The 285727-nt window shown below is 52.4% G+C and overlaps 7 protein-coding genes and 1 long non-coding RNA gene across 10 annotated transcripts in view; 4 read left to right on the top strand and 4 right to left on the bottom strand.

Moving 5' to 3' along the window:
• LOC129639928 (uncharacterized) overlaps nt 1-318 on the top strand; it is a 3433-nt gene extending 3115 nt beyond the window's left edge. Inside the window, exon 3 of the long non-coding RNA XR_008708675.1 lies at nt 188-318. This is a non-coding gene — a long non-coding RNA (uncharacterized LOC129639928). The remainder of the gene's footprint in view (nt 1-187) is intronic.
• A 56803-nt stretch (nt 319-57121) lies between these two features.
• Nucleotides 57122-74324, bottom strand: CRLF2 (cytokine receptor like factor 2). The gene is made up of 8 exons (XM_055565463.1): nt 74243-74324; nt 69190-69292; nt 67036-67199; nt 65794-65927; nt 64813-64975; nt 63437-63542; nt 60831-60915; nt 57122-57397 (listed from the first exon to the last, which is right to left on the bottom strand). The coding sequence occupies exons 1-8, from the start codon at nt 74322-74324 to the stop codon at nt 57122-57124; spliced, it is 1113 nt and encodes a 370-aa protein (XP_055421438.1).
• A 16358-nt stretch (nt 74325-90682) lies between these two features.
• Nucleotides 90683-127318, top strand: LOC129638586 (granulocyte-macrophage colony-stimulating factor receptor subunit alpha-like). The gene is made up of 12 exons (XM_055563127.1): nt 90683-90977; nt 109108-109209; nt 110270-110412; nt 111716-111839; nt 112973-113099; nt 113193-113365; nt 113765-113898; nt 115793-115822; nt 116982-117117; nt 119295-119391; nt 124997-125078; nt 126194-127318. The coding sequence occupies exons 2-12, from the start codon at nt 109167-109169 to the stop codon at nt 126287-126289; spliced, it is 1185 nt and encodes a 394-aa protein (XP_055419102.1). The 5' UTR covers nt 90683-90977; nt 109108-109166; the 3' UTR covers nt 126290-127318.
• A 7672-nt stretch (nt 127319-134990) lies between these two features.
• LOC129639669 (granulocyte-macrophage colony-stimulating factor receptor subunit alpha-like) lies at nt 134991-160624 on the top strand. The gene is made up of 12 exons (XM_055564818.1): nt 134991-135212; nt 138319-138406; nt 142983-143122; nt 144882-145005; nt 145122-145251; nt 146948-147132; nt 149121-149254; nt 150490-150513; nt 152437-152572; nt 153470-153563; nt 155489-155570; nt 158767-160624. Exons 2-12 carry the CDS (start codon nt 138340-138342, stop codon nt 158938-158940), a joined length of 1290 nt encoding a protein of 429 aa, XP_055420793.1. The 5' UTR covers nt 134991-135212; nt 138319-138339; the 3' UTR covers nt 158941-160624.
• A 10012-nt stretch (nt 160625-170636) lies between these two features.
• On the top strand, nt 170637-186878 carry IL3RA (interleukin 3 receptor subunit alpha). Its single transcript, XM_055565462.1, has 11 exons — nt 170637-170703; nt 176255-176405; nt 176942-177033; nt 177742-177871; nt 178244-178422; nt 179241-179359; nt 182286-182312; nt 182899-183019; nt 184566-184665; nt 186167-186248; nt 186514-186878. Exons 1-11 carry the CDS (start codon nt 170640-170642, stop codon nt 186586-186588), a joined length of 1140 nt encoding a protein of 379 aa, XP_055421437.1. The 5' UTR covers nt 170637-170639; the 3' UTR covers nt 186589-186878.
• Nucleotides 186879-189255: 2377 nt separating this feature from the next.
• On the bottom strand, nt 189256-193524 carry SLC25A6 (solute carrier family 25 member 6). The gene is made up of 4 exons (XM_055563721.1): nt 193299-193524; nt 191123-191609; nt 190029-190169; nt 189256-189556 (listed from the first exon to the last, which is right to left on the bottom strand). Exons 1-4 carry the CDS (start codon nt 193407-193409, stop codon nt 189399-189401), a joined length of 897 nt encoding a protein of 298 aa, XP_055419696.1. The 5' UTR covers nt 193410-193524; the 3' UTR covers nt 189256-189398.
• A 4761-nt stretch (nt 193525-198285) lies between these two features.
• ASMTL (acetylserotonin O-methyltransferase like) lies at nt 198286-216117 on the bottom strand. 3 transcript variants are annotated; one of them, XM_055564544.1, is made up of 14 exons: nt 215945-216117; nt 214257-214388; nt 212671-212718; nt 211397-211461; nt 210713-210774; nt 209341-209449; nt 207907-208288; nt 206809-206971; nt 204725-204888; nt 203355-203487; nt 202213-202356; nt 199883-200005; nt 198978-199242; nt 198286-198583 (listed from the first exon to the last, which is right to left on the bottom strand). In XM_055564544.1, the coding sequence occupies exons 1-13, from the start codon at nt 216035-216037 to the stop codon at nt 199019-199021; spliced, it is 1842 nt and encodes a 613-aa protein (XP_055420519.1). In that variant the 5' UTR covers nt 216038-216117; the 3' UTR covers nt 198286-198583; nt 198978-199018. The 3 variants fall into 3 exon arrangements, with proteins under 3 accessions (XP_055420519.1, XP_055420520.1, XP_055420518.1); XM_055564545.1 differs by lacking the exon at nt 198978-199242; XM_055564543.1 differs by lacking the exons at nt 198286-198583; nt 198978-199242 and adding an exon at nt 199270-199754.
• A 4507-nt stretch (nt 216118-220624) lies between these two features.
• Nucleotides 220625-222008, bottom strand: P2RY8 (P2Y receptor family member 8). Its single transcript, XM_055565104.1, has one exon. It carries the CDS (start codon nt 222006-222008, stop codon nt 220944-220946), a length of 1065 nt encoding a protein of 354 aa, XP_055421079.1. The 3' UTR covers nt 220625-220943.
• Between the last annotated feature and the right edge of the window lie 63719 nt (nt 222009-285727).

Raw genomic sequence — 285727 nt, 5'->3', positions numbered from 1 at the left:
ACAGTAAGTCTGACATCTGCAGAATGCAGAATGATCAAAGGAGAGAATGCCCATACAGATACTGACATTAAAAAAAAAACACACACACCATGTTTGGCGGCAGACTGACATGGTGTAACAGGTCAGATAATTATGAGAAAATCTATGATATATCTGTTGCAATTGCTCCTCTTGTTTCCATTATCAGAACCATCAAACACACCCCGCTCACCGCTGCTTGCCCGATCCGAGTACCGCTGACACTCTCACCAGGCTGATACAGATGGCATCTTCAGAGCCGCTGAATTAATTTGACAGTAAATATGTGATTGCAGTTACCACCTTGTTTAAATATATGTTTTTTTTAATTGCAGCAGATAAGGGTTTCGTTTTTTGTTTTTTGTGTGTGTTTTTTTTTTTTTTTTTTTTGCATTTCTGAGCAAAACTGGAGGAGGACGGGGGTGGGGGTAGTTTCTTATTCACACTGTGCCCTTTCTCCCAATCCCCTGTCCATACACACACTCAGCCATCCATGCATCATAATTCCACAGGCACCGCAAGACAGGCTGATGTGGTTTTATCGTTTGCATGATAATGACTCGCGGGCTCAGTGGTTTTTTTCCCCTCCCGTCTCTTTTGCCCCGACCCCAAAACCCCAAGCTGAACACGTGCGTTAATTACAATGATTAACGAATCGTCCCGTCTCTGGCCTTGATGTGTTGATTAAAGTAACGAAGGATGTGACAGATGAGTCGTCACGCGTAGGGTTACGGTCGGGAGAAAGCCAGGGGTGTGTTCCGGAAGGCTGGGTATTCTCTGCCCCTCGCCCGTCTTAATTGGCTTAATGGGTCCTGCCGTTATGCAGCCCGGCTCTGACCCTGCTCCAACCCTCAGCAGCTCTTGAAACCAAACTAATCACAGCTTTTTACATTAAATCCTAATAGCGTTCCATCTATCTCCTCTAAACAGTCACAGGGATTACAATCGTAAATGAGGCGCACGGATGCCCCGTTCATCAGAACCGTTTGGGCTTGCCGTCATAGCCGCGCGTTACGACGCATGCCGACTAACGGTGTGATCATTACCGCGGGCAGGAGTGGAACCTGTGTGTGTGTGTGTGTGTGTGTGTGTGTGGAGGCGTCTGTTTAAGTGAGTCTCCGATGCATTCTGAAAAGTCTGCAAATACTTCCCACACAGAAGCAGGTTCACATCCAAGGCAGGAATATTTACAAATAATGATTTTGTACCACCCCAAGTCTCTCTCTTTTTTTTTTTTGGTCTTGTACCACCCCAAGTCTCTCTCTCTTTTTTTTTTTGGTCTACCAGCCTTTTCCCCGAATGCCCGTCAGCACAGGGAAATGTCTTGCCTACACAAATATGCATCACAAATGTCCTCTTTGCTGAGTGAGATAAGCATCGAATTCCATTTATATTACCAGCACCTCTATTCCATTTTAATGGCCTCCCATTATTCCAGCAGAGAAGCAAGGAGGCTGTCGCCAGCTCCCTTAATCAGGTCAGACGTCCCCGACTCCCGGGTCCCGAGGCCCCACAAATATCGAGTCCAGGACATACTTCAATGGCCTGGACAGGCATCTTGGCTTTATTTGTCACTCCCTGCCAAGGCGGCATGTCATGAGTGGGCTGCCTGTGAAGTCCACGGCCGGTTATGATATAAATTGTAAGAGCACAGATGGTCCCAGAGTTTCAGAGATTTAGACAGGAAGCTTCTTTTTTTTTTTTCTTTTTGAAAGATAACTAGACCGAACTTTCAGATGAGCTTTCCAAACTCTGGAGGTGAAGGCTCTCGGACAGTCACAGCTTTTAAAAGCTTGCATGCTGCGCTGAGCCGCTCACTCTTGTCTGACTCTCTGCGACTCCGTGAACTGTCGTCTTCCAGGCTCCTCTGTCCGTGGGGATTCTCCAGGCAAGCATACCGGAGTGGGCTGCCATGCCCGCTTCTGTTTAAACGCATATCTCTGCAAAAAAAAAAAAAAAATAGCAGAAAGGCGAAATACAACACAACGCTTGGGTACGATTTTAATCCAACTTTTTTCCTAGTGCAAGAGTTGTTGACTTCCTCGGTTCCTTAGAATTGCTGCACTTTGCTTTGAAATCGTATTTTTGAGATCTTGGGTTTTTTTCCTTTTACTTCTTGGGATTGTAAGGAGTTCAAAGAAATGACTTTTATGGACCCAGACACGGAAATCAACAGCACAGTCCTAACTGTCTTTGTTCTTGAAGGAAATTCCCCTTAAAATGCACACGCTGCACGTTTGCTCTCAGTATTTTGTGACGAGGTACACAAATTATTTCTGCAAAAGAGTAAATATGCTAGAAACTCTAAACCCTGCTGCAAAACTCTGACATCCTAACACACAAAAGCCAGCACCTACAATGGGTAAAGGAGTCAACACGCGGGTGTCTCGATAAAACTTTATTAGCAAAAACAAGTACGTGAACACGCGGGTGTCTCAATAAAACTTTATTAGCAAAAACAAGTACGTGAACACGCGGGTGTCTCAATAAAACTTTATTAGCAAAAACAAGTACGGAGGTCAGCTCCGGGTCTCGGGGCCAAGTCTGCAGATTTTGATAACTCAGATGGCTTGATCACCGTGAGTGATCTTTGTGCCACTTTCAGGTGACACTTGGCTGCTTCGAATTCCATCCCAAATTTATTCCTCGCCGCTGTGGCTCAGTGGCTCAGCCGTGTCCGACTCTTTGCAAGCCCGAGGACCGTGGCGTGCCAGGCTCCCCTGTCCTTCACTATATCCCAGGGTTTGCGCAAACTCAGGTCCATTGAGTCAAGGATTCCTGCTACTGCTACGACTAAGTCACTTCAGTCGTGTCCGACTCTGTGCGACCCCATAGACGGCAGCCCACCAGGCTCCCCAGTCCCTGGGATTCTCCAGGCAAGAGTACTGCCATTGCCTTCTCTGCAAGGATTCCTAGAGGCCCCCAGATCAGATAAGATGGGGTGGATTGTTTATTCAGCCATCATCCCGTGATGAGGAAACTCTGTATGGAAATATGTAAGTGTGATATAACACAGGAAAACTTCCGCTCCATGCTTCTCGACACAGCGGCCCCGGGAAGGGTTCTGTCCAAGGACTACAACGAAATGCAAGACAAGGCTGTCTTGCTGTCTTGACTGGGCCCTAACTATGAAGGTTTCACGCCCACGTCCGCCAGTATATACGTGTCTCTCTAGTTAAATATTATATACACCACGAGCCACTCACTTTTTCCCTCGAAACCTCCTGCTTTCCTGTAACTTCTTCCTCAGGACCTCCATCTTTTCCTCTGTGCCTCGGGACTTCCTGCTGGCTCTGAGATCTTCCCTCACTCGTCAGTCAGTCGTGTCTGATTCTTTGCGACCCCGTGGACGGCAGCAGGCTGGGCTTCCCTGTCCATCACCAACTCCCGGAGCTTGCTCTATGCGTTCCTTCAGACACCACTTCTTTGCTGGGCTTTTCCTCAGACTGTCCTTCTCTGTCTCACAGTTCCGTCAGTCCACACCTTACTTTCAAAATCCAAAGAGAGAAAAAGTACAGAGAGAGAGACAGGAGCAAAGAGACAGAGAATTACAGAGAGAGGAAAAGACTTCAGTCAGGACGGGACCGCTTAACCCCTAAGAGCTGAGTCCAAAGCGTGGAACAAGGGGCATTGTGTCTGCAGCCTGCCTGGCAAAGCGATAACTGGAATCATGTGTGACTGTCAGAAAGTGAGATCTACACCCCATCAAGAGAACATAGACCCTTCTCATAAAGAAACGCAGGGCAGTGCATATACGTGCCTGGTGTCTAGCCAAGGAAGGCAGAAAACGGCTCAGACACAGCGGGGAATGGAGCGAAATCAAGTCCCCTTTGCTTGGCGATTCAATGATCGATGTCCTATGTGTTCAGGGGCCTCTCTCTCTTTGGTGCCCAGAAGTCATGGAACGGTTGTTGTGCAAGGTGGCCGTGCCTTGGGCTCTGTGAAGACACGTCCCCAGAATGGCAGGCCGCCTCCACCAAGCTGCCCTCCTGGGTTTGCTGGGGGACAATCAGCTTTGCTTCTATTGAGGTGGAAAGGAAAAAAAGAGGAATGAGGTGGTTTTTTTTCTTTCGGTTTCCTGGGAATAAACAAGGTAAAGAGATTAGTGAACAGGCCTCAACCTCCCTAGTTTGTTTTTTTTTTTTCACTTTACTCCTGCCTCTGTATGTCTGTAACTAAATTTGCTTTGCTGCTGCCTAACTCTGCTGCTGCTGCTGCTGCTAAGTCGCTTCAGTCGTGTCCGACTCTGTGCGACCCCATAGACGGCAGCCCACCAGGCTCCCCCATCCCTGGGATTCTCCAGGCAAGAACACTGAAGTGGGTTGCCATTTCCTTCTCCAATGCATGAAAAGTGAAAGGGAAGTCGCTCAGTCGTGTCCGACCCTTAGTGACCCCATGGACTATAGACTACCAGGCTCGTCGGTCCATGGGATTCTCCAGGCAAGAATAGTGGAGTGGGTTGCCATGCCCTCCTCCAGGGGATCTGCCTGACCCAGGGATCGAACCTGGGTCTCCAGCATTGCAGGCAGATTCTTTACATTCTAAGCCACCAGGGAAACCCTGTATTATATATTTTATACATCGCCTGTCTGGTGTTAACCCTTACAACACTCTTCCCCTTTTCAGAGCCACCAAACTGCCGGACTCAATTACTGGGTTACTGACACCAGTCTACGAGTTCCGTTGACAAGATTCTGACACCTTCGTCCCTCATCAGCCACTCCTGACTGCAAGCCTTCATTTTATATAAGCCCGTAAACTCCTCATCAATCCTAAAGCAAATCAACCTTGAGTATTCATCGGAAGGACTGAAGCTTAAGCTCCAATCCTTTGGCCCCATGATGCGAAGAGTCAACTCATTAGAAAAAACCCTGATGCTGGGAAAGATTGAGGGCAGGAGAAGGGGACGACAGAGGATGAGATGGTGGCATCACATCACCGACTCGATGGACATGAGTCTGAGTGAGCTCCGGGAGTTGGTGATGGACAGGGAGGCCTGGCGTGTTGTGATCCATGGGGTTGCAAAGAGTCGGACACGACTGAGCGGCTGAACAAGACTCCCCATGGAGGGGGTTACACTGCCCTTGAGGCAGGAGCCTACTGGGCTCCCCTGTCTGCCAGCTGAGAATGAAAGCCACCTTTCTATTCCTGCCAAACTCTCTCCGTATTTTCTCATTCAGCCTTGGTTGGGCAGAGAAAGGCAAGGTTTTGGCCGCCAACAATTTCCGGGCTGCCCTGACGCAGGCGCTTCCTCTGTGTGTGTGCGTGGGTGTGTTAGTTGGGGGTGTGTGTGTGGGGGGTGTGTGTGTGTGTGTGGGTGTGTGTGGGGGGGGGTGTGGGGGGTGTGGGTGTGGGGGTGTGTTTGTGTGGGGTGTGTGGGGGTGTGTGTGTGCGAGGGTCTGTGTGGGTGTGTGTGTGCATGCGTGTGTGTGTAAGTGGATGTTTGCAAGCACACGCATGGGGGTGGGGGTGGGGCTCAAGCCCTCCCTTGTCTGTCCTTACTGCCCCGCACCCCGTCTTTCCTCCTTCCCCCTTTGCCTTCATCCCCTCTTTCTGCTGTTTCCTGTCCCTCCCAGACACTGACAAAATGAAAGTCGCTCACTCGTGTCTGACGCTTTGTGACCCCATGGACCGCAGCACGTCAGGCCTCCCTGTCCATCACCAGCTCCTGGAGCTTGCTCAAACTCATGTCCATCCAGTCTGTGATGCCATCCAGCCGTCTCATCCTCTGTCGTCCCCTTCTCCTCCTGCCCCCAATCCCTTCCAGCATCAGGGTCTTTTCCAAGGAGTTAGTCCTTCGCATCAGGTGGCCAAAGCATTGGAGTTTCAGCTTCAGCATCACTCAAAAGTACATCTTCGGGGCACTTTGGCGAGTGAACCTGAGGGCTGGGTACCGGCAGGGTGAGGAGCAGGAGATGGAGTGCTTGCCTGGCTACTCCTGGGAGTCTGGGGGCTTCTGCATGAGGGTTGAGCCTGTGGAATTCCATTGGAATGGAATTCTCTTGGTAGGGTTCTGTTGGAATGGCGCCCCCTGGCAGGGCATCCAGCCCAGCGTTTCTCATGATGTACTCTGCATCATGGGCGTCCCTTGAGGGCCAGGTCAGCCGGGCAGGGGCAGCTCAGCTCAGCTTTGCAGGGTTGGGAGGAGGACATGCGATGGGTATGGTGGGCACACAGGGGCAGGGAGAGGGGCCAGGGATGCAGGGGACCCAGGTGATGACCACTGGGAGGGCGAGGGGAGGAGTGAAGAGGAGGAGGCGGGGCAGAGGGAGGGGACACTGTTTGTAGAAGTGGATGAGACGTAACATAGCTGCAGACTCTACCTCTCAGGGCAGGGACCACACGGCCAGTTTTACTGGCTCAGACGGAACTGGATGCCTCTAAGGCCTTCTGAACTGTGTGCTCTCCAAGAAGGAAACAGAGACGCAGAGAGAGAGGTGGAGAGAGGTTGTATCACCTGTGTCTTTTTATACGTTGCTGTTGTTCAGTCGCTCAGTCGTGTCCGACTCTCTGCGACCCCATGGGCCGCAGCACGCCAGGCCTCCCTGTACATCACCAACTCCCAGAATCCACTCGAACTCATGTCCATTAGGTCAGTGATGCCATCCAACCATCTCATTCCTCTATCACCCCCTTCTCCTCCTGCCTTTGATCTTTCGCAGCATCAGGGTCTTTTCCAACGAATCGGGTCCTCAAATTGGGTGGCCCAGGAATTGGAGTTTCACTTTCAGCATCAGTCCTTCCAATGAATATTCATGGTTGGTTTCCTTTTTATGTACATATGCATTATATGTACACAATATATGTAATATATATACTATATAATCTATATATAATACATATATAGTATATTGGAGAAGGCAATGGCACCCCACTCCAGTACTCTTGCCTGGAGAATCCCAGGGACGGGGGAGCCTGGTGGGCTGCCGTCTATGGGGTCACACAGAGTTGGACATGACTGAAGTGACTTAGCATATGTAATATTTTATATACATTATATGCACGCTCATATATATAACAAATTTATGTATCTCTATATAACACAATTATGTCTATATATATACATTTTGATAAGCATATATTTACCATATATATTCTGTGTTTCTGTATGGAATGGGAGAGATTGAGACATATACACACGTTATGCATATAGACTGGCATTTGCGTATGTGTGTATGATTGGTGGATTTTATGCTGTGTATGTGCGGTCTCCCATCCAAGTACTAACCAGGCCCGACCGTGCTTAGCTTCCAAGATCGAACGAGATCAGGCATGTCCAGGGTGGTAGCGGTACGGCCGTAGACGATGCTGTGCACCTGGACACCTAAGTGTAAGTCGCTCCGTCGTGTCCGACTCTTTGCGACCCCATGGACTGTAGCCCCCCAAGCTTCTCCATCTGTGGGATTCTGCAGGCCAGAATACTGGAGTGAGTTGCCATGCCCTCCTCCAGGGGGATCTTCCCGAGCAGGGATTGAACCTGGGTCTCCCGCATTGCAGACAGACTCTTTACCATCTGAACCATCAGAGAAGCCCTATGGACACATATAGAATACATATTTGTAAGTGCGTCATTATAGACAGAGAAAGGGGAATGTGCGTACATGAGTTATATGTACACGTAGAGGATGTAATATATGCAGACATGTCACAGATGTATGTCTATATTACACATAAATAACACGTGTTGATGTGCGTACACAGACAATGGTGTGTATGTCTTATATGCATATACAGAACATGCATATCCACGTAGAACTTCTTTTATGTACATACATAACATACATATATGCATATGTATGGATGTTGGATATTGTTTCATATGTATCTATAACATACATATATACATACAAGAAATCTATGTATAGATATATAATTTGTGTGTTTTTATTTACACAAATTGTATGTATATATAGTATATATTCCATGGGGTCGCAAAGAGTTGGACACGACTGAGTGACTAAACTGAACTGACTAATAGTATATATTATATATATACACATATACATTACTCACAAGTGTATTTATGTACTTTCTGTGTGTATTTATATATAGGATATAAATATACACACACGTATAATATGAATAATGTATGTGTGTATGTTAATTTATATGTATAAGACTTTCAATGCCGGGTATATGGGTTCAATCCCTGGTCAGGCAGCCAAGATACCACATTCCTCGTGGCCAAAATACAGACAACAGAAGCAATATTGTAACAAATTCAGTAAAAACTTAAAATGGTCCACATCAAAAAAAGAAAAAGAAATTACAAGTTTGACGCAGGAACAGCAAGCCTCAAAAACACAGCGACCGTGCCAATTTACTGGCCTATAAAGAAATCTGAGTGTTGAAGAATTGATGCTTTTGAGCTGTGGTGTGGGAGAAGACTCTTGAGAGTCCCCTGGACTGCAAGGAGAGCCAACCAGTCCATTCTAAAGGAGATCAGCCCTGGGTGTTCTTTGGAGGGACTGATGCTAAAGCTGAAACTCCAGTACTTTGGCCACCTGATGCAAAGAGTTGACTCGTTGAAAAAGACTGATGCTGGGAGGGATTGGGGGCAGGAGGAGAAGGGGACAACAGAGGATGAGATGGCTGGATGGCATCACCGACTCGATGGACGTGAGTCTGGGTGAACTCCATGAGTTGGTGATGGACGGGGAGGCCTGGCGTGCTGCAGTCCATGGGTTGCCAAGAGTCAGACAGGACTGAGCAACTAACCTTATGATTGCAGTCAGCAGGGAGCTGCAGTATCTGGGCCAAGGTTGCATATTCGTGACTGATGCTGCCCACCCGGGCCAGGTGTGACTGCGGGAGGCTCTGTGACCTGCGCCCGGGCCGGGTCAGTTCAACCCTGACCGCAGACTCAGAGACACGCCAGGACAACACAGCATTTACAGGCAGCCCAGAGAAGCGTTCCATACGCACGCTCCAGAAAACAGCGTCAGATCAGAAATGAGAACCAAATAAAATTAAACCTGCCCCTCCAATTAACTGCTTTAACCCGCTAATTGCATGGGCCGAAATTAGTCGGTTATTAAAAAAAATAACAGGAGCCCACTTAGCCTTATAGTAGCTAAATTGCTTGTTTCTCCCCACAAAGGATATCCGTGGATTATACCGATTAATATTTTTCCTACTTTTAAAAAACACTGGAAGGTCCTAGAAATGAGGGTTTAGAAAACAAAAAAAACCCTCCAGGCTTTAGGCCTGGGTTAAAATTAAGTGAATTGTATTCATTATCAGCAGTGTTTCCTAAATTACAAAGGTGTAATTGCATCTCAGCGTTTCTCACTGACTTCCCCCTTCCATGTGGGAGGCTCATCACGTCTGCTGCGGACAAGCTGGCTAGGCAGAAAGACGGAAGGATGGGGTGGTGACTGTCCGTGTTTTTGTCTGTGTGACCGCGGCCAGCGGGGAAGGCACCCTGTGCAGAGGGATGGATGGATTAGATGTAGATACAGATGCACATAGCTGGTACGGGTGTTGGTGTTAGTACAGCGGTTTGCAGATAACATATAGGGTTACGGGTAGAGATGGAGGCACTGTGGCAAAGAACTCGCCTGGCAATGCAGGAGATGAAAGAGACTCAGGTTCAACCCTTGGGTTGGGAAGATGCCCTGGAGAAGGAAATGGCAACCCACTCCAGTACTCTTGCCTGGAAAATCCCATGAACTGAGGAGCCTGATAGGCTACAGTCCATGGGGTTGCAAAGACCTGGACACGACTGAGCGACTTCACTTTCACTTTCACTTTATAACTGGAAAAACCATAGCTTTGAGTTGATGGATCTTTGTTGGCAAAGTAATGTCTCTGCTTTTTAATGTGCTATCTAGGTCGTCATAGCTTTTCCTCTAAGGAGCAAGTGTCTTTTAATTTCATGGCTGCAGTCACCATCTGCAGTAATTTTGGAGCCCAAGAAAATAAAATCTCTCGCTGCTTCCATTGTTTCCCCATCTATTTGCCATGAAGTTATGGGACCGGATGCCAGGATCTTAGTTTTCTGAATGTTGAGCTTTAAGCCAACTTTTTCACTCTCCTCTTTCACTTTCATCAAGAGGCTCTTTAGTTCTTCTTCACTTTCTGCCATAAGGGTGGTGTCATCTGCATATCTGAGGTTACTGATATTTCTCAAGGCAGTCTTGATTCCAGCTTGTGCTTCATCCAGCCTGGCATTTCACATGATGTACTCTGCATATAAGTATATAGACATGATAAATAGATATATAAATGACATATATATATGTGGATAATATAGATGTACACATGATAAATAGATGTATAGATGGTGTATATCTATATGTGGATGATATAGATGTAGATATGATAAATAGATATATAGATATATAGACAATATAGATATATGATGATATAGACATGATAAATAGATTATAGATGGTACAGATATATGATGATGCAGACACGATAAATAGATTATAGATGGTATAGATATATGTTGATGTAGACAGGATAAATAGATTATAGACGGTACAAATATATGATGATGCAGACATGATAAATAGATTATAGATGGTATAGATATATGTTGATGTAGACAGGATAAATAGATTATAGATGGTACAGATATATGATGATGCAGACATGATAGGTGAATGGATGGTACAGATCTATGATGACATAGATTTGATAAACAGACATACAGATGGTACAAAGATGTGATGATTCGGCGTGACAGACATATGGACAGTATAGACACGCTGCTGCTGCTGCTGCTGCTGCTGCTAAGTCGCTTCAGTCGCGTCCGACTCTGTGCGACCCCATAGACGGCAGCCCACCAGGCTCCTCTGTTTCTGGGATTCTCCAGGCAAGAATACAGCTGTGGGTTGCCACTTCCTTCTCCAATGGTTTCAATATATAGGTGAACAAATGTAGATGTACATATGATACAGATACACAGATGGATATAAAACTGAAGCCGTGTGTGTGCTTCGTGTTCAGTCACTTGTGACCCCATGGGCTGTAGCCCCGCCAGGCTCCTCTGTCCTTGGGATTCTCCACGCAAGAATACTGCAGGGGGATGCCATTCCATCCTCCAGGGGGGTCTTATCGACCCAGAGGTTGCTGCCACATCTCTTGTGTCTCCTGTATTGGCAGGCGGGTTCTTTACCACCACTGCCATCTGGGAAGGCCATTAATCAGCTGTATCCCAATACAACACAAAAATTTTAAAGTCTGAAAAATAATAATGAAGCAGGCAGTCTCAAGTGGGGGAGCCTGGAACTCCCTGCCAGATCAAGGGGCCACTGAAGAAGGAGGCTCCTGGGACCCCATCTGTGGTAAGACTCCCCAAGACTCTCCTGCAAAACTCTGATCCCACTAGACAGAGGGCTGTTCACAGAGAAATGGCCTTGGAGAAGCTGCTTCTGTTCATATTTGCAGAAAAAGAGACTTGAGACCACCACAGGGACCTACTTGCGTGGACCCTGGGGAGGCATGGCCATCTGACCCCAGAAAGCCAGGTGGATGGATCAGTTTTAGAGAAATCGGCTGGCTGGCCCAGGGCTGGCCAGGTGGCTCAGAGGTAAAGAGCCCACCTGCCGATGCAGGAGACCTGGGTTTGATCCCTGAGTGGGGAAGATCCCCTGGAGGAGGGCAAGGCAACCCACTCCAGTGTTCTTGCCTGGAGAATCCCATGGACAGAGGGGCCTGGTGGGCTGCAGTCCATGGGGTCACAAAGGGTCAGACACAACTGAGCACCCAGGCACGCCCCTGACTTGACTGCATTAATAACCCACTCCTCCTGCCTGTTCCATAAACACAGGGGCGGCAGCCAGAGCAGAAACGAACACATGAGTAACTTCTGCTGCTCCGATTTGTTGAATCAACAGAGTTGAAGGTGTTGCATAAATGAATCAGCATCTACGTCTGAAGCCGCCAGGCTGGTGTCGATTTGCATAAGTGGGTAAGCTGTGAAAAACGCAGAGTGTGAGCACGCTGCAACGGAGGAACATCCTCGAGCAGCACCAAACACCTGGCTATTTGGAAACTGTGCTTCCCCCACCTCCTCCAGGAAGGCTCCAGCTGTTGTATTCAATCCACGGGCTTCCCCGGTGGCTCAGATGGTAGAAGAATCCGCCTGTGATGCAAGAGACTGGGTTCGATCCCTGGGTCCAGCAGATCCTCTGGAGGAGGGCATGGCAACCCACTCCCGTACTCTCCCCAGGAGAATCCCATGGACACAGGAGCCTGATGGGCTGCAGTCCACGGGATCGCCAAGAGTCGAACATGACTGAGCGAGTAAGACTTTCAATCTTTATGCAACCCACAAAGGCATGACTTTCTGAGGGACCCAGTCTTTGCCTAGGTGTGTGTTACAGCGGGGCTCCAGTAAAATCTTGTCTGACTTCAGCAACCGCATGGACTGACGACAAGCTTGTTGTTGGTTTTTAGCCGCTAAGCTGTGTCTGACTCTTTTGTGAGTCCATGGACTTTAGCCCACCGGGCTCCTCTGTCCGTGGGATTTCCCAGGCAAGAATATTGGAGTGGGTTGCCATGCCCTCCTCCAGGGGATCTTCCCAACACAGGGATGAAACTTATGTCTCCTGTATTGGCAGGCAGGTCCTTTACCATTGAGCCACCGGGGAAAATAAAAATGTTAACTCAGTCTTGTCTGGGTCTTTGCAACCCTGTGGACTGTAGCCCGCCAGGCTCCTCTGTCCATAGGAGTCTCCAGGCAAGAACACTGGAGTGGGTTGCCATGCCCTCCTCCAGGGGATCTTCCCCACCCAGGGATAAAGTCTGCGTTGCCTACATTGGCAGGCGGGTTCTTTACCACTGAGCCACCTGGGAAGCCTATTGAGGACGTTTCCTGTCAGCAGTTAGAACCCAGAGAGCACGTCGATTCCCCGAACACAGGAAACGTGCTCTTAGTGTCCTGGTTCATCATCTGCACGCTGCGGTCTTCCTGTCAGGGGTTGTGCTTTGGCTTTTAAAGTCGCTGTCACCGCGGAGGTTGGGCCGCTCGGATTCATTTGGAGTCGGGCTGACCCAGCGTGAATTAAGGGACCGAGGGAAGGGGGTTGAGTGAGCCGATGAGAAAGAGCGCCTCCTTGGTTTCAAGGCGAGAGAGACCGTCTCAACGGTGACCTGCAGCCTTGTCGTACGGGGGCCATGGGCTGAGTGCCAGCCGTGTTCCTGGCAGGGCCGAGCGTCCAGCCAGCATTATCCGCCCAGTGAGTCTTCATTCCAAACCTCTGGCCACCAGATGCGAAGAACTGACTCATTGGAAAAGACCCTGATGCTGGGAAAGATTGAGGGCAGGAGGAGAAGGGGACGACAGAGGATGAGATGGTAGGATGGCATCACTGAGTCGATGGACGTGAATTTGAGCAAGCTCCAGGAGTTGGGGATGGACAGGGAGGCCTGGCGTGCTGCGGTCCGTGGGGTCACAGAGTTGAACACAACCAAGTGACTGAGCAATGACAACCACCCAGGGAGCAGGAAGGTGGCTCAAAGGACAGCACCCTGTGGACAGCGACACCATGCTCCTTCGAGGCGGTTGCTTTTTTCAAGCAGAAGCCTGGAAGCAAGAGGCAGCCAGCCTCCGAATGCAGGCCTGGAAGGTGCCATGTGCTTCCTGCGGGCTCTGTTTAGAAAAAAAACCAGCAACAACAACAGAAAATCTCCTATTTCCTTTAGTGGGAAACCCACCTGAGTCTGGAGGAGCGGCCGGGTTTCCACGTTTCCAAAGGGCTGTCATCTCTGGCTCCGGCTGGAAGCCTGCCAGGGCGCCCTGCTGGGTATCAGTGCAGGCTGCCCCCCACCACCGGGGACTCTGACAGGTTGACCTGCCCCAGGAGGGCGCGGGGGGTACCTGACAAAGAAAGACCTCCCCTCCACCCCGGGGCCGGGGAGCGGTGGGGAGCTGAGACCCTTCTGGGAGTCCAGGAAAAGAGGCTTGCGTGTGTGCGTGTGTGTGTGTGTGTGTGTGCGTGCACGTGAGCTATTTTCTCGTCCATAATAGAGAGCATCGTGGCGAGGTTAGATTAGAAAACTTCAATTAAGCCTTTCCAAAAAAAAAAAGACCATCTGCCAACCGATGACGGGGGGGAGAGGGGGGTGTTGCGTGTAAACAAAAATGTCTGCGCCGGTGACCAACAAATGATCTTACCCATTGTATTGTCTTACAAATTAAAATTAGATTAAGCCACCTACACGGTACCTCCTCTGCATGTACAATTGCCCGGCGCAGCCGAGCGGCGCTCCGCACATATTGAAACCGGGCCGGAGCAGCCCTCATTATCTGTGTAGCGGCATCGCTACCCCAGCGCAGCATAATCAAAGCCTCGGGGTACGTATTAATTATCCTTTTGAATAGTGATGAAATTTTAAAAACATCTCCTTTAGGCTCAGATCATCAGCAGATGAAACAAAGGCGGCCACAGCTTGAGTGTGCAGCCCTGCATGTGTTTTTACATCTGTTCAGGATATTTCAATTTGAAGCTCAACAAGCAGAGACGGCGATTAAAGAGGAACATGGAGACAGACGGTGGGCGGGGGGGGGGGGTGGAGTGGGGGAGAGAGAGGGAATAAAGTATAAAACCCTGCAATAACAAATAGACTGCCCCCCCTCCACCCACCACCACCAGCTCATCAACCAGAGAGGAAAAGGAGGTTCCTTCCCAGAAACGCACCGTTGTTCTAGGAAGCGTCGGTCAACGACTGGGATTCAAACGCTAGAGTCGCTGGGCGACGTGTCCACCTGTTACCTCCAGGCTCCAGCGTGCGCCCTCGAACCCGCAAGTCAGGGCCACCTCCTGATGATTTTCGAGGTTGAGGCACCAAATTCGCAGGATCTGTCAGCGGACTGTGCAATCTATCTGGAACTAGAAAGCAACTGTGTGGTTGTTCCGCTGCTCAGTCGTGTCCGACTCTTTGCAACCCCGTGGACCACAGCACGCCAGGCTTCCCTATCCATCACCAACTCCCGGAGCTTGCTCAAACTCATGTCCATCGAGTCGGTGATGCCTTCCAGCCATCTCATCCTCTGTCGTCCCCTTCTCCTCCTGCCGCCAATCCCTCCCACCATCAGGGACTTTTCAAATGAGTTGGCTCTTCGTTTCAGGTGGTCAAAGTATTGGAGCTTCAGCTTCAACATCAGTCCCTGCAATGAACATTCAGGACTGATTTCCTTTACGATGGACTGGTTGGATCTCCTTCCAGTCCAAGGGACTCTTAAGAGTCCTCCAGAACCACAGTTCAAAAGCATTGATTCTTCGGTGCTCAGCTTTCTTTGTGGTCCAACTCTCACATCCACACATGACCACTGGAAAAACCATAGCCTTGACTAGATGGATCTTTGCCAGCAAAGTAATGTCTCTGCTTTCTAATATGCTGTCTAGGTTGGTCATAACTTTTCTTCCAAGGAGCAAGCGTCTTTTAATTTCATGGCTGCAGTCACCATCTGCAGTGATTTTGGAGCCTAAAAAATAAAGTCAGCCACTGTTTCCCCATCTATTTGCCATGAAGTGATGAGACCAGATGTCATGATCTTCGTTTTCTGAATGTTGAGCTTTAAGCCAACTTTTTCACTCTCCTCTTTCACTTTCATCAAGAGGCTCTTTAGTTCTTCTTCGCTTTCTGCCATAAGGGTGGTGTCATCTGCATATCTGAGGTTACTGGTATTTCTCCCAGCAATCTTGATTCCAGCTTGTGCTTCATCCAGCATGGCATTTCTCATGATGTATGTACTCTGCATAGAAGTTAAGTAAGCTGGGTGACAATATACAGCCTTGACGTACTCCTTTCCCGATTTTGAAGCAGTCTGTTGTTCCGGGTCCAGTTCTAACTGTTGCTACTTGTCCTGCGTACAGGTTTCTCAGGAAGCAACTCTGGGAGCCCAGGAAGAGGACAGTCCCTGCTGTGAGATGGTTAGGGTGATGAAAGCGGGGGTCTTTGGAAGTTGAGGGGATATTTCAATGGACTTATCTGCGCTGGAGTGAAGGTTGGCTGACATGCAACCAGACTCCCTGCAGACTGAAGTTGTCGGTGTGGGATTGAAATGTAGGGTCTCGCATTAAACCCTGAATGCTCACAAATACAGATTTGCTTTTTTTTAAGTGTTTTTTTTTAATGTGGACTGTTTTAAAAGCCTTTCTTGAATTTATTACAGTATTATTTCTGTTTTATGTTTTGATTTTTTTGGCCACGAGGCATGTGGGAATCTTAGCTCCCTGACCAGGGATCGAACCCACATTCCTTGCATTGGAAGGTGAAGTCTTAACCTCTGGACCACCAGGGAAGTCCCAAATTTGCTTTTAATTCACCGTTTAATGCAATTCAGAGGGTGTCGTGAAACAGCGGCACAAAGAGTGGATTTGGGGAAGATCATCCAGAAATGGGGGCTTCTCTGGTGGCTCAGATGGTGAAGAATCTGCCTACAGTGTGGGGGACATGGGTTCTATCCCTTGGTCAAGAAGTTTCCCTGGAGAAGGGCATGGCAACCCACTCCAGTGTTCTTGCCTGGAGAATCCCATGGACAGAGGAGCCTGGGGCTCTACAGTCCAGAGGGTCGCAAAGAGTCGGACATGACTGAGCAATGAATACTTTCTATTTTCTTTTTTTTTTTTTTTTTTTACTTTCTACTTTCTTTATCCAGAAATCAAAAGGTCATCAAAAGCCATTTGAAGAGTACAACAGCTGTGTGACTGAAGGCGTCTTTCAAATGACATTTGACAAAATGCCCCTTATACCACTGGGCGTGATGAGAGCTTAACCCCAAAATATAGAAAAGATAAAATTCAAGGTCATTTTTTAAAATCTCTGAACCTGCTTTTCTGGACTATTGGAGATGAAAGAGTTCTTCCATTATGCATGCTGTGTGTTGTGATAAGTCACTCAGTCGTGTCTGACTCTTTGCGACCCCACGGACTGTAGCCCACCAGGCTCCTCTGTCCAGGGGATTCTCCAGGCAAGAACACTGGAGTGGGTAGCGATGCCCTCCTCCAGGGGATCTTCCCAACCCAGGGATCAAACCCAGGTCTCTTGCGTTGCAGGCGGATTCTCTTATCATCTGAGCCCCCAGGGAAGCCCATGTCGTATCAACGTCCTAAGACAGTTGTGTGTCTTTAGTTGGTTATTCATCAGGTGGGGTGGATGGCCAGGAGATCTGACTGGCCCTTGCCAGGAGACTGTAGCCTGGTGGGCTACAGTCCGTGGGGTCACAAAGAGTCAGACAGCATGCATAATGGAAGAACTCTTTCATCTCCAATAGTCCAGAAAAGCAGGTTCAGAGATTTTAAAAAATGACCCTGAATTTTATTTTTTCTATATTTTGGGGTTAAGCTCTCATCACGCCCAGTGGTACAAGGGGCATTTTGTCAAATGTCATTTGAAAGACGCCTTCAGTCACACAGCTGTTGTACACTTCAAATGGCTTTTGATGACCTTTTGATTTCTGGATAAAGAAAGTAGAAAGTATTCATTGCTCAGTCAGGAGATCTTAGGAAAACAAAAATTTGTTTTTTGCCATTTCTGGAGACGAGAACTTGGAAATCAAATTGGCAAGGCTGGGTTCCCTCCAGAGGCTCCAGGGGAGGGTCCTTCCCACCCCTTCCAGCTTCTGGGGGCTCCACGTGTGTCCCTGGGCTTGTGGCCTCCTCCCTCCCGTCTCTGACTGCCTTGTTGCTTGGCCATGGAGAGTCAGGACTGACGGTGGTAATGCAGCCAGGAGGCTGGAGCTGGGAGGAGACGAGCAGACCTCGGTGAAGGTCAATCTGCAGGAGATGGTCAATCCTTGTACCTTGGGTTCAAAATAGCCCTGGACTGAAACACTCCTGAAGTCAGTGTGAATTCATCTACGCTGAGAAAGTGCAACGCACGGGCCATCCAGACAACTCTATCATATTCTAGCTCACCAAGTGGAGAGAGGGGGCATGCAACGGACAAGGGTGACTCCAGAATTGAACCCGATCAGGAGGACAGGTAAGACAAGCCTCACAGGGTTCTCCCCTAGCTGACCCCAAGCACGTGGGCCCAGTGGGTATATCTCAAGGCAGTCCCGCATTTGACTGCAACCACGTGGTCCCAAAGGGCACATTCTCCTAGGGTGGTCTCCTAGCTGGTCAGAACTACATGGGCCCAATGGATATATCTCCTCAAGGTAGTCCCACATTTGACTGAAACCGTGTAGACCCAATGGACGCATCTCCTTGGGGTCCCACAGCTGATGGTGATACACCCGTGTAGACCCAGCGGCCATATCTTCCTTGGGGCAGTCCCATAACCGACCCCAGCACGTGGACCCAAAGCCACATCTGCTCATGATGGTCCCCTAGCTGACCCTAACCCAGAGTGTCATTAGTTGGAAAGCTTCATGGGTAGAGAATCTTGTCAAAGGAATGCCCTAAACCTGGGGTCTTCACCCGAGGCCAGCATATTGCCCAGAGCCATCAGGGGCGTCCTGATGTTATAGGGGGGATTTTTTTACAGGTGTCTTTCTAAGAGGAGGTTCGACTTTTCACACATCTCACAGGCTTTTGTCTAAGGAAGCTTGAGATTTCCTACCACTGGAAGTTAAGAGACTTTATAAAAGGAGGCGCTGCCATGATGGAGACTGGAGAGGACATAGCTTCTGAACCCAGCCTTTGGGTGACCCAGGAAGACAGTGGTCTGGTCAGATAAGCGCCTCATGATGGAGACTGGAGAGGACATAGCTTCTGAACTCAAAAGCTTCTGACCCAGAAGCTACTCACTCATCCATGAGCCTCTGGTCACACGACATTCTTATCCTGTGACCCAGGACACACAATTCCAGACAACGGTACCTTGTTCGGTCGTCCAGAATGACGGCCCCCAATGGAAAACGTATCCAGCCCCCAGATGATGAAAATCCAACTCCTCCCGGTTGAAACGCCCTGGAAATTCACTGTGATGGTCTCTTGAAATGACTAGATTTATTTTTCTTTACACCGCCTTGATTTTTGTTTAATTGTGTCCTTTGCTCCCGGGCTGAAATTCTACGACTCATTTCAGCCTACAGCAGTTTGAACGGCTGAGCGATAAAGCTCCTAAAAATAGGGTTCTTGCAGCCAAAGTGCTGATGTCACTTTATCTCCTGAGGAGTGAAGGTGGCAGAGCTATAATTAAAAGGACCTGGAGTACTCTGTCTTTGACTAACCTAAATAGCTATCAGGGTAACTTAAAGTTTCTCCGGATTACCGAAGGCTGTAGGACATGGAAACCCTGTCCTTCCTTGCCACCTAAACAGATTGCCCAATTCCGATGATGGGTGAAGAAAAGCGACCTTGTCTGTGGGTTTCAAAATGACCCTAATAAAATAGTCTTTGAAAATGCACAGAGATCGGACCCAGCTGGGGGCTCGGGCTGTGCGAGAAGCCACTCAGAAATGGCTGAAATGATTCTCCCCGTGTTCACCCCAGTCTCGCAAGAGGCTTTAGCCCTGCTGTCTGATGGCGAGCGTAGCCGTTAATGCTTAAAATTGGATATTAGGTAATAAAAATAAACATTTCCCGTCCTGTATCTCTCTCTCTCTTTCTTTAAGTACTGTGGCTATTTTTTTTTCCCTCTCTCTCTCCCTCTTCTGGATCTGATATTCTGTTGATTTCTTCAGTGTGTGAGGATGAGAGAGTCTGGGATGAGTTTTCATGTTCGTTCTGGCTTAATGATGTTTTCTTCTGAGATTTCGTTGGACGCCTTGATAAAAGCTCTGCTGTTTTATAACTTAGCATTTTATGACTTCCCTTCAGCGTTGTTCCTGCATTCACCGAGTTTTTGCTTGCTTGCTTGCTTTCTCTCTCTTTCTCTTTCTTTTTTTCTTTCTCTTCCTTTCTTCTTTTTTCTTTCTTTCTCTCTTTCTTCCTTCCTTTCTTTCTGTCTCTCCCCTTCCTCTCTCTTCTTCTTCTTCCTACTTTGGGCTTGCTTTCCTCTTAGCTCCTAATTCCCAGCACAGTGTTGTGAAGTGAGGTTTTCCTAACCTGGCACAAGAAGGCATGTCTTGTTTTTTTTATTTTGTGTGGATAAGCTGATCCATTGGACATTCTTTGTGGATACTTTTCTTCCGACTAGGAAGGATGTGTGAGCCCTACGACAGAGTATCGAAAGTAGTAAGGGGTAAAGATGGAAATTATGTAGTTTATCCCAGAGGAAGCAGAAGTAGGAGAAAAGTTACAATAATGGGAGAGCTCACGGAGGGACGAGTCTTCCAGCACCATCCCGGCATCATCATAGCCATCATCATCATCCATATAATCAGCAAGTTCATTATCAGCATCACCAGCACCATCTTCACAACCATCACCACCACACAGCACAGCATCATCATAGCCATCATCATCCATATAATCACCACGTTCATCATCAGCATGACCACCACCATCTTCACCACCATCACCACCACACAGCACAGCATCATCATAGCCATCATCATCATCCATATAATCACCAAGTTCATTATCAGCATCACCAGCACCATCTTCACCACCATCACCACCACACAGCCACAGCATAACGAGCACCTCCATGCATTGGGAGCACACGCTTCAGTTCCCATGTGGCTTTCCAAGCTTCAAAACTGAGTTATCTCGGGGCTTCCCCGCTGGCTCAGTCAGGAAAGAACCCACCTGATAGGTAGGAGGTCACCTGCGATGCAGGAGCCCAGGGTTCGAGCCCTGGGTCGGGAAGATCCCCTGGAGGAGACACCAACAACCCACTTCAGTCTTCTTGCCTGGAGAATCGCATGGACAGAGGAGCCTGGTGGGCTACAGTCCACAGGGTTGCAACAGTTGGACATGACTTAATGACTAAACCACCAACCATGACCCTTCCAAGAAGCCCTGTGGTTCTAGAGACCTCACGCCCAGACGCTCTGATGCCCCCACCCAATTTCTGGCACTAGTCATTATTCAGAACTGCTTCTGAGTGTTAACGTCTGAGCCTGGGAGTCCTGGCTCAGTGTCTCCAGTCTCCACGATGGTAGAAATTTAACAGGCTTTGCTTATTTTTTTTTTTTTTAATCATTTTTGCAGACAGCATCTCAGAACTTTGGGAAGCTGTTGACCTGGCAGCTTGTGAAGCTTGGGGAATGCAGCAATGCTTTCATTCTTTTTATTTCAATAGAGAGAGTGTGGTTTTTGTCCTTGAGCTCAGAGCCAGGTTCCCAGGCCGTGGAAGCGATTGCCTATGCAGGCTGGGTCAGCTTCTGCAGGACGGTCAGGAAACCCGGATGCGCGTTCGTCGCACGCCCTCTGCTGGGGAAATCCAAAGCTTCCCTCTCTTGCTTTCAGCTTCCCTACTTCCTGAGGCTGTGGGAGGGGGGATGGTTGCAAAGATAAGGCTGCATTCTTAAGACAGGCTGGAGGAGGAAAAACCCACTGTGCACTGAGCCTGCAACGCCACCCACGGTTGGGACCCGCGGAGAACGCGAAGAGAAAGTGTGAGGGCTGCTGGGGGTGATACTGTGACGTTACTCATGCTAAAGACCAGCAAGAGAGAGAAGGAGACCATGCAGGGAGAGACTGTGGAGCTCACAGACAACTGCGACAGACCCAGTATCCCCAGCCCCTGGAAAGAAGTGGAAGGTCATTGCATTGCTTCCAAGGGCTGCTGCAGGAACAGCTATGTGCTTCCCAGGTGTGTCTCAGTGGTAAAGAAGGCACCTTCCAATGTGGGAGACACGGGACACGCAGGTTCAATCCCTGGTCTGGGAAGATCCCCTGGAGAAGGAAAAGGCAACCCACTCCAGTATTCTCTCCTGGAAAATCCCACAGACAGAGGAGCCTGGTGGGCTATAGTCCATGGGGTCAGAGTTGGACACACCAGAGCCACTAAGACAACACTACCTTTGGGAAGGAACCGCCTGCCAATGCAGGAGATCTGGGTTTGAACCTTGGGCGGGGAAGATCCCCTGGAGGAGGAAATGGCTGCACACTCCAGTACTCTTGCCTGGAGAATCCCATGGACAGAGGAGCCTGGTGGGCTGCAGTCCATGGGGTCACAAAGCATCGGACATGACGTAGCAACTGAGCAACAACAACAAAAAAACAGCTACAGACACAGTGGCTTAAACAGCACACACATTTCTATTGCCTGAGTTCTAGGGGAGAGAGGTTGCAAAGGGTGAAAGACGAAGAGTAGGCAGGGATGGTCCCTTCGGGAGCTGAACCTGTGTCCTTCCCTTCTCATCTCCTGGAGGTCTCCAGCACACCCTGGCTCGTGACCCACCCCTGCATCCTCAAAGCGCATCACTGCAGCTTTGGTCATGTCTTCACGTGGCCTGACTCTGAGCTTCTGACATCCCTCTTATGAGGGGTGATGTTCATGCACCCAGGATTAGGTTTTCATCTCAAGAGGCTTAATTCAATGACCTCTGCAAAGCTGCACTTCTCAGATAAGGTAACACTCAGAAATTCTACAGGTCAGGATGTAATCACCCCTGAGGACATCACTGTCCCCACACGGGGTCAGGACGTGGTCACCCCTGAGGACATGGCTCTGTCCACACACGGGGTCAAGACGTGATCACCCTGAGGACATGACTCTGTCCCCCACACGGGGGTCAGGATGTGATAACCCTTGAGGTCGTGACTCTGTCCCCACATGGGGGTCAGGGCGTGGTCAGCCCTGAGGACATGACTCTGTCCACACGGGGATCAGGACGTGATCACCCCTGAGGTCGCGACTCTGTCCCCTCACAGGGGTCAGGGCGTGGTCACCCCTGAGGACATGATTCTGTCCCCACACGGGGTCAGACATGATCATCCCTGTGGTCATGTCTCTGTCCCCACACCGGGGTCAGGACGTGATCACCCCTGAGGTCATGACTCTGTCCCCACATGGGGTGAGGATGTGATCACCCCTGAGGACATGACTCTGTCCCCACACGGGGTGAGGATGTGATCACCCCTGAGGACATGACTCTGTGCACCACACAGGGGCCTTCTAGGTACCACATGGTGAAGGCCAATCCACCCAAGAATGGACTGAAGCCGAGGGTCGGTGTGCAAAGAGCAGGGGTGGGAAGGGGGCGGGCATAGTCCCAGTGGACTGAGCTGGCATGCGCACCAATCAGCTCCTAGGTCTCAGGTCCCACTGTAAGCACGGCCAAGCTCCAGCACCCTTCCCTCATCCGTGTCCCTCCCCAGCTCCTCCAAGACCTATACATACAGCTATAGAGAAGTGTTACTCACTCAGTCGTGTCTGACTCTTTCTGACCCCATGGACTGCAGCCCGCCAGGTTCCTCCATCCAGAGGATTCTGCAGTCAAGGGTACTGGACTGGGTTGCCATGCCCTCCTACAGGGGATCGTCCTGACCCAGGCTTGGAACCCACATCTCCTGCATGGGCAGATGGATTCTTCACCACTGAGCCACCTGGGAAGCCCACTGAAACATCGGGACAGCTACATGCCTGGGAAATGCACCCAAATTCCATCCCAAATAACCCGCAGAGGTTATTTCCACTCTGAGCAGAAAAGCCTACTCTTAGTAGGGAGGCTTAACCCTGGAAGACTCGAGACCTCGCGGGAAAGAAGCACCATTGTTTGCAATTTGTATCCTGTTTATGAGTTTCAGTCGGGTTCATGTTCCGGGCCGCAGGGGTGGGGCCAGGGTTATGGTTTAATTTCCTTTTCTCTCATGCATTTGTAATTAAAAACCTGGAGGACAAAGGAAAGAAACCTCATACTGCCCCCTGCTTGTGAAGGCTCTGAGGAAGGGTGTTTTCCCCTCTTCTACGATGGATCAGGGTTAAGTGATGCCCACACGGAACCCATGGGCCAAGGGGAGCCCGTCATCCCTGCAAGTGGAGCGGGATTGCCTGGTCTGAGATACACGCGGCGTGCACACACGGGAGCCCAGCTGACACGGAGCATCTGCCTTCTGGGACCCCGTTCCCCTCTGTGGAACCACGACCATCTCCTTCTTGAGTTTGACCAGTGAAGAGAGAGGGGGGAGAAAAAAACCACGGTTCTGACTTGTATTATAAATCACGTGGTCTTTGTCCAGTCGCTCAGTCGTGTCCGACTCTCTGCGACCCCACGGACTGCAGCACGCCAAGCCTCCCTGTCCATCGCCAACTCCCGGAGTCCACCCAAACCCATGTCCATTGAGTGGGTGATGCCATCCAAGCATCTCGTACTCTGCAGTCCCCTTCTCCTCCCGCCTTCAATCTTTCCCAGCATCGGGGTCTTTTCCAATGAGTCGGTTCTTCGCATCAGGTGGCCAAAGTTTTGGAGCTTCAGCTTCAGTCCTTCCAGTGAATCTTCAGGGTTGACTTTCTTTAGTCCACTGCTTAATTTACTGGAATTTATTTTATACAGTTCCATGAATTTGGTCTATGGAAGCACACACACACACAATTTGCCCTGAGCCTTGAAACCAGCCAGCATGCTGCAGCAGAGTGGTGTTTTTACCTGGAAGTACTCAACGCTTCCACCAACCCTTGGAATCTCGGATTGCCTTTGAAGGTAATGGCAACAATTATCTGGGCTTCATAAATACGGAATTACTCTCTAATACTCCTGGTTATTAACCGGGGTATTGCTTTTAAAAAGAGACGTGTGCGTCATGGAGAGCCTTCACCGGAGGAATGAAATCAGTTCCCAGGAGGTGGGGACGCGGCTTTGATGTCCCAGCTGTAGAGAACCACACGGGGGGAGCCATACCTGCTTGTTCATGGCTGGAAAAGGTCCAGGAGAGGCTGAGGCCTCGGGGTTCCCTGCCGCTCCTCTGCGATGCTCCATCTCTGATGGTCGGCAGGGAAGTAAAATCTCTCCTGATGAGCTCGGAGGGGAACACAGGAATAGGGACCGGTGTAGAATTTCTTTTCCTTTGGAGGATGGGAAAAACCTGGGGATGTCATGACTCAGAGACAGAATAATGTCCCCAAGGACGTCCACGCCCTGGTCCCCGAGGGGTGGACAGAACAGTGTCCCTCAGGCTATCTGTCCCCACCCCCATTTCTGGAGGCTAGAATCTGAGCTCAAGGAGTCAGCAAGGCTGGTTCCTCCCGAAACGTCTGTCTTCGGCGTTTGGACGGCCGTCTCCTCCCCGAGTCCTCTGTGGGTCGTCCCTCTGTGCCTGCCTATGTCCTGACTTCTTATGAGAACCCCAGTCCTGAGGGATCAGGACCCACCCTAGTGATCTTATTCCACCTGCATCCCCTCTTTAGAGACACCCATCTCCAAATAGAGTCTGGGGCCCTGGGGGTTAGAAGTTCAATACAGCAGTTCGAGGAGGACTCGATTCACCTACTAACCGTCAGCATGCATTGCATCTCTGTAGTTTTAACCCTGTGAATTCCTTGTTTCATCAGCACCTCTGAGCTTCCCAGGGCGCCAGCAAGAAGTCACAGCCATCAAGCCCTCGGGCATTGCAGCTGTCCCCAGCGGCCCATGCTGAGGGGACCCAGGATGGAGGGAAACGGGACACGCGCCTCAGATAGCTGGGGCACCCATCAAATGACTTCCAGGAGCCCAGGCTCTTGCGAGCGTCCCTGGTGGCTCAGCTGGTAAAGAATCTGCCTGCAATGCAAGAGACCTGGGTTTGATCCCTGGGTCGGGAAGATCCCCTGAAGAAGGGAATAGCCAACCCACTCCAGTATTCTTGTCTGGAGAATCCCATGGACAGAGGAGCCTGGTGGGCTGCAGTCCATGGGGTCGAAAAGAGTTGGGCACGACTTAGCGACTAACACTTACAGGTGCTTTACAAAGCTGTGTCCGTTTCTGCTGTACAGGAAAGTGAGTCAGCTGTGAAATGAAACTGTTAGTCGCTCAATCATGTGCGATCCCCTGGACTGTAGCCCGCCAGGCTCCTCTGTCCATGGGGTTCTCCAGGCAAGAATTCTGGAGTGGGTTGTCTTTTCCTCCTCCACGACATCTTATCAACTCGGGGACCGAACCCGTGTCTCCTGCATTGGGAGACGGGTTCTTCACCACTGAGCCGCTTGGGAAGCCTTTAACGCACCATATGGAAGGTGACTTCTTTATTATTATTGCTGTTGTTCAGTCGCTGTTCATTCTCTTAGGTTGTGTCAACTCTTTGCGATCCCATGGCCTGCAGCACGCCAGGCCTCCCTGTCCATCACCAACTCCTGCTCCTTGCTCAAACTCACGTCCATCGAGTCGGTGATGCCATCCAACCATCTCATCCTCTGTGGTCCCCTTCTCCCCCTGCCCTCAAGCTTTCCCAGCATCAGGGTCTTTTCCAGTGAGTCGGCTCTTTGCATCAGGTGGACACAGCATTGGAGCTCCGGCTTCAGCATCAGTCCTTCCAACGAATATTCAGGGTTGATTTCCTTTAGGAGGGACTGGTTGGACTCTTGCAGACCAAGCGAGTTTCCAGAGTCTTCTCCAACACTGCAGTTCAAAAGCATCAAATGTGGAGGCTGTTAACTACCCCCTAGGATAGAATCACTTTCTTGGATGGGGGGTCCCGAAGGACGACAGTCCATAGGGACACAAAGAGTCGGACACGACCGAGCAACTAACGCTTTCACAAAGAGTCCTGTGGACTCTAACCCACCCAATCATCATCCTGTGATGAGGACCCAACACGCATGCGGAGAACGGACTGATTGGGGCTTTCAACGCCCCAGGGAGCCCTGTTTGGAGCTCTCAGGAGGCGCCCAGCTCATCCGTGTCCGCTGGGGGCGAGGCCCGCCTCCCGCGCAAACGCAGCTCTCCCCACCTGCCTTTGTGTGCCGCGGAGGTGATCTATTAGCCGGGTCCCACGCTTCCCTCTTTCAACCTCTCAAATTGGCATTTGCTCCTAATGGGAGACAGAGGGGTCCAGCAGGTCCCCGGCGCACGCTCGTTAGCATCTGCGGGCAGGACCGGGCATGATGAGGTGCTAATCGGATACAGCACAGGCAGAAGAGGCCCCGACGTCTCTGCCTCACGTCTGGGTAAAATACGGCCCTGATCTGTGCGGCTTTCATGTGGCTGTCTGCAGGAATTCGGGTCCCCCCTGCCCAGACCCCCTCACCCACCCCCGCCAGCCTCTCCTCCCCGCCTCCACCCCCTGCCTCACCCAACCCCTGCCGGAGCCTTTGAAAGCCTGAGCCGGGTTTCCTGAACCTGGAGCTTCTCCAGGTTGCCCCACTCCCATGCAGGGGAAGGGATAGGCTGCCCAGGCCGTATGTGTGTGTGTGTGTGGTGTTTGAAGCTGTGTATCGTCGGCTGGGTTTTTGACAGGCTTGTATCTAAAGAGAACCTGCAGAGATTTCTTCCCTGAGTGGCTTGGGGGTCAAGCATCCGCCTGCCAGTGTAGGAGACGAGGGTTTGATCCCTGGGTCGGGAAGATCCCCTGGAGGAGGCCATGGCGACCCACTCCAAGATTCGTGCCTGGAGAATCCCATGGACAGAGGAGTCTGGCAGGCTACAGTCCACGGGGTCGCAGAGTCGGACATGGCTGAGCGCGAGCAGAGAAGAGATAGGAGATGGATGGATAGATAGCTAGGTAGGTAGACAGACAAGTGGATGGTGGTTAAATGGACACATAGATGATTGCTAGACAGATACATACATATGTAGCTCACAAATAGATAGTAGATGAGAGAGATGATATAGATAGATAGACAGACAGGCAGATAGAGTAAGTAGATTCAGAGTATCGGATAGACAGACAGTCTCCTGTGGTTTGACCAGAGGTTCTCCAGGCCAGCATCTCAGTACCCGGGGCAGGACGACCCCTCTGGTCTCAGGACCATCAGTCCTGGTCTCCCCCGACCACGGGCCAGGAGCATCCCTCCCCCACCACCCGTGACAATGGGAAGTCACCACAGGTCCCAGGCAGGGGAGTGTGGCCCTGTTTGAAAAACCCCTGTTGCGGAGGCTTTTCTGCTGCGGATCTGGAAGACTCTCCCGCACCCTCAGCGCCTCTCTGGGGCTGCAAAAATGCTTCTGAAGGAGGAAACAGACAGAACAGGCTCTGTCTTGAGAGCAGGACTCCATCTCGGGCCGGACTCTGGACTTTGAGCTCCATGCCCAATATCTATGGAAACCACACATCAACTGGAAAACCAGGGCCCCCGGAAGGAAGAGCCACAGGGCTCTCCATCGCCTAAAAGAGCACCCTAATTATCTGTGTTACCGAATAGAACCATACATTCTACTATGCTTATTAGGAAATGACCACAGGCCTATTGATAATTGTCCACCGTTAACCACCTAGGCTTAAGGCGTATGAATCACCGGTGAACTTGGATTGTATCTTTCCTTTTCCTTTGTTCTGACTAGTTTCAGGCGATATGGGGAGGTGGGTTTGGGCACGTACGCTTAGGGTATATAAGGTTTTCACAAAAAGTGGCTGGGGTCCTTGGCTAAGAGGAGACTCTGCCTTGGGCCCGCCGGTGTAGTGAGCTGCACTCCACGATCTGCATTGTCCTTCTGAGGGAGTTTCTTTCCTGGAACGCGTGGCTGCAACACTTTCCCAGGCAGGGTCACGCTCTGCCGCCCCGAATACCTTGCAGAATTTACAGCCCAGGAAAGGGAAAGGCTAGAGTCGCTTCCTTGCATCTGGGTCCAGAATGGGGTTTCTGCACCAGGAAAGCACGGCACGGCGGTTTGGAGTCTTAATCCCAGGGAGGCTCAGGGCATGTCTGTCTCCCGAGGTCCATCTGGGAAATAATTCTCCTTGCCCCAAGGTGACCCAACATGCCCAAGGCCCATTTCCCACTTAACAGATCACCTTCTACCAGGCTTTGCAGAAAACTCTAGTCTGACCGAAACCTCCTGAAAGAAAGCTTCCCTTTCAGTAATAGCTTCCAACTTTGTCTTTTTTTTTTTTAAGGGGGTGGGGGGGAATACGAACCATAGAACACTTCCTTTATTTATTTTCTTCACCACCCTAGCCCCCAAACAATAAACTATTTAGGCAATGTCGTCCTTGGCATCTCACCTCGGTGGTCAAGTCATTAATTACGAAGCCTGGCCGGCTGCTAAAGGGCCCTGCTGGCCGGCTCCTGCGTGGGGTGCAGAGAGAGCTAACAGTGGGGAGCTTGTCCGGCCCTGGGGGAGGGCGGGGGGCCCCCCTAAAAGGGCTACTGTGGCCGGCAGCCTGGGAGGACTGAGTTCTCTTTCTGAGCCTCTGGAGGAGGGAGCCCGCGGGGCTGGCGGACAATTGGGATTTTATGCAGACTCACGTTGAACCTGATGCTGGGAAAGCTTGAGGGCGGGAGAAGGGGGCGATGGAGGATGAGATGGCTGGATGGCATCACCGACTCGATGGACATGACTTTGAGTAAGCTCTGGGAGTTGGTGATGGGCATGGAGGCCTGGCGTGCTGCAGTCCATGGGGTCGCAAAGAATCAGACACGACTGAGTGGCTGAACTGAACTGAACATGGAACTGGGGCTTCGCGGGTGGTGCTGTTGGTGAAGAACCTGCCTCCCAGCACAGAATATATGAGACCTGGGTTCAATCCCTGGGTCGGGAAGATCCCCTGGAGGAGGAAATGGCAACGCACTCTACTATTCTTGCCTAGAGAATCCCACGGACAGAGGAGCCTGGCAGGCTGCAGTCCACAGGGTTGCAAGGGTCACACACGACCGGGCAACTGAGCAGGCACGCTAAGTGCTTCTCCCCTGCAGCCTGGATGCCGCCACTGGCCAAGCTCAGGTGGCAAGGCCTCATCTTTCTCCCTCTCCTCCGTCCCTGCTTCCCACCCAGGAATTCGACATCCTGCAAAACAGGATGGATGGCTGCAGACACCCCAGCCCCGGGAGTGGAGCCCGGTGAGCAGACCACACGCCTCTCCCAGTCCACTGCATCGCTTGCCACGAAGCCCCCTCGAGAAAGAGAGGGTCACTGTATTTCTTAGGGGAATGGTCAGCTCACACTCAGTGGCTCAGCGATGCCTTCGATCCTAAGGGAGGAAGTGAAGCAAAACTATTAGTCGCTCTGTTGTGTCCGACTCTTTGTGACCCCCTGGACCGTAGCCCACCAGGCTCCTCTGTCCATGGGATTCTCCAGGCAAGGACACTGGAGTGGGTTGCCATTTCCTCCTCCAGGGGATCTTCCCGACCCAGGGACTGAACCCACATCACCTGCATTGCAGGCGGATTCTTTACCAGCTGAACCACCAGGGAAGCCCAACAAAAATAAACCAAATGATAATCGATTATAATTATTAATCAAAAATAATCAAATTATACTATCAGAACATATCAGAGGGAATAAAATGGGAGTTTTTTTTCCTAAGACACTCAGCGAATTCTATTGACGTGAGTTTCTTCTTCATAGCGACGTTTTTAAGGCATCGAAAGCTCTCATCTCACCCTGTATGCGTCTTACTTACCCACGAAGGCCACATTGCTCCAAGAAGCTTTCACAGACTCCGCTGTGGGTCCAGCAGATAAGAATCCATCTGCCAAGGCAGGGGACACAGGTTCGATCCCTGGTCCAGGAAGATCCCACAGGCCATGGAGTAACTGAGCCCGTGCACTCCAACAAGAGCAGCTATTGCGATGAGAAATCCACGCACAACTGGAGAGGAGCCCTGGTCGCCGAAACGAGAGAATGCCAGTGAGAAGCAGTGACAACCCAGTGCAAGCAAAAATAAATAAGCAAATACATCTTCTAAAAAAGAATCGTTCATGACTATATATTGTTGTTGCAGTTCAGTCGCTCAGTCGTGTCGAACTCCTTGCAATCCCATGAACCGAAGCACTCCAGGCCTCCCTGTCCATCACCAACTCCCGGAGTTCACTCAGACTCACGTCTATCGAGTCGGTGATGCCATCCAGCCATCTCATCCTCTGTCGTCCCCTTCTCCTCCCGCCCTCAGTCTTTCCCAGCATCAGGGTCTTTTTCCAATGTATACGTTGCACGTGTTTTTCAACCCCACGAGAGACTGACATGTCATGGAAATTTTTCTTTCCTACTTCTTCATGATTAAAAAAAAAAGACTTTAAAAAAAATTTAATGGGGACAGACTCTTGGTTTCAGATGACAAAAATGTCCTGGAGATAAATGGTTGGAATGGATGGACAGTGAAGTAAAAGTCTTTCATGGGTCACAGAACTGTGCGCTTAGAGGGATTAAGATGGTAAATGTTATGCCGCCCATCTCATACCACAACAAATGCTGCTGCTGCTGCTAAGTCGCTTCAGTCGTGTCCGACTCTGTGTGACCCCATAGACGGCAGCCCACCAGGCTCCCCCGTCCCTGGGATTCTCCAGGCAACAGTACTGGAGTGGGTTTCCACTTCCTTCTCCAACAAATGCTACATGCAGAAATTCATTCTCTTCTTTAAAAAAAAAAAAGAAAAAAGAAATTCATTCTCTTCTTTTATTTCTCAGTGACTCTTGTACATCCCCGGCTGTAACGTGAACGGACGCTTCAATACGTGTTGCCCTCAGGACGTCGTAAAAATCCTACTGAAGGATAATATAAACTATCCTTTCTCCTGTGAGAATTCGGCCTCGTGAGGAATTGAGGCCGGCGTCGTCAACTCCAGCGTCGTTTAGATGGAACACCTTGACGTCTGTAAGCGAACCGTCAGGAATTCAGCGGGTTCTGCTTTGAGTTTTCGAAAAGTGCTATTACGGAGAGGGGCCGGGGGGCAAAAAAACAAAAAAAACAGGTCCCCACTTCCGCCGTGGGTCACCCCAACCCCAGCACCCGTGGCAGGTTGCATAGCTGGCCCACACAGCCCTTTCTTCCTCCGCCAAGAAAAGAGGAGATTTTCAGAAACAAACAAAAAAAAAAACGCGCTGAAAGGGAAACGGGCAGAGATTAAAAATTCACTCACATCATTTTCGCCAGGCCCATCCACCCCAAAAATACCAGGGGAAAATCTGTAGCATTTTAACTGGAAATAGTTTGGGCGTTAAGAAATCGTATAATCATAAATCCCACCTATAGAGTTCGACCATTAATGAGTTTCACCTGTTTTGGGGAGGCGGGGGTGTGCATAAGTCACACCAGACCCCGAATTTCAGAACTTAGGGCAATGAAACCTAACACTTCACTCTGGACTGTTGGGATAAGCGACACAGTCACCCTGACTCGTGTTTTTTTTTTTTTTCAAATGGAAAGAAAGAAAACCGAGGAGACTTTGAATTAGTTAAGCATGCAGAGAAGGTGACATTTCATTTTACATGCTTTTCAATAATATTTTTTTAATGAGGCTTAATCCAATTGCAAATTCTTCGCAAGGACCATACACGTGGATTTTTTGAAAGCACAAAGCTGAAAGTGCAGAGTCAGGAGAGGAACAGACCCTGCTTGTGCGGCTCACGCATGGACTCCTACCAGCACCTGGTTCCACGCATCTCTTGCTCAGTCGTGCCCGACTCTCTGCAACCCCGTGGACTGCAGCACGCCAGGCCTCCCTGTCCATCACCAGCTCCCGGAGCTTCCTCAAACTCATGTCCATCTAGTCGGTGATGCCATCCAACCATCGCATCCTCTGTCGTCTCCTTCTCCTCCTGCCCTCAGTCTTTCCCTGCATCAGAGTCTTTTCAAATGAGTTAGTTCTTCGAATCAGGCGGCCAAAGTACTGGAGTTTCCGCCTCAGCATCACTGCTTCCAATGAACATTCAGGACTGATGTCCTTTAGGATGGATTGGTTGGATCTCCCTGCAGTCCAAGGGACTCTCAAGAGTCTTCTCCAATACCACACTTAGAAAGCATCAATTCTTTGGCACTCAACCTTCTTTGTGGTCCAACTCTCACATCCTTACATGACTACTAGAAAAACCATAGATTCGCCCAGATGGACCTTTCTCGGCAAAGTGATGTCTCTGCTTTAAAATAAAAATTAAGTGTCAGGGAAAAAAGCAGAAGCACCTTCATCGTCCTGAAAGCAAGCTGACTCCAAGGCTTTACCATTGGTACCTACCACCCAACCAGACCCACGTGGGTAAACTGGGCAGAGTTTGGAGCTCCTAGTATCTGCGAAGTGTCCCCCAGCCTCATCGATTTTCCTTCTGCAGGTGCGGAGCCTCCCGGTCCCCAGCACGATTTCTCAGCTACTCATTTACTCAGAAACAGGAAGCTCCCTGGCTCTCTGCTTCTCCTCACATCCATTGCCAACGTGACCCTGCCCCGTTCACCATAGTCCAAGACACCTTCTGAACAAATCGCCAAATTCCAGCGCCTAGGACCCACGGACCAACCACTGTGTTCCCCTCGGATGACGTTGAGCTGAAGCGGGAACGTCCGATGTGGACCTGTTGGCTTCCCAGGTGGCTCGGATGGTAAAGAATCCACCTGCCAATGCAGGAAACTCAGGTTCAATCCCTGGGTCGGGAAGATCCCCTGGAGAACGGCATGGCAACCCACTCCGGTATTCTTGCGTGGAGAATCCCATGGACACAGGAGCTTGGCGGGCTAGTCTGTGCGGTCGCAGAGTCAGGACACGACGGAAGCAACTGACCGTGCAGGCGTGCACGCCCTGGTTCCGTGTCCCTGGGCGACCAGTCGCCGGGTGCATCACCTAACAAGACCGACCTTGGGGGCAAAGGGTGGGCTTCTTGGGCCTGACTTGATTGCCGCTGGGGTGGGGAGGTGTCTTTCACACCCGCTGTGGAGTTTGAGGGAATGCAGAGTGCACAGTGGGTTCTTAACAGCCCTTACATTTAGTTTTTTCTTTTTGCTTTTTTTTTTTTAAACCAAATAAGGTCTTGTAGAGAAGCTGCAGGTATCTGCTGCCCCCTAGTGGCAGCTGGGGGAGTACGGCCCATCCTCCCGGCCCGCCTCCTAGGAGGGCTTCCCAGGTGGCTCAATAGTCAAGAATCCGCCTGCACCGCAGGTTCGATCCCCGGGTTGGGAAGATCCCTTGGAGGAGGACATGGCAACGCACTCCACTATTCTTGCCTGGAGAAATCCATGGACAGAGGAGCCTGGGGGGCTACAGTTCATGCGGAATCAAAGAGCCAGACACAATTCAGGGACTAAACAAGAATGGCAAAATAGCAGAATAAAAATATCTAATTTTATGGATTGAGTCAGAAGTAGATGGCAAAATAAACTGTATCTAATCCTGTGCTTTTGGCTAGAAATAAGTAGAATAAACTATATGGAACTTTGCGCATTTAGGCAGAAATAAGTAGCAGAATAAAAATATCTAATTTTATACATGTAGGCAGAAATAAATAGAATAAAAGCATCCAATCTTATGCATTTATGCAGAAATTTTAGAATAAGCTATATCCGATCCTATGCATTTAGGCAGAAATAAATAGAATAACCTATATCAAAGCTAATGTTTTAGGCAGAAGTAAATAGTGGAATAAACTATATATGACCTCATGCATTCATGCAGAAATAGCAGAATAAACTATATCTAATGTTATGCATTTGGGCAAGAATAAATAGAATAAACTACGTTGAAACGTCTGCGTTTAGGCAGAAACAAACCGTAAAATAAACCACATGTAAACTTATGCATTTAGGTAGAAATAAACAGTAAAATAAATTACATGTAACCTGGCCTTCCCTGGTGGCTCAGCTGCAATGAGAATCCGCCTGCAGTGCAGCAGACCTCAGTTCGAAGCCTGGGTTGGGAAGACCCCCTGGAGAAGGGAAAGGCCACCCACTCCAGTATTCTGGCCTGGAGAATTCCATGGACTGTATAGTCCATGGGGTCATAAAGAGTCGGACACAACTGAGTGACTTTCACTCTGACTTTTATGCATTTGAGCAGCAGTAAAGCATAGAATAAACTATATGCATTTAGGCAGAACTAACTGGAATAAACTACATCCAATCCTATGTATTTAGGTAGAAATGTACAGTGGACGAAATATACCTAATCTTATGCACTTTTTTGCCTAAAGAGGAAGCTTTTTGTATACAGGAATGATAAGCAATGAGAAAAAAAAAAGCTTTTACATCATATTGGACAGCTGCATTCTCATTCGGGAATCAGGCTTCCTAGGAAATGAAACTTTTGGCTCCTTATAAATAAACGGGCATCTCAAACCTCAGCTGCCAGCTGTGGGTGTCCTGTCCACGATTCCCTCCTGGGGCATGCTGGGAAATTCAGCATCTGAGATGCCGCGCTGGGTACCAGGATCTGAGTGGGAGTCTTGTGTGCGTTTGGATCACGGGACATCAGTCTTGCAAATTCCCTTGGGTCATCTTTTTCTTCACTTTCTTTTTTCCTATTGGAGAATAATTGCTTTGTAATATTGTGTTGGCCTCTGTCCTTGTATCTTTTTTTTTAAATGGACAGAAAGATAAAAGAGGTTGGTGACGCCTGGTGCCATCAACAGCGAATTTTCCATCATGAAGACGTGTGATTCTCTTCCAGCAGCTCAGAGGAGGCGACTGCTCAGTGGGGGGACTTGGGGGAGTGCTCTTTCTGGTGAAGGCAGGTGCGTGCCAGGGCCTGAAAATAAAGGTGCCTTCGGCCGGGAATCTTCCTTCCTTTCAGGAAAGGAAGTAACTTTTCTCTACCTTCAGGAAAGGAATTTATGCACACAATTTACGGAGCCCAGATAACACAGAGCAGAAGACTGAATTTAGGGAAATTCACCTTCTCTCCTGGAAGGATATTTGAAAGCTGACCAGCAAGGAGGGACTGAATCAGCAGCAATATGCAAACGCCAGCTCGGCAGTGAAGAAACTGGCAGAAAGGCAATGATTGGGGGCAGGAAAGAAGTGCTTTGGAGTAGGACGCTGGGCAGGGCTGTGGGGAGGAGACGCAAGAGAGAGGGGGTATATGTGTAGGTATAGCTGATTCCAGAGAAGGTAATGGCACCCCACTCCAGTACTCTTGCCTGGAAAATCCCATGGACGGAGGAGCCTGGTGGGCTGCAGTCCATGAGGTCACTAAGAGTTGGACACGACTGAGCGACTTCCCTTTCACTTTTCACTTTCATGCATTGGAGACGGAAATGGCAACCCACTCCAGTGTTCTTACCTAGAGAATCCCAGGGATGGGGGAGCCCGGTGGGCTGCCATCTATGGGGTCGCACAGAGTCGGAAATGACGAAAGTGACTTAGCAGCAGCAGCAGCATAGCCGATTCACGTTGCTGTACAGCAGACACCAACACAGCTCTGTAAACCCACTACGCGTGCCTGGCCCCTGCCATCGTGTCCGACTATGAGACGCTATGGACCGCAGCCATGCCCTCCTCCGAAAGCAATTAGACTCCAGTTAAAAATAAATTTAAGAAAATAGCAAATAAAGTCGATGAATTGCTAAGGCGGATACATTTGAAAGTAAATTTGATAAAACTGATTGCAAGTTGATTAACTGCTCAGGCCAAGCACAGAGTGAATAACTAATGTGAAAGCATCCGCGTGTCTGACTCTCTGCAACCACATGGACGGTAGCCTACCAGGCTCCTCTGTCCGTGGGATCCTCCAGGCAAGAATACTGCAGTGGGTTGCCATTCCCTTCTCCAGGAGATTTTCCCGAATCTGGGATCCAACTCTGGTGTCCTGAATTGCAGGCACATTTCTTTACCATCTGAGCCACCAAGGAAGGACATAAGTAGACTAGGAAAATATCTACTGTATTTCTAGCCACTGCTAATGAACACTTAGAAAGTAAAATTTTTAATTAATGTACAAAGAAGTGTAAAAAAAAATGTACACGTACACCAAAAACTCCCAATATAAACAATTAAATCCAGCAAAATAAATCCAGCACTTCTTTCAGAAAACATTCATAAAACTTAAATAGATATGATGATCATCAATTTTGTTTGGTGGTTAAAAACTCAATATGATAAACACTTCAATTTCCCTGTATTGCTTATGGATTTAAGGGAATACTAATAAAAAATCTTTGCTGATTTTTTTTAAAGTAGCATTAACACATGTGCATTACCATATGTAAATTAGAGAGCCAGTGGGAACTGGTTGTAAGAGCTCAAACGGGGCCTCTGTGACAACCTAGAGGGGTGGGAAGGGGTGGGAGGTTCAAGAAGGAAGGGACACGTGTCTACCTGTGGCTGCTTCATGCCGATGTTTGCCGAAAACCAACACACTATTGTAAAGCAATTATCCTCCAATTAAAGACAAAGCAATTTAAAAAAAAAAAAGAAAGAATTGCTTTGCACATATGGCGACCCGCCCAGGGGTCAGAGGGCTAAGGAAACGGACTGTGGTCCCAGGCGCCCGCAGGGCCAGGGGTCACCGAGGAGAACTGGTACCCACAGCCACATATGGAAGGTGGATGGGGCAACGGCCCCTCCCCTCCGAGAGGCGAGGGCTGCAGGTGGGCAGGGGGGCGGGCACCCCATCTGGAAGCAGGGAAAGCATGCCCCGCCCGGGGGAGAATACATCAGAAAAGGTTAGGGGGCACGGGTCACATTTCAAGAACAGGCAGTCAGGATTCCACCTGCTGGACAATCACGCGACTGGCTGGGCCCCCAGACCTTGGAATCTCAACACAGGGGTGAGCCCATGGGTACATCGTGCGTGGCATTGGCGAGCGTGTGCTGTAAGACCGAACGCTACCTTTCCCCCTCACCCCAGGAAGAGACGGCATCCCAGGTGTGACCATACACACTAGTTGAGTCTTGTGTGGAACCATCACTTCCTGGGAAGGTGTTTCTGTGTTGAGGGGAAAGGGGTGTGGCGTTTGCCACTGTGGCATAAAGATTTGTTTTTGTTTCTGAAATTCTTCATCTGCCTGAAAGTAGAGTCTCCCCCGCAACACGAGTTGCCCAGCACCCACTTCCTGGATGCAACTCTAATCTTGTTTTCTGGGCAGTAAGGATGGGACCACACCCGACACAGACGTTAATACACAAATATCGTATCTCCCATCTATTCTATGAAGGGCACATTTGCCTTCTGTTCTCTGAAGGGCACGTTTATCTTTCCAGTTATTTGTTTTTCTTTCAGGGCCCTTTGTCTCCCCATTTCCAGGAAGCCATTTCTTCTCCCAGAAATGTCCTCTTCCGCTCCTCATTCCCTGTGAACATGAAATAGAAAGCCCCCAATGATTCAGAGTCCTCTGTGAATTCCTGTGCATATATATATATGCATCATTCAATGTTTTATTCCCTTGTTAACCCAGCTTTTATCAGTTTAATTTGCACACCCCAATGAAGGCACCTAAGAGGGTAGAGGAAAAGTTATTACTCCTTGACAATATCGACGGAGGGAAAGATGATACAGAGTGGCTGGATCCAATGTACCCCCACTTCCTTGGCTCCCCTAGAGTAACCTTTCCTCTTTTTTCTTCCTTTTCCCCTCTTCAAATACCTGCCTCCCCAGATACCAATGCAAGAGACTCAAGTTTGATCCCATGGTTGGCAAGATCCCCTGGGGGAGGAAATCGTACCCCACTCCAGTATTCTTGCATTGAGAATCCCATGGAGAGAGGAGCCTGGTGGGCTACAGTTCAAGGGGTTGCAAAGAGTTGGGCACAACTGAGTACCCAACACTTTCACTTTTCAGATACCAACAAAATGCAAGCTTTGTGCTTCCTTGAAATCACTTCTCTTGGGGCATTGAGGCTGGACCGGAGCGACAGGTTTCCCCTGGCAAGTATCTAGGAGACAGTCCCTGGGACGTTGGCGATGGGCAGGACTGCAGGAAAGGATTCTCAGGGGGCCCTAACAGGAAGCGTGGGAAGCCAGAGCCACACCCTTGACCAAGGTTCTCTCAGGTCCTTCAGTCTTGGTGCCGAACTTCTCAGGTGGCTATGGGCTTCTCTGCTGCCCACTGTCTGCAGGGAGAAAACTTTTCCACACTAGGGGGCTGAGCTAGTGTCTCTGTACACCAGTGGATGACCACAAGGGCATATACATCAAGTCTGTGTGAGTTGAGTTACTGTGAGTTGGGTCTTAAGAAAAAAGGCTGGCTTTGGGAATTCTGGTGAAAGTAGATTTCTGGGTCTGTAAATTTGAAGGGGCAGCTTCACTACTGGAGGAAGTCAAACTTAGCAGGACTACCATCCCAGCCGACTTTAGTTATAAGCCCTGTTCACTCAGTCATGTCTGAGTCTTTGCAACCCCATGGACTGTAGTCCCCCAGGCTCTTCTGTCCATGGAATTCTCCAGGGAAGAATACTGGAGTGGGCTGCCATTCCCTTCTCCAGGGGGTTTTCCCATCCAGGGACTGAACCTGGGTCTCCTGCATTGCAGGCAGATCCTTTACCATCTGAGCCACCAGAGAAGCCCATTTAGTTATAAAGAGCTGAGGCAAAAGCTGTAAAATATCCCTGATAGGATAAAAATTTCAAAATGTTACTGAAAATGGAAGCAAGTGATGATACACCATGCTATGCTATGCTATGCTAAGTTGCTTCAGTTGTGTCCGACTCTATGCGACCCCATAGACGGCAGCCCACCAGGCTCCCCGGTCCCTGGGATTCTCCAGGCAAGAACACTGGAGTGGCTTGCCATTTCCTTCTCCAATTCATGAAAGTGAAAAGTGAAAGTGAAGTCACTCAGTCATGTCTGACTCTTAGCGACCCCATGGACTGCAGCCCACCAGGCTCCTCCATCCATGGGATTTTCCAGGCAAGAGTGTTGGAGTGGGGTGCCATCACCTTCTCCATTCCACATAATACACTCTGTATTTCAAAGAGACTGCTGGTCTGCAAATTCACCTGGTGATCCAGCCCAAATGCAATCAGAATTTCTACAGTCCCCCACCCCCCATTGTTATTTACAAGCTATTTATAAAGGGTGTGTGGAAATTCAAAGGGCTTAGAATCGCCCAACAGAAGGGGTGGAGGAGGGAGGCAGACAGAGAGAAGAAACAAGAAACACTTGTAGCAGACAGTCAGATGTCACGTTTATTTGTTGCTGCTGTTCAGTTGCTCAGTTGTGTTCAGCTCCTTGTCACCCCCATGGACTGCAGCACTCCAGGCTTCCCTGTCTTCACTGTCTCCTGGAATTTGCTCAAACTCCTGTCCATTGAGTCGGTGATGCCATCCAGCCATCTCATCCTCTGTCATCCCCTTCTCCTCCCACCTTCAATCTTTCCCATCATCAGGGTCTTTTCCAACGAGTCAACTCTTCACATCAGGTGGCCCAAGTATTTTTGGAGTTTCAGCTTCAACATCAGTCCTTCCAGTGAACATTTAGAACTGATTTCCTTAGGATGGACTGGTTGGATCTCCTTGCAGTCCAAGGGACTCTCAAGAGTCTTCTCCAACACCACAGTTCAAAAGCATCAATTCTCCGGTGCTCAGCTTTCTTTATAGTCCAACTCGCACATCCATACATGATGGCTTGAAAAACCGAAGCTTTGTTTATACGGACCTTTGTCAGCAAAGTAATGTCTCTGCTTTTTCATATTAAACCGTGGGAGCACTCCGAAACTCAGGAGGAGTGATGTACCACCTGGGGAAGGGGGACTTGTTTATACGAAAATGCAAAAGAACAGGATAATCGGGAAAAGACTGATGCAACCAGGCGTCTCTGGACAGTAGGGTGAAACCTCATTTCCTGCTAGAGACTCTTCCCCAAATCCCTTCCAAACACTTCTGACTTTCTAACGTATTTATTGCTTACACCGAGAACTGCACCCTCTTAGAACTCTCTGGTGCCCTGGAGGCGGGCATGCCAGACCACACCAGTATCCTCGCCTGGAGAATCCCACGGACAGAGGAGCCTGGCGGGCTACAGTCCACGGGGTCGCAGAGAGTCGGACACGACTGAGCGAGTAACACTAGGCTAGACTAGAAATCTCCAGAAGCGTGTGTGTGCTTCTTCCTTTTTCTTAGGGGCATCGTTTTATTATTATTATTATTATTTACTGCTGCCCTGTCCCCGTGTTATTGGCAGATTTCTGTTTATTTGGCGAGGGCGTGGCTTTAGCGCGCGCGCGCGCGCGCACACACACACACACACACACACACACACACACAGACACACACACACACACACACAGCCCGCCCCCGGCTTCCGTCGGCTTCCCTCGGCTTCCGTCGGCTCCCCTCGGCTTCCCTCGGCTCCCCTCGACTTCCGTCGGCTTCCGTCGGCTTCCGTCGGCTTCCCTCGGCTTCCGTCGGCTTCCCTCGGCTTCCGTCGGCTTCCATCGGCTTTCATCGGCTTCCCTCGGCTTCCGTCGGCTCCTCTCGGCTTCCGTCGGCTTCCCTCGGCTTCCCTCGGCTCCCCTCGACTTCCGTCGGCTTCCGTCGGCTTCCCTCGGCTTCCGTCAGCTTCCGTCGGCTTCCGTCGGCTTCCCTCGGCTTCCGTCGGCTTCCATCGGCTTTCATCGGCTTCCCTCGGCTTCCGTCGGCTCCCCTCGGCTTCCGTCGGCTTCCCTCGGTTTCCCTCGGCTTCCCTCCTCGGCTTCCATCCGGCTCCACGCTGATCCCCGGAGGCAGGAAGTCGCCACCCCCGACCCCTCCCCAGGCGCCAACTGTCAGTCTTGTTGCGGAGGAAACGAAAGTTGCGCCGAAAGGCTGATTTCACGCCCAAAGAAACCCCGAATCCGGGGGCATGCTGGCTGAGCCGCTCGGTGGTGTCCGACTCTCTGCGACCCCGTGGACCGTAGCCCGCCAGGCTCCTCTGTCCATCGCATGCTCCAGACAAGGATACTGGAGCGGGTTGCCATTTCCTCCTCCAGACCCAGGAATCGAACCCAGGAAGCCACCAGGAAAGCTTGGGGAACACGGCTACGCAAATGCCTCCTCACGGTGGAGTTACTTCCCGAACTCAGAACATCAAAAATTCGCCTCCCTTTAAAAAAAGATTAAAAAAAAAAAGACACCCCCCCTCCTCAGTCCCTTCTCCAGCAGAATTGATATCATTAAAAGAGTCGGAAAAATTATCAATAGATGGGGAAACAGTGGAAACAGTGTCAGACTTTATTTTTCTGGGCTCCAAAATCACTGCAGATGGTGACTGCAGCCATGAAATTAAAAGACGCTTACTCCTTGCAAGGAAACTTATGACCAACCTAGATAACATATTCAAAAGCAGAGACGTTACTTTGCCAACAAAGGTCCGTCTAGTCAAGGCTATGGTTTTTCCTGTGGTCATGAATGGATGTGAGAGTTGGACTGTGAAGAAGGCTGAGCGCCGAAGAATGGATGCTTTTGAACTGTGGTGTTGGAGAAGACTCTTGAGAGTCCCTTGGACTGCAAGGAGATCCAACCAGTCCATTCTGAAGGAGATCAGCCCTGGGATTTCTTTGGGAGGAATGATGCTAAAGCTGAAACTCCAGGACTTTGGCCACCTTATGCGAAGAGTTGACTCATTGGAAAAGACTCTGATGCTGGGAGGGATTGGGGGCAGGAGGAGAAGGGGACGACAGGATGAAATGGCTGGATGGCATCACTGGCTCGATGGACGTGAGTCTGGGTGAACTCCGGGAGTTGGTGATGGACAGGGAGGCCTGGCGCGCCACGATTCATGGGGTCGCAAAGAGTCGGACACAACTGAGCGACTGAACTGAACTGAACAGGCTCACGTCATCACAAACTTTCTTATCTCAGTTTGTGCTAGGAAAACCCCCTTGTTTCTCCAGAAAGTCACTTGTTTTCCTCGTGGTGCCTTTTGATCCAGCCAGCCTTCAACCCTCTCACTTCGTAAGATGTTACAGAAGCCCCAGAAATCCTAGCCAACCTCACGGGTGACTCAAAACACATCACCCCCAGTAATGCCACTTCAGCCTGTGGATGGTTTCCACCTAAAAGTCACAGAGAACCAGTAGACTCCGAGTAAGCTCTCGGTGTTCTGTTAAAGCACATTTCCATGTATGATGAAAATGCTCTTTGTAAAGTTGAATCTCTGCTTTTTAATACGCTGTCTAGGTTTGTCAAGGCTTTTCTTCCAAGGAGAAAGTGTCTTTTTTAAAAGCACACACATCACTTTGCCTACAAAGGTGTGTCCAGTCAAAGTTCTGGTTTTTCCAGTAGTCATGTAAGGATGTGATGTTGGACCATAAAGAAGGCTGAGTGTTGAAGAATTGATGGTTTAAGCTGTGGTGTTGGAGAAGACTCTTGAGAGTCCCTTGGACTGCAAGGAGATCCAACTGGTCCATCCTAAAGGAAATTAATCGTGAATATTCACTGGAAGGACTGGTGCTGAAGCTGCAATCGTTTGGCCACCTGATGCAAAAAGCTGACTCCTTGGAAAAGACTCTGATGCTGGGGCAGACTGAAGGTGGGAGGAGAAGGGGGCGACAGAGGATGAGATGGTTGGATGGCATCACCGACTCGATGGACATGAGTTTGAGCAAGCTCCGGGAGATGGTGAAGGACAGGGAAGCCTGGTGTGCGGCAGTCCGTGGGGTCACAGAGTCTGACAAGGCTGAGCGACTGAACAATAAATGACGAATCTGTCTCCCATACTGGGAAAAAAGAGGTCTCTTAAGAACTTTTATCAGGAGACTATTAGAAGATGGCAGTGGGGTAGGACGGGGAGACCACTTTCTCCCCCACAAATTCATCAAAAGAATATTTGAATGCTGAGTAAATTCCACAAAACAACTTCTGAATGCCGGCAGAGGACATCAGACACCCAGAAAAGCAGCCCATTGTCTTCGAAAGGAGGACAAGACCCTTTAAAAAAAACTACAGCTGGGTTTGAAGCACCTTGAGAAACCTATAATGTGTATTATTGATAATTTTCCCATCTCTGCAAAGGCAAAGATACTAAAAATAGTGAAGTCACTTATCACAGCCTCCTCCAAGGCCCTGTGCTGAATTTTGCATTTGTACTTGCCTGTTCTTAAAGAGGACTTCCCCACTGCCTAACATGCAGCCATTGTAAAACCTGGATTCATTCTTGAACCTGTGAAAATCAGGCTACACCAGCCTGGGAATAAAGTCAGAGACAAAACCAATATTTTTCTAATTCTACAGCATCTTGTTATGTTTAAAATAAATTAACAGAATTTGGGGGGAGGGGGGAGAACTTTTACCAATAGAGAAAGAGTCCACTTAGGATAAACCTAGAGTCTGCCATACACTGTGAAGTAAAAAAGAGAAAAACAAATACCACATATTAATGCATATATACGGAATCCTGAAAAATGGTGCAGATGAACCTGTGTACAGAGAAGAAGCGGAGATGCAGACGCAGAGACTGGACATGTGGACACAGCAGGGGAAGGAGAGGATGGAACGAATGGAGACTTTTAAAATAATAATTTTTAAGTTAAAAAATAGAGAATGCAGCCGCTTAAATTGGTATAACAAATGTTAATAAATACCCTATTTCACCAGACTTTCCTAGTCAGCTCCCCATAATTTGCCTTCTCCCCAAATCTGTTTTCCTTTGATTCGCTTAAAAAGGTGTACAAGGACCCCTTTGAGTTATTGGCCTCTGGGGACTGCCAAGTGTGACTGAGATGCTGTGTTAGTAAACTTGAGTTTCTCTTTCTCTTGTTAATCTGTCTGTGGCCAACCTCAGTCATAGGGTTCCACGCATAGAATTTAAGATGAACAGAGGGAAAATTTGTCTTTTCTTCCATATGCTCATCACTGAATTCTGCTGGAATTATGCATATTGCATGCATAAATCAGCTCTGGCATGGTTCCCCACCCCCACCCCCACCCCCACCCCCGCCTTCTTATTCCTCTTTTGTTAGTTTAATTCACAGGTCTCAGGCACAGAGCATAAGAGGGTAGAGGGAAAATGATTTTCCACTACAGTTCAAACCTCACTATGGAACTGTCCTCCCAGACCAATTCCTCTTGAGAACCACTTGCAAGCAGAGAATTCTGAAGCCATCTAGGTCTTGGGCCAAATTCTTGGGTCTTGTCCCAAATGCTTCATTTCCACCATGCACCCAGTGGGCTTGGGGTGTGATGGACATGCTAAGAATGTCCCCAACTCAGCAGGAAGGTCCATAATGGGGACCTTATGGGAAAAAACACAGGTTATCAGAGCCTATAAACATTCAGAGAAGGGAGTCTGGATTCCAGGAGGTCCTGACGTGGCCATACTTTTGTGACTTGATCCTTCACCAGAAACCAGTGGCTGATATGGCTGGGTGGGCCCTGTCCAATCATTTGAAAGTCTGAATAGAACAAAAGCCTGACACCTTGCCGATTGCTTGATTTCAGTTATGGAAACAGATTCTAAGTAGAAAACCCAGCTCAGAAATGTGTATGACATATACATTATATGTTGTCAATATAGCCAAATGTGTGTGTAATAATGTGCTATGCAGCATAGCTAAAGAAAACAGTTTCTAACTCAGAACTTACATGCAAACCTACCTAGATGGAATACACACAGACTTAAAATTAGGGAGCTATTTTAACTTCTAGGAGGGAATAGGAAGCTTTATTTATGGCATCAGCATAGGAAATTATGTGTTTAAGCAAGACAGCAGACACTCACCCTAGACAGCAAAAGTATTCTATGCATTCAAGACCATGAGTTCATAAAAATATTCTGTTCCATGTGAACAAGCAAAGGGTCCTCAACACAGGTCATCAGTCATCACCCTTCAGATTTTATGTTTGAGGGAATCCAGAGGAGTCTGTCACTGGCCAGAATTCCTAAATGTGGGTGAGCCCAAGATATGTAATGACTATCATCGTATGAGAAACACCGTCTTCCTAGGAGACATTTACGACTCTTTTCCTCCAAGGGGATTCAGGTGCAGGAGGCAAATGATGCAGACCTTAAACACGTCCTTGCTCCTGCTGAAATGAGCTTCCGGAATCCCATATTTCCAGCAGAATAGGTGGGGACCACCCAGATGTGAGATGCGGGAGGTGGGAGAGTGGAGGAAAATTGAAATATTCACTCTTTACCAAGTTCTGGGTCTCACAGCCCAGGGAAGGTAAATAGAGAACCTGAGAAAGTAGGGTCAGCAGGTAACACGTGGAAATCACTCACTGCCTTGTTATAAAATTCAACTGCTTGCAAAATTCCCCCCACAAAAATCTGGGGGTATTAGACTGTGAATATGTGCGTGTGTCTTGTCCTAGCTTGATTTTGCATCCATGAACTTGGTTTTAAAAAATGTGATTTTTGACTTAAGACTGGGAGCCTCTGAATTTATACAGCTCAGCAGCTCTTAAATCCATGAGGTTTTTTTGGCAGGCACACAGAGGCACCATGTGGAGGCTTCACATATGCCTCTTAGGGGATTTTTTTTTAATTGAAGAAAATGTGAATATAGAGTCAGCAGTAATGTTAACAAAACATGGACATTTTCACCACTTTTTTTTAAAAAAAAAAAAACACAGGCCCCTCACAAGGCCTGGAAAAGGTCTGGAATTTTTTATTTCTATTAAAATCCTGTTTGCCCTGTGTGACAGAAACAAGCCCAGAGGGCATTCAGCACTTGTCACCTGGTGGGTGATAAGGTACAAAAGATTCTCTGACAAACACACGCAGAACATACTATTCAAACGAGCACCCGTTTATTTTGTGGAATTTTTTGAGCACATATTTTTCCTAGACTCCGTTGTTATGTCAGATTTCCATCAGAAAGCTCCTTCTGTCAGGATTCCCTCAGAAATTTTATCATTTCTCTCAGAAATCACATTATTTCACCAAGGTTTCCAAGAGATTTATCCATTTATCTGTTAGGATTCTCTCAGAAATCTACTTTCTGTCAGGTATAGGGAAGAAATCTCCTACTTACTCTCAGGTTTCCCTCAGAAATCTTTCTTCCTCTCAGGTTTTCAGAGAAAACTTCTTTTTCTCAGGTTTTAGATTCAAACCTATCTCTTTTAGCAGAATTTCACCAAAAATTATTCCTCAAGACTCTACCTCAAACCTCTTTCTTTTCATCAGATTATGCTTCAAACCAACATATCAGATTTTATTTCAAAAGTACCTTACTTATGTTACATATTACCTCAGAATGACTTAGTTTCAATCAGATTTGCCTCAGAACACCTAGTTCAGGTCAGATTTTAACTCAGAATCTCCTAGATTCTATCAGATTTGAACTAAGATCACCCCAGTTTCTGTCAGATTTTGCCTCAGAAGACCCTACTTTCTCAGAAACACCCTACTTTCTCAGAAGACCCTAGTTTCTGTGACATATTAAATGAAAAACACCCAGTTTCTGTAAGATTTGATCTCAGAGTTCCCTAGTTTCTGTCAGATTTTATCTCAGAACCACTCAGTTTCTGTCAGATTTTGCCTTAGAAGACCCTACTTTCTCTCAGATTTTGCTGCAGAAGATACTTGCTTTTGTCATCTTTGCCAAAGACGCCCCCAAGTTCTGCAATATTTTGGCTCAGAACACCCTAAACTCTCTCAGACGTGCCTCACAAGGTGCTCCTTTTGGACAGATTTTGCCTCAGAGGTACTTCTTTCTGCCAGACTTTACCCCGGAAGGTCCTTCTTTCTGTCGGATTTTGCTTCAGAAAGGCTGTCTTCTTGTCAGATTCTACCTCAGAAGGTCCTTCTCTCAGATTCTACCTCAGAAGGTCTTTCTCTTAGATTTTACCTCAGAAGGTCTTTCTCTCTGTCAGATTTTACCTCAGAAGGTCCTTCTCTCAGATTTTACCTCAGAAGGTCTTTCTCTCAGCTTTTACCTCAAAAGGTCCTTCTCTCAGATTTTACCTCAGAAGATCTTTCTCTCAGCTTTTACCTCAGAAGGTCCTTCTCTCAGATTTTACCTCAGAAGGTCCTTCTCTCAGATTTTACCTCAGAAGGTCTTTCTCTCAGCTTTTACCTCAGAAGGTCCTTCTCTCAGATTTTACCTCAGAAGATCTTTCTCTTAGATTTTACCTCAGAAGGTCTTTCTCTCTGTCAGATTTTACCACAGAAGGTCCTTCTGTCTAATTTTACCTCAGAAGGTCCTTCTGTCAGATTTTACCTAATAGATTCTGTCAGATTTTAAACCTCAGAAGGTCCTTCTTCTTGTCAGTTTTTACCTCAGAACCTCCTAATTTCTGTCAGATTTTACCTCAGAACTCCCTAGTTTCTGTCAGTTTTCCTCAGAACCCCCTAATTCGAGTCAGATTACACCTCAGAAGTCCCTTCAGTCAGTTCAGTCACTGAGTCATGCCCGATTCTTTGCGACCCCATGGACTGCAGCACACCAGGCCTCCCTGTCCATCACCAACTCCTGGAGTTTGCTCAAACTCATGTCCATCGAGTCGGTGATGCGATCCAACCATCTCCTCTTCTGTCGTCCCCTTCTCCTCCCGCCTTCAGTCTTTCCCAACATCAGGGTCTTTTCCAATGAGTCAGCTCTTCCCATCGGGTGGCCAAAGGATTGGAGTTTCAGCTTCAGCATCAGTCCTTCCCATGAATATTCAGGACTGACTTCCTTTAGGATGGGCTGGTTTGATCTCCTTGCAGTCCAAGGGACTCTCAAGAGTCTTCTCCCCAACCACGGGTCAAACCCAGGCCCCCTGCATTGGGAATATGGTGTCCTAGCCACTGGGCCACCAGAGAAGTCCCTCAGCTACTCGTGACGAGCAGAAAACCTTTTGTAAAAGAATCGCTTGACTGCATGAACGTCCCCTTCACCAAAATCACATATACACGGACCCTGCCCCTGACCTCTCTGGAGCAGTCTCTCAGAGCTCTCTGAGGTGCTATCTTCCGGGCTGCAGACCTCGTTCTGCCCCAGATAGATCTTGACTCCCATCTCTCTCATGCTGTGCTTTTTTTTTTTTAAGGCGACAGTGGACACTGTTTCTTCCTTTTTCTAGACACCGCAGACCCCAGCCGAGGGACCCTCGTACATCCAGGGCCTGATGCGGGGTGGCCGCAGACAAGACCACCACGTGCCCACAGCCGAGAGTGTCCCCAAGGAAGGGCGATCGCAGCCAGAACCAGGTGCAGCCTTGGAGACGTGCGCGGACGACAGTGGAGAGAGACGCGGAGGAGCCAGGCTCCTCTCTGCCAGACAAGGGAGCCCCGAAATCCCGGGCAGGGGAGCTTTTCTCCCCTGCCCTGTGCATAAAAGCAAGAAAAGAAGCCCCATGGGATCTCCCCACATAAAGCCCCGAATTCCCTCCCACTCAGACACGAACACTACTTTTTCTTTGTTGAAGCAGAGTTGATTCGCAAGGCTGTGTTTGTTTTTCAGCGTGCAGCATAGCGATTCCGTAACGTTTTTCAGATTCTTCTCCGTTACCGTTTGTGATAATATATTGAGTAGAATCCTCTGTGCTATTCAGCAGTCCTTGTGCCGAAGCTGAAACTCCAGTCCTTTGGCCACCTGATGCGAAGAGCTGAGGCACTGGAAAAGACCATGATGCTGGGAAAGATGGAAGGCGGGAGGAGAAGGGGACGACAGAGGAGGAGATGGTTGGATGCCATCACCGACTCGATGGACATGAGTTTGGGTAAACTCCGGGAGTGGGTGATGGACAGGGAGGCCTAGCGTGTTGCAGTCCACGGGGTCACAAAGAGTCGGACACGACTGAGTGACTGAACTTAAGTCAACTGTGGAATATCTATTTCATACACAGCAGCGTGTATCTGTTAAGCCCAAACTCCTAACATATCCCTTCACCACTTTTCCCGTTTGGTAATCCTAAATTTGTTTTCTGTCTCTGCGTGATGTGAAGTGAAAGGGATGGTCACTTAGTCTTCTCTAAGTCTCTGCGACCGCATGGACTGTAGCCCACCAGCCTCCTCTGTCCATGGGATTCTCCAGCAAGAATACTGGAGTGGGTTGCCATTTCCAGGTGATTTTCCCGACCCAGGAATTGAACCCGGGTCTCCTGCATTGCAGACAGAGTCTTTACCACCTGAGCCATGAGGTAAACCCAAGAATACTGGAGTGGGTAACCTATCCCTTCTCCAGGGGATCGTCCCAACCCAAGGATAGAACCCAGGTCTCCTACATTGCAGGCGGATTCTTCACCGTCTGAGCCATCAGGGAAGCCCCGAGGTTCTGAGCCTCCTCCAGAGAAAATGCTCACAATGCTTCTGACACAAGCAGGGTGCACGTGTGTGCGGTTTCCGCGTGGAGAGAGTCTGCATTCTACCTGAACAGCAGGAAAAGTGCACCCCGAGTCTGCATTCTACCTGAACAGCAGGAAAAGTGCACCCCGAGTCTGCATTCTACCTGAACAGCAGGAAAAGTGCACCCCGAGTCTGCATTCTACCTGAACAGCAGGAAAAGTGCACCGCCATCCGGGGTGACCTTGAGTTCCCGAGGTTACCGCAGACCCCGCAGAGTAAAGAGTCAGCCGCACAGGACGTGCCCGGCTTCAGCCAGACGGTAGAGACACAGACGGTGAAGGGTTGGGTGAGGGGACCCCTGCTGGTCACATGCAGCGCCTGCAGGAGGTCACCCGCCGCAAGCTCCCCAAACCCCCGAGCTTCAGGGATTCACGGAGGATCCGCGGTGGGTTAAGTCTCTGGGCAGGGCCCTCCTCTCCCCTCCCTGGAGGGCAGGGGGTGGGACTGAACATTCCAATGCTCTAAACACCGGGTTGGTTTCCCTGGCAACCAGCCTCCATCCCGAAGGCTTCCTGGGGCCCCTGGAGGGTTGAAAGGGGCTTACTATGAATAACAAAAGATGTCCTTCTCCCTGCAATCCTCAGGACATGCTGGGGGTTTTTAGGAGTTCTGTGTCTGGAACGTGGACTGAGAATAATGGTTAATAATGGTTAAGTCACTGCGAAAAGATCTGTCTAGTCAAAGCTACAGTTTTCCCAGGAGTCACGTATAGATGTGAGAGCTGGATCATAAAGAAAGCTGAGCGCTGAAGAATGGATGCTTTTGAACTGTGGTGTTGGAGAAGACTCTAGAGAGTCCCTTGGACTGCAAGGAGATCCAACCTGTCCATCCTAAAGGAAATCAGTCCTGAGTATTCACTGGAGGGACCGAAGCTGAAACTCCAATACTTTGGCCACCTGATGCAAAGAACTGACTCCTTGGAAAAGACCCTGATGCTGGGAAAGACTGAAGGTGGGAGGAAAAGGGGGCGACAGAGGATGAGATGGTTGGATGGCATCACCAACTCCAAGGACATGAATTTGAGCAAACTCTGGGAGACTGTGAAGGCCAGGGAAGCCTGGCGTGCTGCAGTCCATGGGGTTGCAAAGAGTTAGACGCAACTTAGCGATTGAAGAACAACAACAAAAGCAGGAGACTTCCGTCTGTAGTAAAAGGCGGCAAAAATAGGTCTCGTTTGGCATGACGTTCAGTACCTGCAAACTCTCAGCTGCAACAGAACGTTTCCTTTTCCAAAGAAATTGTTTTAATTTGTGTATGGTTACTTTACAATGTTGTGCTAGTTTCTGCTGTACAGAAAAATGAATCAATTATATGTATACACGTGAAAGTGAAGTAAAAGTGTCTGTCGTCCAGTCATATCCGACTCCCTACGACCCCATGGACTGCAGCCTGCCAGGCTCCTCTGTCCATGGGATTCTCCAGGCTCTAAGAAGACTGGAGTGGGTAGCCATTCCCTTCTCCAGGGGATCTTCCCGATACAGGGATCGAACCCAGGTCTCCTGCATTGGCAGGTGAGTTCATGACCATCTGAGCCACCAGGGAAGCCCATTTGTACACATATATCCCCTCTATTTCAGATTTCCTTCCCATATAGGTCACTACAGAGCATTTTCTAAAAGACACTTACACCCCAATATTCATAACAGCCCTTCCTCCTTACAATAGCCAAGACATGCAAACAACCCAAGTGTCCATCAACAGAGAAATGGATAAATTAGAAGTGGTACATATATACAACCTAAAGAAAATCAGTCCTTTGGAAGGACTGATGCTGGAGCTGAAACTCCAATCCTTTGGCCACCTGATGCGAAGAACTGACTCACTAGAAAAGACCCTGATGCTGGGAAAGATTGAAGGCGGGAGAAGGGGGCGACAGAGGATGAGATGGTTAGATGGCATCACCTACTCAATGGACATGAGTTTGAGCAAGCTCCGCGAGTTGGTGATGGACAGGGAGGCCTGGCATGCTGCAGTCCATGGGCTGCAAAGAATCGGACACGACTGAGCGACTGAACTGAACTGAATGACTGAACTGAACTGAACTGAACATATATACAGTGGAATATTACACAGCCATAAAAAGGAATGAAACTGAGTCATTTGCTGGTTTTTATTTGCATTAGTAACAAATTCCAGAGGACCCAGAATATCATGCATAAGATACATAATAGCTAGTGTGGGTAACAGTATGGATAATTGTATGATACATGTTCTGTTGAGTAAATCCCGTGCAACGGATTCCGCTTTGATAACGTCCACGAACCAAGTTTATTATTAACTCTACGACCTTCTGGGCTTCCCCGGTGGTTCAGCAGTAAAGAACCCACCTGCCATTGCAAGAGATGAGAGTTCGATCCCTGGGTCAGGAAGATTTCCTGGAAAAGGAAATGGCAACCCACTCCAGCATTGTTGCCTGGAGAACTCCATGGACAGAGGAGCCTGGCAGGCTACAGTCCACAGGGTCGTAAAGAGTCAGAGGCGACCGAACACACACACACACTACAAACTTCTTGGGAGGTAGAGAAATACTCTCTTTTATAAATCAGCCTGAAATCTGTTCATCTGAAAATAGATGTCTCTCTGGTAAATGGTACAGATAAGTGTTCCCCAGGGAGAGTCTCCCACCCACAGGAATGGAAGCGAAAGATGTGGAAATCCAAGGGGAAGAGGAGTCTAACTCCACCTCCCTCGTTTAAAAGGCTTTGCAGACCCCTGCTTCCATCTGGCGTGTTCCACGCCCCTCTGCCTGGGGACCTGTCTCCTTGGTTCATTCCTCCAGCTGCCCCGGGTGGGACTGCAGGCTTTCAGAACACACAGGCTCAGAGAGGTCCCTACTCTGCCTGAGGTCACACAGCACAGCACCATCTGACTCCAAGCTGCTGAGTCACTCTCTCCGAAGCTCCAGCCCCATGCAGGGCTGCAGTCCAGCGCCGTTTGGAGAGTGGACTTGTGCCCTCTGTCCACAAACGTTCCGTCTGCCTTTTCTCATCACCCAGGACCGCCAGGCACGCGGGTGTTCGGCTGGGGTTTTCGGGGGCGTGCAGCTAAAGCCCGTGAGAGTCATTTCTGAGGTTGATCACGGTGATAACCGTGCCCCCGGGGGGCGCAGGGGAAGCACGGCGGGGCGAGAAGGACAAGGTGTAGCTGGAGAGAGAGGGCAGATAGCATCTCTGACTCACGGCCGTCCTGTACAACAGCCGATATCTTGGGGTGTGTTAGGAGCTTAGCGTCAAGGACGTCCCCGTCTCAAAGAAGCAGAAATATGAGAAGCATCGCTCCGGGGCTGGGTCGGAGTGCGGGGGAGTTGGGGGTAGAGTCCCTTGTCCTGACTTACGTCTTTGGAATTGATTGTCATGGAGCTCCGACGTGGGGTGCAGTGGATGTTTATCAGAGCTGTGTTTTCATGGCCGGCGTGTACGTGCTGAATGAGGAAGGGAGACCACCCACTCCGGGAGAGACCAGCCTTTGTTCCAGCAAAGCCTTTGGCCTGTGGCTCGGCGACAGACGGGCAGGGCCATCTGCTGGGACCCCCAAGCCTCAGAGCTCAAACCCCCCACCCCCCACCCGGCCAGGGAGGTTGCTGGTGTCTTTAAGGAGCAGGAATTCTAAACCTCAGTGAGGTCCCCAACACCCCACGGCTGACCTTCTCCTTGAAGACGGACACTGGAGCTCCCCAGTAAGGGGCCGGGGTTCCCTCACTGCACAGCCCACCAAGGGCAGGACCCCCGGTCCAGTCCTCCAGGGTGTCAGCCACAGGCTTGGTTGCTTGGCCATGTCTGACTCTTTGCAACCCCGTGGACTGTAGCCAGCCAGGCCCCTCTGTCCATGGGATGCTCCAGGCAAGGATACTGGAGCGGGTTGCCATGCCCTCCTCCAGGGGATCTTCCCCACCCAGGGATCGAAGCTGGGTCTCCCACATTGCCAGCATATTCTTTACCCACTGAGCCACCCGGGCCTAAACCTCAGTTCTGGAACTTTAAGTGAGGCTTTATCTCATACCTTAAATGATAAGGTTTCTGACACAGCAGACCTCAGCCTTGAGCATAAATCAGATCTGGTACCACAAGGTCCCTTATGGTTCCCAGGGGAAGGATGGCGGAAGGGATGGTCAGGGAGTTTGGGAAAGACATGTCCACACTGCCATATTTAACATGCAGAACCAACAAGGACCTGCTGGACAGCACAGGGAACTCTGCTCTATGTCACGTGGCAGCCTGGATGGGAGGGAAGTTTGGGGGAGAGGGGGTGCACATATATGGACGGCTGACTCCCTTTGCTGTCCATCTGCAACCCTCACAGTGCTGTTAATCGGTGATAATTCAACACAGGAGAAAAAGTTCAAACTTTGCTGTTTGACTCAGGGAACTCAAAGCAGAGGTCTGTGACACCCTAGAGGGGTGGGGTGGGGTGGGTGTGAGGGAGACTCAAGAGGAAGGGGTCATACATACACCTATAGCTGATCCCCTTACAGAACCCGCCTGCCAAAGCAGGAGACCCGGGTTTGATCCCTGGGTCGGGAAGATCCTCTGGAGGAGGGCATGGCAACCCGCTCCAGTATCCTCGCCTGGAGCATCCCATGGACAGAGGGGCCTGGCAGGCTACAGTCCATGGGGTCGCAAAGAGTCGGACACGACGAAAGCCACTTAGCACAGCACAGAACGCGGCTGATCCATGTTGATGTGGCCAGAGAGCACCAAAGTGCTCAGAGCTCTGAGCAGGACTGCTAAAATGCATTCACACCCTTTCTCTGAACTATTCCGGGGCCGTGGGATGCAGTGGTTTCAGAACAAAGCACTTTTTCTGAAACAGGATGTTCTAAACTTTCTCCCTGCTCACAAAGTCCCCTGCCCCACGCTACCGCCCAGCTTGGGATCTGCCTCGCGGAGCAGTGACTTCTGGGGTCCCCGCTCCCCGACTGGCCACCCTGCACAGCACCTCTGACCCAGGCATGACCCTTCCACGCCAGGAGTGACCTGGTGAACGCCCAGCCTCCGGGGCAGGCGCCGGGGGGCCTGAGTGCAGCTGGAAACCTGGCCCCAGGTTGCAAAACCCACACCCCACAGACACAAGACACGTAGTCGTATTTTCTGGAAAAGGCCCAGGGAACGGGTTGCTGAGCTGAAAAAAAAAAAAAAATGGGATGAGAGTCTTTCTCTGTTTGCAATACCCTGGCAAGCTGGCTTCCTGAGATGGGTGTTGCATTCTGGTGTCAACTGAAAATTAGTGAGCAGCTGAAAGCAGAGGGTTATTTTATTCGGTGGGAGTGTGTGTAGGACTCGGAGCCAGCATCTCCGTAGCTCTGAGAATACAGCTCCGAGGAGGCGGGAGGGGGAGTCAGGCTGTGTGCAAGTTTGCAACAGAGGGAGCAGGCAGGTCTGAACATCAAAGATCAGATATCAAGGGAAGGAATTTAGCATTCTGTGTAAGGGAGGATGCAAGCTTGTGGGCTCACTGAATTCACTCCTTTCATATACACCTCTGCTGTCTGGGGCCAAGCCCGTTTCCTTGCTCACCTTAAGGAGTGAAAGAGGTCACGAATGGCTGATTCTTGCATTTTCGCCAGCTCCTCAGCCCCTTAGCACTCACCATGGGCATGGATTAGGGGGGTTCGGGGGGTGGCATCTTCTGGATCACAGTTTTGGGAGCTCACATTCATATTTGTCCAAGGGAGATCCAACCAGTCCATCCTAAAGGAAATCAGTCCTGAGTATTCACTGGAAGGACTGATGCTGAAGCTGCAACTCCAATCCTTTGGCCACCTGATGCAAGGAGCTGACTCATTGGAAAAGACCCTGATGCTTGGAAAGATTGAAGGCAGGAGGAGAAGGGGGTGACAGAGGATGAGATAATTGGATGGCATCACCGACTCGATGGACATGAGTTTGAGTAAACTCTGGGAGTTGGTGAAGGACAAGAAAGCCTGGTGTGCTGCAGTCCATGGGGTCACAAACAGTCAGACACGATTTGGCGACTGACCAGCATTCGAACTCGGGGGGAGAAAGCGAAGTGACTATGACATGTCTGGTTTATTTGACGCGCAGGAGGCATTCTCCACTTCACGCTGCCTTGCTGTTTGTTCACTGAGAAAGGTGATTTCTTTCATTTCTACCTTTGTGCAGGAGTTTTCTAGGATGGGGAGATATTCTGCTAAATTAGACATCCTCGACACCACAGACACACACACACACACAGACTCCAGGTATATCTGATCAAGCTTGTTTACTTCATCCTGCAGACATAGACAAGATAAATTCAGTGCCAGCCTGAAAAAAAAAAAAAAAAAAACCACCTGAGAAATCAATACTCTAGACGCCTAGAAAGCTCCTGTACCTGAAGTCTGCTGCTGCTGCTGCTGAGTCTCAGTCATGTCTGACTCTGTGCAACCCCATGGACTGCAGCCCAGCAGGCTCCCCCGTCCCTGGGATTCTCCAGGCAAGAACACTGGAGTGGGTTGCCATTTCCTTCTCCAATGCATGAACGTGAAAAGAGAAAGTGAAGTCGCTCAGTCATGTCTGACTCTTCGCGACCCCATGGACTGCAGCCTATCAGGCTCCTCCGCCCATGGGATTTTCCACGCAAGGTTACTGGAGTGGGGTGCCATCGCCTTCTCCGACCTGAAGTCTAAGGGGGATCCAACTGCCATCTTCCTGTCTCCACGAACAGCAGCAACTGCTTACATTCTACCATAGTTTTCATGGTCACACTTTTTAAAAAATTTCAGTAACAAAAAAGAAACAATGATGTACATTCAGCCTGGGAAGCTCTGTTCCTGCAGAGCGTCATTACATTCAAGCATCTCTCAGGAGCAAGGTCCCGAGTCACTGGTTTAACGGAACCGCGATTTGTAAAATGCCTCGGTGATTGCAGAAAGGGGCTTTTTTGCCTCTCTGGGGTCGAGGCGGGTGGCTGGTGTCAGTAAAGCAGGCATTCTGCACCTCGCCTGCTGGGTACGTGTGATGAGTGAGAAATGATGCAGGAACCTCTTGCGAGTGGATATGGGAAGGACAGTAGTGGGTGGGCATGTGCAAAGCAGGGTGGTCTTGGTCATCTTCCCTTATGATGTATGTGAGCCAGGAGACAGCAAGAACCAGCCCGACCAAGCGTCTGCCGCCTACAGGCAGTCCACCTTCAAGCCCCTGGATGTCGCCATGAATGGGAGGCATTGGTTGGGGGTGTAGGGGTGCTGGGTGACCTCAGATGCGGGTTGGGGCATTGGAGCACTGGGTGACCTTAGACATCAGCACCCTTGGTTCTGGGGAGTCCCCTTCGTGGTGGATTTTTTGGCTCCCAAGATGTTCTCCCAGGTCGTCAAGCATCAACGTAGATTGCGATTTTGGCTTGTGAGTTTGCACCCCCTCATAACATCATGTAAGAGTTGTCGCTCATCACAAACGTGAAATCCCCAAGAGAGACCACCCCACGGCCCTGGGGCGGCTGGCGAGGGAGCTGGCTGAAGTCCCCGGTGGCTTCTTCCTCCCCCATCTGCGGGTACAGCGGGCTCGTCATCAGCACAGTCTTGGGCATTTCGGCCTCGGCCGGCTGGACCACCACGGCGTCTTCAGGGGCGCACTCCAGCTCCCCGTCTTCCATTTTGTTCAAGGGCGCCACATTCTGCGTGTCCTTGATCCACTCCTGCAAGGAGGAAACGTCTGTAATAACCTTATGGTCACCAGGGGGAAGGATGGGGGACATGGACACACTGCTGTGTTTAACATGGAGAAGCAGCAATGATCTGCTGGACAGCACAGGGAACTCTGCTCAATACTCTGTAATAACCTTATGGTCACCAGGGGGAAGGATGGGGGAAGGGATCGATAGGGAGTCTGGGATGGACATGGACACACTGCTGTGTTTAACATGGAGAACCAGCAAGGACCTGCTGTCCAGCACAAGGAACTCTGCTCAATGTCATGTGGCAGCCTGGATGGGAGGGGAGGTTGGGGGAGAATGGATACACGTGTATGGATGGCTGAGTCTCCACTTGCTGTTCACATTGTTAATTATCTCTATACCCCAATACAAAACGTTTTTGGTGTTAAGAAAAATTAAAATTAAAAAAGTTACTGTGGGTCAGACTCTATGTCGCAAAGCCCTGCCTTCGGAGCTGGTGCGTGTTCACACATGTCCCCGGCGCGGACACTTTCCCCGGTTGGGACAAAAAAAGCTCTCGTATCTAGTCTCTCGGTCTGGAATCCTGTGGTTTCCACACCTGCCTTCTGTCATCGGCCTCAAAGTGCCAGCCTGTGGTCACTCAAGACACAGGAGGGCGCCTGAACATCTTTTGAGAAACCCAGATCCGTTCTCCACCCCCAGGTGTGTCGTCTGAGATGGGAGTGATGACGCGTCAGAAGGAGGACCTTCGGTCAGCAGGTCCGAGGAGGTGGACGCCGAATTTCTAACAGGTGACCCAAGATTTCCTGAGGTTGGCAGCTCCATGGGACTGCCCTCCTCAAGGGGACTCCTCACTCCCTTCTAACATCCCTCCCCCGCTCCTTCTTCTAGCCCCAATTTTTTGGGGAAAAATGAGATTCCCTGTCCTAAATTCTGTTGTAACCCCCTTTCCTCTCCCTTGAGGGAGACCAGGACACAACTCCCAAATATGCCCCTCTGACGTGCGGAGGACGCTGACCTCAAGGCAAAGTTAAGTATGAAGAGTTGCAGAGCGTGTTCTCTGCTCTCCACTGATCCTCCCTAAAATTGAGGTTAATGTTAATTAATGCCCCTTTGGGAAAGTACATGTACATTTGGAAGAGTCATCCGGTCCCTTCCAACTCCAGCTGCTGCTGCTGCTGCTAAGTCGCTTCAGTCGTGTCCGACTCTGTGCAACCCCATAGACGGCAGCCCACCAGTCTCCCCCGTCCCTGGGATTCTCCAGGCAAGAACACTGGACAATGCTTATCACCTCAGAGAGCTTGAGTCTGCATAAAATCTCACTAAACAACCCTCACTTCTTATGCGTTTCCTAGTCACCTCCTCACATCTCACCTGCCACTCACAGGTCCCCAAGCCCTTTTCCTTTACCTAGTCTTTTCCGAACAGTCCATCACCCTTTGTTAAAATGGCAAATCAGCGCCACGGTCTAACTACCTCTTGGGGGTGTTCACGTCTCTCTCTTTCATCTCTCTGGTCTGTTTAATTTGCAGGGCCCCAGGGACAGCACTTAAGAGGTTAGAAGAAAAAAAAATTTTTTTTTTTTCTTTTCATCTCCTACACCTAATTAGTTTTAGAATTCACTTTGCTTGTCTAGGAAGCTTAATGGACTTCCCACGTGGTGCTAATAGTGGGGGGTGGGGGGGAGGGAAACGCCTGCCAATGCAGAGGACCTAAGAGATAGGAGTTTGATCCCTGAGTCAGGAAGATCCCCTGGAGAAGGAAACGGCAACCCACTTCAGGATTCTTGCCTGGAGAATCCCACGGACAGAGGCGCCTTGGGGGCTGCAGTTGATGGGGTCACAAAGAGTTGGATACAACTGAAGCAACTGAGCAACAAAAAAAAGGAAGCTGAACACTGCACTCTCTTTCTAAAATAATGACATACCCAAGTGCTACCCTCAGAACGTGGGGACAGGACTTAATTTGGAAATGAGGTCTTTTCTTTGCAGAGGTGATGGAGTGAAGGGTCTGAGATGAAGTTCCTCCTGGATGGGGGTGGCCCTAAACCCAGGGACAGGGTTCTTATAAAGGAGAGACATGGATGCAGAGGAGAAGCCACGTGGACTGGGACTCCCTGACCTCAGACGTGTGGTCCCCAGGACCGGGGCGGCGGGGAGGATGAGTGTGTGATGCTTTGCACCCCTAGATTTGTGGCAGCCTCAGGGGACTGCTCCCGGCGTCCTATCAAATCCACACCTGGTGATGCGGGGAGCCGGACCCCCCCTCACTCCGTCCTCCCCAGTTCCTCCTCGGCCTCCTGTAAAAGCTTATCACGGGGAACAAAGTTTAACGACCATAAACGTTGAAAAGCAGAACTGCAGCGACCATCAAAGTCGAAAAGCGGAAATGCAGGTTTCGCTGTCGGCCCCCCTGCAGTGGGAACAGTGTCAGAACGGAACCTCCCGATAAGATCAGAAGGCGAGGAGGCTGGAAAATCCCATGGTCCTGCTGCGGGATTTCAAGAGACTGATTTCAAGAGAAGCCGCCCTCGGAGACCCTGGGATCCACTTTCTCTGACCGAAAGAGAAAAACAGAAAACCGCTGCTTTCGGATTGGAAGAGGCTTACAGGCGTTTAAAGAGGAATAAAAGCCGTTTGTTGGTTTCTTTTTTTTTTCTTTTTCATTAATGATGAATCAGCCCGTGTTCATTTCAACTCTGTTTACAATGGCCCAGACACAGATGCGGCCTAAGTGTCCATCCACACACTAATGAGCGACAGTTCGTCCTCCAGGGGGATCTTCCCCATCCAGGCATCGAACCCAGGCCTCCTGCTTTGCAGGCGTATTCTTTACCATCTGAGCCACCGGGAAAGCCCCTGATAAAGGACATGTGGGGGTATACATATACACACTGGAATGTTGCTTACTCATAACAAGGATGAAATAAACGCCATTTGCAGCAACAGAGATGGGCCTAGAGATTATCATACCAAGTGAAGAAAGTCACACAGAGAAGGAGCGATATCCTATGTCAGCCCTTACATGCAGACTCTAAAGAGAAATGATACAAGTGAACTTATGTACAAAACAGAAACAGGCTCACAGGCCAGAGAATGGTTCCCAGGGGGAAGGGTGGGGGAAGGGATAGTCAGGGAGTCTGGGATGGACATGGACACACTGCTGTGTTTAACATGGAGAACCAGCAAGGACCTGCTGGACAGCACGGGGAACTCTGCTCAGTGTCACGTGGCAGCCTGGATGGAGGGGAGTTTGGGGGAGAAGGGATACATGTACATGTCTGGCTGAGTCTCTTTGCTGTCCAGCTCAAACTGTCATTAATAGGCTATACCCCAATGCAAAATAAAAAGTTGATTAAAGAAATACCTCTAGGCAGAAAAAAATAAATAAAATATTGAAGAGGGGTGATATTAGGCTCGCCCAGAGCAAGCTGGCACAAGGACATGCTGCTTACCTGGAAGTTACCTTGGTGGGACTCAAAGAGCCCCAAGAAGGAGAACTTGGGATCAGGGACGCTGGGCATGAGAACCTTCTTAATCCTGAAATGGACATGGACAGTCTGGTCAGATGGGCTGGCACCCCCGAGCGGGGCATCCACGTGGAAAGACCCGCATCAGGGGCCCAGGACAGCTGCATATGGATCTCGGGGGATTCAGCACCTTGGCGGAACTGCATCCGCTTAAGAAAAACAGAGCCAAGAGATGCTCTCTGCCCTCTCCCATCTGCCTGAAAGGAGAGCATCAGTTTCCCTCCTGATTGAAAAAAAAAAAAAATCCATTCATAAAAGTGCGCCCTCCTGTAGCAAGAAATGGAGAATGAGTCATATCACCAAGATGGTGTCAGGGTGATTCCATTCAGACAACCTTCATGCGCCTGCAGTTTTTCTGACACACCTCTTAATCACTTCCCCACAATTTACGCCCATCCAGATTCCCTGTTACCTTGTCTGGTGACTTCTCCACAGATTATTGCCCTTTGTTAAAATGCTATAAAAGTCCCCAGATGAACTGCCTGGTTAGCTGTTCACTTGCTTCCTGAGAATGCCTTGTGCACTTAAAAATATGACATCCAAAAAGAAATATAGGCATGTTCTTCTGTTACTGTCTTTGGTTGGCCAGTTTAATTTGCAGGCCCCTAGGAACAGAACCTAAGAGAGGTTCTCGTCTGCTAGGATGCTAATCCGATGGGAGTGGGATCCTCATAATAAGAAGAGGTCAGGACACAGACACACACACAGAGGGGAAGGAGCGTGTGAGGGCTCGGAGGACACGGCCGTCTGCACACCCAGGAGAGAGGTCTCAGGAGGAACCAGTCCTGCCCACACCGGGACCTCAGGCTCCAGCCTCCAGGACTGGGAGAAATAAATGTCTGTTGTTTAAGCTCCCAGTCTTTGGTTCTTTGTTATGGCAACTCTGGGAAAATAATACAGTTGATTAGACCGCTCATTGTAACAGAAGCTTTCTTAAAGACAGGAGGAGTGTTTTTTTTCCCCTGAAGAAGTGTATTCCTCAGATTCCCTTAGGAGTGGTTTCAGTTTTGAACTAAAAACACCACAGCAAAACAAAACAAGAAGAGCAAAAAAAAAAAAATCAGACCTGTCACTTGTCAACACCCCTATCTGATTGCTGCATCTCCTCCCTACTTCCTCTGTTCCCGAACAGAGAATGATGAAGTTGGCATCTGTCTGAGCTGCTGAAAGCAGGGAATCTAGACTAAAGAATTAATGGGCAGTTTGCAAGAATTATCCCCAAGCTATGTCCAACCACGATGGAAGGTCCTTGAAACTGTCTAACTCAGCCTGGCTCAGCCCCACCGTGAGTGGTCCAGAATGGCACCCCATCTTTCTCTATGCATCGCTCCCATTGTTGCTATGGAAACGGCAACCGGAGAAACAAAGATGGCGCCCCACTGTTGCTATGGAAACGGCAACCTCAGAACCAAAGATGGCGCCCACAGTCCTGAGCATCAGTCCCTTCGAACATCATCAACAGTCCAACGTCTGGGCACAACTAAGCTTGAATAAGGCTGGAAATGGCAGCGGTTAAATTATTGCCCGGAAGGATAACAGAGAGAACTATTTAATATCGTATTTTTGGAAAAGTTTTCTATGGTTTCAGAGAATCATGTTTTGCTATATCTGTAACTGGATTTACAAGCTTTTCTTGTCCAATTCTCCTCACATCACTCACCAAGTTGTCTTTAATAAATATGAATAAAAATTAAAAGATGTTCTACGTGCTTGTCATTCTAACATGATAGGAGAACGGAGCTCAGTGGGGTGTGCGTTTGAAGAAAGTTAACTACAATAAACTTAGAAGAATTATTAAAAAGCAGAGACATCACTTTGCTGACAAAGGTCATAGTCACAGCTACGTTTTTTTCCCAGTAAGTCACGTACAGATGCGAGAGCTGGACAGTAAAGAAGGCTGAGCGCCGAAGAACGGATGCTTTCAAACTGTGGTGTTGGAGAAGACTCTTGAGACTCCTTGGACAGAAAGGAGATCAAACCAATCCTAAAGGAAATCTGTCCTGAATATTCATTGGAAGGACTGATGCTGAAGCTGAAACTCCAATCCTTTGACCACCTGATGTGAAGAACTGACTCATTGGAAAAGACCCTGATGCTGGAAAAGATTGAAGGCGGGAGGAGAAGGGGACGACAGAGGATGAGATGGTTGGATGGCATCACCGACTCGATGGACATGAGTTTGAGCGAACTCCGGGAGTTGGTGATGGACAGGGAGACCTGGCGTGCTGCAGTCCATGGAGTCAGACACAACTTAGTGACTGAACAGCAATAACACTCATAGGAATGAACATTCCTGCATCTTATGGTCTTCGTGAGAATATTTCTCAACAAATTCTGCAGCTATCTCCACACCTTTGGCTCTATTCACCTCTCTGTTTTCTTGTCATATACCATGTGCATTAGAGAGAAAGTGATATTCAGCTAAATAACCACATCACACAATTATTATTATTATTATTATTTTTGCCCAGCTCACTACATATGGGAACCAAAGCCCAGGTGTCTGAGGATTCTGGCGGGGGTGTCCTTACCTGTGCAGTTTCCATAGAGACAGAAGCAGAAGGAAGACTGTCAGGAAGGAGACCACGCCAGCAATTAAAATAAATTTGGGGAAATGGCTGTTTTCCCAGCATGAATCTAAAGGGAAATGGAATGAGGCCTGTGAAGTTTTCAACATGATACTGGGTCGCGCTCTAATCCCCACCCACCCACTGCGGTTTTTCTTTCCCTCGAGAATTGTCAGCATCAGCAGATCTTGTTTTTGGTGTGAAATATCCTGGTAAGGAGAGGTGGGTACACTGGAGAGGGAGACGTCGGGCAGAAGGGAGCATAGACTCACCTTACTCCCAGGGGTGTTTGAGGGTACCAGGGCTTGATTTTTGTCTGTCTGTCTATCTGTCCATCTGTCTGTCTATCTGTGTCTCTATCCATCTGTCTGTCTATCCATCTGTCTATCTATCTGTGTCTCTATCCATCTGTCTGTCTGTCTATCTGTCCAGCTGTCTATCTATCTGTCTCTATCCATCTGTCTGTCTATCCATCTGTCTGTCTATCTATCTGTCCAGCTGTCTATCTATCTGTCTCTATCCATCTGTCTGTCTTTCCATCTATCATCTATCTATATGTCTCCCTGACTTCACTGCTGGGTCAGCAGTAAAGAATCTGCCTGCCAATGCAGGAGACGCAAGAGACCCGGGTTCGATCCCTGGGTCGGGAAGATCCCCTGGAGGAGGAAATGGCAACCCACTCCAGTATCCTTGCCTGGAGAATCCCATGGACGGAGGAGCCTGGTGGGCTACAATCTATTGGGTCACAGAGTCAAACACGACTGAAGCAAATGAGCAGGCGTCCACACGTCTGTCTATCATCTATCTGTCTATTATCCATCTACTTGTCTACCGCCTGTCATTATCTATGTCGATCTGTGTGTCTCATCTATCTGTCTCTGCCATTTATCCATCATCAGCTTATCTACACCCACGTCCTAAGTCACTTCAGTCGTGTCTAACTCTTTGTGACCCCACGGACTGTAGCCCACCAGGCTCCTCTCTCCATGGGATTCTTCAGGCCGGAATACTGGAGTGGGTAGCCTTTCCCTTCTCCAGGGAATCTTCCCAACCTAGGGCTCGAGCCCAGGTCTCCTGCATTGCAGGCCAATTCTTTACCAGCTGAGCCACCAGGGAAGCCCAACAACATTCAGAAATATCACTTATTATTCTTGCTGGGTCAACAGAAATAAAAGTGAAGCTTAGTCCGATGATAACAGCCACAGGAAGAGGTATTGCTTCCACACTGATCTCTGCAGAAGGCCTTGGGGTCATCCATGTTTTCAGGCAGCCCATTCTGCCCTCCCCGCACGGAGCCCGCTGGCCTGTATTGGGCAGCGATGCTGCGTGACAAGCATTACCTCGCAGCTCACCCCTCTGCTGGTATGTCACCTCTGACCAGTCACTGGGGTACGTTTCTGAGCCGTAGGCAAACTCCAGGGCTTTCACCCTGGCCCGGAAGAAATAACACTTCTCAGTATCCAAACCGTCGATGGTGACGTTGCAGGTCTCTGCCTCTGTGGACTGGAGTGGAAAAAAACACTGTGACCCCTGACTGATGCTTTACCCTGACGCGTTCATCTTGTCCCACAGATTTGCATGAGATTCCTGCTTCCAGTTTCACTTCTCTCTGGGCAGATGTTTATCCTCAGAAACAACAGCAAAAAAAACAGGGAACAACAGCAATAAATAAATAAATAAATAAAATAAAAGCCCTTCCCTCCAGAAAGGAAGTAAATCTGCCATAACAAACATGATGAAAGATGCTTTTGAAGACTTTCTAAGGTCTTCCTTTTTACAAAAGTAATTTTTTTAGTGTATTTATTTATTTGGCCACATCAGGTCTCAGCTGCAATACGTGGGATCTTCAGCACAGAACACAGGCTCAGTCATTGCCTCACAGGCTGAGCTTCCCTGACGCACGTGGAATCCTGGGTTCCCCCCAGACCAGGGATGGAACCTACCCACGTGGCCTGCTTTGTAAGGTGGATTCCTAAGCACTGGACCCGCCAGGGAAAGTGATAAAGAAAGTGCCAGCCGCTCAGTCATGCCCGACTCTCTGCGACCCCGTGGACTGTAGCCCGCCAGGCTCCTCTGTCCATGGGATTCTCCAGGCAAGAATATTCGAGTGGGTTGCCATGCCCTCCTCCAGGAGATCTTCCCCACCCAGGGATCGAACCCGGGTCTCCTGCATTGCAGGCGGATTCTTTAGCGTCTGAGCCACCAGGAAAGCCCATAATCACATGAGCAAGTGCATTAAACAAGTCTGGATGTCTGTGTCTCTCCGTCTCTCCATCCCGCGGGTGCCTACTCATCCCCGATCCGAGACGATGGAACCTCACCTGCCACTCAGCGTCAAAGACAGTCTTGTGTTGGATTTCGTACTGCAGATCGTTGTATCCCAGGCTGGAGCAGGTCACCGTCACGGCCTCCTCGTGCCACTGGAAGTTCAGGGCGCCGGGGGATCTGGGTTTCACTGAGAATGAAGAGACAGCAGAGTGACCAACACTGCTGCGAAGATGAACACGGCCCATCTCTGAACTCACAGCGGTCCCTGGGCTTCGATTCACCTTCCTCTCTGCCTGCTTCCTGTCCTCTCCCGGGTACTTCATGAGATGTGAGATTCTCTTGCCTTTAGCACATGGACAGTTAGAAGGGTTAGCAAGCTTTCCAAGGACCCGGGGTGGGTCTCGTGGAAAGGAGCTCCCCTGAAACCGGTGGAGAAAGATTTCAGGATGTGTCATGCAACGAATTGGGTTCCCACCAGAAAAAGTCGCCCTGAACTCCTGGCCCCTAGCCCTTCACCAGCTCTGGAAAGAGGATCATTACAGGAGGTAACCGTTTAACATAAGAGGAGGTCGTAGAGACTGTGGGATTGAACAGTCAGACAGAGAAGCAAAAACATGCTATGACATCCATTATATGCAGACTCTAAAAAGACATGATACACATTAATGTAGTTACAAAACAGAAAGAGACAGACTTAGAGAATGAATTTACAGTCACCAAGGGGGAAGGATGGGGGAAGGGACAGTCAGGGAGTTTGGGATGGACATGGACACACTGCTGTGTTTAACATGGAGAACCAGCAAGGACCTGCTGGACAGCACAGGGAACTCTACTCAGTGTCAGGTGGCAGCCTGGGTGGAGGGGAGTTTGGGGGAGAATGGATATGTGTATATGTGTGGCTGAGTCCCTTCACTGTCCACCTGAAACCATCAACATTGTTCATCGGCTATATTGTTGCTTTTTAGTTGGAAAGTCATGTCTGACTCTTGTGACCCCGTGGACTGTAGCCCCGCCAGGTTCCTCTGTCCATGGGATTCTTCAGGCGAGAATACTGGAGTGGGTTGCCATTTCCTCCTCCAGGGGAATCTTCCGCACCCAAGGGTCGAACCTCCCACCGGATTCTAAGATGGACCTCTGACATTCCAACCCTCAACGAAAAAGAAAGAAAGGAAGGACCATGACATCGCAGAAATGTAGATCAAAGCAGCAAGCTTTGGAGAGACTGGTTCACTCCACGTGTAGGATGGCTCCTCACCCGAGATGCTTAGTCAGCCCTCAAGGTATGTCATACGTACGGTAAGTACTAATCGCCAGGTCCTTGGTGAGAAGAGGCTCTGTTCCATTCCGGATGGAAAAATACAGAGGTCCATCTCTTTGTACCTCCAGCAGGCACCCGGCACTGTAACCGTGTTGAAGGATGTAGTCGGGGCATGGTCTGTATTCCTCCTTTTTATGGAATCTGTGATTTTAAAAAGAGAATCATTCAGTCGTGTCGCTTCCTTGAAAATAAGTCCTTGGGGCTTTCCCGGTGGCTCAGCGGTAAAAAGCAATCCGCCTGCCGATGCAGGAGACTCGGGTTCGATCCCTGGGCCGGGAAGATCCCACATGCCGCGGAGCAACCAAGCCCATGAACAGCAACGACAGACCCTACTCTCTAGCGCCTGCAAGCTGCAAATCGTGAAGTCCGTGCACCCTAAAGGGTGTGCTCCACCACAGGAGAGGGTCGCACACGACAACTAGAGACAAGACCGCACGGCAGCAAAGCCTCAGCGCAGCCAACGATCATACACGTAGATAAAATAAAAAATAAAGAGCATCGCGAGGGCCGTTCCTTTGCCCCACGTCTCTGCCACGGACTCAGAGTGGGCACCAGGTCATCTGCTTCGATGGCCTCCCTCCCCTTACCACTACAGCAAGACCTGTCAAAACAGAAAAGGAGCCCCCTCTCTCTCAAATGCTGATGGCCCTTCGATAGATCCCTAGGGGTTGAACCGTGGCTCTGCAAAAGGCATGCCTACCCGCTAACCCGGAAGCTGTGAACAAAACCTTATTAAGAAGCAGTGTCTCTGCAGCTGTGATGGAGTGAAGGGTCTGAGATGAGGGTCCTCCTGGATGGGGGTGGCCCTAAACCCCACGACAGGGTCCTTATAAAACACAGAAGAGGAGACAGACGGACACAGAGGAGAAGCCACGTGGAGACGGAGGCGGAGATGGGAGGGAGGCGGCCACCAGCCCAGGGATGGACGCCTGGAGCCCCTAGAAGCTGAAAGAGGCAGGAAGGTCCCTCCCCGGAGCCTCTGCAGGGAGCTCAGCCTGGGGACCCCTTGACCTCAGACGTCTGGTTCTCAGGACTACGGGAGGATACATTTTGTTTTTCCATTGTTCCAAGTTACCCAGCTTGCTGTAGTTTGCTGAGACCACCTAGGATACTATTAATGGTATCAATAATAATAATTACTATCACATATCAATACTATGAGCAATCAATAAATTGGTATCAGTAAATAATTGACCTCCAGAGCAACCAAGCCCTTGATTCAAGGATGCACTTTTAATATGGACCTGCCAAAACTGGATAAAGCTTTGAGACTCTCCTGCAATGTTAACAGGAAGCCTAGAGACAGGTTTACACTCCATCCTTAAGACTCAACCCCAATCTGTGATGAGATCAAGAATTATCTCCCGTATTACAGGACAAACAGCTGCTCAGGGAAAAAAAAAAAAAAATGAAACGAGCTATCTGTGACACCATCTATACCATCCAGCACTTTTCTCTTTGCCCCATGAGTCTTATTTTGCCAACAAATTCATCTTAAAAATTTCCCTCTTCTGTTTGCCTTCCCGCCTATCTCATGTTTTATCAGATGGCAACGACTCAAGCCCTCGCCAAACACCCCACTCTTTACAGAACTGAGACCAAATACACTGGAAAAAAAAAAAAAAATAACCCTGCCTCCCACGTGGCCACTCAGGTCGTTGTTGAGTCAGGCAAGGCAAAGAGCCCTGTGAAAGGGGGAAATGGGGTTTTTTGGAAGGCGGCCCCTGGTCAGCAGGGAATATAGTTGAAGGCGACAGAGTTGAAGTGGGCAAAGACGGTTGCCGGGACGTTGCAGGTGGCCCCGTGGGGTCAGACCGCTCTGCATCTGCTGCGAGAGTCCAGGCGGTTTCGAGAGAGACTCAGTCATCCCCCGGTTGGAAGGTCTGGGAGCTGTGGTTCTGCTCGTGGTGATACTGCGGGGGCGGGGGGTGGGGGGCGGTCCAGAGGGCGCACACACACGTTCACACTCGCACTTATGGTCTTTCACACCTTCACTTCCTGGCTCCCCATGGTGCCCTCTTCTAGGGGAAATGCTTTATCCAAAGGCATGGTTTTCCGTGGAGCGGTGGGGGGATGGGGGGGGCCCTTACTTGCAGACGGACCTGATATTAATCCCAGTGGTGGAACTTACTTGTAAATGAACGTGAAATTAATCCCAGCGTATGCACTTGTGTTCCACGTAACCTGCACCGTTTCGAAATTAAAGTTGATCACCTGAAGTTGCAATGCGCTTCCTGTGCAGAAAAAAAAAAAAAAAAGATAAGCAGAGAGGACTCTGAGGCGACGCTGGAAAGGCTTTGAGATTTATAAAATGATGTCAGCACTCATAAGAATGATACGGTGCTTTTTTAAAAAAAAAAACTTGACCATGCATCTTATTTAGCCCGGCATAACCAGAATATTGGCTTTCCGTGATGGCTCAGTGGGTAGAGAAGCCATCGGCAAAGCGGAAGTCACAGGAAACGTGGGTTCGGTTCCCAGGCCGAGAAGATCCCCTGGAGGAGGAAATGGCAACCCACTCCAGTGTTCTTGCCTGGAGAATTCCATGGACAGAGGAGCCTGATGGGCAACGGTCCATGGGGTGGCAAAGAGTCAGACACGACTAAGTCTAAGTCACTAAGCATGCAGGCAACCAGAATATTATCATTTCAGCATGCTACCAATCATCATATTCATTATATCATCGACTTATTATCTATCTCGTCTCTGCATTTATATATCTATCAATCAACTATCATCTATGTCATCTATCTAGGTAACTATCTATGTAACGATGTACAGATATCTGTCTAGTTATCTATAATTATCAAGACATTTTATATTTTTCCTATGTGTCCAGAGTCTTCATGTGTTTGGCACTTATAATGCAAGAATGATACAGTTCTTCAAAGGGAGTATAGAAATTATTTTATAGTAACTGTAAAGGGAGCATTGCTTTTCAAAGATGAGAATCACTATGGTGTACACCTGTAACTCATATTAATACACGATGCCTCTGCTATGCGTGTGAGCGTGCATGCTCCATCACGTCCGACTCTTTGCGACCCTGTGGACTGCAGCCCGCCGCGCTCCTCTGTCCGTGGGATTCTCCACGCAAGAATCCTGGAGTCAGTTGCTATGCCCGCCTCCAGGGGAATCTTCTCCACTCAGAAATCGAACCCGAGGTTTCCGTGGTTACTGCTCTGCGGGCGGAATCTTGACCGCTTAGCCACCGGGGAAGCTCAAGCATCAGCTCTACGTCAACTAAAAATTCTGTAAAGCAATTATCCTTCTACTAAAAAAGAAATAATGTTTTATTAAAAAAAAAAAAAAGATTGAGTTGTGTGCTATAAAGAGCTGAATCATCTGGCGAGTAAATTAACTAAGCTGTTAACCAGAACATCACCCCCCCGCCCCCCCGATCCACATTTTTTGCCTAATTTCATTTCCCCCAGATCCTCCTCACGTCTGACACAGACTTTGTCATCTAACACTGGTGAGCAGGGAACCCCACGGAGAGGGGCTTGAAAACGGGAGCCTCCTATCTCATAGATCCAGACGGTTCTGAAAGGTCTGGAGGCTTTTGTGAACATGACTTTGGTTCTGTAACTTCTTCTTTTTTTTTAACGTTTTCTCAGAAAACCAGCAAGGTCGCGAGCAATCTGGACGTGAACAAACGTACCAGCTGCGGGTCTCCGATAGGCAGACACGTCGTGTAAATACCAAGAACTCACCGCACCCACCCGCCTCCCCAGAGGTAGAACCCGCTTCCCAGTTTGGAGAGCGTATAGAAAAACGTGCAGATGAATCAGAGGCATTTGTTCGGGCGAGATAGGGCGTTCAGAGGGACTTGGAGCCCAGCCTTGCTGGGTATTTCTGAAGGGGTGTGAGTAAGGGCATCCAGGGCGGCAGTTCGTGGGGGCAATCGGCACGTCATTTGTTACATCGTTTGTTAACATTTGTTACATCGTTTGAGATAGAGTCCCTGGGTCTTTTTCCATCCCCGAAGGTTGGGGCAGTTCAAGCAGCTTTGGCCATTACAGATACCACGCGGGTTTTACTTGTATACACGCTGCTGCTGCTGCTGTTTCGCTTCGATCGGGTCCGACTCTGTGCAACCCCATAGACGGCAGCCCACCAGGCTCCGCTGTCCCTGGGATTCTCCAGGCAAGAACACTGGAGTGGGTTGCCATTTCCTTCTCCATTGCATGAAAGTGAAAAGTGAAAGTGAAGTCGCTCAGTCGTGCCCGACCCTCAGCGACCCCATGGACTGCAGCCTTCCAGGCGCCTCCGTCCATGGGATTTTCCAGGCAAGAGTACTGGAGTGGGGTGCCATTGCCTTCTCCGACATCTATGTCTATATCTACATATATGTGTAATCTCATCTCACTAGCTTCCCAGGTGGTACTAGTGTTAAAGAATCCACCTGCCAATACCAGAGACGTAAGAGATGTACATTCGATCTCTGGGTGGGGAAGATCCCCTGGAGGAGGGCATGGCAACCCCTTCCAGTGTTCTCGCCCGGATACTCCCATGGACAGAGGAGCCTGGCGGGCTACAGTCCACAGGGTCGCAAAGAGTCGGACACGACTGAGCGACTGAGCACTCACGCAGACAAGTGCTTGCTCACACACACTCCATCTCTTGCCCACACCGCCTTCTTACTTCTAGAGCAGCTCGTGAACTCTAGGGCACAGCAGCGAAGACCCAGCAACGGCCAAAAGTAAATTACACAGATAAAATAAAAAACAGCATCCCGAGAGCCGTTCCTTTGTCCCGCGTCTCTGCCACAGACTCAGACTGGCTACCAAGTCATCTGCTTCAATGACCTCCCTCCCCTTACGACCTCAGCAAGACCTGTCAAAGCAGAAAAGGACCCCCGTCTCTCTCAAATGCTAGCATCCCTTGAATAGATCCTGTAGGGCTTGGACCGTGGCTCTGCAAATGGCCCGCCTACGTGCTAACCCCAGAACCTGGGAACAGGACCTCATTAAGAAATGGGGTCTTTGCAGGTGTCCTGAAGGGAAGGCTCTGAGATGAGGTCCTCCTGGATGGGGGTGGCCCTGAACCCCATGACAGGGTCCTTATAAAACACAGAAGAGGGGAGATACGGACACAGAGGAGAAGCCACGTGGAGACGGAGGCAGAGGTGGGAGGGAGGTGGCCACCAGCCCAGGAATGGATGCCTGGAGCCCCTAGAAGCTGGAAGAGGCAGGAAGGACCCTCCCCTGGAGCCTCTGCAGGGAGCTCAGTTCTGGGCCAGCTTGAGCCCAGACATCTGGTCCCCAGGGCTGGGGGTGCATGCGTTTTCCTTGCAAGTTCAAGTGTATTTTTGAGGGGGGCAAAGGTGCCCCATCAGGAGCCCAGGAGCCCTGCCGCCAACGCATGATGGCCTCGGATGGAAATACTGAGAGCCCACTGCAGCCATGAAGTCTGACTCTATTCATTAACAATGGATCGACTGAGAGGAAATGGCCCCTGAGGGGTCTCTCGACACAACTCTGGGACCTTGGGTGGGAAGAGGGGCTGCTTTATTAAGACCATGCCCTGTGGGTTCTTAGGGTCTCACACCCGTAATGACCTCAGGCAAAGGCCATTCATAAAGTGAGCCCTGTGTTTTCCAGGAAGTTCCTACGAAGGTTCTGACTGAGCCCAGCTTCACAGGCGGATGAGCCCTCTGCCCTTCCAAGCTCTCTCCCATGTCCTTGAAAGAAAAGCTATGACAAACCTAGACAGCATATTAAAAATCAGAGACATCACTTTGCCAACAAAGGTCTGTCTAGTCAAAGCTATGGTTTTCCCAGTAGTCAGGTATGGATGGGAGAGTTGGACTATAAATGAAGCTGAGCACTGAAGAATAGATGCTTTTGAACCGTGGTGCCGGAGAAGACTCTTGAGAGTCCCTTGGGCTGCAAGGAGATCCAAGCAGTCCATCCTAAAGGAAATCAGTCCTGAATGTTCATTGGAAGGACTGAGGCTGAAGCTGAAGCTCCAATCCTTTGGCCACCTGATGCAAAGAACTGACTCATTTGAAAAGACCTTGATGCTGGGAAAGATTGAAGGCAGGAGGAGAAGGGGACGACAGAGGATGAGATGGTTGGATGGCATCACCGACTTGATGGACATGAGTTTGAGAAAACTCCAGGAGTTGGTGATGAACAGGGAAGCCTGGCGTGCTGCAGTCCATGGGGTCGCAAAGAGTCGGACACGACTGAGCAACTGAAGAACAACAAAATCTTACTATTGTATTTGTGCTTCAAGTGGTTCAGATTCCAGAGCTGGTCTAAACTGCACTTTTCCACCCAAACTCCAGGTGCAGGAGTACCCCGCCCCCCCGACCCCCGCCAGGGCTTCAGCCCGGAAGGTCCCCGAGGACCTGTCCAAACCAGCTAGGCAAGAGGCCATCTCGGACAGGGATGGTCTAGTGTGGGGTGACGCCCGCAGACAGTTCAGAAAAAGAACATCAGGAACGTGCCATCGCCAGCTCCCACCTGGGCCACCCTCAGCGTGAAAGTATTAGTCATTCAGTTGTGTCCAACTCTTTGCAACCCCACGGACTGTAGCCCGCCAGGCTTCCTCTGTCCATGGGGATTCTCCAGGCCAGAATACTGGAGTGGGTAGCCATTCCCTTCTCCAGGGCATCTTCCCAACCCAGAGATCGAATCTGGGTCTCCTGCATTGACAGGTGGGTTCTTTACTGTCTGAACCATCAGGGAAGCCCTGCCACAGAAAGGTAAGTATTCATTTAAGCAAAAGGCTTTCAACCTCTTTGCAGGCGGGCAGCGCAGTGAAACCACCCAGATTCTCAGTTTTCTAGACACGGGCTCTTGCATTTCTCTTTTTTCCATCCGAACCTAATCCTGAAGGCAATGAAGAAGGGGATCCTTTACAACAGGCAGACTCAGGTTCATAGAGACTTCAGTCATAACCTATTCTTTGCGACCCCCATGGACTGTAGCCCTTCAGGCTCCTCTGTCCATGGGGATTCTCCAGGCTAGACGACTGGAGTGGATTGCTGTGTCCTCCTCCAGGGGATCTTACCAACTCAGGGAGGGGAACCTGTGAAAGCTCTTCTCAGTTTCACAAAGAAAACCGTGAGTTTGCAAAAGACATCGTAAAAAGAAAAATGAAAAAAAAAAAGCAGAGATGTTGAAAGCAAGGGCATTTCACGCAGACAGGCGCCTACAGCGGCAAGCAGGACTTACCCGGTTTGGTTTTTCCTGAAGCGTTCGCGTGTCCCAGCAAGAAGACAGCGGCGGCCGCCCAGGGCAGAAACACACGCCTCATGGTGGAGGTGGAGGCGTCGAGCAGCAGATCGACTCCTCCAAGAGGACTTCGGCTCATGACTAATGTATGAAGGTCACCCCTTTTTTTAAAAGGCGGAAAGGAAACTGGGGAAATGACTACAGGAAACACTCATGCTTTTATTTTAAAAGATGACTCTGGTCAGAAAGGGAAAAAAAAAAATGCAGAATCATTTTTTCAGCCTCGGCGATCATGTGTGCAGCCCCGCCGGATACAACTGTCTAGAGAGGCTGATCAGATAGTGGATGTTGTCCAGCTAAGGTTCTCAGCCTCCGGTGGGTCGTGAGAGTCCTGTATTTGGAGACGGAGACCCAGACAGGTCTCATCTAGCTGATGCTTTCTGGCTGCTCATCCAGGGCCAGGGAGATTTGGTCCAGCTCCCGATGGCATCAAGGGAAGCAGGGGACAGCATGATGTCTCTGTTGGCTGGTCTGCAGGGACTCAATGGAGAATCACTTTCCAGAGGTTATCAGGGAGATTTGTCAATGGGCTTTGTCCCGTCAGTGGGGTTTGTCCTGCAGGATAAAGCCTGGGTTGACCATCACGATCCAACTTACTCCCACCCCTTCAGGTCACTAAAGCAGTCCATCCTAAAGAAAATCAAACCTGAATATTCATCGGAAGGACTGATGCTGAAGCTCCAATCCTCTGGCCACCTGATGCAAAGAGCCGACTCCTTGGAAAAGACCCTGATGCTGGGAAAGACTGAAGGCGGGAGGAGAAGGGGGCGACAGAGGATGAGATGGTTGGAAGGCATCACCGACTCGATGGACATGAGTCTGAGCAAGCTCTGGGAGTTGGTGAAGGACAGGGAGGCCTGGTGTGCTGCGGTCCATGGGGCCACAGAGTCAGACACGACTGAGCGATTGAACAACTCACACCTGCAGGCGAAACCACTCCTGGGAGTCAGTGTGTTGCTGTTCAGTCCACAGGTCGTGTCTGACTCCCTTTGACTCTTACTAAATAACACCCAGCATGATAAACGTCCTTGTAAAATCATGTTTGAAAAACTACGAAGCTCTAGGACCTCCCTGGCAGTCCAGGGGGTAAGAATCCGCCTTCCTTCCAATGCAGGGGACGTGGGTTCAATCCCTGGTTGGGGAACAAAGCTCCCACGTGCCTCAGGGCAACTAAACCAGTGTATCAGATAAAGATGGTGTCGGCCACAGTGAAAGACCCAACATGTTGAAATAGACCAGGCACAGCCAAAGAAATGAATTTAAGACAAATTAAAACACACACACACACACACACACACAAAACTATCAACTGCTTTCACAGATATTCACTGATGGAATCTGTGAGCCATGGACAAAGTGAGCATAAATTGCTCCATTTTAGTGTTAAAACCTGAGTTTTCCCAGAAGCTGACGGTGGTTGCATGCGTGCTAAATCACTCCAGTCGTGTCCGACTCTTTTGCGACCCCATAGACTGTAGCCCACCAGGCTCCTCTGTCCATGGGATTCTCCAGGCGAGAAGACTGGAGTGGGTTGTCATGCCCTCCTCTAGGGGGTCTTCCCGACCCAGGGATCGATCCCTGGCTGATGGACCTCAAATCGTTCATTGTGGTACAGGGTGAGAGTCAGGTCTTCCTGGCCCCAGACCAGGGGTGCTTTGGCCATGACCATCCTTCTGGAGGTCTGAGGCTCAACGCTGTGGTCTCTGGGCTAAACTCCAGGTGTAGAGTAAGTAGATAGATAGATAAATAGAATAAGTAGATAGAATAAGTATTTGGATAAATAGAATAAGTAAGTAGAACAAGTAGATAGACTAAGTAGACTGAGTAAGTAGTTAGATAGATAGAATAAGTAGCTAGACAGAGTAAGTTCAGTTCAGTTAAGTTGCTCAGTCGTATCTGACTCTTTGTGACCCCGTGGACTGCAGCACGCCAGGCCTCCCTGTCCATCACCAAGTCCTGGAGTTTACTCAAACTCATGTCCATCGAGTCAGTGATGCCATCCAGCCATCTCATCCTCTGTCATCCCCTTCTCCTCCTGCCCTCAATCTTTCCCAGCATCAGGGTCTTATCCAATGAATCAGCTCTTCGTATCAGGTGGCCAAAGCATTGGAGTTTCAGCTTCAACATCAGTGCTTCCAGTGAACATTCAGGACTGATCTCCTTTAGGATGGACTGGTTGGATCTCCTCACAGTCCAGGGGACTCTCAAGAATAAGTAGATAGAGTAAGTGGATACGTAGAATAACTAGACGAACAGACTAAGTAGACAGATGGAATAAGTAGGTAGATAAATAGAATAAGAAAAGAGCTGGAATAAGTAGATAGAGAGATGGAATAAGTAGAGAGAATAAGTAGCTAGACAGAATAAGTAGATAGAATAAATAGAATAAGTAGATGGAATAAATAGAATAAGTAGCTAGGTAGAATAAGTAACTAGATAGAAAAGGAGGCAGATAGAATGAGTAGATACAAAGAATAAGTAGACAAATAGACTAAGTAGACAGAATACCTAAACAGATTAATAGAATAAGAAGACAGGTATTATAAGAAGACAGCTACAATAAGGAGATAGAGAGATAGCATAAGTAGATGGGTAACTACAGCGTCCTCACGTGGGTCAGGATTTCCCAGCCTCACTCTCACGGACGCCTGGATGGATGGATGGATGGATGGGCAGAGAGGATAAATGTGTGATTAGACAGTGACGCCGGTTCAGGGTTCTCAGCCTCGGCACTGCAGACGCCTGGGTCTGGACGGGTCTCTGAGGCGGGTCGTCCCCGCTCCCGGGCCCTGCGGGGTGTGGAGCAGCGTCCCTGGGGTGCCCCCCACCACACACTGGGAGCAAGCCCTCCGCCACCAGCCGTGACGCTGAAACGTGCAGGATGTCTCTGCCCATCGCCCCACGTCCCACCTCCCTCCTCCCTGCCTCATGCCTCCTGCAGAGAAGCTGGAGCTTTGAGCCCTTGTTTGTCCTTTGAGGGAACGCAAGAGGCATCAAACGAACCTCAGAGTTCACCACGTCCTCCAGCGTCTCTTGGGAAACCATGAGAGACTGCACCCCGGACATGTTAACAGCTCCGAGAAGGAGTACCCTCTGGGCTTTTGCGGTCTTGGGGGACTACGCACGAACCTCTTACGTTACCCAGTCTTGCCCTTCAAGGGGACAGACACCTGGAGGAGACGGGGCCAGAAAAAAATCAAGCAAACCTCCCTACTCCCAGCCCCAAAGTTCCCCAGCTCCCTTCCAGATTCCAGCATGGAAACACTGACTCCACGCGAATTCTGAGGACCAGTGACGTCACCTCTCATGTGGATGCCATACCGCTCCTCCCGGGAACCTCCCTCCCCACACCCCCAGGGTGCACGCAAAACCACAGACTGATTCCCCAGCGCGTGTTTCTTCCACCCCGTCAGGCGCAGGCACTGAGTCAGCAAGCCAAGAAAGGCAATGGGGCGGAGGTGGGAAGACGTGCTTGTCCCAGCGGAGCTAGAAACGTCAGCTGTTCCCTTTCGTGGGCACGGCTGCCCTCACGCACGCGTGCGAATGACTTGGGTGGGCTACGGCTGCGTCTTGTGATGCCACGACGCTTGGAGGCATCCGTGACCAGCGGCGGGTCATGTATCCTGATTGACGGCGTGGGTGCGCCTGGGAAGCTCTGCTCAGGCTCGGGTGGGGCCACTCTCAACAGGAGGCTTGAGTGCGGGGAAAGTTTGAGCACCTTTACACACACACACACGCACACACAGGACCGCTGGGCTTGGAAAGTAACCGGACAGCTTGAGCGGTCTCTTCCCTGTCCGGGAGACTTGATTTGACGGTCAGCCTTCCCGAGGGTCTGGTCACTTCGGCTACTGTCCGCTGGCCAGAGCCAGTCATGAGCCAGCCCAGACTCGAGACACACCGAGCGTCCTTGGGAGGAGCTCTGAAGAATTCACAGCTGGGCTTCCCTTGGTGGTCCAGTGGTTAAGAATCTGCCTTCTTGGAGGAGGCAATGGCAACCCACTCCGGTATTCTTGCCTGCAGAATCCCGTGGACAGAGGAGCCTGGTGGGTCCCAAAGAGTCGGATGCGACTGAGCGACTTTCACTTTCTTTCCCCAGTGGCCCAGTGGTTAAAAAAATCCGCCTGCTAATGCAGGGGACACGGGTTCGATCCGTTCTCTGGGGGAGACTCCACCCACAGCTACTGAGCCCATGTTCCACAGTGACTGAAGCCCACACGCCCTACAGCGTGTGGAAACAAGAGAAGCTTGTGTTTGGAAACAAGAGAAGCTACCGCCATGAGAAGCCCTCTCTCGCCACAACTACAGAGTAGCCCCCCCACCCCATTCACTGCACCTAGAGAAACCCCACAAGCAGCCATAAAGGCTCAGGGCAGTCAAAAAAAAAAAAAAGAAGAAGAAGAAGAGGAAGCACATTAAAAAAAAAAAGAATCCACACCCGTACGGATGTCTGTTTGATAAGACTCAGCATGCCTTCCAAAAAAAGACACTCGAGTCTTGCATAAATTCAAGATAAGACGGGCTCACGGGGACGACGCTGACGGCAAGGACAGGTCCACCGCCTTACATGTCTCAGCCTGCAGCCCACACGTAGCTCTGTCAGAACGTGCCGCGTGACACGACCTCTTATCTCTCCTCCGGCCGGCCAGGTTGCCACGGCCAACTGTCACAGAACAGCCCCAGGCCCGCGAGCCCCCGCGCGGTTTTGCTATCAGATCCATCTGTCGGGTTTGACACCCCGTTGAGAGCTGTTACATAAGAGAAGGGTTTCCCCTCCCCAGCAGCGAGCGGAGGACCGTCTGCGGAGCAGAGACTGTGGGAAGCTCTCTGCTGTTTCACCTGTTTGGAGAGAGATTTGAAGATGGGCAGAGGTGATGATCAAGGACCTTGGAAAAGGAGGGATTGGATTCAGGCGGCGCGAGAGAGGGGCCACAGGGAGTCTGTACCATGTAGACCCTGGTTGTTGCTTTTCAGTCACCGAGCTGTGTCTGACTCTGTGCGGCCCCGCGGACCGCAGCACGCCAGGCCTCCCTGTCCATCACCAACTCCTGGAGTTCACTCAAACTCACGTCCATCGAGTCCGTGATGCCATCCAGCCATCTCATCCTCTGTCGTCCCCTTCTCCTCCTGCCCCCAATCCCTCCCAACATCAGGGTCTTTTCAAATGAGTCAGCTCTTTGCATCACGTGGCCAGAGTATTGGAGTTTCAGCTTCAGCATCAGTCCTTCCGATGAGTATTCACAGTTGATTTCTTTTAGGACTGATGGGTAGACCATGGCGTATGTTACTCCCTCATTCGTGCCAAACTCGTTTGCGACCCCCTGGACTGTAGCCCACCAGGCTCCTCTGTTCATGGGATTCTCCAGGCAAGAATACTGGAGTGGGTAGCCTTGCCCTTCTCCAGGGGATCTTCCCAACCCAGGGTTCAAGCCTGAACCAGTGCACAATGCCTATATCTCAAGGCAGAGAAAAGACAACCTCTTGACTGTCTCGGCCAGAGAGTTGTAACGATGAGCACTGGGGCCTCCCTCCTCCGAGTACACAACCTCTTAAGTGCATGGAACCCACCCAGCTGATGCTTTGATTTTGGACTCCTGGCTCCCAGAACTGCCAGATGATACATTTCTGCTGTTTTCAGCCACCCCGCCCATGGTGCTGTGTTACGACCAAGCCCGGAAACTCACATGGGTGTCACCTTAAGTCTTCTAGGGGCAGTAAGCTTGGACTTTCTGTCTGGTGTCCAAACGGCCGCAGTGGAGAAAAAGTCCACCCGTTACCCTCAACCTGGCCTGTCCTCCGACCACACGGAAAAACCCATCTCCGTGGGAGCCCTGTTCAGATGGCTGAGGATGGCAGGTGCTACCTCGATTTCCAGGTGAAACGAGCCTCCTTCTTTGATGAGCTCCAAGACTCTTCAGTAGCCTGATATAGTGTCAGAGTGAAGATGCTGAGCGACCTTCCATCGACTTCCTTCAGGCGCCCAAACAGTAATGATGGAAAGGGTTCAAATGCGTTGGTTTCAGAGATGGAAACATCCAAGAAGGGGAAGGAAGGAAAAAAGAGAAACAAACAAAAAAATAATCTTTTCTGTCTATACTCTTAGGTTCTTTCCCTGTGCCCCTGCAAATTAAATTCACAGAAGATTGGTTTGTAGGAAAGAAGAAAGCAGAGTTTACGTGTTCAGCATGCATACACGGGGGAGAAACTCAGTGATGAGGAATTGCAAGGAATGCTTAGAGTTTGGGGTTTATACACCTAACTTGGGCTTCCCAGGTGGCTTGGTGGCAAAGAATCCGCCTGCCAATGCAGGACATGCAGGTTTGATCCGTGTGCTGGGAAGATCCCCTGGAGAAGGAAATGGCAACCCACTCCAGTATTCTTGGCTGAGGAATCCCACGGACAGAGGAGCCTGGTGGGCTGCAGTCCATCGGGGTCGCAAAAGAGTCAGACACCACTGAGCAAATCAACAGCAACATGCCTAACTCAGTAGGTGACGGGGAGGTGGATAAACACACTGAGGGGAAAACAAATGGCTTTGAGACACATACGTGGGTTTTTCAGGAGAACAAACAGGAGATGAGAGAGTGGGACAGTGTTTACACAGAAAAGAGTGACTTTTCCACCCCCTTCAGGGCTGCAAAATTGCCTTGGAGATGGAATTTGCGGGGTGGGGGTGGGGGTTTTTACTGTCTTCTCCCACCTGGGAGAACATACACCCCGGAGGAGTGGTATTTATGGAGCCCTATTTCTCAGAAATTGCTGCTTTTGATCAGATAGGGAAGCTCCAAGAAGACTTTTTTTTTTCCCCCATGCATCTGTTGCAGTTCAAAGGTCTTCAGCTTAAAATAATCTTGACACCAAAAAAATGTCATCTTTTGCTTGTGGTGTATTCAAATCCCACAGCTGAGGAGTAGTCCGTGGAGCCCCTTTTGCCTGGAGGAAGCCGAGTACTTCATGAGGCTTCGAAGAAGCAGGTGTAAGGTGAGCGATGGATACCCAGCAAGGCACAAGGACTCACACCAGCTCCTGGATGCACCAACCCAGTGAGTAGCCCTCAAGAGGGCTTGGCCGGCCAGCACTTTTCGATGAGAACACCCTGAAAGGGGATCTGTTATTTTCCACCACCCCCCGCCCCAAGAAATCTGTATACTGGAATTTCCCTGGTGGTCCGGTGGTTAAGAACCCACTTTGCAATGCAATGGAAGCAGCTCACTTTCCGTGTCCCCGGCTTCCCCTTCGTGGCAGGCGTGTCTCAGGACCGGCCGTGGGGAGCTGGGCGGGGTTGCAGCTGCGGGTGCGAGTGACTGCGTCACCCGCTTTGCAGTCAGAGTGCACGTCTCACTCCCGGCTAACTCCATCCCTGGGCGGGGAACTCGGATCCCACGTACTGGAGCAAGACAGCCTGCACACCATGACGACCGAACTCCACTCGCACGGGAGTGACGAGCGTCAGTGCCGAAACTGAGCTCCAACGCACACAAGTAAATATAAGCCCATATTTTTTTTTTTAAGACTTATTTTTTTAATTGAAGGTTAACTGCCTTGGGCTTCCCTGGTGGCTCAGCTGGTAAAGAATCCGCCTGCAATGCTGGAGACCTGGGTTCCATCCCTGGGTTGGGAAGATTCCCCTGGAGAAGGAAACGGCCACCCACTCCAGTATTCTAGCCTGGAGAATTCCGTGGACTGTATAGAGTCAGACACGACTGAGTGAATTTCACTTCACTTTTAACTGCTTTACACGATTCTGTTGCTTTGTGTCAAACATCAACAGTAAAAAAAATCAAGCTGTATTAAGCATGATCTTTAGAGTCTGGGCTTCCCTGGTGGCTCAGATGGTAAAGTGTCTGCCTGCCATGTGGGAGACCCAGGTTCGATCCCCTGGAGGAGCAGATGGCAACCCACTCCAGTATTCTTGCCTGGAGAATCCCATGGACGGAGGAGCCTGCTAGGCTACAGTCCATGGGGTCACAAAGAGTCGGACACGAGTGAGCGACTTCACTCACTTTTAGAGTTCTGGGTTAGCCAAGAGGAGAACTGGCAAAGAGAAAGAGGGGTTCCAGGTGTGGAGGGGTGGCTGACAAGATGCAGGATCTGTTTTTTTCTGTGATGCTATCTGGATGTGGCATCCTAAGTCACCTCACGCCACCTCGAAGTTGGGCTCCTTCAAGTGGGCTGCAAGGAGATCCAACCAGTCCATCCTAAAGGAGATCAGTCCTGGGTGTTCACTGGAAGGACTGATGCTGAAGCTGCAACTCCAATCCTTTGGCCACCTGATGGGAAGAACTGACTCATTAGAAAAGACCCTGATGCTGGGAAAGATTGAGGGCAGGAGGAGAAGGGGACAGAGGATGAGATGGCTGCATGGCATCACCGACTCGATGGACATGAGTTTGGGCGGACTCGGGAAGTTGGTGATGGACAGGGAGGCCTGGCGTGCTGCAGTCCATGGGGTCCCAGAGAGCGAGATGGGACTTGGGGACTCAACAGCAAAAACAACAAACGTTCTTCCTCTGGAAGGAACCAGGCTCGCGGTTCTGCCGTCTCCCCTCGCCCCCGCCCCGTGCGGTAACGCGGAGGAGGAACCTTTCTGTATTCTCTGGCCACACTGCAGGCGGATCCATGGTCACAAGGGGAAGGGGGTGGAGGGAACCCCCAGAGGTGGCGACTTTCTCTTCAGTGGAGACTTTATTCTTAGAGCACTTTTACGTTTGCTAGCTACCTGAGAGGGAAGTACAGGGTTTTCCCAAATGCGTCCTTTCCCCCACACAGAGAGTTCCGCTGGTATCAACAGCTACCCTCAGCCGGGTGTGTTTTGCACAAATCATCAGCCGGTGTGGTATGTCTGTTAGATCGGTATCAATACATGGTCATTGACACGCTGACCACTATCTGTGTGTTATGAGAGCGATGCTGTGAGTACACCGGAGCATTTGAGCCTGGCGTGATTAATCTTGTTTAGACTCTAAGTCGTGTCCGGCTCTGGGCAACCCCCTGGGCTGTAGCCCGCCAGGCTCCTTTGTCCGTGGGATGCTCCAGGCAAGGACACTGGACTGGGTTGCCTAGAAAAACCTCTTCCAGGGGATCTTCCCCACCCAGGGATGGACCCCACATATCCCGCATTGGCAGGCGGGCATCTTTACTGCTGAGCCACCTGCTAAGTCCCTGTTTCAGGCAAAGGACACAAAAGCGGAAGAGAAGGACCAACAGCAGGAAAAGCCAAGAAATCTAACATCTGCATAGTTTACAAAACGGCACAAGGGTGGCCTTACATGGCATGCTGTGGCTAAAGCTGGTCCTTTTTTTTTTTTGGCATCAAGCTTACGTGGGCTTCCCAGGAAGCTTTCATGGTAAAGAACCCACCTGCTGATACAGGAGACACAGGAGATGCGGGTTCGATCCTTGGGTTGGGAAGACCCTCTGGAGGAGGAAATGGCAACCCACTCCAGTATCCTTGCCTGGAGCATCCCACGGACAGAGGAGCCTGGCGGGCTGCAGTCCACAGGGTCACAGAGAGTCGGACACGCCTGAAGTGACTCAGCACACACATGTCCTGCATCAGCCACGGGGTCTTTCCAGCTCAGTGTCTGTGACCCCTGCTTCCCCTTTGTGGCAGATACGCCTCTGAGTACTGGCCGTGGGGCGTCAGGGGGGTGCAGCTGTGCAAATCTGTGGGTGTGTCACCTGCTCTGCAGTCATGGCCACGTGTAACTCCGTGGTCACTGACCATCCCCAGCGGTGTGTTTGGCACAAATATCCCCTGCCACCCACGGTCCTCACTCATGGGCACATGACGGGGGTCTGGGGGCAGGCCATTGCACCAGGAGCCTGAGTGAGGTTGCAGAGACAGGAGCCCAAAGCTGGTCAGTCGGGGGGAAGATACAGCAGAGTGAAACGCAGCAGCCTGTCTGTCGGAGCTTCAGACCGCGTTCCCGGGCGGTGGGATATCTGGGAGCCCGTAGGCTTTTCGAAAGGTGCCCCTGGTTGCTGCTCTGCTTCAAGCTCATGTTCACTTTTCCTGCACAACGTCCACTATTTTCCTGAAAGATATCACCTTCTTGGAAGACAGGAGAGGAAAGTGTTGGCAGTTTGGGGTTGGCAGCTGCAAACGTGGGCTTCCCTGGTGCCTCAGGCAGTAAAGAATCCACCTGCGATGCGGGAGACCTGGGTTCCATCCCTGGGTCGTGAAGATGCCCTGGAGAAGGGAACGGGTCAGAATATTATATACATATATGCCTGACCTGCCTCTTGAGAAACCTGTATGCAGGTCAGGAAGCAACAGTTAGAACTGGACATGGAACAACAGACTGGTTCCAAATAGGGAAAGGAGGACGTCAAGGCTGTACACCGTCACCCTGCTTATTTAACTTCTATGCAGAGTACATCATAAGAAACGCCGGGCTGGAGGAAGCACAAGCTGGGATCAAGATTGCCAGGAGAAATATCAATAACCTCAGATACGCAGATGACACCACCCTTATGGCAGAAAATGAAGAGGAACTAAAAAGCCTGTTGATGAAAGTGAAAGAGGAGAGTGAAAAAGTTGGCTTAAACCTCAACATTCAGAAAATGAAGATCATGGCATCCGGCCCCATCACTTCATGGGAAATAGATGGGGAAACAGTGGAAACAGTGCCAGACTTTATTTTGGGGGCTCCAAAATCACTGCAGATGGTGACTGCAGCCATGAAATTAAAAGACGCTTACTCCTTGGAAGGAAAGTTATGACCAACCTAGATAGCATATTGAAAAGCAGAGACATTACTTTGCCAACAAAGGTCCGTCTAGTCAAGGCTATGGTTTTTCCTGTGGTCATGTATGGATGTGAGAGCTGGACTGTGAAGAAGGCTGAGTGCTGAAGAATTGATGCTTTTGAACTGTGGTGTTGGAGAAGACTCTTGAGAGTCCCTTGGACTGCAAGGAGATCCAACCAGTCCATTCTGAAAGAGATCAACCCCAGGATTTCTTTGGAATGACTGATGCTAAAGCTGAAAGTCCAGTACTTTGGCCACCTCATGTGAAGAGTTGACTCATTGGAAAAGACTCTGATGCTGGGAGGGATTGGGGGCAGGAGGAAAAGGGGATGACAGAGGATGAGATGGCTGGATGGCATCACTGACTCGATGGACGTGAGTCTGAGTGAACTCTGGGAGTTGGTGATGGACAGGGAGGCCTGGCAAGTGCTGCGATTCATGGGGTCGCAAAGAGTCAGACACAACTGAGCGACCGAACTGAACTGAACTGATATATATATATATGATGGATAAAGAACAAGCTCTTACTGTAGAGCTCAGGGACCTATATTTGATATCCTATGATAAACCACAAAGGAAAAGAATATGAACAGTATATATACGTATATACGAAGCCCTTTGTTATCCAGCAGCCATTAACACAACATTGTAGATCTACTAGGTTCTCGTTGTTCAGTCGCTCAGTCGTGTCCGACTCTCTGCAACCCCGTGGACCGCAGCACACCAGGCCTCCCTGTCCATCACCCACTCCCAGAGCTTGCTCAAACTCATGTCCATCGAGTCGGTGATGCCATCCAACCGTCTCATCCTCTGTCGTCCCCTTCTCCTCCTGCCCCCAATCCCTCCCAGCATCAGGGTCTTTTCCAGTGAGTCAGTTCTTCCCATCATGTGGCCAGAGGATTGGAGTTTCAGCTTCAGCATCAGTCCTTCCAATGAATATTCAGGGTTGATTTCCTTCAGCACTACATGGTCTGATCTCTTTGCAGTCCAAAGGGACTCTCGACTATAATTTAAAGAAAAAAAATAAGACACCTGTCACCAAACTGTTGACACGAAGTCGGGCCTGCCGCCACAAGTGAAAAGTTTGATGGTCTAAACTGCCTGAAACTTTCACGCTCCTTTTCCCAGGAAGTCACCCTTTTTTTTCTTTGCTGTTGCTGTGACCGAAATGTATGTCTTTCCTTTCCCTGAGCTGGCGGCTGGACCCCCACAATATTCCTCCAACAGCAGGAAGCACGTTCCTAGCAGCTCCAGAGCCCAGTTACCCTCTGCCTTCCTGCCTGCTTCATTAGCATTATAAGCGTGGACCAAACAAACAAACAAACAAACATAAGCCCTTCTTCACGAGATTTATACTGTGGAATACATTTCCATTTTCTTGTGTATCAGTGATTGAAATTCCAGCCTGCGATGCGGGAACTATAAAATAAGCACCCGCTTCCTGACCCCGAATTTTTTTTTACCCTGAAAGTGGTATTTTACTCCAGGAAATAGCCCTCCAGGGAATCGCCTCTGACTGAGGCTGACTTTTAGGGAAACCGGCTTTTGTAATCCTTAAAAGCACTCAGAGATAGGGTTTTCAGGAATTCCCTGGGTGACCCTTGGAACTTTTGCACTCCAGGCTTGAAAAAAAAATTGGGTGACTGTGTCCTTCCCTTCGCCCCAAAACTCCATCACCTGCTCCCCACACTGTGGCCCCCACCCCACCCCCAACCTACACACAGCTCTGTCTGGCTTGGCCCTGGGACCCTGCAGGGCTAGTGAGCTGACAGCCCCTTTCAAGCTCCCTGCAGACTTGGTAAGTACAAATGAAGCGCTGAATGCCTTGGTTATTCACCGGAGTGAAGTACCTAAAACAGGGGCTTCCCTGGTGACTCAGACGGTAAAGAATCTGCCTGCGATGCAAGAAACCCGGGCTTCATTCCTGGGTCGGGAAGATGCCCCAGGAGGAGGGCGTGTCAACCCACTTCGGTATCCTTGCCTGGAGAATCCCATGGACAGAGGAGCCTGGCAGGGCTACCATCCACGGGGTCACACAAGAGTTAGACACGTCTTAGCTACTAAACAGAAACAAAGGCCTTCGAAAGGGGTCCAAATTCACCTCCGGATCAAGAGATTCCATCACGCAGGCCCTCTACGACCTGTGTGTGTGTGTGTGTGTGTGTGTGGTTACTCACTCAGTCATGTCCGACTCCTTGCGCCCCGTGGACGGTAGCCCAGCAGGTTCCTCTACAAACCCTGGGTGTGTTTAATGAAGCCCTGAGGTGGAGGCAGGTTGCTCAAGCAGAAGCTGAGTTGCTGACACAGACCCCCTCCCCATGAGGGACCCTGTCTATCCTGCCTGGGACTCGTCATTGAGGCTCGGGGACTGTGTCTGAAGGGTACAAAATTCGGGGGTGATTCTGGGGTCTCTGGGTGGTTGATAGCAATCGGAGATGGTCTTTCTTCCATCTTTGGATAGAGTGGGGAAAAATCTGGGGTTATCTTAAGGGTCTTGGGTGATGAGGGATGTACATTTGGAGTGACTGAGGGAGGGTCTCTGGGGGTGATGGATGGAAATTTAAGGCAAATGGGGAAGGGGTGAGTCTCTGCAATGAATGATGGACATTTGGAGTGAGTACAGGGTGTCTGGGTGAAGGAATGGAGAAGGGCATGGCAATCCACTCCAGTATCCTTGCCTGGAGAATCGCACGGACAGAGGAGCCTGGCGGGCTACAGTCCATGGGGTCACAGAGAGTCGGACACGACTTAGCAACTACACCACCAAAAGGAATTTGGAATGAGTGCGGTGAGTGAGATTGGTATCCATCACATACCAATGCGGGGTGAATGGGGGTTTTTAGGGTGAGTGGTGGAAAATCCCATGGACGGAGGAGCCTGGTAGGCTGCAATCCATGAGGTCGCTAAGAGTCGGACATGACTGAGCGACTTCACTTTCACTTTTCACTTTCATGCATTGGAGGAGGAAATGGCAACCCACTCCAGTGTTCTTGTCTGGAGAACGCCCAGGGACGGCGGGGCCTGGTGGGCCGCCGTCTACGGGATTGCACAGAGTCGGACACGACTGAAGCGACTTAGCAGCGGCAGCAGGTGGAAAGCTGGGGTGAGTGGTAGGGGTGTGTGTCTGGAGTGAGCCTGGGTGTCGTCAGAAATTCCGTAACCTTAAACCTGCCAGGGCACAACAGATCTGAGCAGAAAGTGCCAGAACACTGAACATGTCTCTCTTCTCCCCATCCTTGAGAGAGAGACACACACACAGTCCAGTCGCTCAGGCGTATCCGACCCCGTGGACTCTGCGACCCCATGGACCGCAGCACGCCGGGCCTCCCTGTCCATCACCAGCTCCCGGAGCTTGCTCAGACTCGTGTCCTAATCCCTGGACAAGATGCACAAACGGGAAACACACACGAGGGGGAAAACAACAGCAAATACACATCAAAGCCTGGAGAGATAAAGCCGGGGCCACGGGGGTCACGCAGACCCCAGGCACAGCCAGGCGCTTCCAGATGCCCTCTCACCTCCTAGCGGCAGAGAGCAGTGCCCCCTCCCCCAGGCCCCTGTCCCAATCTCTCCTGCATCTAACCTCTCCGCACCAATTACCTTTTTAAAAAATTTTTTTCCAGGAACAGAAGCTCCCCTCCTAGTACAGCCCTGGGGGCTGGGAGGGGGTTTCCAAAACTGCAGCAACAATAGAGATAAGCCCGGCAGATAAGCACGCTAATCTCCTGTTTAAATTAAAAAAAAAAGTGAGCGAGCTGGTTCTGCAACCACCTGGGGAAAAAGAAAAAAAAATGTGCATAGAAGCAGGAAGGGACATAGGTACACCTACGGTTAATTTGTGTTGATGTTTGACAGAAAACAGCAAAATTCTGTAAAGCCATTATCCTTCAATTAAAAAATAAATAAATATATATATATTTTTTAAAAGAAGGGGGCCTCCATGGGGCCAGGCGGGGCAGGGTGGGGGTGGGGGGCGGGTTGCACAGTTGGTATCCCAGGCTGCAGATCTGGGCGGGAGTTCTTTGTGATTCCCTTCGGGCTCAGGGGGAAATCCACCTACACTGCAGGAGACTCGAGTTCCATCCCGGGGTCGGGAAGATCCGCTGGAGGAGGGCATGGCAACCCACTCCAGTGTTCTTGCCTGGAGAATCCCGTGGACAGAGGAGCCTGGGGGTGGCTACAGTCCGTGGGGTCGCAGAAAGTCAGACACGACGGCCGTACTGACACTCACTATCTGGGCCGTCAGGTGGTCTCACACCGGTCCCTGGGGGCTGGGGGTGGTCTCTGGCTGACGTTGGAAACCCTAGGACCCAACAGCCAACGGTTTGGCTCCTGTGTTTGCATCACAGTACATCCCCGGGAAGAACCATTCACTTCAGTCGCTCAGTCGTGTCCGACTATGTGCAACCCTGGGGACTGCAGCACGCCAGACCTCCCTGTCCATCACCAACTCCCGGAGCTTTCTCAAAGCAGGGAAGAATAACTTTTGCATTTAAAGGAGAATTTGGAGTGGGCGCTTTTGAGAACCACCCCCCCCCTCCATTCCAGCATGACCCCTGTGCCCAGGGATACCTCTCACACAAAGGCGGGAGGTGGTGATATTGTTTATTCATGTCTGACTCTTTGCGACCCCATGGACTGTAGCCCACCAGGCTCCTCTGTCCATGGGATTCTCCAGGCAAGAATACTGGAGTGGGTTGCCACGCCTTCCTCCAGGGGATTTTCCCAACCCAGGGATCGAACCCGCATCTCCTGCATTGACAAGCGGGTTCTTAACCGTCTGATCAGGGTGAGTGGGCTCATAGAAACCCCACGCTCTTTCCGCCCAGCCCTAACAACACTCCTGCTTGGCCAAGGATGAGTTCCTGATAATCAATGCGGATGGGAGGCCCCTTTCAAGGGCAGCGAAACTCCTTGGACGCCAGCTGGTCTGGATCCGGCTTGCAGAGACCGCTACTGACCCCTAGTGACCAAAACTCCCAAACCGCGCCAAGACCACCCCACTTCCAACCACCCCTCATCCCCCCGCTCACCCAGCAGCTTAAAGAGCCTGGGGGGGGGACAGACCCTGCCCAGCTCCACCCGGCGGGACCTGAGGGCACAGGCTTTCGGGGCAGCTCAGGGCTTGCTAAGTCAGAAGGTGGAGGGTGCTTTAGTCAGTGTGGGTAGAAATGTTTCTGTTCAGCCGCTCAGTCGTGTCCCACTCTTTGTGACCCCATGGACTGCAGCACGCCAGGCGTCCTGTCCATCAGCATCTCCCGGAGCTTGCTGAAACTCATGTCCATCGAGTCGGTGATGCCATGCAGCCATCTCACCCTCTGTTGTCCCCTTCTCCTCCTGGCCTCAATCTTGACCAGCATCAGGGTCTCTTCCAATGAGTCAGCTCTTCGCATCAGGTGGCCAGGGTACCGGACCTGCAGCTTCAGCATCAGTCCTTGCAATGAAGCCTGTTGCCAGGACGGAATCTGGAAGTTTCGGCCACTAGGGGTCAGCAGCGCTCCTCGCAAACCCCGCGCAGGCGCGCATGCGTGCTCCGTCGCGTCCAGCTCTTTGGGCCCCACGCCACCCCGGTGGGCTGGACCCCGCCGGGCTCCTCTGGCCGTGGTGGGGGTTCCAGGCGGGCATACTGGGGCTTGGGGCCATTTCTTCCTCCAGGAGAGCTGGACTGCACAAAGAGAAACTGAAAGTGGAGCTGGGCAGCGTGGGTGCGGGGCGCTGGGGAGACAGAGGACGCAGAGATGTGAGCCTGGGCGGCGGGGACCCGGGACCGCGCACCCGGGAGACCCCGGGGTGACGAGATGATGGGCCAGGAATGTCTTCCCGGGGGGGCAGCTCAGAGGTGGCCGTGCCCACGAGGAGGCTCCCGGGCAGTGATCTTCCAGCACGAGACTAAGGCCTGTCCTCTGCGTCTGCAGGAGCTGCAGGTAAGGAGGTCGCATTGTGCATTTAATCCTTTTATTTCTGTGTGTATGTTTGGCTAAGGCTGGGTCTTCCTTGCTGCACGCTGGCTTTTCTCTAGTTGAGGCGAGCAGGGTGGGGTGGTTGGGGGGGGTGCGGCCTCTTTGTTGAGGTGCGCGGGCTTCGTTGGGGTTCATGGAATGAGGGTTTTTTTCTTTTTGTTTCCTGAATCGGTGTCTCCTGCATCGGCAGGCGGATTCGTTACCACTGAGCCACCAGGGAAGCCCCAAGGAGGTCGCGTTTTCCACTGGCTATCATTGAAGGTGCGGGTCCCAGGGGGCTTTTGTTTGGGGATTGCTTTTTCTCTTCTTTTTTTTTTTTTTTTGGCCACTTTGCAGCCTGTGGGATCTTAGTTCCCCGACCACGGATTGAACCTGTGCCCCCCACTGCAGGGGAAGCACAAGAGTCGTAACCCCTGGACCGCCCGGACCTGCCATTGTTTCGGGGTTTCTGACTATGTGTCCAGAGGGTTCTCAGCACAACCTAGGCACTGGCCGCTGTCCTGTACATCCTTCCCCGTCTTCCTTCTGCCCAGCGTTTTACTCCAGGTGATCTCTGACTCGGTTTTCTCCTGGGGGTGGCTCGCTGCGTTTTCTGTAATGTCTTTACGTCATCTTTAATGTCTGTGCAGGTTCTTCTGTTCTTCCTGCAAACTAGGGCAGAAGGTGAGGAAGCAAGAGTCTTACCTATTTTTTATTTTTGCAGTATTTGTTCATTTGGCCATGCCAAACCTTAGCTGTGGCAGGCAGGCTCTTTTCTCTTTAGTTGCCACATGTGGGGTCTAGTCCCCTGAACCAGGGATGGAACCCAGGCCCCGTTGCACTCGGAGCTCAGCGTTTAAGCCTCTGGACCAGCAGGGAAGTCCCCACTCTTCCCTTTCCAAGAATGGTTCTTACTTATGTCTACTGAGCTTCAACTTTCTATAGACAATGTATTTTTTTTCAAATTGGTTTCCATCATAGGTTATGATAAGATGTGAATGTATTTCCCTGTGTTATAAGGGTAAATCCTTCAGTCAGTAAGGAATCTGCCTGCAATGCAGGAGATCCCGTTCGATCCCTGGGTGGGGAAGATCCCCTGGAAAAGGGAGAGGCCGCCCACTCCAGTATTCTTGCCTGGAGAATCCCACGGACAGAGGAGCCTGGCGGGCTACAGTCCATGGGGTCACAGAGTCAGACACGCCTGAGAGACTAGACCACCGCCGCCACAGGAGATATTGAATAGAAGTCCCCGTGCTGTGCTTGTTGGTTATCTATTTTAGGTATGGTACTGTGCACGTGTCCATCCCAATCTCGTCATTTACCCCGTCCCCCACCCCGCACTTGCATCTGCAAATCTGTACGTCTGTGAGTCTGTTTCAGAGATAATTTTGTGTCATCGTTTAGATTTCACATCCAAGTGATATCACGTGATGGTTGTCTCTGTCTGACTCACTTCCCTTAGCGTGATCTGCTCTAGGTCCACCTCTGTAGCTACAAAGGGCATTATTTCATTCTTTTTCACGGCTGAGTAATATTCCATTGTGTGTATGGACTGCATCTTCTTTAATCCATTCCTCCGTTGATGAATGCTGAGGTTGCTTCTGAGGGTGGGTTTTTGGTTTTCTTTTTTAATTAATTAGTTTAATTTTTTGACCACACTGGGTCTGTGTTGCTGTGTGCAGCTTCTCTGTGGGTGCAGCTCCCAGGCTCTAGAGAGCACGTTCGGTACTTGGGGCATGTGTGTTTACTTGCTCTGGGGCATGTAGGATCTTCCCTGACCAGGGATTGAACCCATGTCCCCTGCTTTGGCAGGTGGTTTCTTTACCACTGAGCCACCAGGGAAGGCCTGAGTGTTAATTTTTTAAGAGTAGGTCTTACTTATGTCTTCTGACTTTAAACATTATATATATGCACATATATATATATGTATCGGAGAAGGCAATGGCACCCCACTCCTATACTCTTGCCTGGAAAATCCCATGGACGGAGGAGGCTGGTAGGCTGCAGTCCATGGGGTTGCAAAGAGTCGGACACGACTGGGCGACTTCACTTTCACTTTTCACTTTCATGCATTGGACAAGGAAATGGCAACACACTCCAGTGTTCTTGCCTGGAGAATCCCAGGGTTGGGGAAGCCTGATGGGCTGCCGTCTATGGGGTTGCACAGAGTCAGACACGACTGAAGGGACTTAGCAGCAGCAGCAGCATATATATGTATATATAAATATTGCAGATTATTTTCCATTATAGGCTTCCTTGGTGGCTCACACAGTAAAGAGTCTGCCTGCCGGGGTCCAGCCCCGGTGGATCCAGGGAATTCGAAGCGGGGATGGCGTCGGCGACCAGGAAACAATAGATCAATTAAGCGTTAATTAAAGATATAAAGAGTGATTAAATAAGGATAGCTCAGTAGGAAAATTCAGTGAAGAAAAGAGGCTGAATAACTTGGTTTACTTGGAAAGCCAATAAAATTTCAAGACAAGAAATTTGCATCACCTACGTAGGCCGCAGGCATCCTCCCATTCTCCCCAAGGAAAGGAGACACTAAGGCCTCCCCGGTCAGATCTTAGAAACCCAGGCATAATTAATAGGCTTGACGAGCCTCCAGGCTCCAGATGGGAATTCAGCCAGAAGGTGAGAGAAAGAACGACATGAGGAGACCAGTCTTTCCAGGAACTGATCCCATTCTTTATTTTCCAGGGTCCGCTTTTATACACAGAGATGTAGTACAGAAGTCACGCGGGGTCAGCAGTCCTGACTTTTCTCAAAATCAGGTGCTTCATACAAATGTATACAGAGGTCTCAGGGGTGTTACATAATCTTCTGGCCAGGGGGCCTGCTGACAATTTATGACCCTCGGCTTGTGACAGCGGTCAGTCAACCAGAACACTTGTTTCTCCAGGGGTGATTATTCTTAAAACAGACGCCACCTTCCGAAGACGCCAGATAAAGTTACATTCTTATAGGGTGAGGGTGTAGTGGGTTTTAATTAAGGAAAGAATTTGCTTAGCCTAAGGTCTAACGTGATTAATATCAAAGGTTAATACTTATTTCTCCTATATGTAGTTATATTCATTAACGTGTATAAGGGCAGGGGATGTGGAGACTTGGCAGCAAACATTGGCTCAACAAATGAAAAAACCCTTCACCAGTACAATTTCTAATCAGCCCACTATACTATACTAATAGTTTTCTAACTTCTCTAAATAACCTGTTTTTAGAAGGTTTAAAGCATCTCGTGCCTCTCACGGTTGGGAGGCTGTAAGCAATCACATGTGGCCAGACAAGCCTGTCAGGCAGGCTAGAGAACCTTCAGAGGAGTTTGTAGGTTAAAACACTCTTGTCACGCCCAAGAGTTTTTATTAACTGGAGCTCTAAGTTAACTCTTTTTCAGAGAGAGGTGGTGGGGGACAGCCCCCCATAAAGTCAGAGGTGTAGGTGAGAGCACAAAGCAGTAAAGTCGGCAGACTCTGGTTTTGGGGGTAGATGCTCAAGAATTTCCAGGGGGACTCCTGAGCCTCGATCCTGCCTTTACGTATGTCGAGCCTCCTTCCTCATGACCTTTGCCACGGGCGGAGTTCCTGATGCTGGCTCCTGGAATCTGCCTGCAACGTAGGAGACCCAGGTTCGATCCCTGGGTTGGGAAGATCCCCTGGAAAAGGAAATGGCAACCCACTCCAGTACTCTTGCCTAGAGAATCCCATGGATAGAGGAGCTTGGTGAGCTACAGTCCATGGGGTTGCAAAGAGTCAGACACGACTGAGTGACTTCTCTTAAACATTGTTACAAGATTTTAATATTGTTCCCTGTGCTATATAGTAAATCACTGCTTCTATATATTTTATATAAGGTATTGAGTATGGCGGAGAAGGCAATGGCACCCCACTCCAGTACTCTTGCCTGGAAAATCCCATGGACGGAGGAGCCTGGTGGGCTGCAGTCCATGGGGTTGCTAAGAGTCGGACACGACTGAGCGACTTCCCTTTGACTTTTCACTTTCATGCATTGGAGAAGGAAATGGCAACCCACTCCAGTGTTCTTGCCTGGAGAATCCCAGGGACGGGGGAGCCTGTTGGGCTGCCGTCTGTGGGGTCGCACAGAGTCGGACACGACTGAAGCGACTCAACAGCAGCAGCAGCAGCAGCGTTGAGTATGGCTCCCTGTGCTGCACAGTAGGTCCTTCCGTTTTATCTATTTTGCATATAGCAGTGTGTATCTGTTAATTCCAGACTCCCAGTTTATCAACCCTTGGCCGACCACAAGTCTGTTCCGTATGTCTGTGAGTCTGTTTCTGCTTTGGAGATAAGTCCATTTGTGTGTGTCTCTCTCTTTTTTTATTCCACATATAAGCTATATCGTACGACATTTGTCTTTTTCTGTCTGACTCAGTCCACTAGTATCCTCATCTCTGGTTACATCCGTATTGCTGCCAATGGCATCGTTTCGTTCTTTTTCGTGGCTGAGTAATACTCCATTGTATATATGGACCACGTCTTCTGCATCTACCCATCAGTTGATGGACTCCAAGGTTGCTTCCGAGTGGTGGTGGTTCTTGTTTAGTAGCTCGGTCGTGTCCGACTCTGCAACCCCAAGGACTGCAGCCCTCCAGGCTCCTCCGTCCATGGGATTCTCCAGGCAAGAATCCTGGAGTGGGTTGCCAGTCCCTTCTCTAGGGGGATCTTCCCAACCCAGGGATCCAACTTGGGTCTCCCACATTGGCAGGCAGATTCTTTACCGCTGAGCCACCTGAGAATACTCCTCAGCCGTAAAAAAGAATGGAATTGTGCCATTTCCAGCAACAGGGATGGACCTAGAGGTTATCATACCGAGTGAAGTAAGTCAGACAAAGACAGATATCATATGCTATTGCTTATATGTGGCATCTAAAAAAAATGATACAAATAAATTTATTTATGAAATGGAAACAGGCTCACAGACTTAAAAAAAAAAAAAAACCTTATGCTTACCAACTTAGGGCTTCCTTGGTGGCTCAGATGGTAAAGAATCTGCCTGCAATATGGGGGACCAGGGTTCCATCCCTGGGTCGGGAAGATCCCCTGGAGGAGTGCATGGCAACCCACTCCAGGATTCTGGCCGGGAGAATCCAATGGACAGAGGACCCTGGTGAGCTACAGTCCATGGGGTCGCAAAGGGTCAGATAAGACTGAGTGGCTAACATCTTCACTTCCTGTGGTTGTCAAAAGAGAATGAAGGGAAGGGATAGATTCAGTTCCGACTCTTTGCGACCCCATGAATGGCAGCACGCCAGGCCTCCATGTCCATCACCAACTCCAGGAGTTCACTCAGACTCATGTCCATCGAGTCAGTGATGCCATCCATCCATCTCATCCTCTGTCGTCCCCTTCTCTTCCTGCCCCCAATCCCTCCCAGCATCAGAGTCTTTTCCAATGAGTCAGCTCTTCATATGAGGTGGCCAAAGTACTAGAGTTTCAGCTTCAGCATCATTCCTTCCAAAGAAATCCCAGGGCTGATCTCCTTCAGAATGGACTGGTTGGATCTCCTTGCAGTCCAAGGGACTCTCGAGTCTTCTCCAACACCACAGTTCAAAAGCATCAATTCTTTGCCTCTCAGCTTTCTTTATAGTCCAACTCTCACATCCATACATGACCACAGGAAAAACCATAGCCTTGACTAAACGGACCTTTGTTGGCAAAGTCATGTCTCTGCTTTTGAATATGCTATCTAGGTTGGTCATAACTTTCCTTCCAAGGAGTAAGCGTCTTTTAATTTCATGGCTGCAGTCACCATCTGCAGTGATAGATTAGGAGTTGGATATTCACAGATTCACACTGCTGTATATGAAATAAATAAACAATAAGGGCCTACTCTATAGCACAGGGAACTCTATTCACCATCATGTAATAACCTATAGTGGAAATGAATCTGAAAAAAATACATGTGTGTATATATATATATATATATATATGTTACTGAATCACTTTACTGTACAGCTAAAAGTAATACAGTATCAGTAGTCAACTATACTTCAGTTGGGCTTCCCTGGTAGCTCAGATGGTAAATAGTCTGCCTCCAATGCGGGAGACCCAGGTTGGATCGCTGAATCGGGAAGATCCCCTGGAGAAGGCAATGGCCACCCACTCCAGTGGACAGAGGAGCCTGGTGGGCTACAGCGCGTGGGGTCGCAAAGGGTCAGACACGACTGAGTGGCTAACACCTTCACTTCCTGTGGTTGCCAAAAGAGAATGAAGGGGAAGGGATAGATTAGGAGCTGGATAGTCACACAGTCACACTGCTGCTACTGCTACTTGGACAGAGGAGCCTGGCGGGGGCTACAGTCCACGGGGTGGCAGAGAGTCGGACTCGACTGAGCGACTGATATTTTCACTGCACTTTGACACTCCAGTTAAAAAACACTAAAATGGGGACTTTCCTGGCAACCCACTGGTTAAGCCTGCAGGCTTCCACTTTAGGGGGTGGAGGGTTACAGCTTCCATTCCTGGTCGGGGGACTAAGATCTCACAGTCCTCCTGTATGGCCAATAATAATAATAGATGAAATGAAACTTAAAGAAAAGAAAAGAAAAAAAATACCAGCGCAGCCTTCCTGCTGCCTGAAGATCTTTGTCCTGGAGTCTGGGAGGAAGTGAAGCTGCTCTCGCTGCACCCCGCCTGCCCCCGCCTTGAGTGTGAGGCCCGGCTCAGCCCATCAGGAAGTTGACAAACTGCGAGTTTGTTAGGAAATGTGTCTCCTTGTATCTGGTTTCCTTTCTGGGAAAATCGATGTTTTAACCTAGTGGGCTCCACCCTCCCCCCGAATGCTGGCTGACTGACATCCTGCCGCCCACACCTCCCTTTTTCTCTGGAAGACACGCTGATGACCCCTCTTGCCCATGACTCCTTTTCCTCTCTGACCCGGAGGAGAGTCTGGGAAGGGCGGAAACGTGGGATTCTGGCGGCTGAGGGGGTGGGGAGGAGCTGGTGTCAGCAGAAGGGGCACAGAGATGCTCTCAGCAAGTGCCTGCACCGAGCTGGTCAGCCTCAGCCGCCGGGCATCTGGGGCTGGACGAGTCTCTGATGGGGGGCGTCCTGGGCCCTGTATGGGGTGTGGAGGAGTATCCCTGGGCTCCCCCCATCGCACGCCAGTGGGACCCCCTGACTCCATCGCTGTTATGGCCACAATGTCTCCAGACGTTGTTATATTTCCCCTTGGAGGGTAACGTCCTCCCAGTCTGTGAACCACAGCCAGAGGTTCACGTGGATGGATGGGTGGACGGATAGATAGATGGATGGACGATGTATGGATGGATAGGTGGACGGATAGATAGATGTATCAGTGGATAGATAGATGGATGGGTGGATGGATGATAGATAGATGGATGGATAGATGGATTGATGGATAGATGGATGGATGAGTGGGTTGATGGATGGATGGATGATGGATGGATGAGTGGACAGATGGATGATGGATGGATGGATGGATGGATGAATGGATGGATCAATGGATGGATGGATGGGTGGATGGATAGATAGATGTATCAGTGGATAGATAGATGGATGGGTGGATGGATGATAGATAGATGGTTGGATAGATGGATTGATGTATAGATGGATGGATGAGTGGGTTGATGGATGGATGGATGAGATAGATGATGATGGATGGATGGATGATGGATGGATGAGTGGACAGATGGATGATGGATGGATGGATGCGTGGATGAATGGATGGATGATGGGTGGATGGATGGATGGATGAATGGATGGATAGATGGATGAATGGATGGATAGATGGATGGATAGATGAGATAGATGATGGATGGATGGATGAATGGATGGATGGATGGATGGGTAGATGGATCATGGATAGAGATACATGGATGAATCGGTAGATAGATGGGTGAATGAATGGACAGATGTATAGATAGATGGATGGATAGTTGGATAGATGGATGGATGGATGAATGGATGGATAGATACATGGATGGATGGATACATGTATGTATGTATGGATGGATGGATAGATGTATCAGTGGATAGATAGATGGATGGGTGGATGGATGATAGATGGATGGAGGGATGGAGGGCTGGATGGATGGCTGGATGGATGGGTGGTTGGGTGGATGGGTGGATAGATCGGTAGATAGATGGATGAATGAATGGACAGATAGATACATGTAGGTATGTATGTATGTATGGATGGGTACATGGATGAATGGATGAGTGGATGGATGGATGGACGGATCTGTAGGTAGATGGATGGATGGATGAATGGATCAGTAAATGGATGGATGGATGAATGGATATGTACATATCCATGATGCATAATAGGTAGATGATAGCATAATTATGCTAATCTTAGAGAATGGAGACGGATAGAAAAACAGACCAAGAAATCGTTAGACGACAGACTGTCGTGCCTGCTCAGGGATCCGCAGCCTCAGCACTGCTGACGTGCGGGGCTGGATGTGTCTGATGTGGGGAGTCCTGTGCACTACGGGGTGTGGGGCAGAAGCCAAGGCCAGTTAGACAAAAGATGTATTACAATGTAAGCAAATTTAAAAATATAAATGGATTAAAATTTTATCATTTTAAAAAGTATGCAGTAACCAACAAAGATCTACTGCATAATACAGGGTACTGTACTTTCATTCGGCTTCATATATATATATATTCTTTTTTAGATTCTTTTCCATTATAGGTCATTACAAAGTTTTGCGTGTAGTACCCTGTGCTTCCCAGGTACTTTAGTGGTAAAGAACCCACCTGCTGATACAGGAGACATAAGAGACTGGGGTTCGATCCCTGGGTAGGGAAGACCCCCTGGAGGAGGGCGTGGCAACCCACTCCAGTGTTCTTGCCTGGAGAATCCCAGGGACAGAGGAGCCTGGCGGGCTACAGTCCAGGGGGTCACAAAGAGTCAGACACGACTGAGAAAGTTAGCATGCTTGTATGCACACACACACATATGTGTAAATGAATCACTTTGCCATACACCTTAAACTAACCCAACTCTGTATATGAATCTACTTCAATGAAAAAAAAAAATTTTTTTTAACATGCAGATCAGAAAAGAGAAGTAAAACCATATCCCACCTGCACATGGCTGTCATGGAAAGAAAATCTTGACGAGAATCCACTAAAAAAAAAATCTTAGAACTAATACCCAGATTTGGCCTGGCAGCAGAGTATAAGATTCAGACACAAAGACCCAAGTGTGGGGAACCGTCCAAAAAAAGAAATTCAGAAAACAAGTCTATCTGCAGTAGCATCTGAAAGATGGAAATATGTCCATTTTTGTTGTTGCTCTGTTACTAAGTCATTTATTTTTTTTAAATTGGAGGCTAATTGCTTTACAATATTGTATTGGTTTTGCCATATATGAACATGAATCTGCCACAGGTATACATGTGTTCCCCATCCTGAACCCTCTTCCCTCCTCCCTCCCCATACCATCCCTCTGGGTCATCCCAGTGCACCAGCCCCAAGCATCCAGTATCGTGCATCGAACCTGGACTGGCGACTCGTTTCACATATGATATTATACATGTTTCAATGCCATTCTCCCAAATCTTCCCACCCTCTCCCTCTCCCACAGAGCCCAAAAGACTGTTCTATACATCAGTGTCTCTTTTGCTGTCTCGTACACAGGGTTATTGTTGCCATCTTTCTAAATTCCATATATATGCATTAGTATACTGTATTGGTGTTTTTCTTTCTGGCTTACTTCACTCTGTATAATAGGCTCCAGATTCATCCACCTCATTAGAACTGATTCAAATGTATTCTTTTTAATGGCTGAGTAATACTCCATTGTGTATATGTCCCACAGCTTTCTTATCCATTCGTCTGCCAGTGGACATCTAGGTTACTTCCATGTTCTGGCTATTGTAAACAGTGCTGGGATGAACATTGGGGTACACGTGTCTCTTTCAATTCTGGTTTCCTCGGTGTGTATGCCCAGCAGTGGGATTGCTAGGTCATATGGCAGTTCTATTTCCAGTTTTTTATGTAATCTCACAGTTAACCTTTAATAAAGGGTAAAAGGTATTCTGTGTGGTGGGGAGGGGAAGAAAAAAAAACCCAAGCCTCAAATAGACACAGTGAAAATGGGAACGCGTGTGGGCTGTGTTAAAGGGACCGTCCACTGGCCACCTGTAAGTCGGTGGTCCCTGTGGAGGACTCTGTCCCCCAGGCCCTCTGCCCCGTCTTGCAAGCTCTCTGCACACTGTCCTGAAGGGCTCTTAGCGCCACCCAGGACCAGGCACCATCTCCTTGACTCTTGTTCGCCTTGTCCGCACACCCTGCTGGGAGGTCTGAGCTGGTCTGGGAACACGCCAGGGCGATGAAGACGAGAAAAAGCACAGAAGGTGAAAACCGGACCTAGAGGGCAGGTCTCTGTGACCTTCCGTCACACAGACGAGGGAGTCAGGAAGAGAAAGACAAGCGTTGCATCTTGACAGGTTTACGAGGAATCTAGAAAAATGGCAGAGATGCCGTTACTTGCAGAGCAGAAACAGACAGACGCACGGACTCGGAGCAGGGAAGGAGGGGGTGGGACGAGTTGGGAAATCAAGATTGACACGTATACACAGTTGAGGCGTGCGTGCTAAGTCGCTGCACCCGTATCTGACTCTTTGTGACCCCACGGACTGTAGCCCGCCAGGCTCCTCTGTCTGTGGGATTCTCCCAGGCAAGAATACTGGAGTGGGTTGCCATGCCCTCCTCCGGGGGATGTTCCTGACACAGAGATGTCTCTTAACGTCTCCTGCGTTGGCAGCCACATTTTTTATGACTAGCGCCACCTGGGAAGCCCATATTGATGCTATGTAGGTAATAGATCCTTATATGTATTTGCATATACGATAAATCGATAAGTATGCGTATTGATACTATGTATATAGTAGATAATGAGTCAGAACCTACTTTATAGCACAGGGGACTCTCCTCAGGGCTCTGTGATGACCTAAATGGGAAGGAAATCCAATAAAGAGGGGATACACGCATACGTATGCTGAAGCTCCAGTCCTTTGGCCCCCTGATGTGAAGAGCTGACTCGTTTGAAAAGACCCTGATGCTGGGAAAGATTGAAGGCGGGAGGAGAAGGGGACGACAGAGGATGAGATGGCTGGATGGCATCATGGACTCGATGGACATGAGTTTCAGCAAGCTCCGGGAGATGGTGATGGACAGGGAGGCCTGGCGTGCTGCAGTCCATGGGGTCGCAAACAGTTGGACACGACTGAGCGACTGAACTGAACTGAGATAAGGGGACCAACCTGGTACTGGATGTGAGTAGACTTGGGGAACCTTCTGGTCCAGTTCCTGGGAAGACCACCCTCTTGTGATGAAAATGGTTGCTGAGGTGGGTTCAGTGCTAAAGAACCCTCCCGCCAGTGCAGCAGACAGGGGTTTGATACCCGATCAGGGAAAAAAAACTCCACGTTCCATGGAGCAGCTGAGCCCATGCATCACAGCTGCTGAACCCCGGGGGCCCTGGAGCCCACGCTGCACAAGAGAAGCCGCCGCAGTGAGAACCCTGTGTCCCACAGCTACGGAAAACCACAGTTTGGTCAAAGCATCCAATTAAAAAAAAAAATGGTTAGTGAGACCAGGCCCACCTGGTCCCTGACCTGAGAAGATGTGGTGAAGCGTTTGGTCCAACTCTAAGAAGACGACCTTCTCCACGCGAGTGATGGGCGGGGGGTATGGAGACCCGAGGACTCGCCTGTCCCAGTTCCTCCTCGTGGCAGGCGTGGCAAGGGGAGGGAATCGAGGAGCAGAAAACAGGAACCCAGCTGACGGCGTCTGGTCGTGCCGTCCACCGGCCATCACTCTCGGATGAGGAAGAGAGGCGTCGGGGCGCTCAGACGTGGAAGCCTGGCAGGAGAGCGATGGGGAGCGCAGGTTGGCAGACTCGAGCGTGGGGCGTGTGTGTCGGCAGGGAGGGGTGTAACCCGGTCCCCCTTGACCCCCGGGGTCCTCGAAAGTGCCACTTCCCTGCTTTTGTTGCTGCCGTTGACGGCAGGTGCGCCAGGTGGGTCAGAACAAACGTGCTACTCTGTCTGCTAAGTTCCTTGAGTTGTGTCCGACTCTGCGACCGCGTGGACTGTAGCCCCCTCCCAGGCTTCTCCAGGATTCTGCAGGGGAGTCTCTGGAGTGGGTGGCCATGCCCTCCTCCAGGGCATCTTCCTGACCCAGGCGTCAGACCTGGGTCTCCTGCACGGGCAGGCGAAGTCTGTAACGTTTGCACCACCTCGGAAGCCTTTCGGATGCAGGGTGCCCAGGCAGACAGGGTGATGGATGAGGGGTGGCGTGTGGGTGCTGTGTTCTCAGGTCCGAATGCACCCCCGGGGACTTGGCCAGGTTGGGGTGGGAGATTTCGGAGTTCCCTGGGCCAGCCCGTGCCTGTCGCGATTGGAACGAGACGTGGGTTTGCGACCTGTGTACTCTGCAGTGATGGGGGCCCGTCGCGGTTACGGGTGCTGCCTGGGACACTGGCATGGCGTTTTGTGTAGCTCAGTTGGTAAAGAACCTGCCTGCAATGCAGGAGACCCTGGTTCGATTCCTGGGTCGGGACGATCCGCTGGAGAAGGGATAGGCTACCCACTCCAGTATTCTGGCCTGGAGAATCCCATTGGCTGTATATGTATAGTCCACGGGGTCGCAAAGAGTCGGACATGACTGAGCGACTTTCACTCACACACTCTCTGGCGCGCCCAAAAGCACGGTGAGCTCCATGGGCAAGCTCGTGCAAGGGTCCCCCTTGGACCGGCCTCCCGGTTACCCAGCCCCCTCCCCAGGGCGTGTCCTGAATCTGAAAGACGGTGTCGGGCCCTCCTACAGGGTTGTAAAACTGAAATCTTTAAATGGGGAAAGAAAGCGAGGCCTGGTGGTTACCAAAACAAGAAGAGAAAGCGGGCATAAAAAAGCAAGGGACGACTCGATTCCATGTACAGGAAGCAAAGCCGCGCAGGCGAGTCCATGGAGGCAGAAAGTGGGTTCGTGGTCGGAGGGGCTGGGGGACGAGAGGTGGAGGCTGTCGGCTCAGGGGGCAGGTCTCCCTTGGGGAGACGGGAAGGTTGTGGATGTGCTGAGTGTCGCTGAGTCGTACAAAGGGGCTTCCCTGGTGGCTCAGTGGTAAAGAATCCTTCTGCTGATGGAGGAGACGCGGGTTCCATCCCCGGTTCGGGAAGATCCCCTGGAGAAGGAAGTGGAAACCCACTCCAGTATTCTTGCCTGGAGAATCCCCATGGACTGAGGAGCCTGTCAGGCTACAGTCCACGGGCTTGCAAAGAGTTGGACACGACTTAGCGACTGAGCGCGCAGGCTTGCATCCCATGTGAATTTAGCCTGAATTTTTTTTTTTTTAAAAAAGGGCAAAATTAAGTGAAACAGCAATGAGATTTCTGTGGATTTCAGTCTTCTGACCACTTCTGTGAGGCTCCTGGAAGTGCCTCGAAAGATGGAAGTGACAATTAAATCAGGGATTGGCTGAATAAGATACATCATGTTGTTATTCAGTCGCTCAGTCGTGTCTGACTCTTTCCGACCCCAGGGACTGCAGCATGCCAGGCCTCTCTGTCCATCACCAACTCCCGGAGCTTGCTGAAACTCATGTCCATTGAGTTGGTGATGCCATCCAACCATCTCATCCTCTCTTGCCCGCTTCCCCCCCTGCCTTCAATCTTTCCCAGTATCAGGGTCTTTTCCAATGAGTCAGTTTTTCGCATCAGGTGGCCAAAGGATTGGAGCTCCAGCTTCAGCATCAGTCCATCCAGTGAATAGTCAAGACTGATTTCCTTTAGGATGGACTGGTTGGATCTCCTTGCAGTCCAAGGGACTCTCAAGAGCCTTTTCCAATGCTACGATACATCACGCTCATTGCAGAGTCTCCTTTGGAGATTTTCTCACAGTCCTTGACCAAGAGCCCGGGTCTGCAATGAACTGATGATTTAAAGGGAGCAGCTTTTAGGGGTGGGTTTCTGTGTCCCTTTGTGGTATACGAGAACTCTTTTTCAGTCAAGCTTACAGCAGTTTCTGGTTTTTGCTCCATCACGATGAGCAGGAAGCCGGCGGGAGTTCAGTGCACACAAAGTTAGTGGGGAAGTTGGGGTGAAGGGTGTTGATGAGTCGGGTGGGTTGGGGGGCACGTGGGTACCCCCTCTGCGTCTCAACCCCCCATCACCACCAGGAGGCCAGTACAATGCTATGCCCTGCGGAGGAGAAAGCTGGACTCAGGGAGCTTGGTAAGACAGGTGCTGGGGAGACGGGTCAGGCTGCGGTTCCTCCCCCGCCCCGCCCTGCACCCACGGCCTATCCCCCTCATCTCCCGTTAAGCAAAGCTCAGACCGCAGACATTTCGCAAATTGCAGATGTGAAAATCCAGGCAAGGCACCAAGAGCCGTGGGGGTGTGTGGATTGAGGAAGGTCCTCTCGGAGAGGTTCCGGGGTGCCGCGGGCAGGCAAGCACACCCCCTCCCCGCTGCAGGAAGCAGCCTCCCCCACAGGTGGGGATCAGACAGCAGACCCCCGAGAAAGACAAAGTCTGCGTGGGGCAGGGTCTCGGGGGGACGGTCCCTGGGACAGTGGAACAGGAGATGACAGTCAGATGGGAAAGTTGGAACCGGTCTGGTGGGTGGTTTGGTTTTGGTTCCCCTCTGTGATGGCAAGTGAGGTTCCCTGAGGGGACGAGGTTGAAGGTGGGTGGGCAGGAATCTGAGGCTGGGTGCTTGTCCCCGGGTGTGCTGACGGACAGGCGTCCCTGTCCTTGAGGGAGGATGTTTGTGGTCCTCCATGCTTGGCATCCGGCCGGGAGGACCTGGTGAAAATGAAGATGGTCTGAGTGAGTCTGAGAAGAGAAAGCGGAAGAGGATTAAATGTAGGAGGCCCAGGGGACTCGTTAGCAGAGACGCTGGGGGTGTCACGGGGTGGGGTGGGGAGCTTCTCGGCTAGCTCAGCGGTTTAAAAAAAAAAATCTGCCTGCGAAGCAGAAGGTGCAGGAAACGCCGTAGGTTCGATCCCTGGGTCGGGAAGATGCCCTGGAGGAGGGCATGAAACCCACTCTAGTGTTCTGGCCTGGAGAATCCCACGGACAGAGGAGCCTGGCGGGCTGCAGTCCACGGGTTCACAGAGTCAGATATGACTGAGCGACTAAGTAGGAGGTGCTGGTCTGGAGTGTGTGCAGGGTCAGCAGAGCGCAACCGACATGAATGGGTCTCTGAGACATGACCCAGGGAGAGTGGGTATGCGAGGGTAGCTGGGGTGTGGGGACGTGGGGGGTCTTTGCTGGTGGAGACGCCCACGGGAGCCAGGAGCTTCTCCCCTGTGTAGACACCTGTGTCGCCAGAGGGGAGATGTGGGCCAAGAATGGGATGCCGTGGAGAACGCAGGCCGGCAGTCTGCGGGTTGGTGGGTCCCACAAGGGGGTCCGAGAGCCTCAGGGGAGGGTGGACGAAGCCCCCTGGGTGGGGACTGGAGCCTGAAGGCACTGAACTAGATGTGCATCTGAGATGCAAGGTCCTCGGAGCAGAGCTGCTGCTGAGTGGAGGGACGGTGTGTGAGGACCAGAGGGAGGAAGGGAAGATGGAAGGAGACAGGAACGATGCAGGGATGCAGGAAGGGGAGAAAGAAGGGAGGGATGGAGGGAAACAGGCAAGGAGGAAAAACAAAAAACCATGTCATTTGTCATGGCAACCGCCAGGAAAGGAACTCCCCAAGAGACAGAAGCCAGCTTGAGACTGGTAGACTCCATAAACCCAAGGACATGATGGAAAATACGACCGTGCCCAGTAAAATGGAGACAGAGAGGGGGAGCCCTTGGGGAAAAGATACAGAGATCAAAGGATGGGATTCCTGGGAGCACAAAAAGGTGAGGAGGAGGTCTGTAAGAACTCAGCTCGAGACAAATGGAGATTTGCAAAGGATGGGATTCCTGGGAGTACAGAAGTGAGGAGAGGGTCTGCAAGAACTCGGCTCGAGACAAATGGACATTTGCGCTGTAGACGAATGGAAAGGCACATTGCAAGTGATAGCAATACCGGAAAGGAATCACCACGACCCAAAGCAGCCGGGTCTGATTCCTGGTGGCCCCGTGGACGGGAGCCCCGCCGGGCTCCTCTGTCCGTGGGTGGGATTCTCCAGGCGGGAACGCTGGGGCGGGTTGCCGCGCCCTCCTCCAGGGGGATCTTCACGGCCCAGGAATCGAAACCGAGTCTTCTGCGTTGGCAGGCGGGCTCTTCACCGCCTGAGCCACCAGCAAAGCACAACCTAAAAACCACTGTGGGCACGTCCACACCTGCCACCCCAAACCCAGCTGGGCGATGAGGTGTTTTCCATAGAGTGTGGCTTTGTGGGGGATAGAGGACGGTACCTTGGTAGGTAGTTTTTTTTTTTTAAGTTTAATTTTTTAATTTTTACATTTTTACCCGAGATGTGTGACATGTGAGATCTTAGTTCCCCAACCAGCGACGGAACCTGAGCCCCCTGCGTGGGAAGCTCGCTGTCTTAACCCCTGGACTACCAGGGAAGTCCCTAAATTTTTTTGTTTAATGTTAGTCAAGTTTATTTGCTTAGGGCGAGTGTAGGTTTGCAGAAACATGAGGTTCGGAAAGTGTTGGGAATTCCTGCATACCCACTTCCTCCTACAGTTAGTTCCCCAATGATGGACACCAAGCATCAGTCTGGACCGTCTCTTACAATTGATGGAGCAACTTTGATGCAATATTCTTGACTCAAAGTCATAATTTGCATTAGAGGTCAGTCTTGCTGTTGTCCAATAGTTTGGCCACCAGATGCGAAGACCTGACTCATTGGAAAAGACCCTGATGCTGGGAAAGATTGAGGGCAGGAGGAGAAGGGGACGACAGAGGGTGAGATGGTTGGATGGCATCACCGACTCGATGGACATGGGTTTTTGTGGACTCTGGGAGTTGGTGATGGACAGGGAGGCCTGGCGTGCTGCAGTCCATGGGGTCGAAAAGAGTCGGACACGACTGATCGACTGAACTGAATTGGACTTGCTGTTGGATCGTCTATGGGTTTGGACAAATGTGTGATGGCAGGTATCAATCATTAGAGCAGAATGTTTCCAGTGCCCTAAAATCTCCTGTCCTCCACCCACCTGTTCATCCCTGTTGTTCTCATAACCCCTGACAACCACTGATGCTTTCTCTCTCTCCATTGCTGTTGTTCAGTCGCTCAGTCGTGTCCGACTCTTTGAGACCCCATGGGCTGCAGCACCCCAGGCCTGCCTGTCCAGCACCAACTCCCGGAGTTCACCCAAACCCATGTCCATGGAGTCGGTGATGCCATCCAACCATCTCATCCTCTGTCGTCCCCTTCTCCTCCCGCCTTCAATCTTTTCCAGCATCAGGGTCTTTTCCAATGAATCAGTTCTTCCGATCAGGTGGCCAAAGTATTGGAGCTTCAGCTTCAGATCTTCCAATAAATATTCAGGATTGATTTCCTTCAGGATGGACTGGTTGGGTCTCCTTGCAGTGCATCGGACTCTCAAGAGTCTTCTCAAGCACCACAGTCTGAAAGCATCATCAATCCTTTTGCACTCCACTATAGTTTTACCTTTTCCAGAAAGTCATAGGACTGGAATCATGCACTCTGTGCGTGCTAAGTCGCTCAGTCGTGTCCGACTCTTTGGGACCCCGAGGGCTGTAGCCCGCCAGACTCCTCCGTCCATGGGATGCTCCGGGCAAGAATACTGGAGTGGGTGGCCATTCCCTCCTCCAGGGGATCTTCCCGACCCAGGGATCAAACCAGAATCTCTTGCGTCTCCTGTGTTGGCAGCAGGTTCTTTACCATAGCACCACCTGGGAAGCCCATGCACTTTGAACTCTTTTTCAAATTGTCTTTTTAGTTAATTTATTTTTTAGCTGCACCGTGTACCATGGGGGATCTTAGTACGCCGACCAGGGATGGAAACCGTGGCCCCCTGCGTCGGGAGGACAGAGGCTGAACCAGTATAAGCAAGTGACCCAAGCTGCTGGCCGGGCCAGCATGCCCATGCTGACCGTCACCTTGGAGAGAGTCCTGTGTTGTTGGTCTTTTTTCCCCATCTCCCTGGGGAAACAGTACTGGCGTCCACATCAAGACTCCCACGCAGGCTGGTTTTCCTCTCCCCACAGCGCTTCTGCGTCGTCTGGGCAGCCCCGGAAGTCTCCTGGCGACGGTGGTCCTCCTCTCTATGGTGCTTGACTCCGCATGGCTCTTCACCCAGGAGCAGCAGGGTGAGTATCTGAATGTGCCTGACCTCTTTCTGCTTCCCCCCATTCCCCTGACCCCAGCTTCTGGGATGCATGCCTATCACTTCGCTTCAGTCGCTGAGTCACGTCCGATTCTTTGCGACCCCATGGACTGCAGGACGCCAGGCCTCCCTGTCCATCACCAACTCCCGGAGCTTGCTCAGACTCATGTCCGTCGAGTCGGTGATGCCTTCCAACCATCTCATCCTCTGTCGTCCCCTTCTCCTCACGCCTTCAATCTTTCCCACATCAGGGTCCTTTCCAATGAGTCTATTCTGTGCATCAGGTGGCCAAAGGATTGGAGCTTTGGCTTCAACATCAGTCCTTCCAATGAATGTTCAGGACTGATTTCCTTTAGGATGGACTGGTTGGCTCTCCTTGCAGTCCAAGGGACTCTCAACAGTCTTCTGCAACACCTCAGTTCAAAAGCGTCAGTTCCTCGATGCTCAGCTTTCTTTATACTCCAGCTCTCACATCCATACATGACTCCTGGAAAAACCATAGCTTTAACTAGACAGACCTTTGTTGGCAAGCCTATAGGCATAGCCACGCCTGTTGGTGCCTGACTCTCTGCCCGTCACGAGATGGGATTAACTAGCCTCTGCTCCTCGCTCGGTTGATCTTCATTTATTTTCACAGTAGACGTCTCCACTTGGCCTGCCCTGGTGGCTCAGTGGTAAAGAATCCACCTGCAGTGCAGGAGACATGGGTTCCATCCTTGGGTCAGGAAGGAGGGCATGGCAACCCACTCCAGTCTTCTTGCCTGGAGAATCCCACAGACAGAGGAGCCTGGCGGGCTACAGTCCAGAGGGTCACAAAGACTCAGACGTGGCTTAGTGACTATACAGGATAGGCGTCTCCACTTGGAGAAAGGGGCAGGAGGGAGAGACGGGACAGAGGGTAGGGGACACAGAGGATTTGACAGGGGTGGTTGGCAGTGATCCCCAACGCCGATCTTTGCTTGCAAGACCTGAGGCGAATTGCTTGAGTGGGCATGGAGTTGGGAAAAGGGGCGTTTCTTGATTCCTGAGGTCACGTCTTGCAGATCTTCCAACCGTGAAGCCAAACGCCAGTCTAAATGTGAAGTTTGACCCACAGACGACGAAGCTGACTTGGGACTGCAAGGAAAACTCTAGCTCTGGGGAATGTGTGCTGATTCACAAGGAGAAGGGGGTGATTAAGAAAAAGGTAAGGTGGTTTGGGCACGAGTTTGAGCAAACTCCGGGAGATGGTGCAGGACAAGGGAAGCCCGGCGTAGCTGCAGTCCACGGGGTCACAGTCGGGCACGACTGAGCCACTGAGCAGCAACAACGAGGTAGATTGGACAGGCCCCGTTGCGATCCTTTGTCGAGCTCTCATCAAGCATGAGACACAAAAGCACGAGAGTGACCTGGGGATACATCTAGGAAGTCATGGTTCCTGGTGCACCAGGGACATGACCCTCGTGTCCAGGATGTATTCAGTACGCTGACTCCCTGGGGGGCCACGTTCTTTTCGCTCAGTTGGCCCACGAGCTAGACTTGATCCTGAGAAAGAAAGAAACATTCGCTCCGCCTGTTACATGGAGACAGACTAAACCTACTGACTTGGATACAGTCTAACCATGAGACTCCTGAGAGAATGATGCCTGTGATATAAGAAAAGTCAATCCCATAAAAGAGGGTGTGGGGACTTCCCTGCTGGTTAAGACTTTGAGCTTCTGGCAGACGGGGGTTGTGGGTTCAGTCCCTGGTCAGGGAACTAAGATTCCCACGGGCTGCATGGCGTGGCCAAAAACACAAGGTTGGGGGGAGTGTGAGGTTCCAAAAAATGTAAAGCGATGAGGGTGTAAAGAACAGTCCAAGCTGCATCCCTCGGGAGTTTGTGAGAACTAGAGGCTCCCAGACTTCAACTGGGAATCGTGTAACCAGACTGTACATTTTCACAAGATCCCCGGTGAGCTCTAGGCGGGTTCGGAGGGAGGTTCAAGAGGCAGGGGACATATGTATACTTCCAGCCGATTCACATTGTTGCAGCAGAAACTAACAGACCATTGTAAAGCAATTATGTGCACACCCCTTCAGTCATGTCTGACTCTCTGCAATCCTATGGACTGCAGCCCACCAGGCTCCTCTGTCCATGGGATTCTCCAGGCAAGAATACTGAAGTGGGTTCCATGCCCTCCTGCAGAGGAGCTGTCTGACCCAGGGATGGAACCCATGTCTCTGGTGTCACCTGCATTGCAGGTAAATTCTTTACCCACTGAGCCACCTGGGAAGCCCAAAGCGATTATACTCCAATTAAAAAAATATATATATATACTTTTTTTTAAAAAGGTGAGCTCTGAACACTGACTTTCTGAACCTTGCTAGCGGGCCTCTTCTCCAAGAAGGTACCTGGGTGAGATTTCACATAGGGAGGTGGATGTCGTGACCCGTGTAGGAGCAAACGGCATGAGGATGAGAGGAAAGAAGACAGGGTCTTAACCCACGGGCCGGTTGCGTCTCTTCAGGTCGAAGACAATGAATGTCAGTGCACGTTTCAGGACTGTTCTCTCCACGGGGGAGTCACGCTGACCGTTGAAGTTCATATCAACCAGAGACGGCTTTCAGAAACGCTGGTCTACACTAACCCAGGTAGGGAAGACACGGCGGGTGACCCTTCTGCTCCCCACGAGCGTTCAGAGTCCCTCGTCCCACCTTGTTCAGGAGATATACTCGACACACAGGAATTGTGTAGATTTGAGGATTTGTTGGCTCTGTTTTGTCACTTGGGTGCTTTTGTCTTTGGCTGTTCCTTTGCGGTTTGTGGAATCGGACTTCCCTGACCGGGGAGGGAACGCGGGCCCACACCAGTGAAAGCGTGGAGCCCTAACCGGTGGCCCGCCAGGGACTTCCCACATTTGCTGTTTCAATGCACGCCTTCCGAAACGATGACCACAGTTGAGCTGTTCACGTCTCTATTCTGCTGCGTCTGTTTTTTTTGTGGTGAGAACCCTTCGGGGATCTTCTCTCTTCAGTTCAGTTCATTCACTTAGTCGTGTCCGACTCTTTGTGACCCCATGGACTGCAGCACGCCAAGCTTCCCTGTCCTTTACCAACTCCTGGAGCTTGCTCAAACTCATGTCCATCGACTCAGTGATGCCATCCACCCATCTCATCCTCTGCTCTCCCCTTCTCTGCCCGCCTTCAATCTTTCCCAGCATCAGAGTCTTTTGCAGTGAGTCAGCTCTTTGCATCAGGTGGCCAAAGGGTTGGAGTTTCAGCTTCCGCATCAGTCCTTCCATTGAATATTTAGGACGGATTTCCTTTAGGATGGACTGGTTGGATCTCCTTGCAGTCCAAGGGACTCTCAAGAGTCTTCTCCAACACCACAGTTCATAAAGCATCAATTCTTTGGCACTCAGCTTTCTTTATAGTCCAGCTCTCACATCCATACATGAGTACTGGGAAAACCATAGCTTTGACTAGACGGACCTTTGTTGCAAAACTAAAGTCTCTGCCTTTTAATATGCTTTCTAGGTTGGTCATAGCTTTTCTTCCAGGGACCAAGTGTCTTTTCATTTCATTTCTTTTCTCTTAGGGAATTTCAAGTGGACAATACAGTATTGTCAACTGTATCCGCCACGGTGTGTGTTAAGTCCCTGGAACGTATTCTTCTGTTTTTTGGGAAGAGTCTGAGAAGGACTGATATTGATTCTTCTTGGAACCACGAAGCCATCGGGTCCATCCCTCTTTAAACATCATTGTTTTTTCCCATCCCTTCCCAGGTGGGGAGGGCACAGCTGCCCAAAACTTCTCCTGTGTTATCTACGATGCGGATTTCATGAACTGCAGCTGGGCCAAGGGCCGAGCGGCTCCCGACGACGTCCAGTACTTTTTGTACATCCGATCGCAGTAAGTGTTGACCTCACGTAGACAGCCCTGAGGAATGCTGCGAAGAAGCGAAAACTGCCCTGACGGTTCTCTGAACGTTTGGGGATCCGACAGGAAACGAATCGAGAGGGAATGTCCTTGTTACCTGAAGGACTCGGGGACCCACGTGGGATGTCACCTCCGAGACCTCTCGGGATTAACATCGTACAATTACTTCCTGGTTAACGGTACCAGCCAAGAAACCGGAATCCAGTTCTTCGACTCGGTTTTGCTGTTAAAGGAAATAGGTGAGAACGACCACCCGGACTTTAAAACCACTGCTTAGTCAGATGGGGCAGAATTTGTGTAGGCGTCTGCATTGAGATCCCCGGAGATGCCGTAACACATGACCGCAGACTGGGAGGCTTAAAACAGTGGAAATGTATTGTCTCAGCGTTCTGGAGGCCACAAATCTTGGTCCCTTTTGGAGCGTCTGAAAGAACCCCAGCTCCCACATCTGTCTGTCAGCTCCTGGGGACAGCCAGCAGCCCTTGGCTTATAGATGAATGATTCCAATCTCTGAACCTGCTCCCTCCTTGGTGAAGTCGGGAGCTCCTGTTTCTGTCGGGATGGCAGAAAGGGGTCTCCCCTCCGTGGACCAGCGGAGGCATTCCGCATCACAGGTGTCTCCGGGGGTCTCGTTACAGAGCAGTACAACCCACCCGACAACATCACCGTCCACTGCAACGAGTCCCACTGCCTCATCAAGTGGGAAAAGCCCAGGACCCGAAAGCCACTGCCCAACAGGGAGTTCCAGTACCAGCTGGATATCCAGAGACGGGTAAGTGGGCTTGGCTCCAAGCAGGGCAGTGAGGCTCAGGGAGCCTGGCAGCCAGCCCCGCATGGAGACTGGACGACCTGGGGCACGAGAGCCGGGCGCAGAATGGGCAGGCATCAGGGGAAATCCAGGGTGCGCCAAGGCCCCTGGACACGGCGTAGACAGGGTGAGCCATCCAAAACCTGTCTGCCTAGACCCAGTGTAGACAAGACTCCTCGGCTTCAACCCAACATGGGGACCCGTTTTAGACGACAGCCTGCTACTCAGAGTCCAGCTGGACCCAGTGTAGGCAAGAAGGCTCATGTTCTCCAACCCCACAGGGGCCCTGTGGAGACAGCCAGGACCCTCTCCCCAAGTCCTCCTGGACCCAGTGTAGACAAGAAGGCTCCTCGGCTCCAACCCTACATGGGGACCCGTTTTAGACGAGAGCCCTCTACTCAGAGTCCAGCTGGACCCCGTGTAGACTGGGGGAGCCGTCTGAAACCCGTCTGCCTAGACCCAGTGCAGACAAGGCTCCTCGGCTCCAACCCCACATGGGGACCTGTTTTAGATGACAGCCCACTACTCCAAGGCCACCAGGACCCACTGCAGACGGGGTGAGCCGTGGAAACCCGTCTGCCTAGACCCAGTGTAGACAAGGCTCCACGGCTCCAAACCCACATGGGGACCCATTTTAGACGAGAGTCCTCTACTCCAAGTCCAACTGGACACACCCTCTCCTCAATCCCCCCGGACCCAGTGTAGACACAGAGATGCCCTCTGCTCAAGTCCCCCTGGATTCAGTGTAGACATGAGAGACCTTCTCTTCACGTCCCCTGGACCCAGTGTAGGCACCAGAGACCCTCTCCTCACGTCCCCCTGCACCTGGTGTAGACACGGACACCCTTTCCTGACGCCCCCCTGGACCCAGGGTAGACACGAGAAACCCTCTCCTCACGTCCCCCTGGACCTGGTGTAGACACGGACACCCTCTCCTGATGTCCCCCTGGACCCAGGGTAGACACGAGAAACCCTCTCCTCATGTCCCCCTGGACCTGGTGTAAATACGGACACCCTCTCCTCACGTCCCCCTGAACCCAGAGTAGACAAGACACACCCTCTCCTCTCTTCCCCCTGGACCCAGTATAGACACGGACACACTCTCTCCTCATGTCCCCCTTGACCCAGTGTAGACACGAGGGACCCTCTCCTCACGTCCCCCTGGACCCAGTGTAGACAAGAGAGACCCTCTCCTCACATCCACCTGGACCCGCTTTAGACAAGGAGAGACCCTGTCCTCACGTCCCCCTGGACCCAGTGTAGACACGGACACACCCTCTCCTCACGTCCCCCTGGACCCAGCGTAGACAGGAGACACACTCTCCTCACGTCCCCCTGGATCCAGTGTAGACAGGAGACACCCTCTCCTCACGTCCTCCTGGACCTACTTTAGACAAGGAGAGACCCTCTCCTCACGTCCCCCTGGACCCAGCATAGACAGGAGACACACTCTCCTTACGTCACCCTGGACGCAGTGTAGACAGGGTGGACCCTCTCCTCACGTCCTCCTGGACCCAGCATAGACAGGAGACACCCTCTCCTCACGTCACCCTGGATGCAGTGTAGACAGGGTGGACCCTCTCCTCAAGCCCGTGTGCATTCTTAATAGACCCACCCCTACCTGAGTTTCTGGAAGGAGCCACGCACCCGCAGCACTCTCTGTCGTGTGCATAGGTTTCCTCCTCCATGTGGGGCCAACTCCAGCTTAGGAGGAATGTAAGGAGCTCAGCCATTTGTTGGGCACTGACTGTTTTCCTTTCTCTTGACTTCATGGAAAGGGGAGATGGGATGAGATCTATTAAAAATTTCAAAATGGAGAAAAGTAAATATTCTCTTTTCGTTTGTTTGTTTTTTCTAGCGAGATACCAGCAGCAGCAGAAGTCAACTGGTGAGTGCCAACCCTGAGCCTAAATATCACCCTCGTAGTTCAGTCCTACATGTGTGTGGGCATGCCCAGTCGCTTCAGTCGTGTCCGACTCTTTGTGACCCGTGGACTGTAGCCCACCAGGCTCCTCTGTCCCTGGGATTCTCCAGGCAAGAACACTGGAGTTGGTTGCCCTGCCCTCCTCCAGCGGAATCTTCCGACCTGGGCATCGAACTTGTAACTGCCTGTGTCTCCCACGCTGCAGGTGGATTCTTTACTCACACAGCCACCAGGGAAGCCCCAGTTTAATCATACAATATCCGTCAATGGACACACACCAGTTGGAATTGTTCCAGCGGTGGCCAATATGGGAATGAGATAAAAGTCAGATGATGGGCTTTCCGTAGAGCAGTGGTCTCCAACGGTTTTGGTACCAAGGATCAGTTGTGTGGGAAACAAATTTTGCATGGACAGAGAGGGATGGTTTAAGATGATTTAATAATAAGAAGAAGATGGTTTAAGGGTGATTTAAGAGTGTTGCATTTGCTGTGCACTCTATTTCTATTGTTCTACCTCAGGCCATCACGCCTTAGGTCCCAGAGGTTGAGGACCCCTGCCTTCGCACATCATCTGGGCAGGGATCCAGCGGCACCCCTAGTCACCGCAGGGGTGGGGTCTCCCTCTCCTATCCATGTTGGTCCAGGAGATACTCCTTGAAGTGTCACAGAGATGATTGCGTCCCTGAAAACTCCTCGAGCTTCATCATCAAAGTACTTTTCATTGATTTTTTCCAAGCTTCACCACCACTGTGAGCTCGGTATCGTCCTCTATCCGATGAGGAACTTGAACCTGGTCCTCTGAACATCCTTCGCGGGGCCGTGATCCGTCTATGGGTCTGTCCACATCCTCTGCAGTTCCTGAACCCTTGCTGCATCTGTCCTGAATGGTCCCGGAAGCGTCAGGACTAGTCACTCAGAAAATGCAGGACAGTCACCCATGCGCTTTCTTTATCTAAGCATCTCTCTGGAGTATTCAGGACGCAAATTACAACATTCACGCCCAGGTTGGGAGGGTGTGGGCTTAAATTCTTCACTTCGGTTGGGCAGCTGCAAAGACAAACACACACACACCCCGACTCTTTTTCTCAACACAGGTGACTGGTCTAACTCTGCTTTCTCCAAAGATTGTAGTATTCGGTGACTCCGGGAATAGATACAACTTTCCGAAACCGGGATCCAAAGCGAAACATACTGTGAAGATAAGGACAGCGGACGCCCGGAAAGCCCACTGGGGTGCCTGGAGCCAGCCCGTTGAGTTCGGTAGGTGTCCCGAGACCATCCCCGCACAGGTCCTGGCATTCTGAGGCCTTCTCTGAGCCATTCTGGGAAGAGTTCCCGTCCACGAGCCCCTGGTGACGCTGTCCCCTGGCGTCAGCAACTCCTGGTGAGTGAACGTGAGTTACCCAGGCGCGTCCGACTCTCTGCGACCCCACGGACTGTAGCCCACCAGGCTCCTCTGTCCATGGGGTTCCCCAGGCACGAGTACTGGAGTGGGTTGCCATGCCCACCTCCAGGGGATCTTCCTGACCTAGGGATGGAACCCGGGTCTCCTGCATTGCAGGCAGATTCTTTACTGTCTGAGCCACCAGGGAAAGATTAATTTAAACTATGGGCGAAAAAAAAAAGACTTTTCCCAGAATACGACTTTTCCCAGAATACAGTTCTAAACAGACTTGGCTCACCTCCACATGGCTTTTTTTTTTTTTTTTTTGGTTTCGCCTGCCATCCGGAACATGCAGTTTCGACAATTGACGTATCGCTTAAAAGATAACCGCTATGCTTAACAGGTCACATTTTATCTGTGTATACTGAGAAATGTTGCAACCGTGAACAGTCCCATCGGGGTATAATCACTCTGATAGAGTTTCTCGTTGTATTTTTGACTATTCACAGATGGAAAATGTGCCCTCGTTAGGAAAAAATAATTTTGCAGAAGGAAATGGCAACCCACTCCAGTATTCTTGCCTGTGAAATCCCATGGACAGAGGAACCTGGCGGGCTACAGTCCATGGGGTCGCAAAGAGTCGGATGCAACTGAGCGACTAAAACAGACAAAGGAAGATAGTTTATTGTAAAGAGCACTTATTCTAAATGACTCGTGAAATTAAAGCTTAAGGATAGATGAGAGGGGACTTCTCTGGTGGTCCAGCAGTTAAAATCTGCCTTCCAATGCAGGGGATGTGTATTTAATCCCTGGTCGGGGAGCTAAGACCTCACATGCCTTCAGGTGAAAAGCCCAAAGCATAAAACAGAAGCCATAGGGAATTCCCTGGCGGTCCAGTGGCCAAGAGGCTTCGCTCCCAATGTTCAATCCCTGGTCATGGAACCAGATCCCTCGTGCCGCAGCTAAGCCCCAGCTATAGTCAAATAAAGGAGTAAACATTAAAAAAAATTACTATTGTAATAAATTCACCAAATGGGAGGGAATGAAGTTTACAACTGTTTGCCTGGCACTGTTCATCCTATTCAGCTATTGATCCTTTTTTCTGTCCATTTTTAAATCGAATGGTCTTTAGGTTGCTATGTTCTAAGAGTGCTTTAGGGGTTTTGAACATGGTCTTGGGCTCATCTCTTGTCTCTTGTTCAGTCGGTCAGTCGTGTCTGACTCTTTGCGACCCCATGGACCACAGCACGCCACGCCTCCCTGTCCATCACTGTCTGCTGGAGTTTGCTTAAACTCATGTCCATCGAGTCTGTGATACCATCCCACCATCTCATCCTCTGTCGTCCCCTTCTCCTCCCGCCTTCAATAGCATTAGGGTCTTTTCCAATGAGTCAGCTCTTTTCATCAGAAGGCCAAAGTATTGGAGTTTCAACTTCAGCATCAGTCCTTCCAATGAATGTTCAGGACTGACTTCCTTTAGGATGGACTGGTTGGATCTCCTTGCAGTCCAAGGGACTCTCAAGAGTACTCTCCAGCCTCACTGTTTGAAAGCATCAGTTCTTCGGCACTCAGCCTTCTTTATGGTCCAACTCACATCCGTACATGACTACTGGAAAAAACTGTAGCTTTGACTAGACAGACATTTGTTGGCAAAGTGCAGTCTATTGTCTCACAAACATTTTCTGTGAAAGCTATGGGTTAGGGTACTCTCGTAGAGTTCCCTTCTTATGAGGCTTCTCTGGTGGCTCAGATGGTAAAGAATCCACCTCCAGTTCAGGAGACACAGGTTTGGTCCCTGCTTGGGGAAAATCCTCTGAAGGAGGAAACGGCAACCCACTCCAGTATTCTTGCCTGGAGAATCCCATGGACAGAGGAGCCTGGCGGGCTACAGTCCGTGGGGTCGCAAAGGGTGAGACGTGGCAGAGAGACTAACACTTTCAGTTTCACTGGCCGTGTTTCCTCGTCCGTGAGCCCGTGAGCTGGCTGCGTGAGAACGGCTGCTGCCCCTCGCCTTCGGGGTCCCTGGCATGTCCCCCCGCCCTGTCTTCCCCAGGCTCCGAAGAAGCAGAGTCCGGCCTGGTGCATATCTACGTTCTGGTGGTCCTGGGGACTCTCGTCTGTGGCCTGACCCTCGGCTGCCTTTTCAAAAGGTAACCCCGGGGAGTCCCGGGTCGGCTAACCCCCGTGGCCACTGTTTGTTCTAAAGTCACCCCGCCCCGATCGGCTTACAAAGATGAGAAGGCAGCCTGCAAACACCCTAGGCGGTCCAAGCCGCCGTGTAGATTTTCCACAGGAAAATTTGTCTGGGGAAAACAGTATTGACTTAAAAAAAAATTGCACAATGTGAATGTCGCAAGTTTATGTTTTATTTGGGGCAAAATTAGGACCACACGCTTCCCTGGGGGCTCAGATGGTAAAGAATCCATCTTCAATGCGGGAGACCTGAGTTTGACCCCTGGGTTGGGAAGATCCCCTGGAGGAGAGCACGGCAACCCACTCCAGTATTCTTGCCTGGAGAGTCACATGCACAGAACAGCCTGGAGGGCTACAGGCCACGGGGTCGCAGAGAGTCGGCCGCGACTGAGCGACTGAATAAACAGCGGAATGAATGAAGGATCGCAGCCCAGGACACAGCGCCTCGGATAGCTCTGAGGAGCTGCTGCAAAAAGGCACGGAAGGCAGGTTGGGGTATATGTGATTTCGCTGAAGGGGGATTTCACGCAATCAAGCATATATGTATTTTTTTGCAGAAGGTCTCTGCTAGTCACGGGGAGCAGACATGACCAGGAAGCGTTTCATTGCTTGTCTAGCTATGAGGAGATGCAAGAGTTGGGCTCATAAAATGGGTTCCTGAGAATATCTATTTGAAGACCTTTCCTGCCAGTTTTTTTTTTTTTTTCTCCAGAGCACAGAGTGTCTCATGTCTGCTCTCCACCCTGAACTTCTTTCAGGAGATGACTGAAGGTCAGCAGCTGCAGAAGCAGCTGGTTTAATCCTTGTAGAGGTAGATGAAGTTTTGAAAGTGAGTCACTCAGTCGTGCCCGACTGTTTGCAACCCCGTGGACCGTAGCCCGCCAGGCTCCTCCGTCCGTGGGGCTCTCCAGGCAGGAATCCTGCAGTGGGTTGCCATGCCCTCCTCCAGGATCTTCCCGAACCAAGGGTCAAACCCAGCTGTCCTGCACTGCAGGCGGGTTCTTCAGCGTGTAAGTCAGCAGGAAAGCCCCCTTACAGCTCAGCTGTGCTCCAAGTCCCGCCTTCCGCGTTTTTCGGAGCATCTGAAATCCTTGGAATGTCCCTCCTCGACAGACTTCTGTTTTCCCGCAGCGTGTTACTCAGCCCCGGCTCCCAGGCCACTACAGGCGACGACCCCCACACACACAGGGATCCCTGCTAACATCCTTCCTGTCACGTAAGCTCAGCAATCATGCAGGCTCTCTCAGTACACCCCGGAAGGAAGCCTGGCACGTGCAGAATAAAGCTTGCGAGCTCTGCAAAGCCACGGGGAGATTTGGCTCACGGGGAGACCCTCCTGCAGGGCTGTGGGTCCCATGGGTGTCCACCCGGGTCCTCTTTGTCAGCAGGCACCCCCCGCCCCCGCCCTGGTTGGGCGGCCTGTGTCTCCCCGGAGACAAGGGGAGACCCTGAGTGCCTGCTGCAAGAAGATGCAAAGCATCCCGGTTTTGGGGACACGGGGAAGACCGTGGGCAGCCCGACCACGGACGGTGTGGACAGGAACACATATCATGTTTTAACACCAAAGACTCATCTTAATCAAAAGCTATGTGACTTCCTGTGGTTGCCGGAACCAGTGACCACAAGCTGGGGGGCTTAAAACCACAGACATCCATCCTGCCCCAGTCCCAGGGACCAGACGTCTGAGGTCAGGGTGTCCCAGGGCTGAGTTCCCTTCAGAGGCTCCAAGAGAGGGTCCTCTCAGCCTCTTCCAGCTTCTGCGGGCTCCAGGCGTCTGCCCCTGGGCTGGTGGCCGCCTCCCTCCCGTCTCCACCTCCGTCTCCACGTGGCTTCTCCTCTGTGTCCGTGTCTCTCCTCTTCTGTGTTTTATAAGGACCCTGTCCCTGGGTTTAGGGCCACCCCCCTCCAGGAGGACCTCATCTCAGACCCTTCACTCCATCACAGCTGCAGAGACCCTATTTCAAAACAAGCTCCCTTTCCCAGGCTTCGCGACTCGAGTGGATCTTTGGGGCCAACGTTCAGCTCAGCACAGCATCTTATGAGGTCACACAGTTGCTTCCTTATCGTGAGACCGAAAATAAGTGCCCATGTGTTTGTTCAGCACCACTGGGATGCTGGGGCACCGTGGAATAGCCCTAAAAATATGTGCCATCCACAGCAAACTGGTCAGTCTGGAACCGTGGTCTTCAAGGCTGGATATCTCTCCTGGCCTTTTAACACCGGAGAGTGTGGATTCCTCCAAACTGCTCAAGACTGGGCACACACCACCACTACCGTCTATGCACCAAGACAGTGAATGTTCAGTTCAGTCGCTCAGTCGTGTCTGACTCTTTGCGACCCCATGGACTGCAGCACGCAAGGCTTCCCTGTCCTTCACCAACTCCTGGAGTTTACTCAGACTCATGTGCATCGTGTCGGTGATGCCATCCAACCATCTCATCCTCTGTCGTCCACTTCTCCCTTTCTCAATACTCTGGTTTTGCGTACTCAATACTTCAATACTTCAAATTGAATACTCAATACTTCAAAGACAGTGAATGAAGGTTCTGGAAAGACCTTCCCACGCATTTCTTAAGTACATCCGCACAGTCTATTATATTCTCCAGAGTGTAAGATTGGAGGCCGTCCGTCTGTGATTTTTTTTTTAAGATTTTTTTTTTTTGGTGGATCATTATTTTTTCTTTTAAATGTCTCTCCTTTTCTTTTCTTTTTTTTTTTCGGACTTTGAAGTTTTTATTTTGTAAATTGAAAAAAGTAGGGAAAACCACTAGGCCATTCAGGTATGACCTAAATCAAATTCCTCACGATTATACAGTGGAAGTGAGAAATAGATTTAAGGGACTAGATCTGATAGATAGAGTGCCTGATGAACTATGGACGGAGGTTCGTGACATTGTACAGGAGACAGGGATCAAGACCATCACCGTGGTAAAGAAATGCAAAAAGATATAAACATCTGAATGCAGAGTTCCAAAGAATAGCAAGGAGAGATAAGAAAGCCTTCCTCAGAGATCAGTGCAAAGAAATAGAGGAAAACAACAGAACGGGAAAGACTAGAGATCTCTTCAAGAAAATTAGAGATACCAAGGGAACATTTTATGCAAAGATGGGCTCGATAAAGCACAGAAACAGTAGGGACGTAACAGAAGCAGAAGATATTAAGAAGAGGTGGCAAGAATACACAGAAGAACTGTACAAAAAAGATCTTCACGACCCAGATAATCACGATGGTGTGATCACTCACCTAGAGCCAGACATCCTGGAATGTGAAGTCCAGTGGGCCTTAGAAAACATCACTGCGAACAAAGCTAGTGGAGGTGATGAAATTGCAGTTGAGCTATTTCAAATCCTGAAAGATGATGCTGTGAAAGTGCTGCACTCAATATGCCAGCAAATTTGGAAAACTCAGCAGTGGCCACAGGACTGGAAAAGGTCAGTTTTCATTCCAATCCCAAAGAAAGGCAATGCCAAAGAATGCTCAAACTACCGCACAATTGCACTCATCTCACACGCTAGTAAAGTAATGCTCAAAATTCTCCAAACCAGACTTTAGCAATATGTGAACCGTGAACTTCCAGATGTTCAAGCTGGTTTTAGAAAAGGCAGAGGAACCAGAGATCAAATTGCCAACATCTGGTGTATCATGGAAAAAGCAAGAGAGTTCCAGAAAAACATCTATTTCTGCTTTATTGACTATGTCAAAGCCTTTGACTGTGTGGATCACAATAAACTGTGGAAAATTCTGAAAGAAATGGGAATACCAGACCACCTGACCTGCCTCCTGAGAAACATGTATGCAGGTCAGGAAGCAACAGTTAGAACTGGACATGGAACCACAGACTGGTTCCAAATAGGAAAAGGAGTACGTCAAGGCTGTATATTGTCACCCTGTTTATTTAACTCATATGCAGAGTACATCATGAGAAACGCTGGGCTGGAGGAAGCAGAAGCTGGAATCAAGATTGCCGGGAGAAATATCAATCACCTCCAATATGCAGATGACACCACCCTTATGTCAGAAAGTGAAGAGGAACTAAAAAGCCTCTTGATGAAAGTGAAAGAGGAGAGTGAAAAAGTTGGCTTAAAGCTCAACGTTCAGAAAACGAAGATCATGGCATCTAGTCCCATCACTTCATGGGAAATAGATGGGGAAACAGTGGAAACCGTGTCAGACTTTATTTTTTTGGGCTCCAAAATCACTGCAGATGGTGATTGCAGCCAGGAAACTAAAAGACGCTTACTCCTTGGAAGGAAAAGCAGAGACGTTACTTTGCCAACAAAGGTCTGTCTAGTCAAGGCTATGGTTTTTCCAGTGGTCATGTATGGATGTAAGAGTTGGACTATAAAGAAAGTTGAGCACCGAAGAATTGATGCTTTTGAACTGTGGTGTTGGAGAAGACTCTTGAGAGTCCCTTGGACTGCAAGGAGATCCAACCAGTCCATTCTGAAGGAGATGAGCCCTGGGATTTCTTTGGAAGGAATGATACTAAAGCTGAAACTCCAGGACTTTGGCCACCTCATGCGAAGAGTTAACTCATTGGGAAAGACTCTGATGCTGGGAGGGATTGGGGGCAGGAAGAGAAGAGGATGACAGAGGATGAGATGGCTGGATGGCATCACCAACTCGATGGACATGAGTTTTGGTGAACTCCTGGAGTTGGTGATGGACAGGGAGGCCTGGCGTGCTGTGATTCATGGGGTCGCAAAGAGTCGGACACAACTGAGCAACTGAACTGAACGGAACTGATAGCCCATAAACAATGTTGCGATAGTTTCCGGTGGATAGCAAAGGGACTCAGCCATACATACACTGTATCCCTTCTCCCCCAGCTCCCCTCCCATCCAGGCTACCATGTGACATTGAGCAGAGTTCCCTGTGCTGTCCAGCAGGTCCTTGTTGGTTCTCCATGTTAAATACAGCAGTGTGTCCATGTCCATCCCAGACTCCCTGACTATCCCTTCTCCCCATCTTCCCACTCCCTCGTAACGATAAGCTGGTTTTCTAAGTCTGTGAATCGCTTTCTGTTTTGTAAGTAAGTTTGCATCATTTCTTTTTAGATTCCGCATGTAAGGGAAGCCACACGCTATTCCTCCTCTGTCTGACTGACTTCACTCGGTACGACAATCTCTAGGTCCATCCATGTTGCTGCAGATGGCATTGGTTCATTCTTTTTAACGTTGCATAATATTCCGTTGTGTGTATGTACCATGATGTCAATCATTTTTAAACTTTTTACTGAATTGGTTACAATAGTGCTTCTGTTTTATGGTTTTGTTTCGTTTTGTTTTTGTCTGCGAGGCATGTGGGCTAGTACTTCCTGACCAGGGATCGAACTGGCACCCCAGGGCCCGAACTCACACCCCCTGCCTTGGAAGGTGACGTCTTACCTCCTGGACCTCCAGGGGAAGTCTCCCCTTCTATGATTCTTAAAGGAAAGTGTTCTGAAGACGTGAATCCAGAGGGCGTGTTTGCACTTAACATGGGAGTGCCTCTCCTCTGGGAGCCGGGACAAAAATGTGGGCCTGTCCGTCTCCTCTTCATCTCGTTTTTTATCTCCCCAGGTTCCTCAAGAGCCACAGGTTATTCCCTCCGGTTCCACAGATCAAAGATAAATTGAATGATAACCATCAAGTCGACCACGAGGTATTTCTGGGATGAGTGAGGGGGGAGCCAGGATGGACAGGTGGGGAACGGTGAGCCCAGAAGCTCGTCTGTGCTCAGCCAAAGCTGAGGTCCACAGGAGGAGGCTGGAATCCCGTGTCCAGCTCGCTGGCTTTCTCCGGGGTGGAGTGGGGAGGGGGTTGGGGGTTTTGTCTGCAAGCTGTGTCCAGGGAAATTAGCCAGGTCTTGGAGAAGGAGGAGGAGAGAAGGGGGAAGATAGGGATGGCAGAGAGACACAGAGCAGACTGAATGGGGTCCAGCCAGATCTCTAGCACACAGGATGAAAAACGATAAGGAACAGGAGACAAGAGAGACAGAACGAGATCCAGCCAGATCTCCAGGGGGGCAGCACACAGGATGAAAAAGGACACAGGGCAAGACAAACACCCCTGCCCCCGATATGTAGGGCTTCCCTGGTGGCTCAGATAGTGAAGAACCTTCCTGCAATGTGGGACACGCTGGTTCGGTCCCTGGGTTGGGAAGATCCCCTGGAGAAGGGGAATGGCAACCCACTCCAGTATTCTTGGGCTTCCCTTGTGGCTCAGATGGTAAAAAAATAAAAATAAAAAATCCACATGCTATGAGGGAGATCTGGGTTCGATTCCCTGGGTTGGGAAGATCCCCTGGAGGAGGGAATGGCAACCCACTTCAGTATTCTTGCCCAGAGAATCCTCATGGGCAGAGGAGAGCCTGGTGGGTTATATACTCCATGGGGTCACGAACAGTTGGACACAGCTGAGCGAATAACAGTTTCACTTTCAAATGTGGGAAACCCTCCCCTGCACACGGGTTCACCTGTCAAGCCCGTCTTCCCGAGGCGGGGACTGTGTCCTCCTCTTCCACGTTCTGCCGTCATGCCCTGGTGGGTTCCCCGGGGAGGTCTAGGGCCCCGCGACACTCTCCTTCCAAGCTGTGAGCTCCGTGCAGTCCCAGCGAGTGTGGTACCCGAGTCTCAGATGTCCCTCCCCTGGCTCATCCGCCGCCGACGAGCTCCCACTCGGACACCAGGCTCCCGTTTCTGTCTCTAAACCCTCCACCTGTGTGGCTCCTCCGGGGGCTCCTGGGGAGTTGACATCCCTGCCTTTCTCCCCCATCAGATGCTATGGGAGAAGTTTACACACGAAACAGGAAAACATGAGAAGGAAGAAGTCTTAACCGTGGAGACAGTCTCAGAAGCCCCAGCCAAACTGTGACTTCCAGGCATCTCATACCCGGGACTTTCTAGAAGCTGTTGACTTTTTTTTTTTTTAATATTTTTTTAACATTTCTTAAATGTTTTATTTACTGTTTTCGAATGAAGCTTTTTTAAATTGTTGTGAGTGTTTGTATAGCTTTCTTTTTGTTCTTTGAACGAGGCTTCCCAGGGAGTCAGTGGTAAAGCACTCGCCTGCGAATCTAAGAGACTTGGGTTCGATTCCTTGGTCAGAAAGAACCCCTGGAGAAGGAAATGTCAACTCACTCCAGTATTCTTGCCTGGAGAATCCCATGGACAGAGGATCCTGGGATCCTCTATGGGGTCATGAAGAGCTGAACATGAATGAACAACTAAACAGCAATTTTTTTTTTACTCTAAAAGATAATGTCATTTTTCTCAAAGGTGCTTTTGTAGCTGGAGGGATGTTTGGATGCCTTTCAAATCTGAACAACTGAATGCACCTCTCAGCGCCTCCTGGAACCCCATCCCTTCATCACACACAGGTGTCCAGACTGCCAGCGGCTGCTGGGGCGGGAACGCCGTCTCCCCTGCCTCTGCTTCTACTGGCGGACAGAATACGTCCTCCTGTTTTGGTTTTTTTTTTTTCCTGTATCAGCTACAGTTTAGAAAGAAATGAGTTTCCAGAGGCTACTGTAACGGGACCTCCATGATGGACTTGGCGTGGCAGCAATCTATCCGTTAACAGTTCATACGGTCTCCTGTGTAATTCTTTTAATGGTCTCTGTGATGACCTGACCCCCGGGCGGGCGGTCCACGACCCAGTCTCCATCTCGGGATCCTGCCATTCATCACCGCTGTTAACTCCCTTGTGTCAGAAGGCAACCTGTTTGTGGGTTCCGGGATTTAGGATATCGTTGGGGATGTTATTTTGTCCACCACACGGGGAGGGGACGCAGACATCCTTGGGGACATTTTTCTGTCCACCGCACGGGGTCCCAAAGAGGGGAGCTTCACTGAGCGGCCGTGATGGCTGAGCCAGGACATCCCCAGACCTGCAGATTCAAACGTCACCCTCTGGGCATGGAGGCCCCTTTCCCCCCACCCTCCCACCCCCTCATAACATGTGCTGTGCATCCCTCCTGTTCCCCTGGAATCCTCCACCAAAACCAGCTGAGTCGTATATTTTTGCACAAACCGGCAAAGCCTTTTTTTTTTTTTTTTTTTAACTCCGGTCTTTTTGTGAGCTTTGTGAGCCATTTTAGCCAATTACCCAGCCCCACGGAGGGGGGTCTTGGGAAGCCTGACTTATAAGCTGGTTGGTCAGAAGTCTGGGCTGCCTGGGACCCCCTCCCCAGGAGGGGTCAGAAGAGACTGGGATCAGAAGCCTTGAAGAGCCGATTTTTCATGCTGGAAAATGACCTGGAAGCTGAGACACAGCCAGGTGAAAACGCATCGGGGCTAGAGATGATCTGGACACAACAGCTGTGCCAGTTTAACACGTGGATGTTACAGAACTCAGGAAACATGAGCTATTTGCGTCTGTTGGTCTGCTTCTGTTTGTACACAAATGCCTTGTATTTTATTGTTATAGATTCCAAAAGGATCGTTGCCAATGGGGAAAGGGAGGTAGGGTTCGTGGAGGGGAGGGGCGGGGTAATTTAGATGTTTGGGGTTAAAAGTGTGACATGTAAATTGATTAACGGATATAAGGTGTTCGACGTAAAATAGATAAGCAACAGAGATTTATGGTATACCTCAGGGAATCAGATAATCATATTTGATATCATGTCAGACGCTATAATGAAAAGGCGTCTGAAAAAATATATGTCTCCATAAGGGAATCAGTGTTGTAAGTCAGCCATGTGCTCAGTCGCTCAGTCGTGTCCGAGTCTCTGCGACCCCATGGGCCGTAGCCCGCCAGGCTGCTCTGTCCATGGGACTCTCCAGGCAAGAATACTGGAGTGGGCTGCCATGCCCTCCACCAGGGGATCTTCCCAAGCATCAAACCTCTGTCTCCTGTATTGGCAGGCGGATTCTTTACTGCTGAGCTATCAGGGAAACTATACTTTAAAATTAAAAAAAAAATTTAAAGTCACTCTAGAGGCTTCCCAGGTGACTCCCTGGCAAAGAATGTGCCTGCCAATGCAGGAGACATGGGTTCGATCCCTGGGTCAGGAAGATTCCCTGGAGGAAGGATAGGCTATCCACTCCAGTATTCTTGCCTGGAGAATCCCATGGACAGAGGAGCCTGGGGGGCTACAGTCCGTGGGGTCTCAGAGAGTCAGACACGAGTGAAGGACTGAACGACAGCAAGAAGGTTATTCTAGTGAGAAAAAGAAAACAGTTCTTCAACCGGACGCCCCTGGCATGGAGAATCTGATGCCCCCAACTCCCCTCCCCATCCTGTCCCCCTGAAAGGCCTCCTCCCAGGCTCCCGCTTGGCAGTGAGGCTGCCAGCCCAGCTGTTCCGTCTCTGCCGCCCAGGAGGCAGCTGTATACCCTCCCAGACCTGTGGTTTGCACCACGACGCCCCTGCAGGAACCAGCGACCGTGGAGTTGAGAGTGTCGGGAACTGGTGTCTGCAGTGGTGCCCGGGAGGATGAGGAAGCTGGCACAGCTGGGCTGGTGGGGTCGGTCCTGGAGACCCCAGCCGCCTCCTGGGTCCTCTCCGTGAGGGAGGGCGCAGAGCGAGCATGTGCTTCCTGGGGGCCCCTCTCGGGGAGGCTCTGCAGCTGGCTGAGTTGTGTCCTTAAATAGACAGCTGATGCGCTCATTTAGGACCAAGTTACCTGGCATGGATGCATGGAGCAGGGTCCGTTTCAGCATCATGGGATCCCCGGGGGCTGGGGGGGAGTGGGCGCTGGGAGGGGTGTGTGTGTGCATTAGTCCCTCAGTCGCGTCAGACTCTCTGCGACCCCATGGACTGTGGCCCACCAGACTCCTCTGTCCATGGGATTCTCCAGGCAGGAACGCTGCAGTGGGTTGCCGTTCCAGTATTCTTGTCTGGGAAATCTCATGGACGGAGGAGCCTGGTGGGCTGTTACAGTCCAGGAGAGGGAGGGAGGCAGAGAATAGTTCCCACCCCGAGGGAGCCACCTCCCAGGGAAGAAGCTGAGACCATGTCACGTGGAGAAGGAGGAGGAAGTGGATTGCGTGTGAGTGACATTGGTCTTTGAATTTGAACTTCCCTCCAACTTGCAGCTTCTTCCTTGTTGTTATTCAGTTGCTGAGTCCTGTTTGACTCTTCGCGAGCCCATGGACCACAGCACGCCAGGCCTCCCTGTCCATCACCAACTCCCGGAATTTACTCAAACTCATGTCCATAGAGTCGGTGATGCCATCCAGCCATCTCATCTTCTGCCGTCCTCTTCTGTTCAATCTTTCCCAGCAAAAGGGTCTTTTCAAATGACTCAGCTCTTCGCATCAGGTGGCCAAAGTATTGGAGTTTCAGCTTCAGCATCAGTCCTACCAATGAATATTCAGGACTGATCTCCCACCTGCAGACCACTGAAGGCTCAGCCACACCCTTGCTGGTGGGTCAGCTCTGCTCAGTGGCGGGGAAACTGTAGCAGTCAGAGTTTGCCAGAGAAATAAGATGAACAGGGTGGAGATTTGTGATACATGGGTGGACAGATGGGATAGACAGAGAGATCGATAGGGAGATGGGTAGAGAGAGATGGTAGAGAGAGACAGATGATAGACATAACAGAGAGGTAGGTAGAGATGGTAGATAAGGAGGTAGACAGATAGATAGGCAAATAGAGAGGGTAAATATATAGGTAGAAAGTGAAAGTGAAATCGCTCAGTCGTGTCCGACTCTTTGCGACCCCGTGGACTGTAGCCTATCAGGCTCCTGCATCCATGGGATTTTCCAGGCAGGAGTGCTGGAGTAGATTGCCATTTCCTTAGATGATAAATAAATAGGTAGACAGATAGGTAGGTAGAGATGATAGACAGATAGGCAAATAGGTAATAGAGATGATAGATAGATAGATAGACAGGCAAATAGACGTGATAAGCACAAAGGTAGATGTAGATGATGGATACAGATGGTAGATGCACAGACAGGTACACAGACAGATAATCGGGAGGTAGACCCAGATGATAGATGGACCAATGGGGAGACAGACAGATGGACAGGTAGACAGAGACGATAGACGGGTAAGTAGACAATAGGTAAATAGGTAGATGGTAGGTATAGAAGGCAATGGCATCCCACTCCAGTACTCTTGCCTGGAAAATCCCATGGACGGAGGAGCCTTGTGGGCTGCAGTCCATGGGGTCGCAAAGAGTCAGACACGACTGAGCGACTTCACTTGCACTTTTCACTTTCGTGCATTGGAGAAGGAAATGACAACCCACTCCAGTGTTCTTACCTGGAGAATCCCAGGGACGGCGGAGCCTGGTGGGTTGCTGTCTATGGGGTCGCACAGAGTCAAACACGACTGAAGCGACTTAGCAGCAGCAGATATAGACAGAAAGATAGATATGGGTAGATAGGTAGACAGAGATGCTAGATATGTAGATAGAGATGATAGGGAAAGAAGGAGACAAGTAAATAGAGAAGATAGGGAGATGGGTACATACAGATAATAGACTGGTAGACCAATACGTAGGCAGACAGACAGATAGGTAAATGGAGATGATAGGTGGATGGGGATGATAGATGAATAGAAAAATAGGTGGGTAAATAGACAGGTGGGCAGAGATGAAAGTGAAGTCACTCAGTCGTGTCCGACTCTTTGTGACCCCGTGGACTGTAGCCCATCAGGCTCCTTTGTCCGTGGGATTCTCCAGGCAGGAATACTGGAGTGGGTTGCTATTTTCTTCTCCAGGGGATCTGCCCAACCCAAGGATCGAACCCAGGTCTCCCACATTGCAGGCAGACTCTTTAACCTCCGAGCCACCAGGGATGCCAGGCAGAGATGCTAGATAGACAGATAGATAGATAGGTGGGCAGAGATGAAAGTGAAGTCACTCAGTCGTGTCCGACTCTTTGCAACCCCGTGGACTGTAGCCCATCAGGCTCCTTTGTCTATGAGATTCTCCAGGCAAGAATACTGGAGCGGGTTGCCGTTTTCTTGATCTGCCCGACCCAGGGATCGAACCCAGGTCTCCCACACTGCAGGCAGACTCTTTAACCTCTGAGCCACCACGGAAGCCAGGCAGAGATACTAGATAGACAAACAGGTAGGTAGATAGGCGGATAGAGATGATAGATAGGTCGATAGAGATGATACATAAATAGACAAATCGGTAGATCAATAGATAGGTAGGTAGAGATGACAGACAAATAGACGGATGGATGGATAGATGGAGACGATAGGTAAGTAGACAATAGGTAAATAGGTAGATGATAGATTGACAGCTTTTAGGCAGATAGATAAATTGATAGGTAGATGGATAATTGGTAGATGATAGAGATGAGATGTAGGCTGTGGATATACAGAGAGATTTATATATGTGTGTGTGTGTGGATATATGTATATATAGGCAATGGCACCCCATTCCGGTACTCTTGCCTGGAAAATCCCATGGATGGAGGACCCTGGTGGGCTACAGTCCACGGGGTCGCTAAGAGTCGGACACGACTGAGCGACTTCCCTTTCACTTTTCACTTTCATGCATTGGAGAAGGAAATGGCAACCCACTCCAGTGTTCTTGCCTGGAGAATCCCAGGGATGGGGAGGCCTGGCGGGCTGCAGTCTATGGGGTCACACAGAGTCGGACACGACTGAAGTGACTTAGCATTAGCATATAGATGTATACAGGGAGAGAGAGAATCTTATACAGCTGGCCCTCCATACCTACAAGTGCAGAACCCAGGGCCATGGAGGGCCAGCTGTATACATATGAAGATAGATATACAGATATCTATCTATATATAGAAAGAGATACAGCTACACATATCTATCTGGAGAAAGGTAGACACACGTGGTGATGGATATGCATAAGGATGGAGAGACATTGATTTCCAGGAATTGGCTCGTGCGATTGTGGGGCTGGTGACTCTGAAGTCCGCAGGTCAGGGGGCCAGGCTGGACACCCAGGAGTTGACACTGCGGTCTGGAGACAGAATTTCATCTTCTCTGGGAAACCCCCAGTGTCTGCTTTTAAGACTTTAGCTGGAATTCTCCGGTGGTCCCGTGGTTATGACTCACTGCTTCGAAACGTGCAAGGGGCGACGTTTCGATCCCCGGTCAGGGAACTAAGATCCCAAATGGTGTGCAGTGCGGCCAAATTAAAAAGAAAAAGAAAAAAATAAAAGGTCTCTTCACCTGATTAGACGAGGCCCACCACCACCTGGAGCTTCTTCTCTTTGCTGCAAACCCCCCATTTTAAAAAAAACCTTCACCTGATTAGATGAGGCCCACCACTACGTGGAGTGTTTTCTTTGCCCCTGATTAGACAAGGCCCATCGCCACTGGAGCCTCTTCTCTTTGCTTCAAGCCAGCTGGTTGTGAAGTTGAGTCACACGTACAAAACCTGTTCCCAGCCACCCCGTGGGGGACGTGTGCGAATGAATGGGGCTGTCACCTGGACAGATGGACTCATGAACGGACCACCCCAGGAATATGTACACCACATCCCAACTGATAGCAGGGTCTCACCATCCACGTGTCCCCGGTAACAGATGCACCTCTTGCCTGCTGCAGGATGTTCATAGTAGGGGGCTCACAGGAAAATGGGGGAGGTGGAGGAGAGGTCCACGGGCACTCTGTGCCTCCGGCTAGGTGTATCTGAAAAGCCAAACATGTGAAAAAATAAAATGCATTAGTAATAATCCACCTGCCAATGCAGGAGACCCAGCAGAGGGAAGATCACCCAGAGGAGCGCATGGCAACCCACTCCCGTGTTCTTACCTAGAGAATCCCGGGGACAGAGGAGCCTGGCGGGCTGCAGTCCATGGGGCGGCGGCACGTCAGACACGGCTGAGCGAATAAGTGCACGGCGGTCATAGGATGTCATTATTGAAGCCGGGAGGGAGAAAACAAACAGCCGATATCTACAAAGCGTTATCAGGGTCTTCTGCAGCAAAACCCGCAGAGTTCTGCAGCAGAGTCGGTCTTTTAGGTGATGAAACCCAGAAGTTAAGACAGAAAAGTGAGACTTCAGGAAATGTCGTTTGTGGGCGGAACCACAGTACAAACCGAGCCGCTGCCAACTTCCCCAGTTTCCGGCTGTGTCTCTCTGTCTCTCTCTCTCTCTCTTCCAGACGAGCTCCCAGTGGCAGTGTCTGACTGGTTAGGGCCTCAGGGTCCCGGAGAGCCCCGTCTCTCTGTCTGAGACACGGGGCGATGGCCTCTGCAGTGGGTGGTGCCTGCTGGTTCTGGGGGCCACGCTAGGCACCCCTGGTACTTCTGTGGGTGCTTGTGCCGCGTCAGAGCTGGAAAAAGCACATGGACTCACAGATTCACGGGCTCCGCGCCTCCTCTGTCTCCTCCCCTGTCGGGTCCCACACATAATCCTGCAGGGCTAGGGCAGGTCACACCCTTGCTGCTGCTGCTGCTAACTTGCTTCAGTCGTGTCCGACTCTGTGCGACCCCACAGATGGCAGCCCACCAGGCTCAGCCGTCCCTGGGATTTTCCAGGCAAGAACACTGGAGTGGGTTGCCATTTCCCTTGGAGCCTCTGGGCCAGAGCAGACGTTTTCCAATCACATCTTCATCTACTTCTGCCTCATTGACTACGCCTTTGACGGTGTGGCTCCCAACAAACTGCAGAATTCTTAAAGGGATGGGAATGCCAGACCACCTGACCTGCCTCCTGAGAAACCTGTACGCAGGTCAGGAAGCAATAGTTAGAACTGGACATGGAACAACAGACTGGTTCCAAATAGGAAAAGGAGTATGTCAAGGCTGTATATTGTCACCCTGCTTATTTAACTTTATATGCAGAGCACATCATGCGAAACACTGGGCTGGAAGAAGCACAAGCTGGAATCAAGATTGCTGGGAGAAATATCAATAACCTCTGATATGCAGATGACCCCACCCTTATGGCAGAAAGCGAAGAACTAAAGAGCCTCTTGATGAAAGTGAAAGAGGAGAGTGAAAAAGCTGGCTTAAAACTCAGCATTCAGAAAACGAAGATCATGGCATCCGGTCCCATCACTTCATGGGAAATAGATGGGGCAACAGTGGACACAGTCTGGTGGGCTTCGGTCCGTAGGGTCACAGAGAGTCCGTCACGACTGAGTGACTAACATTTCATAGCAAACGGGTGTGAGTCATTCCTTAGGGAGAGATGGACTGAAAGTCCGGTCAGTTCATCCCTCCCTCTGCCCCCAGGCCCCTGGGGGACACAGACCCGGACAAGAGCCAGTCACAGCCTCTGGCAGAGCTTCCGAGCTGAAAGGGAACCAGCTCCCAGTGGATGCAGACAATGCTCTAAGGAGATGCCAGTTTCCCAAACACGGGAACACCGAGCCAACAGCCCAGTGACCCCTGACACCCCGACACCCCCGACCAGAAGATGCAGGAAAGCCAAGTGGCCATTTAGCCCCCTGCTGCCTTTTAGCAGCAGGAACCTTGGGAGGTCAATTAAACAAAACAAAAAAAAAACTGAGGGTCAGGCTACATGCTTGAGAGAGAACACGGACTATGTTATGATACTTCCTGTTCTCTGAGATGATGATAACGACGGCCGGTCACTCAGTGACGATAAAGGCTCTGCTGATAAGAGATTATTTCTGCAGTTGCTGACCTGGGGAGCCTCCATTTAAAGAGAGAAGGAGAGAGCGTGTTCGTGGGGAGGACCAGACTCAGGCTCTTTGTCATACCTGCCCCCCAAATCCTACATCTAGAAGGGAATTGGGGGCCTCCCCCCACCCAGGAACCTGCTACCAAGGCGTCCAGGACTGCCCACCCGCCACGTACCCCGGGCGGGCAGGACAGCGGCTTCAAGGAGCCCCAGATTTGGACAGTCGGGCAAGAACGATTCAGAAAGTGGACGGACCGGTAAGTGGACGGTTCCCCCATCTTTAGGGGGGTTGCTCTGGCCGGTAGGATCCTCTGACCACGTGGGTTTGTGATGGGACGGGAGATCGGAGTCCGGGAGAGACGGCCTCATCCCGGGGGAGGCTGGAGAAAGGAGCTACCGGGGTGAAGGTCAGGCCACCCGAGCTTCGGGAAGGGAAGGGTGGACACTGAGTCTTCTGCATTTCTGACTGACGTGGCGGGGAGTCACCAGCTGGTGGGGTCTGCTTCCTGTGCATGCCGTGTTATCTGTGTGCGTGCTTACTCACCCAGTCGTGTCCGACTCTTTGCAGCCCCATGGACTGTAACCCCGCCAGGCTCCTCTGTCCATGGGATTCTCCAGGCAAGAAGAGTGCACTGGGTTGCCATGCCCTCCTCCAGGGGATCTTCCCGACCCAGGGATCGAACCTGGGTCTCCCCCGTTGCAGGTGGATTCTTTGCCGCTACCATCAGCTGGGAACCCCACTATCTACCTGTGAAAGATTTCCTTTGCAGGTGTCTTTAAGCTATGAAGTCCTCGATGGTTTTGTTCTCACGGGACAAGACGCACGGGACTGATTTCCACTCCCATCCCCTTTGGTCTCGCTGGGGACACAGACCCTCGGAGGGGACACAGCTCCCTCTGACCCGGCTCCTGGTGACGCCCAGTGAGGGTATGGGGGGCGTCTCTCCCCCGGAAAGCACAGAAATGAGATCACCTTCACTCTGTCCTCATGAAAGTTGACAGAAGTGGCGGGGAATGTCGGCCTGCGCTCAGAAGCAAGCGAAGCTTTTTTTTTTAACCTCCTAACCGCACGGCTCGTCGGATCTCAGATCGAACCCAGATGCTCCGCAGTAAGCGTGTGGAACCATCATCGCTGGACCACCGTCAGATTCCCCCAGGAAGCCTTTCCGTGCCTTGCTCTGAGAAGCATCTGGGAGCCATCGGTAGCCAGTGGGGACTTTTAGGTTCCTTGGGTGGAAAAGCAAATGGCAAGCCACTCTGGTATTCTCACCTGGAAAATTCCCTAGATGGGGGAGCCTGGCAGACTACGGTCCACGTGGTCACAAAGAGTCGGATACAGCTGAGCATCCACACACACGTGGGAACCACAGGAAAAAGTGGATGGGCTCCAGACTGAGTCCATCTTCAGAACTCATTTCATGACGTTTCCTTGTTTTCGGGGAGGTCAAGATGTGGCGGTTATGTTTCAAAGTGTCCCCGTCACGACTTAGAAATACAGATGGAAAAAAAAATACAGATGGATATGTTTGTCCACAGATAAGAAGTGAGGGGCTTCCCTGATGGTTCTGTGGATAAAGAATCTGCCTGCCAACACAGGAGACACAGGAGGTGTGGGTTTGATGCCTGGGTCAGGAAGATCCCCTGGAGTAGGAAATGGCAACCCTCCCACCTGCAGTAGTCTTGTCTTGGAAATCCCATGGATGGAGGAGCCTGGCGGGGCTACAGTCCATGGAGTTGCAAAGAGTCGGACACGACTGAGTGACTAAGCAGAAGAGGTGAGGGTCTGGGACTTCGCTGGTGGCCAAGTGTCTGAGATTCCGCATTCCCAATGCAGGGGCCGTGGGTTCCAGCCCTGGTCAGGGGACTAGACCCCACATGTGGCAACTAACACGCAGCTCAGCCAAATAAGGAAGGAAAGAAAGAAGGAAGGAAGGAAAGAAATGAGCGTTTGGAGCAAAAATGGCCCGGAGGCAGTTGACTTCGTGGAGATGTTCAGGAGACAGGTGGCGGGTGAGGTGATGATGGTCAGAGACGTTTCAGGGGACTTCCGCGCACACGGAGATGAATTTGTCTCCAAAGGAGGTTGGCAGCCGTCCCCCAGAAGAAGCCGGAATGCCAAGGGTCCTTGCGCCCCATGCAGTTGGTGGCCTCCTGGCTGCTATCAGCTCCTCCTGCAAAGATGTTTAATTGTCGGGCAGGTCGACTGCTGCTTCCCTCCTGATCACCTCTGTGCAACCAGCAAGGGCGTGCCCATCTCTTTGTGTTCATAGAGTCATGAAGACATCAGAGGAAACAAAAAAATCTACTCAAGTGCACAAAACCCAGCCCTGTAATCACCAAACATAAAAAGAACCTCCATCAGAATATTCTAGGACTTCTTAGAGACTTTTTTTTTTCTTGCTGCCCTGGTGAAAGGAACAGTTTTCTCAAAGGGGAGGTGTTTAGTAGCAATCAGCTGATCTTCCTAAGGCATGGTTTATCCCCTAGGTTGTTGCTGGGAGTGTTCCTACTTGCAGGGGCCTTTGCGAGCAGAAGAAAATGGAAGAAACAGGGTGCCTGACTCAGGGATGGACGGTTGCCTCATGCCCCAAAGTGGATGCTGTGGACCCAGCATCCACATCATACATCCCTTCTTTTCACTGGGAGGGTCACCTCCCCAGACCCTCACTGACCACTTAGGAGAGGATCAGCTTAAAATACTATTGATTAGCCACTCCCGAGTATCCCTCTCAGCAGCAGTAATGTGGACCAGTGGTAGTGGGCTGAGGGGAGAAAAACAGGTTGGGTAGAGCCCAGAAAGTGTTTCTTTAATCCCAGTTTGCTGAGACTTGTCATCATGAATATGCGTTAAATTTTTTGATGCTTTCGATAGAGTTTCAAACAGAAGTTAAAAGGGAATCTCACGTTGATGTATGGCAGAAGCTAGCACAAAATTTTGCAAAGCAATTGTCTTCTGGTAAAAAACTTTAGAAAAATGGAATCTGATCATGCCAGCTAACCCAGAGGTGTACAAGCAGGATGATAACCTCACACTGTGCTCTGATGGAATATTGCTGACCACATAGGGACATATGAACAAACCAAAAACCCTTTAGAGAGGTGGAAGAGGTGAGGCCACCAGTGAACAGAAGAAGGGATGTGTAATGAGAATGCAGGCCTGTGGCAGCCACTTTGGGATATGAGGCAACATTGTCTTGCCCCGAGCCAAGTGCCTTGGGCCGGCCATGTTTCTGTACTCACAGAGGCTCCGGCAGCTAGGTTCTGGTTCCCAACGACTGCCTGGAGGTTGTGCTAAGAAGGAAATCCTCCTGCCTCGACTGGAATCTTGTTTTCTGAACTGCTGTCTCCTGTCTGGAGGTTTAGGTCCAGCTTCAGATCTGCAGCATGGTGGTCCTGCTGGATTTCGTAATCCTCCTGGTACTCCTGAACTCAGCACGCTCCAAGGTCCTGGGTAAGTGCCAGCTAGGCTTCCAACGCTGGGGAGTCCGTGATCTGGTGAGGGCTGCCGCCCTCCTAACCCCTGAAAGGACAAAGTCTCTCATGACCTGAGTACCTCCCACCGCTGCTAGGTGAAGGGGGTCTTCTTATAAATCATTCTAGAGGTGGGTACCTTTATCATTCAGCAGAATCAGGGACTCAAAGGTGAGGAAGCATCCTACAGCTCCAGCCCCAAATCTTAAAGTCAGCTGGACTGTCAGATTTGCTGCCTATATTAGGGTTGTTGTTCAGTCACTCAGTTGTGTCCAACTCTATGACCCCATGGACTGCAGCACACCAGGCTTCCCTGTCTTTCAATATTTCCCAGAGCTTGCTCAAACTCATGTGCATTGAGTCAGTGATCCCATCCAACCATCTCATCCTCTGTCGTCCCCTTCTCCTCCCGCCTTCTATCTTTCCCAGCATCAGGGTCTTTTCCAGTGACTCAGCTCTTCCCATTAGATGGCCAAAGGATTGGAGTTTCAGCTTCAGCATCAGTCCTTCCAATGAACACCCAGGGCTGATCCTTTAGGATGGACTGGTTGGATCTCCTTGCAGTCCAAGGGACTCTCAAGAGTCTTCTCCAACACCACAATTAGAAAGCATCAATTCTTTGGCGCTCAGCCTTCTTCACAGTCCAACTCTCACATCCATACATGACCACTGGAAAAACCATAGCCTTGACTAGACAGACCTTTGTTGGCAAAGTGATGTTTCTGCTTTTAAAGATGCTGTCTAGGTTTGTCATAGCTTTTCTTCCAAGGAGCAAGCGTCTTTTCATTTCACGCCTGCAGTCACCGTCCGCTGTGATTTTGGTGCCCAAGAAAATAAAGTCTGCGACTGTTTCCATTTTTACCCCATCTATTTGCCATGAAGTGATGGGACCGGATGTCATGATCCTAGTTTTTTGAATGTTGAATTTTAAGCCAGCTTTCCATCATTGAAAATGAAATCCCCTGAAAATCCCTGGGAAGCCTCTCTGTGAAACAGGCAGAGAAAGAAAACAGTCTTCTTGTGAAATAAGCCCAGAACCAGAAGGAATTGTGCATTGCAGGCAGCTCGCTAAAGAGGTCACGCAGAGGGAAAGATACCTCACCTCATGACAGAACCAAGTCCAACTCATTACCTGACGTGAGACGCTCCAGTACTTTGGCCATCTGATGCCAAGAGCCACCTCATTGGAAAAAAACCTCTGAAACTGGGAAAGATTGAGGACAGGAGGAGAAGGGGACGACAGAGGACAAGATGGTTGGATGGCATCACCGACTCAATGGGCATGAGTTTGAGCAAGCTTCAGGAGTTGGTGATGGACAGGGAGGCCTGGTGTGCTGAAGTGCTCGGGGTCACAAAGAGTTGGACACGAGTGAGTGACTGAACAACCCTTTACCTTCGGTGGGTTCGCCATTTGGAGCTAGGTCCCGGCTATAGCTGGGTTCTCTCCTCCTGGCAAACTGGGGAGGTGGGCACACCTTTCTTCCAGGGTCACCTCTGTCCAGAGGTTTTATTTAGCCAGTTAAAAGATTTATATGCATTCGAAAAGGTCAAGCAGAGAAAAGAGCAGGTGAGGTGGGTGGTGAGAATGTCTTCGTTCAGGGCAGGCTTGTCCTGACAGGTGGTACCTGTCCAGCACCACCTCCTTCACTCCAGTCCCCAGCTCAAAGGGGACTCTCCGGGACACTCTGTGGTGGCACCCCCAGACACACACACACCTCACCTGTCCCCTCCTCCATCCTGAATGCCCAGAAAGGGGAAGCCGCTCAGTTAAACCAACACACCATGCCCTGCCTTTACATCCGCGCCGAGAGCATGGAGCTGTCCGGCTCCTACGCATCCTCTGCAACAATTAACTTCTGGTTCTTCAGATTATCACGATAGGTACCCATAACTGTAGCACCGCTTCTCAAGTGGCACTAAAAGAACCCGCCTGTCAATGCAGGAGACACTAGACGCGTGGGTTCCATCCCTGGGTGGGGAAGGCCCCGTGGAGGAGGGCACGGCAACCCACTCCAGTATTCCCGCCTGGAGGATCCCATGGACAGAGGAGCCTCGCGGGCTACAGTCCACCGGTTCGCAGAGAGTCGGACACGACTGAGTGACTGAGCACAGCACACAGCTGATCTCATGGGGATAACGCGGTGCTTCACCGAAGTTTGGGTTTGCATCCCTCTGATGATTCACGGTGCCCACCATCTTTCACGGGCTCCTGAGTGTCCCTGCATAAGAGAGAAAGAAAGTGAAGTCGCTCAGTCGTGTCCGACTCTTTGTGACCCCATGGACTCTGCGACCCCTCGTCCATAGGATTTTCTAGGCAAGAGTACTGGAGTGGGTTGCCATTTCCTTCTTCAGGGAATCTTCCTGACCCAGGGATCGAACCCAAGTCTCCCACATTGCAGACAGATGCTTTACCATCTGAGCCACCAGGGAAGTCCCTGCGTTGTTTACGTTAAAACAGCTCGCCTAGGTATTTCCCTGGTGCTTCAGTGGTTTAGGACTCCTCCTTCCAATGTAGAGGGTGTGGGTTCAATCCCTGGTTGGGGAGCTAAGACCCCCCACATACCCTGTGGCCAAAAAGCCAAACGTAAAACACAAGTAGTGTGGTAACAGATTCGATAAAAGACAGGAAATAAAATGGTCCCCATCAGAATAAAATAGCTAATTCCAGAGAAAGGCAGATACTGTGCCGTGTTACTTAAATGTGGCATCTAAAAAATACAAGTGACCAGTGAATGTAACAAAAAAGAAGCCTCCTCCCAGGTGTAGCAGACAGATTACTGATTCCCCGGTGTGGAGACGGAAGTGGGGGTGGGCAAGACGGGCAGGGATTTATAAGAGGCAGGAGATCAAACTATTAGGTATAAAATAGGGAAGACATGAGGATGGATTGTCAAATGCAGGGAATATGTCCCACGGTTTATAATAACTGTAAATGAATTACAACCTTTAAAAGTGGTGACTCGCTACGTTGTATTTACATAGTAACATATTGAGAGGTTGTTGCTGAACCAGGGAAAGACACCGGGATTCTTGGCCTCAGGACAAGAATTCAATCCGAGGCCAGAGACGAGGCTTGATCGCTCAGAGCTTCTGTGTAATACAGTTTTATTAAAGTGTAAAAGAGATAGAGAAAGCTTCTGACATAGGCATCAGAAGGGGGCAGAAACAATACCTCCCTGCTAGTCTTCAGCTGGATGTTATATAGTTACTGCTGCTGCTGCTGCTAAGTTGCTTCAGTCGTGTCCGACTCTGTGCAACCCCATAGACGGCAGCCCACCAGGCTCCCCTGTCCCTGGGATTCTCCAGGCAAGAACACTGGAGTGGGTTGCCATTTCCTTCTGCAATGCATGGAAGTTAAAAGTGAAAGTGAAGTCGCTCAGTCGTGTCTGACTCTTAGTGACCCCATGGACTGCAGCCTACCAGGCCCCTGCGTCCATGGGATTTGCCAGGAAAGAGTACTAGCAGTCTGCTAGTTAAAGGAAGGAAATGTCTCAAGACTCAGAGAATGGCATCAGGCCCCTCACCCACAAGATGCATTTTAAGATAATCTTGGCACCAGGTGACTCATCCCGGGCCATAAAGCTACTGACGTGAATCTGGAAGAAAGGCAGATTCCCATACAAATATATAGTTTCATTAACATAGATTAAGAGAACAATATCTGAGTCTAACATGCTGGTTTCTCAAGTCAGTTCTGAGCCATTAGGCGGAACTGACCTGAAGACAGAGTCTGGGGTAAACGGATGGTACATTAACGTAGCTTAAGACAAACATTTCCGTAAGAAAAACGCATTGGTTAGCTCAAGGTTTGAGAAAAGTTAAGTGCAGGTGGAACCAGGTGTCATTCTGGCAACACAGTATTTTAGGATAAACCTCTTTTTAAATTTGTATAGAGAAAGGAAAAAATATATATATCACTAGTTTTTCTCCTCCTGCCGCTTAAGAGAGAGATCAAAAATCTCTGATACTTGCAGCCTGTTTCCTCCGATCGGAAACCCCGGCCTTCCTGCCTGTTACCCTCTCAATATTATACACATATCTTAGATATATTGCATTCTCATATATTGTGTTATATTTACAGTTGTATTTACTTATATTTAAATCTATGTGTTATATATTTGTGTTATATTTATTATATAATATATTTAACACAATAATATACAATATGTTATATAATATAGGAAATAGAATTAATAATATAATACATAAATATAAAGATATATATTGCTTATTTATATATTATGATATAAACATAATGTTTATATACTATACATTTATTTATACATTATAATATATTCATATAATATATTTGTGGTCACTAAGTGATGTCCGACTCTGCGACCCCAGGGACTGTAGCCCGCCGGGCTCCTCTGTCCCCGGGATTCTCCAGGCAAGGATACTGGAGTGGGTTGCCACGCCCTCCTCCAGGGGACCTTCCCGACCCAGGGACAGAATCCACGTCTCCTGCATTGCAGGCGGATTCTTTACCGTCTGAACTATCAGGGAAGCCCTGATTCTCCCTAACTGTCTTTTTGTTCTGTGTTTAATCACGGCAGGAGAGAAGGAATCTCCTATTGTAAACCTGAGTCTGGATTCAAGGAAGAAAATCCTCAGCTGGAATTCCCGGAGAATCGTGACTCAGCAAACATGTACCATAGTCACGCCTCTTGACCCCGACACCAGCCAAGAGCCGCAGGTGGGTGCTCATGGCTCACGTCCTGTGGGTCTGTCTGCTCCCTGTCAGTCTTGAATTCCCCTGTAAAATGCCTCTTGAGCCTCTCGCTCTTTAACGTTCTTGGCTGGGAGGAAAACGTATTTCCTCCATCTTCTTCGGTTCAGTCATGGGGGTCTGCAGATGAAGTGGACAAAAGCCAGATTACCAGGAGAAAAAGCATCCCAGTGCATTCACTTTCTCTCTTTTTTTTGGTCACACGGCACCTTAATTCTCCTCCCAGGAATCGAACGCACGGCCCCCCTGCACTGCAAGTCCCAACATTTCCAACTTTTACATAAACAAGGCAGAAAAGACATGAGGTGATCGGACTAGGGAGTCTGTGTGGCTTTTTAACAAAAGGTAATAAATTACAGAAATGTGCGAGGACAAAGAAAATGCGATTTGGGTTTCTGGGGCTGAAAAACTGTGGGGGAACGATTAAGAAATATGTAAGGGGACTAACGGAAGATGAAGGTGGTTTTAAGTTCCTTCAGTTAAACTTCCTTTAACTTCCCTAAGTTCCTTGCGGTTGGGACTCTCGGCTTTCACTGCTGTCTTCAATCCCTGGTGAAGGATCTGAAATCTCACAAGCTGCCACAATGCAGCGTAAGAAAGAAACAAGTTATGTTATGAGGTCACCCTGAAGCTGCTTCCCCATGTAAGTTGGTAAAGATCAACCTCCTCCGTCCCATGTGGATCAGATCGGATGTGCATGCGACCTTCACAAAGGGAGATCTATGCCTGCTTTTGTGCAGATAACAGCTGGTTCTGCATTTATTGATTCATAACTGCCTTTAGCTCTGAATAATCTTTAGGCCAAAGTGGCATGTTTTGGGGATCCCCAAAGCATGACTTTGAAAAGATGCATGCACCCCAGTCTTCGCAACAGCACTGTTCACGAGAGCGAGGACACAGAAGCAAGCTAGGTGTCGACTGACAGATGAATGGATAAGGAAGATGCGGCAGGGATATGCAGCGGAATATTACTCAGCCGTGAAAAACAACCAAGAACTGCCATTTGCAGCTACGTGCATGGACCTGGAGGCTATGATGCAGAGTGAAATACGTCAGGCCGACAAAGGCAAATATTAGACGATATCGTTTGTACGTGAAATCTAAAACAGACCACGGACTGGTGAATATAGCAAAACAGAAGGAGACTCACAGATGCAGAGACCGAACTAGTGACCAGTGGGGAGAGGGAAGTGGGAAGGGGGAGATAAGGGAAAAGGACTCAGAGGAACAAACCGCTATGAGCTAATAAGCTATCAGGATATAGGAGACAACACAGGGAACCGGACCAGTATTATATTGTAACTAAAAACGGAGTGTGTGCTCGCAGCCTAAGTCGCTTCAGCCACAATCAAGTCTCTGCGACCCCGTGGACGGTAGCCCCGCCAGGGTCCTCTGTCCATGAGATTCTCCAGGCAAGAAGACTGGAGTGGGGTGCCATTTCCTCCTCCAGGGGATCTTCCCCACCCTGGGAAGCCCCGAAATGTGATTTTATAACCTTTAAAAATTGTGAACCACACTGTTGTACGGGTGAAACGAATCTCACGTTGTCTGTTAAGTGTACGGCGGACGGGGGTCCTCGTGAGGGTCCCCCACCCGACCCCGAGTCGCTGGAACAGCCGCGGGACTGGGTCCGCTCGCGGGACTGGGTCCGCTCGCGGGACTGAGTCCGCTCGCAGGGAGCCCACAGCGCAGGCTGTACGTTCATACTCGCTTCTGCCCCCTGCAGGTCAGAAACGACACCTACTTTTGCACGTTTCCCAACGCCGTCCTGCACAGGGGCGCCACGCTGACCGTGAACGCCACCTCTGACGGCCAGGACTTCTCGCACCAGCTGGCCTTTAGCAACCCAGGTGACGTCTCCGCGGCCGCTGGGCACGTTCCCGACGGTGCCCGGCGTCCGCGTGGCCGGCGGGGCGCTGGTGATGACTCGGCCGGCAGTGAGGGTCTGGATGTCTTGTCTTCCCAGGAAAGGAGGGCTCCGGAGCCCAGAACCTCTCCTGCGTCATCTACAACATCCGACTCATGAACTGCAGCTGGACGCGGGGCCCGGCCGCCCCTGCAGACGTGCGGTATCAGCTGTACTCCTGGACTTCTCTGTAAGCCTGGCTGGGGTCCTGATGCTGAATGCTGGGTGAGCCATGGGCTTGTGCCATGGTCCAGGGACTCACAGGGTCCTGATGCTGAATGCTGGGTGAGCCGTGTGCCCCCCCATGGAGGAGGGACTCCCTGGGGTCCTGATGCTGAATGCTGGGTGAGCCTAGGGCTTGTCCCATGGTCCAGGGACTCACAGGGGTCCTGATGCTGAATCCTGGGTGAGCCGTGGGCTTGTCCCATGGTTCAGTGACTCACAGGGTACTGATGCTGAATGCTGGGTGAGCCGTGGGCTTGTCCCATGGTCCAGGGACTCACAGGGGTCCTGATGCTGAATGCTGGGTGAGCCGTGTGCCCCCCCATGGAGGAGGGACTCCCTGGGGTCCTGATGCTGAATGCTGGGTGAGCCTAGGGCTTGTCCCATGGTCCAGGGACTCACAGGGGTCCTGATGCTGAATCCTGGGTGAGCCGTGGGCTTGTCCCATGGTTCAGTGACTCACAGGGTACTGATGCTGAATGCTGGGTGAGCCGTGGGCTTGTCCCATGGTCCAGGGACTCACAGTGTTCTGATGCTGAATGCTGGGTGAGCCATGCCCCGCCCCCATGGTGCAGGGACTCACAGGGGTCCTGATGCTGAATGCTGGGTGAGCCGTGGGCTTGTCCCATGGTCCAGTGACTCACAGGGGTCCTGATGCTGAATCCTGGGTGAGCCGTGGGCTTGTCCCATGGTTCAGGGACTCACAGGGTCCTGATGCTGAATGCTGGGTGAGCCACGGGCTTGTCCCATGGTCCAGGGACTCACAGGGGTCCTGATGCTGAATGCTGGATGAGCCATGGGCTTGTCCTAAGGTGCAGGGACTCCCTGGGGTCCTGATGCTGAATGCTGGGTGAGACATGGGCCCCCGTGGTGCAGGGACTCACAGGGGTCCTGATGCTGAATGCTGGGTGAGCCGTGGGCTGGGCCATAATCTGAGGCCTCAGACTGGAGCTTTGCTATGCTTCACCACTCAGTCGTGTCTGACTCTTTTTGACCCCTCGGTCTGTAGCCCGCCCAGGCTCCTCTGTCCGTGGGATTCTCCAGGCAAGAATCCTGGAGTGGGCCGCCACGCCCTCCTCCCGGGGACCGGACGCTAAATGCTGCGCCTGTCCCATAATCCAGAAATGTTTCTTCTGAGACTGGAGGACATCAGTCTACAATGTCCAAACATCCAGAGAGGAGAACACCCGTCTCCCTTTCTTCCTCATGCTGCCCAGTGCTCCATGTTTGAATCCCACTGTGGTCCCAGAGTGTCAGGACGTTAGCAATTTTGTATTATTTTTTAACAGTTGAAGTATAGTTGAAACTGAAGTAGAATAGTTTCGAGTATACAGCATGCATACATACAGACACAACATGTATATATATATGTGTGTGTGTGTGTGAGCTTCCCAGGTGGCGCCAGTGGTAAAGAACTCTCCAGCCAATGCAGGAGATGTAAGAGATGCGGGTTTGATCCCTGGGTTGGGAAGATCCCCCCGGAGGAGGGCATGGCAACCCAGTCCAGTGTTCTTGCTTGGAGAATTCCACGGACGGAGGAGCCTGCCGGGCTGCAGTCCATGGGGTCTCAGAGAGTCGGACATGACTGAGCCACTGAACTAGAACAATCCCGGGAGGATACACACTGCTTAGCTGCTCCTTGATGTCTTTTTTGGACGCCACAGGCATGGAAACGTGTCTGAGTGCACCCACTACATCCTTGACTCGGCCGGGACGCGCGTGGGCTGCCATTTCGACGAGCTTGGCGAAGGCCACACCACGGACGATTACTTCTTCCTGGTGAACGGAACCAGCAGCGACACAGACATCCAGTTTTTGGATTCTCCTAGCATGAACGGCCCTAGCCTGGGTAAGACGGTTAATCGCTCCCCTTGTATTCGTCTGCTCCTCTGCCAGCCGTCTGCTTCATGGCATTTGCATTTGTCCCAGGGCTCTGGAGGCTGTGTGTTGCGTTCCTGACTGGCCTCAGCAGGATCCACATTAGGGGTGAAAGACCCTGATGCTGGGAGGATTGAAGGCGGGAGGAGAAGGGGACGACAGAGGAGGAGATGCTTGGATGGCATCACCGACTCGATGGACATGAGTTTGAGCAAACTCTGGGAGTTGGTGATGGACAGGGAGGCCTGGCGTGCTGCAGTCCATGGGGTCGCCAAGAGTCGGACACGACTGAGCGACTGAACAAGAAGCAGAGACACAGAGAGGGAGACAGAGGGGCGTAACTCTCCCTTGGGGCGGGATGTGTCGGCTTGCGTTGCATGTGAACAAATTGGACCGACGGACGCAGCCTTGGAAAGCATTCCTTGGAAAGGAATTCCTTTCTGGTTAGGGGACCAAGTGTCCTTCTGGGGGACTGTCCAACGTCACAGAGTCTGGTTCCAGACAGACCATCCGCTGGCTTGGCCAGAGTGTCTTCCTTAAGGTGGGCCCGTGGGTGACTTCAGGCGCGTGTGTGTTTTGTCACTCAGTCGTGTCCAGCTCTCTGTGGTGTGCAAACTGCGTGGAGGTGTGGAAGTGTCTCAAAAAAACTGAAAACAGAACTAACGTATGACCCAGCAATTCCACTCCTGGTTATATATCTTAAAAAAATAAAACGCCGAAAACACAAAACTGAAAATACTGGTTCAGAAAGATCACACGAACCCCAATGCTCATAGCAGCGTGGTTGACAATCGCCAAGATAAGGAAGCCATCTAAATGCTCATTACCTGGTGAATGGATAAAGAAGATATAGTGCATATATATAATGAAATGCTGTGCTAACTCGCTTCGGACTGTCAGCGACCCCATGGACTGTAGCCCATCAAGGCTCCTCTTGTCTGTCTCCAGACAAGAACACTGGAGTGGGTTGCCATTCCCTTCTCCAGGGGAATCTTTCCAACCCAGGGATTAAAGCTATGTCTCTTAACATCTCCTGCGTTGGCAGGCGGGTTCTTTACCACTAGCGCCACCTGGGAGTCCCACAATGAAATACTGCTCAGCCATAAAAAGAAAAAAAAAAAAAAGATTTAAATTCTGCCATTTGCAACAACGTGGATGGGCTTGGAGGGTATCATGCTAACTGATATAATTCAGACACATAAAGACGTGTGGTTTAATCACTGAGTCGTGTCCAGCTTTTTGTGACCCCATGGACTGTATGTAGCCTGCCAGGCTCCTCCCTCTGTGGGATTCTCCAGGCAACAAGACTGGAGTGGGTTGCCACGCCCTTCTCCAGGAGATCTTCCCGACCCAGGGATCGAACCCAAGTCTCCTGCATTGGCAGGTGGATTTCTTACCACTGAACCCCCTGGGAAGCCCAAGTGACTCCAAGACTTGACACCGAGTCTGGCTGCTTGGGTGGTCCATGTAGATGCTGGGTGAGTCTGCTTCCCGCTTGTAGGGTGTCCCGGAAAAGGCGAGGGATGTGCCCAGAGAACATTCTCCTGATGGCAACCCACTCCGGTGTTCTTGCCTGGAGAATCTCCCTGGACCAAGGAGCCTGGCGGGACTATAGTCCACGGGGTCACAAAGCGTCGGCCCCCACTGAAGCGACTTAGCTCGCATGGCAGAATCTCTGCCTGGGGCTCCAGCGAGTCTGCAAGGTAGAGGCAGAGGGCGGGGGTGGGGGGGTAGGGGGGCGTGGGGGGGCGGGACCCGGCCAGGAGCCGACAAGCCCAGAATGCGGGCTCAGCCGGCCTGAGGTTTTGCTTCCTCAAGAGCAGGGTTTCTCCGGGTTTTACGCAACAGCACGGGAATGGGCCCAGGTTAGCGGGGGATGTCCTTCCGCTGCCTCTCACCCACTCGACTCCTGCGGGTTGCAGGTTTGTAACCCTGCTTCCTGTTTGGGTCTCTTCTCAGAAAAGTATAACCCGCCGGCGAACCTCACCGTCCGGGACAACGTATCGCATTACGTGATTCGCTGGGATGCCCCCGCCATGAGGTACAGCCTGTCCAATAGCGTCTTGCGCTATGCGCTGGACATCCAGAAGATGGTGAGGACCTGAGCCCTCGTGGAGAAACACGGACTGCCTCGCCTCTGCTCCTCTCGCTTTTCGGTCCACCCTCCCCACACGCACACACACCCGGACGTCCCTCTTAGCCTCACGAGTCTCTTCTCTGCTTTTTCCCTTACTGTCTCTTTGTCCTAAAAGTGCCGCTCATTCCTCTTAAATTTTTTAAATTTCTTTTATTTTTGGCTGCGCTGAGCCTTTGTCGCTGCACGTGGACCTTTTTCCCTAGTTGCAGACAGCGGAGGCTGTTCTCTAGGGTTGGCAGTTTCAAAGCGCGGGCTTACTTGCTGCACGATACGCGGAATCTTCCTGGACCGGTGATCGAACCCATGTTTCCTGCATCGGCAGGCTGAGCGTTAACCACGGACCCCCACCCCCACCGCAGGGAAGTCCGTGCGCATTCATTTTTGACGACGTTCACTTACGAACTGTTTTGTTTTGTTTTGTTTTTCTGCCATCAATGTTCTTGGTGGTCGTACCTAGGAAACCGGTTAGCGTCGCCCGAGGTCATAAAGATGGTGCTTGTGTTTGAGTCTCAGGGTTTCGTGGTTCTAGCGGTTCCGTTTAGGGCTTTCATCCACCTCTGCTGTCTGCCTAACCCCGTGGAAGGCAAGTTCCCTCAGAGCAGGGGCTGCAACCACAACAAAAATCAACGTTCATTCATTCCCCCACGCAGCTCACATACTGAAAGGTAGCATCTTTCCTTCCCAAGTGGATAGAGGAAAGGCAAAAACAGGAGAGAAAACCTTCTCTGGGGGAAAAAAATGTGTTCCTTCTTTTTCGTTTTGGCTACACATCTTTTTTGGTCTTTGTTCCCGACCAGGGATAGAACCCTTGCCCTCAGCCGTGAAAACACATAGAGTCCTAACCGCCAGAACACCGGGGTTGCTGTGCTTCAGTCGATCATAGATAGGGTCAGGGAGACCCCCTGGAGAACTGCATGCACAGAGGAGCCTGGGGGCTGCAGTCCATGGGGTCACAAAGAGTCAGACACATGTGAGCAACTTAGCCCTCACTCCCAGAAGCTTTTTGCTTTCAGCTTGATAAGAGAAACTCCGAGAAGCCTCTTTTAAATCCCTGCGTCTGTGGAAACGCGATTATCTCCAGCTTAAAATAATCGTCACAGCGCTCCTGGGGATTCCCAGGGGGTTCTCGCGTTTGCAGACAAAACCAAAAGGCCAGGCACTTAGCATCTCTCCTTTGCTTTCTCTTTACAGGGCAGCTTTTCTAAGAGAGAACCCGTAAGTATGCCTTCCTTTCTCCGCTGCATCCGTGCTTGGGTCATAGGTGCTCAGAGTCCCTCCCTCGGCGGGCAGGGCACTCAGCTCAGCCTCGGGTCCCTCTGTGCCCCTGTTTAGGGGTCACCAGGCTCTGGTAACCGATGGAGAATTTGCGGTCTCCCAGACACCTCTGACTCAGCTCAGGCAGCCTGGTGTCATCCTCCTCATGGACGGAATAACATGGTGGTCCTAAATGGGCCTCCTTGCCCCTTCTGAGCCCCACACTGGGGAGCTGAAAGGGTCCCTGTAGAAGTCAGGTCCACCGAGAACCGCACAGCACGACTTTATTCGGAAACGGGGTCTCTGCAGAGGTGATGAAGTGAAGGGTCTGAGATGAGGTCCTCCTGGATGGGGGTGGCCCTAAACCCAAGCACAGAGTCCTTATAAGACACAGAAGAGGAGAGACACGGACACAGAGGAGAAGCCACGTGGAAACGGAGGCGGAGACGGGAGGGAGGCAGCCACCAGCCCAGGGACGGACGCCTGGAGCCCGCAGAAGCTGGAAGAGGCGGGAGGACCCTCCCCTGGAGACTCTGGACGGGGCTCAGCCCCAGATCTGTGGGGCCTCCAGGCACCCCCAGGCCACACCCCCCTTTCCTCCCTGACCACCCAGCCTGTCCCGACTCACAGGTCCTAGAAGAGCCCCAGGGGGCGACCAGGGACTGCCATGCTCTGACCCCCACCGGTAGGAAAAGGCCCGTCCAGTGTGTGAGTGTGCGAGAGGCGTCCATGGGCTCAGAGCCTGGCCGCGCCCTGCACGTCCCTGCCCTACCCTGAGCCCTGTGTGTGGAATCCTTTTGCTTTTTTTTTCTTTCAACAATTTCTTTAAAGCATTTTTATTTTATTTCTTTATCTTGGCTGTACAACGAGGCACGCAGGATCTTAGTTCCCAGGCCAGGGATCGAACCTGCATCCCCAGCAGCGGAAGTGCAGAGTCCTAATGACTGGACCACCAGGGAAGTCACCCCTCTGTGTAGACTCAGAATAACCGCAAGCCCACGTCCCAAGGGCATGGGGCCTCTGCAGCAGGCCTGGACGCGGACGGACAGCTGAGTGTCCTGATTGTTGTTGTTCAGTCACTCAGTCGTGTCCAGCTCTTTGAGACCCCACGGACTGCAGCACACCAGGCACCGCTGTCCTGTTATCTCCCAGAGTTGGCTCAGATTCATGCCTATCGAGTCAGTGATGCCATCCAGCCAACTCATGCACTGTCGTCCCCTTTTCCTCCTGCCCCCAATCCCTCCCAGCATCAGGGTCTTTTCCAATGAGTCAACTCTTCGCATGAGGTGGCCAAAGTACTGGAGTTTCAGCTTTAGCATCAGTCCTTCCAGTGAACACCCAGCACTGATCTCATTTAGGATGGACTGGTTGGATCTCCTTGCAGTTCGAGGGACTCTCAAGAGTCTTCTCCAACACCACAGTTCAAAAGCATCAGTTCTTTGGTGCTCAGCCTTCTTTATGGTCCAACTCTCACATCCATACCTGACTACTGGGAAAACCATAGCCTTGACTAGACGGACCTTTTGTTGGCAACGTGATATCTCCGCTTTTTAATTCTCTGTCTAGGTTTGCCAGAGCTTTTCTCCCAAGGAGCAAGCGTCTTTTAATTTCATGGCTGCAGTCACCGTCTGCAGTGATTTTGGAGCCCAAGAAAATAAAGTCTGCCACAGTTTCCATTTTCTATGCAGCTGTTTGCCATGAAGTGATGGGAGCCCCAGATAAGAGACGGCAAAGCCCCTTCGGGCTCCCACAGTGGGCTAGGAGGGATGGACCAGAGGCGGCAGGTCCGCTGTGCCCCCAGCTGTCAGGGGGCACACCCTCCGCCTTCTCCGTGTTTCCAGTCTGGTATCCGTGGCTGTCACGAGGTCCTTTTTTCTTTCAAAGGTTTTTCTAAGCAGACAATATAAAAACAAGTACAGACTGCCCCGCTCTGACGTGACAGGAGAGCACACCGTCCGCATGAGGCTGCAACATGTGCGGTTTGAAATCTGGAGTGAGTGGACCTCCACGCACCATTTTGGTGAGTCTTCCAGAAACACCCGTAGATGCTGACATGTGCCTGGTGGGGGATAGGAATGACCTTTCCTTTGAATCTTGCTGTCCGATCCTCCTTTTCTTTTTTTAACAGTTTCTCTTTTATTTCAAAGCAGTTCACCTTCATTTTTGTGGTTCAGTTGCTCATACACACCTCTTTCTCTCACCCTTGACATTTCACAATTACGCATTCATTCCTTTGGCTATGCAGTGCAGAACCGAAAGTTAATATCCACTGACAAGGAAGGCATTGTGCAGTATTAATTGTGCCTTTGTGGAAAAGTAATTGCTGTATCATCTTTTGAGAGTGGCAAGGGGGGAGGTGGGAGATTTGTTATTTAGTTGCTCAGTTGTGCCCGACTCTTTGCGACCCCATGCACTGCGGCACGCCAGGCTTCCCTGTCCTTCACTATCTCCCAGAGCTTACTCAAACTCAAATCCATCGAGTCGGTGATGCCATCCAACCTTCTCATCCTCTGTCGCCCCCTTCTCCTCCCGCCTTCGATCTTTCCCAGCGTCAGGGTCTTTTCCAATGAGTCAGCTCTTTGCATCAGGTGGCCAAAGGATTGGAGCTTCAGCTTCAGCATCCGTCCTTCCAGTGAACATTCAGAGTTGAGTTCCTCTAGGATGGACTGTTTGGGGACAGTGACATAGAGTGGGCTGTGGTGGGTGCGGGATCCCAGAAGAATAGATTCTTTGGTGCCATCCTTCTCAAATCCCTGGGGTCCCTCTGTCTGGAAGTTCCCCCCTCCTCCTCTCCAGCCCTGCTTCTGCCCCCACATCCCCCGCCCTGTCGTCCGATACCAGGGATGGGCAGGCAGGGCCTGTGTGTGCCAACCGGAGCGCCCAGTCACTCCTGGCCCTCTGCTTGTCTGCCCACCAGGTGTCCCAGAGGAGAATTTCCTGGTGGTCTCAATCGGGCTGGTGGTGGGGGCCACGGTTTTGTTTGGCATGGCCCTGATGTTCCTCTGTAAAAGGTAAGACACACACACACACCCCAAATAAACTCGAAAACGGCAGGTCAGAAGCCACACACAAAAGGGCCCACGCTTCTCACTGCAGCCCCACAGAGTGGCCGGAATCCCAGACTCGGAATGCAGCGTGGAGGTTGCTCAGGGTGGAGGGGTTGGGAACAGGGAGTGGCTGTTATTAAGGGGCCCGGGTTTCGACATTGGTCTGTCGTGGGACCGAGTCACGGCACAATTTAATTTTCCTGTGTTCCTAGGGGTTGCGTGGTTAGTGCCAAATGCCCTCTTGATTTAGTGCCTGAAGGAGTGAACTTTAAAAAGAGGCTTCCAAGAGAGAGGTGAGGCCAGGGGTCTCTGCAGATAACACAAGCCTGAGCGGAAGATGGGTCCCGAGCACGTGGCTGGGCAAAGCGAGCGCCCCACTTAGGGGGCAGTCCCTGGCGTCACGATCCAGAAATGCCTCCCAGGGGACTCTGCAGGCGCAACCGAGGGGTGGTGGAGGCCGGCTACGGCCACAGCGGGGCGGCAGCGAGCTGCTCGCCTATTTCCAAGCCAAAGGCGGGAGGAGAAGGGGGCGACAGAGGATGAGAGGGCTGGATGGCATCACCGACTCCATGAACTTGAGTTTGAGCAAACTCTGGGAGATGGTGATGGACAAGGAGGTCTGGCGTGCTGCAGTCCATGGGGTCATGAAGAGTCGGACACGACTGAGCGACTGGACTGAACTGAGAAACACAGGGCTGGACTGTGTTCCCAGGAGAGACCCGGGCTGTGTGGCATAAAATGCAGCTGCAGACGCAGGCTCTGCCCCCTTTCCTGGCTGCCTCCTCACACCTGCGCAGGTGTATTGAAAGCCAGGGGACCCCCACCCCCGCCCCCACAGTGTCCGGAGAAAGGCTGCCCATGGGAGACCCAAGGCAGGGGGCTGCCGCGGGCGTGCGGAGGGCAGTTGAGGGCGTTTTCCACACGCTGGATGTGTCTGGAACGTTTCATTCACAAGGACCAGAATCAGTGATGGGGTGTCTAGGGGCTCTCATATAGAAGGCATTCTGTGAGGGCACACGGGGGCTTCCCAGGTGGCCCTAGTGGTAAAGAACCCACCTGCCACGGTAGGAGATGTAAGAGGTGCAGGGCCGATCCCTGGGTGGGGAAGATCCCCTGGAGGAGGGCGTGGCAACCCACTCCAGTATTCTTGCCTGTAGAGTCCCATGGACAGAGCAGCCTGGCGGGCTACAGTCCACGGGGTTGCAAAGAGTCGGATATGACTGAGCGACTTAAGAGTACGCACACGCGCACACACACGCACACGAGGACAGGGGGCGTCCTAGCGGTGTTTGTATGGCATCCAGGAGGCTTTGGGGCCTGGAGAGGGGACACTTGAGGGTGCTCAGAGGGGCTCCGGTCCCTGGAGGGTCTTGAGGTCACATGCTCGCCAAGTTTGCGCAGACAAGCTGGTGGAGTGGCTGGAGCCGGTCCCGAGGCCACCTGCCTCTGGGTTTCTGCTCTGGTTGCCACGTGGGGCCTGGGGTCCAGGGCTCCTCGCTCGCGGGGGACAGGGTCTCCTGTCTCAGCTGTCTGTCCTCGCGGGCCCGCCCCGCAGTCGGGGCCGAGGCGGGCAGCTGCGTCAGGCGGTGAGCGGTCCCCAGGACGCCCGGCCTCCCTGCCCAGACCCCTGAGGGCGCCCCTAGCACCGACCCGCCAGCTCGGGACGGTGGCCAGGGCCGGCCACGTGGGCACTGGGCCTCACCGCGCCCCGGGCGAGGAGGGAGAGCTCTTCGGGCAGCGCTGTCCGCCCCCGGCCCGCGTTCAGCCCTGAGGCCGGCCGCGCCACATGAAGAGCCGGCCTCGCCACGGGGCTGTGGGCACTCGGACAGGACAGGGCCCCTGGCAGCTCTGAGGCTGGGCCGCAAGCGTCTCGCGTCTCTTCCCGCCAGGTTCTCCCTGAAGAAGAAGCTCTTTCCGCCCATCCCGCGGGTGAAGCAGGAACTCGCCGGCGCGTTCCTGGCCAGCCTGGAGGTGAGCGAGGCCGCCTCCCGGGCGCCGCCTGGGCTGGGAGACTGGCGCTCGGAGACGCGGGGGGCGGGCGCGAGTGTGGAAGGCTGGCTTGGGGCTGTCAGTGCCCCCAGGAGGGCAGGGCAGGGGGAGGGAGCGGAGTGTGCAGGGAGGGCAGGGGGAGGGCAGGGGGAGGGGAGGGGCGTGGAGGGAGGGCGGGGCCTAGGGGAGAGGCGGGGCCTCGGGCAGGGGAGGGGAGGGGAGAGGGAGGGGAGGGGCATGCAGGGGAAAGGGAGGGGCGTGGAGGGGCCTAGGGTGGGGAGGCCCTGGAGGGGAGTGTGGAGGGGAGGGACCTAGGGGAGGGGAGAGGCCTAGGGGAAGGGAGGGGCCTAAGGCGGGGGAGGGGCATGGAGGGCCGTGGGGAGGGGTGGGGCCTAGGGCAGGAGAGGGGTATGGAGGGGAGGGGCCTAGGGCAGGAGAGGGGCGTGGAGGGCAGTGGGGAGGGGAGGGGACCCTAGGGCAGGGGAGGGGTATGGAGGGGAGGAGCCTAGGGTAGGGAAGGAATGTGGAGGGGAGGGGCCTTGGGCAAGGGAGGGGAATGGAGGGGAGGGGAGGGGCCTAGGGCGGGGAGGGCGTGGAAGGGAGTGTGGAGGGGAGGGACCTAGGGCAGGGGAGAGGCCTACGGGAAGGGAGGGGCCTAGGGCAGGGAAGCGGTGTGCAGGGCAGGGCCGAGGGCTTATGCGGTGGCGGGGACACGGGTGTCCAGCTGCCTGCACCCACAGCTGCTTCTGCAGCAAAGTAGAGAAAGCGATACAAGGCGACTTATCTCCACGTGAGAAACTGCAGAGCTTGGGTTTTGTGCCTTTCTGGGGTCGCCATGGAAATCGCGGTACGCTCACCTTGGGATTTTCCGAGGAGTGGCATCTGCAAAGACCGCATTTCCGATCCAGGCGCCCCGTGTGCGCTCCTGGGTGGATGCTGAATTTTGGCAGGAGGGCGTCCGTGTGACTCACGAGCTCCCGCCCACTCCCCACCCCAAGGTGGCTGGAGGCAGGGACGCTCCCGGGAGCAGCTCTGCGCCCCTGACTTCATCTCCCCATCCGCCACACGTGTCTCCGTCCCCGTGAGAAAGCAGAGATGCCCCTAAAGCACAACCTATGTTCTGAACCCAGAGCCATTTCCCCAGGAAGCCCGCTCCCCTGCTTCCAGTGCCTGGGTTTCTTCGGTGGAGCCCGTTGACTCCAAAGCAAAAGTTTTGCGTTTCTTGATCTGTGCGTGACCAAAGTGACCATGGTGCTTAGTGCTGTTGAGATAAAGAGATAAAACCACAGATTGACAACGATCTGAACCTTCCAGAGGTCCTGTACTGACCTCACCCCTCTGCCCTGCACCTGTGTGCGTGCATGCTAAGTCGCTTTAGTCGTGTCCAACTCTGTGCAACCCTGTGAAACGCAGCCGGCCAGGCTCTTCTGTCCATGGGATTCCCCAGGCAAAGATAGTGGAGTGGGTTACCATGCCCTCCTCCAGGGGATCTTCCCCACCCAGGGATCGAACCCAGGTCTCCTGCATTGAAAGGTGGGTTCTTTACCACTAGCGCCACCTGGGAAGCCTCCTGCCCTGCACAGCCGAATCCCAGGTCCTTCAAATGTGTGGTCTTGTATGTGGGACTCAGTGGCTTGACATCAACGGTCCTTATTTCCTGGAGGGTGGAGTTGTGAACTTATCACCCCCAGCCCTGACTCTCAGCCTTAGGCCAGCCAGGATCACCCCCTACCTAAACTGGGGAGTGAGGCTCCCCACATTTTCAGTCAGCTACCCACCTGGCCCCCCAGGCCACTGATCCCTCTGGTCACCTCCGTACTTGGGGTCTAGACACACCAACTTGGTGGGGCTGTGGCGTCCACCAGAGGTCACACCAAGACAGGGGAGGGTCTGTTCAAAATCGGGAACTGTCTCTCTGTGATTTCACCGGGAGATGGCAAAGACTCATCCCTCCACCTGGATTGCAGGCATCTCAGAGATGACTGTACCCATGATGTGTTCATTCTTTATTTAAAAAATAAAAACACAGCATTATCAAGATTTCACTCACATTCGTAGAACCCACCCTTTAAAGTAACAGTTTGGGGCATTTAGCAAGTTCCCAACGCTGCAGCCATCGGCTCTGTCTAGATCCAGAACATGCTCATCGCCCCCAAGGACACCCTAGCTACATCACCAGTCACTTCTCCCCTGCCTGCCGCAGTCCCTGACAACCACAAACCCTCTTGCTGTCTCCGTGGACTTGCCTGTTCTGGACGTTTCCTATCAATGGAGTCACACACTGCATCCTTCTGTGTCTGCCTCTCCCACTGAGCAGTGTGTGTTCAGGGTCCATCCCTGTTGTAGCCTGTGTCAGATCTTCTCTCCTTTTTATGGTTCTGTAATATTCCACTCTGTGGATGGACCCCATGCTGTTTATCCACTCATCTATCCATCCATCCATCATCCATCCATCTATCCATCCATCCATCATCCACCCATTTATCCATCCATCCATTATCCATCCATCCATCATCCATTCATCATCCGTCCATCATCCATGCATCCATCATCCATCCATCATCAATCCATCCATCCATCATCCATCCATCCATCCATCATCCATCCATCTATCCATCCATCCATCATCCATCCATCCATTCATCATCCATCCATCATCCATCCATCCATTCACCCATCCATCCATCATCCATCCATCCATCCATCCATCATCCATCCATCTACGCATCAATCCATCCATCCATTCATCATCCATCCATCATCTGTCCACCCACCATCCACCCATCCATTATCCATCCATCCATCATCCATCCATCCATTCATCACCCACCCATCCATCATCCATCCATCCTTCCATCATCCATCCATCCATTCATCATCCATCCATCATCCGTCCACCCACCATCCACCTATCCATTATCCGTCCATCCATCATCCATCCATTATCCATCCATCATCCATCCATTATCCATCCATCATCCATCCATCCATCCATCCATCCATCATCTGTCCATCCATTATCCATCCATCTATCCATCCATCCATCCACCCACCATCCATCATCCATCCGTTGATACATGAGCCCTTTCCACCTTCTGGCCATCATGAGTACCACTGATTGGGAGGACCAGGGACTCCAGAGCGTGGCCTCACCTGTGTGCTGTGTCCTTTCTTCTAGGAGACAGCCTCGTGTGGAGGCCACCCGCCATCAGCCTCCCAGGACCCCGAGGACATCTTCACCGTGGAGGAAACCCTGTCGCTGGCGAGTGCACCAGCAAAGATGGGAGGTCCAGCCCCAGCCCCCAACCCTTACGAAAACATCCCTTCTGGGGGTCCTCTGCTCAACCACTAAGAGGACTCTGATTTGACTTGCCCGCCGCCTGCCACCCGATCCCACTGCCTCAGCCTCTGCTACACCATCCCCCACTTCCCCGCCCACTGGCCATCGCTGCACACACCTTTCCCAGTTGCAGGAAGGACCAGCCACCCACCCGTCGCCCAGATGTGCCCTGTAGGTGGGTGAGGATATTGGCAGAGTCCAGCTCACACTCTGGTCCAGGTCGTCCCTGTGAAGATGAGCACCAAACTTGCCCGTAACAGCACAGACTTGGAGACAAAGAAATAAGGGGGTGTCCGGTCTCCATGGGTTCAGGAAGATCCCCTGGAGGAGGGCATGGCAACCCACTCCAGGATTCTTGCCTGGAGAATCCCATGGATGGATGGACTATAAAGAAAGCTGAGCACCGAAGAATTGATGCTTTTGAACCATGGTGCTGGAGAAGACTCTTGAGAGTCCCTTGGACTGCAAGGAGATCCAACCAGTCCATCGTAAAGAAGGTCAGTCCCGGGTGTTCATTGGAAGGACTGATGTTGAAGGTGAAACTCTAATACTTTGGTTACCTAATGCTAAGAGTTGACTCGTTGGAAAAGACCCTGATGCTGGGAAAGATTGAAGGCAGGAGGAGAAGGGGACGACAGAGGATGAGATGGTTGGATGGCATCACCGACTCGATGGACATGAGTTTGAGTGAATTCCGGGAGTTGGTGATGGACAGGGAGGCCTGGCGTGCTGCAGTCCATGGGGTTGCAAAGAGCCGGACATGACTGAGTGACTGAACCAACTGAACTGAAGGGTGCCAGCGAAGCAGATAACCTCGGAAAGGATGGAGGCTTTAGGAGAAAGTGAGCAAGTTTCTCCCAATGAATCACCGGCCTCTGTCCGTTTTGGGGGCAAAGGGAGCAGATGCAGAATGAGGACGGAAGACGTCCGGTGGAGCGCGATTCTCTTCCGTGGCGTCTCTGGACAACCACACGTGAAGCATCTCGCTGGGTTCCAGCCACGTCCAGGAGGGACCCGACTCCTGGGCACAGCTCTCTCACGCTCGGTCTGCCGGCCGGCGATGCTAGAGGCAGAGACACACAGCTCCGACAGCGGAAGCTCCCGGCTTCGATTTCCCAGGAACCCCATGAGCTGGTCCCAAGTCCACGGTACAGAGAAACAGGTGTTTCTCAAGAGACGGCGGCCGCTGGTAAGATTTCATTGCGAAACTTCTGCGTTTGGCGCAGCGCACAGGAAGAGCGTCTTGGGAAACGCTTGCGGTGTTTCGAGAAAACAGAGAAAGATGAGGTCGTGGAATCAGAGAAGGTGCTCGCTATCACTGTGGCCGCGGAGCCTGTGGCCCCGAGATAAGCCGTGCGGTCACTCCAGCGCGTCTCTGGGGTGAGGTGCCGCCTGTAATCACCGGGCGGGAGTGACCGGGAGTGGCCTGGACTCGGAAAGACCGGCTTCTCTTCCGGCATCAGCTCCGGCTGAAGATGGGCTTGGACCCCGGAACACACTGATTGACAGGGATGAGTTTATGAGTAAGTTAAACGTCAGAACCCAGGGACTTGCTTGGCTGTCCGATGGTGAAGACTTCGCCTTCCAGTGTTGGGGGGGGTGTGGGTTTGATTTCTTGTGGGGAACCTAAGATCCGGCATGCTTCGATGCCAATAAACCAGAACATAAAACAGAGCAATATTGTAACAAACTGAATACAGGCTTTAAAAATTGTTATTGTTGAGTCTCTCAAGTTGTGTCCAATTCTTTGCGACCCTATGGACTGCAGCATGCCAGACTTCCCTGTTCCTCACTCTCTCCTGGAGCTTGCTCAAACTCATGTCTGTCGAGTCGGTGATGCCATCCAACCATCTCATCCTCTGTCGTCCCCTTCTCCTCCTGCCTTCAATCTTTCCCAGCATCAGGGTCTTTTCCAAAGAGTCAGTTCTTTGCATCAGGTGGCCAAAGGATTGGAGCTTCAGCTTCAGCATCAGTCCTTCCAATGCAGCAGCAATAGGGTTTGCTGTAATGGGATTCATTGGCTTTTTTTTCTGTGAAACTGATCCATATCCCTATGAATACCATCATTGTTGCTGGCCGAGTACCTTTTTAGAAAAGTTATCTTAAAAAAAAAAAGAAAAGAAAAGAAGAGTTATCTTTCATCTTGCAGACTGGTGAACAAGTGAGGATTTGAGAAGCTCAGGGAGCAAAAACTGGTTGATGTGTTTTCTGTTTGTCTTTTTTTTTTTTGGTCTTCCAAGATGTTTTCTATTGGTAAATGAAAATAATTTCACAGTAGGGTTGGGGGAAAAAATGCAGCAAAAATCTACCTCCTCAGACAGGGAGCTGGGGAATCATAAGTGCCTCGTGCCCAGAAGCCAGGCTTGGACCCGCTCAGGGGGTGGGGGGTGGGGGATAGGTATGCAAGTTCCCGGAGGTCACAGAGGGAAAATCTGGGGGATCTTAGAGCAAGGAGCGCCCCCCGCCACCTCCCCCCACCCCACACACACACACACAAGGAAGATGGCTTGGCCACTGTGGCGGGAAGTGTTATTTGCTGGATAATCAGGGAAGCCCCTCGTCTCGGGGGAACCCCACAGGCGACGGTTGGGGAGATACAAAATGAGAGTATCTCCTGCTGTCTCAGTAAACAAGAAACGTCTCGGCCAGCAGCGAGTTCTGGACTCCAGATGTGAAGGCGGGCTCCTGAAACTTTGGTCCGCCGCTCCGCGTGGTGATGGCCCTGGGGGCCGTGGGGCAGAGAATGCAAGAATCAGACATCTGTCACTCCTGAAGGCAAACAAGGGAACAGCCTTGGCCCCAGACAGCTGAGATGCATGTGAAAGGAATGACCTCGGTGAGCCCAGCGGCCTGCACCTTCCCGAACACAGAAGCATCAGTTCCTCAAAGACATCTCCTCTTTCCGGTCTATACTGCCTGCCCCCCAAACTTGGGTATTGCTTGGCTCCCCTCCCGCCTCCTCGGAGCAGTTTTCTCAGAGCTAAGTTTTCTAAGAGCGAGGCCTCAGAGCTAAGACTAAGATGCTGTCTCCCGGAGCTCCGAGTCCTAAACCTGCCTGAATAGAAAGTACTGGCTACTTGCAGGTCGCGGCTGTATTATTATTATTTTTTTTTTTTTCAGTTGACAGCAGGCTGGCCTGACTCCCAAGGGCAAGGCCAGGGAGTGTCCTCTGGTCTGCGTTCTGGGCATGTGGTCCCCACCTGAGGCTGAGTGGGAGGGGGTTTTAGGAGCTGTGCTTCTGGGAATACAGAGGGAGACCCCTCTCCACCTCCCGCCTTGGGAACTGACCCACTGGTCCAGCATCTGCATGGAGGCTCAGAACCGCCCGTCTGGCTGGGATCCCAGAGAGAGCGAGCTGTCGTCCAGCCCCCGGTGGCCATGTGGCCTTGGGATGATGTCCGTCACCCGTGGGGTCACGGGCTTCCCAGGATCCGCCCATTAGAGGAAACACTCGAGCGAAACCTCCGGCCCTGACCGGGGCACCCTGGTGACCGTGCGCATGCGTTATTTTTGTACGACAAGAGATCCTGAGAAGGGACACGGAACTGACGGGCCACCACCCACTGGAAGAGTTCAAGAAAGGTCTCCTTCAGCCTTTCGGTATCTCGCGGGCACCCTTCTGGGCTGCACAATGGGAAGGACCCCGATTCAGAGCGATTGGCCGGAGGTAACCTGCAAACGCACGCTCTCGGCGCCTGCCCTCCCCGACGCGACGGACGCGAGTGTGAGAAAGCTCCAGGAGTCAGTGATGGGCAGGGAGGCCCGGCGTGCTGCGCGGTCCACGGGGCCGCAGAGAGTCGGACACGCCCGAGCGGCCGAACCACAAAGCTCATCTGCGTGAAAGCCGGGAGCGTGAGCCACGGCGCAGAGCAGTCGTCCTGGGTTCCCTTACCCCCGTGTTCCCCGCCCGGGGGAGCGCCCCCTGGACCAGTGAAACCTCTTGCTTTCTCAGCACGTGTGTCTCCTCGGACGGTTCGTTCCTGAGCGTCGGGGGATCGGGCCGGACAAGGCGTTCCCCGCTCCCCCCCCACCTGCTTCCTGGACCGTGGCTGCTCCGCCCTGCTGGCTGCACCCTCGGAGGCAGGGGGTGAGGGGGAGGCAGGGGCACAGCTGCCCAGCGCCGGGGCTTGAGAAGCCGCGATTCTGGCCTCCCTCCCGGCCCAGCTGCTCGGAGCCCCGGGCTCGCCCAGTCCCACTCGCGGTTCCCCGTTTCTGTTCCCTGCGGATCCCGCCCCACCTCGAGGGCCGGATCCCGGCCGCACGGTGAACAAGCGCGTCCTTCTCTGGCACTCCTGGTTCTGTGCCGGCTGTTTTGAAGCTGATCAGTGGTGGTGGGAGGGCACTCGAGCACGAGGAAGGAAACCGGCGATGGAGGAGCTAGTGGGGGCGGTTGAAGGCAGGTGGGGGTGGAGCCAGGGTCCCCGGAGTGCGATGCCGGGGAGGGTCAGGGCTCAGCACACACGTGCCCACAGGACTCTGTGCCTCAGACCCAGATGCTGAACCTCAGCACCTCCCACTTTGTGGGGATGCTGGAGGGGCTGTGAGCAGATCTCGGGGTGTACAGCTCCCATCACAGCACGTCCAGGCTTCCCTGGTGGCTCATACGGTAAAGAATCTGCCTGCCATGCGGGAGACCCGGGGTTGATCCCTGGGTAGGGAAGATCCCCCGGAGGAGGGCATGGCAACCCACTCCAGTATTCTTGCCTGGAGAATCCCCATGGACAGAGGAGCCTGGTGGGCTACAGTCCATGGGAAAACAAAGAGTCGGACACGACTGAGTGACTGAACAACAATGCCAACACGGGGACTGTGCCCCCCTTACATTGTCCAAATGAAACATGTCTTATTTAAAAAAGAAGGAGAAAAGAAAAAGGGAAAGAAAGAAAACAAATGAAAAAAATAAAGACAAGACGGAGTATAAAGATGGAAGGACAGAAAGGAAGAAAAAAGAAAGGGGAAAAAGAAAAAAGAAAGAAAGGGTGGAAAATAAAGAGAAATAGAAAAGAAAGATGGAAAGACAGAAAGGAAGAAAGAAAAGAATGTGGGAAAAAGAAAGGGGGAAAAACAGATTAAAAGAAATAAGACAGAAAAGAAAGATGGAAATGAAGAAAGGAAAGGCAAAAGAAAGAAACAAAGGGAAAAAACAAAGAGAAATAAGACAGAAAAGAAAGAGAAATAAGACAGAAAAGAAAGTTGGAAAGACAGGAAATGAGAGACAGAAAGAAAGGAAGAAAGAAAAGAAAGGGGGAAAGAAAAAAGAGAGGGAAAAAAGAAATAGAGATAGATAAGACAGTAGAGAAAGAACGAAATGCCAGAAAGGAAGAAAGAAACGAATGTGGAAAAAAGAAAGAGAAATAAGAAAAGAAAAGATGGAAAGACAGAAAAGAAGCAAGAAAGAAAAGCAAAATTAAAAGAAAGCAAAGAGAAGGAAAGGAAAGAAGGGGCAGGAAAAGAGGGTGAAGGTCGAAGCCGGGCAGCCCTCGGTGGAGCTGACGCTGGAACTCGGGAACGTCCGTGTCTGCACGTCCAGCGCTCAGCCCTGCTCCATGGCGGCCGCACCTCCTCGTCAGAGCCCAGGATGGCGGGAGGGCCAGCTGGCGTGTGTCATAACCGCGGGGCCAGCGCACAGGTCAGCGTGGCCTCCTTATCTCCGCGGGCCCCTGCTGCCCCTGCTTCTGCAGAAACCGCCCGGTTCCTCCCCCGGCCCCCGCCCCAGCCCCGAGTCCGGGCGCAGGGCGGACACGCTGCCCGGAAAGGGGTCCACTCGGGGCTCAGCGCCATGCGGGCCATGTCCGCTCTGGACTGACTGCGATCCCCTCACTTGGGTCATCTGTCCCCCTCCTCCGTCTCCCTGGAACCCCCCTCGCAGCTCCCCTGCATCCTACTTCCATCCTAGACCAAGTGGGGCCTGAGACAAGAGGCGTGCACCCCAGGTGGTCATTGTCCATCTGGCATTCTGGAATCGCCCCAGTGCTTAGCAAGACGGTCATCATCCCTGAGGGGGACGAAGGGACCAAGGATCCGACCTTTTCCCTTGGGGTGGGGGACAGTGGCTTTTGGGTACTCGGGAACCAAGACTCCTGCTCTGTGGCAGGCGGGTGGCCATCACAGAGGACTCCACGCTGGGCGGCTGCAATCCTCATGAAACCGTCCTCTCCTGCAGTCCTGGGGACCACATGTCTGAGGTCCTGGGGTCCCAGGACGGTTCAAGGGGTCCCAGGACTGAGCTCCCTCCAAGAAGTCTCCAGGGGAGGGTCCTCCCCGCGTCTTCCAGCTCCTGGGAGCTCCAAGCATCCGTCCCTGGGCAGGTGGCCACCCACTCCTGTCTTTGCCTCTATCCACAAGCGACCGTATCCTATCTACGGGCCCATGTACGAGCAGCCGTCTGCTCAGGACGGCGGCCCCGTGGGATGTGGGGACCACCTTGTCCAACCTGGACTCTATGTTACCCTCATCCTTACCCCTGTGAGAGAGCCCTGCTTCCACAAGAGGTCAGGCTCTGAGATTCCAGGTGGATGTGCAAAGCCTAGGTGGGAGGAAAGGAGACAGGGAGGCAGACGGTAGGACCCGGTCCACGACATCAGACCCCGTCTGATGGGGTGGAGCCCCGTCAGACTCTGCTGTGCACTTGGGTAAGACCCCCACACACAGCCCCACCCAAGAGGCGGGGAAGGCAGACGGCTGCCCCTGGAGATGCAGTCCTGAACACCACCTCCTGGGAGACTCCGGGATTTGGCACGCATCTCGTGGCCGCTGACATGTGTCGTCCGGGGTCCATCATGAGGAGGGACAAGCGAGTGGGGCTGGAACCCAGAAGCTGTGACGGACACACAGACAGGTGACCCGTGTTGAGCGAGGGCATGGTGGAGGCCCCGGGCACGGGGAAGTCAGAGACGGCACCTGGGAGCATCCTGGCGGGCGTTCCGGGCTGAAAGGTAGACGTGGTGGACTGAGACTCAGGCATTCAGCGCGTGGGGGCACCCGAGGGCACCTCCTTGTCCCCGCGGGCACGAGCGGTCACTCCCACAGGGACCTTGACAAAGGGGGGCGGGCATCCAGGTGACCAGGGCCCCCCAGACATTCGTTCTGGCCGGCTCCAGGAAATTGCCCAAGACCGAGGTGGAGGGGTGGGCAGCCACTGGGGTCCTGACAAAGCAGAAGCTGCAAACGAGAAGTGAGAACAGGAAAAGAAATACTTTGAAAGAGAAAGTGTTTCTTCCAGGAAAAACCCAGGGCTGTTGCCAGGGTCCTGACCCCCACATTCTAATTCTGACTCGAGGGCAGGGGAGGAGGGGCCAGATGCCAGACTCGGTCACACCCTCATGGGGTTGATGATTCTTATTTTTTTTTCTGATGAGGTGGAGCCGCCCCTGCCCCACCAGGAGGCTATAAAAAACATTGAATGCGGTGGAAAACACACACACACACCCACAGAAGTTTTGTTTCTCCTTCAGGAAGCAGCCTGCAGCACACGGCCGGGAAATCAAGCCCAGGGTCCACCCCCAGGCCAGCAGGACAGGCATGAAGGAGGGGCCGCCTGTCTCCCACTGACGTCAGACTCTGCTCCGCATCCCAGGTAAGACCCCCACACACACCCCTCACCCAGGAGGTGGGAAAGGCAGACAGCTGCCCCTGGGGACTCAGTCCTGAGCAGCACCTCCTGGGGGACACCGGGATTCGGAACACATCTCGTGGCCCCTGAGGTGTGTCGTCCGGGGTCCATGGCAGGCTGGATCCAAAGGCTTTATTCCCGAGAAGCGATGATGGAGGGTCTAACTAACCAACACAAGTGATGCAGGTTGGATCCCTGGGTCAGGGAAGATCCCCTGGAGAAGGGCATGGCAACCCACTCCAGTATCCTTGCCTGGAGAATCCCATGGACGGAGGAGCCCGGTGGGCTACAGTTTACGAGGTCTCAAGGAGTCAGACACGACTGAGCGACTAACACACACATTTCAGAGAGCCGTTTCATATGTACGGAGTCACAAGTGGCTTCAGTGGTAAAGAACCCACCTGCCAAGGCAGAAGATGTGGGTACCATCCCCTGCTGGAGGAACTGGCAACCCACTCCAGTATCCTGGCCTGGAAAATCCCATGGATGGAGGAGCCTGGCAGGGCTACAGTCCAGGGGGTGGCAGAGAGTCGGACATGACTGAGCGCAGGACAGGACGCTGGTTTCACCCTTGTACGAGCCTGGATGTGTGGTGTTCTGTGTTTCGTGCTGGGTCTTACAGTTGAATGAATGAGCTGGTTAGAGTGGCCTTCCCAGGACGAGAGGCGCCGGGTAATCACAGTGCCCACCAACGCTTTCTGGCTCAAATTCCTGCCACCTCCAACCCAAGCAAGGCGGGCTGCTAATGTCGAGAGCTCCACCGTCTCCCCCTTCCAATTCTGCGGACCCCAGCCCCCAGCCTCTGGGGGCCCAGGTCTGTCCAGACAGGCCCCGTCCCTTCGTCCTTTGGGGTCACCAGCATACGATGACCACGTTCATGCCATTTGGGTCTTTAAAGATGTGAGCGCCTCCAAGTGAGGGTGGAAGCCTGTGGGTGGATACGAATGTCACGGGACTGGAGCTCTGTATATGCTGTGGCAGGGTGGGGAGTGGGGAGCAGGGAGCTTGGCTTACCTGAGCGGAAGCCAGGAGCCCACCGCCGCCCTTCCAGGGACATCCCCGAGGGCTGTCTGCATGGATGAAGACGAGCCCCACGCCCTCCTCATCGGATCGTGATGAGTGAGAGTTGCCCAGTCATGTCCAACTCTTTGTGGACCATACAGCCCATGGGATTCTCCAGGCCAGAATACTGGAGTGGGTTGCCATTCCCTTCTCCAGGGCATCTTCCCAACCCAGAGATCAAACCCAGGTCTCCCGCATTGCAGGCGGATTCTTTACCAGCTGAGCCACCAGGGAAGCCCCCTCATCTGATACTTGTTCAGTGTTCAGAATTTTTTTCCTCCCCGTGAGCTTGCTACCTGGACCACTTGTTGTCATTCAGTCGTGTCCCACTCTTTGCGGTCCCATGGATGGTAGCCCCACCAGGTTCCTCTGTCCATGGGGATTCTCCCAGGCAAGAAGACTGGAGTGGGTTGCCATTTCGTCCTCCAGGGGAATCTTCCCGACCCAGGGATTGAACCTGCCTCTCCTACACGGGCAGGCGGACTCTCTATCACTGAGCCACCCGGGAAGCCAGAACTCTCGTGGGCAGGGCGTTGAGCTGTCCTGGATTGCGACGCTGGGCTTGGAGGCAGCCTCCTCTCAAACTTGGTGCCTCATGCCTCACTCTCCACACCCTGATCCTTGTTCTTTAACTGGATTGCCAAGCGTCCGTCCCTGTATACCTGCCCGTGATACCGAGTCTTGGGTCTTCCCTGTTGACCTGTCCTGAGAAGGAGTCTCTCCTGGCTTCACCCCGAGTTCAGCGAGAACCACAAGAGTCAGCCTCTGGGATTGAATGTGTGTGAAAGCTGGCACTTTGTGGGGGTGGGGCACAGATCAGTCCTGGGGAGTCTTGTGGGAGCCTCGGACCAGGCTGGGGGAGCAGGCAAGGTCCTGGATGGCTGGAGTCTGGGCTGGGTGTCGTGATGGAGCAGCTGAGAAGGCCCTGAAGGATGTGGGGGAGAGTCCTCACCCCTCCTCATCAGTTCCCAGGCTAGATTCTCAAGGTGAGGTGCCCTGGGAGGGGGCACATTGGGGGAGAAATCCTGAGGCCCTGGGGAGGGGCGGCCCCCAGGCAGGGGAGCGTCTGAGGCTCTGAGGCCCTGGGGAGGGGCGGCCCCAGGCAGGGAAGCCTCCGAGGCTCCATCTGTGTGGCCGCCGCCCACTGGCCTGCAGGCCCTGATGGCGGTTCCGTGAGTGACTTAAGCAGGTGGGGAGGGGTGGGTGGGCTCCACCAGGAGACCCCGCGGCTGGGACCTGGGAGGTGTGGAATGCAGAGCCCCCGGGGAAGGTTCAGGAGAGCCAGCCTGCTGAGGCAGGGGCGCTTCCTGGGGACTCCGGGGCAGAATTCTGGTGGGGGTGGTGAGACAGCACGGATTGCGTTACCGTAACTCGTTCTGAGCAGGAAACTGAGTCAATGTGATTTCATACGTTTAACTGCACTTCCTTCCACTGTTTGTGAGTCCAACATTTCCCGGCGCTGCCTGGAAGGTGCTTTCTGGGCTCCTGTATGGGGTGGTGCCAAGGGCGATATATATAACCCAGGGTGGGAGCGCTGTAGAGACAGGCTGATACACACGCAGGCATGCAGACATACAGGGGCACACATGCAGACATGTATGTAGACATGCACACAGACACGCAAACACATGTTTGCACACAGACACACAAGCACATGTGTGCACACAGATACACAGACACATGAATCAGATGCTCACACAGATACATGTGGATGCATGCAAGGCCCACGAGACATGTGTGTGCACACATGCACACCTGCATGTACACAGGCACACACAATGTGCACACAGATGCACACAGATACACACATGCCATGCACGCACATAAACACAGGTGATATGTGCTCACATGTGTGCATATACAGAGACATGTAGTTTGCACAGATGCACACACAAGACACATACACAGGTGCACACAGGCACCAGACGTACAAACACAAGTAGTATGTGTACACATGCGTACACAGGCACATACGTACAGTGCACACAGATGCATAGATAAGACATGCACACATGTGCACTCATGCACACACACACATGCACACAGAAATATACACAGAGATACACACGGGCACATATACGCACACTCAGTGCACAAACACGTAAACGCATGCATACACACATGCACATAGGCATGCATATACACATGCGTATACACACATGTGACATATATATACACACTCTGCACAGACACATAAACACATGCATACACATACACACATGCGGTGCACACAGGTGCATGTATACGACACATGTACACACGTGCACTCACACATATACACACATGCACACAGAAATATACACAGATACACACATGCACATATATGCACACTCAGTGCACACACATAAACACATACATGCATACACGTGTGCACACAGACATATTCACAGAGATACACCCATGCACATATATGCATGCACAGCCACATAAACACAAGTAATGGGTACACACACCCATACACATGCGCAGACATATACACAGATATACATACATGCCACACACACACATAAACACAGGTAATGTGTGGTCACATGTCTGGATATACATATAAAGAGACATGTAGTTTTCACAGATGCATATACAAGACACATACACACATGTGCGCACGCAGGCATATACACACATGTACACAGACATACACACGCCCATATAGGCACAGTGAGCACATAAACATATGGATACACATGCACACGTAGGCATGCGGTATACACAGATACACACAGGTACACACGTACGCACACATATGCACACTCAGTGCACACGCATGCATATGCACACGTAGGCATGCAGTATACACAGGTACACACGTACACCCAGGCACACTCAGTGCACACACATGCATGGACACGCATGTGCACACATGCACACACACGGGAGGCTCCCCTCCCGAAGCGGCTCCCTGCCCTTCCACCAGGACACCCCCGGGGGGTTCAGTCCCATCCTGCCCCCTCCCCCAGCCATCCCCGCAGCCACCCCACTGGTCACTGTATCTTCTCCTGCAGCTGACAACCGCCGTCCTGTGGGAACTGCCTCGCCCATGGCCCTCCCATGGCTGGCCGTGCTCCTGACACTCATCTGCTGCTCGATGACCACGGACCACGGTAGGAAAAGCCGGAGGGAAAATGGCCCCGTGCGGTGTGCCGGGGTCCCTGGGGCTGTGCTGCTTTTCAGTTAAACGGCCGTCGCTGGGGTCACGGCCGCACCACTTGGCCTCCGTACGAGATAATCAGCCGCTTCCCGTTGTAGCCCTCTTCTCAGCCGCCTTGGCGGGTGCATCTTGCAAGACTCGGACCTCAGAGCCAAGATGTTCATACTGATATGGTCACGAGGCTACAGCCAGAGCTGGGGCGCCGGGATCCATCTCTTATCTTTGATTTCCTGTCATCCTTTTCCTGGGTCGGGAGACGTCCGTGGGAAAATGAGGGTGATGGGCTGAACCCTGTCCTCAGCAAGTCCATGGGCTCAAGTCGTAACCAACAGAACCCCAGAACGGGAGTTGTTTGGAAACAGAGTCTTGACACCGCTCTTTTTTAAATATAATATTATGTATACATATTGGCTGTCTGGGGTCTTCGTTTCAGCATGCAGGCTTTTCTCTAATTTCGGCGAGCAGGGGGCCTCCTCTCTAGTTGCGGTGTGAAGGCTTCTCATTGCCATGGCTTCTCTTCTTGTGGATCACGGGCTCTAGGGCGTGGGTTAAAGGACAGAGTTTGGGACTTCCCTGGCCATCCAGTGGTTAAGGCTTTGTCTTCTGATGCAGAGGATGTGGGTTCGATCCCTGGTTGGGGAGCTAAGATTTTTGGCCTTTGTGACCAAAAATCCAAAAAGTAAAATGGACGCAATATTGTAACAAATTCAATAAAGACTTAAAAACTGGTCCACATGAAAAAAGAAAATGATAAAAAAAAAAAAAGATGCTTTGGGGGTAACCCCATCCTGTTCTTCTGACGTTCCTCCTGGAGATTTAAGGGAGGTGGGGGGCAGACCAGGGTCGGTTCCCAGGATCGTCACTGATGATGGTGGATAGTGAGCAATTTACGAAACCATCGTAAGACTCCTCGGGGGTAATAGTCGATTAAGACGTGAGAATGGGTGACGGAGATTGTCACGCTGCGTGCCCGTCTCTGACAGTCTGGCTGATTTTGGGTGGCGGTTGTGGCTGAAGAGAACATTCAGAGTGGGGATTAGTGGGGCTAGCCAGATGCTGCAGGAGAGGTTCCCCCGGGGGACGCCCCCACCCTCAGCTGCCCCAGATACAGAGATCGTACTTTGCTTCGGCACCCAGCAGTAAGTGCATCCGGCTCCAGCTGCAAACCGGGGATGCTGGTGGGATTCAAGGACACACGGTGCCCACCAGGCAGGCGTGTGCCCTGGTGAGGGTCTGCACTGGAAGCCCCTCCTGTGCGGACTTCTCTGGCTGACCAGCGGACCCCACACAGGGGCCAAGGGGGCGATGTACTCCTCGGGTTCCTGTCCGACTCCCCCTGCATGCAGATGGAGACCAGGCTTTGGGCGACAGAAGGGCGTGGAGCCGGGCCAGCTGCTCACCACAGACGCTCTGTGATTGCGTCAGACAGGGTGACCTGCCTGCAGTGAGAGCCACAACGTTGCGTAACTGAGAGAGGTTTGTTCCTTCCACAAATGGTGGTGGAACGGAGGTGTGCGTGCGGCTGTGCATGTGTGTGTGTATGTGTCTCTGTGTGTTTGCACGCATATGTGTGTATGTGTGTATACGTGTGTCTGTATCTGAGTATATGTGTGTATATACATATACACCCACCCCATGCGTGCATGTGTATACATGTGTGTATGTGTACGTGCCTGTGTACACGGATGTGTGTATATGTGTGTATATGCATGTGCACCCCCATACACACATGTGTATATTGTGTGCATACATGTGTGGACATGCATGTATGTGTGTATATATACATATACACTCACCCCCCATACATGTATGTGCATGTTTTGAGTGTACGTGTCTCTATGGGTACATGCATGTATGGATGTGTGTGTGTGTCTGCGTGCATGTGTGCACTGTGTGTGCATATGTGTGTGTGTGCCCATGTGTACATGTGCATGTGTATGTGCCTGTGTATATGGATGTGTGTATGTGTATATGTGTGTCTGCATGTGTATATATGTGTGTCTGCTTGTGTGTATATGCATATACACCTACCCCCATACACACATTTGTATATTGTGTGCATACATGTGTGGACATGCATGTATGTATGATGGGTGAGTGCATGTGTTTATGTGAGTCTCTGTGTGTGTATCTACGTGTGTGTGTGTATGTACATATACACTCACCCCCATACACGTATGTGTGTGTTGTGTGTGTGTGTGTCTCTATGGGTATTGTGTATATGGCTGTGTGTGCATGTGTTAAGGTGTTCGTGTGTGTGTGTGCGTGCATGCATGTATGTGTATAGGTGTATCCGTGTGCATCTGTGTATTGTATGTGTGTGTGCATATGTATACGTGTGTGTCCGTGTGCCTTTGTGTGTACATGTGTATATGTGTATGTGTGTGTATATATGTGTATATGTGTGTTCGGGGCATATGTCTCCCTGGGGCCTACTGGCTTACGCAGCTTTGCATTGAGTTAATAAAATAGCATAGTCTCAGGGATTAAGTGACAGATTTATTTATCATAGCCCTGGAGACCAGACATCTGAGGTCAAGGTGTCCCAGGGCTGAGCTCCCTGCAGAGGCTCCAGGGGAGGGTCCTTCCCGCCTCTTCCAGCTTCTGGGGGCTCCAGGCATCCATCCCTGAGCTGGTGGCCACCTCCCTCCCGTCTCTGCCTCCATGTGGCTTCTCCTCTGTGTCCGTGTCTCTCCTTTTCTGTCTCTTACAAGGACCCTGTCCTTGGGTTTAGGGCCACCGCCATCCAGGAGGACCTTATTTCAGACCCTTCACTCCATCACGTCTGCAGAGAACCTTGTTTCCAGAGAAGGTCCGATTCTCCGGTCCTCTGATGGTTTGTCGGGGAGGGTGGAGAGAGACCAGCGTTCATTCCACCCCAGCTGGCTCCATCATCTCCTCGGAGCAGTGCGTACAGGACTCCCAGGGTGGTTTTCAGGGGCCGCAACTGCAAGGACCACAGGTTGCTTCTGTCCGCCTCTCCGTGTCGATATCAGTCCCATGACCGCAGCTGGTGACCAGAGGCGCTGGGAGATGAGGGAGCTCTAGAAGGGGAGGGGGCTTCCTTCACATCTCAGGACGCTGCCCCGCCCCCCACGTCCTGCCTCTTGTCTGCCCCCACTGTCCTGGGGCCGAGGCTGCTGCCAACTCTGGGATCACATCAGGCCCGTTTGTAAGGAGGGGTCACTGACCACAGGCAGGAAGTGACCTCCTCTCTAGGAGACACAGCGAAGGAAGCGGGCTGCAAGCTACAACATTGTAACATGACCCACCCTTCAAGCCCTCCTAAAAATACAACCTTGGTGGAACTGCATCAGAGGGGCTTGTGGGTACAGGAGACAGTGGAAGAGAAGGAAGCACCAAGGCGTATGGAGAAGTGGTTAGTCTTTGACCACTGAGTCTTAATTAGCGCATGGATTTTTCATAGCTTTATCAGGGGAAGGGCGTGTTCTTCTATTTCTAGTTTGTTGAGAGCTTTTAATCTCCAGGGGTGTTAAAATGCTGTCAAAATATTCAGAAAAGAAAAACAAATGCTGGGACTTCCCTGGGGGTCCACTGGTTAAGACTCCGTGTTTTCAGTGTAGGAGACACGGGTTTGATCCCTGCTCTGGGTCCGAACATCCCGCATGCCATGTGGTATGGCCAGAAGAGAAAAAAATAATTGAAACAAGTGGAAAAATATTTCCTGCTTCTGTTGAGGAGATAATCAGTTTTCTGTTTAAAAGGGTGAATCATAGTGATGGTTAAAATAACTGCCTTCTTAGAGTAAGTGTCTTGGGTCAAGAGGTATTACCAGCTTTATATGTTGCCCTATTTTATGTACTCGCATTGTGTAAAGGAATTTTGTATCTATGTGATATTGGTCTCTAGTTTAAGTTCAGTTCAGTTGCTCAGTCGTGTCTGACTCTTTGCAACCCCATGGACTGCAGCACGCCAGGCTTCCCTGTCCATCACCAACTCCCGGAGCTTGCTCAATCTCATGATCATTAAGTTGGTGATGCCATCCAACCATCTCGTCTTCTGTCATCCCCTTCTCCTCCTGCCTTCAATCTTTCCCAGCATCAGGGTCTTTTCCAGTGAGTCAGCTCTTTGCATCAAGTGGCCAAAGGATTGGAGCCTGAGCTTCAGCTTTAGTCCTTCCAATGAATATTTGGGACTGATCTCCTTTAGGATGGACTTGTTGGATCTCCTTGCAGTCCAAGGGACTCTCAAGAGTCTTCTCCAGCACCACAGTTCAAAAGCATCAATTCTTCAGTGCTCAGCTTTCTTCAAAGCCCAACTCTCACATCCATACATGACTACTGGAAAAACCATAGCTTTGACTAGAGGGTCTCTAGTTTACTTATATTATTATTATTTATTTTGGGCTTCCTTGGTGGCTCAGACAGTAAAGAATCTGCCTGCAATACAGAAGACCTGGGTTCAATCCCTGGGTCAGTAAGATTTTCTGGAAAAGGGAACGGCAACCTGCTCCAGTATCCTTGCCTGGAGTAGCCCATGGACAGAGAGAGGGGCCTGGCGGGCTACAGTCCATGGGGTCACAAAGACTGAGTGACTGAACTGAACTGACTGACCTGAACGGCTGTTTTAACAGACTTCTCTATTACTTTCATCGTCTGCCATTTATGGCGTGACTTTTTTCTTTAATATTTATTTGGGTCTTAGCTGTGGCACTCGGGTTTCTCTATAGTTGTGCTGTGCGGGCTCAGTTGCCCCGAAGCATGTGAGATCTTAGTTCCGTGACCAGGGATAGAACTCACGTCCGCTGTACTGGAAGGTGGATTCTTAACCACTGGACCACCAGGGAGGTCCCAAAAGGACAATTTCTAAGCCCTGATACTTCTATTCAGAGACAACACATTCCCGCTTCTCTTGTGCGTCTAGTAACATTTTATCCAGTGCCATCCTGTAAACCCATCCTGTAAAGGGTGGGTTGGTGAAGGTCTGCTTTGCTTGCCTTCTTCAAAGACGGTCAGGCTTCCCAGGTGGCACAGCAGTAAAGAATCCTCCTGCCAAAGCTGGAGATGTAAGAGACGTGGGTCCCATCCCTGGGTTGGGAAGATGCCCTGGAGGAGGGTATGGCAGCCCACTCTAGTTCTCTGGCCTGGAGAATCCCATGGACAGAGGAGCCTGGCAGGCTGCGGTCCACGGGGTCGCTAAGAGCCGGACACGACTGAAGCGACTTAGCATGCACACGTGCGGTGTTGCTTTCAGCTGTAGAGCAAAGTGGATCAGCCATATGAACACAGCTTTCTTCCACATGTGTGGCTGAGAAAGGTACATTTCCTAACAACAAGGATGGGAGAGGTGACCTGCTTTCCAGATGTTTCCCCCCACATCATTGGTGAGAAGCTGGGATCACTAAGATGCTACAAATTCCTGACTTTGAATTTGTACAAATTCGTGGTTGCTCCTGGCAATCACGTCTCCACCTAGAACTCAGCTTCCCAAAGGCTGACTCCCCACACACAGTTTATGCCTTGTGTGTCTCTCCCACTCTGTAGCCATCTCTGATCCAGACCCACCGATTAAGAACTTAAGGATAGATCCAGAAAGAAAAAGATTGGTCTGGGACCAGCACGGAAATGTTTCTGAAATTGAGTGTTACGTCAATTCGAAAATTTTAAGAAAGGTAAGCCGTCTTCCCTGTACTTAGCATCACAGAGACATGGGTTCCACACTTGGGCCCAGGGGTCATTTATGGGCACCACGGCTCAAGACATCCACAGTGCTACCTACTGGACAGGATTGGTGTGAAAAGGAGCTGAGATATTGCAGCTGGACAGAGAAGCCCAGTTGAAAGTGGTGTTGTTGTTCAGTCGCTCAGTCGTGTCTGAGTCTTTGCAACCCCATGGACTGCATCACACCAGGCTTCCCTGCCCATCACCAACTCCTGGGGCTTGCTCAAACTCATGTCCATCGAGTTTGTGATGCCATCCAACCATCTCATCCTCTGTCGTCCCCTTCTCCTCCTGCCCTCAACCTTTCCCAGCATCAGGGTCTTTGCCAATGAGTCGGTTCTTAACATCAGGTGGCCAAAGTATTGGAGTTTCATCTTCAGCCTCAGTCCTTCCAGTGAAAGTTCGGGGTTGATTTCCTTTAGGATGGACTGGTTGGATCTCCAGGTGACTTGATTTTCTTGTGAATAAATTGCTTCATCTCTCTCAGGTAATAGAGAAGCCCTATTGCAGTCTTGGCGACTTGTCATGCGAAGTGAAAAACTACACTGTGCAGGTGATAAAAGGCCCACCGTTCTCTACTTGGATTCAGTATCCAAAGCAAGGTGAGGGGTAGATGCTCTCTTGGGGTTCCGTTTGCTTTTGATCACCCGTTAGCGTTCTGAATACCGAGATAATGACTTTTAACTTGGATGGATGGGTCTGCAGTGACGTAGCTTTGTGGGGAAAAGGCCATTTCTTGAGAGTCCCTTGGACAGCAAGGAGATCCAACCAGTCCATCCTAAAGGAAATCAGTCCCCAGTGTTTATTGGAAGGACTGATGTTGAAGCTGAAGCTCCAATACTTTGACCACGGGATGCAAAGAACTGACTCATTTGAAAAGACCCTGATGCTGGGAAAGACTGAAGGCGGGAGGAGTAGGGAACGACAGAGGATGAGATGGTTGGATGGCATCACCGACTCGATGGACATGAGTCTGTGATGGACAGGGAGCTGGTGATGGACAGCGAGGCCTGGCGTGCTGCAGTCCATGGGGTCGCAGAGTCAGACACGACTGAGTGACTGAACTGCACTGAACTGATGTTCAAATTCGTGTCCACTGAGTCCTTGAGGATTGACTGGTTATCTCTCCTTGCCGTCCAAGTTAATGTGCGCTGAAAGCACAGTGACTCCGTGGTATATACGTGTATTCTTTCTCATATCCTTTTGCATGACGGTTTTTCCCGGAAGAGAGGGTAGGTGGTCTACAGAGCCGGACCCTGTATCGAGGAGCTCACTTTCCCCACCCCTCCCTCTTCTTTGCGAACCCCAAGGCAACCCCCTGGCGGCCGCGGACAACCTGACCTGCCGGGTGCACGACGTGGATCAGCTCAGCTGCAGCTGGGCGGTGGGCGAGGAGGCCCCGGCGAACGTGCAATACCATTTCTATCTGAAGCACCCCCAGTAGGTGTGACCTCACGCTCCGCCGGGCTCCGTCCCCAAGCCCACCCCGCCAAAAACCCAGGGGCGGGCTTCAGGACGGGGCTTTGGGGGCGGGCCTTCGGGGCCGGGCTTTAGGGGGCGGGCCTTCAGGGGCAAGGGTTTGGGGGCGGGGCTTCAGGGCGGGGCGGGGCTTTTGGGACAGGGTTTCAGGGGCGGGGCTTCATGATGGGGCTTTGGGGGCGGGCCTTCAGGGGCAAGGGTTTGGGGCGGGGCTTCAGGGCGGGGCGGGGCTTTGGGACAGGGTTTCAGGGGCGGGGCTTCATGATGGGGCTTTGGGGGCGGGGCTTCAGGTTCGCCCCCTGACCCGGCCCCACGCGCCTGCTGCCCGGCCAGGCAGACGTGGCCATGTCCCAAGTACATGCAGAACCAGCAGGGCGTCAACGTCCAGTGCCATTTTGACAGCCTCTCCCTTCAACCTCAACACCAAACTGAGTTCCGTTTCCTGGTGAATGGTACCAGCGGTGTTTCCAAAATCCCCTGCCGCCAAATGATCCATAGATTGGAAGAAATTGGTGAGAAAACGTGAAAACCTCCTTCACGTGCCCCCCCCCCCAACTCCCCCGCGAAGTTCCTTGGCTTTGCGATGCTGGCATCTTGTGGCGGAGAGTGGGGCGGGGTACCCCACCCTTGGAACCAAAGGGTAACCTAAGGGTAACACCAAGAGTCTTTGGTTCCAAGATCTTGTAACTAAATGCCTCAAGCTGGGGGCTGTGTGTTACTCGCTCAGCCGTCGTGTCCGGCTCTTTGCGACCCCATGGGCTGCAGCACGCCGGCCCTCCCTGTCCATCACCAGCTCTCGAAGTTTACCCAAACTCATGTCCATTGAGTCCATGATGCCATCCAACCATCTCATCCTCTGTTGTCCCTTTCTCCTTCCGCCTTCAATCTTGCCCAGCATCAGGGTCTTTTCAAGTGAGTCAGTTCTTTGCATCAGGTGGCCCAAGGATTGGAGTTTCAGCTTCAGCATCAGCTCTACCAATGAATATTCAGGGTTGATTTCCACACGCTCTAGGGCACTCGGATTTCAGTCCTTGCCGCTCATGGGCTGGCTGGTTCTGGCTCCCTGGCTCCAGAGCACAGTCTCAACAATTGTAGCCCATGGGCGTAGCTGCTCCAGGGCATGTGGGATCTTCCTGGACCAGGGATTGAACTCCTGTCTTCTGCACTGGCAGATGGATTCGTATGCATTCGATGGGTCCACAGGGAAGGAAGTCCTAGGAGGCCTGTTTTAAAAGTATCTTTGGGAAACAATTTTTGTTTTTTTACTTTTCCTGTGCTTTACTCATTGAAGTGTTGTGGTTTTTTTTTTTTTTTTTTTCCCCTCTCCTAGAAATATTAGCTGCACCGAACATCACAAAAAAGTGGTGTAATGAAAGCTACTCGTTCATGGAATGGGAAGTAAGGAGTCTCTTTACTGAAGACATCAAGTATGAACTTGAGATACAGAAGGTAAGCATGCCACCTCCCAGGTGGGCGTCTCTTGTGGTCTGATGCCCAGGACTCTGGAGTTTTGGGGGTAGTCAAAGCATCTGAAGAAAAGAGGAACCGTAAGATAACCGAGCTGCAGTGAAAACCGAAGTGATTGGTTGTTTGGGACTCCCCCGCTGTCTGTCAGTTAAGACATCTTCCAGTGCAGAGGGTGTGAGTTCAATGCCTGGTTGGGGACCTAAGATCCCACGTGCCCCGAGGCCAAAAAAAAAAAAACCAGAACGTAAGAGAGAAGCAATATTGAAACAGATTCAATAAGGGCTTTAAGGATGGCACACACACACACACACACAAAATTGAGACAGCAACAACAAAAAAAGCGTTTGGGTGTTTGAAAGAGAACGCTGACCTTGGAAAAGAAGTCAGAACGTGCAGGGAACTTTTCTGTCGTGTTTGCGGTGGAGGACACATGCTCAGCTGTCGTTCAGGAGACAAATGATGTGAGAGACAAGGCTGAAACAGACACTGGAGAAACCCTCTGAACGCATGTCACGTGCACGCGTCTGGGCTAACTCCCGGCAGTCGTATCCGACACTTTGCCCCCCCACGGACTACAGCCTGCCAGGCTCCTCTGTCCATGGGATGTTCCAGGCAAGAACACTGGAGTGGGTTTGCTCGTCCTCCTGTAGGGGATCTTTCTGACCCCGGATCGAACCCGAGTGTCTTACGTCCCCTGCACTGTCAGGCAGCTTCTTTACCACGAGCACCAGCTGGTCGTATGTCGCAGAGCTTGCAGTTTCCGTGGGAGGAACGAAATCCTTCCTCCCCACCAAAGATGGCACCCAGGCGTTCATAGACCCTATGTGTATAACGGTCCCCAAGTTCGACACCACTTGAGGGACGGTGCCGGGGTCCAGCCCCGGTGGATCCAGGGAATTCGAAGCGGGGACGGCATCGGTGAGGATCAGGAAACAACTGCTTAATTAAACTTTAATTAAGGATATAAAGAGTAATAGAATAAGGATAGCTCAGTGAGGAAATTCAGTGGAGATAAGAGGCTGAATAATTCAGCCAGAAGTTGAGAGAAAGATTGACATGGGGAGACCAAGTTTCGGTGAACAAGGCCCGCACTTTATTTTCCAAAGTAGCTTTTATACCTTAAGGTGTGCATAGAGGATAATGGGGGAAGGGGTGGAGTCATGCAGTAAGCCAGGCTTTCTTCCTGCAAACTTATCATATGCAAAAGTTTAGGTGATTTGCATCATCTCCTGGCCCGCAGGCCTGTTAACATTTTAAGACCCTTTCTTCAGAAAACTTAATTTTCTCTAAAGGTGATTAGTCAAGCGCCACCCTCCAAAAGCATTAGATAAAGTTGCATTCCTACAGAGCAAAGGTGTGGTGGGCTATAACAAGAAAAAGAATTAACTCAAGGGTCCCAGGTTACAAACATTAAAGCTATGATTTACACCAATTATATTAATCAATACACTGCCAGGGACACAGCAGGTAAGGGATATGGAGACTTAGCAGCAAACATTGGCCCAACAAGTGAAAATCCCTTCACCAATACAATTTCTAATCAATCTTTTAACTGCTCAAAGGAATCTGTATTTAGACAGTTTAGAACATCTCCCGCCTCTCACAGTTGGGAGGCTCTGAACAATCACATGTGGCCGGAAAAACCTATTCAGGCAGGCTAGAGGATTTCCAAAGGAGTTTGTAGGTTGAAACACTGTCACACCCAGGAATTATTAACTGGAGCTGTAAGCTAACTCTTTTTTAACAGAGAGATAGTGGGGGACAGCCCCCCGTAAAGTCGGAGGTGTAGGTGAAAGCACAAAGCAGAAAGTAGGCAGACTCTGGTTTTGGGGGTAGGTGCTCGAGAATTTCCAGGGGGACTCCTGAGGCTCGATCCCGCCTTTGCGTATGCCGAGCCTCCTTCCTCATGACCTTTGCCACGGGCGGAGTGCCTCACGCTGGCTCCCAGCAGTGATAGAATTCCAGTTGAGCTATTCCAGATCCTGAAAGATGATGCTGTGGAAAGTGCTGCACTCAATATGCAATATGCACTGAATATGCAATATGCCGGCCCCCGGCAGGACGGGATGACTGAAATATGGCCACAGAGTGGAATCCTATCCACCAAGAACCGGAGGGTCCTATTTTACAATAGCCTGGACATGGAAGCCACCTAGATGTCCATTGACAGAGGAATGGATAAAGAAGATGTGGTCCACATGTAGACGATGGACTGTTACTCAGTCATGAATAGGAATGCATTTGAGTCAGTTCTAATGAGGCGCGCAAACCTAGAGCCGCTTATACAGAGCAAAGTAAGTCAGAAAGAGAAAAGCAAATATCGTACATTAACGCCTGTGTAGGGGAGGAGTTTGTCTCAGATGGTACCGAATCAGCCTGCAACGCAGGAGACCTGGGTTCAATCCCTGGGTCGGGAAGATCCCCTGGAGGAGGAAATGGCAACCCACTCCAGTATCCTTGCCTGGAGAATCCCACAGACAGAGGAGCCTGGTGGGCTACAGTCCATGGGGTCACAGAGTCAGACGTGACCAAGTGCACACACACGGCCACAGTGTGTGTATATAAATCCCAAACTCCTAATTTGTCCTTCCCCCAGGTACTTTTTCATCCATTGACACATTATATGCAATTACCTCTATTTATTATTTTCGTGGGCTTCCCTGGTGGCTCATACGGTAAAGAATCCGCCTGCCAGAACAGGAGACCCAGGTTCGATCCTTGGGTCGGGAAGATCCCCTGGCAACGCACTCCAGTCTTGTTGCCTGGAGGGTCTCATACGTATGACATCTGTGATTTCTGTTCAGTGAGTGATTAGTGCCGACTTTTCTGTGACTGTGAAACTGCTCGGACCAATGAGAGCCTTTCTTGGGTCTGGATCAGACTCCTACGCCCTCCTGTTCTCTTACAGGGCATGGACCTCGCCTACAAACAGGAGGTGGGTATCCATCCCTTGCAGCCCCCGCAATCTGCCGTCCCAAGCACAGGCTCCTTATTTCCATCAGTGTCCAGGCCCTCTGAGACGAAGCTCCCCGGTGCACGGACCGGGCGTTATCACCTACATACCCCTCCTTCGCGGCTACATCCCTCGGGACTTGGTGATAGCATCATCACGCCCAGCTGACCGAATCTAACCCGCAGAGGCGGCTGCTCCCACCGGCAGTCATGAGTGTGGTGCAGAGCCCATCTGCCTTGTCTGTCTGCGTGCCTCCCTCCCGTCTCTGCCTCCGTCTCCACGTGGCTTCTTCTCTGTGTCCATGTCTCCCTTCTTGTGTGTCTTGGGAGGACCCTGTCGTGGAGTCTAGGGCCACCCCCATCCAGGAGGACCTCATCTCAGACCCTTCACCCCATCACCTCTGCAGAGACCCTGTTCCATAATAAAGGCGTCTTCTGAGACTCTGAGCGTTAGGACCCTCCACACGTGAATCTGGAGAGGCCCCGCTGCACCCCTTCCCAAGCCCCCGTTCTGCAGCCCCAGACCTGCAGGGGTCTCTCCCTTCCGTCTGCTTGATTTTCAACTGCAGACAGAGCTCAAGGTTTTGGGGCTGAGGAATCCGGGACCCTACACAGTGAAGATCAAGGCCATGGACTCCCTGTTCTTCGGGAGCAGACCGGCAGGCCAGTGGAGCGCCCCGCAGCACCTCGGTGAGGGGGACGCCCCTCGGGACTCTCCAGGGGTGGGTGTGTGTTGGGGGCGGGGGTCACAGAGGCATGGATCCCTGGTGGGCAGCAGCCTGCCAGACACGCTGACCATCACTGCCCCTTCATGTGCCTGCTCCAGGTAGAGGGGACCATCCACCTGCCTCGACCCGGTGCCCCAGAGAGGGCTCGGGGGACCAAGGCTGAATCGTGGAGGGCGGGAGACAGCAGATGGTCCTGGGGAAGCACCCCCTTGTCCCCAATCCCACTCAGCCCTGCACCCCAGCCCAGCCCATCATATGGGAGGTGTGGGCTGGTATCGGGGCCTTTGTCTCCACCCAAAGTCCCCCTGGGGATGGGCTGGTATTGGGGTCTGTGCCCCCACCCTAAGTCCCCGTGGGGATTGGCTGGCATCAGGGTCTTTGTCTCCCACCCTAAGTCCCCATGGGGATGGGCTGGTATCGGGGTCTTTGTCTCCCACCTGAAGTCGCCCTGGGGATGGGTTTTCCTCCCCAGTTAGAAGGCCCTCCCTAGGTAAGAGCTGCTGGGTGTCTGTGAGCTCTGCTCCAAAGCCCCACCTCCTCTCTGGCCCCAGGCCTCACAGCATTCCTGATGTGACCCGGCAGGAAACCTGGGGCTCCAGGCTGAGGCCATGGCATGAGTGTCCTGGCGGGAGGGGGAGTGGGGCGGCTGTAACAAATGACCACAGACGAGGGCTTAAGCAACAGACACCCACCCTCCCCGGGCCCTGGAGACCCGACGTCTGAGGTCAGGGGGTCCCAGGGCTGAGCTCCGTCCAGAGGCTCCAGGGGAGGCTCCTTCCCACCTCTTCCAGCTTCTGGGGCCTCCGGGCATCCATCCCTGGGCTGGTGGCCGCCTCCCTCCCATCCTTGGTAGACTTTGCGCCCAAGTTGTTCCATGGAGATAGGCAAGGTGCACTGGAGACGGCCATTGCCAAAACTCTCAGAAGATAAACTTTTTAATGCATTGAAAAAAAAAATCCAAAGGGACGTGAAAACTCCGTGATGACCACATATTAAATTCGAAGGCTGACGCAGGGGCGCACCCAGGTCGCTGCAAGCGAAGGAGGTGGTGATGGTTCACCTGGGAAACAGACCAGCCCACGGGATCCCATGGCGCGTGCTGTGAAAGCGATAGTCACTCAGTCGTATTGGACTCTCTGTGACCCCATGGGCCGTAGCCCGCCAGGCTCCTGTGTCCATGGGATTCTCCAGGCCAGAACACTGGAGTGGGTTGCCATTGCTTTCTCCAGGGGAATCTTCCCGACCCAGGGACCCAACGCGGGTCTCCCGCATGGCAGGCACATTCTGTGCGCCAGGCTCCATCTGGTGGTCAGTGGCGGGGGCAGCGGGTGGGTACTGGTATTCTGGCGACTCAGGAAGGATTCCCGCGTGGCCCGGGCAGCGGGCGCAGGTGGCTGATGTCCGCGGGGTGCATCGCGCTCCCGGGCGCGCCCCTGAGTCCCCCGCCCCGCAGGGATGCCGCGTCCCGGGCCCCGCCCGACGTTTCCGGCCCGCCCCTTCTTCCGTAGACTGTGGCCGCAAGGACGCGTCCTTCCCGTTCTGGCTGGTGTGCCTCCTGGCCCCGCTCGGGGCGCTGCTCCTGGTGGGGCTCGTGTTCCTGTGTCGCAGGTGAGCCCCGCGCGCCCGCCCTCCCGGGTTTGCGCTCTGGAGGTTTTTTTCTGGAGCGGGGGCACGGGGCACTCCAGTATCCGCTGTCTGGAGAATCCCCAGGGACAGAGGAGCCCCCCTGAGCGGCTGACACTTTGTCGAGTGCGACCCGCAGGCCCGGCGGCGCGCGCTCCCGCCCGGACACGTGCGCCCTGCGTCTTGGCCGCGGGACGCGCGCCCTCGTGGTCTCCGGCCGCCGCTTCCAGTCTCCCCAGCGGTCTTTTATCGACAGGGCCCTGGTTTCCCCCGTCTGTTCTCTGCCTCCTGCAGAAGCCAAGGCGCCCAAAGTCCACAGTGCAGCATCCGGGGAGCGCGGGGGTGTCCTGCCTCCCCGGGCCCCCAGTGCGCGTGGGGCGCGCTGTCTGCGGCCAGGCTCTGCGGCTGGTCCCCACACGCCCCCTGCACTGTGCTCCTCACACCTCGCCGCGACGCTCTGGGCCCCACCCCGCCGCCACCAGCAACCTCCGCACTGGCCTCAGGGAGGCCTCCCGAGCCCAGCAGACAGGCAGCAGGCGGACGTGGTGGAGTGCTGCCCTTTCAGCCCTGACCGTGCCCCGCGGAGCCTTCCAAACGCCGCATCCGTGCGCCGCCCTCCGCACACCCCTGGGCTCGCTGCGGCCCCTGCCTCGTGAGGCTTCTGGTTCACACGCGCGCACACACACACGGACAGAGACAGAGACACGCACACAGAGACACACACACAGAGACACAGACACACACGGACAGGCACACATAGACACACATAGACACACAGACATACCCAGAAACACACAGACACACACACACACGACCCCATACATATACACAGAGACACACACATGGACACAGACGGACACGCACAGATACACAGACACGCAGACACAGAGACACACACGACCCCATACATACACAGACACACACAGATACACAGAAACAGAGACACACATGGACACACACATACAGACACACAGAGACACGCACAAACGTAGACACACAGGCGCGCACACACACACACAGACATACCCAGAAACACACAGACACACATGGCCCCATATATAGACAGACAGACAGACAGACACACACACACACACACACCGCCCAGCCAGGGGCTAGGATTGGGAGTGGATAGGCCGCAGCCCCAAAGGAGGGGGTCCACCCGCTCGGCGTAGACACCACTGGGCGCGGGGAGGTTGCCATGGTGATGGGATGGGGCGGCCGCCATGGTGATGGGATGGGGCGGCCTCCATCCTTGCAGGATCTCGGGGGAGGTGCCTAGGGGGAGCTGACTGAGCCGCCGCCGCTCTGCTGAGGCTCGGATTTCTGTCTCCGGATGGTGTGGGGCGGGGGCTTGGGAACGAAGAGCCCCTCCCAACGGAGGCGGAGTCCGAGTGCTTGCAGGCCTCGCTGGGGCCCTCTGGGGGGCGCCGCGGCACCGCCGTGCCGCGCGGGTTTCACACCCGCCGCGTTGCTCTTCTCCTCCGAGGTGGCCGTTGATGCAGAAGCTGTTCCCGCGTGTCCCTCACGTGAAAGACCCCGTCGGCGACAGCTTTCAGAACGAGAGGATGGTACGCGCTGCGCAGGAGCTGGGGGTCTGGGCCGCGCGCCCCGCCGGGGGATCGGGGGCGGAGGGGGGCGCACTTCCCGGTGGCCGCGGCAGTGGCCGAGCAACGTGATGGGCAGGGGAGCTCGCCCCAGAGGCGCGGGTCTGGGAGCCCGTTCCCGAGGCGGGGGTGCCCTGTCGGGGCCCCTGCGCTATCCGAGGCTTTCCGGGATGCCCTTGCCGCCCCGCAGCCTGCTCCCCCACTCACCCCGACCCCCTGCGCCCTGCAGATGGCCTGGGACCCCGAGCAGCAGAGCCAGGAGGAGTGTCCGGTGGTCCAGGTGCAGGTGTTGGGGGAAACGTGAATCTGATGCAACCAGAGGCTTCGTTTTTCCTCCCGGGAGGAGGCCGCACAGCCGGGCCCGGTTGGACGCAGACGTTTGCGGCACACTTGAGGATGGGAAGGCCTGGCGTACCTGACTGGGGGTTTACCTTTGTGCTTATTTCTCAAATAAAGGGCTTTTTGACCTCCCACGGGCACCCTGGAGGTGGGGGTTACCCCGCAATGCCACACAGCCTCCTGGACACCCCCAAATGCCCACTGTGTTGGCTGGCCTGTAAATGGTTGCATTTCCCATTTTGTGTATGTGTTAGTCGTTCATTTCCCCTTTTAAGCTCTTTAAATCACTTAATTGAGGTAGGTACACACACACACACACCTCCCCACACCCCCAGCTACAAGGTTGAATCTGTGGGACAGGGGGCAGGTAGACTTGGGGTGCTGGCCTGCCTCCAGAGACAGTGGGTGATGGCCCCGTGGGAAAACACCCACCCCCTTGAAAGCCCTGGTGCGCTGAGAAGGTAAGGACTCCGCCTGCCTAACCCAGGGTGGGGAAGGGTCCCCTGGAGGAGGGCATAGCAACTCGTGTTCTTGCCTGGAGAATCCCATGGACAGAGGAGACTGGTGGTCCATAGGGTTGCAGACATGACTGAAGGGACTCACACACACAGAGACACTGAAAACCCAGGGGAAAGGACTCAGCCTGCTCCCCACAGGAACTCGGGGCTTCTCAGGAGGGACCTCAAACCTCTTTTGTCATGTTTACACGCTTCAATTTCTGGCTGCAAAGAATTCACCCCAACAGCAGAGGCGGGCTTGCAAGCCTGGGGGAGGGAAGCCAGCTGGGCATGCACCTGCGGTTATTCCACTCGAGGTGCTGAAGGCACCTGGTGACACTCGTCCCGGGTCTGACCCCCGCCGTCCACGCAGGTCTGGGCCGACAGGTTCCTGACTCAGTCCGCCCTAGCGGCCGGGTCGTAAGTCAGGACACCTCTGCCTGGCGGGCGCCGGGCTCAACCCCCCTCGGCGAGTGCTGGCTGATCCTTGGTCCCTGTTCCAGGTCTGCCAGTGTGGGCCGGGCGACCTTGGGGACAGCTGGCTCCAACTTCCTGTTCCCGGACTGACCTCACCCTGCTGCAGATTATCAAAGCCCTGCCTTTTAAGCCAGCCTGGGGGTGGGGAGCTGTGGCTCGGCTGTGACCACACCCACCCGACCTCGCCAATGTCACCCGGGGCTGGCAGCTGCAAGTGGAGCCAAGGCCACCTGTGTGCCCTCCCGAGGGCGCAGGCTGGTGACGACCCCACACACACACTCCGACGCACACCCCAAGGCCACATCCCCCACCACACTGACATGGAGCCAAGGGCCACCTGTGTGTGCACCCTCCTGAGGGCACAGGCTGGTGAGGACCCCAGACACAATCCCCGACCCCTAAGGACACCCTGAAGAGGCCTCAGATCCCATCCCACGTCCCCCACGACCCTGACATCGGCCTGCTGGGTTCACAGTATTAGGGCTCGGGTTTCTGCAGAAATGCTTAGCTGCATGGGGCTGAGGGGGAGGGGGAGGGGGTGTGTGTGTGTGTGTTAGGTCCATCAGTCGTGTCTGACACCCCGTGGACTGTGGCCCTTCAGGCTCCTCTGTCCATGGGATTCTCCAGGCAGGAATACCGGAGTGGGTTGCCATTTTCATCTCCATAGGATCTTCCCCACCCAGGGATGGAACCCAGGTCTCTGACATTGCAAGGGTGATAGGGGACAGCCTAAAAGTTGGTGAAGAATCCACCTGCAATGCAGGAGACCTGGGTTGGGGAGATCCCTTGGAGGAACTGGCAACCCACGCCAGTCTTCTTGCCTGTAGAATCTCACGCACAGAGAAGCTTGTCAGGCTTCAACCCATGTGGTCATACAACTTAGCTACTACACCATCCCCACCAGGGAAGCCCCAGGCTGCCCACCTTGGAGGGGATTCCCCAGTGAGCCCTGGACACAGGCGGGCCACACGGCTGCCACCACCGGGGATCCTGTGTGGTTAGACCCCAGCTGCAGGTGAGAAGGCTGAGCTCCCCAGGATTGATGCTTCTGAATGTGGTGTTGGAGAAGCCTCTTGCGAGTCCCCTGGGCGGCAAGGAGACCCAACCAGTCCCTCCTAAAGGAGATCAGCCCTGGGTGTTCAGTGGAAGGGCCGATGCTCAGGCTGCAGCTCCAATCCTTTGGCCACCTGATGCACAGAACTGACTCTTTGGAAAAGACCCCGATGCTGGGAAAGATTGAAGGGGACGACAGAGATGGTTGAATGGCATCACTGACTTGATGGACCTCAGTTTGAGCAAACTCCGGGAGCTGGTGATGGACAGGGAGGCCTGGTCTCCCACCTGGAGACCCCATGGTCTGCTCGCTGACCGCCCCTCAAGGCCTCTCTGCTGAGAAATGAGACCAGCGCCTCTGTGTCCTGATTTTATTGTCCGCAGCAGAAATGCCCGACGGAGAGACATAATCGCGTATTTGGCTGTGCAAAAGAGAGGATAGTGCTTAAGTACAAATGGAGACATGATTTTCTTAAATAAATACTTGAACACGGGTCGGTCCTACAAGCACCTGGAGTCTAGGTCTGGTGTGCGGAGCTGCCTCGATTGTGGACCCATGGAGACCCCCCCCCCAATTGCCCTCTCCCCCCACCCCAATCAACGCGTGGACCCAGGGCCGATGGTCTGCCGGCGAGGAGCCCCCGGCGCGGGGCGGCCCGGCCCCGGCGGGGACGCTGGAATTTCTCGAAGTCGGTGGTCCGTCACAGTGAGGGATGGCGCTAGGTGGTCGCGGCGGGCGGCCGGGCACCTAGATGACCTTCTTGAGCTCGTCGTAGAGGACCAGCACGAAGGCGCCGCCCATGCCGCGCAGCACGTTGGACCAGGCGCCCTTGAAGAAGGCCTTGCCGCCCTCGTCCTTGAGGATCTTCCGCCAGCAATCCACGGTGCCCTTGTACATGATGTCGGCTGTGGGGAGACGGCGGGGTCACGGCGCGCTCGGACACGGCCCCCGGGAGACCCGGCACAGCTGCTGAGCCCCGGGCTGCCATCTGCGCACCAGGAGGAGCTCTGAGCCGTTTAGACGTGGCTCTGGGCACGCGCTCTCGGGAGGGGATCAAGCCCAGGACGCCACCCCCGACGAGGCCCAGGGATGCCAGGTCAAAGACCGAGGGAGCTGCGGGCACGGACAGGCGCCCACGGGGGACCCCCATATCAGATCACAGGGTACCGGAAGGGCCCTGTGCCTGCCTCGCCCCATCCGCCCCCATGAGGCCCGGCTGTTCCTCTTTGGGACCAGACGCCGGCCCCCGCCTTTGCAGGAAGACACATGGCCGCCCCCGGGGCCCCAGCACCTCCCTGAGCCCGTCAGCGCAACCCTGAGCGGGCCGGCACGTCCTTCGCGCACCACCCCCCACCCCGAGCCGAGCGGAGCTGATACCTCCTTTGCGCCCCGACTGCATCATCATGCGCCGCCGTACGGTGTCGAAGGGGTAGGAGACCACGCCCGCCACTGCCGTCACGGTCTGGGCGATCATCCAGCTCACCACGATGTGCGTGTTCTTGGGGTCGGGGAGCATGCCTGCGGGGGTGGGGGGCACGGGGTGAGGCCCCGGGGCCGCCCACACCTCCACATGGGAGTTCCCAGCTCCACGGGGAACACTAGCCGGATCGGACTGGGGTCAGCACGCGCGCCCTGCCAGCCGGTGGGACGGGCCCAGCTGGCAAGGAGGGGAAGCTCTGTCCACTGTAAAGGGTACCAGCCGGCCAGGCCTCCGGGGCGGCTCACCTACAGGGACTGAGCTGTGCCGGCCCCCACATCGTGGTGGAGCCCCACACCCCAACGAGAGGATGGAACTGCACGTATAGGAACGCTACCGTCTCTAACTGTAGGCATGTACAGGAAATCAAATCAAACATTTTACAGATAAAACCTAGGTCATAGAGAAACATTCTAACTCACTACAACTGGGGTCCCTTTAAGAACAGGTCAGGGCAGAGAGACACACGGGGACGGGCACGTGAGGACTCGGAGCAGCAGGCCTCCACATGCCCAGGAGAGAGGTCTCAGGAGGAACCAGCCCCGCCCACACCTGGGTCGGACTTCAGCCTCCAAGCTGTGCTGCTCAAGCTGCCCTTTCTGTGCTATCTGCCCAGGCCAACCAGGAATCCCTCCTGTCAATGGTGATGAATTTACAGGTTGTATTCCTAACTCTCAGGAGCCTAGAATGTAGCTGTCTTTGGAGACCCGCCCGAGGCCAGAGTCTTTCAAGGGAGAATGAAGGTGAAATGAGGTCACCGGGCGTCAGACACACCCAGAGGGAGGAGCTCAGGCCTCAGGGAGTCCACACGCCCAGGAGAGAGCCCCGCCCACACCTGGGTCTCAGCCTCCAGCTGCCAGGGCTGGGAGCCCACAGCTATCAGCAGCTGAGGTGCCTACGCCCTCCCCCAGGACTAGGCCCCTGCCCCCGGGGAGCAGAAGGCCCCGGCCCTCCCGGGTGCCACCCCCGCCGCCGCCTCCAGCAGGGCGCTCACCCTTGGCGGTGTCGTAGATGCCGAAGTAGGCGGCGCGGTAGATGATGATGCCCTGCACCGACACGTTGAAGCCCTGGTACAGCCCACGGATGCCGTCGGACTTGGTGATCTTCACCAGACAGTCTCCCAGGCCCTTGAACTCGCGCTCACTGCCCGACTTGCCCACGTCGGCCGCCAGGCGGGTTCGGGCGAAATCCAGGGGGTAGACGAAGCACAGGGAGGTGGCCCCGGCCGCCCCGCCGGAGGCCAGGTTGCCTGCGAAGTACCTCCAGAACTGCGTGCGCTTGTCCACGCCCCCCAGGAAGATCTGCTTGTACTTGTCCTTGAAAGCGAAGTTGAGGGCTTGCGTGGGGAAGTAGCGGATGACGTTGGCCAGGTTGCCCCGCCAGAAGGACAGCACGCCCTGCTCCTTGGGGATGCGCACGATGCAGTCCACGATGCCCTTGTACTGCTTGTCAGCCGCGATCTGCTTGCTCGCGTGCTGCACCTGGGGGGCGGCGGAGGGAGACACAGGGCTTTACCGGGGGCCTGGACACACCGCCAAGACTTAGAGGAGATTCTGGTGAAGCTCAGACCGCTCTGAGCCACTGCTCCAAAGAGGTGAGGATAAGGTCGGTATGGATGAGATTCTGGTCAACAGAAGTTCACACGAGCTAGCACGTATTTTCGCAGAGCGTTTCTTAGTCTCAAGGAGCATTCGTCACCGTGAAGGTTTTTGATGCTTTTTCAAACATGACAGACAGGGAAGCTTGGCATGCTGCACCTTGGGGCAGGGGTGAGGGGGAATAGGGCTTCTTCACCCAGGGCCTCAAGCATGCCTCCATGATCACTTATAAAAAATACACAACCTGAGAGCGGCGAGTTAAGATCTGGGGCAAAACGAGGACTACACCCCCGGGGGAGAGCAGCTCGGATAGCTGAGAGATTACTCCAAAGAGGAGAGACTGGATGAGATTCTGGTCAATGGGAAGTTCACAGAGCAAGCACAAATTTTCGCAGAGCCTTTCTCATAGCCTCAAGGAGCATTCGTCACCGTAAAGGTTTTTAGGCTTTTCTAAACATGATGGACAGGGAAGCCTGGTGTGCTGTAGCCCCTGGGGTCGGCAATGATCCGACACGACTGAGCGACTGAACTGAAACATGAGGTGGGCAAGCAAAACGTGGGCTCACCATCAGCCACTGGAAACAGCTGTCTGATGACCTGGCCTGTCACTTTTTCCCAGAACCCGCATGCCTCATTCCTGCTCTCCACCCTGAAGTCCTTTCACGGGCTTTGAAGGTCAGCAGCACCTGATTTAATACTCATAGAGACGGCTCAGTTGGTCAAGTATCACCCTGCAATGCAGGAGACCCGAGTTTGATCCCTGAGTCAGGAAGATCCGCTGGAGGAGGGCATGGCAACCCACTGCAGTATCCTTGCCTGGAGAATCCCATGGCCAGAGGAGCCTGGCGGGGCTACAGTCCATGGGGTCCCAAGAGTCGGACACGACTGACCTACTACCGCTTCCAAAGGTAGACAGCAGGTGCCCACAAGAGCCAGTTTGCACTTGACACCTGCAGAGGTCACCAACGACAGACGTGTCCTTAACAAGACATTTACACGGGGCCTTTAAGCTCTCCTAGCATCCTTCCTAGGGAATCCTATTTTCTTTAGGGGTTGCAATCACATCGCAACGCTAATTCCCCTGGCTCCCCATTTGTAAACAGACCAGCGCAGTTTATTCTGCGTCAGACCCGCGCAAACAAGTACGAACACTGGGCAAGAAGACCAGTACAACTACGGGGACTACAGATCTTCCCCCGTCCACGGCCCAAGGGCACGGGACCCCACCCACAGCCTCGCAAGGTCCGTCCACGCGGCTCTCCCCCCGCGCATGCGCACCCCAACTCTGCAGGCCCCAGGGCGCACGCGCCGAGGCCGCCCCCGCCGGCCGTCAGACGCGCATGCGGCCCCCCGCGCCCCAATGCGGTCCTACGGACATCGCCGCCGGGCGCCCCCCGCGCATGCGCTCCCTCGCGGCGGTACCCATGTGACACGACCCCCCGGAAGCCAGCGGGTCGGCCGCGCGCGGACAAAGCGGGGCGGCCTCCCCGCTTCCGGTCCCGGGGTCGCGCGCGCCCCCGAGCTCCCCGGGGCCTGGCGCCGGCGGCCGCGCGCCAGCAGCCTGACACGCACCTGCAGCAGCAGCTTGACGCGCTCGATCGGGGCCACGGCCGTCTTGGAGATGGCGGCGGCGATGCCCCCGGCCAGGAAATCCTTGGCGAAGGAGATGGCCTGTTCCGTCATGGCGGCGGGCGGAGAGCGGAGAGGAGGCGCAGAGAAGCTGAGAGGGAGCCGGAGGGTGGGCGCCGCTGGCTCAGCCCTGCCGCCGCCGGGACCGAAAGGACGGGGCGGCCACCGCGCAGCCGCTAAGGAGCCCGCGCCCCGCCTCGCGGCCCCCGCGCGCCTCGCCCATTGGCTGCGCCGCCGCCCGGGCCCCGCCCCCTAGACGCGCGCCCCGCCCCCGCGCGGGCTGCCGGGAGCGGCGCGGCGCCCCGCCCCGTGAGTCCGTACGGCCGCGCCCATTGGCTGCGCCGCCGCCCCGGCCCCGCCCCCTGAGCGCGCGCCGCGCCCCCCGCGGGCTGCCGGGAACTCCGCCTCGCCCCACCCCGCGGCCTCCCGTGCGCCTCGCCTATTGGCTGCGCCTCCACGCAGGCCCTGCCCCCTGGCCCGCGCGTCTCACCGCAGGGCAGGTCGGGAGCCTCGCCCAGCCCCTGCGCCAAGCGTTCCCGGGGCGGGTCGCAGTGGGGTGCGTGGCGGCCACTTTGACCTATTCAAGGTCATGCTAGGCCTGGCGGCGGCGACGAACAGCAACGTCGTAGGGGACCGGCCGGGCTTTGCGGAGCCCCGCGCCCTCTCTTCTCCCAATCGTAGCACCGTACGCTCGGGTCCCCAGGCTCGTCCAGTCTGGCCGGTCCGATCATTGGGGCCCCGGCTCCGCGCCGCAGACCCCCGAGTCCCGCCCGCGACCCCCACCCCCCCAACCCAGCCCCCCCCCCGAGAGGCCTTGATGACCCCTGGCGCCCTCCAGGCCCCGCCTCTCCCCGCGGGACGAGCGATGCAGTCTGTGGGTTCTGACCCAGCGTACGAGACCGCCCCGAACCCCGGCCGGCCCGGCTTCGGAGCAGGGTTTGCCTGTGCCCAGCCCGGGAGACCGGGGTCCGCCCAGGAGAGCGACCCCGGAGGACCCGGCGCCCCTCCGTGGGGTCCCCCAACCCTGACGACTCTGGGTACATTTGGGGGTCCCGGGATGGAGGAGGTCCGGCTGTCTTTCCAGGGCCCAGCGGGGCCCAGACTCGGGGTGTCCCTGTCAAGCCGGGCACTGCGACTTGGCGGGGGGCGGTGGGGGGTGTCTCCTAGAAGAACAGAGGCATGCGTGCTGGTTTCACAAGCTCCCTGACAGGTGCACTCACGTGTGTGTACACGTGTGTCTACAGACGTGCACACGTGTGTCTACAGACGTGCACACGTGTGCAGCCATTGCACATGCCGACGCGCAGACGTGTGTGCACACATATCACACGCGGCAGTATAGGCCCCCTGCCTCCAAGGGCGTGTCCGGAGACCTTGATGTTTGGAAGGCCTGAACACCTTATGCATGTGGTGGTCGCTCAGTCGTGTCCAACCCTTTGTGACTGTGGAATTAAAAAAAAAAAGTATAACTTGAGACTTGTGAGTTAAGTTTTATTTGGGGCAAAATGAGGACTGCAGCCCTGGGAGGCAGCATCACAGATAGCTCTGAGAGACTGCTCCAAAGCTGCAGTGGGGGAAAGTCAATATATGAGGTTTTGGTGAAGGGGGAGTTCAATGCCACGAAACAGTTTACAAACGGTTTTTGTTAGTCATGAGAATCTGATGTCACCGTGAATGGATTTAGTGCTTCTCTAGGTATGAAGGACTGATGTTGAAGCTGAAACTCCAACCCTTTGGCCATCTGATGGGAAGAGCTGACTTCATTTGAAAAGACCCTGATGCTGGGAAAGATTGAAGGCCGGAGGAGAAGGGGACGACAGAGGATGAGATGGATGGCGTCACTGACTCAATGGGCATGAGTTTGAGTAAACTCCAGGACTTGGTGATGGACACGGAGGCCTGGCATGCTGCAGTCCATGGGGTCGCAAAGAGTCGGACACTGACCTGAACTGGACCAGAAATGAGGAATTGCAAGGATTGAGATCATAAAATCTGTTCCTAAAAACATCAAACTAACTAAAGACCTGTCCCACCACATTCCCTGGAGCACAGAGTGCCTCACTGCACCCTGAACTCCTTCAGGGATTGTTGAAGGTCCACAGCGATAGCAGCATGGGGTTCAATCTCTGTAAAGGCAGATGGCAAATTGCCTTTGTTGTTCAGTCGTCAGCAATGCTCTTTAAGTGCCAATTTGTAGTTGACACGAACCCGTAGACTTTAGCCCTCCAGGTTCCTCTGTCCACAGGATTCTCCAGGCAAGAATACTGGAGTGGGTTGCCATTTCCTTCTCCAGGGGATCTTGCCCACCCAGGGAGTGAACCCAGATCTCCCGCATTGCAGGTAGGTTATTTTCCTGTCTGAACCACCGAAGGAAAACCCTGTGAGCTCTTTCAGTTCAGTTCAGTCGCTCAGTCGTGTCCGACTCTTTGCGACCCCATGAAGCGCAGCACGCCAGGCCTCCCTGTCCATCACCAACCCGGAGTTCACCCAGACCCACGTCCATCCAGCCCTCTCATCCTCTGTCGTCCCCTTCTCCTCCTGCCCCCAGTCCCTCCCAGCATCAGAGTCTTTTACAATGAGTCAAGTTTATTGAATTATAAAGAACTAAACAGCACAAGTCCTAAGTGTATCGTCCTGTGAATTTTCACCAAGCGAATGCCGAGGTATGTCAGCAGCCAGGTCCAGAAAACAAATGCATTGTAGCAACGCAGGTGCAAGCATTATTTCTTAATTTGCCTCTCTCTGCCCGGTTGCTCTTTTCTCTTTCTATCCCCTTCCCGTTTTTTTCTTTATGCCCCTCCCCCCACGTTGGCTCGGACGGTCAAGAACTTGCCCGCAGCCAGGTTTTGATGGCGGGGTGGGTAAGATCCCCTGGAGGAGGGCATGGCAACCCAAGTCCGGTATTGTTGCCCTGGAAAGCCATGGACAGAGGAGCCTGGTGGGCTACAGTCCGTGGGGTCGGCAAGAGTCGGACACGACTGAGTGACTGGCACTTTCTTTGCTGTTTCTGTTGCTTCTTTCTTTCTCCTCCCTGCCTCTTTGTCCTTTCTGCCGCCCCGCCCACCTTTTTATGAGGGAGTCTCCTCCAAGTGCCACTGGACGGATGGATGCTAGGGACTACTGACCCACGACAGCCGAGGCACCCCTCCCCCCACCCCCCAGCCGGTCATTCATTTTTCCAGCCCCCGGTGTCCTGGCAGGAGGGACTTCCTGAGTCCTCTTCCTGGGAGAGCCAGGTAAGAGGTGAGGCCGGAGAATGGCTGGGCCCCAGAGGGGTGGGGACGGATCCGGTCGCTGTCAGCGGATGAGGATCTCAGCGAGGGGGAGGGCCTTGGTGTTCTGGCATTTTCTGAGGCTTCACTGGGGCTGGTCTGCGGCCTGGAGGACGGAGCTGGCTGGTGGCCCAGCCCGGTTCCGGCCGGCCGCGACCACACGGTGCTGGAAGAGAGAGCGAGGCCGGCCCGGGTTCTGGGCGGGGACGCGCCGCTGGCTCCGGGGCACGCCCGGGTGAGGGAGGCATCCCTTCCGTGTGGGCGGGGCGGGACCCGGCGATGCTTATCACTGCCCGCTGGGCCAACGAGGACTTTCCAGCCGGAGATGGTCCTTCAGGCTGCCAGGCTCTGGCACTCCGCGCTTTGCTTTGAGAACCGGCGTTGGGCACCCCAAGACGGCTCTCTGCAGCCTCGGTGGTGGAGGCGGTTAACCTCTGCGCCACCCTGTCCCCTCCCGTATATGACGGACCACCCCCTCCCTGGGGCCCTACGTACATCCCAGGGGTCACCCCACCCCCGCCCCGACTCCTTTCCCCCAAGTCAGGAGCTTGCTGTCTGCGGGAAGGACCGAATGAATATGAAATCTGTCCTCGTTGCTAACTAGGGCGCAGAACGTGTTTCTCCTTTAAAAGCAGTTCACGTGGGCCTTAGATGGGTGTGTACTCCCTCTGTGTGTTCTGGGAGGACGGGTGGCGGGCATCGGTGGCCCAGGCCGTGTGTTCCCCTAACGGCTGACCCGGGAGGGCGGCAGGACCACAGACACCCCGGGTATTGGGGGAAAGACTGCACCCGTGGGGTTTGCGATGGGGACGATTAAGGGAGGTGGGATGGTGGATGGGTGTGGGGGAAGGAAGGGGTTCTATTCCGGGACTCCGGGGGGCGGGGGTGCACCGTCCCGAGCTTTAATTACGACGTGCACAGCGTTAGACGCTGCGTATCCGAGATGGTTTCTGTCGTCTGGCTGCTAAGTCATGTCCGACTCCGCGACCCCATAGACTGTAGCCAGACTGCTGGAGCGGGTTGCCATTTCCTCCTCCAGGGGATCTTCCCGACCCCGGGATCGAACCCAGGTCTCCTGCATTGCAGGCAGATTCTTTACTGTCTGAGCTACCAGGGAAGCTCCAGTAGTCTTGCCTGAGAAATCTCACGGACAGAGAAGCCTGGCGGGCTACAGTCCGTGTGGGTTGCAAAAAAAAAAAAAAAAGCCAGACAGGACTCTTAGCGACTCAGCGACATCTTAAAGATGGGTGGGTTGACTAAAAGAAAAGAGGTGGTTGATGATCGGCTGAGTCACGGAAGGGCTGAGGGGCGCATTTGGGGCGGGTGTGGGGCGAGTGGGGGGAGGCAGTGCACGAGCCAGGCTCTCTGTGAGTCAGTCCTCGGTGTCAGCCAGAGACGGGATTGCGCTGTGCTAAGCGGCTTCAGTTGTGTCTGACTCTGCGACTCCATGGACTATAGCCCACCAGGCTCCTCTGTCCTCAAGGCAAGAATACTGCAGTGGGTTGCCATTTTCTCCTCCAGGGGATCTTCCGCACCCAGGGATGGAGCCTGCCTCGCTCAGGTCTCCTGCATTAGCAGGCGGGTTCTTCGCCCCTAGCGCCGCCTGCTCGTTTGTGTTCTAAGCAATGAAGAGACAGGTTGCATGTCCGTCAGTCATATTTCCACCTCTCGCCTTTTAATGTTGTTGTTGTTGTTTTAACTGCAAAGAGCCCCAACACGAAAAGGAGAGTGAGGGAATAAGGCCCCCACGGGCCGGCGTTCCTCGCTTCCGCAGACATTGGCTGCCGTCAGCCTCCAGCTGGGGGTCTCGCTCGGGCGTGTCCTTGGCTCGCGGACCTGCTGCTGGGTGTGGGACCCCTGAGTCCCGCCTGCATTAGGCGGGCTGCTGCAAGGACTCCTGGGGTGGCGTGGGGAGCTCGGGTACCGCCTTCCCCGCGGGCTGGTGTTCAGACCCCTCTGGATAGAAGGGAAAGTTTCCTCTAGGGAGCCTGGTGTCACAAGGGGCCGCGCCCCCCACGCGCCCCCGGGGCTGGCTTTGCACGTCACTTGTTCTCACTGGGGGCCCCGCCTGGCTGCCACCAGGTGCCTTCGGGGGGAGGACCGCACCGCCTGGCTTTCTCGGGGGTCCGCTCTGTCGGTCGCCTCCAGCCCCGGGGCGCCCCAGGCCCCTCTCCGAGCCCCCGCTACGCTCCCCAGCAAGCACTCCCAGCCCGCGTAGCCGTCCCCTCTCGGGCTAGAGGTCGCATCTCCTGCGTCCAGGGCGCCCCCTACAGACGCGCGCGGACACTGCCTGCTTTCCGCCTCCTTTAATAACCGTTGTTCCGCGAGACCCCTCTTCTCTAGGAATCACCTGAACAGGCTCGCGCTGTGGCACTCGGGGCGGGGCGACCCTCAGGCTGGGGCCCGGGTCCCCAGGACCACGTGCAGCAGGCCTCCCGCGCGCGCTGCCTGCACGTCCTGGAAGCCGAGCTGCTGCAGGAGGCGCCGGTACTGCCCGGGGCTCCGGGGGAGCCGCCCCACCCCCAGGGCCCGCAGCCCGGGGGGCCTCCGCGCTGCCCCGCTGGCCTCCTCCTCCTCCTCCGCGGGCGCCAGTTCGGCCAGCAGGAGGCCAGCGCCTGGGGAGACAGACACAGAGATAAGGGAAGGGATGGGCAGGCGTCCCAGGATCCAGCCTGCGGGTGCCCCCGGGGCTCCCCGCGGGAGGACTTCCCTGTGGGGAAGGTGGGAGGAATTCTGTCTGCAGGCCCAGAGCCGCTGCCTCTGCGATGCCCGGAGCTGCGCTGTGCTCAGTCCCTCAGTCGTGTCCGACTCTGCGACCCCGAGGACTGCAGCCCGCCAGGCTCCTCTGTCCATGGCATTCTCCAGGCAGGAATACTGGAGTGGGTAGCCCTTCCCTTCTCCAGGGGATCTTCCCAACCAGGGATCGAACCTAGATCTCCCGTATTGCAGGAAGATTCTTTACCATCTGAGCCACCAGGGGGAGCCCATGAGACCCCCATACGCACAGTGCTTCTGGAAAGCTCATAAATGAAGGACCGACAACTGGGGATCAGCTGTGTCCCAGGCAGACGGTAAAGTGGGCACCGGACCGTGGGCTGGACGGGTGCGGAGGCCACCGGACTCTGGGCTGCACGGGTGGGGAGGCTGACTGTGTAACACTCATTCGGTTTCTTTCTTTCTTTTTTTGGATGGGAACTTGTCTTTAAGTGTGAAGAAAGGCAAGTGCAGGAAGAAAAGGCAAGTCCAGGGTCTCACCTGGTTTGCAGCAGCCGGAGACCCTGCTCAGGAGCCCGTGGAGTCGGTCGTCCGGCCAGTCGTGCAGGAGGCTGCAGACAATGTACAGGTCTGCGGGCGGGAGGCTGTTGCTAGAAGGGTCACCTGGGTTAAACACAGACGGGGTGGAGGTGTGGAGGCCACAGGGACCGCTTCTGCAGCCCGCGTCCTACACACAGATGTAACACAGAGACACACAGCTACACACAGACACACAGCCACACAGAGCTACACACAGACACACAGCCACACACAGAGCAACACAGAGACACACAGATGTAACACACAGAGCTACACACAGACACACAGATGTAACACACAGCCACAGCTCCACACAGACACACATAGCTACACACAGTGACACACAGATGTAAGACAGAGACACAGCTACACACAGACACAGGTACACACACACAGCCACACACAGACACAGGTACACACACACAGCCACACACAGACACACACAGTGACACACAGATGTAACACACAGCCATGCTAGACACAGACACACACACAGTACACAAAGCCACAGCTACACACACACACAGCTACACACACACAGCTACACAGACACAGCTACAGACACACAGCTATACACAGCCACACACAGACACAGCTACACAGACACAGCTACACACAGCCACACACAGCTACACAGCTACACAGACACAGCTACACACAGCCACACAGCCTCACACACACAGCCACACACAGCTACACAGCTACACACAGACACAGTGACACGCACACAGGTACACACAGACACACACAGCTACACAGTTACACACAGTGATACACAGCTACACACAGTCACATAGCTACACACAGACACACAGTGACACACAGAGAGACAGCTACACACAGCCACACAAAGCCACATCTACACACAGCTACACACAGACACACAGCCACACACACACAGCTACACACGGTCACACAGCTACACACAGCCACACACACACAGCTACACAAAGTCACACAGCTACACACAGCCACATCTACACACAGGTACACACAGACACACAGCTATGCACAGCTACATACAAACTATGCACAGCCACAGCTACACACAGTGACACAGAGCTACACACGGGCACACACAGCTATACACACAGCTATACACACACAGCTACACACAGGCACAATTATACACAGACACACAGCTACACACAGACACACAGCCACACACACACACACAGTTACACACACACATACAGCTACAGACACAAAGTGACACACAGACAGACAGCTACACACAGCCACACACACACAGCTACACACGGACACACAGCTACACACACACACAGCCACACACAGCTACACAACATGACATACAGCTACACACAGTGATACAGAGACACACAGCTACACACAAACTATGCACAGACACAGCTACAGAGACAGCGACACACAGTGACACAGAGCTACACACGGGCACACACAGCTATACACACAGCTATACACACACAGCTACACACGGGCACACAGCGACACACACATACAGATGCAGCGACACACAGAAACACAGATGTGCACAGACCACAGATAGACACACGCTGACACTTACACACGTGCAAGCACGCGTATGTACACACACCTGCACACAGCACCCTGGTGGCCCAGACAGTAAGCAATCCACCCCCAGTGCAGGAGACCTGGGTTCAATCCCTGGGTCGGGACGGTCCCCTGGAGGAGGGCATGGCAACCCCCTCCGGTATTCTTGCCTGGGGAATCCCATGGACAGAGGAGCGTGGCGGGCTGCAGTCCACGGGGAAGCCAAGAATGAACAACTAACACTTTTTCACTTTACACACACAGACACAGAAAGACACAAACACAAAGACACACAGAAAAATACACATATAGACACATAGACATACATATTTAGACACACACACACACACAGACCACATATGCATGCATACATACACAGACAGACACACATGCACACACTCACAGGCACATACAGTCAGACACACACAACACACACTCAGATACCGAGACAGAAATGTAGACATAAAGACACACACAGGCTGGATACATGTGCTCAGTCGCATCCAGCTCTCTGACACCGCGTGGACTGTAGCCCACCAAACTCCTCTGTCTGTTGGATTTCCCAGGAAAGAATACTGGAGGGGTGCCATTTCCTCCTCCAGGGGATCTTCCCGACCCAGGGACCGAACCCACATCTCTTGCTTTGGCAGGCTGGCTCCTTACCACTGCGCCACCAGGGAAGCCCTACTCACCGCGTACAGGAGATAAATAAGGGCGCCCAAAGAGGGAGAGCGGGCAGACAAGGACACCACACTGACCTGGCACAAAGCGGACCCGCTCTGGCGGCCGTGCGTCGCTCTCAAAGTCCCCGGCAAGCTTGATGACCTCTGGGAGGTCAAAGACGGCCACCTGCAGACGCGGGTACTCCTGGACAAGCTTGTGGGCCAGGGCGCCCGTGCAGCCTGTGGGAAGAAACGTGGGCTCTGGACCACCCTGGCCTGTCTCCAGAGGCGCAGCCCTGGCGGCACCAAATCAGCGCTCTCAGACATGACCTCAGCCTGTGCCCTCACAGGAGGACAGCCAGTTGGGAGATCTCTGCCGTCTCAAACTCAGGGCCTTGGGGAGTGGTACTGGACCAAGCGCTGGCCCGAGCCAGGTGAGCAGGGTGGAAAGAGATCCACGGGGAATCCTAGAGCAGGGCTCTAGAGAGTTGTACTCTTCCCTTCTCTGCTCTGTTGTGGGAATGCAGATGTGATGGCTGGTGCCACAGGAGCCGCTCTGTGCCACCTGGAGGAACGCTCTGCAGAGGACGGGAAAATGCAAGCTGGCAGCTCAGGAGCCCTCCTAGGACCCCAATCCCACTACACTGCTTGGGAAGGCATCTGCTCCTTCTCCGTCCAATGTCCTGGGGGAAGGACTGGCTGGGAGGAGTAGAGGGGGTGTGTGTGTGGCATAATCAGACCTCATGAGATGGCAGCAGACAGGTTCCACAGTCCCCTCCTCTGCTTGGCAGGCCCCAGGAAGGAGCTGATAGGACTGAGCCATCCCTGGGACCTCCTAGCACTTGGGAATATCACCCCAAGCCCCACATCCACCCTGGATACATTTAGATCTGTGGGTGGTTTGTAGAGATAAACCCATTTTCCAAGTCTTATTAGTAGGGATTGTGTGTTAGTCACTCAGTCGTGTCCAATTATGCAACCCTGTGGACTTGTAGCCCCGCCAGGCTCCTCTGTCCCTGGGGATTCTCCAGGCAAGAATACTGGAGCGGGTTGCCACTCCCTTCTCGAGGAGATCTTCGCGACCTAGGGATTAAACTTGAGTGACCTGCCTTGCAGGCGGATTCTTTCCCATCTGAGCCACTGGGTGAGCCTATCTGCACGTAAGGCCCCTGCAGCTTCCGACAAGAGGTGAGCTCGCAGGTGTTTGCCCCTGACTCCTGTCGGGCAGAGGGATGTACCTCCCAGGTGGCAGGCGGAGGTGAATGGGGACAGGTCAAAGGCTGTGGCCACGTGCTGGGCGGTCAGCTTGCTGAGGCCGTGCGAGGCCCTCATGAACTGCAGGGTCGCCTCCGTGCTCCACTTGTGGGGGGCCTGAAACAGAACAGGATCTCAGGAGAGACCCACCAGGGGCCCAGGTGGTCCTGCACCAGGGATGACATTCTGCATGGCATCTCTTGAGGGCAGGGGGCTTTGTGGGCTTCCGTGGTGGGTCAGACAGTAAAGAGTACACATGCCATGCAGTAGACCTGGGCTCCACCTCTGTGTTGGGAAGATCCCCTGGAGGAGATGGCAACCCACTCCAGCACTCTTGCCTGGAGAATCCCATGGACAGAGGAGCCTGGTGCAATACAGTCCATGGGGTCGCAAACAGTCAGACACGACTGAGCGACTAAGCAAGGGGGGCTTGGTAGGCAGGATGATGGGGGCAGACTACGTGGGGAGGGGTCCAGGAGACACAGCAAGGGAGGGAGGGGAGGAGGAGAAGACGCCCATCGAGGAGCCAGGAACTGCATCCTCACTGGACGCTAAACCCACCCTCGCCGGGATCTCAGACGTCCCGCTTGTACAACCACAGGGAATAAATGTCTTTCGTTTCTAAGTGAAAAGCTGAGAGTTGTTGAGTCTAGTCCAGCTCTTTGTGACCCGTGGACTATACAGTGCATAGGATTCTCCAGGCCAGAATAGTGGAGTGGGTTGCTATGCCCTCCTCCAGGGGATTTCCTGACTCAGGGATTGAACCCAGGTCTCCCGCATTGCAGCAGACGCTTCACCATCTGAGGCACCAGGGAAACACGGTCGTGTTTGACTCTTTGCAACCCCATGGACTGTACAGTCCATGGAATGCTCCAGGCCAGAATACTGGAGTGGGTTACCATTTCCTCCTCCAGGGGATCTTCCCGACCCAGAGATCAAACCCAGGTCTCTTGCATTGCAGGCGGCTTCTTCACCAGCTGAGCCACCAGGGAAGCACCCCCAACAGACCCACTCAACACCCCCACAAGGCTCTCTCTGGAGGGTCGGGAGCCAGGAGGCAGGGCAGGGAGGGATTTGCAGACTCCGAGCTCAGAAGGCATAGTCTCTACACCATCTAACCTCACGTAGGAAACGGGGGGCATTGGCTTGCAGCAGCCCCTTCGTGGAGACACCCTCTTCGGGAGCTGTGGGCAGCCGGCTGCCCCCCACGCTGTCCCTAAGAACCCGCATCTGCAGCCTCCCACCGGGATAACGGGTTCTGATGGTCCCCGGGTCTGGGATGCTTTCGGGGCCCGTGGCCAGTCCATCAGCGGCAGAGATGGCACGTGAGAAGCAGCGGCAGGTTCTGGGGTACCTGCGGCAGGGGTTCTGGGGTCCACGCTGCCCCTCCTCGCACGGCCCGGCCCAGGTGCGTGAAGGCGCCCCAGACGGGCCCGTCGTGGTAGGCGGCCAGGCCGTGGAGAGACTGCTCGCCGTCCGATGCCAGGTGCAGGCTGGCCATCTCCGTGTTGCTGTAACCTGAAAGAAAGGAGCATCGTGGGACCCCTGTAAGGGCTCCCCTGGACATCAGAGGGACGGGGTGGGGGCGGGGGGAGCCACCGCTCGGGGTCCCTGTGGTGTTGGCGTAAGCATCGTCCGGCCGACAGCGTGACGCCCTCGCACGCGCCCGACTCTTTGCGACCACGTAGACTGCAGCCCGCCAGGCTCCTCTGTCCATGGCATTCTCCCGGGAAGAATACTGGAGTGGGATCTTTTCCTCCGCCAGGGGATCTTCCTGACTCAGGGACCGAACCCGCGTCTCTTGCACTGGCAGGCGGGTTCTTTACCACGGAGCCACCTGGGAAGCCCATCTGTGTATGCACCTGTCTGTTCATATCTGGCAGTCACCTCCATCTCTCTCTGTCACCTGTTAACCATCTGTCAATCTGTATCATCTACCTGTTTCTTTAGCAGCTCTCATCTGTGTGTGAATAAATCTATTTACCTATCATTTGTCAGCTCAGCTCATCTATCATTTACCCATCGACACATCTGTTGCTTATCCATCAATCCCTCCACCTATCACCTATTTATCCGTCATTTATCTATCTACCCTGGAGAAGGAAATGGCACCCCACTCCAGTACTCTTGCCTGGAGAATCCCATGGACGGAGGAGCCTGGTAGGCTACAGTCCATGGGGTGGCAGAGAGCGGGACTCAACTGAGCGACTTCACTTTCCCTTTTCCCTTTATCGATCTACCAATCTAGCTATCATCTGTCATCATTTTTTATCTATTGATCTATCAATTTATCTACTGTATATCCACCTGTTCACCCATCAGCCTGTATTCATCACCTGTCTTTCTGTCATCTGTCCATCCACTTACCCTATTTTCTGTTTATCCGTCTGTCTGTTCTCTATTTATTCATCAGCTATCTGTCTGGTGACCTTTCTATCAACCATCTACTTATCTATTTACAGGCCTATTACATTCACCTATGAATCAACCAAGCAATTTATCATTTATCCATCCACCCATCTATCTATTGGGCTTCCCAGGGGTCTCAGCAGTAAAGAATCTTGTGGCCAATGCAGGAGACGCAGAAGACACAAGTTCGATCCCTGGGTGGCGAAGATCCCCTGGAGAAGGGCATCTTGCAGTATTCTTGCCTGGAGAATCCCACGGACGGGGTCGCAAAAAAGCTGGCCACAACTGAGGCGCCTGAGCAAGCAGCATCTGTGTGTTACCTGTTTGCTCATCCATGAATCATCTATATATCCACCATCCATCCATCCACCGATCTAAGCATCATTCTACTATCAGTCACCCTGTAGGCATTCACCTCACCTGGCTGCCGACCTGAACAGATAAGTAAGAATACGCAGGTATCTACGCTGTGCACACACACACACACCCTATGAGTTGTTTCCTTGGGGAACCTTGGCTGATACAACCCTTCTGAGTCCGTAAGGAAGTCTCTGTCTTGAACATCACACACACACACACACACACACACACACACACCCTAGTTCCTCCTAAACATCACGTACACACACCTGTTTCCTCCTAAACATCTCTTTCTCACACATATACACACGTTTCCTCCTAAACATCAGACACAGACACATACACCTCTTTCCTCCTAACATCACACACACACACGTTTCTTCCTAAACATCTCTCTCACACACACACCTGTTTCCTCCTAAACACCACACACACGCATAGACACACACATCTTTGCTCCTAAACATCACACACACACACACACACACACACACGCCCGTTTGCTCTTTGCCGCTCCCCCGCACCCCGCAGCTGCCCGCGCTCTGGGAGCCGCCGCGTGCGGGACACAGGGCCGGCCGGTCTGCCCGTCTCCGCTCAGGAGCCAGGGTCACCTGGCGGCCGGGTCCCGCCCGCGGAGCTGCCGCGACGACAGCCGGGGAGCCCCGTCACCTGTGTCCGACTTGTCCAGCACGCGCAGGGCCGCACAGACGTCCAGCAGGCGCGCGGTGCCGCGCGCCGAGGCGTGGATTTCGCGGGCGACATCGGCGGCCGTCAGGGGGCCTCGCTGTTTCAGCACATCGAACACTCGGAGCTCGCACGCCGTGAGCAGGGCCTGGCCGCGGCGGAGGGCGCCGGTCAGGCTACGACGCAGGCACCGATCGCGCCTGACCCCACGGCGGCGACGCGGCGGCAGCGGGCCCGGGACTGGCAGAAACGCCGCGCCCAGCAGGGACTCTTCTTCTGCAGGGGGAGCTGGGTTTGGGCTCCAGCTTGCACAACGTTTGCTCCAGGGAAGCACATCAGTGAGGGTTAAGCAGAAAAGCTCCCTCGGCAGAGAAGAACCAACGTGCTACGGTCAAGGGGTGCGTGGTAGCTCCCCACGGTGCCCATGTCGAGGCCACAAAGCCTGCGACCTTGAGGGGAGGCTGTGTGTGCACTTGGGCGCTCTCTGCAGGGCACACACTGTCCACCCGCGCACCACACGCCTCACGGGACAGCCTAACCTCCCCGCGGCTCGCGTGACAAAGGAGCCTTCCCCGGACACGTGGGGCACGCGCTGGTGTGAGCCCTATCACCCTCGGACACCCACACGGACCCCGCCGCAGCCCTGCCAGTCTTCAGAAACGACGACGTTCACGTCCTGACCCCAGAATATGCGAACAAGGCCTTCGGTGGAAATAAAATACCTTCGTAGATGTGATAGAGTGAAGGGTCTGACATCACGCCCTCCTGGATGGGGGTGGCCCTAAACCCCAGGGACAGGCTCCTTATAAGACACGGAACAGGAGACACATGGACACAGAGAAGCCACGGGGAGACGGAGGCAGAGACGGGAGGGAGGCAGCCACTAGCCCAGGGACGGATGCCTGGAGCCCCCAGAAGCTGGAAGACGCGGGGAGGACCGTCCCCTGGATCCTCTGCAGGAAGCTCAGCCCTGGGACCCCTTGACCTCAGACGTCTAGTCCCCAGGGCTGGGGTGGGGGGTGTGTGATGGTCTGAAGCGCCCCCCGTGCTGGGGGTCACCTGATCGCGAACGCACAGAGGTACCTTGGATGCTTTGAAGCCGTCCATCAGCTCCAGGAGGCCCACGGGGAGCGGGGGCTGGCTGTCCGTCACCCCGTTCAGGTCCGCCTCCCGGAGGCGGGGAGCCTGCGGCCGCGCCCCGCCCGCCTCCAGGCCCTCGTTGGCCCGAGCTGGGTCAGAGCCGCCTCCCTCGGCGTCGCTGAGATCCTCGAATGTGTCGATGGCCGGGATGGAGTCGTGCTGGACCCGCCGCGGGGCGCTGGGGGCACGGGATGCGTGGTACAGGCGCGCCAGCTCCTTGCAGAAGCGGTTCAGTGGGAAGCCCACCACGTTGAGGAAGTCGCCGCGCACGTACTCCACCAACATCCCACCCAGCGCCTGGATCCCGTAGCCACCGGCCTTGTCCCTGCGCAGCGTGAAGGACCACAGCGCGGCGGGAAGGAGAAAATAGATGGACATGGTGATGCTGAGCTTTGCTGGGTGCGCACGCCCGGCCAGCCCTGGGCAGCCGTGTGCCGGGGGTGGCACCAGCCCCCAGGAGCATCCCTCGGTCCCGCCCCCAGGACGGGATGAAGGCTCCACGGTGGCTTCTGGGGGTGCGCGAGGGGGCGCCTGCTCCCACACCAGGCCTGGGTCTCCTGAGGGGGGGAGCTTTGCCCACAAGAGACTGGGGCCTCCCAGTGGGGTTTCCCCGCATGTCTCTGACCAGAGCCTCAAGAGGAGGACTCCTCGCAGGGGTCCACAGCCCGGGTCTTCCCAGGAAGCTCTTCTGAGACCTCCTTACAGGGGAAAAGGGGCCCATCCTTTTCCGTCCATACTGACTGAGCCCCTGGCCCTTCTCAACTCTAACCAGCAACCCCCCTCAACAGACCAGGGTGCACAGAAAGCAGGAGCTGGGATATGGGATGGGTGGAGGGGTGGGTTCCCCCAAAATCGCACAGGGTTTCCCAGGCGCTAGTGGTAAAGAATCTGCCTGCAATGCAGGAGACGCAGGTTTGATCCCTAGGTTGGGCAGATTTCCTGGAGAAGGGTCTGGCAACCCACTCCAGTATTCTTGCCCGGGGAATCCCATGGACAGAGGAGCGTGGTGGGCTATAGTCCACGGGGTCACAGAGCGTCGGACGCAGCTGAGCGACTATCCCTGACACTGGGTGGGGAGACCAGCCCCACGGCAGCATCTGCCCTGACCCGCCCGACCCACAGTGGTGCCCTTTGCTGGGGCAGACGGCAGTGTTGTAGGGACAGGGGTCGGGGTAAGACATCCTTCCATCCTTCCTAAGCACGCTGCCCGGCCCTGGCCCCTGGGCACGTGGCGGGCACAGGCCCCCAGTGCGGGCTCAGCCCCGGCCTGTCTCCTGCCCACGGCGGGCATTCAGCACTGCGGTTCCAGACAGGGAGTGGGTCCAGCACCGTGGCTCCGGACAGACGGGGTTCAGCACTGCGGCTGCAGAGACTCACATGGGCTCCCCGCTGTCGATGTACTCCCACAGCATCTCCTCTGACAGCTCCGAAAACTTCACTGTGGTCTCCTCGTAGAACTCGGACACCTCAGTGTCCAGCTGACCATCTGCAAGGAAGTGCGCACTGCGGTGAGGGGATGCAGCCGATGCCTGTGGGGGCCTGCGGGTCTAACCCTTTGAGCCCAGGAGGAGGCAAGCCTGATGCTGAAGCTGAAGCTGCAGTGCTTTGGCCACCTGTTGAGATGAACTGACTCACTGGAAAAGACCCTGATGCTGGGAAAGATTGAAGGCGGGAGGAGAAGGGGACGACAGGGGATGAGATGGTTGGAGGGCATCACTGACTCGACGGACATGAGTTTGAGCAAGCTCCGGGAGTTGGTGATGGACAGGGAGGCCTGGCGTGCTGCAGTCCATAGGGTCACAAAGAGTCAGACACCAGTGAGCGACTGAACAGCAACAAAGCCTGAGCTTTGCGTGCGATCCATACACACACACAAACACACACACGATCATTAATAGGGGATAAAGGATTCTCCACTGTAGACAAGGGGAACAAAGAGAGAAAGAATAAAACAGGAAGTGAAGTAAAAGTGTTAGTTGCTCAGTCGTGTCTGACTCTCTGTGACCCCGTGGACTGCAGCCCGCCAGGCCCCTCTGTCCATGGCATTCTCCAGGCAAGAACACTGCAGTGGGTTGCCATTCCCTTCTCCAGGGCATCTTCCCGACCCAGGGCTTGAAATCCCGTTTCTTGTGTCTCCTATATCACCAGGCGGGTTCTTTAGTGCTGAGCCACCTGGGAAGCCCCCAGCAGGCTCCATGGTGCTCCTTAAATTTCACGCCCACCCAGAACCTCAGAACAGGACTTATATGGAAATAGGGTCTCTGCAGACGTGATGAAGTGAAGGGTCCAAGATAAGGTTCCTCCTGGATGAGGACGCCCTAAACGCCATGACAGGGTCCTTCCTGGGGCTAAAATTTCTTTTAAGCAGCTTTAAGTTATTCCTCAGGCTTTTTGTGCTTTAAAAAAAAAACAAACAACTTTTCATCACGGTATGTCTTAATGCCTGCCAACGGGAGCCAAACTTCTCCACCGTTCAGACCAGAGAGCTCAAAGGCAGGCTCCGGGTGGGTTGTGTTGGACGAGGCGGATTGTCCCCCACACCCTACACGGGGTCCACTGGATGCTCACGATGAACCCCCATATTTCCACGTGGGACCCCAACGTTCCCAGGCCAGGTGGGAGGGTGGGCCCGCGTGGTAGCAAAGACAGGGACGCCCCAGGGCGCCCGGGTCCTCCCCCAGGAGCCCTGGCTGCTCCCACGGTGGCCCTGACTCCCAGGGAAGGTGGGGGACGCGGGCCGTCCAGGTACCTTTGGTGCAGCAGTGGATGGTGGCCACGCCCGTGAACACGCTGTGCTCCTTCCCGCTGAGCCTGCAACACAAGGCCGGGCCGGACGCGTGACTGTCCGGAGTGTCTCTGGAATCCAGGGTGACCCCTGCCCACCAGCCCCACCCTCCTATCACCCGGGCTGCGCAATCACTGAGGAAACCATCCCAGGGGGACTGTGAAGCTTCCCTGCAAGACTGTAGTCACTGTGCTCAGAGAGGGGCTGGGAGCGGTGATCAGGCCACCTCACAGGACGAAACACGGGACCACGTGGACCCTGACGGGAGCGGCCGGCACCGCACAGAGGACCCGGATCCCGGCCGCTCTGGGCCACCCCTTTCCTGGATCCCTGTGCCGTCCTGGGCGTGGACACTCAGCCTGACTGAGCCAGGAAGAGACCCTGAATGTGGTGGGCTGGTGTGGGGAGTCAGAGCCCTGTTAAGAGTCAAGGTCGGTTCAAGGGCACGGCCTGGTCCTCTGACCTGAACCAGGAGGGGCTGTCTATGGGAGACAGCGGACGTGACGCCCGTGGCAGACACGGGGCTGTGATGGGGGATGGGTGGGCGGACAGACGGCTGATGAACGGATGCTGACAGTGAGTGGGCAGATGGCGAACGGCCCAGCCTCCGTCCCACGCGTCCCTGGAGGACCGCCGGGACCCACCCACCTCGACAGCATGCGGTAGGCGTCCTGCTTGTCCACCGGCTTCTCCAGGATCAGCCCCCCGATCGCCTGCAAGAGAAACGCCACGGAGAGAGTTGCTTCTGCTCCCCGAGCTGCTCTGCGCCAGCTGCGCCGTCCACCGTCTTAGACTCGTGTATTTTTTTTTTTTAATTTAGGCGAGATTCGTATAATGTGACACTCACCATGTTAAAGGAAACCGTGTGGTACATTTCCACTGTTGGGTGAGGGTCGCTATCAAGTTCCAGAAGTCTTTCATCATCTGGAACACCCCTCCCCTCAAGCTGCTCTCCCCACCTCGTTCCTAGCCCCTGACAACTGCTGATCTGATTCCTTCCTCAGTGGACTTCCCTATTCTGGATATTTCACACAAATACAGTAATATGTACCCTTCTGCGTCCTGCTTCTCTCACTGAGCACTCTCTGTTTGAGGTCCATCCACGCAGCCTGTGTTGGGGCTTCCCTCCTTTTCATGACTGCGTCATATTCCACTGGGCGGATGGACCCCATGCTGCTTATCCATCCATCCACCTATCCATCTATCCATCCATTATCCACCCACCCATCCAACCATCCATCCATCCACCCACCCATCCATTCATCCTTCCATCCACCCAACCACCCACCCATCCATTATCCATCCAATAATCAACCCAACCATCCATCCATCTACCCATCCATCATCTGTCGACACACTCATCCAGGGACACTGCTGCTATGAACACCTCAGCAACGAGGCCCAGCATCCCTGGGCGATGCTCACCATCAGGCCAGCCAGGGTCTCAGACAGACGGCCATGACCAGCGAGACAGATCCGTAGACCAGCTCTACGGATCACTGTGATGACCCATCCAAAAGCCCGACTCTCAGTGGCCAAAACCCCTATCTTGGGGAGGTTCCTTTTCCCCAGGTCCTGACCCCCCCAGCCCTGTGAACAGGACATTATTCGATAATAGGATCTTTGCGGATGTAACAAAATTTAAGAGGTCATACTGGAGCCAGGTACGTCCTAATCCATGATGGATGCTGTTCTCGTAACAGGAGAGACACAGAGGAGAGGCCGCGTGGAGACGGAGGCAGAAACGGGAGGGAGGCGGCTACCAGCCCAAGGACGACCAGGAATTTGGAAAAAAAGCATCAGTAGCTGGGAGAGAGAGAAGCCTGGGATGGATACTCCCCTAGGTCTTACAGAAAGAACCTGCCTTCCCGAAGCCTGGATTTCAGTCGTCAGCGACACGGAAAGCTGGAAAGCAGACTCACCACGATGGTGTCGGCTCCGATGACCACGTCTGGGGCCCTCAGGTCCTTCTGCAAGAAACCCAGACTCGGCTTTAGGCAGGGCTAGCCTGTATGTCTGGAGAAGGCAGTGGCACCCCACTCCAGTACTTTTGCCTAGAAAATCCCATGGACGGAGGAGCCTGGTGGGCTGTAGTCCATGGGGTCGCTAGAGTCAGACACGACTGAGCGACTTCCCTTTCACTTTTCACTTTCCTGCATTGGAGAAGGAAATGGCAACCCACTCCAGTGTTCTTGCCTGGAGAATCCCAGGGATGGGAAAGCCTGGTGGGCTGCCGTCTATGGGGTCGCACAGAGTCGGACACGACTGAAGCGACTTAGCAGCAGCAGCAGCAGCAGCCTGTATGTCTTACACATTTTCATGTCATGACGCGCGGCACACAGCATCACAGCTTATTTATGGATCCAGTCTGGCTTTAGAAAGCGAGACTGGAGTGTCCTCAAGACAACGATCAAGGGAGACAGTGAAAGTGAAAGTTAGTCACTCAGTCGTGTCTGACTCTTTGCAACCCTGTGGACTGTAGCCCGCCAGGCTCCTCTGTCCATGGGATTCTCCAGGCAAGAGTACTGGAGTGGGTTGCCATCTCCTTCTCCAAGGGATGTTTCCCACCCAGGGATCGAACCTGCGTCTCCAGCATTAGTGTGTGGATTCTTTACCACTGAGCCACTACGGGGGCCCCAGTTATATATTACTATATATAATTATGACTTCCCAGGTGGCTCAGGTGGTAAAGAACCTGCTTGCAATGCAGGAGACCTGGGTTCGATCCCTGGGTCGGGATGATCCCCTGGAGGAGGAAATGGCAACCCACTCTAGTATTCTTGCCTAGGAAATCCCATGGACAGAGGAGCCTGGTGGGCTACATTCCATGGGTTGCAAAGCAAAGAGTCGGACGTGACTGAGCAAATAACACTTCACACTTTCATGCTGCTGCTGCCGCTAAGTCACTTCAGTCGTGTCTGACTCTGTGCGACCCCAGAGACGGCAGCCCACCAGGCTTCCCCGTCCCTGGGATTCTCCAGGCAAGAACACTGGAGTGGGTTGCCATTTCCTTCTCCAATGCATGAAAGTGAAAAGTGAAAGTGAAGTCGCTCAGTCGTGTCCGACTCCTAGCGACCCCATGGACTGCAGCCCACCAGGCTCCTCTGTCCATGGGATTCTCCAGGCGAGAATACTGGGGCGGGTTGCCATTTCCTCGTCCAGTATTCTATCCAGAATCCAGGCAATTCTGCATCATAAATGATGCTATTTTATTAGTTATAGTAGCACGCGGCATGGTAGCAGCTCGTGATAGACTGGGTAGATCGAGGCTTTATCCTGAATGGCACTCTGATATGAATTTGCCACAGCAGGTTACATACTAGCTAAGTGACACATAACGTTGTATAAACGATACCATCCCATGAATTACACGTGTCCACAACACAAGGACACTCAGTCGCAGAGAAGCTACACCTATTGCCTGCTGCGAAGGGCACTGATTTACAACAGATGTGATTAACACCTGGGGACGCCCTGCTAGCAGGAGACCCAGGAAAGGAGCCCTCACCTGGTACATCCGGTCGGCCACCTCCAGGGCCTTCTGCTTGGCCGTTTCCACGGCGTACGCCTGCGGGGTGGCGAATGAGGCCTTGTGCAGCTTCTCCTTGAACCTGGACGGGACCACCTCGAACCTGAGGCCCTGCAACAGGATAGAAGAGGGGTATGGGGGGGGGAGCCCCAGGACGCTGACGGGTGGGCAGGAACTGAAGGAACCCGCCCAGCCCCCCTTCCCTGACTATGGACACTGACCAAGGGCCGACTCCTGGCCGCTGCGTGAGTGTGACCGGTGTGTGTGTGGGGTGGGGGGGCTCGGGGACCCTGGTGGGAAGACCTCTTGTGCACGCAGAGGCTAGCAGGGCGCTATTGATCGGGGTGCAGCCCCGAGGGGTCAAAGGGCTCCTGGAGAGTCCCAAAGGCCGGCATTTCGCCCTTACGGCGGTCAGACTACTGAGATGACAACGCCTGCGGGAACGGCCACGAAAAAGCCACAAGTACGGCGGCTGCGTGCGGGGGAACAACTAGGCTGCTTGGACTTGGTGCCCAACATAGGTGACCCGGTGGTGCCTGCGGAAGGCGGGTCACGGGCACCGCTGCCTCCAGAGTCGGGGCTGGGGGTCTTGACCACAGAGGGGCAAACTCCACCTCCCACACTCGCAGGGACCTCTGTGAGCGGCCAGCTGCCCCTTACTTTTCTGCACCCCAGCCCCCTCCCCACCTCCATCGTGGACCTCCGGACCCCCAGCTAACCCCTGGGCCACACTATGAGACAACCCCGCCTACGGCTCTGTACCCTCGCTGGGAGCTACATACAGAACTTCTCATTCTGTACCTACCCCCCATCCAGCCCAGCTCACGCCCCCCACCCAGGCAAGAATTTCTGGCTCTATCTGTCCCCCTAGCTGGTATCCTCGCTTCTCTAAACCACCCCCCTCCCAAATAGGGCCGCCCCATGCAGACCAAGCCCTGTCCAGTGGCTCTGTCCCCTTCCCCACCACCACCCCCCTCCCCCCACCAACACCTAGACAAATCCAGCGCAGGCACACAGACTTGGCCTTGGCCCGGCAACCCCACACTCCCTGGCCAGCAGATCGCCAGGTCACTGAGCCCTGGCTGGAAGACCCTGGCCCGCTCCCGATCACAGAGACCACTGATCTGGACCCTGGTCACTAGGGTCCTACCCTCCGCCTACCTCAGCCCCCAATCCTGCAGACTCCGGATACCCAGTCACTTAGGCCCCCAGCAGATTCCTGCCCCACTTCCTCTCTCACCAGACAGTCAGTCACAAGGCCTCTGTCCTGAGACCCTGCATCTTTGACCCCGTCAGTCAGTCCCACTGCTGACCCCGGGCCTGCAAACACCCACCACCTCTTACATCCCCCCTCCCAAGTCAGTAGGATCCCCAATAACTAGGCACTGGCCCTGCAGACCCACCAAGGCCCCTGTCATCTCCCCCGGGGCGCCCCGCCCACGAAGCCTAGGTCATCAGGACCCTCGGGCACTTGTCTCCGACCACCGGACACAGGCCAAAGCCCTCCCCTAACTACTAAGACACCCCCAGTTTCTAGGCCCCGGACCCGCAACTCTGGGGTCCATCCGGGAGACCCGGGTCACGACGCCGGGGATCCCGAGGCCTCGGGTCACTAGGCCCGGGTCCGCAGGCCCGGACCCCCCAGACCCTGGGCCCGGGCCGCTCACAGCATTGCTGAGAATCTCCCGGCGGCGCGGAGAGGAGCTGGCCAACACCACGCGCTTGTGCTGCAGCTTCCCGATCACCGGGCACAGCAGCATGGCGCCACGCGCCCGCGCCCGGCGCCCGGAGACCGGGGCCGGGAGACCAGTGCGAGGGAGACCCGCGCTGCGCGCGCGCGCGGCCCAGGCCCCGCCCCACCAGGCCCCGCCCCTTCTAGGCCTCGCGCCTTGTCTCTGGAGCCACGCCCAGGCCTCATCACCAATGAAACCTCGCCTCACCCCGCACAGGCCCCGCCCCAGGCCCCTGCCCAGCATGAAGTTCCTCCCCGTCCGTTGGAGCCACGCCCAAGTCTTGCCACCAACGAAGCCCCGCCCCAGGCCAGCCCACGGCCGGACCTCACCACCAAGGAGGACCTCGCCCAGGCCGCACCACCAACGAAACCCCGCCTCTGCCCGCCCACGGCCCGGCCTCACTACCAATGAAAGCTCGCTCCAGGCCGGCCACCAGCGAAGCCCCGCCCCGGCCGTTGGAGCCACGCCCAGGCCTCTCCGCGCAAGGCCCCGCCCTCCCCCGAGGCAGGTGGGGCTCCGGCGGCGCTTCCGTGCAGCCCGCGAACGAAGCCCCGCCCCATCCTCGAAGCCCCACCTCCAGCTCGCCCCGCCCCCAGCAGCTGGTGGTTCCTGCCAAGCTCGGGGGGGGGGGGGGGGCGGGCCCCAGAGCCCGCAAGGCATCTTGGGAACGCAGAGATGAGGGTCCCCGTGGCTTGATGGAGGCAGAGATGGGGGTCCCCGGGGCTCTATGGGTGCGGAGACCGGGGTCCCCAGGGCTTGATGGGGGCGGAGATGGGGGTCCCCGGGGCTCGATGGGTGCGGAGTTGGGGGTCTCTAGGACTCGATGGGGGCGGAGATGGGGTCCCCGGGGCTCGATGGGTGCGGAGACGGGTGTCCCCGGGGCTTGATGGGGGCGGAGATGGGGTCCCCGGAATGCAGTGCGGGTGTGTGGAGATGGGGGGGATCTCGGGGAGCGGTGGTCTGTTCAGATGGAGCTCCCGGGAAAGCAGTGTGGGTGTGTGGAGATGAGGGTTTTCGGGGCGCAGTGGTCGGTGCAGATGGTGGTCCCCAGAGTGCAGTGGGGGTCTGCGGAGATAAAGGTCCCCGGCCTGCGCTGGGGGTGCGGGCCCTTCTCAGCCTAAGCACTACTGACCCTTGGGGCTGGATCATGCATTTTCGTGGGGCTGCCCTGGGCGGCTGCAGCGCATTCAGTAGCGGCTCTGATCTCTGTCCACTAGATGGCAGTAGGTGCCCACTAATGGTGACAATCCGGACGTCCGCACGCGTCCTGTCCACCGGGGGACTGAATCACCCCTCACTGAGTGCCCCGGCTAGACAGGGCTGGAGAGGTGGGTGATGGACGGATGGATAGATGTGATGGATGGATGGATAGATGGATAGATGGATGGATGGATAGATATGATGGATGGATGGATAGATATGATGGATATGATGGATGGATGGATAGATAAATAGATGATGGGTAGATATGATGGATGGATGGATGAATAGATTGGATGGATGGATGGATGGGTAGATATGATGGATGGATGGATATGATGGATGGGTGGATATGATGTATGGATAGATAGATGATAGATATGATGGATAAATGGATAAATAGATCATAGATATGATGGATGAATGAATGGATAGATACGATGGATGGATGGATAGATAGATATGATGGATGGATGGATAGATAGACTGGATGGATGGATGGATGAATGGATAGATAGATGAAGGATGGATGGATGGATGGATACTACACTTTATTTATACTATAGAAACCAACAGATCTGACTGACGGATGGATGGATACATACGTAGATAATGAGAGATGACAGATTAAGTAGGTAAGAGTCATGTCTGGTCAGGGTCTCTGCCCTACCGCTGTCTGGGGCTGGACGAGTCTCTCTGGGGGGCGTCCTGGGCACTGTGGGGTGTGGAGCAGCTCTGGTCTCCCCCCACCACATGCCAGGGGCAGCCCCTGCCCCCAGTGCTGAGAAGCAAAATGACCCCTGACTAATTCATACCATGTATATTTAAACTAATACATATCTTTGTGTTCATGTGACTGTATATAAGAACCCGGGTCTCTTGCCTTGCAGGCAGATTCTTTACCACTGCACCCCCAGGGAAGCCCCTATATATATATATATGGTATATCATGGAATATGCTATATATCAGGCTTCCCTGGTGGTTCAGACGGTAAAGAATCCGCCAGCAATGTGGGAGACCTGGGTTCAATCCCTGGGTTGGGAAGATCCCCTGGAGGAGGACGTGGCCACCCACTCCAGTATTCTTGCCTGGAGAATCCCATGGTCGGAGGAGCCTGGCGGGCTGTAGTCCATGGGTCTACACGCCAAGAGTCAGACACGACTGAGCGACTTAGCACACGTGCACCCGTGTGGAGTTAGGATAAACTCTTCATTGCTAGGTTAAAACAAACATCTTGCTTAGGAAAAAAAAAAAAAAGATGGTTTATTTTAAACAAGTTCTGGATTTAAAGAGCAGTTGCCAACAAAGCATCGAGACCCTAAGCAGTCATTCCATCGGACATACTCCGTCCCCCTCAGGGACTCCCATGCAGTTTCTTCATTTACATGCATTCCTGCTCTTGAGGCTTTTTAACAGCACTGAGAAATGTCAGTGAAATGGCAGGATCACAGGTTTCCAAAGACACAGCAGACACTGGGAAAAAACAATAAATCAATGTCTTCGTCTGACGATTTCCAGCAAACCGCATGCCTTCAGTGTGGGTGTTTTAAAACAGGTTCGAGAAAAGAGATGTCACACTCTAACCACCTGACGCGAAGAGCTGGCTTTTTGGGAAAGACCTTGATGCTGGGAAAGATTGAAGGCGGGAGGAGAAGCGGATGACAGAGGAGGAGATGGTTGGATGGCATCACTGACTCGATGGACATGAGTTTGAGCAGACTCCGGGAGATGGTGAAGGACAGGGAAGCCTGGTGTGCTGCAGTCCATGGGGTCGCAAAGAGTCGGACACGACTGAGCGACTGAACAAGAACAATATTATTAACGTGCTGAAACAGAAGGAAATCCAGCCCTGGGATTTTCAGTGATCCGACAGGCACCCCTCGGAAAGGCCGACGGTTCCCTGAAGATGCTGTTGGATACTGGGCAACTTCAGTGGAACTGGGGGTCCTTGGGACGCAGAAATCAGGGAGATGTCGGTGACCCTGAGGGGCCGGACAACGAACTGTTGGTGAAGATGGTGACGAAATGTGACCTGAGCTCTCTGGGACCCAAAGGCTGGATGGACGTCACACCCATTGAGGACTGGGGGTTGGGGGTGGTGAGGGGCAGTGTTATTGCTTAGACTGGCTTCCTCCGAATTCAAATGGTGATGCTTGTTCTCAGCTCAGCAAGAAGACGGTTCCGTGAGGGTGGTTTGAGGTTTTTCACAGCTTTTTAGAGTCAGACGCTGGAAGCCCACGCCCAGGACGTGGCTGCCACTGTCTTGCTGGGTCAGGGTTTTTTCTGCCTCCGGACTGTTGTCGTGGCGACCTGACTTTCTAGGGGCTTGGCTCGGGGAACAGTTGGGAAGAGCGTGTGGACCACACACCATCCTGGGGCGATCCGAGTCCTTGAAGCCGGCCCTTCTCCAGCCACCGGTGGGCGCATGTCCTTTCTCAGGCGGGGGGCGTGTCTGGCCCGCATTCTGAAAGCAGCAAACGGTGGGTCTCTGCCCTGTGCAAACACTGCAGACTGGCTTGGACACTGTCCTCTGTGTGGGGCTCCCATGGTGGGGATGGGGATGGATGGGACCCCCAGGCGAGTCCTTCTCCTCGCCAAGAGCATGGACTGCCCTATGCAGGTCCCGCCCCGGGAGCCAGCATCAGGCACTGCGACCCCTAGAATCACCCGGCCAGTGGCCAGAGGCCCAGTCTCAGAATTGCAGACTGTAGGGGTCTCCTAGGGCAGCCGTGACGGTTGTATAAATGAGGGGCTTAACGCCCCAGACAGGCGTCCATCCTCCCCGAGTCCCGGGGACCACGCGTCTGAGGTCAGGGTGTCCCAGGGCTGAGCTCCCTGCAGAGTCTCCAGGGGAGGGTCCTCCCCGCCTCTTCCGGCTTCTGAGGGCTCCGGGCGTCAGTCTCTGGGCTGGTGGCCGCCTCCCTCCCATCTCTGCTTCCATGTCCACGTGGATTCTCCTCTGTGTCCGTGTCTCTCCTCTTTGGTGTCTTTTAAGGACCCTGTCACGGGGTCTAGGGCCACCCTGATCCTGTAGGTCACACTCTGATATTCCGGGCAGACGTGGATTTGCAGGGTTGGGACACCATCCACTCCGCCACACGCGTGTGTGGTTCTCATTCCCAAGCAATGACGTCGGGGGACCAACTGCTCGCGTTAACATCGGCTCACAATCCCACCAACATCTCTGAGGTCTGATGGGGGGGATGTCACCTGCTTTGCAGCCACCCTGCCCTGGGGGTCTCCCTGAGCCCCTCCCCACTGGCCCCTGCCAGGTGTCACCTTACAGGCTTCAGAGCTGTTTTCTTCTCCATCCCCCCACCCCACCCCCCCGAGGGAACCCTGAACTTATCCTATGCTTCTCCCTGTCATGCACAGAGGTTATTTCAGGCAGAGCCTGACGACCTGCTGTCTCAGCATCCCCGGCGCTCCAGGAACTGCGGTCCATCATCTTTTCAAAACCTCACAGCTGCGGGGGGCTGCTGCGGGTTCGTGTGCTCGCTGGTCTCGCCCGGTCCTCAAAGGATCGCAGGGGTCAGGCCAGGAACCACCGCAGACCCCAGGAGGACCTGCTGTGGCTGGGGGCGGTCGGCGGGGAGGCGGCAGGCAGAGAAGGCTCCCGTCCAGCGTGGTCCGGCTGAATCCCAGCGCACCCAGAGTGACGGAAAACAGGCCCCAAAGACGCCTGGTGTCCTTCAACGCCCCCCGCTCCACTCGCGATGAGGAGTGCCTGTCTCAGAACACGCTCTCCTGCCGTTTCACGCTGGGCCTCTCGGGCGCCTCCTGCCCGTCCACGGAGCGCGCGGACAGGGTCCGCCCGGAGAAGAGGCTCTCGTGGCGGCTGTCGGGGCTGTCGGCGGCGGGCAGCGGGCCGTAGCCCAGGTAGTCGCGGAGGCGCAGCTGGAACTCGCTGGACGCGAAGTAGTAGACGAAGGGGTCCAGGCAGTTGTTGAGGCAGCTGAGGCAGAGCGTGAGCTTGTAGATGTGGTAGTAGCTGCGGCCCAGGAAGAGGCGGCTGACCATGTGCACCAGGAGCACGAAGTTGTTGGGGGCGAAGCAGGCGACGAAGGCGAACAGCACCACGGCGGCCAGGGAGACGGCGCGGCGCCGCTGCGCGCGGCCGTGGCGGTCGGCGGAGCGCAGCAGCGTCAGGATGGTGGCGGTGTAGCAGGCCACGGTGACCACGAAGGGGATGAGGAAGAGCACGACGAAGAGCGTGAAGAGGAAGGCGGCCCACATGGCCACGCTGGGCAGCATGTTGGACTTGAGCACGTCGAAGCAGGTGACGATGCCCAGCGCGTCCACGGCGTAGGTGAGGTCGGTGCGCGCCAGCGGGGACAGCGCCGCCAGCAGCAGCAGCCACGCGGCGGCGCACGCAGCCAGCGCGTAGCGGCGGCGGCGCCAGCGTGCGGACGCCAGCGGGTACACGACGCCCAGGAAGCGGTCCACGCTGATGCAGGTCATGGTGAGGATGGACGAGTACATGTTGGCGTAGAAGGCCACGGTGACGGCGTTGCAGAGCAGCACGCCGAACACCCAGTGGTTGCCGTTGCAGTGGTAGTAGATCTGGAACGGCAGCACGCAGGCCAGCATGAGGTCCGTGACGCTCAGGTTGATCATGAAGATGACCGACGGCGTCTTGGGCCCGATGTGCCGGCAGAGCACCCACAGCGAGAACAGGTTGCCCGGGATGCTCACCAGCGCCACCAGCGAGTACACCACGGGCAGCACCACCGCGATGGCCGGGTCGCGCAGCATCAGGATGGTGGCGTTGTCCGGGCGCGTCATGTTCACGTCCATGCTGCGGCCGTTGGGGGTGGCCTCGGGATACGGGGTGCCGATCTGCAAGACAAGGAGGGAAAGGGGGGGTACCGGGCAGGTGAGAGGCGCCGGAGGACGGGCTGTCCTGGGAGAGGGGCGGACACACGGGAGCGTCACGGGTGCACACACACGTTCGCGGGAGCGCCGATGTCCTATGGTATATGCACGTGTGATATAGACACACACATTACATATATATATGTGACACACACACCATATTGTATGTGTATATGTGTATATATGTGATATACACACACACCCCATATTGCATGTATATATGTGTGATATACACACACACACACCATATACCATGTACACATGTATATATATATATATATACTTGACACACACCATACTGTATGTATATATGTATATATATATGTGACACACACCATATTCCATGTATATATTATATATATGTGATACACACACCATATTCCATGTATATATCTATATATGTGATATATATACACACACCATATTGTATGTATATATGTGTATATATGTGATATATATACGCACACATATTGTATGTATATATGTATATATATGTGATATATACACACACACCATATTGCATATATATGTATATATATATGTGATACACACACACCATATACCATGTACACATATATATATACTTGACACACACCATATTGCATGTATATATGTATATATATGTGTGATATATACACACACATACCATATACCATGTACACATGTATATATATATATATACTTGACACACACCATATTGCATGTATATATATATGTGATATATACACACACACCATATACCATGTACACATGTATATATATATACTTGACACACACCATATTGCATGTATATATGTATATATATGTGATATATACACACACACCATACTGTATGTATATACATATATATATGTGACACACACCATATTGCATGTATATATTATATATATGTGATACACACACCATATTCCATGTATATATCTATATATGTGATATATATACACACACCATATTGTATGTATATATGTGATATATATACGCACACATATTGTATGTATATATGTATATATATGTGATATATACACACACACCATATTGCATATATATGTATATATATATGTGATACACACACACCATATACCATGTACACATATATATATACTTGACACACACCATATTGCATGTATATATGTATATATATGTGATATATACACACATGCCATATTGTATATGTATATATCTATATATGTGATATATACACACACACACCATATTGCATTATATATGCATATATGTGTGACACACACACCATATTGCATGTATAGATCATGAAAAAGGCAAGAGAGTTCCAGAAAAACATCTATTTCTGCTTTATTGACTATGCCAAAGCCTTTGACTGTGTGGGTCACAATAAACTGTGGAAAATTCTGAAAGAGATGGGAATACCAGACCACCTGACCTGCCTCTTGAGCAACCTATATGCAGGTCAGGAAGCAACAGTTAGAACTGGACATGGAACAACAGACTGATTCCAAATATGAAAAGAAGTACATCAAGGCTGTATATTGTCACCCTGCTTATTTAACTTCTATGCAGAGTACATCATGAGAAACGCTGGGCTGGAAGAAGCACAAGCTGGAATCAAGATTGCCAGGAGAAATATCAATAACCTCAGATATGCAGATGACACCACCCTTATGGCAGAAAGTGAAGAGGAACTAAAGAGCCTCTTGATGAAAGTGAAAGAGGAGAGTGAAAAAGTTGGCTTAAAGCTCACCATTCAGAAAATGAAGATCATGGCATCTGGTCCCATCACTTCATGGGAAATAGATGGGGAAACAGTGGAAACAGTGTCAGACCTTACTTTGGGGGGCTCCAAAATCACTGCAGATGGTGATTGCAATTAAATTAAAAGACGCTTACTCCTTGGAAGGAAAGTTATGACCAACCTAGATAGCATATTCAAAAGCAGAGACATTACTTTGCCAACAAAGGTCTGTCTAGTCAAGGCTATGGTTTTTCCTGTGGTCATGTATGGATGTGAGAGTTGGACTGTGAAGAAAGCTGAGCACTGAAGAGTTGATGCTTTTGAAGTGTGGTGTTGGAGAAGACTCTTGAGAGTCCCTTGGACTGCAAGGAGATCCAACCAGTCCATTCTGAAGGAGATCAGCCCTGGGATTTCTTTGGAAGGAATGATGCTAAAGCTGAAACTCCAGTACTTTGGCCACATCATGCGAAGAGTTGACTCATTGGAAAAGACTCTGATGCTGGGAGGGATTGGGGGCAGGAAGAGAAGGGGATGACAGAGGATGAGATGGCTGGCTAGCATCACCGACTCGATGGACATGAGTCTGAGTGAACTCCGGGAGTTGGTGATGGACAGGGAGGCCTGGTGTGCTGCGATTCATGGGGTCACAGAGAGTCGGACATGACTGAGCGACTGAACTGAATTGAACTGAATGTATATATATGTGACACACACACCATATTACATGTATATATGCATACATATGTGATATATATACACACACCATATACCATGTACACATGTATATATATACTTGACACCCACATATTGCATGCATATATGTGATATATTACCCACACACCATGTTGCGTGTATATATATATATATATATATGACACACACACCATATTGTCTGTATATACGTATATATATGTGATATAGACACACACATCATATTGTATGTAAATATGTATATATATATGTGACACACACATCATATTGCCTGTATATATGTATATATATGTGATATATACACACAAACCATATTGCATATATATGTATGTGATATGTATACACACACCATATTGCATGTATATATGTATATATATATGTGATATATATACAGACACCATACTGTATGTGTATATGTATATATATGTGATATATACACACACACCATATTGCATGTATATATGTATATATATATATGACACACACCATATTGTCTGTATATATGTCATGTATATACCCACATACCATATTGCATGTATATATGTATATATGTGTGATATACACACACATACCATATTGCATGTATACATGTATATATGTGTGACATGTATACATATATGTGTGTGTGACATATATACACACACACCATGTTGCATGTATGTGAAAAAAGTGAGAGTCACTCAGGCATGTCTGACTCTTTGGGACCCTATGGACTATAGAGTCCATGGAATTCTCTAGGCCAGAATACTGGAGTGGGTAGCCTTTCCCTTCTCCAGGGGATCGTCCCAATCCAGGGGTGGAACCCAGATCTCCCACACTGCAGGCGGAGTCTTTGTCTGCAGAATATTATTTACCTGAGCCAGCAGGGAAGCCCATTGCATGTATATATGTATATGTGTGTGTGTGTGTGTGTGTGTGTGTGTGTGGCATATACACACACACCATACTGCATGTATGCATTCTTAGTCACTGCACTGGTGTCTGACTTTTTTGTGACCCTCTGGACCGTAGCCCACCAGGCTCCTCTGTCCGTGGGATTCTCCAGGCAAGAGTACTGGAGAGAGTTGCCATGCCCTCCTCCAGGGGATCTTCCTGACCCAGGGATCGAACCCAGGTCTCCTAAGTTGACACATGGGTTCTCTACCACGGGTGCCACCTGGGAAGCCCACTGCATGTATATATGTGTGTGTGTCTATACATAACACACAGATATAAACCTGGTATATACATGCATGTGTATGCATATATATAAACACATGTGTATTCAATTGTGGGCTTTTCTGGTGGCTTAGATGCCAAAAAGTCTGCCTGCAGTGCGGGAGGGCCCAGTCCGATCCCTGGGTTGGGAAAATCCCCTAGAGGAGGAAATGGCAACCCACTCCAGTATTCTTGCCTGGAGAATCCCATGGACAGAGAAGCCTGGTGGGCTACAGTCCATGGGGTCGCAAAGCATCAGACACGACTGAATGACTTAGCGTGGGGTGGTAAGAGGCCCTGCAGCCTGACTGGAAGTGCCAGCCTGCTGGAGACACTGAGTTCTGAGCTGACTCCTCCTGCTGCTGGAACCTGAAACTTGCACTCTTGAACTTCTGTTTTTTCCTGCTGACCTTCCTCCCCGCTCAAAACAGACAAGTCCCCGGAGCACCTTGCTCGTGACTGGCTGGCCCCTCAGACTCACACAGAGAAAGGGGCCCAGGGCCCAGGGGAGAAGCAGTTCCTGGGGCTGCCTGCCCTCCGCCTTCTGGACACAGTGGGTTCCAAGGGTCACTTTCTTTGTAACTTCTTATGTAAATGCAACCCAAAGGCAGCTCGCAGTTCATTTCTGTTGGTTCTTTCAAAGTCTGGGGGATGGTTTTGTTACCTCTTTGCTCAGTCCATTCAGTCGCATCCGACTCTGCAACCCCATGGACTGTACCCTGCCAGCCTTCTCTGTCGACAGGGTTTTTGCAGGCAAACCATGCCCTCCTCCGGGGGATCTTCCCAACCCAGGGATCAAACCTGGGTTTGATCCTGCATTGCAGGTGGATTCTTCACTGTCTCAGCCACCTGATGAAGTTGCTCTTTTTCCCATGGCTGAAGCTGTCACTTCTGTTTTTCACCGTGTGTGTGTGTGTGTGTGTGTGTGTGTGTGTGTGTGTGTGTGTATGTGTGCCTGATATCAGGGCTCCAGAAATCAGGGCGTGGGGCTCAGCTGGGCAACCGGGTGCCAGCCCCGTTATAGCTCAGGCCCGGAAGACGCCCCCCGGCTCACGTGCGCCTGGCAGTTGGACACCTGCTGGTGCGGTCCGGGGAGGGTGTCCATCCACGGGGTGTCTGTTGCCAGGAACCATGGTCCCTGAGTCGCCAAGGAAGCCAGCACATGGCCCTTCAAAGCCCATGGCATTGCAGCTCCCCTCTCGGACCCTGGCGCCCCGGGGCATCTGTCTGTTCCTCCACAGGAGATGTAACATCTGCGGTGGGGGTGCGCCGAACGAGGTTCCTCAAACCCATTTAAAAATGACCCTGGTTTCACTTTGAGTTGGAAACTTTCCGCACCACTAGCTCGCGGCCAGGTGCGAGCGTACAGTTGTGGTGTGTGTGGGGTGCAACTCCACACCTCATGGCCCCCAACCTCCATGCATCTTTGGGGTTCAGGAGCAAAAGGTCCCAAATGTCTCAGGATCACACGTGGAGGCCACGTGAGGGGGTACGGTGGAGAGGATAGAGGTCTCTGATCTGCAGGGGAAAGGGAAACTCGGGGAGGGGATGTGGCTGGGGGTGACTTGGAGGCTACTGCGTGTCCACAGTCGTGGGGGGAGGTGGGGGGAATCTGAGAAGATGGGGGGGTGCACAGAGCTGGAGACAGAAAGCCCAGCCTCCCCCGTCGAGTGGCATTGGGGGGCAGGGAGCCTGCTGGGGGCTCCCCTGGGGGCTCAGATGGTCAGGAATCCGCCTGCAGTGCAGGAGACCTGGGTTCCATCCCAGGCTGGGGAAGATCCCCTAGAGGAGGGCATGGCAACCCACTCCAGTATTCTTGTCCGGAGCATCCCACGGACAGAAAAGCCTGGCGGGGCTACAGTCCACGGGGTCGCAGAGTCGGACTACAAGTCAGCAGCTAACACACTTTTCCACCTCTGCCCAGTGATGACTCCCCCCTTCCTTCCCCCGGATCTGTCGTAACCTCCCGGTGGGAGCTTCAAAAGAGACTCCATTTGCATAACACAGCGGCTGGCCCCCGCAGAGAAGCCACGTGGGCGTCCAGGAGGCCTCTGTCTGCACCCTGAAGCTGCCGCCTCCCCCCACCACACCACCACCACCAGCCCCCCGGGGGCCCCCCCAAGCTTTCACCTGTGCCCGTCTCGGGGACCGGGCAGGCAGCCCCCTCCCCTGCAGCACGGCGACGCACTGCTGATTCATAAAGAAATCACATCTAACAGATGCGGCCGGCTCCCAAAGCCGCGGGCGGGGCGGAGGCCCGGGGGTGAGGGATGGAAGTGGCGTGAAATGAGCCAGAAACAGTTGCTGGTGACCACAAGACGGTCCCCGGGGTGCTGGGCAGGCAGAGGCGACTCTTTGCCAGAGGCACGGGGCAGCCTGCGGGCTTGGGGGCCGCAGGGTGCAGAGTGGGGCGGACGTTCTGCAGGAAGCTACACGCAGGCATCACACACAAGCTTGCACAGAGCTGCTGCCCGTGCATCCTTGGCTCCTGGGAACCCCCCATCCCCGTCGACCTCTCTTTTTAACGGCTTTACAGAGCCACCAGGAAAACATCATCAAGGTCACCTCTGCAAAGTCGACGTAGCGGTGCGGGCGTTAGCCCCTCAGTTGTGTCCGACTCTCTGTGACTCCCTAGACTGTAGCCCTCCAGGCTCCTCCATCCATGGGATTCTCCAGGCAAGAATACCAGAATGGGCAGCCATGCCCTCCTCCAGGGGGTCTTCCTGACCCAGGGATCAAACCTGCGTCTTCTGCATTGCAGGCGGATTCTTGACCATCTGAGCTCCAGAGACAGTACAGTGGTTTTTTGTATATTTTCAAAGAGAAGCAACCAGCCCCATCACGCAATCCCAGAACGTCCTCATTGTCTTGAAAAGAAGCCTTGCACGCCATGGCCATCCCTTCCCCAGATACACGTTTAAAACCTGGAGCTCAGATTCACCTATCATGCCATGCTGAAAGTGGAGGGTTCTGTGGTACAGAGCAGGGCTCACAAGCCTTCACGACCATCATCTCTGTCTGGTTCCAGACATGTCCATCCCCCTCAAAAGGAGATGCTGTACCCTTAAGAGTTCCCACGTCTTCCCAGCCCCTGGTGTGCCTTCTGAGTCTGTGGATTTGCCTGTTCAGGACGTTTCGTATCAGTGGAATCACACACTGCGTGTCCTTCTGTGTCTGCTTTTCTCACTGAGCAGTGTGTGTTCAGGGTCCAGCCACGCTGTAGCCTGTGCCAGAACTTCACTCTTTTTTCACAACTGTGTCATATTCCACTGTGTGAATAGACCACATGCCGTTTATCCACCCATCATCCATCCATCTACCCACTCACTTATCTACCCATCCATCCAACCATCCATCCACTCATTTATCAATCCATGCATGCATCCACCCATCTATCCATCCATCATCCATCCATCCATCCACTCACTTATCATCCATCCACCCATCCATCCACCTATCCATCTATCCATACATCCATCCACTCACTTATCCATTCATCCACCCATCCATCCATCCATCTATCCACTCACTTATCCATTCAGCTACTCATCCATCCATGCATACCTAGCTGCTAACACTTAAAGCAAGCCCAGGACTCCACTCCCCACCATCTGAAGGTCAGAGATACTCAGGACAGTGGTCCTTCTGTCTCTTCTGAGGTGGGTCTTACTCGGGTGGGGTGGGTTAAAAACAGCCCAGAGTAAAAGGGATGACTGCTCTTTAAGGACCTCCCCTGAATCTTTTCAACAACAACAGCTGAAAATTCGCAAGCACCGGGAGGTTCTCCTGGGGCTGAGATCACACAGGGACTGGAGGGTCTGGACCAAAAGGAAACATGACCCAGCTCTGTGCCAGTGTGGGCTGGCCTCTTTTCTGGGTTTCTTGGGGGTCTTATGCCACCCAAGTCGTGGTGCTTTGTGGGGGCAGCTCTGGAAACCTCAGCCCCAAAGCATTCAGAGGCCACCGCTTCAGAGAGCTGGTGACATCACAGACTCCATATTGATGCTGCCCTGCGGTCCACAGAATTGTCACTCCCGGGATGTTGCTGTTTAGTCGCTCAGTCGTGTCCGACTCTTTGTGACCCCACGGACCGTAGCCCATCAGGCTCCTCTGTCCATGGGATTCTCCAGGCAAGAACACTGCAGTGGGTTGCCATGCCCTCCTCCAGGGGATCTTCCTGGCCCAGGAGGCCCAGGTTTGAATCCTGGGTCGAGGATCCTGGGATGACTTAACCACACGGAGCTCACAGCTGCCTGGTGCAGGAAGGGTTGGGAAAAGGCAGGCTGTGAAGTCCTGCCCACCCAGACCCTCAAAGTCCTCATCTGTCATATCACGGATAGAGACTCACCCTCTGAGGGTGGTCGTGGGGCCAAGGGACTCAGCAACGGCAAAGCACGCTGTCAGCTGGGGTGTGTCCATAAATACTAGCTAGACCAGTAACTGGGGGGTGTCCTGGACTGTCTTAACAGAAGACCACAAACTGGGGGACTAGTGACAATAGATAGCTATCCGTCCCCAGCCCCGGAGGTCAAGGAGTCCCAGGGCTGAGCTCCCTGCAGAGGCTCCAGGGGAGGGTCCTTCCAACTCTTCCAGCTTCTGGGGGCTCCAGGCGTCCGTCCCTGGGCTGGTGGCCGCCTCCCTCCCGTCTCTGCCTCCATCTCCACGTAGCTTCTCCTCTGCGTCCGTGTCTCTCCTCTTCGCTGTCTTGTAAGGACCCTGTCCCTGGGTTTAGGGCCACCCCCATCCAGGAGGACCTCATTTCAGACCCTTCATTCTGTCACCTCTGCAGAGACCCTGTTTCCTAATAATGCCTGGCCTGAGTTTCTGAGTGGGCATGAATCTTAGGGGGGCAGCCTTCAGCCCACTACACCACCCCACTGAGCTATAGCCCTATAAATAACTCAGCAAACAACAGGTGGATTTCTTCTGAAATTCGATCATGATAGTTAATGCACTCATCTTTAGAGAATCTTTTTTTGGGCATTGCTTTTTAAATTAATTTATTTATTTTAATTGGAGGCTAATTATTTTATAATATCCAGAATCTTTATGTAGGTGCCCATCATCTATTGGCAGGATTTAAAAAAATATCTTAGAGTCACTGACTGATGAACTTTGTGAAAGGTTACTTGTCATTGCGTTTAGGGCCACCCCCATCCAGGAGGGGGCTTCCTTGGTGGCTCAGCTGGTAAAGAATCCACCTGCATTGCGGGAGACCTGGGTTTGATTTCTGGGTGGGAAAGATCCCCTGGGGAAGGGAATGGCAACCCACTCCAGTTATTCTTGGGTTTCCCTGGTGGCTCAGATGGTAAAGAATTTGCCTGCAGTGGGAGAGACCTGGGTTCTATCCCTGGATCGGGAAGATCCCCTGGAGGAGGGCATGGCAACCCACTCCGGTATTCTGGCCTGGAGAATCCCATGGAGAGAGGAGCCTGGTGGGCTACAGTCCATGGGGTTGCAGAGAGTCAGACACGCCTGAGTGACTGAGCACAGCACAGCTCAGAATCCAGGAAGGCCTCATCTTAGGCCCTTGCCTTCATGACATCCGCAGAGATCACACTGTTCCCCCCACTCATGGGTTCCAGGGGGTCAGGATGTGGGTACATCTTTGCTGGCCCCCACTTTAGGCATCAAGGAGAAGACCTCTAAGAGCTGTTCAGACCTCAGTGCATCCCGGAGGGGAGGGTTCTAGCTGAGTCCAGCCAGGTCCCCGCCAGCATCAGGGCTGAGTCACGAGCGTGGACAGAAGACTTTCCAAGTGGCAAATCATGGAGAGGTGGGAGCTACACAAGGCCGCTTTGGAATCTGACCATCATGCCCAGACATTTGGGCCACTGCCTGCCGGGGAAGGGGTGCGTCGTCAGCCTCGTGTGGGAGATCCTGCCCTCTTGCCCTTGACCCGAGGCCCCGGACGATGCTTGTGAACCTGCCCAGGAGAGGAAGCTGCGATGGGTTTTCTGGTTGACCATGGGGGTGACACAGAAAAGATGCCGGAAACTCTGTGGCTGTCACGGGTGAATTGTGTCTCCCCCTTTTAAGTTCAGGCTGAAGCTCTAACTCGCTGTATGTAAAAGGGTCGCCTTCGTTCCAAGGCGGGGAGAGGGGGTGTGTCTTTGCAGATGTAATTCTTTTAGGTTCACGTGAGGTCCATCTGGACTTCCGAGTTGGCTCAGTGGGTAAAGAACCTGCCTGCAAATGCAAGAGATGCGGGTTCGATCCCTGGGTTGGTAAGATCTCCTGGAGGAGGGCATGGAAACCCACTCCAGTGTTCTTGCTTGGAGAATCCCATGGACAGAGGAGCCTGGCGGGCTGCAGTCCATGGGGTTGCAGAGAGTTGGACACAACTGAAGCGACTGAGGTCTTACTGGAGCGAGAGGAGAAACGTGTCTGCTATGACCGGTGTCCTTATAAAAAGGGGACGTTTAGGGGGATTTCCCTGGCGGTACAAGGGTTGGGAATCTGCCTTCCGAGGTAGGAGACACAGGTTCGATCCCTGGTGGGGGAATTAAGATTTCACGTGCCTTGGGGCAACTCGGCCTGCGAGCCACAGGACTGAGCCTTCAGACATCAGCTAGAGTCTGAGCAGCCTGGAGCCCTTGGGCTGCAATGGAGACCCTGAGTGCCAGAGCTAACACACAATGCAGCAAAAAGGAGATAAATATTAAAAATGCAGGGAGGCACTGGGCAGAAGGAGGGAGACGGCCGGGCAGAAATGGAGGCAGAGGTGGAGAAGATGCTTCAACAAGCCAAGGAACGCCAAGAATGGGCCAGGAAACACCAGAAGCTGAGACGAAGTGACAAGTGAAAGTTTTAGTCTCTTCAGTCGTGTCCGACCCTTTGCGACCCCGTGGACCATAGCCCCGCCAGGCTCCTCTGTCCGTGGGATTCTCCAAGCCAGAACACTGGAGTGGGCTGCTCTTCCCTTCTCCAGGGGGATCTTGTTGACTCGGGGATCGAACCTGTGTCTCCTGCGTTGGCAGGCGGATTCGTTACCATCCGAGCCACCAGGGAAGCCCAGAGGCTGGGATGGAGGCGTGGAAAAGATTCCTAGCCACAGCCTTCAGAAGGAACCCTCCCTCCCACACACACCTTGACTTCAGGTCTCCAGGCACTGAATCTGTGTTGTTCAAGCTCTGCTCCCAGTTGGGTGGGGGGGAAGGCAGTTTCCTTCCAGCAGCCCCAGAAAACAGACACACAAGCGAAAAGAGACAGAGTTTAGCCGATAGAGTACAGAAAGCCAGAGCAATCATCCCGCGAAACGAAAGAGGGGGAGGAATCTTTAAGAAAACGTAGGGCCTGAAAGGATGAGATTGCAGGAAAGACAGAGATGTGAGGATATGGGCAACGGCCTCGCGGGTCGTTCGGTGGACGCTGACCCAAGTTAAAGATGGGAAAACAAGTTAAAGACGTGAACACACACCGAGGGACTTCTCTGGTGGTTCAGGGGTTAAGAATCCACCTGGCGAACCCACCTACACCGTTGGCTGTACGTGGGCACAGCCGCTGCGCAGAACAGAATGGAGGTTCCTTAGAAAACTAAACAGAGACCTACTGTGTGATCCAGCCATCTCAGCCCTGGGCAGGCACGCAGAGAAAAACACGCTCTGAAATGATCCACGCGCCCCAGCAGCGCCGTTTACAACAGCCAGGACAAGGAAGCAAGCAAGATGTCCACCAACAGAGCAGTGGAGAAAGACGATGCGGTGCGTATACACAATGGAGTATGACTCAGCCATAAAAAGGAACGGAATAAAGCCATCCGCACCAACAGGGCTGGACCCAGAGATTCTCCTACTCAGTGAAGTAAGTCACACAGAGAAGGGCAACCATCTTTGACATCACTTATACGTGGAATCTAAAAAGACATGATACAGATGAATTTACTTACAAAATAGAAAGAGGCTCACAGACTTGGAAAATGAACTTATGGTCACCAGGGGGAAGGATGGGGGAAGGGATAGCCAGGGAGTCTGGGATGGACATGGACACACTGCTGTGTTTAACATTGAGAACCAGCAAGGACCTCCTGTCCAGCACAGGGGAGTCTGCTCAATACTCTGTAATAACCTTATGGATCCAGGGGGAAGGATGGGGAAGGGATAGTCAGGGAGTCTGGGATGGACATGGACACACTGCTGTGTTTAACATGGAGAACCAGCAAGGACCTGCTGTCCAGCACAGGGGACTCTGCTCCATGTCATGTGGCAGCCTGGTTGGAGGGGAGTTTTGGGGAGAGTGCATACATGTATATGTAAGGCTGAGTCCCTTGCTGTCCACCTGAAACCATCACAACATTGTTAATTGTCTATACACCAATAATAAAAACTTTACAGTTTGAAAAACAAATAAATAAAGGAATCCGCCTTACAATGCAGGAGACGTGGGTTCGACCCCTGGTTGGGAAACTGAGGTCGCGTGTGCCTCCGGGCAACTCAGCCACAAGCCCTAACTACTGAGCCTGAGCGTCACAGCTAAGGCCCGACATGGCCAAACAAATAAATATGAAAAAGAAACAGTGTTGGGCCTTATTTTCCCTCGAGGGCCCTGGCCCACCCCATAGCTGGTCAGTGGGAGACGTCTGCTCTGTAGCATCCTTCCAGGCACGTCTCGGTGTGCGTGAAACACACATTTCGCATACATACACTGCGAAATGAGAATATCTCCTCCCATCCCAGCAAACTAGAAAGGTCGCGGCCATCAGCAAATTCTGCCCTCTGCATGAGCTAAGGTTTTCCCAGTGCTCATGTATGGATGTGAGAGTTGGACGATAAAGAAAGCTGAGCACCAAAGAGTTGATGCTTTTGAACTGTGGTGCTGGAGAAGACTCTTGAGAGTCCCTCGGACTGCAAGGAGATCCAACCAGTCCATCCTAAAGGAGATCAGTCCTGAATATTCATTGGAAGGACTGATGCTGAAGCTGAAACTCCAATCCTTTGGCCACCTGATGCGAAGAACTGACTCACTGGAAAAGACCCTGATGCTGGGAAAGATTGAAGGCGGGAGGAGAAGGGGACGACAGAGGATGGGATGGTTGGATGGCATCACCGACTTGATGGACATGAGTTTGAGCAAGCTCCAGGACTTGGTGATGGACAGGGAGGCCTGGCGTGCTGCGGTCCATGGGGTTGCAAAGAATCAGACACGACTGAGCAACTGAACAACAGCAAGGTAAACAAGGAACAGGATTTGCCAAGACAGCTGAGGTGCATATGGAAGGCATGAATGAATTCAGTGAGCCCAGAGGCCTGCATTCTCCCATACGTAGAATGCTCAATTCCTTCACTGATACCTGATCTTTGCTGTTCAGACCGCCTGCTCCCTTTGTTGCAAACTTGTATACAGCCTGACCCCCGCCCCTCCCCGCCTCCTTGGAGCAGTTTTCTCAGAGCTACCGAGATGCTGTCCCCCACCAGGCTCGGAGTCCTCAACATGCCCACCAAATAAAATACCTCCCTTATTAATTTCCGGTCGTGACTATATGTTTTAGTCAACGACACTCACCCACACAGGCAGACGTTTTACCGTGCATGCCGTACACATCGCCTGCCATGACCTTCTCACTTTGAGTGTTTATAAACACCTCCTTCACATATATACAGTGTCTCTCTGCCATTTTCCACACTTGAATACTCAGCGAGTGTATGTCCTCTTGCTCCCCAGGTTGTGGGCACTCGGACGCATTGCCTGAACTCCGTACTCCATAGAGACACACCTGTGCAACCACTTCTCTACATGGCTGTGATAACGTCTTCCAAAGCCCAGCTTGTGGTTCAAATGGTGCAGAATCTGCCTGCAATGCAGGACAGCCGGTTTGATGCCTGGGTCGGGAAGATCCCCTGGAGGAGGGCATGGCAAACCACTCCAGTGTTCTTGCCTGCAGAATCCCATGGACAGAGGAGCCCGGCAGGGCTACAGTCCACGGGGTGTCAAAGACTCACGTTTACTACGGAGCAACGAACACACACACAGGCTTTCGATACAAAGGCTACGCTCATTTTAAATTGAATGCGTTATGTTAGTTAGCAAGGAGAATAGATGTAAAACCAGCCCTGGAGACTTCCACCTTAGAAATTAGAACAGGAGGATCCGTTTAAATCCCAAGGGAGTAAAACACAGGAAGTAATAAAAGTGAGAGCAGAAAGCGGAGAAACTGAAAACAGAAAATCAAGAGAGGAAAGAGAAAGACATCAAGAGCTGGGTCTTGGAAGAGGTGGAGAAAATCAATACACTGCCAGTCAGGCAAAAGAAAACAAAAAGAGACATAGAGAATACATATATGGACACCACCTGGGGAAGGGTGGGTAGGATGAGTTGGGAGATGGAACTGACACATATATACCACTGATATTCTGTATAAAGTAGATAACTAATGAGAAGCTACTGTCTAACACAGTGAGCTAAACGGAAAGAAAAATCCACAAAGGAGGGGACACAGGTATGCATACGGCTGATTCACTTGGCCGTACACCGGAAACAGGCAGCATTGCAAAGAAGCTGTCCTCCAGTAAAAACAATAAAAGAGACAAAGACACACGTCACAAAAATCCGAAACCAGAGACAGGCTGCCACTACAGACCCCTTGCTTAGTCGCTCAGTCGTGTCCGCCTCTCTGCGACCCCGTGGACTGTAGCCGGCCAGGCCCCTCTGTCCGTGGGATTCTCCAGGCAAGAAAAGCGGCGCGGGGAGGGAGGTTCAAGAGGGGAGGAAGGTATGTATTCCTGTGGCTGATTCATCTTGCCATATGGCAGAAACCAAGACAATATTGTAAAACAGTTATCCTTTCATTAAAACTAATTAGAATTAAAAAAAAAATACTGGAGTGGGTTGCCCTTTCCAAAGACATGGAAAGAACAATCAAGCGATACTATGAAGAGTTCTATGCCCACGTATTTTATTACCTAGATGGTTGGACCACATCCTTGACACGACCTGCTGAGACACAGCCAAGGGTAAACAGGCCAGTAATCGGTCTGTGTTTATTAAAGAATAGAATCAATAATCAATATCTTCCCCCCGCCCAAAAAAAAAGAGCACCGTGTCCAGATGGACTTACTGGTGATTTCTACCAGACTCTTGAAGGATGGAATGATAGCAATTCTCTACATTTTCCCGCCAAAAAAAAATAGAAACAGACCCACCATCACCCCAGATCCTTCCCCCACACGGCGCCAACCTGAGGTTGCAGAAAATAGACCAAGGGTGGGATGGGGGGAGGGGGCACTCATCTGTCACGCAGTCAACAACCACAGTCCCCCAGCAGCCTCCGTCATCGTTTCCATCTGAGGGGTGAGAGGTGCCATGTCACCCAGGGTTCAAGTCACACCTCACATGGGGGCCACAGAGCTCGACAGTCTCTGCTTCCATTTTCTGGGGTTGAGTGTCTTTCTCGAGTTCTCAACTGGCACTTCCTCCGTGGAATGGCTTTGCCAAACCGAGCCAGACCAGCCCTTGGGTCACTCAACTCTGTCTTATCACCCTGCTAGTAGCAGCTTTTTCCCCACAATCGAGTGGATCATATTCGTGCGGATGTATTTCTGGGATCGCTATTGTGTTTCCATTGATCCGTGCGTCTCTCTTTCACCAAATTACACTGCCTTTTTTTAAATTATTTTTTTTATTGCAATCTAGTTGCTTTATATTGCAGTACTGGACTTTCCTGGAGGCTCAGCTGGTAAAGAATCCACCTGCAATGCCGAAAACCTGGGTTCAATCCCTGGGTCTGGAAAATCCCCTGGAGAAGGGACAGGCTACCCACTGCAGTATTCTTGGGCTTCCCTGGTGGCTCAGATGGTAAAGAATCTGCCTGCAACGCGGGAGACCTGGGTTGGGAAGATCCCCTGGAGAAGGAAATGGCGACCCACTCCAGTATTCTTGCCTGGAGAATCCCATGGACAGAGGAGCCTGGCAGGCTACAGTCCATGGGGTTGCAAAGAGTCGGACACGACTGAGTGACTAAGCACAGCACCTAGGTTGCTTTAGAATGTTAGGTTAGTTTCTGCTGTACAGCAAAGCGAATCAGCTATACGTATACATATATCCCCTCTTTTTTTGGGTTTCCTTCCCGTTTAAGTCAACACAGAGTATGATTCCTTTTGCTCTCCAACTTACTTGGGTATCTAACAATATAAAAAAACACATCAAAACTCTGCACAATCGTCAACGAGTTAAATATAAGGCTTTTGCATTCACAGAATAACATGTGTGCTTTAGTTTTTAGGCTACTGATTCTTTTTTTTTTTTTCAAACTTTAAACTTTTAGTTTTATATTGGGGTCTGGCTGATGAACGAGGTACCACAGAGGCCTGGGTGGAGTTCCCTGTGCTATCCACTAGGTTGTCATTGGTCATCTATTTTATACATAATTTCGATAGTGTATATTTGTCAAGCCCAATCTCCCATCTTTTTTTATTAAAAATTTTTTTTATAAAAATTTTTTTTCTCTGAAACATAGTTGATTTACAATGTTGAGCTCCTTTCTGTTGTAAAGTGAATCAGTTTTACATATATATATGTAAGATTTTTAAGATTCTTAAAAGATTTTTTTTAAAGATTTTACGATTCTTTTCCCATATAGGTTATTAAGATTCTTTTTAAGGTTTTTTCCCATATAGGTTATTAAGATTCTTTTTAAGATTCTTTCAGCATATATGTTATTACAGAATTTAGGTAGAGTTCCCTGTGCTGCACAGTAGGTCTTTCTTGACTGTCTGTCTATATACAGTGCTGTGTATTTGTCTGTCCCAATCTCCCAACTGATGCCTTTCCATCCTCACAAGTTTTAGTATTTTTCCTATTCTGAATGGTTTATGTTCGCATTAACAAAAGAATTTCAGTCGCTAGAAAGGAAAGAAAAGACTATACGTGCTGCACATGCATATTTATAATTAATATATGTATTTGTCTTGATTACAAATATGATCACAACCTCAGAAATTTGCAACTGCTTTTTAGCCAATTTTATCAGAGTATATAGCTGATGTACAATGTGGGAGTAGCCCTCAGGTGTACAGCCAAGTGAATCAGCTACACGTGGACATGTACCTCCCCCCTTTCTCAGATTCCTTTTTTCGCTTAGGCCGTTACCGAGTACTGGGTAGAGTTCTCTGTGCTATACAGTACGGTGACATTAGGTATCTCCTTTACATACAGTCGTGCATATTTGCAAACCACACTGTCCTGTTCGGGTCTTGCACGGGCCACACCGGAACTCTGCTTTGCTCCCTGTGTATTGTGGGACGACCCTGAATCGAATCTCTTTTTCTGGCCTGCGTCCTGCCAGCAGTTCTCTGTACACGATGAGCAGCTTTTACTCCTGTTGGTGGCGTCTGATAGATGCATTCGCATTTTGCATCTTTAAAGATGTGTGTCATATGGATCATTTTGTCAAGTGGAGCATTTTTTTAAAAGTGGTCTGCTTTATGGAATTTGCTCCAATACTTCCTCTGTTTTACGTCTTGGCTTTTTGGCCAAAAGGCATGTGGGAATTTAGCTCCCTGACCAGGGATTGAACCTACTCCCCCTGTGCTGGAAGGCAAAGTCTTAACCTCTGAACCACCAGGGAAGTCTCAATATTTTGTATCTTTCAGTTCAGTTCAGTCGCTCAGTCATGTCTGACTCCCTGCGACCCCATGGACTGCAGCACGCCAGGCCTCCCTGTCCATCACCAACTCCTGGAGTTTGCTCAGACTCATGTCCATCGAGTCGGTGATGCCATCCAACCATCTCATCCCCTTTTTATCTCTATCATTATCTTTAGGTTACAAAATCTTGCCACTATGTCATGTATATTTGATACCTAGCTCAGGAGTACCTTCTGTAACCAGTAACTAAAGTTTTTCCTCCTTTTGTTTTTTAAAAAAAATTCTTTCTATTTTAAATTTTTTTCTTGTTTGGAAAAGAAATAAAACAACTGCTCCATGAGGAAGGTGGGATGTCAGTTCCCCAACCAGGGATGGAACCCGCTCGCCCTGCCATGGAAGCGCGTGGTCTCACACACGGGGCCTCCGGGGGAGTCCCATGTTTCACTAGTTTTCTGTTGCCCAGGCCATACTGGAACTGTACCATCACCCACAGGGACGGTCACCATGCCTGCCCTTGGCAGAGGTTCCGTGTCTGCTGAGCAAACGCACGATGGGATCCGAGAGAACACGCTGGAAGGAAAATGTCAAACTCTCGGGAAGCAGGGGTGTCTGAGACGTCCCCGAGTTCGCTCACCCATCTGAACTCTGCTGTCTTCCCAGCTGGGGCCGGCAGCCTTACCTGAAGGTGCCTATCTGGGGTCTCTGGAGACATCCCTGCAATTCTAACACCTTTTATGAGACTCGGATACTGATCAAGTGATTCTAGACTCTACATGCATGTGCTAAGTCCCTTCAGTGGTGTCCGACTCTTTGCGAGCCCGTGGACAGCAGCCCGCTGGGCTCCTCTGTCCATGGGATTCTCCAGGCAAGAAGACTGGAGTGGGTTGCCGTTCCCTTCTCCAGGGGATCTTCCAGACCCAGGGACTGAACCTCGGTCTCCTGCATTGCAGGCAGATTCTTTACCATCTGAGCCACCGGGGAAGCCCTTAGCGAGAGGCAAAAAGTCCAGAATAGCCAACACACAACTTAAGGAGAAGGAGAAAATGGGCTCATGGACACCACCTGACTTCAAGACGTATTACAGTAATAAGCTGTAGTAATTAATGACAGTCATCAGGATGGTGCGCGGGGAGGGAAGCGAGGTAGGGAAATTCAGAGGGAGGGGAATAAGAGGCACAAACTCTCATCTATAAGATAAGCTACAAGGATATTATGTATAAAATCGATTAACTAATGAGAAACCGTGAGGAGGGGATGGCAACCCACCCCAGTGTTCCTGCCTGGAGAATCCCATGGACAGAGGAGCCTGGAGGGCTATAGTCCATGGGGTCGCAGAGACTCAGACACGACCGAGCAGCTAACACTTTCATAGTTGATTCACTTTGCCGTACAGCAGAGAAGCGGACACCATATTGTAAAGCCACTAGGCTCCAGTGAGAAATTGGTCCCGAATATTCATTGGAAGGACTGACGCTGAAGCTGAAACTCCAATACTTTGGCCACCTGATGCGAAGAACTGACTCACTGGGAAAGACCCTGATGCTGGGAAAGACTGAAGGCCGGAGGAGAAGGGGACGACAGAGGATGGGATGGTTGGATGGCATCACCGACTCGATGGACATGAGTTTGAGCAAAGTCTGGGAGCTGGTGATGGACAGGCAGGCCTGGCGTGCTGCAGTCCATGGGGTCGCAAAGAGTCGGACACGACTGAGCGACTAAACTGAAGAAATAGTTTTACAAGTGTTGGGGAAGATACAAAAAAAAAAAGCTACAAACACATATTGTACAGCACAGTTAATACAGCCAATATTTTACGATATGTCAAGGGACTATTGTCTTTAAAAACTGTGAATCACTAGATTGTACATGTGTAACTTAAACACTATTTTACACCAACCATAGTGAAGTGGAAAAAAAAAAAGAATCATGACCTTTTAGGAATATTTTTGGTAAAAATGTTTTTTTAAAGACAGTGAGGCATTGGTGATATGGTAGAGAAATGGATCAATACAACAGAACAGGGCCTACAGAGGCAGACACTCTCCATGTGCTTAAGTGATCTTTGCCCAAAAAGCATTATAATGGAGCAAAAAAAAAAAGGCAAAAACGAGCAAAGATCTTTGACAAAAAGGAGCAAAGACAGACCCTTCAAAAAACGATATTGGAGCAACTCAAATCCACATGCAGGAAAGAAAAAGAATCTAGACACAGACCTCACTCCCTTCATAGTAATGAACTCAAAACGCATCACAGTCCAGATGTGAACAGAAAACAGTAAGACTTCTACACAAGAATGCAGAAGAAAACCCCAGATTACCCCGTGTGTGGTGATGCCTTTTTTCTTGGCTCGGCCGAAACCGTCACTGGGGTTTCTCTGTAGCATCTTAGACACAACCCCAGAAGCACAATCCATGAAAGAAATCACAGATAAGCTGGACTTTGTCAAAATCAAAAATATGTGCCCTGCCAACAGCTCTGTCCATAAAATAAGACAAGCCATAGACTGGGGGAAAATAGTTGCAAAAGACGTATCTGGGGGAAAAAAAAAAAAAGACCAGAATCCACAATATGTAAAGAGCTCTTAAAATATCAGTAGGAAAATAAACAACCCAATTGAAAAAGCGGTGGCCAAAGACCCAAGAGCTTCATCGAAGAAGTTGTCCAGGCGGCAAAGAGGCACAGGAAAAGAAGTTACAGGTCGTAAGCCCGTCAGGGAATTGTAAAGTAACACCCCACTGAGGACAAGCTGCCACCTGATGGGTATCAGAATGACTGAGCTCTGAAAACACCGACGTCCACCGCCCGCCGGCGAGGTAACGGGAACTCTATTCCACGTCGGGCGTGGGCGCTTGCATCTTGCACGGCCCTCCGGCCACTCTGAGGCCAGAACTACACGCTAAGTGGGACCTGATGACCTCAAGAGTCCACGTTCTCCAGGGTCCCTCCCCTGTCTCTGTCACCCCGGGACGTTACCTCTGGTGTGGCGTCCCCTCAGGCCCCTCTGCTCTGCAGGCGGAGCGGTGCAGACGCGGTGGCGGATGGAGACTGCGCCGGGCGGCCGCCCCTCTGTGTTCTGAGTGGAACCGTCGGATCGCGGGACGGCTGAGCACAGAGGCGCGAGCAGGGCTCTTATCTCTGTTCCCCGTTTACATGTCCCGCACTTGCACAATCGGCGCGCAGAGCATCACAGATCATTTGCATGCCCACACGTGTGTGATTTCCATCTGTCTTCTCCACGACCCAGCCTAGGGTTCTCAGACTCCCGTGTGTTTCTCTCTGCTCTCCAGACTTCGCCAAACGAGCCAGAGTCCACTTTCTACCCAAAGGGGAAAGAAAAAAAAAAACCACCTCTGCTATTCTTTTGCATGACAATGTTTTGTTCTTTAATTTTTTTTTTTCCGTTGTCAAGCTGCACTCCTCAGCCGTCGGGTCTGAATCACACCTGCAAATTTAGCCTCTGTCTCTAAGGCAGGAAGCCACTCAAAGTTGATGCATTAATTAAGCATTAATTAACGTAAAGCGCCACTGTGTAAAGAAAAAAAAAAGAGCTGGCCTGGGCTAGGGGGTTGGGCGGCGGACCTGCCGGGAAATAGGACTTTGCAGGTTGCATGTATTGTGAGAGTCACAAGGGCTTGCTTCGTGGGTGAACCAGAACGCCAGCTGTGTGAAGTGGGAGAGATCTGCTTAGCAGATCAGTAGACAGAGAAAGTCACAGAGACAAAGAGATAAGAGGCAGAGATATATAGAGAGTTCTGCACACCCTTGATTCCCCAGTGTATGCGTGCTACGTCGCTTCATTTGCGTCCTACTCTTTGCGACCCTATGGGCACCTCTGTCTACGGGATTTCCCCCAGCAGGAATACTGGAGTGGCTTGCCATGCCCTCCTCCAGGGGATCTTCCTGACCCACGGATCAAACCTGTGTCTTCTGCCTTGCAGGCAGATTCTTTACCGCCTGAGCCACTAGGGAAGCCCTGGCAACATGGAAAAGCTGGCGGGCATGCCACTGAACACAGACCCAGTTGCGCGTCTTGGCGATTTCTCAGGAGGTGCTTCGCGTTCCCCCAGAAAAAGATATTTTAAGTGAAGGCACCATAGTGAGCCCTCTTGGGCACTAGTCTGTATTAGACATGAAACTCAACAGACACGTCTCCTGCCTGGATACCCCCTGACCCCCGCAAGCTCAGCTGGAGAAGGTCAGAGACGAGGGTCTCCCAGGCTGGGCAGACCACACACCACAACCTATAAGGAAAACCTGGTGAATCTGACCTGGCCCGGAGGAAGGGTCTCCAAAGAGCCCGTCCCCTGGAGAGGGTCCCAGATGACCCGGGGGGAGGGGAGCCCAGAAGGACATTTCAGGGCTTGCCAACTTAATTCTGGTTTTCATCTGGAACGTGCTTTGCTGAGAGTTAGCTGATGGACTGACCATCAGCCCGTGTCTGGTTTACGAGCGAAATGAATACAGGTGCTTTGAGATACACAGTCAGACATGACCACCCGCCCCCTAGTCGGTAAGAGTTGGGTCTGGAAATGAGTAAATGCGAAACGGGCAGAGCTTGGAAGCTGTTTAATGAGGAAGAGGAGATGTCAGTGGACTTCCATAGGAAGTCTCGTTTGCCACCAACCTCAGAGGGAGCTGCAGGGCCAGAGGGCTGCAATACGAGGTCAGAAAACGGCTAATTCTCCTGCGAAACAAAGCTACGATGAACCTAGACAGTCTATTAAAAGGCAGAGACATCACTGTGCTGACAAAGGTCCGTCTACTCAAAGCTATGGTTTTTCATGTACGGATGTGAGAGTTGGACCGTAAGGAAGGTTGAGCGCCGAAGAATGGATGCTTTTGAACTGTGGTGTTGGAGAAGACTCTTGAGAGTCCCTTGGACTGCAAGGAGATCCAACCAGTCCATTCTGAAGGAGATCAGTCCTGAATGTTCACTGGAAGGACTGATGGTGAAGCTGAAACTCCAATCCTTTGGATGCCTGATTTGAAGAACTGACTCATTGGAAAAGACCACGATGCTGGGAAAGATTGGGGACAGGAGGAGAAGGGGACGACAGAGGATGAGATGGTTGGATGGCATCACTGCCTCGATGGACATGAGTTTGAACAACCTCTGGGAGAAGGTGATGGACAGGGAGGCCTGGCGTGCTGCAGCCCATGGGGTCGCAAAGAGTCAGACACGACTGAGCAGGTGAGTGACGGTTCCACACTGGGTGGGAGGAGGGGCTGCCCACACGCCTGGGCTTCTCTGTGGGGCCAGAAAGGAAGCAGAGACGAACCAATAAAAAGGTGTGGAAGGCTGGGCTCTGGTTTATAGTAGAAAGTGCCAACTGGTGACTGTGGTCTCCCAGTGCCCACAGAGAGAGTGGAAACTTGCCAACATGGGTCAGTCTCCTGGGGCTGCCAGAACCCAACACCCCAAACTGGGGGGTTAAAACCACAGACATCCATCCTCCCTGAGTCCTAGGGACCAGACTTCTGAGCTCAAGGGGTCCCAGGGCTGAGCTCCGTCCAGAGGCTCCAGGGGAGGCTCCTTCCCACCTCTTCCACCTTCTGGGGGCTTCCAGGCTACAGCGTTAGAGAAGGCAATGGCACCCCACTCCAGTACTCTTGCCTGGAAAACCCCATGGGCAGTGGAGCCTGGTGGGCTGCAGTCCATGGGGTTGCGAAGAGTCGGACACGACTGAACGACTTCACTTTCACTTTTCACCTTCATGCATTGGAGAAGGAAATGGCAACCCACTCCAGTGTTCTTGCCTGGAGAATCCCAGGGACAGGGGAGCCTGGTGGGCTGCCGTCTATGGGGTCACACAGAGTCGGACACGACTGAAGTGACTTAGCAGCAGCAGCAGCAGCAGGCTACAACGTGGACGGACCTCGAACACATGATGGGTGGCGGGAGAGGCACACACGGGATGACACGCAGTGTGTGATTCCATTGATAGGAAATGTCCACAATAGGCAAACACACAGACATTAAAAAAATAAAATAAAATAAAGCAGATTTTTGGTTCGCAGAGTCTGCAAGGAGTAGCGACCTTACTCATGGGGATGGGGTCTCCTTCTGGGGGTGCTGAGAACGTTCTTGAACCAGAGACGACGGTTTGAATAGCACTGTGTATATCCTAAATGCTCCTGTATTGTTTTGGGACTTTCCTGGTGGCTCAGATGGTTGAGAATCCACCTGCCAATGCAGGAGACCGGGGTGCGATCCCTGGGTCGGGAAGATCCCCTGGAGGAGAGGAAATGGCAACCCACTCCAGTATCCTTGCCCAGAGAATCCCATGGACCGAGGAGCCTGGCGGGGCTGCAGTCCACGGGGTCGCAAGAATCGGACACGACTGAGCGACTTACACGCACACATGTATTGCTTACTTTGAAGGGTTAACTGCATATGATGCAAATGCTGGCTTCGTTTTGAAAAAAAGCCTCGTGAACACCAGGGGAAACGTAAAGCTGGGTCCGGGGTGCTTTGCTGTATCTCATTGGCCTGCTGCCCCGCGAACTCCCTGGCTCCCCGTTCGCCCCTCGTTTGGAGACCGTCCCTCCCTTGATTCCATCGTCCACACCTCTTCAGTCAGTGCCGGGTGTCTCGAGCTGACTGCCCACCCACGTGTCTGGGTCTGCAGTCCCCGAGGCTCCTTGAACGCCTGCCAGGACCTGAACAGAAGGAAGAGATGGCCTGGGCGTCCTCACTGTTCACACGAAGCATGTTCCCAGACGCCTCCGTGGACCAGGAGAGCTGGCCGGTGGCTACGGTTCTCATTCCCTTCTTTGCGAAGGTCACAGACGACTCCTTCCTGACCCTGCGTCCCAGAGGGAAGAGCATGAAGGGTCGGCCCCGGTTCCTGGAGCCCTCGGGCCACATTGTCTGGTGTTTGGGGGGCATCGCCTTATGGATGTGCGTGCTAAGTCGCTTCGTGTCCGACTCCTTGCCTCCCTGTGTTCTGCAGCCAGCCATGCGCCTCTGTCCACGGGGCTCTCTGGGGACCCTGAGGTGCAGAGGGGTGAAGGGCCTGGTGTGGGACATGGTCAGCTCTGTGCTGAGTTCAGAGCCGGACACAGGGGTGTTCCTGGTAATGACGGAAGGCAGGGAGGGAGCCGGTGAGAGGTTGAGGGATGCTGGATGCTCTCTGTGATCTCACAGGCAGAGGGCAGAGGAATGCACGGGGACAAACAGATGGAGGGACGCTGGGGATGGGGACCGGCCCCGGGGCTGGGACTCTGGACAAGCTACCCAGCCATCACCTTGTGTCTCCTGCTGAATGGGACCTGCTGTCCAGGCCCTTTGTGTCCCCTGAGGTGGCCTGGCGTCCAGGCCCCTTGTGTCCCCTGCTCTGACCTGGTGTCCAGGCCCCTCATGTCCCCCTGTAATTACCTGGCATCCAGGCCCCTCGTGTCCCCTGCTCTGACCTGGTGTCCAGGCCCCTCATGTCCCCCTGTAATTACCTGGCGTCCAGGCCCCTCATGTCCCCTGCGCTGACCTCGTGTCCAGTCTCCTCGTGTCCCCTGTACTGACCTGATGTCCAGGCCCCTCATGTCCCCTGCGCTGACCTGGCATCCAGGCCCCTCGTGTCCCCTGCACTGACCTGGTGTCCAGGCCCCTGGTGTCCCCCTGCTCAGAGAATACAGGAACAGACAGGGCATAAATGATGACTTCAGCCCCTGGATCAAGCCATTCCTGAAGCTGCCCCGACATTCCTGATGACCCAGCTTGTCGGTTTCTGCATTGACCTCTGCTTCTCATGAGCCAAGTTTCTATCGTTTCCCACCAAAACCGTTATGACTCATCCGCCAGGAACCAGCGTGCCCCGCCCCTCCAGTGGGAAGACAGAAGTCCACAGAGCCCTCATCTCCTCGTTTGACCAAGGCTTGGACACACGGTAGCCATGTGCACTCAGCCATAGGCGCCCACCTTCTCCCCTCCCCGCCTCTGGATCTTAGGCAGATTTCTCAACTCAGAGCCACTGTTTCCATCTCAACAGGCATGACAACAAGAGCAGCTTAGGGTGTGGAAGGATGGGGGACGTTTCCAGGTACGCCTTAGGCATCATTAGAGCCCCCATCTCATGACCCGTTCACATCCTTTGTCCTCTCTCTGCTAACCCCATGAGTAACCCTTATGGGTCTGGGGTGCCCGCGTTACACTCACACAGTCTTGAGAAGAGCTGATGTGATGTGAGCCCTCTCGGCACAAAATCAGTCGTGCCCGAGTCTTTGCGACCCCATGGCCTGTAGCCCACCAGGCAAGCATACTGGAGTGGGTTGCCATGCCCTCCTCCAGGGCATCTTCCCGACCCAGGGATCACACCCGAGTCTCTTATATCTCCTGCGTTGGCAGCCGGGTTCTTTACCAGTAGCGCCCCCTGGGAGCCCCATTAATAAACGTCATCGTTAAAATGGACACTTTGCGTCCCCAAGCCTCCCGGGGGGACACTGTCCCCTTCGTGGTCCCCCCGCCCCATCCCGGGTCCCGTGACTCACGTGAGTGCAAGGAGGGTGGCTATCCTAGGTGAGCAGACTGGAGCCCCGCGCTGGGGAGACCCTCCCGGCCCCCTTCAGAGGGGGAAAGCCCAGATCACAGACGCCAGATCACAGACGCCAGATCACAGAAATGGGGCCGAAGGACAGCTTGCCCGCGTCTTCCGGGGACCCTACCGCCCGTCCGCCCACCAGCCCTTCAACCGACAGGGTCCGCAACCCTCTGGGGACACAGCGGGCCTCCTTTTAACGGTAATCTGTCAGCTGAACGCTTTAATTAAATGCGCAAACATTACGAAACTCTCGGAGCCCGGGGGCAGAACCCTCCGCGATGGAAAAGCTTCCTCTTTTTCACGGTGGGGTCCCTGCAGGGGGACAGGGTGGGGGTGGGGAGCTGGTGGCAGTGGACGAGGTCACCAGAGGGGATTTTACGCGTTTTCATAGTACCTCTTTTAAAAAGCAAGGGTAAAACAAAGTAAGTCTCACCGAAATAGATTCAGGAATCACTTCTTAAAACTTGCTAGTTGATGATGAGAAACTGTAGTAACTTGAAATGAGGTTTTGTTGGAATATATTTAATATTAGTTTGTTTTGGAAAAGCTGCTAATTAGGAACTATTTAGGAAATCATATGAAGAAAGCTGAATGCCAAAGAATTGATGCTTTTGAACTGTGGTGTTGGAGAAGACTCTTGCGAGTCCCTTGGACTGCAAGGACATCCAACCAGTCCATCCTAAAGGAGATCAGTCCTGGGTGTTCATTGGAAGGACTGATGCTGAAGCTGAAACTCCAATACTTTGGCCACCTGATGCGAAGAACTGACTGACTCATTTGAAAAGACCCTGATTCTGGGAGGGATTGGGGGCAGGAGGAGAAGAGGAGGACAGAGGATGGGATGGTTGGATGGCATCACCGACTCTATGGACATGGGTTTGGGTGGACTCTGGGAGTTGGTGATGGACAGGGAGGCCTGGCGTGCTGCGGTTCATGGGGTCACAAAGAGTCGGACGCAACTTAGCGACTGAACGATGAGAACAACATAGACCCAGACCTGGGATGGCTAGATCACACGGTAGCCCTATTTTTAATTGTTTGAGGAATAGATTTACACAGAGTGAGGGCCATCTGTACCGTGGAATGTTATACAACCCTGAAAAAGGAAGGACGCCAGGACACAGGCAGCCACAGAGACGAACCTTCAGGACGTGATGCCCAGTGAGAGAAACTCACAAAAGCACGGATCCTGTGTGATCACACTTACAGGCGGTCCGACCTGCCTCAGCCATTGTGCCCACTGCTAACAGTTTTGTATTACGCACTTAGAAATCTGTTCTTAAAAATCGCACTTAAAAACAAAATAACGTGAGATAAAGTAACATGAAAAATATTTTCAGTAAGGTAAAATACGCGTTTGCTCTTGTTGTTCAGTAGCTGAAGTGAAAGAAAGCGAAAGTGTTAGTCGCTCGCTCGTGTCTGACTCTTTGTGACCCCGTGGACGGTGGCCCTCCAGGCTCCTCTGTCCGTGGGATTTCCAGGCCAGAATACTGGAGTGGGTGGCCATGCCCTTCTCCAGGGGATCTTCCTGACCCAGGGATCGAACCTGGGTCTCCTATACTACAAGCAGAGTCTTTACCAGTGGGCCACCAGGGAAGCCCCTCATGTCCATATCTTTGCGACCCCATGGACTGCAGCCCACCAGGCTCCTCTGTCCATGGGATTCTCCGGGCAAGAATACTGGAGCGGGTAGCCTTTCCCTTCTCCAGGGGATCTTCCCGATCCAGGGATCAAATGCATGTCTCCTACACTGGCAGGCATATTCTTTACCACTGAGCCACCAGGAAAGCTAAGAGGGGGAATAAATCAGGAGTTTGGGATTAGCAGACAGATGCAGTGGCACCCCACTCCAGTGCTCTTGCCTGGAAAATCCCAGGGACGGAGGAGCCTGGTGGGCTGCAGTCCATGGGGTCGCGAAGAGTCGGACACGACTGAGTGACTTCACTTTCACTTTTCACTTGCATGCATTGGAGAAGGAAATGGCAACCCACTCCAGTGTTCTTGCCTGGAGAGTCCCAGGGACGGGGGAGCCTGGTGGGCTGCCGTCTATGGGGTCGCACAGAGTCGGACACGACTGAAGTGACTTAGCAGCAGCAGCAGCCACCACATATAAAACAGATAAACACTGAGTTCCTGCCCAAGGAATTACATTCAGTGTCTTGTAATAATGTATAATGTAAAAGAATCTGAAGCAAAATCAAATCACATAAGATAAAATCATCAAGCTAAAATATAAAAAAGCTTCTTAGACTGGGTAGGGGGGAAAAAAGGGAATTTCTACACTGATTCTGCTGTGAGCTTTATGTGTCCTGTGCAGAGCATGGAGACTCCACATGGCTACCCAAGCCATGTCGTTGGGGCTGCCCTGGGCTGGGAGATGACCATGGGTAGCCCAGGTCTCCTGGAGCCACCTCAGAGTCCTTCTAAGTGGTCCAGAGGCAAGACTGTTAGGTGCTTGGTCGTGTCTGACTCTTTGTGACCCCATGGTCTGCAGCACGCCAGGCTTCCGTGTCCATGACCAACTGCCGGAGTTTACTCAATGGAGTCGGTGATGCCATCCAACCATCCCATCCTCTGTCGTCCCCTTCTCCTCCTGCCATGACCAGAGATCAAATCCACGTCCCGTGTGTGGGGAAAGTCCAAGAAAGCCCAAGGCAGGGACTTTTCTAACCTTGACCTTCTCCGGTGACCACAAAACAGCGTGCCAGGGTGTGAGACCATCCCCGGAGTGTCCGGGCCTGGGCCCAGCTGTGTCTGTGTCGGGAGATGACTCCCAACAAGCACAAAGTGTCAGGCCCGCGAGCCGTCGGCAGCGTGACTGGCCGGGACCTGCATGGTTTCCCGTGTCTCTGAGTTTCTGTCCGGCTTTCACTTCCGGACTCGGGAAAACAGAGCGCTTTCCAGGTGTGCGGTGGGTGGAAAGAGACCCCCAGGTGCACGTTGAAAACACAGTGGATTTCTTTATGCTCCTGCGGAGACATCCCAGGCCCCCTCCCCACCCCAGCCTCCCCCTCCCCCGTCCCTCTGCCTCTGTGAAGATGAGTTTGACGGATGCCTGTGGTTTTAAGCTCCCTTCCCGCCTCCCTGACCCAGTTCATGGTCCTTTGTAGCAGCCCGCAGGGAACACGAGCAATGATAACTTTCTCTGTGCACGAGAAAAGACTTTCAAGGTTGACAGCTAACATGTTAAGTTTCAAAGGAGGCATGTGCTTTCCCGACACGCCGTGAACCACATGCCATTTTAAGATATAACTGCTGGCTGACCTTTGTGAGGGTTTTCAGGGCATGCTAACTCTTTCTGGTGAAATATGCTCCATGATTCATTGAAACAGCCCGTGGAGAAACTGTATGTATAAAGACTGCGGAGGGATGTCCCTGGTGTCCAGTGGTTGAGACCTCGCTTTCCGAGGTGATAGAGGTTACATCCCCTGGTCTGGGAGCTCGGATCCCACGTGACTTTCGGCCAAAAAACCCCAAAACATTAAAACAAAAGCAAGACTGGAACAAATTCAATAAAGCCTTTAAAAGTGTTTCACATCAAAAAAAAAAAAATTCTTTCAAAAAGCGATGGGAAAAATGTCGCAATATTGCTGTCCTTTTTCCTTTAAATCTTTTTCTTAAAGTTCACTTTACTGCTTTCTCTCTGCGAACTTGTCTTTCATTTTGATCATTTTTGCAGTCTAAATTTAACGTCGTCCAAATCTACCTTGGCACATTTTTTATCACCTCGTCCAACTCAAGACGACAAAAACAGGTGTTAACATCGACACGTCGAGATGGTTTTCGCTTCCTGTAACAGGACGGGGCCGACGTGCTAAAAGCTTTCCTCCGAGTGAGTGGTCCTCGGGTGAAAACTGATCAGAGCAGCATAAATATATTGTGCAGCCTCATACACAATAGTTTTGTAGCTGTTGAGTCGCCCAGTCGTGTCTTACTTTTCTCGACCCCGTGGACTGCAGCACGCCAGGCCTCCATGTCCATCACCAACTCCCGGACTTCACTCAAACTCACGTCCATCGAGTCGGTGATGCCATCCAGCCATCTCATCCTCTGTCGTCCCCTTCTCCTCCTGCCCCCAGTCCCTCCCAGCACCAGAGTCTTTTCCAGTGAGTCAGCTCTTTGCATGAGGTGGCCAAAACATTGGAACTTCAGCTTCAACATCAGTCCTTCCAGAGAATATCCAGGGTTGATTTCCTTTGTTTAAAACAATGTATTGGATGCTATTTATTCCCTGGAGGAGGTGAATCCCGGTACAGATCTTCCAATGCATTTAATGAAAAGGAAGATTTGCACAGCTAAAGGTTTCTAAAACCCTGTACCTGGCTTCCCAGGCGACTCAGTGGTAAAGAACCCACGTGCCCATGCAGGAGACACAAGAGACCTGGGTTCCATCCCTGGGTTGGGAAGATCCCCTGGAGGAGGAAATGGCAACCCACTCTAATATTCTTGCCTGGAGAATCCCATGGACAGAGGAGCCTGGCGGGCTACAGTCCACAGGGTCACGAAAGAGTCAGACACGACTGAGCCACACACACACACGTACACACATATGCAGCTGGTATGTCAGTTAAGCTTCTATTAATTTCTTTATTCTTTATTATTATACTATTTATATTATTATCTTTATTATGTCTTTATTTTTTTGAAGTGTAGCTGATTTACAATGTTGTGTTAATTTCTGTTGAGCAACAAAGTGACTCATTATTACAGATGGATACATTCCTGTTCATATGCGTTTCCACTGTGGTTTATGACAGGGCATTGAAGATAGTCCCCACGCTATAGAGTAGGACGTTATTAATGACCCATCATGCACATAACGGTTTGTATCTGCTCAGCTCAAACAAGAATACTGGAGTGTGTTGCCTTTTCCTGCTTCACTGTTTGTTCCTATGGCATTGTAACTTCATGTTGAAATGTTAAAAACATTAAAATGAGGAAGCGTGACTTTGCGGGCATTTTTCACAAGGAAACCTGAGTCGTAGGGGGCTTCCCTGGAGGCTCAGATGGTAAATATGTGTGCTACGTCTATTCTGTCCCCACGAAAAGACTCAAGAACACCACCCCTCTTGTGCTAAGTGAAATGATTCAGAGAAAGACAAATATATTATTTTTGTATGTATGTAGAACCTAAAAAAAATAATACGGATGAGTTTACAAAACAGTCAAGACATGGAAGCAACCTAAATGTTCATTGACACAGGAGTAGTCGAAGAGTGCTACACATTCAGAGCAGAATATTACTCAGCCATGAAAAAGAATGAAATAATTCCATTGGCAGCACCATGGATGGACCTAGAGATTGTCACGGGCTTCCCTGATGGCTCAGTCGGTAAAGAATCCGCCTGCCCATGCAGGAGATGGGGGTTCGAGCCCTGGTTCGGGAAGACCCCCTGGAGGAGGCCATGGCAGCCCACTGTGGTATTCTTGCCTGGAGAATGCCATGGGCAGAGGAGGCCGGCGGGGCTACAGTCCACGGGGTCGGAAAGAGTCAGACACCACTGAGCACGCAACCTCAGCTTATTCTGCTCACTGTGTCATTCATGAAAAATCTCCTCTGTTTCTCTCACGATTCTTTCTCTCACCCTCGGGTTATTTGGAATCGTCCGGCCCTTGAAGGATCGTTGGCCCTCTTTTAGTTGCTGGCTTGCAGCCTAATTCCATGAGGGTCAGACTGTGTGTCCTGAATGCGTTTCATCCTTTGGAATGTGTGGGGTTTGCTGGAGGCCCAGGAGATGCTCCGTTTGGGAACTGCGTGGTCGTTATCATTATGTCTGCGGTGTCCGGATGTAGCTAAGGAAATCTGGGGTGAATGACACTCCGTGTACTGGTTTTCATGGTCTCTGACCCTCGTGGTGCATACGTGTGTTCTCAGCTGCTCGGTCATGTCCGATTCTTTTGCGACCCTGTGGACTGTAGCCCGCCTGCCTCCTCTTTCCATGGGATTCTCCAGGCAAGAATACTGGAGTGGGTTGCCATGTCCTCCTCCAGGGGATCTTCCCGACCCGGGGCTTGAACCCCCGTCTCCTGCATGGGCAGGCGGCTTCTTTACCACTCAGCTGCCTGGAGGATCCTTAGATTAGGGACCACATCCCAGAGGACTCTGCTGCAAAAAGTTATCTTGAAAGACTGTCCTCTGTAAGGACCCTATTTCAAAAAATAAAAAGGGGGTTCATATTCTGAGGTCTTGGGGGTGACGACGTTCTCCAGCTGAACTTCCGAGGTGCCCATTTCAGCCCCTAACAGTCCCACGTCTAAGTCAGCGGTATTTTGGCGTCCCCAGGTCGGCAGGATGCGCGACGGAATAGGCATCGGGTCATTCTGCTGCTTTCCCACCGAGTGAATGAACAGGAGACCTTTCTCTGTGCTCTGACCATTCAGCTGCGCTGTGGGCTACAAGCCACTGAACACTTGTGCTCTGCACACTTCGAATCTGAGGCCCCATCTCCAGCAACCAAGAGGCGGGGCCCCTGGGTGGAGAAGGGCTGGGTTTCCTGGGTGATGAGAGGAGACCAGGGGCTGATGCTTGAGAAGGCGATAAGATCGTAGGAAGCAGATGTTTATCTTTCCGTGAAGGGTATGACAAACATCACGTAACACCTCGGGGCACTGGCAGCCAAGGACCCTGGTTTCCCACTGTGGTGGGGAATCAAAAAAAAATTGACTCTGTCTGTCCTGATACATCTGCTGAATCTCCAAAGACATAACAAAAGATGTCTCCACTTGGGCTCTGACCACAGCATTCAGAATCTTCTAGCTTAGATTAGGGGGAAAAAAATAAATGGTTCAGACAGGAAAGCATCTGCCTGCAATGCAGGAGACCTGAATTCGATCGCTGGGTTGGAAAGATCCCCTGCAGGTGGAAACGGCAACCCACTACAGTATATCTGCCTGGAGAAATCCCCATGGACAGAGGAGCCTGGCAGGGCTACAGTCCATGGGGTCATAAAGAGTCGGACACAACTGAGCAAGTTAGGGTACATTTCTAAACTTTGTAACAGAAATATATGCTGATCGATACTAACCAAAGCATCTTTGTTTTTCCTTCTTAAACCCTGCTCCACGTAGTGGTACAAAACCGCCATGCCGCAGACTTTGCACTCAACACAGTGTTCTGATCACTTAGGTCTCAATAAAAGTCGAGGGGACTGGACTTCCCTGGTGGTCTGGTGGTGAAGAATCCGCCTGCCAGTGCAGGGGACACGGGTTCAATCCCCTGTCTGGGGCGGCTAAGCCCGTGAGCCAAAACTACTGATCCCGTGTTCTAGAGCCTGGGTTTTGCAACAAGAAAAGCCCCTGTGATGAGAAGCCTGCACCATAGCTAGAGAGAAGCCCCTTCCCACTGCAACTAGAGAGAGTCCACGCACAGCAAATGAACACCCAGCACAGCCATAAATAAACAAATATGTCATTTTTTTTTAATTTGGAGAGGATAAAGAAAGGAAAAAAAATAAAACCACGTCCACACAAAGACTCGTACGAGAGAAGAAAACATGTTCTCTCATGCTCTTAGCCCCTGTAGGGTGAGCCTGGAGGTTTGCCATCCAGGGAGGAGAAACAGGCTCACGCTCTTGGCAAGGCAAGAGGTGTTGGATGAAGGGGTAGGGGGGCGGTTCCTGCCCACCCCAGATCCCCAAGGACCCTTGAGAGAGTCCCTGCTTGGTGGTTGCCATGGTGACTAGAAGCTGAGGCATATCACCGCATCCCAGGGACTCAGGAGCGTCACGCTGGAGTCCTGGCTGCTTCCATTCTCTGGACACACGTGGTTCCCTGGGACAGTGGATGCGCCTCGACTGTCGACACCCACAGGAGTGGATACAGGGAGGGTTTGGGGAAGAGGCCGAAACCCCAGGGGCCCCAGTGTGAGGACTCAGGGGCTGGTCACAGAAACCAAGGGGTGTGATCAGGCCCGGGGGCCTGATGTAGGGCACAGCGGAAACTTGAGGGAGCTGGTTGGGTCCTTGGGAGCCAGGCCAGGCCATGAGAGGCAGGGTCAGCCTTAAGTCAGGCCTTGGGGACCTGACGTAGTTCAGGCGAGGTGCTATCAAACCAGTACAGTGAATTTTGTCTACAATATCCGTGTGTGTGTGTGTGTGTGTGTGTGTGTGTGTGTGCATGCGTGTGCGCTCAGTCGTGTCTGACTCTTTGCGACCCCATGGACTGTAGCCCGCCAGGCTCCTCTGTCCGTGGAATTCTCCAGGCAAGAACACTGGAGTGGGTCGCCATTTCCTTCTCCACACAATATCCGTATATGTGCTCAGTTACCTGTCTAGATGTTGCTGTGCAGATGTTTTTTTTTAAAGCCGTGATTCACATTTAAAGCGTTGAACTCTGAGCAAAACAGATGACCTGTCATAACATGGGTGGGCCTCGTCTAATCATATGAAAGCTTTTGGAGAAAAGAAACTGAGGTCCTCCAAGGAAGTTGGTATTCTGCCTCCAGACAGACTTCAGATGCAACCTACAAAATCATCGCTTCCGTGGGCCTCCAGACTACTGGTCTACCCAGCAGAACTGGGACTTATCATGATCCACCATGAACATGAGTTTGAACAAACTCTGGGAAATGATGAAGGACAGTGAAGCCTGGCATGCTGCAGTCCATGGGGTCGCAAAGAGTTGGGCACGACTGATCTTCCACACTCATAAGCCTTTTCCTTAATCATCTCTATGTATCTATGTATCTAGTTAATCCATAGGTAAGTATATATATCCATCTATCATGTATCTATCGTCTATCTTGTGTTTCTATTCTTCCCCTTTCCAACCATTCATGATCTATCTATCATCTATAAATAAATATGGATCTATCTATCTAATCATCCATCCTTGTAATACTTGTGTTAGCTTTGGGGCTTCCCTGGTAAAGAATCCGCCTGCCAATATAGGAGACACGGGTTCTATCCCTGGGTCAGGAAGGTCCCCTGGAAGAGAGCATGGCAACCCACCCACTCCAGTATTCTCACCTGGAGAATTCCATGGACAGAGGAGCCTGGAGAGCTACAGTCCGTGGGGTTGCACAGAGTCGAAGATGACCGAGTGACTGAGGACACCACAGCACATTAGCGCTCTCCAGAGAATCAGAGCCAATAGCGTATATATTATAAGGAAACAACTCCTGTGATCATGGAGACTGAGAAGTCCCAGGATATTCTGTCTCTAATCTAGAGACCCAGTGGGGCAACGTTGGGACCCCACCAATCCTCAAGACCAGAAAATCATCACTGAGCCCATAACCAACGTGTCCTTAATTTACCCCACGTCCCATGACGGAGTCACAGAGCCTGTTTAACGATAAAGACCAAGGACTGCTGATATACCTATTGTATGGATTTCTAGACCGAGGCTCGGGAGAGCTAAGGACACCCTCTCGAGAGCCAGTTAGACCCGTTTTGCTGGTGGACACCTTTCGCCTGTGTAGTTTTATATTTATAGAAGCTCTCTTTTTTTTAAGTGCAGCATCATTGTGATGAGAAAGTGGTGTTTTTCTCGTTTGATGGAAGAGGAAATTGAGGTTTAGTCATTAGGTCACGGGGTGGCCATGGTCAGACACACAGCTGGGGGTGTACCTCAATCTGCGGGAAGAAGCAGACTCCCGGTGGCCTCACCAGACAGATGCACACACCTTCTCACGGTGAGGCCAGACCGTGATGGCCCGCTCTGTGATGCTACGGGTGGCCCCGTGGTCTTCCCCTCTGGCCTTCACAGCTTCCCAGAGGATTGGGGCCTGTCTACAGATCCATCCTCATGACGGAGCCCCAGCTGGACACGCAGCAGCAGCTTTGGGCCAAGAGTCAAGGGCTGCCCTTGGTCACACTGCACTGGACGCTGTCCAGCTAACACTGATTTTCTGGCCGCTGTCTCGAGTATCAGCGTCCCTCAAAACCGTGCGCGGTCTGGCCACCAGCTGCAGCTATTTAAACTGGGCCCTGCGGCAGTCAAGGGCTTTCTACCGTGGGTGATCAGGCCACCCCGCCCACTGGGCACACTCAGCGGTGTGTGTAGCTGTTTCTGGTTGTCATCACCTCCGAAAGGTCTCCTGGCACGTGGTGGGTGGAGACCAGGGATGCAGTGGGGTGCCAGACTCCCCACATCGGAGAGTCGTCCGTCCCCAGGTGTCAATAGTGGTGAGTCTGAGACATCCTGACCTAGCTCGAGAGACTTCATCGACTTATGCATGTATCCATCATCATCGATCATCTACCTGTCACTCATCCATGTAGGAATCATCTAAGTATCTATAGACCTATCATCTATCTCCCATCCATCCGCCCATCCATCTACCTGCTAACATGTATCATTTAACCATCACTCATCCGTCTAGGAATCATCTAAGTATCTATAGACCTATCATCTATCTCCCATCCATCCATCCATCCATCTATTATGATCTATCATTTAACCATCATCCATTCATCTATCCATCTTCCTATCCATCCATATCTATCTATCATCATCTATCATCCACCCATCCATTATCATCTATCATTGAGCATCATTCATCCATCTAAGTATCATCTAGTATCTATATCCACCTATCATCTATCTGTAATCTATCCATGCACCTACCCATCTGTCTTTTCATCCATTTGTCTATCTGTCCATCCATCATGTATGTATCTATCCATCCATCCACCATCTGTCTTCACCCATTCATCCATCCATCTATCCATCTTTCTATTCGTCCATGTCCATCTATCGTCTCTGTTCTTCAGTAAGCTTCCTGAGCCCTACACTTCACTCCTGTCTCTATCAGCCTCTCGGGTCCCTGGTATCCTGTCTGGTTCCCCATCCTCTCTCTTGCGTGGTCCATTTTAATCAACGTGGACAGTGGAGGAGGAAATGGCAACCCACTCCAGGATTCTTGCCTGGAGAATCCCATGGGCAGAGGAGCCTGGCCAGCTACAGTCCATGGGGTCGCAAAAGAGTCGGACACGACTGAGTGGCTAAACAAGGACAAAAAACGTGGACAAAGAGTTATGTTTTCACAGATCAGCCCGGCTCTAAGGCACCTCATGGCCTGACCTTCACAGTCTGAACCAGGGGGACTCCCCTGGTGGTTCTGTGGCTAAGACTCCATGCTCCCACTGCAGGGGGCCTGGGTGCAATCCTTGGCTGGGGAACTAGAGCCCACGTGCTTCAGGGAAAGCTCCCATATGCTACAATTAAGACCTAGTGCAGAAAATAAATAAAGGAATATTAATTTTAAAAGAAAGCCACAGACGGGAGGGAGGCTGTACAAAGCCAGCAGCCCCGGTTCCGCTCTGGTGCCCTGAGCTGGCTGTCCATCATTTGCATGGCTGTTTAGAAATGGCGACGGTGGTGTTTATTTAGGAGGGAGCTGAGCTTGGAAAGGAAATCGGTCACCCTTGGCAGGGACAGGCAGCTTGTGGTGGGGGGACCTCGGCAACACCCACGTCGTTGGCTTCCTGTGACCGTGACTCAGAGCCTGCAGGAGCCGGCCAGGCTCAGCAAGCGCTCGGGCAGACAGTGTTTATAGCCCGGGATGAGGAAGTCAAGCGTGGGGGTGTGGCGGCCAGATTCCCTGTGCACGGAGCAGTCCTTATCATCATCACCATCAATCACCATCATTATAACCTCCACCACCGCCACCATCAATCAATCAGCATCAATCAATCACCATCAATCAATCACCATCAATCGCCATCATCACCATCATCATCATCGCCATAATAATAAGGCAGTGTAGACCATCAGCTGGCTGGATGACTTTGAGAAGGTCACAGAGTCACTTGCTGCCTCAGTCTCCCCATGTGTAAAGGGATGTCAACAACATTCTCAGAGGGACATCATGACGGTTCCAGGAACCCACCTGAACACCTACAATGGCAGCCCTACAGGGAATCCTGCAAGACGCGGGATGAACCCCCGAGCATGAAATCAATCAGGGACTTGCTTGCCACCAGCGTTGAACAGACAGGTGGATCTTCCTCAGTCTTCAAAGCGACCCTTTTAGGCGATGCTGTTCTTATGGAACTTGTTCTTGTGCTTTGCAGCAGGGGTCCGTGAGCAAGTGAGGGGCTCAGAGTGGGGGCATTTGGGCAGGGTCCCAGGTCGCGACTTCTCCAGAGCACCTTCTCTCTCCCTCTGACTAGGATGAAGACGGCAAGACTTCAAGGAGAATTTATTTAAGATGTATTCAACCCCGGTGTCTGCGAATGTGGCCTATGTGGAAAGACAGTCTATGAAGATGTGATTAAGATATAAGTTAACGTTAGCCCATTAGGGTGGGTCCTAAGCTGGTGTGACCGGTGTCCTTGTGAAAACAGAAGACGCACAGATTGATGCAGAAACACACAGACAGAAGATGTCTGTGCGAAGATGGAAGCAGAGGCTGGAGGGAGGCGGCCACAAGCCCAGGGACACCTGCAGCCCCGAGAAACTGGAAGAGGCAGGAAGGACCCTCCCTTGGAGCCATCAGAGGGAGCACCGCTCTGTAGAAACTTTGACTGTGGAGTTCCGGCCTATAAAATGTCAGAGGAAAAAATTACGGTGTTTTAATCCACTCGGTATGTGGTCGTTTGTTATGACTGTCCCAGGAAGCTAATTCAAAGGAACTGACTGGGAACCAGCCTCCTCTTTTGTTTTGCTGTCCATACATTCATTCATTCATATATCCATCACAATTCACCCACTCATCCATCCATCAATCCAACAAAGTATCCATCCATCCAGTCACTCACCCAACCATCCATCCACCCATCATCCACCTATCCATCCATCCATCATCCATTCATGCATCATCCATCCACCCATCCATCCATCCATCACCCACCCATCCATCTATCATCCATCCATGTATCATCCATCCACCCATCCATCCATCCATCACCCACCCATCCATCTATCATCCATCCATCCACTCACTCACCCACCCATCCATTCATCCATCCATCCATTTACCCATCTGCTCATCCACCCAACTATCCATCCGTCCATTTATCCACTGACATATCTGCCCATCCATCCGTCCATCCATCCATCCATCCACCCACCCATCCATCCATCATCCAACAAACGTTAGCTGAGCCCACGCTGACTGATTCTGGCCCCTCGTTTACAAGGCCACAGTCCACACATGCTTCCCGCCCATTCATTCTTGGTGGCTGTGACTGAGGAGTTGTCTCTGCTTCTACTCCGCCCACCTGCCGGCCTGCTGGTCCACCCCTGCCCCGACTGCTCAGGTGCCTGTGAGACAAACACTTGGAGACCCATGCCTCCAGCCGCAGGGTAACTCGGAGGAGCCCGCAACCCTGGCTGATGGGCCTGGCCCACTGCGGTGACTGGCCGGGACGCTGGGATGCGCATCTTGTAATCCGCCCACTCCCTCCGTTCCCTTTATAGCACAGGATATTACAAAAGACGCTTCCTACGCTTCCTGTTTTTTTCAGTAACAATGCCAGTTGTTGGAGCCCATGCTTGGTTCATCCTTGAGTGGGTAATCCCATGGTATGGGGAAGATGCAAAGGGCGCATGCTGGGGCTCTTTGTATGGACAGTTCAGTTCAGTTCAGTCGCTCAGTCGTGTCCGACTCTTTGCGACCCCGTGGACTGCAGCACGCCAGGCCTCCCTGTCCATCACCAACTCCCGGAGTTTACTCAAACTCATGTCCATCGAGTTGGTGATGCCATCCAACCATCTCATCCTCTGTCGCCCCCTTCTCCTCCCACCTTCCATCTTTCCCAGCATCAGGGTCTTTTCCAATGACCCAGTTCTTTGCATCAGGTGGCCAAAGGACTGGAGTTTCAGCTTCAGTATCAGTCCTTCCAGTGAATATTCAGGAGTGATTTCCTTTGGGATGGACTGGTTTGTGTGGACAATGGGGTCTAAATCTTGGTCCATTTGGAACGGAGCAGGATGCTATGGTCATTGCCCACCACCCCCATGTCATCTGCCTGCCTTTTAATCAGAGAAGTAGGAGATGCGGAAACAAAGGAAAACAGTCAAAGGAGACTAAATAACAATATTGTAGTCATTAAGCTGGAGAAAGCTGAGTCCCAAAGAATTGACACTTTGGAACTGTGGTGTTGGAGAAGACTCTCTGTTGGAGAAGCAGTCTCGAAGATTCCTTCGGACTGCAAGGAGATCCAACCAGTCCATCCTAAAGGAGATTAGTCCTGAGTGTTCATTGGAAGAACTGATGCTGAAGCTGAAACTCCAATACTTTGACCACCGGATTTGAAGAACTGAGACTCATTGGAAAAGACCCTGATGCTGGGAAAGATTGAGGGCAGGAGGAGAAGGGGATGACAGAGGATGAGATGGTTGGATGGCATCATCGACTCGATGGAGTAAGCTCCGGGAGTTGGTGAAGGACAGGGAGGCCTGGCATGCTGCAGTCCATGGGGTCGCAAAGAGTCGAACACGACCGAGCGACTGAACTGAACTGAGTCCTTACACATAGTCAAGGACCTTTGCTTCTTTCTCAAGGACTCTATATTCTGAGCCATATCCTGTGAGCTGTCTTATAGATACTAGAACATCAGGTGGAGAAGATAACTGCATGATGACCAGATTGTACCGAGGACATGAGCTCCCACCATCCCGAGAGTTGGCCACAAAGAAATGGAAACAAGTGCATCCCTGGAACTGAAGACGAACTGTAGCTTAAACAACCAAGATGACGCTGGTGAGGTCACTGATGTCCGATGTGAAGGTGACTGTTCGGGATGGCTGTTCTGTTTCGGCATGTAGTGCCCCCTCCTTCTGTCTATAAAAGCTCTCACCCCTTGCTTGTTGGAGCGGGGGTGGTGGGGGTGGGGGTGGGTAGTCGGCCTCTGGACAGATGTCCACCACTCTCCACCACCCCCCGCCCCTAGCCAGTTGCCAGCATCTGAAATAAAGCAAACTTTCCTTTCCACCAGCCTGGCCTGTCTATTGGCTTTTAAACAGCCAGCAGCCAGATTCTACACCCTCTTTCAGTAACACATTGCCCCACCCAAAGCGTGCTTGTTTATCCCGTACCCATGATCTCAGCAGAGCACAGGGTCTTCTCTCATTTTCATTATTGTATTACAGGAACAGGAGCATGTGGCTAAGCTTGAGACATGGCAGAAAGTGGCCCAGCAGGCCCTGAAGCGGTGGGTTGCCACCCTGATACCTGGGGCGGCGGGGTGGGGAGATGTGAGGTGGCCTTGCTTCTCCTCGAGCCCCGTGGCTGCACTCGTCCCTCCACCATTTCCTTGTCCTTTCCCTGGTGGTCATGAACCAGGGCGGGGGGGGGGGGTGACTCTTCCCCCCAGAGGAGGCTTTGCTGATGTCTGGGGACAATTTTGCAGGTGACGATCTCTGGGGATGCTAGAGGCCTCTGGTCTGTGAAGACCAGAGATGCTGTTTAATAGCCTACAGTGCAGAGCAGGGCCAAGAATTATCCCATCTAAAAGGCCAGTCTCAGTGGTGTGAGTAGAGAAACCCTGTCTAACCACGAGAGCCTTCTATCTCAATATCTCTGTACCTGCCTAGCTTTCATCTATCGCTGTCTCTATATACATCTGCATTCCTACATACCTGTTATCTATATCTATCTATCTATCCATCCATCTATCCATCTATCTGTACACCTATCCATCTATCCATCTATCCGTACACCTATCCATCCAGCCATCTATCTGTCCATACATCCATCCTCTATCCATCCATCCATCCATCTATCCATCCATCCATCCATCCATCCATCCATCTATCCATCCTTCTATCTATCCATCCATCCATCCATCTATCCATCCATCTAGCCAGCCAGCCATCTATCCATCCATCCATCCATCCATCCATCCATCCATCTATCCGTACATCTATCCATCTATCAATCCATCCATCCATCTATCTCTCTATCCCTCCATTTATCTGTCTCCATACTTACCTATCATCTGTACCTCTCTCTGTCTTCTATCTATCCATCTATCCTCCATCAGTCACCCAAACTATCATCTATTTATCCATTTATGTGTGTGCTATCTATGTTTACCTGTCTATGCGTGCATAAATGCTAAGTCACTTCGATCATGTCTGACTCTTGGTGACCCCATGGACTGTATGTAGCCCCCCAGGCTGCTCTGTCTTTGGAATTCTCCAGGCAAGAATACTGGAGTGGGTTGCCATTCCCTCCTCCAGGGGATCTTCCTGACCCAGAGACTGCATCCAAGTCTTATGCTTTGGTAGGCAGATTCATCTACTATTTTTTTTTTTATTATTTATCCCTCTGTCTGTCAGTCTATCGTCTATGCATCTATCTCTGTCATTTATTATCTCTGTATCTGTCTACAAATCAAAAAATTCACCTCCTTGTCCATCTATCCAACTCTCAGTTGTCAATCTGTCTACCATCTATGAATCATCTAATTTATTTGCAATCTGCTTGTCTATCTGCCTAGCATCTACTCATCTTCCAGACCCAGGGATCGAACCCACATCTCCTGTGTCCCCTGCAATGGCAGGCAGAACCTTTACTGTGGAGCAACCAGCAAAGCCCTGAGTTCCCTGCCTGGCTCAAAAGCAAACCCGGTCACCAGTCGTCTGTCAAAGCATGGCTTTCCCTAAGAGAAGGCAGACCCTGCATCCACGTGTCCGTCTGTCCAGCCAGGAGGGGGTGGTGGACGCAGCTGCAGGACTCTCCCCGGGGGCTCCCAGCGCTGACCCCAGGGGATGTTCCAGGGGACAGCACCCTGCAGGCCATGTGTGTGCTCATCTGCTGGGTCAAGGCTCCCTGAGATGTGGTGTTGGCCCTGGGGAGGGTCTGTGGTGGACATGGGTCATCTCCTGGGGGAGCGGATGGAGGGCCCTGACAATTTTCCACAGTCACGGTCCAGGATAAGGTACCAGAGGGGCGTGGGATTCCCAGTCTCTTGCCCACTCCTGACTCCTCCCAGACAGGACAGGGCCCTTGGGCAGGAGCCCAGCTGGTGGGCACACCCATGGAGGGAGGGACAGAGAGGCTGGGACAGCGAGGAGCGGCACCCTGGGGAACCCCCAACGGCCCCCCCCCCCATTCTCAGTTACTAACCCATCACTCCGGCCTTCCCGCCTTCATCCCTAAGATGAGAACACAGGCCTCAATAGGTTTGGAGGGGGTCCCAGATGACCTCCAAGGGGTGGTATTGCCCTTCTCCCGCCTGTGTCCGTGCAGCTGAGTGGGGATGTTTCAGAAACCACGGCTGATGTCCGGAGGGTCGGCCCAGCCTCCAGACTCGTCCCACGGCCCGGTTCCTCCTCCTAGAGCGGGCAGGGGTCTCCAGGATGCGGGGACCACATACAGGGGGTGCGCCCCCTCCGGCCGCGAACCCTGGCCATGGCAACGCAAGGCTCCCCCTCCCCGCCCCCTCGCTTCCCTCCCCCCTCCCCGCCCCCTTGTTTCCCCGCCCCCCGCCCCGCTCCCGAAAACGAAACTGCGATTCTTTCAGCTCCTGGAGGCGTTTTAAAAAGGAAAGTCCGCGCTCACGTTCGGCCCAGGTGCCCATTCCAACCCAACCACTCAGCGCGCTTCTAAAGGGGCTGAGGAGCACGCGGGCCCCGCCCGGCCCCGGTTCCTCTGCGCTCCTGCCCCGGGAGCGGGGTAGGGGGGCCCCTTCTGACCCCTACGTAGAAGACACACGACAACCTAACAGACAGCAGAGAAGAAAAAGGGGAAAACAAAACACAAAAAACACCTCCTTGGTTTGGAATCAGAACCATTACGCTGCGTTAATGCCTCCTCGCTAGGCCTGACCCTAAGCGCACAGACTCCCGGTTTGCACCGCCAGGAATTCCCAGGGCAGAGACCAGTGTGCCCGTGGGGCTTCACTGCTCCCCAAACTGGGGGTGGTTTATAAAATGCAGCTTTCCAAGGAAAGAACCTGCCTGCCAAGGCAGGAGACACGAGACTGAGGGGTTCGGTCCCCAGGTGGGAAAGATTTGCCTGGAGAAGGAAAGAGCAACCCACTCCAGTATTCCTGCCTAGGAGATTCCGTGGACAGCGGAGCCAGGTGGGCTACAGTCTGGATTCGCAGTTTCTGGGTGAATCGGGGCCAGTGAGGTGATCTCAGGGCTCACGGGGGCCCCCCAGTGGCTGGAACCCTCCCCGACCCAGGAGGCCCCCCCCCCTCCATCCCACCCGGCCCTGTCTCCGTCCCCTAGTCGTGCCTGGCCACCTTCAGCGCTCATCTGTTCTTCGCAGGTGAGTTTTCCTGAAGTTTGCACCAGGAGACTGTGTTCAAAGCATCTCCCTGCAATGCAGGAGCCGCAGCAGACCCGGGTTCCATCCCTGGGTCGGGAAGATCCCCTGGAGACAGGCATGGCAATCCACTCCTATTCTTGCCTGGAGAATCTCCATGGACAGGAGGGGCCTGGCGGGCTGCCGTCCGTGGGGTCGCAGAGAGTCGGACACCACTGACTGAGCACGCACCAAGGCCCTGTCTGTCTGAAGCTTTTCCTGTCTTGTCCGCGCCCCCCACCCCCGAGAGAGGAGGACGCACGCAGCCCTCCTTCCCAGGCTCTCACCTGGGAGCTCTCACCGTAAGGCCCTTCCCGGGAGGCGCCCCGGGTTCCAGACAACGCGCGTAAAATCGGAAACTGGACGCACCTGGAAAGGCCGATACGCGTCAGCGGTGCAGACGCAGCCCGGGGCTGGATCCGAACGCGCGGCAGCCGTGCGTCAGACCGAGCCTGGCGTCAGGAAGCCGCTGTCCCGCCGCCCCCGAAGGAGCCCGGGGTGGGTGTCAGGGCGTGGCGCGGACGCCAGCATCGCCGCCGTGTCGGGCGCGCACATTGCGCGCGGGCTTGCACCCTCGCCGGATTCAGAGCCTCGAAAGGTACCCCCTCGCCGGCTCCGGGCGGCCTCCGAGGAGACCCAGGGTCGGTGCAGAAGAAACCCGTTTTGAAATTTCCTGTATAACCGTCTGACGGTATGCAGTCTCCTGGCGTCCAAGCCCGCCGGGCCCCTCCTATCAGCGCGCGCCCTGCCCCGAGGGCGGGGTGCAAGGGCGGGGAGTGGGGTGCGGCCCATGGCCGGGACCTCGTGGTGGCTCGTGCTGGCACCCGCGGCGACTGCTTCGGGGAGATGCAGCCTCTCCGAGAAGGTCTGCAGCTTGCAGACGCGCACCAGACCCTGCAGACCAGGAGGGGAGGTCGCCGGCCCTACGGTGCCGCGGGCACTGACCTGCAGTGAATCTTAGACCGAACAACGCCTGATGATTTTTATTAAAAACAACAACAACAACAACAAAACACAACTGTGCTAAGCCAAGAGACTTCCTCTTGCAGGCGAAACCTGAGTGCCTGGCGACCTCTTTTGGTTCTGCAGCCAGAAGGTGACCTGCCCAGGTGACCCACGCCCCTGGGGACTCCCAGGAAACCCCTTCCCTCTTCCATCTGGACCGACCGGGATTCATGCCCCACCCTCATCCCGACCCCCCCCACCCCGGCCCCAGACCCCCGGCCCCTCGGTCGATGGGGCACTCCAGAGCAGAGGGGAAGCTGGGCCGGTTGGTATGACCCACGTGGAGTGGTGAGGAAGGGGACTTCACAGCAGGTGCGCTGTGATCAGAAGGAGGCAGCTGCTGGGAAAAGACCCTCCGAGAGCCAAAGTCCAGCTCTGGGGCCCAGGGTCATGCGGAAGAGGGGATGAGGGTGCTGATTCTGGGTGGCCGTCTTCTGGGAAGTCACAGGGGTGCTGAATGAGCGAATGTGGAACCGCAGTTTGGGAAAACCCGGGGTCATCCGTCTACTTATGGGGTATGGAGTATATAAGTACTTCTATGTGCTTCCCTGGTGGCTCAGACGGTAAAGAATCCACCTGCAATGCGGGAGACCTGGGTTTGATCCCTGTTGGGAAGATCCCCTAGAGGAGGGCATGGCAACCCACTTCAGTATTCTGGCCTGGAGAATCCCATGGACAGAGGAGCCTGGGGGGTTACACTCCACTGGATCTCAAAGAGTCGGACATGACTTAGCAACTAACTTCTTCTTTCTATCTATGTATCTAGTCGTGTCCAACTCTTTGTGACTCCATGGACTGTAGCCCACCAGGCTCCTCTGTCCATGGGATTCTCCAGGCCAGAATACTGGAGTGGGTTGCCATTCCCTTCTCCAAGGGATGTTCTGGACCCAGGGACTGAACCTCAATCTTCTGCACTGAAGGCAGGTTCTTTACCATCTGAGCTACCGGGGAAGCACAACGATTTTTATTTTGTCTTGCTTGATTGCTTTTCTTTGTTTCTGTGTTTTCTCGGTTCTCTGATTGAATGTATTCTTTGGAACTCAGGGAGGCCTGGGGGCAAAGCTTTGCTACAAACTAGAAGGCAGGCTGGGGACACTGCAGGGCAGGTCTGTCCTGGAAGGCCTCGTAGGCACCTGCCCAGTTACAGTGGGGAGGAACCACGTCCATTCTCCACGTGGTATGAGATTATTTAGTTGTTGAAAAGCACTTTAGGATGACAAGATGGCAATCTGGCAGCCAACCCAGCTCCACTCTCATGCAAACTGCGAAATTTGTCCACTTGGTGTCTTTCCAGCAGGTGGGGGGTCCACTCTCCATCCTGGCTCTCAGGGGTCCCCGCTCTAGCAAATGTGAAAGTAGAAGGTAAGAGGTAAGAGAAGCGTGATCTGCTACTGAGCAGGGTCAGGCCACGCCCCTGAGTGGATGCTGATGACATCTGGGGTGAGCCTGTGGAGGGGAAATCCAGTTGCCCACATTTCCTCTTCCTCCCCACGGAGACCAGACCCATGGGTGGATGGATGGATGGATGCATGAATGATGGATAGATGGATGATGGATGGATGGATGATGGATGAATGGATGGGTGGATGACAGATGGATGATGGATGGATGATGGATGAATGGATGGATGGATGATGGTGGATGACAGATGGATGATGGATGGATGGATGATGAATGATGGACGGATGGATGATGGATGTATGGATGGATGATGGATGATGGATGGATGGACGATGGATGGATGGATGCATGCATGGATGGATGATGGGTGGAAGATGGATGATGGATGGATGATGGATGAATGGATGGATGGATGATGGTGGATGACAGATGGATGATGGATGGATGGATGATGGATGATGGATGGATGGATGATGGATGAAGGATGGATGATGGGTGATAGATGGAGGATGGATGGATGGATGGATGAGTAGATGGATGTTTGGATGGATGGATGGACGGGTTGATGGGTAAGTGGCTGGATGGGCTAGGTCATGGTCCTGAGCCTGCACTTTGGTTTCCATCACACCTTTCAGAGCAAAGTGGACCCCAAGAGGCAATGAAGCCAGCCGCTAGTTTTGCAGGAACCACAACTGGCCTCTCAGAAAGGCGGGTCCCTGTACCACGGCCTCCAGGTTCCTGTGCAGCCCTGGGTGGACCACTTGGTACAGAGAATCAGGTGAACACACGGGAAGAGGAAGGGACACACCCTTCAGCTCACCTATCAGCGCTCTCCATCAGGTCTGGCGGTTTCTCTTGAGAGGCTGGCACTGACAAAACCTCAAGAGGAAAAACAAGGTCATGAGTACAGGAGGCTCAGGGGGAAGGTTTCAGTTCCCCATAGCCCTGGCACGAGGCCAGGCTGTGAGGTCTCAGTGTATGAGTGCTAACAGAGTCAAGGGGATCAGAAAGGGCTCTTGGTCCCACTAAGTGGGACCCAGGAGGAGATGAGTCTGCATTGTTCAAGTGGCATGAGTTACAGCAGCCCAAATCTGGAAACAGCCCGTGTCCATGCATGGATGGATGGTTGAAAAATGGATGATGGATGGGTGGATGGATGGATGGGTGGATGGGTGGGTGGATGGATGGAGGATGGATGATTGATAAGTGGATGATGGATGGATGATGGATGGTTGGATGGATGGGTGGGTGGATGGATCAGATGGATGATTGATAAGTGGATGATGGATGGGTGGATGGATGGATGGATGGATGGAGGATGAATGGATGATGGATGGGTGGGTGGGTGGATGGATGGAGGATGGATGATTGATAAGTGGATGATGGATGGGTGGATGGATAGGTGGGTGGATGGATGGATGGATGGAGGATGAATGGATGATGGATGGGTGGGTGGGTGGATGGATGATGGGCGGGTGACTGGGACAGTGGGTGGATGGATGATGGGCAGGTGGGTGGGTGGGTGGATGAAGGATGGATGATGGATGGATGAGTGGATGGATGGATGGAGGATGAATGGATGATGGATGGGTGGGTGGGTGGATGGATGATGGGCGGGTGTGTGGGTGGATGAATGATGGGCAGGTGGGTGGGTGGGTGGAGGGATGGGTGGATGAAGGATGGATGATGGATGGATGAGTGGATGGATGGAGGATGAATGGATGATGGATGGGAGGGTGGGTGGATGGATGATGGGTGGGTGGGAGGGTGGATGAATGGATGGTTATGTGGGTGATGGATAAGTAGGTGAATTAAAGGATAGATGGATGGATGGATGATGGATAAACAGCATGGGGTCCATCCACTCAGTGGAATATTACGCAGCCATGAAAAGGAGCGAAGCTCTGACACAGGCTGCAGTGTGGCCGGACCCTGAACACACGCTGCTCAGTGAGACAAGCAGACACAGCAGGATGCACAGTGTGTGATTCCACCTGTAGGAAACGTCCAGAACAGGCAGATCCACAGAGGGAGGAAGTGGGTTTGTGGTGCCAGGGGCCTGGGGGGAGGGGGATGACTTATTGGGGTGGTGTGTCTTTGTGGGGGGATGGAGACGTTCCGAACCTCGATAAAGACGACTGTTCCACAGCACTGTGGATTTTGAAATGATTCATTGAATGCCATGTGGGTTTCACCGACATTAAAAAACAACAAGAATTGGACAGACTCTGTCCTTGAGAGTGTCAACTGCCCCAGGGCTTGTGAGTCTCCTGCTGGGTCCCTGCTGGCCCACCAACCATGAGCCCAGAGCCCAGGGAACAGATGGGAAATGTGACGTGGAAATAGGGTCCCTGTGTTACCTGCATGATCCTGGCAAGCAGAACGCCGCTGGCTGCACACAAAACCGACGAGACCCTGGAGATGGTTGTCCGCAAGCAAAAACAAAAAGCAAAACCGACGAAGGGCGCCAAATCAGTCCCCTCCACTTGACTCACCGTGGTTTCAGATTCTAAAGCCCCTCAGCGCGAGTTCCTCACGACGGTTTGTGCCATGGCAACGCTGATCCTGTAACTGCAAGCAAGCCCCGCGCTCCTTGAGACGCTCGAGCACCCAGCTCAACATGGCTGGGCCATACAGAGGTGTGCAGGCTCCTGGCCGAGGATGCAGCCCCCCGAGAACAAACCCTCCCCTGCCAGCTCTGTCTCTGTCCTCTGGGTCTCCTGGCCCAGGGTCTCCAGAACCCCGATTTCTCTCCACCCCCAAAAGACTCGAAATCTTGCATGTCTTAAATAATACCGCTGTGGGGTCGCTGGGGGTGTGTGTCTGTGCTAAGTCACTTCAGTCGTGTCTGACTCTTTGCGACCCCATGGACTGCAGCCTACCAGGCTCCTCTGTCCATGGGATTCTCCAGGCAGGAACACTGGAGTGGGTTGCCATGCCCTCCTCCAGGGGATCTCTCAGACCCAGGGGTCAAACCCACATCTCTTTGCTCTCCTGCATTGGCACAGAGGTTCTTTACCTCTAGAGCCACCTGGGAAGCCCAACCAGCTGCTACAAAAGACCATAAGCTGGACATATTAAAATAACTGGAATCTATCATCCCCGAGTCCTGGAAACCACACGTCTGAGGTCAAGGAGTCCCAGGGCTGAGCTCCATCCAAAGGCTCCAAGGGAGGGTCCTTCCCGCCTCTTCCAGCTTCTGGGGGCTCTGGGCGTCCATCCCTCGGCTGGTGGCTGCCTCCCTCCCATCTCTGCCTGTGTTTCCACGTGGCTTCTCCTCTGTGTCCATGTCTCTCCTCTTCCGTGTCTTATAAGTACCCTGTCCTTGGGTTTAGGGCCATCGTTCTCCAGGAGGAACCTCACCTGGATTATTGCATGAATTAACCTTTGCAGAGAGTGTTTCCACTTCAGTCACAAGGGTGGCGTAAGTCTTCAGGCCCAGGGCTCAGCCACAGAGAGAAGGGAGTCCCAAGGCTACCCCCAGATTCTCCCCGGGAGTGTGGCTTGCTTTGTGGTGGGGAGTGGGTTAATTCTGAGACAACCTGGGGGTTGTGGGCCCACCCGCAGACGACACCCACCTCTGTGTGGTTTCAGGGTTTTCCTCTGGGGCAGGTCTTGGCCCACCCCACATCCAATCCCCTCTCATCAAGGCAAAGACAGACCGGCTCAGAGAGAGGGACCCCCTCCCTTCTTCCTTCTTGTCAAGATTTCCTGGCTTTCGACGGCTCAGAACCGAGTCTGGAGGGGCGGGGAGATGAGGAGACAAAGTAGGGAGGGCATCCGTCTGGCAAACGTCTCCTGAAACGGCGCGCCTCGGGCAGGGGAATGTGTTCATTTCTTCCCTCGTGCCATCCACGGGTGGACGGGGTTCGGAACAAAGTGCTTTATCAGCCAGGCAGAGGGGCAGGGTTCTCTGAGGTGGGCCATCCTGTGTGATTATAATAACAGACGCAACAGAGAGCAAGTCCAAGAAACAGTTCCAATGCGGAGCCAGAGGGGCCTTTTCCAAGCAACACATCCCAGCAGGTATTGTCGCAGGCTGATCTTACCCGAACTGCTTTCCACATGCAAACAAAGAACCGTAAGGCTTGTGTGCATCTCTGCAGCTGCAGAGAGGCAAAGTGAATGCTAGGGAACTGGTTCATTTACGGAAAGACCCAGAAAGGCCCTGGCCACGATGGGTGCTGAAACCCTCTGCACAGAGGGAGAAGGGCCCCATGGCAGCCTAAACACTTTTTCCAGCTCTAAAGTGAAAAGTGAAAGTGTGAGTCTCTCAGTCGTGTCTGACTCTTTGCGACCCCAAGGACGGTAGCCCGCCAGGCTCCTCTGTCCATGGGATTCTGCAGGCAAGGATACTGGAGTGGGTTGCCATTTCCTCCTCCAGGGGATCGTCCTGACCCAGGGCTTGAACCCTGCATTGTGAGTAGACTCTTTAACATCTGAGCCCCCAGGGAAACTCTACGCAGCCCCTAAATATCCCTGCAATTCCGCACGTCGGCCATTGTCAGAGCGGCTGCAAGATGCTTGGTGAGCAAAGAGGTGAAAAAGAGAACCAAGAGAAGGCAGGAAGTGAAGAGCCGGCCTCACCCAGCCCCTCGCTGTAGGAAGCAGCAAGTTTACCTGTGAGCCAGGCTGGGTGACTGAGATGGGCTGCAAAGCTAGCTACTGTCTCGGCGAGAGGGAAATGCCAGCAAAAACTAGCGAGGGTTTCCCTGAGTTTGCTGATCATACGTCCTTGGGGAAGCCATAAAACTAGCAGCCCCAAATTCACTGATCAGCAGAGCGATGCTCGTGGCATGTGACCTTTGAGAAGAGTGAAACTTGTTGCAGAAATACACAAGGAACCAAGCAGTATCGTTTTAAACAAGGATGGGTCGCACAAGGCGAAGTTCATGAAACATGAAGTGGAGAGACTGGTGGTCCCTTGATCAAGAGAATTTTGTCCCAAGTGGCAATTCTCTCAACTGAGGATGAGATGTGTGGAGAAGGAGAGTTTGAGAAGGGTGATGGATGGATGGATGGATGATGGATGAGTGAGTGGATGGATGGATGGGTGGATGGGTGATGGATGGATGAGTGGATGAATGAGTGTGTGGGTGGATGGATGAGTGGGTGGATGATGGATGGATAACAGACAGAAACTTTATGGGTGGGTAGATGGTGGGATTGATGAATGAATGGATGAGTGGGTGGTTGGATGGGTGGGTAGATGGATGGATGGATAAATAGATGAGTCAGTGGATGGATGGATGGATGGATGGTTGATGGGTGGGTGAGTGGATGGATGATGGATGGATGGGTGAGTGGATGGATGGTTGGGTGGGTAGGTTGATGGATGGATGGATAAGTGGATGGATGGATGATGGATGGATGAGTGGATGAATGGATAAGTGGGTAGATGGATGGGTGGATGGATGGATGAGTGGGTGGATGGATGAGTGGATGGATGGTTGGGTGGGCAGGTTGATGGATAGATGGATAAGTGGATGGATGGATGATGGATGGATGGATGGATGGATGGATGAGTGGGTGGGGGGTTGATGGATGGATGGGTGGGTGGATGGATGATGAATGGATGGGTGAGTGGATGGATGGGTGGGTGGGTAGGTTGATGCATGGATGGGTGAGTGGATGGATGGGTGGCTGGGTAGGTTGATGGATGGATGGGTGAGTGGATGGATGAGTGGATGGGTGGGTGGCTGGGTAGGTTGATGGATGGATGGGTGAGTGGATGGATGGGTGGCTGTGTAGGTTGATGGATGGATGGATGAGTAAGTGGATGGATGGGTAGCTGGGTAGGTTGATGGATGGATGGGTGGATGGATGGGTAGATGGATGGATGGATGAGTGGATGGATGGGTGGGTGGGTAGGTGGATGGATGGGTGGATGGGTGGATGGATGGATGGATGAGTGGATGGATGGATGACGGATGGATGGATGAGTGGATGATGGATGGATGGATGAGTGGATGGATGGGTGTGTGGGTGGCCGGATGACTGGGTGGGAGGATGGATGGATGACAGATAGAAGGTTTATGGGTAGGTAGATGGTGCATGAATGGGTGTATGTGTGCATGCATGAATGGATAAAGAGGACAAAGGTGGCCAGTGCCGTGAATTCTCAGACCCTAGTTCATTTCACTTGTCACTGGGATTCTCAATCCTTGCAACTGTGAATGAAAAGTGTTGACTTCCGTATCACAAAACAAAGACTATTGCAGCCGTTCAGCCTCTACTGTCACCTGCCCGTGAGTCCTTAGGGAACTCAGGACCGAAATAAACGGAATGTGCACACCACCCCCCGCCCCGACACAGTCGTCAGCCACCGTAGCCGCTCCCAACGGAGCACCCTGAGAGGATGTAGTGGAAAAACAGGATACTGGCCCCAGATGACTGAGGTGCACACCGAACAAATGACTTCAGTGAGCTCAGACTCCTGCGCGGAGCTTCCCGGGTGGGACTGTGGTAAAGAATCCGCCTGCCAATGCAGGAGACAGAAGAGACGCAGGTTCGATCCGTGGGCCAGGAAGATCCCCTGGAGGAGGAAATGGCAACCCACTCCAGTCTTCTTGCTTGGAGAATCCCATGGACAGAGGAGCCTGGTGGGCTACAGTCCATGGGGTCGCAAAAGAGTCGGACACGACTGAGTGACTGAGAATGCACGCCACATGCATGGATTCAGGTGAGAGACCCAAAGACATCATTTCTTCGAAGGGAAGAACTCTTGTTTATCTTGGTTTTGTATCTTTCTCTCCTGTTCCAAAGCCTCTGTCTGATCCTCACAACATCTCATTGTCTACTTCTCACAAAAGAAATAAGCCAAACCCTCTGCATCCTTCACACCACATCTCTAGCACCACTCACACACCAACATCTAATGAATTCCCAGAATCGGTAGCACAGGCTGTGCTTTCAGTGAAATGTCCTCCCCGATCCCCAATTGCTTAGCAACCTTAAACAGCCCAGAGTGGTACCCTGGGTCCTTTCTCACAGAACGTTTTTGATTCTTGCGAGCTCACCATCAACAAGGGCCGGACACAGATCACCCCTCCTTGTCCAATCAGCCCCTGGACAATTTCCAGGGACTTGGGGTGGCTTCAGTCTGCCTCGCACCAGCCCTCAAGGGTCTGTGTCTGCAAACCCCAAAATCAGCGATGACGCACATGTCGTACCGTCAGCGGGAGAGAAAGGGAGGCGGGCAGAAAGACTCCAAGAGAACCATACACATCTCAGCTTTCCTTTCAGGAAGGAGAAAGGGAGAGCTCGGGCTGGTGTCATTTATTAAATAGGAAGACTTTCTCATGGGGATTTTCTCAAGGCAAGAAAAACAGTTGGACACAACTGAGCGACTGGAACACGATGAAGTCGTTGCGGACACAGCGGGTGGAGGAAAAGGGAGGAAAAACGGAGAGAGTGGCGTTGACACATACACGTGTGTGTGCGTGCTGAGTCGTGTCCAATGCTTTGAGGCCCTATGGAGCCCCCCAGGCTCCTGTATCAAAGGGGATTTCTCCAGGAACACCAGAGTGGGTGGCCATGCCCTCCTCCCAGGGATCTTCCCCACCCAGGGATCGAATCGGCGTCTCTTATGTCTCCTGCGTTGGCAGGCGGGTCCTTTACCCACTGAGACACCTGAGAAGATCTGACGCATGTACATGACCGTGTGTGAACAGCTGGTGGGAAGCTGCTCTATAGCACAGGGAGCTCAGCTTGATGCTCTTGATGACCTAGAGAGGTGGGTGGGGGGAGGGTCAAGAGGGAGGATATATGTGCATATGTATAGGAGATTCATGTTGTTGTTCAGCAGAAACTAACACAACATCATAAAGTGATTCTCCTCCAATTAAAAAAGATCTTATGATAAACCACAATGGAAAAGAATATTAAGAAAAGAATGCACATAATACGTATAGCCAAATCGCTTTGCTGTAAAACAGGAATTAACAATATTGTGAATCAAATTCTTAAGGAGCTGGGAATACCAGACCACCTGACCTGCCTCCTGAGAAATCTGTCTGCAGGTCAAGAAGCAACAGTTAGAATCGGACACGGAACAATGGACTGATTCCAAATCGGGAAAGCAGTATGTCAAGGCTGTATATTGTCACCCTGCTTATTTAACTTCTATGCAGAGTACATCATGAGAAACGCTGGGCTGCAGGAAGCACAAGCTGGAATCAAGTTTTCCGGGAGAAATATTGATAACCTCAGATATGCAGATGACACCACCCTTATGACAGAAAGCGAAGAAAAACTAAAGAGCCTTTTGATGAAAGTGAAAGAGTAGAGTGAAAAAGCTGCCTTGAAACTCAACATTAAAAAAATGAAGATCATGGTATCTGGTCCCATCACTTCATGGCAAATAGATGGGGAAACAATGGAAACAGTGAGAGACTTTTTCTTGGGCTCCAAAATCCCTGCAGATGGTGACTGCACCCATGGAATTAACAGACACTTGCTCCTTGGCAGAAAAGTTATGACCAACTTCGACAGCATATTAAAAAGCAGAGACATTACTTTGCCAACAAAGGTCCATCTAGTCAAAGCTATGGTTTTCCCAGTGGTCATGTATAGTTGGACTATAAAGAAAGCTGAGCACTGAAGAATTGATGACTTTGAACTGTGATGTCGGAGAAGACTCTTGAGAGTCCCTTGGACTGCAAGGAGATCCAACCAGTCCATATGAAAGGAAGTCAGTCTTGAATATTCACTGGAAGGACTGATGCTGACATTGACGATCCAGTACTTTCGCCACCTGATGGGAAGAACTGACTCTTTGGAAAAGACCCTGATGCTGGGAAAGATTGAGGGCGGGAGGCGAAGGGGACGACAGAGGATGAGATGGTTGGATGGCATCACCGACTCGATGGACATGAGTTTGAGTAAGCTCCAGGAGCTGGTGATGGACAGGGAGGCCTGGCGTGCCAGTCATGGGGTCGCAAAGAGTCGGACACAACTGAGCGACTGAACTGAACTGAACTCAACAACACTTCAATACAAATAGATACGGAAAACATGGTGATTCCGGCGCTCACTGTGTGGATCTGGGGTAGAAAGACTGTGGAGATGCGAGGAGCTTCTGAGAAATGATGGGGGAGACTGCAAAGCCTGAAGACACTTGACTCACGTCCGCAAAGCAGCAACAACCACCCTGAAAATACAGCTCAGCTTTGCATGCCTGGAGCGGGGAGGGCCCTTGCTAAAGCGACCTCCTGCTCCAGGAAACACCGTGTGTGTCTGCCTACAATCTTGTGACACGCCACATAGGCGAAGGGAAGTATGAGATGAAGGTGGACTTATCGCAGCGAGCTCTAACCACAGCCTCCACCTGGAAGCTGCCGGCCGGGGTACAGTTTGGCTTCGTGTCGATCAGCCAGGATCTTGTTCTCCGGGGGAACTCCACCGGAGGGCTCTGAGCTCCTGGCCCCCAGGGAGTCTTCATAAGGACCTTGGGCTACTGCCGCCTGGGCTCCGTGCAGAGGAACCCTGTCTGCACCAGGAGGCCAGGTTCATCTCAGCTTCCTTCAACGAGCCCTGTGGTCCCTCCTGCCTTTGAAGCTCTCATCCTGTTCTCCTATGGGGACTCCGCCTTCACCTCCGCAGGCTATCACCCTTTGTCATCTTCCTTCAAAGCCCTGCTGTAAATCGTAGCTCTTCTGTGCTTTGCTCGTGTGTAGTGAAGATGCTGTTGTTGTTCAGCTGCTTAGTCGTGTCCCAATCGCGGCGACCCTGTGGATGGTAGCCCGCCAGGCTCCTCTGTCCATGGGATTCTTCAGGCAAGAATACAGGAATGAGTTGCCATTCCCTTCTCCAGGGGATCTTCCCCACCCAGAGATTGAACCCGAGTGTCTTGCATTGGCAGGTGGATTCTTTATTGTTGAGCTACCAGGGAAGCCCCTGGCTTGTATGCAGTGAAGACTTGACCTGACTCAAACACAGGTCCAAAGCTCCAATCCTTTGGCCACCTGATGCAAAGAGCTGACTCAATGGAAAAGACCCTGATGCTGGGAAAGATTGAGGGTGGGAGGAGAAGAGGATGACAGAGGATGAGATGGTTGGATGGCATCACTGACTCAATGGACATGAGTTTGAGTGACTGGACAACAACAAAGACAGGTCTGTCTGTGCCTCCAGGCCCCTGGAGTTTCCTTCTCAGAGGCATGCCTTTGTTTGCTTGGGGGATTTAGTAACTGGACCCTTTGATAATGCAATTTATGATGGGGACTTTGGGACACACCATGTCAGATCCAAACTCCGGGGGAAGACAGAGACTGCAGATATTAGTTTCCTGAACTTCTGGGAGGGGCTGGAGACCAAAGAACAGACACGTGGCTAGTATGTGTTTGAGTATCAGTAAATATTGGATGCTGAGGTTCAGGGGAGCTTCCCTGGTGAACAATATTCCATGCATATTGTGACACATTGATGCTGGCATGAATGGATGCATGGATAATTGAATTGGTGGATGGGTGGATGGATAATTGAACTGGCGGTTGGATGGATGAATTTAGGAATGGGTAATTGAATTGGTGGATGGATGGATGGATGGGTGGATGGATAATTGAATTGATGGATGGATAGATGGATGGGTGGGTGGATAACTGAATTGGTGGATGGATGATGGGTGGATGGATGGGTGGATGGATAATTGAACTAGTGGATGGATGGGTGGATGGATGGATAACTGAGTTGGTGGATAGATGGATGGATAAATGAACTGGTGGGTGGATGGATGGATGGATGATGGATAATTGAATTGGTGGATGGATGGATGGATAACTGAGTTAGTGGATGGATGGATGGAGGGGTGGATGGGTGGATGATGGATAACTGAATTGGTGGATGGATGGATGGGTGAATGGGTGGATGATGGATAATTGAATTGGTGGATATATGGATAACTGAGTTGGTGGATGGATGGATAATTGAATTGGTGGATGGACGGATGGGTGGATGGATAATTGAACTGGTGGATAGATGGATAATTGAATTGGTGAATGGATGGATGGGTGGGTGGATGATGAATAACTGAATTGGTGTATGATGGATAACTGAGTTAGTGGATAGATGGATAAATGAACTGGTGGATGAATCAATGGACAGATGGATGAATTGAGGGACAGACGTGTGGACTAATGGATTGTGCCCAGTTTTTCTCCTGTCCTGGGGAAGCTCCTCCTATCTCATGACCTTTTTCTGCTGTAGGCTCACCCTGGACTCCTTACATTATGGGACAGCTCCATTAAAGCTGCAGGTGTCTCGGAACTAACTCAACCCGACTGGACCCTCTTGCCTCCTTCCTACTCCAGAGTGTCCCTTCCCCTGTGGGTTTCCCCCTCAGCTCATGTCACTGACCTCACCCCGTGGCCAGAGCCTGGGACCTCAGGCGCACTCTTACCCCCGTAATCCAACTGGACACCCCGATCAAGCTGCGAGTCCTTCATCCCATCCTCACCCTCCTCTCTGCTCCTTCGACACGGCAGCCGCTACTCGCCCCCTCCCCACACTGCCGATCCTGCTGTGGAGCCACTGGGAACGCCGAGTCATGACGGCAGTGGGGGTGTCACAGGTGTGCAGCGTAAGGTCTGCCCGTGAGCGCGTGCGTGGTGAGGACATCCGAGCCTGACTCAGCGTAGCCGTTACTGTTAAGAGCTTACTCAGCATCCTGTGTGTGCCCGAGGGCTGTCTCCAGTTTCAGGTCTCCTGCAGCCAGAAGCCTTCGCTGCACACACGCCTTTTACACCTACAGGGACTATGTGTGTGCGCATGCTCAGTCACGTGGTCACGTCTGTCTCTTTGCGACCCCATGGACTGTAGCCCGCCAGGCTCCTCTGTCCGTGGGGTTTTCCAAGAAAGAGTACTGGAGTGGGTTGCCATGCCCTGCTCCACGGGGTCTTCCCCACTCAGGGATCGAACCTCCGTCTCCTGGATTGGCAGGCAGATTCTTCACCAACTGAGCCAGCAGGGAAGCCCCTTGCTTGTGTGTAGTGAAGAGTTAACCTGAATCAAAGGCAGGTCTCTTTTTGCCTCTACGATTGAGAGTTCCAACTTTGAGAATGCGTGCATGCTTGGTCTGTCAGTTGCGTCTGACTCTTTGCAACCGCATGGACTGTAGCCCCGCCAGGCTCCTCTGTCCGTGGGATTCTCCAGGCAAGAATACTGGAGTGGGTCGCCCTCCTCCGGGGGATCTTCCCGACCCAGGAATTGAACTTGCATCTCCTGCTTTGGCAGGTGCATTCTTTAGCAGTAGTGGCACGTTGGGGAGCCGCCACACAAGCGCATGGAATGCAGCTTACACATACGCTTTTGTGTATCTGTGGGGAAATCACTCCATAGAACGAATTACCAACATCGAGATGGCACACTCAAAGAGAATGCGGGCACGTTGAAAATGGCATGTAATAGAATTTGTCCAACCTCCTTTGGAGAATCAGACGAATTTGTGCACGCAGCACCAGCAGAGCAGAGAGTGGATTCTCTGCTGTCTTCCATTCACAGGGTAATTTTTTATTGTGCTGCGTAGTAGTCAGGTACGGATGTGAGAGCTGGACCACAAAGGAGGCTGAGCGCTGAAGAACGGATGCTTTTGAACTGTGGTGCTGGAGAAGACTCTTGAGACTCCCTAGGACAGCAGGGAGATCCAACCAGTCCATCCTAAAGGAAATCAGTCCTGAATATTCATGGGAAGGACTGATGCTGAAGCTGAAGCTCCAATCCTTTGGCCACCTGATGCAAAGAGCCGACTTATTGGAAAAGACCCTGATGCTGGGAAAGATTGAAGGCAGGAGGAGAAGGGGACAACACAGGATGAGATGGTTGGATGGCATTACTGACTCAATGGACAAGAGTTTGAGCAAGCTCTGTGAGACAGTAAAGGACAGGGAGGCCTGGTGTGCTGTAGTCCATGGGGTCGCAAAGAGTCAGACACCACTTTCAAGTGAACAGCAGAGGGCACGAGAAATTGCATTAAAAGTTCTGGACTAAATAAAGAATGATCGAAGAGACTGAGCATCAATGAACAAGAGACTGAGTTGCAGAAGACGGACGGATTCCATAAACTGGGTAACGTTCATGGGAAATGACCAGGCTGATGCCTTTGCTAAGGATGGATAATTCTTTAGACATGTTGGCTTCAAAACCAGATCAAAGGATCAATCTAAGGGAGCTCTCTCCAGTTCATTAAGGAGGTGTATGCGCCATCTAGTGGAAGGGAGTGGTTCTGAGTAAAGTCTTTAGATTTCCTGGTGACTCAGTGGTAGAGTCCACCTGCAAAGCAGGAGACCCAGGTTTGATCCCTTGGTCAGGAAGATCCCCTGGAGGTGGGCATGGCAACCCACTCCAGTATTCTTGCCTGGAGAATCCCGCGGACAGAGGAGCCTGGGGGGCTACCGTCCACGAGGTCGCAAAGAGCTGGACGTAACTTAGCGAGTGAAACAACAACAACAGTCTTGAGAGGCATGGATCTGTGAGGTGAATGGACAGAGGCATGGCCCGATGGGCAGACAGAGAGGTGGGTGAGTGGGTGCACATACGGATTCCCAGGTGGATGGATGCATGGACAGGTGAATGGACACAGATGCGTAGGTGGATGGATGGATAGTCAGACCAATGGATGGCTGGATGCATGAGTGACTGATCGGGTGGATAGATGGATGGATGGATAGATGGATGGATGGGTGGATGATGGATGGGTGGATAGATGGATAGATGGGTGGATGGATGGATGGATATGATAGATGGGTGGATGGATGGATGGATAGATGAATGGATGGATGGATAGATGGATGATGGATGGATGGATGAATGGGTGGATGGATGATGAATGGATGGATGGTTGGATAAATGCATGAATGGGTGGATGACTGGATGGATAGATGGATGGATGGATGGTGGGTGGATGGTGGACGGTGGATGCATAAATGGATGGATGAATAGATGGATAGATGGATGGATGGTTACATGGATGGGGGAGTGGATGATGTATGTATGGATGGATGATGGATGGTGAGGTGGATGGATGGATAGATGGATGGATGGATGGATAGATGGGTGGATGATGGATAGACAGATGGATGTTGGATGATGGATGATAGATGGGTAAATGGATGGATGGATATATGGATGGATGGTTAGATGGATGGGTGGATGGATGGATGATGCATGGATGATGGATGGATGGATGATGGATGGTGGATGAATTGATGGGTGGATGGATGGATAGATGGATGAATTGAGTGGATGGATGGATGAATGGATGTGTTGTTGGATAAGTGGATGGATGGATGGATGGAGAGGTGGATGGATGGATTGCTGGATGAGTGGATGGATGAGTCACGGATGTTTGGACAGATGGGTAGATGAATGGATGGATGAACAGATGGATATGTAGGCAGACGGATGTTGGATGGGGGCTACGTGCAGAAACAGCACAGTCAGCTCTGCCAGTCATCCTCAGATCGGTCATCAGTGGTCTGACCAGCACCATCTTGGCTGTTTTAGGTACAATTAATCTTCCATTGTGCGGTCGGTTTGTTCCCATTCTTTGAGGCCAGTCCTCAGATCTGTGACAGCTTATGTCATGCCTACAGCCTGGCCATGAAGTTGTTAACTTCTCCCCCTGGTAGGGGGTGTCAGTATCTACAAGGCAGCTCACAGGACGTGGCTCAGAACGTCTATAGCTCTCGTGTGCATGCTCAGTCGTTAGGTCGTGTCCGACTCTCTGCGACCCCCATGGACTGTAGCCCACCAGGCTCCTCTGTCCATGGGATTTTTCCAGGCAAGAACACTGGAGTGGGTTGCTGTTTCCAACTTCACTACAGCCCTTCGGGAGGAACTAAAGGTACTTGACTATGCTTTATGAGTCAACTGTTATAATTTAGTCTTGCTTGACTGATTTAGTGTGGTTCTGCCATGTTCTTACTTCTCTGATTAAACTTCTGCTTCAGCTAAAGCAGAAGTTTAAGTTTATTTTTTACAGACAGAAGGCAGGCGGAGGGCATGGGAGACAAGGACCATAGGTTGTTGCTCTGTTTCAAAGGGACACTGGAGATTGTCGGCAAAGCACAGAAAGCCTGCCGACAGACCCGGAGCAGATCCTTCCTGGGAGCACTCGGAAGGGACCAAAATGCACCCATGCCTTGGTTGGTTTCAGACTTTCTGGTCTCCAGAACAGTGAGGGTATACATTTCTGTTCTCTTTGGGGTAACAGCTTACAGCAGCCCTTGGAAATGAATAGAGCGATAAGATTTAAGCACAGAATGTACATCATTGTCTGCATGGGGTAGAGAGGAACACTTTCCTGTGGTTGGTTGTTGTTCGGTCGCTAAATCGTGCCCAACTCTCTGAGATCCCATGAACTGCAGCACGCCAGGCTTCCCTGACCTTCACCATCTCCTGAAACTTGCTCAAACTTATGTTCATGATGTCGGTGATGCCATTCAACCATCGCATCCTCTGTTGCCCCATTCTCCTCCTGCCCTCAATCTTTCCCAGCATCAGGGTCTTTTCCAATGATTTGACTCTTCATATCAGGTGGCCAGAGTATTGGAGCTTCAGCTTCAGTCCTTGCAATGAATATTCAGGGTTGATTTCCTTTAACATGGATTGGTTTGATCTCCTTGCTGTCCAAGGAACTCTCAACATAGTTCGAACGTATCAATTCTTCAGCGTTCAACCTTCTTTACAGTTCAACTCTCACAACCATACGTGACTATATAGCTTTGAATACAGACCTTTGTCTGTAAAGTGATGTCTTTGCTTTTGAATATGCTGTCTAGGTTGGTCATAACTTTTCTTCCTAGGAGTAAATGTGTTTTACTTTCATGGCTGCAATCACTGTCTGCATTGATTATGGAGCCCAAGAAAATAAAACCTGTCACTGTTTCCACTTTTCCCCATCTATTCGCCACGAAGTGATGGGGCTGGATGCCATGATCTTAGTGTTTTCTGTGGTTGCTGATGACTTAATGTCCATATGTTTATTCTGGATGTGTTCATCATGTATGGCTGTGTAATAAACGAGTTCAGACTTAAAAGCTTTTAAACAACAGACATCTGTCATCTCCCAGTTTCCCTCAATTGGAATCCAAGCACATATTCCTAACAGGGTCTTCTCCTCAAGGGCTCAAAAGCCCGAGATCAAGCTAATAACCAGGGCTGGAAGGGGGATGTCTCTCCTTGGAGGTGTGGGTCTCTCTTCCAAGCTCAGTGATTGTTGGAAGAATTTCAGTTTCTTGTATCGGAACATTAAGAACCTCATCACCCAGAAGCCACCTGCCAATCCCTGGCAAGTGATCTCTTTCCACTTTGCTTCCTTGAAGGCAACCAGGCTGTGTTTCTGTCATTTCAACGCTCGCTGACCCCAACAGCTGATTAGGTCAGGCCCACCTAGAACACTCTCTCATTTCATTAGACTGACCGCCTCGATACCTTCACCACTCAGAAGCCACATGCCAACTCCTGCCAAATGGCTTCTTTTTTCCACCAGGCAACTGGCTTCCTCGAAGGCAACTGGGCTGCATTTCCACTGTTTCAAATGGTTTGGATCCCGACACCTGATTAGGGAAGGGCCACCTGGAATAACTTCTCATTTCATTAGCTTGACTCTACAGATGATAGACTGTAATTTCAATTGTAGAATTCCTTCAGCTGTGCAATATCACCCTGGAAGTGACAGTGTATCCTATTCCCGTTCCCCGTCATGCTCAACGGGAGTGAAATTTACATACCTGGTATTTATCACTCCTCAACAGAGGATTAAGGCTACAGGTCCCTGGGAACGTTGTTTTTGTGTTTCTGGGGAACATTCCATGGAGGGATATTTTGCTGAAAAATGTAAAAGGACTTTCTTTGACTATTTCCCAGATTATTGCAATCTTCTCTGAGTCTTGCTGGTCCCAAAGAAGTGAGTATCTCATGTCTTAATTCCCTTTGCTTGGTTATTGGCAGTTTCCAAATTTAACAGGTCCCCAGGGATATATTTTTGCCTGGAAAATCCCATGGACAGAGGAGCCTGGTAGGCTTCAGTCCATCGGGTCGCTAAGAGTTGGACACGACTGAGCGACTTCACTTTCACTTTTCACTTTCATGCATCGGAGGAGGAAATAGCAATCCACTCCAGTGTTCTTGCCTGGAGAATCCAGGCAAGGACGGGGGAGCGTGGTGGGCTGCCGTCTATGGGGTCGCACAGAGTTGGACACGACTGAAGCGACTTAGCAGCAGTAGCAGCAGCAGACCTAAATGTATTATTATGCATAAGATATATATTACAGGTAAAGTTATACAAAAGTTCATTATTTTTG

The sequence above is a fragment of the Bubalus kerabau genome, chromosome X (genome assembly GCF_029407905.1).
Source record: "Bubalus kerabau isolate K-KA32 ecotype Philippines breed swamp buffalo chromosome X, PCC_UOA_SB_1v2, whole genome shotgun sequence".
Classification (NCBI taxonomy): Eukaryota; Metazoa; Chordata; class Mammalia; order Artiodactyla; family Bovidae; genus Bubalus; species Bubalus kerabau.
Note: the sequence above shows the minus strand (reverse complement) of the source record. Positions and strands in the feature narration are given on the sequence as shown.

Bases quoted from the DNA above. Each gene is read 5' to 3' on its own strand.
- CRLF2 (XM_055565463.1), bottom strand. From the start codon at position 74,324: ATGAGGCGTGTGTTTCTGCCCTGGGCGGCCGCCGCTGTCTTCTTGCTG. The intron at 64,976-65,793 runs GTGAGGTTCCAT...TTTCCACTCCAG, and splicing joins TCTTTGACGCTGAGTGGCAG to TCCACAGAGGCAGAGACCTG. The intron at 63,543-64,812 runs GTAATGCTTGTC...ATTTCCCTTTAG, and splicing joins GCAGAGGGGTGAGCTGCGAG to ATTCATGCTGGGAAAACAGC.
- P2RY8 (XM_055565104.1), bottom strand. From the start codon at position 222,008: ATGGACGTGAACATGACGCGCCCGGACAACGCCACCATCCTGATGCTG.
- IL3RA (XM_055565462.1), top strand. From the start codon at position 170,640: ATGGCCCTCCCATGGCTGGCCGTGCTCCTGACACTCATCTGCTGCTCG. The intron at 170,704-176,254 runs GTAGGAAAAGCC...CCCACTCTGTAG, and splicing joins CTCGATGACCACGGACCACG to CCATCTCTGATCCAGACCCA. The intron at 178,423-179,240 runs GTGAGAAAACGT...CCCCTCTCCTAG, and splicing joins CCATAGATTGGAAGAAATTG to AAATATTAGCTGCACCGAAC.
- SLC25A6 (XM_055563721.1), bottom strand. From the start codon at position 193,409: ATGACGGAACAGGCCATCTCCTTCGCCAAGGATTTCCTGGCCGGGGGC. The intron at 191,610-193,298 runs GTGCGTGTCAGG...GCCGCCCCCCAG, and splicing joins GCGTCAAGCTGCTGCTGCAG to GTGCAGCACGCGAGCAAGCA. The intron at 189,557-190,028 runs GTATCAGCTCCG...GTCTCCCCACAG, and splicing joins GCAGTCGGGGCGCAAAGGAG to CCGACATCATGTACAAGGGC.
- ASMTL (XM_055564543.1), bottom strand. From the start codon at position 216,037: ATGCTGCTGTGCCCGGTGATCGGGAAGCTGCAGCACAAGCGCGTGGTG. The intron at 206,972-207,906 runs GTACCTCTGTGC...CGCCGCGGCCAG, and splicing joins ACGGCTTCAAAGCATCCAAG to GCCCTGCTCACGGCGTGCGA. The intron at 202,357-203,354 runs GTACATCCCTCT...TTCTTCCCACAG, and splicing joins CTCCGCCTGCCACCTGGGAG to GCTGCACGGGCGCCCTGGCC.
- LOC129639669 (XM_055564818.1), top strand. From the start codon at position 138,340: ATGGTGGTCCTGCTGGATTTCGTAATCCTCCTGGTACTCCTGAACTCA. The intron at 145,252-146,947 runs GTAAGCCTGGCT...TGGACGCCACAG, and splicing joins CTGTACTCCTGGACTTCTCT to GCATGGAAACGTGTCTGAGT. The intron at 150,514-152,436 runs GTAAGTATGCCT...TTTCTTTCAAAG, and splicing joins GCTTTTCTAAGAGAGAACCC to GTTTTTCTAAGCAGACAATA.
- LOC129638586 (XM_055563127.1), top strand. From the start codon at position 109,167: ATGGTGCTTGACTCCGCATGGCTCTTCACCCAGGAGCAGCAGG. The intron at 110,413-111,715 runs GTAAGGTGGTTT...GCGTCTCTTCAG, and splicing joins AGGGGGTGATTAAGAAAAAG to GTCGAAGACAATGAATGTCA. The intron at 111,840-112,972 runs GTAGGGAAGACA...ATCCCTTCCCAG, and splicing joins GCTGGTCTACACTAACCCAG to GTGGGGAGGGCACAGCTGCC.